At 40.3% G+C, this 251,312-nt stretch overlaps 4 protein-coding genes, 1 non-coding gene and 1 pseudogene across 17 annotated transcripts; 3 read left to right on the plus strand and 3 right to left on the minus strand.

Annotated features, from left to right (window-relative positions):
* The first annotated feature begins 15,793 nt into the window (after window positions 1-15,793).
* Klhl23 (kelch like family member 23) lies at window positions 15,794-30,434 on the plus strand. Of its 5 annotated transcripts, none has more exons than XM_006972397.4 (4): window positions 15,794-15,991; window positions 17,751-18,965; window positions 22,888-23,040; window positions 27,998-30,434. In XM_006972397.4, the coding sequence occupies exons 2-4, from the start codon at window positions 17,753-17,755 to the stop codon at window positions 28,306-28,308; spliced, it is 1,677 nt and encodes a 558-aa protein (XP_006972459.1). In that variant the 5' UTR covers window positions 15,794-15,991; window positions 17,751-17,752; the 3' UTR covers window positions 28,309-30,434. The 5 variants fall into 5 exon arrangements, with proteins under 5 accessions (XP_006972459.1, XP_076425729.1, XP_076425726.1 ...); XM_076569614.1 differs by lacking the exon at window positions 15,794-15,991 and adding an exon at window positions 16,385-16,583; XM_076569611.1 differs by lacking the exon at window positions 15,794-15,991 and adding an exon at window positions 16,656-16,925.
* Window positions 30,435-53,644: 23,210 nt separating this feature from the next.
* On the plus strand, window positions 53,645-66,780 carry Ssb (small RNA binding exonuclease protection factor La). Its single transcript, XM_006972400.4, has 12 exons — window positions 53,645-53,866; window positions 55,422-55,513; window positions 59,740-59,843; window positions 60,040-60,214; window positions 61,268-61,375; window positions 61,451-61,551; window positions 63,003-63,074; window positions 63,383-63,422; window positions 65,148-65,288; window positions 65,752-65,944; window positions 66,050-66,175; window positions 66,417-66,780. Exons 2-12 carry the CDS (start codon window positions 55,448-55,450, stop codon window positions 66,503-66,505), a joined length of 1,215 nt encoding a protein of 404 aa, XP_006972462.1. The 5' UTR covers window positions 53,645-53,866; window positions 55,422-55,447; the 3' UTR covers window positions 66,506-66,780.
* On the minus strand, window positions 65,477-65,572 carry LOC121829250 (small nucleolar RNA U13; annotated as a pseudogene).
* Mettl5 (methyltransferase 5, N6-adenosine) lies at window positions 66,506-80,491 on the minus strand. 4 transcript variants are annotated; one of them, XM_006972398.4, is made up of 7 exons: window positions 80,148-80,491; window positions 76,672-76,786; window positions 76,055-76,236; window positions 74,100-74,182; window positions 68,696-68,747; window positions 67,000-67,049; window positions 66,506-66,608 (listed from the first exon to the last, which is right to left on the minus strand). In XM_006972398.4, exons 1-7 carry the CDS (start codon window positions 80,254-80,256, stop codon window positions 66,570-66,572), a joined length of 630 nt encoding a protein of 209 aa, XP_006972460.1. In that variant the 5' UTR covers window positions 80,257-80,491; the 3' UTR covers window positions 66,506-66,569. The 4 variants fall into 4 exon arrangements, with proteins under 4 accessions (XP_006972460.1, XP_042131377.1, XP_042131378.1 ...); XM_042275443.2 differs by having other exon boundaries at window positions 67,000-67,076; XM_042275444.2 differs by lacking the exon at window positions 66,506-66,608 and having other exon boundaries at window positions 66,789-67,049.
* Window positions 80,492-101,888: 21,397 nt separating this feature from the next.
* Window positions 101,889-243,094, plus strand: Ubr3 (ubiquitin protein ligase E3 component n-recognin 3). Of its 6 annotated transcripts, none has more exons than XM_076569615.1 (40): window positions 101,889-102,462; window positions 119,881-120,020; window positions 123,624-123,779; window positions 128,384-128,527; window positions 129,081-129,130; window positions 141,720-141,786; window positions 143,173-143,303; window positions 144,739-144,967; window positions 151,275-151,454; window positions 152,001-152,134; window positions 158,266-158,352; window positions 160,874-160,939; window positions 161,032-161,121; window positions 161,805-161,933; window positions 162,416-162,468; window positions 162,561-162,694; window positions 163,036-163,121; window positions 164,112-164,253; window positions 165,788-165,884; window positions 174,453-174,594; window positions 177,803-177,907; window positions 178,558-178,731; window positions 178,909-178,941; window positions 180,825-181,285; window positions 189,186-189,274; window positions 190,808-190,957; window positions 194,374-194,507; window positions 200,331-200,441; window positions 203,093-203,305; window positions 205,435-205,571; window positions 212,212-212,297; window positions 215,685-215,790; window positions 224,534-224,637; window positions 227,969-228,093; window positions 231,945-232,052; window positions 232,155-232,280; window positions 237,175-237,354; window positions 239,363-239,572; window positions 240,028-240,167; window positions 240,475-243,094. In XM_076569615.1, the coding sequence occupies exons 1-40, from the start codon at window positions 101,915-101,917 to the stop codon at window positions 240,590-240,592; spliced, it is 5,715 nt and encodes a 1,904-aa protein (XP_076425730.1). In that variant the 5' UTR covers window positions 101,889-101,914; the 3' UTR covers window positions 240,593-243,094. The 6 variants fall into 6 exon arrangements, with proteins under 6 accessions (XP_076425730.1, XP_015844218.2, XP_076425731.1 ...); XM_015988732.3 differs by having other exon boundaries at window positions 101,890-102,462; window positions 123,621-123,779; XM_076569616.1 differs by having other exon boundaries at window positions 101,890-102,462; window positions 123,621-123,779; window positions 203,093-203,293.
* Window positions 145,981-146,085, minus strand: LOC121829280 (U6 spliceosomal RNA). Its single transcript, XR_006072047.1, has one exon. It is a non-coding gene; the product is annotated as a U6 spliceosomal RNA (small nuclear RNA).
* Window positions 243,095-251,312: the final 8,218 nt, after the last annotated feature.

The raw sequence follows: 251,312 nt of genomic DNA on the forward strand, positions 1-251,312 counted from the left end.
CAAACAAACAAAAAAGACCATTTGCCTTCTATGTCTGCAGAGAAAAGCAGAAACAAACATTGGGAAGATTTATGAAATTTTATCCTGTTGGAAGTGTGTTATACCATTAGGCCAATTTACTATTTTTCTTGGGACATTTTTTCTGGATGGTTCATCCTTTTTCCTTAGATGTCTTATTTGTCCAATGGTCTTCACATTCTTTAGTTAGTTGCTTTCATTCTCCTGGAAAGACAAAAACAAAACCCTGCCCCAACCCTAACTTTGGGGAATTTCCCTGTTTGACAGGTTATATCTGATCAAATGAAAGGCATTTGTTAATCTTATAAGTTAGTTTAGATTGAATGCCATGCTATTTGATAAACCATCACCTCTCCTAATCCAGAGATCTCTCCTGTTTGAATATAATCTTTGTCAATTTTGATGTATCCATAGCTTTTCTTCTCTTGGTTTCCATTCTGAGGTCAACAGGTCTTAAAGTATACAGGGTGATTTAATTCAGCAGTTTTTTCTACTATCCAATGTCTCTCTGCAACTGTTGATCCTTTCTCATTAGCACTTAAAAATTTAAAGATAATAGAGCATTGTGCAATCTATTTCTGGGGCTCTTTATTTCCCCTTTCTGTTTCTTGAGCATATCTTTTAAAGTGTGATAAGATCTTTCTATAACTGCTTGGCCTGTAAGATTGTGTGATATATCTGTAATATGCTTTATGTTGTAATAATCAAAAAAACTGTTTCATTTTACTAGAGACATATGCTGGAGCATTGTCAGTCTTAGTTTGTACAGGTATTCTTTCTAATAAATGTGTAATTACAGAGTCAGCACTCTCAGAACTCAAAACAGTTGTCCATTGAAATCTTGAATATGTATCTATGATATGATATTTTAATTTTCCAAACTCTGTAAAATGAAATACATCCATTTGCCAAATTTTGGGTTGTTTTTGTTTGTTCATTTATTTGTTTGTTTTTGAGTACCCTTTGGGTTACTTCCTGCAGGTAGTATTTTGGCAGGAATTTGGTTATACAAAAAACAAGTAGGACATTTCCTTATAATTTCCTTGGCTTGTTGCCAAGTGATAGGAAAATCTTTCTTAAAATTCTTGCTATTAATATGGTGTTGCTTATGAAATCCTAAGGCTTCTAGCATATTTACTACCAATAGTTGGTCAATTTAATCATTACCTTTTGCTAGAGGGCCTGGTAGACCTGTATGAGATCTGATATGTGTTATATACAAGGGATAATTTCTATTTCTAATTACTTATTGTACCAGAATAAATAACAAAGTTAAACCTGAATCATCTGGAATAATTGCAGTGGTATCAGTATGTAAAACAACTTTTTCTGTATATTGAGAGTCAGTAACTATATTAAGAGGTTCTGGAAAATCTAATAATACCATGAGAATAGCATGTAAGTCTGACTTTTAAACTGACTCATAAAGGCTTTGAGCCACTTTACTTTTAAATTTCCTGACTTAGAACCTGCGTTTCCTGATTTATTTGCATCAGTATAGAATGGAGGGCTCCAGAAATTAGTGTTTCTCAAACCATGTGAGGGAAGATCCAATTAGCTCTTTTTATATATTGAAGTCTCTTGCTTTGAGGATATTTTTTGCTAATCTCTCCCAACAAATTGCTGCAAGCTCTTTGGCAATGTTCACTTTCTGTCCATAATTTGGCAATTTTAGCATTAGTAGAAGTTACCACAATTTCTATTGGGTCTATTTCTGATAATTGACAAAGTCTCAATTTCCCTTTCAGAATCAATTCAGAAAACTTTTCTACATAGGTCTTTAACTTTTTACTGTTTGTGTGGTAAAAATAAAATATATCCATTCTAAGATATTATCTTCTTTCTGCATAAGAGTTCCTGTAGGAGAATGTGTAGAAGGTAAAATAACCAGAATACAATCAAGCTCTGGATCCAAGTGATACACATGTACATCCTGTAATTTCTCTTCTACCAAAGTCAATTATCTTTTAGCCCCAGCTGATAATTTTCTTGGACTATTTAAGTTCTCACTATCTTGTAAGGGTTGAAATAAATTATTCAGTTCTTGAGTAGTTAAACTTGTGGATCCTACACAGTTATATCTCCTGGCAATTTCTGAAAATCATTAGTTCAAAATTGATCTCTCTTGATTTGTACTTTCTGTAGTTGAATTTTTTTTGTAAACCTATCTTATATACTAGGTAATTAATAGAATCTCCTCTTTGTATTTTCTTCAGGAACAATTTGTAATCCCAACAAGGCAACATTTTCCTTACCTCTTCAAACTTTTTTTCTAAGGTATCTAAGTCTGAATTAGCTCACAAGAGATCATCCATATAATGGTAAATTATAGATGAAGAAAACTGTTTTTGAATTCTTTCCAATGGTTGTTGTACAAAATATTGACACAAAGTAGAGCTGTTTAACATCCCTTGAGAAAGAATGTTCCACTACTATCTTTTAACAGGCTGGGAATTATTATAAATAGGCATTGTGAAGGCGAATTTCTCTCTATCGTGTTTTTAAGAGTATAATAAAAGAGTAGTCTTTTCACTATAATAGACCATCCTTTAGGTAATAAAGAAGGCTAGGGAATTCCAGGCTGTAAAGAGACTGGATCACCTTATTAACAGCTCTTAGATCTGTTACTAGTCTCCATTTTCCAGATTTCTTTTTAATGACAAACATAGAAAAATTCCAAGGACCGGTCGATTCTTTTTTTTTTTTTAATTTATTCATTATATATACAGTGTTCTGCCTGCATGTATGCCTGCAGGCCAGAAGAGGTCACCAGATCTCATTACAGATGGCTGTGAGCCACCATGTGGTCGCTGGGAATTGAACTCAGGACCTCTGGAAGAGCAGCACAGTGCTCTTAATGACTGAGCCATCTCTCCAGCCCTCCAGCCCTCGGTTCTTCAATAATGTGGTAGTTTATGGTCCCCATAAACTCATAGAGGGTGACACTATTAGGAGGCATGGCTTTGTTGGAGGAAGTACAGTCTTGTTGGAGGAGGCTGGATGTCACAGGCCTTTAATCCAGACCTTTAGGCTGGAGGACACACCTTTAATCTGAGTCACACCTTCTGTTGGAAGTATGTCACTGTGGGGGTGAGCTTTGAGAGCTTTTTTCTCAAGCTTCAATGGGTGTGACAGTTAGAGGACTTCCTGTTACCTCTGAGTCAAGATGTGGAACTCTCAGTTCCAGCACCATATCTGCTTGCATGCCTCTATGCTCTGCAGCATGATGGACTGAGCTATAAGCAAGTAGCCTTAATTACCTGTTTTCTTTATAGGAGTTGCTGTGGTCATGGTGTCTCCTCACAACAATAGTAAACCCTAACTAAGACAAATATGTTAAGCACTTAGCTGCTCCTGTACCAGCTGTTCTAGTACCTGTAATTTTTCTGATGTCAATGGCCATTGTTCCACCCAGACAGGTTTGTCAGTTAACCATTTTAAAGGTAGACCTGTTGGTACCTTTGAAAGACCAACAGCTGTTATGCCCTACTTATGTACAACCTGAACAGTTGGTGACTGTTCTTGATAATGCCTTTTACTATTTTTATCAAAAGCATACTTTAGTTTGTGGTTTGTTTCTGAGATTGGGGGAATATTAATCTGTGTTTTCCATTGTGGTAACAAATCACATCCCCATAGGTTCATTGCTGTGTTAGCCACATACTGTTTTATTTTTCCTGTCCTTCTGGCCCTATAAAATCATTGTGTACTTTGTTTTACCTGAGATAAAGTTCCAGTCCATAGAAGTTGAATATTTTTCTCCTGAAGAAGCCAATCTGGATGCCAAGATTTTGTTGAAATTAGTGTTACATCCACACCTGTGTCTAGTAAACCTTCAATCACAATACCATTTATTTGTATTATTAGCTTTGGTCTTTGATCATATACAGGAGTTTGCCAAAATACTTGTTTTATGGTTTCTTGCGAAAATTTTGTGTTATCTACTGAAGCTGTTCTGCCATCCAGAGCAGTATGCTTTTTAACAACAGGCATTAAGTCTTATAATTGCTCTGTGGAGGAGTTTCCCCAAAGATGACAGGGAATGATTGAACCAAATTTGACATGGGAGCCTGCAAGAGACACCCCCCAAGGTGGTTTTTCAGTAGCTAAGGGTTCCCTTCCCTGTCCCATGTTTATCTGAATTCATTAGTCCAATGCTGGCCTTTGCCACACCTTCTGTATACTCCAGAAGGCTGGGGCTTTCACTTAGGGTGATTTCTAGAAAAAACATTGTTTCAGAAATGTCTTGTCTAAAATCTCTTCTCAGATAACCTGGTTTATCACAATTAAAACATCTAACCTTTTGATTTTTCTTTAGATTTTTAGAAATCGGGCTGGAGAGATGGGTCAGAGGTTAAGAGCACTGGCTGCTCTTCCAGAGGTCCTGAGTTCAATTCCAGCAACCACATGGTGACTCACAGCCATCTGTAATGAGATCTGGTGCCCTCTTCTGGCCTGCAGGCATACATGCAGGCAGAACACTGTATACATAATAAATAAATAATTCTTTTAAAAAAAGAGATTTTTAGAAATCACTTCTCCTATCCAAGTATCATAAGTTTGAGATCCAATATCAGCTATATTTCTAATCCATTCATCTATGGATGCTGATCTTGCTTTTAAAGGCCTAATAACCCTTTTGCATTCTGAATTAGCATTTTCAAAAGCCAAAGATTCAATTAATATTTGTCTAACTTCTGGATCTGATATCATTGTATTACAGCTGAGGTCAATCTTTACAAAAAAAATCAGTGAAGGCTTCTTTTGGGCATTATATAATTTTAATAAATGACTCAGATATCTTTCCTGATTCTTCAACCCTGTCCCAAGCATTCAAAGCTGCTGGGTCCAAGGTGTGATCATCAAACATAATCTGTCTTTGCAAATCAGCATACTGGCCTTCACCAAGTAGCTGGTCTTGGTAAATTTCACTACCTCTAGCCCTACTTAATTGTTCTATGACCCTAGCTTCCTCTCTTCACCATGTTTTCCATTGTAACTGAGGACCAGCTTCCAATATTGCTGTAAGTAAATCTTTCTGAGTTGCTTCCAATATTGCTGTAAGTAAATTCTGTTCTGAGTTGCCCATGAATTTAACATCTGTTTCACAAAAGGTGAATGCCTATCATATGAAACTACTACTTCCTTAAATCTCTTCAAATCTAACATTTCTCCAGGATCCCAGTTAAATTCTTATTGTCTTGGGGATGCCTATCATCTGGTGGTTCTTCATGAATGGTAAATGGTAAATTAAGGTTGTTTTTCTGATAATCTTGGGCACTCCCTTTCAGTTTCATAATGCAATGTTACAGTAGGTTCTGCTCTAAACTCCTCTGTCCCTGTGTGGATATTTTTCTTGGTTTCATCAGTAGGTCTTTCCAAAGATTGTGTCTTATCAGTCAATTTTTTGTATTTGGTACCAATATCAAACTACTTTGTAAAGGAAAAAACACGAATTACCAAACTGATCATGATTATAATCAACATAATATCAGTCCCAGATAAGTTGATTATCCATTCATTTAATTTTTCCATTTTCAAACCATCCATTATGGAACCATACAGACCTAACTCCCTGTATCACAATATTGCTCCCCATTCTTAATGTGGGGAAAACCTTTTTTAAAAAAACTAATTCCCCCTTTAAGAATTCTCAGGTGTCTCTACAGATTTGATGATGATGGCAGCGAAGTGTGTGATTGCCTGTCACTGTACCACACTGCTGGGCACAGAACATGGGTGGTGCATGGCCTGGACGAGGGCAGTTTCAGCTGCTTGTGTGTAGCTGGGGGCTGAGAGTGTGTGGCAGTGGCAGCAGCAGCAGTAAATGTCCCAGTGGGTGTTAAGGTGGCTGATTTGGTGTGGCAGCGGCCTGAGGAGGGGGTCCAGGGGAAGACCGCATCCCACAATGAGAGAGAATGAGCTGCCTGAAAAGCAGACACAGGCGGATGTGTGGAATAAGCCTACATGGAGGGAAGCAAGGGCATGGGACTGCCTGAATGACAGAGCCAGCCAGTGGTGGGTGGCTAACTCCAGTGGCGTTTATGGCCCAGTTGCCTGTGGCATTTGGGGCTGGAACTGTGTCGCAGCTGGATGCTGCTGTAGAGAGGCTGCAACAGGAAAACCCCAGATCCTGCAGAGGGCCTGGAGGGAAAAAGGGAAAACCAGCCATGGCAGCAACTCTAGTGACTGCAAAGCCAGTGGCACGTGTCTGCCTCATGATCTTGTGCACCACTTTGGGCACCAGATGAAGCATTTATCTAATTCTTCTTTATCAATAAAAACTCAGGAGTCAGATATTGGGGTAAGAACCTGAATGATCAGAGAAACCGTGGAGAAGCAGCCACTGACCTCCTCTAGCTCCTTCCTCAATCCGAAAAGGGCTGAGAATCTATCTAAATCCCTCCCTGCTACTTCCTGTGTCTCTCTACATGTCCTAGGTCCTCCAAAATCTCTATGGTTGATTTTGGTCAGCTAGTAGCTAGCTCCACCCTCTGATTCAAATTAAACTTTGTCAGTCTCAGGACTGTCAGAGTGTGATCAAAATATCCCACAACACACTTCCTCCAACAAAATCAAACCACCACACTTACTTTATGGCAAAACATGTGATCTGCTCTAGGGAAGATCCCATGGGCCGATGAGAGGAATGTTATTCTGCAGAGCCTGGTGGGAATACCCTAGAGATGTGCGCTAAGTCTGTTTGATCTTTGGCTATACTTCACTCTAAATTTTCCTTGTTAATTTTGTGTGTGTAGATGGAATCTATTGATGAAAGGTATATTGAAGGCAATTTTACTGTATCCAGATTTATTTCTCCCTTTATAACCAATATGTTTTATTTTGTTTTTATTTTTTGTGACAGGGATTAACAGGGTATAATATCCCTGGCTTTCCTGGAACTTGATCTGTAGGCTAGGCTGGCCTCGCACTCACAGAGATCTGCCTGCCTTTGTCTCCTGAGTTCTGGGCCTGGGCCACCACCATCTGACTTATATCCATCATGTTTTATGAAACTGAGTTGCAAGAATGTTTAATACATATGTATTTAAAACTGTTATAGCATTTGAATGGATTGTTCAGGTTCAAAATTTTCATAATAACAAAACTTGCATTCATTTTGGTAATTACTTTTTGGTGATCAAGAGCTTATAAAGTAACTAACTCAAGTCCCAGGGGATCTGATGCCCTCTTCTGGTCTTCCATGGCACTGCATACCTTGCAGACAGAACACCCACAAAAAATAAAATTAAAAAATTTAATTTTAAATAAAAATAAGTAAATAAATAAATAAATAAATAAATAAAAGAAAGTGACATAGATTATTATGAGTATTAAACCAAAACTCATGAGACTGAGTGATGTCTACAAAGTTCTGTGTCTTTAAAGATGTAAGATCAGTGGTTCTCAACCTTCCTAATGCCTCAACCCTTGAATACAATTCCTTATGGAGTGGTGACCCTATAACCATGCAATTATTTTTGTTGCTATTTTATAACTGTCATCTTGCTACTGTTACGAATTGTAATGTAAATACCTGTGCTTTCTGATGCCTCAGGTGACCCATGTGGAAGGGCTGTTTGATTCCCCCAAACGGGTCATGATTGGTTGAGAATCAATGTGTTAGACAAAAGGAAGAGCTGACTATAGGATAAGTGCCCTACAGTGGAGTGAGGTACCAGTTTGGAGAAAACTATCATGACGTTCTGGGACAGAAGCCACTCGTTACTTACACGGAACTATGTTGGTTATAAAGAAGACAGGCAGGGCTACACCAAGGTAGAAAAGACTAGAGATAGGAGAGCACTCAATGAGGAGAAGCACCCTTGCCTCTGGATTGCTTAGGCACTGCATTCAGGATGTGATGCATTCATAGGAGCTGCTGCGGGATTTGAGTGAAGGTTCTGAAATGCACTGAAGGGAGCCTGGGGATGTAGGTCAGTGGTGGAACGTGAATCTAGCAGGCTGGAGGTCCTGGATCAATCCTAAATGGTCTTTTGTTCTTAGGAGCCTCTATTCTGCTGGTAGCTAACCACTCTACCTTCCGTTCCATTCCTGGCAATTTCCGTTAAACTGAGGACAGTTTGAAATGTTTCCCTTACCACATATAAGCTTGGAGATCTTCACGTGTGGCTGCTTACTTAGAGGGGCCAAGTGTTGAGGAATATTTGTCTAACTATGCAAAGATGTGTTGCTGTTTCACCTTGCCTGCCTAAGGCACCTGATGGGTCTAATAAAAGGCTGAATGGCCAATAGTGAGGGAGGAAGTATAGGCGGGACTTCTGGGCAGGGAGAGTCAGTAGGAGGAGGAATTTAGGCTCAGGGAAGATAGAAAAAGAGATACCAGGGAGACACCAGGGGCCAGACAGACAGACACAGAGGAAGCAAGAAAGTAGGACATACAGAATGAAAGGGTAAAAGCCCTGAAGCAAAACATAAATGAATAGAAACATGTTAAATTAAATTAAAAGAGCTAGTGGGAGAAGCCTAAGCTAAGGCCAAGAATTCATAATTAATAAGTCTCAGTGTCTTTATTCGGGAGCTGGTTGGAAGACAAAAGAAAATTCCAACTACAACCAGGTTGGACTCATTCCAGAAATGGAGGGCACACTTGTGATCCAGATCTGGAGGCAGGAAGAAAGACTCTTGACTTTCCATTAACAGCTAGTCATTGTTGGACTGCAGCCTGTAAGTTGTTCCAATAAGTTCTCATATATGTATTATTACCATATATATAGTATATATATATAGTAAGAGAGAGATGTAGATTTATATCTATATCTATCTATCCATATGGGGGGGAGAGAGAGAGAGAGACAGAGTGAGACACAGAGAGAGATAGATTCATTCCAAAAATTCTGTGATGCTGGAGAACCCTGACTGATACAATCTAATTTTGGCTTTCTTAATATTGTTCTCTTTTGGAGGGGGTGTAGAAGACATCTCCTGCAACATTGCAGGATTTTAGCAGTTTTAAACCTCTACACTAGATCAGTGGCAACTGTACCTCCCAGGCAAAGTAAAAAACAGTTTAAAATCCATGTCTTTGATGACCAATCGATTGTACTGGGAGTGAACCCAGGACCCGGCACAGGATAGGCGAGTATCTACTATTCATCTACACTCCCATCCTTCATCTACCCCACTATTCTGTAGATTAAGTCAAGATGCAACCATTAACACACTAAATAAAAGTCTGTACTACTTACTGGCTCGCCCTAAAACCACAGATGGAGAACATTTTCCTTGCCTAAAAATTCCCTTATCAGCCGAGTGTGGTTGGTGCACTCCTCTAATCCCAGCACTTGGAGGTAGAGGCAGGTGGATCTCTGTGAGTTCAAGTCCAGCCTGCTCTACAGAGCAAGTTCCAGAACAGCCAACGCTACACAGAGAAACCCTGTCTCAAAAAAACAGAACAACAGTGACAACAAACTCCTTATCACAGTGTCTATAGCTTTGCCATGCTATGGCAGGTCTTCATGTGAGTATTTAATATTTGAGGGTTTGGAAAGAAGGCTTGATGCTCTCGAATATAACCTAAGTCTGCGATACCACATTGGGTGTCTCAGCTGCCTATAGCCTCAGCTCCCAGAGACCCAAATCCTTCTTTCAGTTTCCAAGAGAAGCTGAACACACACGGACAAACCTATATACATAGAGTAAAAATCTAAAAATAAATACATTCAGACATAATTCAGTTACCTACTTCTTATGACGGAGGTATTTTTATTTGTTTGTTTTTTCAAGACAGGTTTTCTCTGTGTAGCCCTGGCTGTCTTGGAACTTGATCTGTAGACCAGGCTGGCCTCACAGAGATCTGCCTGTCTCTGCCTCCCAAGGGCTAGGATTAAAGGCATGTGCTACCATCACCTGGCCATGACAGATATTAATTTTTCTTCCCGTATTATATGTATGTTTTATGCCACCTAGCTAGTATCTCAAATATGCTTTTTAAAGTCAGGGTTTCATGTAACCCAGGTTGACCTCCAACTCACTATATAGCTGAAAATGGTCTTGAATTTCTGACACACCTGCCTCTGTCTCCTGAGTGCTAGGATTACAGGCATGCATCCCTATACCCAGATTTTGTTTTTTATTTAATTTAATTTTTAATGCATATGTGTGATGTGTCTTTATGCATATCTAGTGCCTCAAGAGGCCAGGTGAAGTGTCTGATACATTGGAATTAGAGCTACAGGCAGTTGTCAACCACCATTTGGATGTTGGGGATCCAACCTGGATGCTCTGGAAGAGAAACCAATGCCCTTAACTACTGAGCCATCTCTCCAGCCCCTTCACTCAATTTTTTAAAAAAATATGCCTTTTAAGGCCATTTGTACTGCAAGTTATAATTATACCTCTAGTGCACTTTTCCAATACTATTTCTGTCCCACCCACATATTCATTATTTTTACAGTATGTAAAATTTTATCTCCTTGTTGAAACTAGCTCTAGGGGATAGTTAGAGAGTTCCCTTTAACCTCATACACTGTTTCAAGGGACACCTGAGAAGCTACCTGTAGGGAGCCCCTGGATGGGTATGGCATTCTGCTAATAGTGTGTGGGTAGGCTGGGAGCAACTTCCCTACTCAGCATGAGATGGACTGTCTTTCATAACATGGGAGCCTGAGTCCTTCATGTAGCCAAGATGAGAGGATGAACTGAGCAAACTCTCCTACCCATGCTCATCTGCGTTCCCTCTCGGCTGTCCCCGCCGGAGGCATTTTTAGATGTGTTCTGTGAGGGGTTATGGGATAACTTGCTGTGAGCCAAGAGCTAAATCTATTCTTGTTTATGTTATGCACAGTGATGTCTGTGTGATGATGGTTCATATGGAAACAAAATATCATGAGTGTTTCCTAACAAAAATTCTTGGAGACTCTCATTGTTTATGGAAAATGTTACTTAGAAAAAAATGTTAGTTTCTCTTTTACATTTAAGTGATAGACTTTTAGTTGTATATGTAAACAACTATCAAAAAATATTTACAAAACTGAATACTGGTTGCTACATAGGATTTTATAATCAATGCAAAAAGAAAATCTTGCTTGTTCACTTTTTTCTTTTCTTTTCTTTCTCTCTCTTTTTATAGACAGGGTTTCTCTGTGTAGCCCTGGCTGTCTTGGAACTCGCTCTGTAGTCCAGGCTGGCCTCGAACTCACAGAGATTCAACTGCCTCTGCCTCCTGAGTGCTGGGATTGAAGGCATACCCTGGCACCACCTGGCTTTCCTTCACCTTTTTAAATACCTTTTCTTCACCTTTTCTATACAGTCATAGTCTGGCATTTTTTTAATGTACAGTTATTTACATATTCATGTGTGTTTGTGTCACAGTGTGCCTGTGGGGTCAGAGAATGGCTTGTGGGAGTTGGTTGGCTCCCTGCACACTGTGGATCCTGTAACTTTAACAGGTCCCCAGGGGTAGTGGCAAGATGGCACTAACCGATGGCAGAGGCATCTTGATGACCCATATGCTGGACTTTGTTACAATACAACATTCTTTTGAACCAGTGTCAGACAACATTTATCCTCAATTCAATATGAACACACATTTGTGTGTGTGTGGGGTGTGTGTGTGTGTGTGTGTGTGTGTGTGTGTTGTGCATGCACATGAATATGTGGGGCACACATGAGCCCATGCAGAAGTCAGAACAGGGGATGGGTGTTCTGCTCCACCACATCTGCCTTGTTTCCCTGAGACAGACTCTCAATGAACTGGAAGCTGGCCATTTGAGCTAGGGTTGTTGGCAGGTGGGCTATTGGGATCTACCTGCCTTCCCAACTCATTGCTGGCATTTTAGGAGCCTGCAACCTTATCTGGCTTTTACCTGGGTGCTGGGGATTTGAACTCAGGCACTTGGGCTTGCAGAGCAAGCACTCTGACCCTACTGAACTCTCTCCCCAACCCCATGCACTTTTAAAATTTTGAGACAGGATCTTACTTTGTAGTCCAGGTTGACCTGGAACTCAAGATTCTCCTGGTGTTGGGATTACAAGCAAATTCAATACAAAAGCATATTCACAGAGAAAACTATTGACAGTTCCTTGCATGTTAAATATAGTTACTATCCTACAGCACAGTTTTGGGTGTCATTTACCAAATACTTCCAGGGTACCTACCAAACAATACCAAAGTCTGAGTGTCAGATGTCTTACAAAGATGAATGCCCTCCATAGGATGTTTTTAAAAAAAGATTTGCTTATTTTAGTTTCTTTGTGTATGAGTGTTTTTGTCTGCATGTATGTAAGTGTACCACGTGTACCCTGGTACCCAGAGAGTTCAGAAATGGGCATCATATTCCCTGGAAATGGAGTTACGGATGATTGTGAACCACCATGTGGGTGCTGGGAACTGAACCCAAGTCCTCTGGAAGAGCAGCCTGTGTGCTTAACTGCTGAGTCATCTTTCCAGTCCCCTTCAGAGAATCTTAAATTTGACTGATGTACATATGTGCCTCATCGTATTAGTGATTGAAATAAAAATACTTATATGGAGGCAGGCATAGTGGAGTACACATTTAATCCCAGCACTTAGGAGGCAGAGGTAGGCAGATTTCTGTGAGTTCAAGGCCAGCCTGGTCTGGTGAGACCCTATCTCAAATATTCAAAAAAGCAAACAAAAGAAAACAAAAAACCTCTCTTCCCAAGTGAGTCTAGGCTTCGGAGAGTTGACAACTAAAGACTAAATACCACACCTTCTGATTGTAGCAGTATCTGTGGTTAGAATGTCTTTGTCTGGGGGGATGGTTGCATATGTGTAAGTGTGTTTGCGACTGGCTGCCCGCCCTACGTGTGGAGACTAAGGTTGGTGTCAGGTGTTTTCAGTCATTGTTCTCCATTCTTCGTTTGTTTTTGCTTTTTGAAACAGGGTTTCTTTGTGAGCCAGGTTTCCCCGGCTGTCCTGGAACTCCCTCTGTAGACCAGGCTGGCCTTGAACTCACAGAGATCTGCCTAGCTGGTATTGTGTCCATTATTATGTTTTTTTGTTTGTTTGTTTTTGGTTGGTTGTTTTTGTTTGTTTGTTTGTTTGTTTGTTTGTTTTGTTTTGAGACGGGGTCTCTCTACATAACCCTGCTGTCCTTGAACTTGCTATGAAGATCAGGTGTCCTTGAACTCACTGAGATCCTCCTGCCCCACCACCCCAGCCAGCTGCTGGGATTTAAAGTGTGTGCCACCATGCTTGGCTGTGCCTGGCTCTTTATGCTGAGAATCTGAACTCAGGCCACGATGTTTGTGCCACAAGCACCTTACTCCGCCATCTTCTCAACCCTGTAATGTTCACTCTTTGTTTTATTTTCATTTTTCAGGACAGGGTTTCTCTGTGGAGTCCTGGCTGTCCTGGAACTCACTCTGTAGACCAGGCTGCCAACCCAGAGATGCACCTGCCTCTGCCTCCCAAGTGCTGGGATTAAAGACCTATGCCACTACTGCTTGGCTCACTTTCTTACTTTATAGGATACCAGAGAACTTACCAAGACATGCCTGCTCCGTGGATTGTACCACTTCTGTTTGCAGCGTGCACTTTGAACATTTCTTGAGTAACTTGAGCTGGAATGGGTGTAAATTTATATATCTATATGGATCAGCCTTATAAAATTATACTTACTATTTTTATCAGTAACAACCCAGTATGTAAATGAACTATATAACAATTTCTTTTTTTACCTACCACCTACTCATGCTGATAAGGATACCACAATTAGTATATCTAGCATTTAATGGGAGGGTTATACTTAGTAATGTATTAATGAGGCAAAAATAATTATGTTTAGAAGCCAAGAGCTCTTTGAAAGGTGATGTATGATGTGGACTCATTGTCAACTCCAAGCCAGGTTCTATATCTGCTAAGAATCATTTAGTCTCATCTCCAGGTGATCCTATATTTCATTAAGTCTTGGAATCCTAGATGGCTTGTTTTCTGTCATTATTTACTTTATGAATGCTATCATATGTCTGGAATGTATCAGGTCTACTCACCTTTGCAGTAGTTTTTGTTTGGTGCGGTTTTTCCCTGCTGGAAAATGAACTTCTCGTCTCTTCGATAAAGCACCCGGTGAAGAATACCTGCTCTTGTGATACGCCTCAGGGGCTGTGCTTCTCTTGGCAAGGTGAGGTTGATCAACATGTGATGTGCTTGCACATAGATGCCAGAGGTCAACCTCTGGTGGTGTTAGGAATTATCTATCTTGTTTTTTTGTCTCTCACTGGGGCCTGTAGCTCCAGGATTAGGTTTGACTAGCTTCTCTGTGAGTCCTAGGAGTCCATTTGTCTCTGCATTCTGAGTGTGGGGATTACAAGTACATGTCTCCCTGCCTAGATTTTTCCGTGGGTTATGGGAGTTGAATTCAAGTGTTCATATTTGTGTAGCAAGCACCTTAGCAATTGGGCTCTATCCCTAGCCTCAGGCAACACATTTTTAAGCAATAATTCAGAACTAGGGAACATTAGACACTAGAAGCAAAAGTTTTGTTTTGTTTGGAGACAGGGTCTTGTTATTTTCTGTAGGGTGGCCTCACACTCAAGGTCCTCTTGCCTTAGCCCACTCTGCTAGGATTAGGAGTATGGCAGCACCGATAGCTTGGAAGCAAAAGTTTTAGCTGGTTCCTATAACAACCTGCAAAAATTGTGCACAAATAACAGTATAGTGAACCTCTCTATTCAAGAATTATCTACCATATGCTGTTATGATTCTGTATGTTAGGTATAGAACCTATCCTATATATCTCCTTACCATCTATTTCCGTGGGGTGTTGGAGAGATGGTTCATGGGTTTAGAGCACTTGTTGTAATCACAGAGGGCCGGGGTTTGGTTCCCAGTATTCCCAAGGCACCTCACAGTCATTGTAACTCTGGTTCTAGGGCATCCAACGCTGTCTCTCTTCTGGTCTCTGTAGGTTCTGCACACATGTGATGTGCATACAGGCACACACACACATACACACACACACACACACACACACACACACACACACACACACACACACAAATACAATTCTAAAAACTATTTCTCAGCCAGGCGGTGGTGGCACATGCCTTTAGTCCCAGAACTCGGGAGACAGAGGCAGAGTTCGAGGCTAGCCTGGTCTACAGAGCAAGTTCGAGGGCAGCCATGGCTGTTACACAGAGAAACCCTGTTTAAAAAAAAAAAATCCTCCTCCCACGTGTGTGTGTGTGAGTGTGCGCGCTTGCTTGCTTGCTTGCTTGCTTGCTTGCTTGCTTGCTTGCCAGTGTACGTGTCTGTGGATTAGTAGCTTGCTGGAGGCTGTATGTTAGCCAAGCGACAGAGTGAACTTTAGACCCCCAACCAAAGCCTCCTTTGCTTTCATTGTTGTGGAATTAAATCGTTGACCAGACTCTGGGATGTTAAACTTTCTTTCTTTCTTTCTTTCTTTCTTTCTTTCTTTCTTTCTTTCTTTCTTTCTTTCTTTCTTTCTTTCTTTTTTTTCCCTAAAAATCACGTGGTGCTCTTGAACAGAATGAAGATTTCAGAAATCTGGGGTAGAGGTTGTGAGGTTCTACACAATCAGCCCCCGGCACCAACACTAGGATGTGGAATCAAACTAAAACCACTCAAAGGAGAACAAGCATGTGTTTGTTCAGGGCTTGCTAGGCAAGAGGGCCAATCATCATCCCTTGTCCTTCCCAGAGGCTCAAAGCAGGCAGGGACATGAGAAGGGTGTATAAAAATAGAAGAAAAAGAAGAGGAAGAAGCAAGGAGGCGGGGCAGTGGCAGCCTCCACCTCTGCCACCCTAGAAATCTGATTGGAGGGTGTTGGCTGGGAAAGCCGGGGGTGGGCTACAAACGTGTGTGATCCGTTTTGACATATTTATATTTCCCGGGTTGATCCAGGAGTGGAAGTGGGGGTAGAAACAGAAGTTGGCTTCCGATTGTTCTGGTGCAATTTCAGCAGAGGTTGTGGTTGTTCGGTTTTCTGCGCTTCCTACGTGTTTCAGAGTTCTCCCATCATGTAAGGTATGGCCATTATGTGTCTGTATACTCTTTCATTCTGACAGTACTCGAAGAACCACCTTAGTCCTCTTATTCTCTCAGTTCTCTTATTTCACCCTGACCTTCCAGAAAGCTCCGTGGCAGCCGTCAGACCTGATTACCAGTCCCCAGGTTTACGAGGTGCTCCTAAGTCATTCAAAATCTTGCTGATAGAAACCATGTGATACTTAGCTTTTGTTGCAACAAGAACGTGGACTTTCTGGTGTGGCACAATGGGCACCACCCGAAGCCTGGAGGTTGCCCCTTGCAGCTGCTTGTGTTCTAACACAATAACTTGAATCTTGGTGTCTGGTCTCAGCCTTGATCCAGGCTATCCCCACTTTTCCTGGAAGCTTCCAGGTTAACTCCTGCTGTGCTAAGCAGCCCCGAGGCTCCTTCCTGCGCGCTCTGCTGGAGGCAGCATGGAGTTTGTGGGAGAGCGGCTACTTGTGGCATTTGAAGGCAGCCCTAATCCCAGACCTTAGTTTCGCTGCCTTCTCTGGGCACTCTCTCTCTCTCCCCGCACCCCTCGGGCCTGGGCTGGCAGGAGGTCTCCAGAGAGGGAGAGAGAGAGAAGGTACCGGTGCACACTCCCCTCCGCCGTTAACTGGGGACTCGGAGCTGATCCAGGAGCAGGCGGTGCGATGGGCGTGAGCGCGCCAGCCGAGCTGGGCTGACCGCTGGACGCGGCCCACCTGCCGCGGGAGCCGGCGCTGCGGCGCGGGGGCTGCGGGGGGCTGCGGGCGGAGGCGGGGAGCCGCGGGCCCCCGAAGCGGGAGCGGCTTGTGGGCTGGAGCTGCACCAGCAGGCGGCCTCCGCCGCGCCCCGCCGCGCGCTTCCCAAGATGGTCAGAGGGTCGGGAGGCGCCCCCACCCCCGCCGGCCGCTAGCCCCGGTCCGCGCCCCGCGCCGCCAGCGAGGTAGGTCGGAGCCCAGCAGCCCGAGGCCGGCCGGAGGGGCGAGCGGGCCGCGCGGGACACGAGGCCGCGCCGCCCCCCAGCCCGCGCGCCCCGGAGCGCAGACAATGGCCGTGCGGTGCGAGCCGGGTGGGAGGGCGGGCGCGTGGGCCCCGGGAGGCCGTCCACACCTGCGCCCCCGGCCTGGCAGAGGCCGCGGGCACCGGGCACCGGTGGCGCGCGACGCCCCGGAGTCGAACCTTCGCGCCGGGCCCCGGGGCGGGGCGCTCTCCCGGCGGGAACGCGGGCCGGGCCCAGGCGCTAGCGCGGGCTGGAGAGCCCAGCTCCGGCCAGGGCCGCTCGTCTGCTGTCGGCAAGCGGCAGGGCGCAGGGATCCCCGTTCCGAGAGTCTCTCCATCTTGGTGGCTTCTTGGTGGGATTTGAAACCGAGAGAAAACAAAACAAAACAAAACGCTGAATTGGGGCCGAGCTGCGGTGGGGTGACCCCCTCGGACACTTGGCCAGCGTGTGAACTCTCAGGAACTCTCAGGACGGGGACAGATTGCAGATATTAGGTGACTGGGGGTAGTAAGCCAGGATCTCTTAGCAAATGGACAACCGAAAAAGGCAGGGGCCTCATTTAGGGCTCCAAGCTATCTTGAATTTAAATAGACCATCGTATAAATAGTTCAGCACATTTTGCATATGCTGTTTGGGAGGCTGAATTCAGTCTAGTTTTGGAATATGCCTGATGCCATAAATGTCTGATAATTGGGATACTGAACATTAATTATTAGAGGTACTACACAAAACTGAAAACGTTTTCCTTTTTTTATATATTCATTGCAGCCATGGCTCTAAAAGGACAAGAAGATTACATTTATCTTTTCAAGGATTCATCGCATCCAGCAGATTTTCTGGATGCATTCAGAACATTTTATTTGGATGGATTATTTACCGATATTACCCTTCAGTGCCCTTCAGGCATAATCTTTCATTGCCACCGAGTCGTTTTAGCTGCCTGCAGCAATTATTTTAAGGCCATGTTCACGGCTGACATGAAAGAAAAATTTAAAAGTAAAATAAAACTGTTTGGCATCCACCACGATATTTTGGAAGGCCTTGTAAATTATGCATATACTTCCCAAATTGAAATAACTAAAAGAAATGTACAAAGCCTTCTGGAAGCAGCCGATCTGCTGCAGTTTCTGTCAGTAAAGAAGGCCTGTGAGCAGTTTTTGGTCAGGCACCTGGATATCGATAACTGCATCGGGATGCACTCCTTTGCAGAGTTTCATGTGTGTTCAGAACTAGAGAAGGAGTCTCGGAGAATTCTGTGCTCAAGGTTTAAGGAAGTATGGCAACAAGAAGAGTTTCTGGAAATCAGCCTTGAGAAGTTTCTCTTTATCTTGTCCAGGAAGAACCTCAATGTCTGGAAGGAAGAAGCTGTCATAGAGCCCGTCATTAAGTGGACAGCTCATGATGTGGAGAATCGAATTGAGTGCCTGTGCAACCTGCTAAGCTATATCAACATAGATATAGACCCGGTGTACTTAAAGACAGCGCTAGGCCTCCAAAGAAGCTGTCTACTAACTGAAAATAAGATACGCTCTCTAATATACAATGCCTTGAATCCCATGCATAAAGAGATTTCCCAGAGGTCCACAGCCACCATGTATATCATTGGAGGCTATTACTGGCATCCTCTATCAGAGGTCCACATTTGGGATCCTTTGACAAATGTTTGGATTCAGGGAGCAGAAATACCCGATTATACCAGGGAGAGCTATGGTGTTACATGCTTAGGGCCCAACATTTATGTCACCGGAGGGTACAGGACAGATAACATAGATGCTCTTGACACGGTGTGGATCTATAACAGTGAGGGTGACGAGTGGACAGAGGGCGTGCCAATGCTCAATGCCAGGTATTACCACTGTGCAGTCACCTTGGGGGGCTGTGTCTATGCCCTCGGTGGTTACAGAAAGGGGGCTCCGGCGGAAGAGGCCGAGTTCTACGACCCACTCAAAGAGAAGTGGCTTCCTATCGCAAACATGATCAAAGGTGAGTGTAGCTTTTACATGCCCGGGGTTTTTACATGCGTGAGGTTAGGCCGCAGTCTTCCCTCTTTGAGAGGGAATTTTAGGAAGAATGTATCACGCTGAGATATTCTTGAGGAACTACAGTAGCTTCTACAAGTAATTTGGCCCAGCATTGTCCGGGTAAAAATAGTCTCCAGCTTGTCTGGACTTAAGAAAGCTGCACAAAAGAACTCAGTCAGTAGAGTGCATGCCTTCCACACACTAAGCCTGGGTTTCATCCTCAGCATCATATAAACTGGGCCTGTGGCTCATGCCTGTGATCGATCACTCAGGAAACAGAGACAAGACAATCAGAAGTTCTGGTTCATTCTCGGCCACATAGGGAGTTCAAGGCCAGTCTGAGCTGTGTAAGACTCCATCTTTAAAAAATTTTTAATTAAATGGAGTAAAGCTTTTTACTATTTTTAAAAACGATGCTGTTCAGGTTAGAACAGAAAGGTAATTTGTGTGAAGGAAGTAGTATAATTCATTCTTCCTCCTTACATCATCCTTCTAGATCTTACTTCAAGTCTTAATTTGTATCCAGCTTAGTTTTGTTAATTCATGGTTTTGTTTTTTAAAGCCCATCTAGCTCAGTTGGTAGATCATGAGACTCTTAATCTCAGGGTTGTGGGTTTGGACCCCACGTTGGGTGCCAGATAATGGGAGAAATCCATGGAGTCTATTTAATGAACAAAGGAATTTATTTGGGGGTTAACTCACTACCGTGGGAGATTTATCGTAGGGTCTGGGAAAGCTGAGCTTTGTTCCATGCTGATTTGCCTGGTCCAAGATCTCAACATCCAATACCTCGAGGAGGTGAAGAGGGGGCTGCTTTGTACATGCATCCCAGGTCTTATGGGTCCCCAGTGGGCACGCCACGGGGGCAGGTACTTCAAGGTCATAGGTGGAACAGCTGCCCACTATATCGCTCTTAAAATGTTTTTCAACTCTGCTTTGTTTTTGTTGTTTTATTTTATTTTATTTTTTGAGACAGGGTCTCATTATGTAGCCATGGCTGGCCTGGAACTTGCTATATACATCAAGCTGGCCTCAAATTCAGAGATCCACCTGCCCCTGCCTCCCAAGTGCTGCGATTAGAGGTGTGCACCACCCACCACACCTGGCATCAATCTACTTTCTAATATCCAGCTTTTCCCTCTTAGAATATATTGATCATCTCTATGAGGTCGCTCACTAAACTTCAGAATATAACACTGTACATCCTCCCGAGAACTAGAGACACAGCCTGTGCTTTTGTGATGCAGGCTTTCTCCAAATAAAGGAAGGGCAGAGATGAAGATGTCTTACTTCCTGTGGCCCACAGAGCCAAGCACACTGAATCCCAGTGTCTGCCTGATAAACACTGTATTTGGTGAGATTATTTAGCCTTGCTCTTCTTCCCTCCGGCTGTGGGGGATAAAAGTTCTTAAAAACAAAGCAAAATAACCAGCTGGTAGATTCTTAACAAACTGGTGTCATTTTGTCCCAAATGTTTCTTCCCAGGCCTTTCTGTTTCTTTTTTAACACAGTGAGGGTGTGGGAATGTGACCTGGACTAGAAATTGACCTGATGTGATCCTTGGATGACAAGCCGGAAGCTTAGAGGCAGATGGTCTTGTGATCACACACTGCTTCTGCAGCTGAGCTGCCTGGGTCCCAGCTCTGACTTTTCTCTGCTGAACTTGGGCGAGCGATTCAACAACCCCTCTGCCCAGTTTTGCCATCTGTCTGACAGGGAGGGTGGCATTAGCCAGCTGCAGGTCTTGAGAACACTGTAAGTGTGCTTATAGACCACTTGGAGCAGAGTGTGGCGCTCAGGAAGCCTCGGTATTGGGTCTGCTTTTCACAAGCAGCTACCTGTGTGGGTGGGTGGGAGAAGGCAACAGCGTGTTGTTGTCTAGGTTTTGGCTTTGCCTGGGTGTACATAGGGCTTACTGATTGAGAGGCTGATCCTGAATGCTCTGACTCCTCTCCTGCAGAAGAAACCAGCCAGGTTCAAGTATGTTAACAGCAGTTGTAAACCTGCTGGTATTATTGTTTTTTATTTCTTGGTGATAACAAACTTCAAAAATTTTATAGATAATACATCTTTGAGTATGGAAATTTATTGCTCTATTAAAAATTTGAAGAGTTATATTTGAAACACTGCTTGCTGGGGGTGGGGGTGGGGTGGGGTACTAGCCTTGTGTAGCTACTGGGAAAGAAAGTCCTATGCTTTTACCTTAGCCTTGGTGGTATGGGAGGTCTCCATACTCCGTCATCCTTCCCCAGATGCCAGTTGGCTTTTGAAATCACAGAGATTTGCTCTTTTGTTTATTTTTTTGAGAAAGTGTCTTGCTTTGGAAGCCCAGGCTATCCACAAACCCCCAATCTTCCAGCCTCAGCCTCCCAGATGCTGGGATTATGAGTGTGAACCATAGGCAAGGGCAGGGGTGTATTACTTTCATTTGAGAACTTTGTTTCTACCTGGCTAGCCCAGGGAAGGGCAAGGGTAGCAGCGGTCGGCTCCAGTTTGTGCAGTCCAGATTTGTACTGTTCTGATGGGTGGGCTTAGACCAACATTTTAGCTTCCCATTTTCCAGTAGAAAGAATAATGTTAGGTTTTCTCAGTTGATTTTACTTGCAGTCTGAAGTGAAGTAACACCTTTTCTAGTAAGATAAACATCATTTAAGTAGAGTCCAATTTCAGTTTCATTTCCTTTTGGGGGAGGGCATCTAGGGATGTGATGTACAGAGGAGAAATAAGCCTTTGGCTTCTTTGGGACCCCCAGGTCTTTCTTTTTCATCACAATGACCTTGCTTGTAAACCCACTTTTACTTAGAAGTAGAGATCAGCAAGGAGATTCAACTGCGCCAGGTACATACCAGTGTTAATCAAGTTGGTGGAAAGACTTCAAACTGAATGTTTTCAACTAAAGTGAGCCTCCCTTCTTACCCGGCTGAACCTGTTTCCACCTCCTCACATTTCCGTGGCACCAGTCTCCCAGTTTTCCAAGTTCAGGATCCGCCTGGTTTGTCTCGTCATGGAAGCCCATCTGTTTGACCTATCTCTCACCTCTGCCCTTCCCATCACACCCAAAGCACCTTCTAAGTCTGGCTGGCCCTTGATAATCCTTATGTGAGTCGTAGCTACATCTTTCTGAGTCCTCTCCTTCCTTTTCAGTCCCTTCCTGCCTCTGTTTATAAACCTGAAATGTCCTGCTGAACGAAGCCAGGCATCTAGCTTCAGCTTACATTCCGTCCTTAATTCTCCTGTGCTGACTCCCGTTGTGCTAGCCTACTCGATATTGCCTAATGAGCCTCTGTGGGGCTTTCCTCTGCATAGAGCTTCGCCTTCCTCTGCTTGCCAGAGTCCTGACCACCAGGCCCAGGGCAAGTCATGTCACCCCTGCTGTGATTTTTCCAGTCAAAAGCAATGTCTCTTTGATCTGGCCAATAATGTTAGCCTCTCTCTCTCTCTCTCTCTCTCTCTCTCTCTCTCTCTCTCTCTCTCTCTCTCTCTCTCTCTCCTCTTATGGTATTTCCCCCTTACTATAAGTGTTCTAATTATTTGTACTCCTAAAAGAGCAAGAGAAGCCTTCATTTTTCACTTTTTTTTTGTTTGTTTGTTTTTTGTTTTGTTTTTCAAGACAGGGTTTCTCTGTGTAGCTTTGCGCCTTTCCTGGAACTCACTTTGGAGACCAGGCTGGCCTCGAACTCACAGAGATCCGCCTGGCTCTGCCTCCCGAGTGCTGGGATTAAAGGCGTGCGCCACCACCGCCCGGCCTCATTTTTCACTTTTACCCCTCAGCGTCTAACACAGTGCTTTGCATTTGCCATCCATAACAACAGAAACAGTAACAGACTGGTATTCATTTCAGAAAAGCATGAACGATCTAAGATGTGATTTCACTTGACATCCAGGTGTGGGAAATGCTACTGCCTGTGTCCTACATGAAGTCATCTATGTCATTGGCGGCCACTGTGGCTACAGAGGAAGCTGCACCTATGACAAGGTGCAGAGTTACAATTCAGACATCAACGAATGGAGCCTTATCACTGCCAGCCCACACCCAGGTAATAGGAGTCCTGTTTCAAGCATACAACTGTTGTCTTTAGGACGGTCGGGACGGTGCAGAGAGATGAAAGTCGGGCAAGTGTTTCTTCCTCTTTAGAAGCATGTTCACTCTGCATTGCAAGGACTATTAAACACCTGTTCCTAGATATGCAGAGCCCTGTGTGCTACCTTGATGGTCAGAAAGGAAAGTGTTGTCTATCAAAGAAATGCTTGCTTCTGTGGTGTGTGTGTGTGTGTGTGTGTGTGTGTGTGTGTGTGTGTGTGTGTGCAGGCTAGAAGATGGCATCACCACCTTATTTTTTGAGACAGGGTCTCTCTCTGAACCTGGAGCTTACCTATTTGGCTAGACTGGCTGTCTGGTGAGGCCCTAAGGTTATCCTGTCTCTACATTTCCATCGCTGGGATTTTAGGCATACGTTGTTGAACTCAGCATTTTATATGAACGCTGGAGGTCTGAACTCAGGTCTGAACTCATGCTTGTATGTCAAGCACTTTATGAAATGAGCTAGCTCCTTGGTCCCCTTTTGCTGTCTTTTATTCTTAGCCTGTTACAGAGGCTTGGGAGTGATAAGAGCACGTGGTTAGCATGGGTTAGGCCCTGGGTTCAGCTCCACTGTGAAAGATGGAATATTTTAGACTGTTACAGTTATGCCATATGTTTAAGAGTTTGCATTTGGATGAATTTATATCATGTCCCCTTGCTATTTTGAAACTTTTTTTTTTTTTTTTTTTTTTTTTTTTTTTTTTTTTTTTTTTGCAGAGCATCAGGCTTTCAGTGGGTCACTGGAGAGGGAAATTCAAATCTGCAAGCTTGAGATATTTGTGACTAACAGCAATAGCTAACACCATTGAGTGCATACTATGTAGGTCAGGGATTGGCTAAGCACTTCACATTATCTTAAATTCTCACTGAAATTCTGTCCATAGGTATTGTTTATCATTGATTTACATGTTTGGGAACGGAGGGTCGGTAATTTAGAAAAGATGAGTAACTTTTCCAAAATCACATTTTGAAAGTGATGGCCCAGGATGCACATTCTGCCAGTCTTGATTCCATCATCTGCGAAGTGACCACTGAGTAGCCAGCTTCTGCCAAATGGAGCAGCCTTTCTTGCTGTCAGCCCATGTAGCTGCTCCACCCATTGCACCTGTCGCCTCTCACCTGCATTTGGTGCTGATGAGAGGAAACTTCAGCTGCAGGTTGCCCTGGCTCTGAAAACGTAGATTGCATTGACATTGGTCTTAGTAGTCCAGACATATTGTCTAGTCTAGATAATACTCCCGTCACTTTCTGTGGTGACCAACAAAGTTATAATGGAAAGTAATAATAGTAGGTCATTCTGAGTGATAGCTAATGTTTACTCAGTATTGACTAGGTACACTGTTCCAATAATTTTACATGTATTAATCTGTTTATATTTGTTAATCTTATAATATTGCAATGAAATGCCTGAGGGAACTAACTTAGAGTTTATTTAGCTGATAGTGTGAGGTTCTTTTCCAAGACTGGGTGCCACTTTTGTGGTCTCTGGTCATCTGGCCTCTGACAAGAGCAGGTAATGGTGATGTCAGAAGCATGTGTTAAAACAGGTAGTTAACTCAGAGAAAGAACTGGCCAGAGTCAAACAGTACTCTTCAGAGACCTCCCATAATGCCCCAACTTTTTATAACCCATAGCACCTCCTAATATCAATGTCCTGGGGACTAAGTATATATAGTCCTTTGGGGGACACTACCCATATTCAAACCACAGCACTATATATTTATTTGGTGTGTTTGTGTGTGGTGTGCACGCTCATTTGTGGGGGTATGTGTGTCCACACTGTGTACAAGCACACTAAACATACATGTGAAGGCCTGAGATGGATCTCCTTGATTGCTGTCCACCTTATGGATTGCGGTAGAGTCTCCCAATGAACCCAGAGCTCACTATTTGGATTAGTCTAGCTTACGCTGGGGAATGCCCTTCTCTCTGTCCTCTGCAGGGTTAGGGTTAGGGCTTGGGGTTCTAGAGTTCTGAACTCTGGTCCTCATGCATGGTGTCTTATGTTTTTATTGCTGTGAAGAGACACCATGACAATGGCAACTCTTATAAGGAAAACATTTAATTGGGGTGATGGCTTACAGTTCAGAAATTGTTCATTATCATAATGGGGAGCATGGCAGCGTGCAGGCGGATATGGTGCTGGAACTGAGAGTGCTGCATCTTTCAGGCAACAGGAAGTCAACGGTCAGTTCCACTGAGGGAAGCTTGAGCAAAAGAGACTACAAAGCCCACCCCCACCGTGACACACTTCCTCCAACAAGGCCACACCTCCTGATAGTGTCACTCCCTTTGGGGGCCATTTTCTTTCAAACCACCACGCGTGGGAAGCATTTAACCTGCTGAGCTACATTGCCAAATTTAAACCTTCTAGTAATCCTGTGAGCTGGAGAGGTACTGTTGTTAACTGGTTTAACAGGTGGTTGAAGTGGTGACATTAAATGCATTACTCAAAGTCAGCCATCTAGAATGTTTGTTAGAATTGAGGGTTAGCCCAGGTAGCCTGGCCTGGGGCCCATGGTCTCCACTGTTACCTTAGTTTGAACGCCATGTTGAAACCTGAGTCCCATGTTAATCTGCTTATTTTGTGGTCAGACTTATCTTTCCAACAAAATCCAATACATGAAAAATCAGATTTACAATTTAGAAAAAAACGACGGGTGATGGCAGCACAAGCCTTTAATCCCAGCATTTAGGAGGCAGAAGCTGGTGAATCTCTGAGTTTGAGACGACCGTGGTCTACAAGAGTGAGTTCAAAGACAGTCAGAGCTACAAAAAGAAACCCTGTCTTGAAACAAAACAAAACAAACCCCAAGATTTAGAAAAAAAAAAAATAGAATAAACAACAACAAAAACAATTAGAAAAGTTATTTACATTAATATATTTAATATGCATTATACGGGGGATCACTTTGAAAATAAGTGTCCCAGGACTAGAGAGATAGCTCAAAGGTTAAGAGTGTTGCCGCCCTGGCAGAGGACCGCGGTTTAGCATCCATCACCCACATGGTGGCTCATTAGTCCACTTCCGGCCTCTGTGGCACCAGCCATGCACAAGGTCCACATATGTACATACATGCAGACACATAGAGACAAATATAAAAATTAATTTTTTTAATGCCAAATGCTGTTTATTGAAGGAGGGAGGAGGTCTTAAATACAGGCTTACAGCACAGTGGGAGAACCCCAGAGAGCAGAAGTTCGCTACAGAAGTTTTACAATCTTGCATCTAAGCTGTTAACGCCCATTATGCAGGATACACAGACAAGGAAATTCACTTAAGCATTCAGGAGGATGGAACCTGGCAGGGAATTAGCATAGGGAGGATATCAAGGTCAAGGTCCGCAAGCAAGGCAACAGTTACCCAAAACGGGGGCCAGGGACCTACGGGTCCCCCTATAAAAATTAATTTTAAAAAATAAAAAAGTGAGCCAGGCAGTGGTGGTGCACACCATTAATCCCAGCACTCAGGAGGCAGAGGCAGGTGGATCTCTGTGAGTTCAAGGACAGCCTGGGCTACAGAGTGAGTTCCAGGACAGGCTCCAAAGCTACACAGAGAAACCCTGTCTTGAAAAACCAAAAATAAATAAATAAATAAAGTGTCCCACAAAGTCAGTGAGTTACAAATGGTTTATTAGCTACTTGAAAAAGAGTCTAAGAGGCAGTGTTACTCAAGTCTAGTGTTAGAAGGCACACGAAATTGAAAAACAGTTCCGAAAAGGATGGTATAAACTAATAGAAACCTCCAACTGTAGCTGTGAAGTTTTAATCTATATTAAGCTTTTCCTGATGCGGTATTTTTTTAAAGATACTAATTAGCACCTTGCACAGTATGTCCTATTTGGCTGCCACAGTGCTTCAACTATTTTTGAATTGGCTCATTACCAAAATTTAAAATTCAGAAGATTTCAAACAAAAATCATGGTTTGGAGCCTTTAAAAAAAAGTGGTAAGGTCTGGCAACATGACAGTATTTCCTCCTGGCAGCAGTGATGAAGGCCAGGGAGTAGCTGTCCTGGTTAGATGAGGCTTATGTTTTTCATCTCACGATGATGCTTCCAGTTCTGGTCACATCCCAGACCAAAGGACTTGGTGTGTTGTTTTTCTTGTCCCTGGCCTGCTTCATATCATGGCACTTGGAAGAGCCAGCAGAAGGAGAGAAACAAAATTAAAACACTGACAGACTAGGTGAGGTAGGCCCCTTTGGAGGAGACTCTCAACCACAGGGCCCTGATGCCCACAGCAACCTTCTGCGGGGGGGGGGTGGGGGGGGTGGGGGGGGACGACACGGGGGACGGGGGACGGGACGGACACGGGACGGGGAACACGCCTTTCGTGATGGCTGAGTATGATAGCCATAGGCCTCAGTGACTTGGATCTATGCTTTTCCCACTTGCGTCCCTGACTAGACTGGCAGTGTGAGAGAAGCTAGCCAGCCCATCCTCTGAAGCAAGCGTAGCAACTGATACACCGGGTGGTCTGTCCTTAGCCACAAGGTTGCTGAAACCTTGGGAGGCCTACACCAGTTACAGAGGATCCGTTACTGCCATCATCTGGAAAGCTGATAGTGTCAGGATGAATGTCAGTGAAGAGCCCCCATGTTAGACAGCTCCCAGAAAGATGGTGGTGGGAGGGTGGGCTGCTCCTTGTCATCATGCAGAGCCGGTTTAGGATTACCATTAATGATGGTTATCCCCGAGGGCTAATGGCCGAGCAGCAGGAACAGGCCAGCTGAGCCAGATGGCAGGGATTGGATTTTAAGCCTCAGTGTACAGCATGAATATGACAGAATCAAAATGTCACCATGGCTCTGTTTTTGTGGTCTCAATTACGGAGCTCTAGTCCCCAAAGTATGATAGCCCCTTTGATATCAGAATTCAAATTTTGCTCTTTCCTTTTCTTCCTTCTACAAAGAATATGGATTGTGCTCAGTTCCGTTTGAAAACAAGCTCTACTTGGTTGGTGGACAAACTACAATCACAGAGTGCTATGACCCGGAACAAAATGAGTGGAGAGAGACGGCACCCATGATGGAGAGGAGGATGGAGTGCGGGGCTGTCATCATGAATGGTTGCATCTACGTCACCGGAGGGTACTCCTACTCAAAGGGGACGTATCTCCAGAGCATTGAGAAATACGACCCAGATCTTAATAAGTGGGAAATAGTGGGCAATCTCCCGAGTGCCATGCGGTCTCATGGATGCGTCTGTGTGTATAATGTCTGATTGTGTCCACAGGACTAACCAGGTCATCACTTGGGGCATAGTAAAAAGAATGCAGTTTGGGGTGGCTCGTCACTGTGGTTCGGCACATGCTAGGGCATTGGAGATTTTTAATTCTAACCTTGCACGACTCCCAGACCCAGGGATTAATGGGAATAACATAAGAAAAATGTTATGTATGTATACAATTCAATTAAGAGAGCTAACCCCTTCTAGAGTCTCTGGAGTATTTGACACGTGGTAAAGGTGAAATACCCTTGTAGTGAATCTTTCCTTCCTGGTAGCATCAACACTGGGTAAAAGTCAAAATCACTCATTCTATGTAATGAAATGTCTGTTAAGAGCCTATAATATAGCTGGGCAGTGGTGGCGCACGCCTTTAATCCCAGCCCTTGGGAGGCAGAGGCAGGCGGATCTCGGTGAGTTCAAGGACATCAAGGCCAGCCTGGTCTACATAGCAAGTTCTAGGCCAGTCAAGGCTACAGTGAGAACCTGTCTTTAAGAGCCTATGATGTACCTGTGTATATTGCAGGCCTCCAGCTGGCAGGGATTTGAAATGTAAAGAGGGAACCATCTACCTCTACAAAACAACACTTTCAAATGTTTCCCTTTAAAATTATTCAGAATGTGGATTTACTCACCTTCTTTTTCCTTTGTGGTGTATATAATTTATTGCTAGTATTCTTTATTTACCATGAGAGCTACACTAAACACTGTACAAATGATTGTTCAAAGAGTTTACAACTCAACTTAAAAGAATTGCAAGTCTAAAAAAATCACAGAGAAAACAGTCAGATATTTGCTGATGTGTGTTTAATTTTTAGCTTGGGTGTAAATTGCTAGTTTAGGTGTCAGGCTTATGCATGTTGACAAATCCTCTTTATAGTTAAATGCCTGCGCTAAAGTTGACTTGCACAGCCGGAAAGCATGGAGAGCAGAGATGATGTAGAAAATGCACTGACGAGAAGAATTTGCCCTCATTTGCCGGCACTGCCACAACCAACTTTGTGACTTTGCTCTCTGAACCCATCTGTGACTTGAGCTTCTTGACCCATGGACACTGGCGCTTTGAGACATAGATCTATCTAGGTCAAGAACCCCTCACCCTTTGAAGCCAGATGAGACCTGGGTGGCCTATGGGCCAGATAAACCCTTTTCCAGCTTGTTCTGTGTGCAGGCACTTCCCAAGTGTGCCGCCGTGACTTAAGAAGGGGGAAGGAGGCAACTGATTCATCCAAACCCGAGTGAGCGTGAGGCCGTCTACTCCACGCTAGGCTGCTTTTATTGTTTTTTTTTTTAAGAGATAATACTTGTTTTTTACTTTAAATAAAACTACTTCTGATTGAAAAAAAACTTTTAAGAAGACTATTTAATACTCACGTCAGATAGCATTTTAAATAGATACAACCCTTTGGAGTTGCTATATGGTACTTTTTTATAAAGAGTCATAAAAGTGACCATACTGAGAGATGATTCAGTGGGTAAATGTGCTGACTTCACAGGCCTGAGACCCACATCTGATCCTCAGAACCTACTGTGGAAGGACAGGATGGACTCCCGAAAGCTGTCCTCTGCCTTCCACGTGTGCTATGTGTGCCACATGTGTGCATACGCACACGTGAGCACTCTCTCTCTCTCTCTCTCTCTCTCTCTCTCTCACACACACACACACACACACACACACACACACATATACACAAAGTAGAAGTAAATTTAAAAATTTTAAATGACTATATCCTTTGCCCCATGAGCTCCCATTATTTTTAAACTAAAGAATGATTAAAAAATTGTAAATGCATGAGAATGTTTATGTCTGCACTCTAAATAGTAGCAACAATATGGAGAAAATCTATCTGTATGTTAAAGAGAGCGTGCTAATGAAATAATGGTGTATACTGCCATGAGCATAACTATGTGGAAGACTGTAGAAGTGTGATGTGTCTGTGCTAAGTAAAGTAAGCACAGTGCAAAGCAGTGTTCACACTAGGACTGTGTCTGTAAAGCCTTTATGCATGTGGATGGTAATGTGCTGAATAAACTCAAGGTGTTAGTGTAAGGAGATGTGGAATGGTTTTAAGTTTATTGAATTTTTTCTTTGTATTTTCAATAAAAATAAATAAGTCACTGTATATGTGGTGAAGACTGATTAAGTTTGAGCCAATTGGTTTAAAGCAGTCTGAATCAATGAAATAAATTATATCACGTTAAAAATCTGTAATTTTTTTTTCTATTTTGGTTTTTCGAGACCGGGTTTCTCTGTGTAGCTCTGACTGTCCTGGAACTCACTCTGTAGACCAGGCTGGCCTCGAACTCACAGAGATCTACCTGCCCTTGCCTCCAAGTGCTGGGATTAAAGTCGTGTGCCACTGCACCCTGGCTCAATGTGTTTGAATTTAAAAGCCATTACTTTGAGAAGGCAAACACCATTTACATTCGCAGAAATGATTTTACCCAATTTTTTAAAGTTGCCATTTCTCACAGGCTTTATTCTTGATCATTTAGCAGAACCATAGGACAGTGAGCATCTAGGGTACTTGCTGCTTAAAGACATAATAGCCCTTGTTTGCATATCCATGTCAATATGTCCCATGTCCCTGAGTGTTTGTATTTTCCCAGTATTCAGATATTAAAGCTGTAGCCCTCAGTGTATTTGAAATAGGACAAATACTCTGGAAGTATTTACAGTTATGTGATATCCTGAATATGGGCCTTCATCAGGTAGGAAAGTGTCTTTACAAGTCATTAGAAGACCTGCACCCCTCTCTCATGCCTCGCTGTTTACCTGACCTTGGTGGCCATTTCTTCCAGCCTCCAGTTCTTTGGAAAGTACTGCAGTCTCCTGGTCTCTGGTATGTTGCTATGGCAGCCTGAGTTGACTGATGCAGCTTACAAAGGAGAGGGCTCTTTAAATGATGGGATGGAGGTGCCAGATCAGCAAGAGGCAGACAACTCTCTCACCCTGTCACCTGTCACCACCACCATCTGTTTTATCTGAAACTCACTGGGTGGTGGGGGGCACACTCCTTTAATCCCAGCACTCAGGAGGCAGAGGCAGGCCCATCTCTGAGTTTGAGGCCAGTCTGGTCAGAAAAAAAAAATCTCTAGGGGGCGGGAGGAGGGAGGACAGGGGAATCTGTGGTTGGTATGTAAAATGCATAGAAAATCTCATAATAATAATAATAATGAAAAAAATCTCTAAAACTCGGAAAGTCAGCCTTGTTTCTTATGTAACAGAACACAGCATAGCTCCTGCCTCAGAGAATGACCAAATCTGCTGATCTCTAGCTCCCTCCCTCTGTGACATACATAGCATCCCATCCCTGGTCAGGGTGTCTGGAGCCATGGCTGGCCAAGATCTCTGGTAATTTAATTGACAAGGGCTGAGAGAAGATGCCATAGTGGCTAAAAATGAAAATGATAATGTCTCAGAGCCTAGATTTCTTGCAGACCCATCCCCACCTTCTTCAATGTGGCTCTGTTAGCCTTTTTGGCTTTGAGCTGGGATTCTGACTTTTTTATTATTATTGTTGTTGTTGTTGTTGTTGTTTTTGAGACAAGGTTTCTCTGTGTTGTTTTGGTGCCTGTTCTGGATCTCACTCTGTAAACCAGGCTGGCCTTGAACTCACAGAGATCTGCCTGGCTCTACCCTGTGAGTGCTGGGATTAAAGATGTGTGCCACCACCACCTGGCAGATTCTGACTTTTAGAACCAAAAAAGCATGGACTAGTATCAAAGAGGTTTGTCTGTGTGGAGCTCAGTGGTGGAGTCCTTACCTATCATTTGTGAGGCTCTGAATTCAATCTCTAACACCTCCCAAAATTAGAAAGTACAATGCAATGATATATACTATATTAAAGGGGGGACTGCCCGTTTTTTTTTTTTAATTTAAATATTTTTGGAAAGTATTGTTTTTTGTGCTACAACAGTGTGGTGGTTTCAGCAGGAATGGCTCTCGTAGGCTCATGACATTTCAGGGAGTCACACCACTTCAACTATTAGGAAGTGTGGCCTTATTGGGGGACGAGAGGGTGGACTCTGAGGTCTCACAAGCCCAGGCCAGCCCCAGTGTCTCTTCCTGCTGCCTGTGGATCTGGATGCAGAACTCTCAGCTCCGTCTCCAGCACCACGTCTGCCTGCATGCTGCCATGCTCCCCACCATGATGAAAACGGACTGAACCTCTGGAACTGTAAGTGAGCCCCAATTAGACGCTTTCTTTTACAAACATTGCTGTGGTCATGGGGTCTCTTTAAAGCAATAGAAACCCTAACTAAGACAAACAGACTACAAATTTAGTAGTAGTCTTAAAACAAATTACTGGGCCAGTGACAAGGTGCCTCAGCTGGTGAAGACACTTGCTCCCAAACCTAACACCCAGAGTTGGGTTCCGGGGACCCACATAGTAGGAGCAAAGAGCTTACTCTCATAAGTTGTCCTCTGACCTTTGCATATACACACTGGCCCACGCATGTTCACACATATAAACATACACGAAAGTAAGTAAGTAAATGTTAAAAAAAAAAAATCAAGTGTGGGCTATTCATGTTTAATCTCAGCATTCAGGAGACTGGCAGGCCAACTTGAGTTCTAGGCTGGCCAACAATGCAGAGTGAGACCCTGTCTCAAACAAAATAAAAAACAATAAAGATATTAATGACACACTGTGTCAGTGTTAGCAACTTTTAAAAAATTATTTTATGCTGGGCAGTGGTTGTACACACCTTTAATCTCAGCACTCAGGAGGCAGAGGCCAGCCTGGGCTCCAGAGTGAGTTTCAGGACAGCCAAGGCTACACAGAGAAACCCTGTCTTGAAAAAAAATTATTTTACATGGAAGTCTTATTATGAAGCCTAGGCTAGCCTCAAACTCAAGATCTTGTCATCGCTCTTTCCCAAAGAGAATCACAGGTGTGAGCCACCATACCTAGTGCAGTCTGAACTGGCCTGCCATCTAACCTAATATATTCACAGCTTCCAGGCATTAGGACACCGGCATTTTTAAGGAGCATTAGATAAAATACTGCCTTCCCCTAACTCTAGCATTCCCTTTGGGTGTAGCATAAATCTTAAAAGTTCTTATTCATTAAAAACAAACCTGGAGCTGGGTATTGGGTTAAATGCTTGAAGATCAGAGAAGCAGAACAAGCCACAGCTACCTCACCTCGACAATTCCTCAGCTGATCCTGTTTCCTCAGACTGGAAGTCTCTGAGTCCTCATCCAAATGGATCTCAGCTGAACTGCTTCTCGAAAGCCTGAAAGCTTAACCAGCTCTAGTTTCTGGTCCTCACACCTTATATACCTTTCTGCTTTCTGCCATCACTTCCTAGGATTAAAGGCGTGAGTCACTATGCCTGGCTGTTTCCAGTGTGACCTTGAACTCAGAGATCCAGATGGATTTCTACCTCTGGAAGGCTAGGATTAAAGGCGTGCGTGCCACCATTTTCTGGCTTCTATATCTAGTGGCTGTTCTGTTCTCTGATCCCAGATAAGTTTATTAGGGTGCACATATTTTGGAACACAATATCACCACACTTTGGGTGAATTTATCTTATGCTTTCTGAAGAGATTCTGATAGAGGGGTTAAAAAAAAAAGTCAAAACAAAACATGGGGAGCCAGGCACAGTCGAGAAAAAGCTGACAACATGAATTTCATATACTACACAGCAGTGGACACAAAAATCTCAATGAAACATTCTCATTACCCGGGGTGTGTGTGTGTGTGTGTTGTCATTATTAGAATGACAGTTGTCGTTCAGAATGTGAGTCAGGAACTGTTACCTCTTACTTTGACCCTGTGAGTCAGAACACAATATTCTCTTTGGAGTTTCGCTGGGATGGAAGCATGCTGCCTAACCCCGGGTGAACATTGTTGTTCTAACTGGCTGCATCCTGAGCGCATTTTGTACTGCTTGAGAAATCACCCTGTATCCATGATTCTGCCCGTGTTCCAGCTTTTGTCGGAAATCCAAACCAAACCACAAGACAGTGCACCTACAAGTGCCTACCAAGGTTGTTGCTGGGCAAGCTGAAATGCCAGAGCTGTATAAAGCAGGCTGAATTAGTGCAGCCAGTAATTATCCGGCCCCCAGTCTTCACTCACCAGCATCAATAGGGCCAGCTGGGCGCATGTAATCTGTGAGCATTCAGCAGAACCTGTCAGGCGCTAACTACATCTTTTGTTAGGAAGCCCACAGATAGCCTCTATTTCTAGTTCTTTTCTGGACAGATAGACCAGAAATGTGTTATTTGTAGCTTCCTGAATGTGTCTTGGGTTATTTGTGGCCCTTTGTTTTTGTTGAGACACAGGTCACACTGCCTTCCCAGTCAAGAGATGAGGCCTTTAAGCGTGGGCAGCCATTTGAGACCATTTGGATATGGTTATTTTTAAAACTTTACTGTTAAATATAATAGAAATACGGAAATCTGTGTATATCAGTTATTTTTCTTAAAGGTTGGAAGAACCCCTGCTGACAGAGGAGAAAGGCTGTCATGATGGGAGAAGCAGAGGGGCAGGAGATTGAGGCAGCTGGCGTCTGAGCCAGGCCACATCTCAGGCCTGCCTTCAGTGGCTACACATCAGCCAGACCCCACTTCTTGAAGGTTCCACAGTCTCAAACAGCGACGCCAGCTGGGAGCATAGTGTTCAAACATGAGTCTGTGGGGGTCATTTGCTCTTCTTGCAGGGGACCAGGGATCGATTCCCAACACTCACTGGTGGTGGGTACAGGGGATTGACTCAGTCCCTCTGTAAGAGCAGTACTTCCTCTTAACCAATGAATCATCTCTCCAGGCCTTGGAACAGCAGGGCTAAGAAAAAGACGCTCTTGGGAAGAAAACCACACCAGGAGTGTGGGCACAGGCCTCTTAAAAGAGAGTCGCCTTCTCCCACTTTTCTGTTTCCTCCTTTACAACACAAGGCTAGAGTTCATGGAGGCTCAGCTGAGAGGTCATAGGAAGATTCCACCGGGTGTTTTGGAAGACCAAATCAACACAAAAGAAAAATAAAATTATTTCCTAGTATCTTTAAGTCAATGGATAAACACAAAGTTGCCAAGAGCATTGGAACATACCTGTGATCTCAGTACCATGAGGCTGAGCCTTGAGGACCTCAGGTTTGCTCGCCTGGGCTTTACAGTGAATTCCAGGCCAGCCTGGGCTGACTAGTGAGACCTTGTCTCAAACAAACTAAAAAACAACAGCAATAAACTTGTGCTGTTGAGATGGTCAAAGGTACATGCTGCCAGCCTCAGTTCAGTCCCAGAACCTGCAGGATGAAAGGAGAGAACTGACTCCTGAGAACTGTTCTCTGAATGACATAAGCATGCACGTACATACACACAGAGACACACACTCAATACACACACACACAGTTACTGGTTTTAAACCTCTTTTTTTTTTTTTTTTTTTTTTTGAGATGGGGCTGACAATAATTCCAGACTGGTTCTGGTTTTGAACTCCTGAGCTCAAGGAGTTCTCCCACATTAGCCTCCAAAGTTACTGGGTCTCAGGTGTGATCACTTTCCCCAAATTACAGAAGTAAACCTTATTTTTCAGTCTTAAAGAGAAAGTACCTGTCTGGAGACCTGGCTCATTTGGTAGCAAGCTTACCCAGCCTGCACAATTCCTTGGCCTTTTTTCCCCCTGCGTTAAAATAGGCATGGCAGCACATCCAGGGGGTAGAAGCTGGGGGAACAGAAGCTCAGAGCCATCCTTGGCTACATAGAGAGTTTGAGGCCAGCCTGAGCTATATGAGAAAATGCCAAAGAAAAGAAAAAATGAAGAAGACAAAGTGATGAGTCATCACCTGTATCTCCTTAGCAAAAAGGCTGCTCTTGGAGGTTTGGAGCAGGGACGGCACAGGGTTCAGAAGCACCACACATATAAACATTTCCTCAGCCTCACCAAAGTTGGTGGACAACCGGCGTAGGGAAGGTTTAGACGGCTCAAACCAAAGATGTGCCCAGGAAGAATTACCAGTCATCTGACTGGACACAGCTTCGATTTTTGTGGTTTTGTACTCCTTGTGTGAGATTATTATCCTGCATACCTCTAAGAGCTTGAAGCATCCTATCTGGGCATCTTTCCACAATGACATCTGCCTTCTGTGAACCTCTGTATTTATCTGTGACTTATAAATGAAGATGGCCTTGGCCATGGCTGCGGATGAACTGAAACTGATATTTTTTTCAGTAAGGAAGCTCGAAGTTCAATAAGAAAATAACTAAGAACTTGACAAAACGTCTGTGGAAGCAGCACTTCATCCTGTCTCATAACTCAGGGTCAGGAGACACCGGTTGGCTTTCTCCTTCTTTGTCTGTAAAACTCACCAGGAAGAATTGAGATAGAGAGGAGAGGGCCATCTCCCCAGTTCCCCAGCACCCTTGTACCCCTCGAAGACCCACCAGTGAGATGGCTGATTGGAGAAGTGCCTAGAGCTTCATCAGGATTTCCTCATGACTGTAACTTAAAGTTTCTCTGTGTTCCTGTCTGGTGGCCCCGTGGTCCCACAGCCGTTCAGATCCAAGTAAACACACAGAGGCTTATATTAATTAAAACTGCTCGGGCCTTAAGCTCGGGCCTACCACTGGCTAGCTCTTACACTTCAAGTCAGCCCATTTCTGTTCATCTGTATGTTGCCACGTGTTCCGTGGCTTTACCTGTGTGCCATTACATGTTGATCCCTGGACGGCGGACTGGCATCTCCTGACTCAGCCTTCCTCTTCCCAGAACTCTCCTCTCTGTTTATCCCGCCTATTCTTCCAGCCTGGCTACTGGCCAATCAGCATATTATTTATCAACCAATCAGAGCAACATATTCACAGCATACAGAGCAATATCCACAGCACATGTGCCAATAAATATGGTCATAAAGCCCGAGGGACACTGCAATCTTACCATTTCCTGTCCAGTCCCTGTAGTGACATCCCATCTCCCCTGGAATCCCTACAGCTATGCCCAGCACCATAGCTGTGGGTAAATGACAGGTGGATAGCTACAGCCTGGGCTGTAGGCCCGTAACCCACAGGGGGACCTTGTTAGTAACTCCCAGCGCGATGGGCAATCTGCAGGTATTAAAATACTATAAAGTATGTCAGCAATATGACTGCCGTCTTGTGCCTGCCATCAAGCCTGATGACCTGAGTTTAATCCCCAGGACCCACAAGATAACCAATTCCACAAGTTGTCTTCTGACTTCTATACGCACACACTCACCATAGCACACACAAAATAATATTTTTAAATTTTTTTTTTTTTTTTTTTTTTTTTTTTTTTTTTTTGGTTTTTCGAGACAGGGTTTCTCTGCGTAGCTTTGCGCCTTTCCTGGAGCTCACTTGGTTGCCCAGGCTGGCCTCGAACTCACAGAGATCCGCCTGCCTCTGCCTCCCGAGTGCTGGGATTAAAGGCGTGCGCCACCACCGCCCGGCTCAATATTTTTAAATTTAAATAAAGCAAAATACTATAAAGCAACAAGAATTAAAAATCTGGCTGTTTTGTATTTCAAAACAAAGAACTCAGCGGTGGTGGCCCATGACTTTATTCCCAGTAGTCAGAAGACAGAAGCAGGTGGATCTCTGAGTTCCATGCCAACCTGGTCTACAGGGTGAGTTCCAGGACAGCCAGGGCTGCACAGAGAAACCTTTTCTTAAACAACAATAAACAAAGGACTCTTCAGGCCGGTGAGAGGCCCAGCAAGAAAAGCACTTGGTGTGGCAGCCTGGTGGTGAGTTTGATCCCCGAATGCCCCATAAAGGCAAAAGAAGAGAACTGATTCCACAGTGTTGTCCTCTGACTTCTGCATGTACTTCATGCATGAGTGCCCCCATGTATACACCATGAGCACATGCACATACAATAAACATTTTTAGAAGGAACCTGCTGGGCGGCAGTGGCTCATGCCTTTAATCCCAGCACTCGGGAGGCAGAGGCAGGTGGGTCTCTGTAAGTTCGAGGCCAGCCTGGTCTACAGAGTGAGTTCCAGGAAAGGAGCAAAGCTACACAGAGAACCCTGTCTCGAAAAACAAAACGAAACAAAACAACAACAAAAAAAGGAACCTTAGGTGGCTGGAGAGTTGCTCAGTGGTTAAGAGCAGTCATTGGTCTTGCTGAGGACCTGGGTTCTATTCCCAGCATCTACATGGCAGCTACAACCATCTGTAACTCCAGTCCTAGAGGAGTCACACACCTTTTTCTGACCAGGCACATATATGATGCACATATGTAAATGCAACCACAGTTTCTGTGTAGCCCTGGCTGTCCTGGAACTCGCTCTGTAGACCAGGCTAACCTGGAACTCAGAGATCCACCTGCCTCTGCCTCCCAAGTGCTAAGTTTAAAGGTGTGCACCACTACATCCAGCTTTAAAAAAAAAAAAAAAATGATTTTTTTTTTTTTTTTAAAAAAGGGAACCTGCTGGGCGGTGGTGGCGCACGCCTTTAATCCCAGCACTCGGGAGCAGAGGCAGGCAGATCTCTGTGAGTTCGAGGTCAGCCTGGTCTACAGAGTGAGCTCCAGGGCAGCCAGGGCTGTTACACAGAGCAACCCTGTCTTAGGGGGTGGAGAAGGCTCAGCAGATCAAGGTGCTTGCGGCCAAGCCTGACCCGAGTTTGATTCCTGGAACCCACAAGGAAGGAGAAAACTGACCCTGTGGGGTTGTCCTGACCTTTATATGAGTGCTGTAGCCCTGCACAATCCACACACACACACACACACACACACACACACACACACACACACACACACACACACACACAGAGAGCGCTTTGGATGGAGGAGTACTTGGTGAGGATGAGGATGCTCGTGGCCCTGCCGGGCCAGAAAAATTCTTCTGCTATGACTCTCCTGGCTTCTCCCCATCTTGCATCTTCCTGGGGAAGAGGGGATGACTTCCTTCCTGGTGGTTAAACGGTAAGGAACACGCCGAGAACCCTCCACACAGGTTTTCCTCCTCCTAAAGCCGACTCAGAAGGCTTAGCACTGTTTGGGCGCCGGCCGTAAAGCAATGAGCATAGATGATCGAGGCTGTTCTCTCAGAGAGCGTAAGGCACGCTGATGCAGCTGGCAATGGCAGTCAAATCGACGTTACTCCAGAGTCACATTTCCTGGGATGCTCCAGGAAAGGGCGGGTGTTGCTGAGGGCACTATATTTAGGGGACAAGCAGAAGCCAGGCCAAGCAGCAATAACTATATAGATTTTTACACAAGCATTCCCGGGAAATGGAATCTTTGTTTTTTTAATTAATTACGTATTTTATCTGTGTTGGTGTTTTGCCGGTGTAAAGTTGTCGGGTGGCCCAGAGTTGTAGCTATAGACAGCTGTGAGCTGCCATGTAGGTGCGGGGAATTGAACCCTGGTCCTCCGGAGGAGCAGTCAGTGCTCTTAACCGCTAAGCCATCTTTCCCGTCTATGGAATCTTAGACTCTAGAAGAGGAGCTGGAGTGCAGGAGTGAACCACACTTGTTGCTCTTTCAGAGGACCTGGGTTCAGTTCCCAGCACCTACATGCCGGCTCACAGCCACCCTTGACTCCAGTTCCAGGGGGTCCGGTGCCCTCCTCTGATTTCTGCAGATACCAGGCACTCCTTTGGTCCACATACATAGACACATGCAGGCGAAACAAGCACGCACGTAAAACAAAAATAAATAAATCTACAAAAATCTTAAAAGAAATAATTGTTTTTGGTTTTGGTTTTTGAGACGGGATCTCTCTACATAGCCCTAGCTGTCCTGTGTAGTTGGGTTATTTTTACTCTGACTCTTTTGCAGGGCCACCACCCAGCTTCCATGGAGGCTTATTCTTACTTATGAATGCCTGGCCTTAGCTTGGCTTACTTCTAGCCAGCTTTACTTAAATTATCCTGTCTACCTCTTGGCTCTGGCTTTTACCTTTCTCTGTTTCTGTATATCTTTTCTTTACTTCTTTCTCCATGGCTTACTGTGTAGCTGGGTGGCTGGCCCCTGGAGTCCTCCTTCTTTTCTTGCTCCTTCTTCTCCTCCTCCCAGATTTCCCCTCCTATTTATTCTCTCTGCCTGCCAGCCCCACCTATCCTTTCTCGTGCCTTGCTATTGGCCATTCAGCTCTTTACTAGACCAATCAGGTGTTTTAGATAAGCCCAGTAACACAGCTTCACAGAGTTAAACAAATGTAACATAAAAGAATGCAACATATCTTTGCATCATTAAAAAAAAATGTCCCACAGCATAAACAAATGTAACATATTCTAAAATAATATTCCATAATAGTCCTGGAATCTGCTCTGTAGACCAGGCTGGCCTAAACTCACAGAGGTCCACCTGCCTCTGCCTCCTCCTCCTCCTAAATGCTGGGATTAAAGGCGCGTGCCACCATGCCTGGCTTAAGAAATAATTGAATCTTCAAGGCTCCAGCAATTTATGGTGATTTTGCATTCTTATTAAATACTCATTTTTCATACTTACCTTTTAATTGTTGTTTGTTTATTTGAAAGAGGGTCTTGTTAGGAAATTCAGACTGGCCTTAAAGTTGTAATTCCCTCAGCCTCTCACGTGCTAGGATTACAGGTGTACACCACCATGCCTGGCTACATTTTCTTTCCTTCTTTATTCGTTTTATTTTCGGTGTATGAGTGCTTTGTCTGTGCACCACATGGCTACTGGTGCCCTTGGACATCCGAAGAGTGGGTCTGGATCTTCTACAACCTGAGTTTCAGAGGCTTGTAAGCCTCCATGTGGGTTCTGGAAATAGAACTTGGGTCCTCTGGAAGACCAGTTAGTACTCTGAGCCATCTCTCCAGGCCCTACCTATATTTTGTTTTTCAAGGATGCCCTTAGCCTGAAGTTCTATGAACTTCAAGTCTCCCCAAACTAGGATGTGTTCAAAAGATAGCAGGTACAGTAAGTACTGTAAAGATGATAGACATCACTGGGACACAGGTACTGTTTACAGACGGCGGTCAGCCAGGGCCTCTCTGACAAGTTAACATTTCTGCTAAGACCTGTTAAGAACCCTGGAAACAGTAAGCACAGAGGCCCTGAGGCACATGCACTGTGAAGTTTGCTGTATACTTGTTATCCAAAGGGACTTTTCCTAAATTCTTTTCAATTTACAAAATCAAGGAGCCTATTAATAAATCCATGTACTCATTGAGTAATCAATTCATTCTTATTTTATTTTATTTTATTTTATTTTTTGAGACAGGGTCTCCTCTCTTCATAGCCCTGGATAGTTTATAGACCAGGCTGGCCTCTCACTCACAGAGGTCTGCCTGCCTTTGCTGGGATTAAAGGCATTCACTGCTTGGGCCTTTCCCCATTCTTTAAGTCCTATAAAACATGGATTACTCAGAGACAAAGAGGCCAGGACAGGAAGAACACTCCCCCACCCCCCCACCCCCACAACTCGTAGCTGTTTCTACAGTAAACATGTCCACTTAGTGAAAACAGACAATGTTAGTGCCCAGAGTGTTATTGTAAGAGAAAAAGCTCTGAAAGGGAGGGGGTGGCTGAAAGGCTATTAAACGACCCAGAATTAATAATAATATCCTTTTTTTCAAAAAAAAAAAAAAACAGTTTTAAACCAGTATATCCTGTTTGTTACCTAGCCACCTTCTATAAAGGAATGCTCATTAGAAGCACGGTGACCTGAGTAATCCAAGGACTAATTAACCTGAGGCACAGGGCAGAAGAGCCCGCTCTTAACCCTTTGATCTTCAAGGCCCAGCACAGAGTGGCAGGAAACAGGGCCAGCCTGACCGTGGATGCCACGAGCAAGCCAGGTTCAGAATGTGTGCCGTATGGCTCGGTTAGTGTCAGGATGCTCACCTGGCATGGCGACAGTGTTTCTGAGCCTCAAGCCTGGCGTCCTCTGCTTCTGTGGCTTGATGGATATCCCACTACACAGAACTGGCAAGAAACAAGAGCTGGGTGTCTACTCTAGGACACAGAAGAGAGGCCATGGGAGCCCTGCCTTCCTCCTGCCCACCCCCCACTGCCCTTCTTAGTTCATCCAGAACTAAGTTCAAACGACTTGAATGAAATCCAAGACTTTATTCTCTTTTCCTCAGACTCAGACCAGATTTCAGGTTTTAGCTTACATTATATTTTCCTGCTCTGTTTTAGAGTAAACACATAATAAAAGATGACAATCTGTGTACAGTGAGTGTTATTTTAAGAAAGTGTAAGCATGTACCCTGCCCCCCAACACCCCAACAGGTGGAAATTAGCCTGTTCTTTTTTTTTTTTTTTTTTTTGGTTTTTCAAGATAGGGTTTTCTATGTAGCCTTGGCTGTCCTGGAACTTACTCTGTAGACCAGGCTAGCCTTGAACTCAAATTATATTTTTATAGAATTGTATTTGTTTTCACAATAGTATTTGTATCTTGTGTGTCTGGTGTGTGTGTGTGTGTGTGTGTGTGTGTGTGTGTGTGTGTGTGTGTGTTGGGGGTGATTTCTGGGTACTGTAGTACTCCTGTAACAACCAGAGAACAGCTTACAGGAATGGGTTCTCTACCACGTGGTCCTGGGGATTGAACTCATGTTGTTGCGCTTGCCAGCAGATACTTTTACCCACTAAGGCATCTCTCACTGATCCTAGAATTTTAAGATAGAACAAAAGATGATTCAATATAGAATTATTTAATCTATCTAAATGAGAATCTTTAGTGGTTGTTTTGGAGGTAGGTCCCACGTAGCTCAGGCTGGCCTGGAACTCACATACATAGTTGAGAAGGACATTGAACTTCTGATCTTCCCATCTCCACCTCCCAAGTATTGGGATTACAGGTGTACATGACCACACCTGGCCAAGACTATGTTTATCAGCACACCACCATACCACACACATGGTTTTCTGATGTTGGGGTGGGAACCCACAGTAACTTATTCTCTCAGTGATGTCTGCCCTGGCTCACTTGTTGCCGTGTAGATGTGGATGCTTTGTTTCCATAGCAGCTACCCAAGGTGTCACTGTGACTTGCATATGGTCCTGAGTCTTTGGCCAAGTCTCAGCCTCTCAAGCTTTGGAAGGTGAAGGGTGAGTGTGCACCCTTTCATCAGGAGCAAGGGACATAGAGCTACAAAAGTTTGGCCTTTATACTGGGGAACCTGATAAGCTGGCCTCTGAATGGCCGTCAGAGTGTCTGTGGGTGGATTCTAATAACACAAAGTGGCCAGAGGAGGAGCAGTAACTACAAAACAGTAGTGACTGCTTTCTCTGGGGAAGCGGGGATACGGAGGGTCATAGGAGATGGCAGCTTTCTCAGGGAACAATGTCTAAGGGCAGAACGTGAGGTTTGATCTGTCTCTCCACCCTTTCAGAAACTCAGCAGCCTCACTCCACAGCCTCCAGAAGCTCAGGTCTCCCTAGCTGCCTTTACTCTTCATTCTATTCAGTTCCAGGTTCTCCTTTTTATGTGCCTTCCAGAGTCTGGAGTTCCAAGTGTGTAATAAGCATGTTTCCTTGTCTTTAGCCTTCCACAGTGTTTCCCTTGACTCTTAGGCCTCACTGTGTGTGGCCGGCACTCTCCCGAGGACACTAGCCCCCTGTGGCGTTTCTAAGGGGAGCAGTTATTCCCCATGTTATCTGTGTCCTTCTGGGCCAGAATGTGGCCTGCTGATTTTTCCTCCCTGACACACTGTCGCTTTCAAACGGTTGCTCTTTCCTCAAAAGCCTCGGCTCTGTGTCTCTACAGTCTACAGACGTCTCAGCCCCTCGGCCCTTCCTCCCCATGGCTGTTCACCCCCTGAAGACTTGGCGGTGACCCCCAACTTCCTTTAATCCCTGCTCCTGTCATTTTATTTTTATTGGCTTCTTGTTTCACAGCCTAGGGTCTCCAGTCCACCAGTTTCACTGCTTTTAAAAATACTGTTTTGGGGGCTGGGAAGACGGCTCAGTGGTTAAGAGAGTGTGCTGCTCTCCCAAAGGAACCAAGTTTAGTCCCTAGTATCCACATTAGGCAGGTTGAAGTTGTGTGTCACCATCACATGGCTAACCTTTCCAACCTTTAAGCCGGGCAGTGGTGGCGCACACCTTTAATCCCAACACTTGAGAGGCAGAGGCAGGTAGATCTTTGTGAGTTCGAGGCCAGCCTGGTCTACAGAGTGAGATCCAGGAAAGGCGCAAAGCTACACAGAGAAACCCTGTCTGGAAAAACAAAAAACAAAAAACAAAAAAAAAAACAAAAAACAAAAAACAAAAAAAAAATCCACCCTTTCTTCTTTTGGTCCCATTCTCCTGTACTTGACTTGGAGGAAGGGGACAAAACAAAGTGTAAGCATCTAGGCAGACACTGTTCTCGCCACCAGATCCTCCTACATCTGCACCTCCCACGGTTCCGATGATGACACAGGGCAGCGTTGCAGTTTCCGAAGCCATCTCGTGCTTTGTTGGGGATGGAACGTGGCGTTATCTCCACTCTCATTGGTTACTAGTCTGTAGTCAGACTTTTTCACCAGACCATCAGCTTCCCAATAATGACAGAGACTTACTATTAGTTATGAAAGCTCATAATATCTTAGGCTTGTTTCTAAGTAGTTCTTTTTTTTCCCTTTTGTTTTTTTCCAGACAGGGTTTCTCTGTGTAGTTTTGGTGCCTGTCCTGCATCTCACTCTGTAGACCAGGCTGGCCTCGAACTCACAGAGATCTGCCTGGCTCTGCCTCCCGAGTGCTGGGATTAAAGGTGTGTGCCACCACTGCCTGGCCTAACTAGTTCTTATAGCTTAAATAACCCATTTCTATTACTACGGGCTGCCACTTGGCCTGTGGCTGTCCCCTCTCCTCCTCATGCATGTCTTGCTTGTTCTCTGTCTCTCGGTGTCTCTGCCCTCTTCTTCCCAGCGTCCTCTCAGTTTTGAAAATCCTGCCTAGCTATTGGCCATTCAGCTTTTTATTAAATCAATCAGAGAGACACAGTGTACAGAAAGATTACTCCACAACACTAGTTTCTCCTTTTACTATATGGACTTTACCATTCTTAAATTAGCATCCTAAAAATCCTGTGATTAAAAGACAAAACCGAACAAAAAACTAAAAACAAAAGCCACTCAGTTGATCTTAGACCCCCTTTTAGAAGCATTCTGTTAATTCCCTTTTGTAGAAAAATTTCTCAAGAGAATCACCGGTCTTACTCTAGTTCCAATTCCTCACCCCTTGTTCACTGTTCACTCTACTTTAGGGCTTCCACCCCCACCACAACATGGAAATTCTTACTATCAAATCACCTGTGACTTTTTTTCTTTTTTGAAACAAGAGCTCACAATGTAGTCCAGGCTGGCTTGGAACTCATGGTCCTCCTGCCTCAGCTTCCCAAGGGTTGGAGTCACAGGCGTGTACCACCACATCCAGCTGTGGTGATATATTGTGTACCCTAATAAAATTTATTTGAAGATCAGAGAACAGAACAAGCCACTAGATTAAACATAGATGCCAGGCAGTGGTGGCACACGCATTTAATCCCAGCTCTCAGGAGGCAGAGATCCATGTGGATCTCTGTGAGTTCAAAGCCACCCTGGATTACATGAGATTGACTCAGTCTAGGAGAGAAAACAGAGCCAGGCAGTGGTGGCACACAACTTTAATCCTAGTACTTGGGAATCACACGCCTTTAATTCCAGCACCTGAGATCTCATGTCTTTGCTTGGGAAGCACACACGCCTTTAATACCAGAAAGTAATATGGCAAGGCAGAGAAAGGTATATAAGGCCTGAGGAGACAGGAACTAAAGGCTCTTTTTGGCTGAGGCCTTTCAGGTGAGGACTCAGAGACTTTCAGTCTGAGGATTTGTGGAAACAGAATTGGCTGAGAGTTGGCGAGGTGAGGTTGGCTGTGGCTCTGCTTCTCTGGTCTTTTAACATTTACAACAATATCTGGATCTTTTTTTTATTATTATTAAAAGACCATTTTATCATTCGTGTTACATCCAGCTTCAACTACAACTTTCGTATTAGCAGATTAATGGGGATGCTGCTCTCATTTTATGTGAGGTCTTGTGAAAACACATCTAAGACAAGTTTTTGATTACTAGATGCTTTCTGTAGCCTTGTAAAGAAGCAGGTGTGTGTCTCTTCTGACTCTGAACTGTGTTCTTTGTGAAGGGCATTCTTGTAGGCGGAGTTTCTCTGTGTCTTAGCAGCTGCTCCCAAATAACCACAAAGAGGCTTAATGTTAATTATAAATGCTCAGCTGATAGCTCAGGCTTGTTAAACTAGCTCTTACAACTTAAATCATTCCATTTATATTAACCTACATTCTGCCACGAGGTGTTACCTCTCTTTCATCCTGTACCTCCTGTTTCCTCTCTGTGTCTGGCTGGCGATTCCTCTGACTCCACCCCTTTCCTTCCCAGTGTCCTTAGTCTGGTTCTTCCGTCTAAGCTTATCCTGTCCAGCTATTGGCCAGTCAATTTTTTTTAAAGATTTTTTTTCACTTTTTTAAAATTTATTTTTCTGTTATCAGCTTGATACAGCATAAATTCTTATCCTAATTGTGAAATGTTTCATTGAGGCTTGCCCAGTAATTGAGTAAAACCAAAACTTATTATAAGCCACAGTCATCCTAGGGTCCCCCCTGCTAGATAGCCTCTCTGGTTCTGTGGGTTGTAGTATGCTTGTTCTTTTCTTTATATCTAGAATCCACTTATGAGTGAGTACATACCATGTTTGTCCTTCTGGGTTTGGGTTACCTCACTCAGGATGATTTTTTTCTAGTTCCATCCATTTGCCTGCAAATTTCATGCTGTCATTGTTTTTCTCTGCTGAGCATTGTGTATATGTACCACTCCACTGTGTATATGTACCACATTTTCCTAATCCATTCTTCAGTTGACGGGCATCTAGGTTGTTTCCAGGTTCTGGCTATTACAAATAGTACTGCTATGAACATAGTTGAGCATATATCTTTGTGGGATGATTGAGCATTCCTGGGTATATGCCCAATAGTGGTATGGCTGGGTCTTGAGGTAGATCGATTCCCAATTTTTTGAGAAGCCGCCATGCTGATATCCACAGTGGCTGTACAAGTTTGTGTTCCCACCAACAGTGGAGGAGTGTTCCCTTTGCTCCGCATTCTCTCCAACATTGGCCAGTGTACGGAAGGATTATTCCATAACACATTTTAGCAAGCTACTACTACCCTCTCCTATGACCATGAACTCTTGAGCCTTTTTCTCCTGATTTACAAAGTTTCACAGCACTCAGAAGGCAGAGGCAGGTGGATGCTGTGGGATGTCTTTCTGTATGCTGTGAATATGTGTTGCTCTGATTGGTTGATAAGCAAAGCTGTATTGGCCAATTGCAAGGCAGCTTAGAGGCAGGCAGAAATCAAAGGAAGAAGAAAGTCAGAGAAGAAAGACGCCAGCTTGCCGCCCAAGGAACAACATACCAGCAGACTAGTAAAGCCATGGAGCATGTGGCAAAACATAGATTAATAGAAATGGGTTAATTTAAGTTATAAGAGCTACCTAGCAAGAAGCCTGCCATAGGCCATGAGATTGGTAATTAATATTAAGCCTCTGAATGATTATTTTATAAGTGGCTGAGGGACCACACAGCCAGGTGGTATTGGAGAAAACTTCTGGCTACAGGTGATCTCTTGAGTTCAAAGCCAGCCTAGTCTACAGAAGTAGTTCCAGGACAGCCAGGGCTACAGAGAGAAACCCCATCTTTAAAAACAAAAAACAAAAAATTCAAAATAAAAAAATAATTAATTTTAAAAAAGTTTCATTCCAGAAATATGAGTTCTGGCTGTTCACTATGAGATTATGTTCCCTGGCATCTGAGATTCCTTCTGTGGCCCCCCTGTCCTTCTGGAGTAGCCTTATTCTTACTGCAGGTGCAGGTACACAACTAAATCCCTGGCTTTTCACCTTGTGGGCTCTCATCTCCAGGCTTGGGATTTATCATTTGTCTCTAAATGATAGATTGTGATACCTTTTCCAGATTGAATGAATTGTTGGGGGCTGGAGAGGTGGCCCAGCAGTGAAGGCACTTCCTGCCAAGAGTTCTATTCTCAGGACCCACAAGGTGGAAGGAGGGAGCGAACTTCTGAAATTAAAATAAAGAAGTGAAAATGTACTAATAATACAAAAGAAAATTTCCGATGGGAAAAAGATTGTTAGGAGTGTGAGAGATTGGCTGCTGCCCTACTCTGCTGGGGAGAAGCTTCTTGCATAATAGGGCATAATAGGCCAGCCAGGGCTACAGAGCTACTATGAGAACCTGTCTCTAAATAAATAAATACTAAGTTTTAAAGGAGTATAGATATAGCTCATTGGTAGAGTGATTGCCTAGCATGTTCAATGCTCAAGGTTCAATTCTGAGTTCAAAATACAAAAACAAAGAGCAGGCAACATGTGAAAGCATTGGGCTCTAGATCTGAATAAAACCACTGAAAAGGTATTTACAAGAAAAAGAGGAGAATTTGATAACCACTAGATATTTGATGATGACTTCAAATTCAAACACTTATTTTGAGTCAAGGTCTTGCGACATACCCCAGGCTGCTCAAAATTGCTGTCCTCCTGCCTCAACCTTCTAAGGGCTGGGATTACAGGTGCCACCCTGACCAGCCTAATTTTGGACAAATTGAAGTTTTTTAATTTGATAATTGTAAATATAGTGACTTAAACAGGGATCCTTATTCTTAAACGTATGGTCATAAAGTTTTATGGATGATATCAAGATGTGTGCCATTTGGCTTGAAAGAGTCTAGTGAGGGCTTTGGGGAGTGGGTAACATATAGATAGAACAAGACTTAATCACTGGCTAATGAATATATGGTTATAGCTATTCAGGGCCTTAGACTATTAATACATTGTACTTTTGAAAAATGCTTGGAAACCTTCACAATAAAAATGCAAGGGCCAGGAAGATGGGTTAAGCGCTTTGCAGTATAAGCCCTGAGGGCTTGAGTGAATGTCCCTAGCACCTACCTAAAAAAGTGTGTGTGGTGGCGTGCTCTTGTAATCTCAGAATTGCGGAAGCAGAGACAGAAGGACCTTGGGGCTCCCTAGCCAGCTGGTCTATCCTAATTGACAAGCTCAGCCCAGTAAGAGACCCTGCCACAAAAACCAAGATGGATGCTGCCTAAGGAGGAATGAAGGATTCCTGAGGCCGCCGCCGACTAGCCTGCACACACATGTGCACATGCACCCGCGTGAACATGCACAACACACATGAAAAGAAAAAGGAAAGTTAAAAATAGTTTGTAGTTCCAAGTTCTCCCTGAGAATTGTTTCTAAAGTGTACAAATGGTTTATGACAATAATACTTCATCTCGTTTTGTTCCTTGAAGGACCCCTGAAATTCTCTCAAAATTTACTATGGCCCCTTCAAGTTCATCTGTTGCTTCAGTTTTGTGTTTGAACCATACTCACAAAAGAGATTGAGTTGCAGTCCCAACCTACTAAGCCAGGATTAAAGTTATTTTCCCAGTAGGAGGCGCTGTCCTCAAGGCAAGGTTTAACCTGTGGGCTGAGGCTGCCAGGCCAGGGCTCCCTCCACTGCCCGTCTTCTCTCTGTACTGCTCTCCTGGGAGATGTCTGCATCTTGGTGGATTTCTTAAAGCAAATATGCTTCTGGAATCATTTCCCACCTTTTGGCTGCTCAAGTATGAGCCAGAATGTCCTCCACATTTCAAGGTCCCCTCTTGCTCTTAAATTCTTAAATGCTGTCTTTCCACTCTATGAAGGGTGCTTTCTAATTTCATTTCATTTCTAATTTTCTAATTTCATTTCCTTGTTAATGTTCAAGCTTCATTTGAGTCTGTTATTTTAATGTATATTCGAACACAGAGTATTAGAATTTATGGGGTATAGTGCAAACTACCATTTTGAAGGCCCTCTTTGAGAAAAACAATCCCAAATTATGAATACAAAATTAAGTGAGAAGATGAAGATTTCCTTAAAATAAATAGATAAATTGCAACCAAGATAAACACCACAAATGGCACAAAATCCAAGGGGAAAAATGGATTAAAGTTACCACTAATCCACATCCCCAGCCCACCAAACCCATTTTTACTCTTTAATTGCTGTGAACATTTTTATGACAGATTTCCCCAACATTTTAAGCTACGTAGACTTTGACTGTTTTTCCTACAATTGATTTTGCAATGCTTTCTACATTGAGTATAAAGGTATTCCAGTCATTCCTCTAAAACAGAAATCTTCCAGAGAGTTTTACAATCATTTTTACTGGTTTCTTGGGAAATAGTCCCCTTTGAGACGGTGTGTATTTTCCCCCTCTTACATCTTTACACATCTGTGGGCAGTTTCATTAAGCTGTAGGTACTCCTCAGTGGTTGAGCTCTTGCCCAGTGGGTAGTACTTTTGAACTAATAAAGTGTGGAGATCTTGACATGCCATCGAAGGCTAAAAATATTTTTGCCGTGCTTTAAAATATAGTTTTTTTTTTATCACAATTTTTATTTGTTAGAATTGCTAAAGGATGCATAATTGGATAGCAGCTGAACATTGAATTGTTTTGACCTTGTATGAAATGGTATTAAGAAAATGGTGACTGGCTAGAGACTTGGCTCAGTGGTTAAGAGCATTTGTTCCTGCAAAGAACCTAGGTTTGATTTCCAGCACCCACATGGAGGCTCACAACTTCTGCAGGCATCATGCATGCGTGTGGCAAATAGATATGCATGCAGGAAAAGCACTCATGCACAAAAAGTAAATAAAAAAAATTTTTAAAAAGAGAAAATGGTGTCATTAGTAGTTAAAAATGCAATGCCTTTGTATGATTCCGATATCTATACCTGTATGCCCAACAAAGCATCTTATAGTAATGTCCCAAATAGAATGACCACCACTACCCTAGATCAATTGTGCTCAGTATAGGTAAAGGGTAATGATCACTCGGACTATTTAGAAATGTACATGAGATGTTTCAGTCATGGTGACTGAGGAGTGCTACTTTTAATTCTTCCACAACCACTTTCTAAAAAAATTATGGGGGGCTGGAGAGATGGCTCAGCAGTTAAGAGCATTGACTGTTCTTCCAGAGGCCGTGTGAGTTCAATTCCCAGCAACCACATGGTGGCTCACAAATCTACAGTGGGATCTGATGCCCTCTTCTGGCATAAAGGTGTACATGCAGCTAGAGCGTGTGTGTGCGTGTGTGTGTGTGTGTGTGTGTGTGTGTGTGTGTGTGTGTGCGTGCGCGTGTGCGTGTGTGTGTGTGTGTGTGTGTGTGTACAATAAATAAATCTTTAAAAAATTATGCAGTTTTCCTTATTCAATACTGTAGAATCTTCAAATGAACATGCTGAATTCTGATTGTAGAACAATGAGGGTTAAAAGGACAGACAAACCCCTGAAACTTAACTGGTTACAATGATAGGTTTTGTGTGTGTGTGTGTGTGTGTGTGTGTGTGTGTGTGTGTGTGTGTGTGTGTGTGTGTGTGAAACATATATATTTTGAAGGTGATAATTCACTTCCTTGAGAGTTTTTTGTTTTGTTTTGTTTTTCCAGACAGAGTTTCTCTTTGTAGCCTTGGCTGTCCTGGAACTTGCTCTGTAGACCAGGCTAGCCTCAAACTCAGAGATCCACCTGCCTCTGTCCTTCCCTGAGCCAGTGCTGGGATTAAAGGTGTGTGCCACCACTGCCCATCTTTCCTTGAGTTTTTTTTTCCTAGAGTTTTTTAATGGTGCCTTTTATTATATGCTCATTATGAGAATGGTAGAATGAAATAAGATATTTTTATTTGTATTATTATTTCATTATATTTATTTTCATCTTTTTTTTGGGGGGGGGAGCTGAGGACCGAACCCAGGGCCTTGCGCTTGCTAGGCAAGCGCTCTACCACTGAGCTAAATCCCTAAACCCCAATTATATTTATAATACTTGGAAAAAATGGTTACGTTTAATACCTTTTCCCTCTGAGCATTATGCCTTTGAATTTCACAAATATCAACGAATGAAACTCAGTTTGTTTTCATTACTATTTAGTATTTAACTGTTTATTATTTATTGTGATTCCAATTTCTTTCATTTACATAACATGCTACTGTGAATGTTCCTTTCAAGTTATTTTTAAGTGTTTATGTGTATGTGCCTGAGTGTATGTCTGTGTACTATATACGAGCAGGACATAGCAAAATATTAGATCCCCCGGAAATGGAATTACAGTAGGCTGGGTGCCTTCTCCAGCATCATTTACACACATAACACACAGACAAAACACCCAGACATAAAATAAAATAAATTTTTAAAAAAGGAAAATTTAGGATTTGTGTCTCACAGTCAGTATAGACTTGGAAAATATTTATCGAACTTAATTAATCTGAACTTAAAACTACCTGAGCATAATTCTAGTAAATACTTTCCCTTTGGTCAGAATGATGTCTATATTTAATCTATAGCTGCATTTTTTTCCTTCAAATTTTAGATAGTCTATCTTTTTGGGAACTGCCAAAAAGCTCTCAGATAATGACATTATTTTATGAAAATAATTTTTATATTCCAAGAAAACTGAAGGGAAAGGACTATGTCTTAGGAGATAACATCTCTAAAAGGTTAAAGTTGTTTTGCAGAAATTGTACCACCAGGGAAGGGATCCGGATCCAGCAAAACAAAGGTTTTCTGTACTAGATGACCCTACTTTATCTTGAGGGACAGAGAAACTGAATAATTTGCCAAGGTCACAGTTTGCAGCGAACAGATGAAGTCAGGCCTGATTCACGCGTGAAATCTCCTGGAACCATCCTAAATGGTTTAAAAAATGCTTTTTTAACTCTTGGCTTCCATAAAACTATTTTTAAAAGTTGGCCTGTTTGCACTGGGGTGGCAGGAGGCAGAAGCATAGTTTGGGATCAGCCTGGGTTACTCACTGAGGCCCTGACTCAAAACCTTAACAAATAAAAACAGCAGCAGCAGGAGGAACTAGAGCCAGGTGACATCTCTTAAGTGGTAGCACTGCTCTGAAGCAGGATTTCGAATCACAAGCCAATCTGGGCTTCAGAGAGATGTCCTGTCCGAAACCAAGCAATTGTTAGTTTGTTTTTTTCCCAGAACAACACGATGCAACTTATATACATAAAAATTATTGAAACAGGCCAAGCGTGGTGGCGCACCCCTTTAATCCCAGCACTCGGGAAGCAGAGGCAGGTGGATCTCTGTGAGTTCGAGGCCAGCCTGGTCTACAGAGTGAGTTCCAGGACAGCCAAGAGCTATACAGGGAAACTCTATCTCGAAAAAAAACAACAAACAAAATATTTTAAAAGAAAAGTCAAACACTACGGGAAGACTCGAATATACTGTCCAGAAACGCTGAAGACAAAGATCTCCACGAACAGACTTCCGGCCATTCCCCCCGCCACCCCCAACATTCTGCAGGGCGCCTTAGCGATTTCTCGGGCGGGAGGGCGGGACTCCCGGGGATTGTGGGAGGCCGCCGCGCTAGGCGCACGCGCGGGGCGTCGCGCTGGAGGAGCGCGCCCGAGGCCACGCCCACCCGCCCGCAAGGCCTGCCGGGAGAGCCCCCATCTTTAAGCGCGTTTGGCTGGCCCGCGGGCGCTCGCTCGGAAGTGGAGGCGCTCCCGTCGTTGTTCTCGAGGCGGCGGTGACTGTGGGGGTCCGAATCCTTGAGGTGAGCTTCGTGGCGGCCGAGGGGGAGGTCCCGAGGCTTGTGCGCCGCGCAGGCCTCGCCTCTCCCCAGTGCGCGGGCCGCGGCCCGTGGCGGTGTGCTGGGCTGCGGCCCGAGGGGGCGCGGGCCGCGGGGAGGCCGCGGAGCGGGCCCCTGCCCGAAATGCGGGCGCCCCGGGCTCTCCCACGTGGCAGGGGCCCGGGCGGGCCGGTGCGGGAGGACGCGGCTCTCGCGGGGCCCCGGGGTAGAGGCTGGCCGCATCCTTATGGCGTCCTTTCGGCTTGTGAGCTGCAGCTCTTCCCTGGCCGGCGGAAGGCGGATGTTCCGGACCTTTCTTTAAGGGTCTGGGATGGTCGGTGCGGGTTAGACGCTACGGGGTTCTGTGGGGACTAAAAGGAGGCCGGAGAAGGGGGGGCCGCAGTTACGGTCCCAGCGTCGCTGTCTTGTTTTTTTTTTTTTTTAATTGTTGTTTTTTGTTTTTGTTTTTTTTAGAATTGCCATTCACTTCCTTCAAAGCTGCTTCTGTGTGAAATTCTTTGGAAGTGTCTGGCAAAACAGTTCCAAAATTGGTTAGGCCACAGAAGTCTTGCAGGGGCTTCGTAGGTCGTTTTTGTCATTGTTTGCTTTGTGAGGGAACCTAGGTCTCTTGTTGATGGTGGTAGACAGACCGGTGCCTGAAACAGTGAATTCTGAAGTGGGATATGGAGCATGACAAGATCTTCAGTGGGTCTCCAGGTTATAAGCCAGCATTTTGAGCAGTGTCTCTAGTATACCAACAGTCACTCATCACTGTATTCTAATACTGCAGCCATCCCTGATGAGCTCGTGCACTTACTTGAGTACAGTGTAGCTGGGTGGTTTATTTAGTGGAGCGCTGAAAGCTAGTCAGTCAGAAGATCCGGTTTTTGTGATTTCTGGCAAACCAATATCACAGCCTCTCTTTATTCCAGGATTGCTGTCAGGCTGTGCAACAGGAAACTGGCTGTAAAGTTAACCGGGGTATTGGGCACATCCTCTCTCCCAGCGCCCCCAGTTTAAAGTTTTTGTGTATCCATGCTCTCGAGTACCCATTTTTCTTATATTCTGTTATATAGTGACTAATCACCATACCTTTTATTTTTAACTACTTTTCATTTTTGCCAGTAATGAGTTTTGGTAGGGCAGCTGTGACTAATTTGAAAAGAAATGCAAACTCCACCAAACAAATAGTACTGAGAGCTATAGGAATATGTGGACAGGCTGTAATACTGATCTTTTTAAAGCTAAACATGGTTGAGAAGTGGTTAAGTGGGTAGTTTTTCCTCTCTGAAGCTTGCTTTACCAACTCCATGAAGATAACAAAATAGAAGGAGACGTGTGATTTACTGAAAGGAATAGCAGGTTGTTGGCCTTAAGTTTCTTATCCATAATACAGGGTGTTGCTTTTTTGAGATATATGAGAATTCATAGGGAAACACCCTGTAAAATTAGAAATTCTTGAAATTTAATGAAAGAGTGGTGTAATTTTTAATCATTCTCTTTCTTACCTGTTATATAAAAAATAACCTTTTTCTTCCAGTGTGAGAAATTTTACAGATAGCCACAATGGCTGAAAATGGAGATAATGAAAAAATGGCTGCTCTGGAGGCCAAAATCTGTCATCAAATTGAGGTATGATTTCCTGTGTTGTTAAATTGCAAAATTATATGTTGCTTCAAAAGAAATGTAGGGCCTTAAGATGAAAAATGGAACATTGAATGTCAATATGTGGGCTTATTTAAACATTTGGCTTAGCTTCAATGTGAACATAGTCATATTATTGGGGTCAAGTTGGGAGACTCGAGAATTACAGGCGCACTCCCCCCCAAAAAAAAGAAAAGAAAAGAAAAGAAACAGCCTAGACAGAAAGCCACCAAGGAGAACTCTTAAAAGATTGTGATAAGGATGCTCTCCACAATTGATGGCTTCTGGCAGGGGTACAGGTGGGGAAGGACTCAGTTTCTTTAAGGGGCTGGCCACTGGGAGTTTTACCATGCTTCATTGAGTATAGGGGCAACACAAACTGGACATATTTCTTCCTTTTTGGGGGGGGATTAATCGCAAGGGTGGGGGTCGGGCCTGGGAGGACTGGGAAGTAAATGTGATCGGGGTGCATGATGTGAAATTCCCAAATAATAAAGTTACTATGTTGGAACAAAAACAATTTACAGACATTCCAAAGGTAACACTGCAGACTAGTGTTGCTTTATTTTTGAGACATGGGATCTCATAACCATTTCTCCATTTCGGTTCCCAAGTCTGTAAAACAGAGAATGGAGGTAATATTTATAAGATGATGTGAAGAATTAATGAAGTGTCTAATATCCAATAAGCTAGCATAAAATTCCATGGTAAAGTACTTGTCAAATAATAGTTTATTCTGTCCAGTTCTTTTCAAAAAGTTAGCATAACTTTAGCAAAGTATGTATTTTCAAAGTTCTGTTAGGATGTCAAATTTAGGCATGATGTTTAGATTGAAGTGTTGTAACAGTAATGGCTGTGTGGGAAATTGTTCATGAATTGTGGTCATGCTATGAAACATTGTTGATGGTGTGTTTTTTGCTTTTGTTTTTCGTCTCTTACCTGTTTTTGTTTTAAATTGTACTCCTTTGCCATTTAAATTATCCTGCTTTATTTTTCTTTTATTTTCCCTTTCTTAGTACTGGGGATCAAACTCAGGAAACTTAGGCATGCTAGGCAGGTATTCAACCAATAAGCTGCGTTTGTGGTCCCCATGTTAACTTGTTAATTACTTTCCTTTATGTGCATTGGTGTTTTGCCTGCATATATGTCTGTGTGAGGGTGTTGAGTCCCCTGGAACTGGAGTTACAGACAGTTGTGAACTGCTATGTGGGTATTGAGGATTGAACCCAGAACCTCTGGAAGAGCAGCCCATGCTCTTAAACTCTGAGCCATCTCTCCAGCCCGTTTGGTTTTTTGAAAAATTTTTTTAGTGTTTTCTTAATTGCAGAGACAGTGATAATTTGCTCTCTTTAATGCTTAGAACAATAACAAAGCTGTTGTAGAAAAGAATAATGTTCTTTCCACAGCCTGCAGCCTCAGATCTCTCCCTCTTGAGATATTCAAGGTTAAAAATCTTTCACACTGAGTTCGAGGCCAGCCTTGTCTACAGAGCGATATCCAGGACAGGCACCAAAGCTACACAGAGAAACCCTGTCTTGAAAAACCAAAAAAAAAAAAAAAGTTTCATACTTCATGTTCAAAATAATGTTTTTATTTTTAGTTTACTTGATGGGTATTTTGCCTGATATATGTCTGTGCACCATGTGCTTGCCTGGAGCCCATGGAGCCAGAAGTGGGCATTAGATCCCCTAGGACTGGAGTTATAGATGGTTACGAGCTCCCATGTGGATGCTGGCAATTGAACTTGGGTCCTCTGTGCTCTTAACCTCAGAGACATCTCGCCAGCCCCTAAAATAATGTTTTGTTTTTTAACTTTATTTATTTTCAAGAGAAGTATGAAATTCACAGTAAGATTACTCAGAAACAGATTTTCTAAACATCCCCAACTAGAATAGTGCATAACAATTTTCCCCCTTCCCCCACCAAACATGAGATATGTTTTTAGGGAGTAAAGTTTCTTGTCATCATAATACACCATTAATCCATTCATCTTCTCTAATGTGTAGAATCTTTTTTTTTTTTTTTTTTTTTGGTTTTTCGAGACAGGGTTTCTCTGTGTAGCTTTGCGCCTTTCCTGGGACTCACTTGGTAGCCCAGGCTGGCCTCGAACTCACAGAGATCCGCCTGCCTCTGCCTCCCGAGTGCTGGGATTAAAGGCGTGCGCCACCACCGCCCGGCTAATGTGTAGAATCTTTTAACTGGAACAGTTCTATGATGGATGTTCTTCATATAAATCTTAGTAAACAGGGCCTACAGGTCGTTCTCCCCCCACCCCACCCCCCCTTTTGATACAGGGTCTCACTGTGCATTCCTGGCTGTCCTGGGAAATCACTATGCAGACCAAACTGCCAAACTGGCCACAAACTCATAGAGATGATCATCTTTCCTCTGCCCCTTAAGTGCCAAGATTAAGAGCATGAGCCACCACACCCAGCGTTTTTTTCTTAATGGTGTATGTGTCTGCATATGGTTATGTGGACTTCAGAGGTCAGCGGTGTCAGATCCCCTAGAGCTAGAGTTACACTCTGTCCTGAGCCAGCTCACTAAGGTGCTAGGAATGTAACTCAGGTCCACTCTTAAGCAAGCACTCTTAAGGACTAAGACATCTCTCTAGCTCTCTTCTACTGGTTTCTTTAAGATGGAATTCCTAGGAGGAGCTACATTGGCTCGAGCTATGTCATTTTATGCTAGTTTAGTTTTTGAGACAATCTCTCCCTATGTAGTAGTACCTGCTGGCCTGGAAGTTACTTCATAGAGCAATCTGCTCCCAAACTCATTCCACCTGTTTCTGCCTTCCTTGCACTAGGATTAAAGGCATTTTAGTTTAGGTTTCAATTAGTAATGATGTTAGACTTTTTTGTGGGGTTTTTGTCTTTTGCTTTTTTGATACAGGGTTTCTCTATGTATCCCTGACTATCTTGGAATTTGCTCTGTAGAACTCAGAGATAGGCCTGCCTCTGTAGCTCAAGTGCTGGGATTACAGGTGTGCACGACATGTGGTACATGTTTATATAATTTTATTGTGGTACATGTTTATATAATTTTCTAAAGTGGCTAGGTATTTTTAATCCTAGCACCTTGGGAAGCAGAGGCAGGTGAATCTCAAGTTTCAGAGCTTCAGGGAAATTCTGCCTCAGATTGGTAAATGCAGAAGTGATGAACATGAACCACTGCACCTAACTTCCCTTTTAATTTACAGGAATTTTTGTTTTTTGTTTTTTCCTTTTTTTAAGATTTATTATGTATGCAGTGTTTTGCCTGCATGTATGCCTGCATGCCAGAAGAGGGCACCAGATCTCATTACAGATGGTTGTGAGCCACCATGTGGTTGCTGGGAATTGAACTCAGGACCTCTGGAAGAGCAGTCAGTGTTCTTAACCTCTGAGCCATCTCTCCAGCCCTGGATTTTTGTTTTTTCGAGACAGGGTTTCTCTATGTAGTCCTGGCTATCCTGGAACTTGCTCTGTAGACCAGGCTGGCCACCATCTCAGGGATCCCCCTGCCTTTGCCTCCAGGGTGCTGGGATTAAAGGTGTGTGTTACCACAGCCTGGCAAGAATCTTGCCTAAATATGTTTTACCTTTTTCATTCATGTTGCTTTTGACATTCCAAGTAGTCATACTTGGGGTTTTTGTTTTTGTTTTTCATTTTGTCTGGGGATTAAACTCAAGTTCAAGTTCTCAATCTATTTTTTCCATGTTGATTAATACAAAGGGTTTTTTTTTTTTTTTTTTTTGGTGGTTTTTTTGTTTGTTTTGTTTTTTAATCACTTATTTGCTTTTATATGCATTGGTGTTTTGCCTGTGTGTATGTCTGTGTGAGGGTATTGGATCCTGGAGTTACAGTTGTTAGCTGGCATGTGGGTGCTGGGAATTGAACCCAGTTACTTTGGAAGATCAGTGTTCTTAACCGCTGAGTCATCTCTCCAGCCTGAAAAGATATTTTTAATATCTTAGATCTTTAATTATATTTGAGACTTTATTCTAGTAACACATTTATACTAGCTCACTAGCATTTTAGTTTTCTCTTTATTGGTTTGTGTTATACATGTATTATAGTTTATTTAGGAGAAATGCTTCTTAGGTCTTTTAAGTTCAAACATACGTTTTTAAAGAATAGAACTGGGTAGTATAAAGTAGTTTTCAAAATTTTTCATGATTGAACTCAGCATTATACAGTGCTCTAACATCTGAAATACATTGTAATTATTCACAGTATTATTTTGGAGACTTCAATTTGCCACGAGACAAGTTTTTAAAGGAACAGATCAAATTGGATGAAGGCTGGGTACCTTTGGACATAATGATAAAATTCAACAGGTAAGACCTTTTTTTGTTGGTTTGTTTCCATTTCTAAGGATCAAACCCAGGAACTTGGTCCTGTGCTATCATTGAACTGTTAGTTTTGGAGCTAATAAACCCAAAAATCTTCAAAAAGTCGTCTTAAGTTTTCTGTTACTGTTGATAGCTACTACTAAATCTGCTTTTACAATATTTTTATGTATGTACTCTTCAGGCTAAACCGGCTGACAACAGACTTTAATGTAATTGTGCAAGCACTGAGCAAATCTAAGGCAAAACTCATGGAAGTGAGTTCAGACAAAACTAAAATCAGAAGATCTCCAAGCAGACCCCTTCCTGAAGTGACGGATGAGTATAAGAATGATGTAAAAAACAGATCTGTTTATATTGTAAGTGGCTCTTCATTGCATTTCATATTACTTTTATTTAGAAGGAAAATACATGGAGTGAATAAAAATAAAGACTCAGAACATGTTTGGCCCATTACTGTATTTTTTTGCAAGTGTACTTTACTTCTAAACTTTATCATTGTTAATGTTACATTGTTAATTCACATATGTTCAACTCTGTCCTGTTAATAGCTGAATTCTGTAGTAATTTTCATTAGTTAATTTATAAATACATAGAAAGCTTTAAGCACAAAGAGGTAGATTGTATAGTATTATGTACCATTGCCACACTTCAGTTCTTACCATGTAAATAATGTTTTGTCTTTGCTCCAGCTGAGTTATTTTGGAGCAAATCTCAGGTGATTAACTTTATTGCACTGGAGAATAAGGTTGCTAAACAATTAAGAGAAGGGACAGAAAGTTAGATGATGGTTGGTCTTTGGTCTTGGGGGCTCTGCCACCCAGCTCTCAAATCACACATGGAGGCTTATTATTACTTATGAATGCTCGGCCTTAGCTTGACTTAGTTTCTAGCCAGCTTTCCTTAACTTATCCCAACTACGTTTTACCTCTGGGCTTTTCCTTTTCTCTAACATCTGTAAATCTTACTCGTACTACTCCTCCTCTGGCTGCTCTTTCCTCTTCCCCCAGTTTTCTCCTTCTATATATACACTGCCAAGCAGTCCTGCCTTGCTATTGGCTGTTCAATTCTTTATTAGACCATCAGGTGTTTCAGACAGGCAAAGTAACACAGCTTCACAGAGTTAAATAAATGCAACATGAACAAAAGTAACACACCTGAAAATATTCTACTACAGTTAGACACGTAGGTTTCTGGCTTCATTTCAAAACAGAATAAAACAGAATTTATAGCCAGGTGATAGTGGCGCACACCTCTATCCCAGCACATGGGAGGCAGAGGCAAGTGACTCTGAGTTCAAGGCCAGGGCTGTTACACAGAAACCCTGTCTCGGGGAGGGGGAGAGAATTTATTCTGGCAAGAGTTGTTTACCCAGGAGTCATTATTTGTACTTCTTTTTCCACTTCTCACAGAAAGGCTTCCCAACTGATGCAACCCTTGATGACATAAAAGAATGGCTAGATGATAAAGGTCAAATACTGAATATTCAGATGAGAAGAACATTGCACAAAACATTCAAGGTATGATTATTTGATATAGACTTTCTAGTTGTAAAATACCGCTTTAAAGAAAATGTCTTTTTTGTCCTTTTATAGGGGTCAATATTTGCTGTGTTTGATAGTATTCAGTCTGCAAAGAAGTTTGTAGAGACCCCTGGCCAGAAGTACAAAGACACAAGTCTGCTAATACTCTTCAAGTAAGTCTTTTTGTTTATGTTTCTCAGACCACATGATTATTTGGAATTGATACAGTGGGATAAAGTATAAACAGCAGCATCCCCTGTACAGTTAGTGCTATTTTCAGTGTGCTCTAGAAATAGTGTTTGGGTGATTATAATAGTCTTTTGAGACCTTCTGCCTTACATGGATTCCAGTGATTGAACTCAGCTCATCAGTCTTGTGCAGCAAATGTTTTTACCTACTAAGCCATACCCTTGGCTCCCAAGTTTATTGTTTACATTTTGTGTATATTTTTGTGGGGGAGAGCACATGCCATTGCACACGTATGGAGGTCAGAAGACGACAACCTGACAGAGTTGATCTCTCCTTCTACGTATGGGTCCTTAGGATCAAACTGTGTAGCCCCAGCTGTCCTGAAACTGGCTCTGTAGACCAAGCTGGTCTCAAACTCATGTAGATCCACCTGCCTTTGCCTCCCGAATAAAACTTAAAAAAAAAAAAAAAATGAGGATAGGGCTGTGGAGATGACGTAGTCACTAAAGTATCTATCTGCAAACAGAAGAATCTGGGCATGGTGTGGCACAGACAGGCCATTGCTGGAGCTCAGTGGCCATTTGCTGATCTATAGGTTTAGTGAGAGACATGTAGGGCTGGGCAGAAAAGGTAAGGTGGGGGTTGATAGTAGAAGACACTTAACCTTTATCCTCCACACATACAATACCACAAGGGATGGCTAGGCATGGTAATAGGTGCCTGTAATGCCAGTACTCCTATAGTCACAGGTGGGAGGCTGAAGCAAGCAGAGTTGAAGGCTAGCATGGGCTGCATTGTTAGAGCCTGTGGAAAAACTGTTGAACTCGACCATTTTCATGAAGGTAGTCATGGGGTCATCGTATCCTTCTTTGTATTACACAGCTTGTTATTTGATGCCAGCTTTTATAGCATGTGCACTTGGTAGAGTGTGTGTGTGTGTGTGTGTAACTTCCGTAGCATGAGTTTTTAGGTGATTGTGATGACAGGAAATGTATGTAACTGCTGGGTGGGGCAGTGCATTCCTGTAATCCCATCTCTGTAGAGGCTCAGGAAGGATGATTGTTGGTTTGAGGCCTGGGCTACATGGCAAATTTCCTGGCCAGTGTGTAATAAGCAGTAAGACCCTGCCTGACTTAAAAATCCCATTACCCACCACCACTACCACCCCTCCAGTAATGTATGGTAATCTTTGTGTAGCTGGGATTTCAAATATTCAAAGTAATGTTTAGCTGGGCCATGGTGGTACATGCCTATAATCTTAGCCCTTGAGAGACAGAGGCAGGCAGATCTCTGAGTTCAAGGCCAGCCTGATCTCTACATAGTGGGTTCCAGGACAGCCAGGGCTACAGAGAGGAACTCTCGCTTGAAAAAAGAACAAAAAATAATTTTCATTCTCTTGTCTTTATGAACTTAGTCTGTGTTTTGTATTTTTTAGGGAAGATTACTTTGCAAAAAAAAATGAAGAAAGAAAGCAGAGCAAAGTGGAAGCGAAGTTAAAAGCCAAACAGTAAGTCTGTTGAATTCATGTGACAGAGTTGAATTTCTTAATGCATTGAGGAATTTAGCTAGTGGTTCTGGGATGAGCTGAGGATGAGCTTTGAGCTGAGTGGTAATGGGTCTGTCTGTATTGATAGTGAAATGTTGGCCTCAAGATAACTTGATAACCTGGAAGCCATGTTGCTGGTGTTGTAGGATCAAAAGAGTTTAAGGACTTGCTTTGATGATTAAGTGGGTTGGTGGTAGTTATCAAGATTATTAGAATTCTTATGTAGTTAAGTTTAAACATAATTATAATCACAGCACATTTATTTTTAGAGAACATGAAGGAAGACACAAGTCAGGAAGTACTGAAACAGTAAGTATTGATACCTAATACATGAGAGAATTTAAGTTAGAATGTCTTCTTGAAGTTGGTGTGTGTGTGTGTGTACAGATGCGTGCCACTGTGGTTGTGTGGATGTCAGAGGACGGGTTGTTAAGCTTGGCAGCAAACACCTTTACCTGCTGGCCCCCTAGATTTTATTTATCTATAGATAAGGTCCATGTTAATTTGGCTGGCCCATAATTAGCTTTGTAGACCTGTTAGGCCTCAAACTTGGAGAGAGCCGCCTGTTTCTGCATTCCAGTTGCTCAGACTAAAGGTATGCCCCACTATACCCTGCTAAAATAACTTGTTTAAATATATTTTTTCTATTTTTTAAAATAATTTATTTTACATCTGCAGTTTCCTCTCCCTCTTCTCCCAACCCCTCCCCCATCTCCCCTCTGTTCCCACTCCCCCAATCAACTCCTCTTCTGTTTTAGAAAGGGCGAGTCTCCCATGAGTATCAATAAAACAGCATATCAAGTTGCAGTAAGACCAAGCACCTCCCCATGTATTCTGGTTAGTCAAAGAGACCCAGTATGAGGAGTAGGGTCCCAAAAGGCCGTAAAAGAATCAGAAGACAGCCTCTGTTCCCGCTGTTCGGAGTCCTTCCTCCACAAGAGGACCAAGCTACACAATTGTAACATATATGCAGAGGGCCTAGGTCAGTCCCATGCAGGCTCCCTGGTTGTTGGTTCAGTCTCTGCGAGCCCCAGTGAACCGTGTGTGTGTGTGTGTGTGTGTGTGTGTGTGTGTGTGTGTGTGTGTGTGTGTGTGTGTATTATAATTTTTTTTATTTTGTATGTGTGTTAGGTACCCTCGGATACTAGAAGAGGGTGTCCAATCCTCAAAAGTTAGGGTTACATGTATGAGTGGCATAATGTTGCTAGGAACTGAACTCAAGTCTTTGAAAGAACAAGAAGTGCAATTCCTGGCTCCTCCTCTGAGAATACTTTTTTTTTATTTCTGTGTGTATGTGAGAATGTTTGCCATATGCATACAAGTTCCTGGGGTGGGTAGAAAAGAGTGCCAGGTCCCCTGGACCTAGAGTTAAGGTGATTGTGAGCCATCTGAGCTGGTAACTGGGTGGACTGGAGGGGTGGGAAGTGCTTTTTTGTTTTTTTCTATGGTTTTTTTCGAGATGGGTTTCTCTGTAGTTTTGGTGCCTGTCCTGGATCTCATCCCTATAGACCAGGCTGGCCTCAAACTCACAGAGATCCCTCTGGCTCTGCCTCCTGAGTGCTGGGACTAAAGGTGTGCGCCACCACCGCCCGGCCGTGGGAAGTGCTCTTAACTCCCATGCTCCCTCTCTAGCCCCCTAGAATGAGTTTTTAAGCTATGAGAACTTGACTGTGTACGCATGTGTGGTGTGGGAGTGGACCCTCAGTCCCCATGGTACCCACACCAGGTACACCATGTGTAAGGACTCTAGCCATGTGTAAGGACTTCTTAGAGAATATGTGTAAGTGATTCTACCACTGTCATTGCATTAGTGCTACACAATATTATTAGCAGATAGTTATATTAAACTATCACCTTTAGAAGAAACTAAATAAAGCCATTGCAAAATAGGATGGCAAAGAAAAATACACTGTTATATTACATTAAAATAGGACTGACATCTCTGTTTTCCTTAGTAGATATAGAATGGTGTGAGCCATTTTGGTGAGCTTGCCTTTAAGGAAACCTTTTGATGGTCTTGTATTATTTTTATAGAGATCTCTAGAAGGAAAGATGGGATGCTTACTGAAGTTTTCAGGTGACTTGGATGACCAGACCTGTAGAGAAGATTTACACATCCTTTTCTCAAATCACGGTGAAATAAAATGGATTGACTTTGTCAGAGGAGCAAAAGAGGTTTGTGAATATCTTTGTCCTTATTAGCAATCAGTTTAAAGTCTAAAGAATGTTATCTGTTAGAAGAAAAAAGTACTAGGAATGGTCTTTTTTAAAAAAATATTTAATAAGAAAGTATTATAAAGCATGTTGATTAAAATGGTTCCTACTTAGTCATTTACTTTTGTCTTTAAGTCCTTTTTTTCCCAAGACAGATGGGTAATGTGCTAACTTTGTAACAAGATTTGTAGGAGGCACATGTCATGAAAAGGCATGATGAACCAAAAAAATAATAATAATAGTATAAATAACTCGGTATCGTTGACTGGAGTTTACTTTCAAAGCATTCCTTCCTAATATTCAGTAAGATGCATTGAAAATAGTAATAACAGATGTGCTAGGTTGGGGAATAGCTTTGAGTAAAGAAATTGTAGATAATTTGACTACAGACTGAAGAGCAAACATTATTTTTCTCTTTGTGTAGGGAATAATTCTCTTTAAAGAGAAAGCTAAGGAAGCACTTGAGAAAGCCAGAAGTGCGCATAACGGTAACCTACAATTGAGAAACAGAAAGGTAACTTGGAAAGTACTAGAAGGACATGTGGAAAAAGAAGCAATGAAAAAAATCATGGAGGATCAGCAAGAATCCCTAAACAAATGGAAGTCAAAAGGAGGAGGTCATTATTCTAATTTTTCATTAGTAGTTGGTTGTTTTGCCTCATCTTTGCTTGAGAAAAATCTTTGTGATGTTTTTGACTAAGTTCTCAATCTTGTTTCTGTAGGCCGCAGATTCAATAAAGGAAAGGGGAAGGGAAACAGACCTCCCTATGCTGGGGCACCCAAAGGGAGAGGACACTTTCAGGGAAGGAGACCCAGATTTGATGATGATGACCATCGACGCGGTCCAGGTAAGTCTTTCTCAAGGCTTCTGGGAGTGACATCTGTACTTGATGGGACATTGTTTTGTGCATTTATGCTGTTTGACAAGTGAGAGGCTAGTTGGAAGTCTGTACTCAAGGAGAAAGAAGAAGCCTTTCTCTCTGAAGGGAAGTTGCTAATTTTTTTAAGTAAGCTATTATTAGTAATTGTAGTCAATATTAATACAGCAGTGGTTACGTTGAATTTAACAAATTATTTGTGATTGTATAGGACCAATGAAAAGAGGGAGAGACGGAAGAGACAGAGAAGAACCTGCATCAAAACATAAGAAAAGAGAGAATGGTGCTAGAGACAAGTAGTTTAGTAACAACATTTTTATTCATCTTAGTTAGATTTTAAGCTGCTTTTTGTCTTCGGAAGCTTTTAAAAAGAAAAGCGAATTAGGTCCACTTCAATGTCCACCTGTATAAAAGGAAAAAAATTTTGTTTGTCTTTTTGTTGTTATCCAAATGAAAGTTTTTTAAAATGTATAGTTCTGTTTCTGTTTGGATGATTCAAATATGAAAAGGAAATTGCCTTTGTAATATGAGAATGTATTAGTACAAACTTGTAAAATATATGCTGTATAAAAATAGCCAACCGTTTATTATTTTTTTTCTTTTTTTGCTCTTAAAACTTCACAAAGAACTTCAACTAGAATATTGACTGCTTTGAGTATGGGCTCTTTCCACAGTTAACTTGTCTAAATTCTCAGTCTGGCTTTCTATTTACCCATGCAACTTGCTAAGAGTGGAAAGAGTTATTGCAAAGCTTTTGAATACTGAATGTACACAGGCCACAATTGGGAACTTACTGATTTCTTTTTATGAAAGTTGTATAATGCTGGCAGGTCATATCGAAGCTCTGTAAAAATACAAGCCAAACATTCACCTTTAAAGTGTTAAATGCTGATACGCATAACATTTTATAGTCATCACTTTGGACATATTCTCTCTCAGATACTTAGGTGTCAAGTTGTGCATGGTGTTCCTGCTGTTTTGATCACTTAGACCAACATTTAAGGTGATGGAGAATAGTTAAAAGAATTAACAAGTGGGGAGGGAGTCCTGTGAAAATATTATGTATCTATAGCAGACAATATTACGGTATTCATGCTTCAGAAATTTCTTGTCCACATTTTAATAATGCTTAGTCCTAGTTATTTTTTCCACTAACAAAATGAGAGCCCAGTTTTCACATTGCTTTCTAATTTATAACATAAATTCTCTATACTTTCACTATTGACTAGATATTCACTACAGTGATATGTTCTATAGAGTCTAACCCTACAGGTCATAGCTCTCTATAATGTGTGATGAGGTCATCTAGGAATCTCATTTAGCTGCCAACTAATTCTGTATAGGCTCTGAGGTTGTTAAAGCTGATGGTGTGAAGACCACTTGTGGAGTAACAAAGGTCTGGATTAGTATACCATTGGGACTATTATAAAGAGCTCTGTTTACGTAAGGGACGATAACACCTAATATGATAGGAAGACAGACAGGTCTTTATGAACAATCTAGGTAGATGCTTTGACACCATAGGACCAATTCATGGTAAACTCATGGCTAGGCATGGTGGCATGTGCCTTTAATCCCAGGACTGGGAAGCAGCGGCAGGTTCAAGGCCTAGTCTACATAGTGAGTTTTAGGACAGCCAGAGATACACAGAGAAATCATGCCTCCAGAAAAATAAAAATGCTCCTTTTATTGCACATTTCCCCTGTTTTCTCTTGTGCATGCTAAGCAAGCACAGTACCATACCCCAGTCTTTATTGTTTATTTTAAGCTTCTCAAAATTACTTGGTGACTTTTCTAATAGTTTTCCTGTTGTGATGTTGGCAAACTTGGTCAACGTAGTAAAAAGGGGGAAAAAAGGCATCTCTTATTCCAGTGTGGATGTTTATATTCTGTCTCCCATCAGAAAAGGAAAGGTTGGTGGTGTTCAGTGATTTATCAGTCATAAATCACTGGCATTTTCTTTTCCTTGTGTAGTCTTGGCTATCCTAGAACTAACTCTGTAGACCAGGCTGGCCTCAAACTCACAGAGATCCGCCTGCCTCTGCCTCCTGAGTACTAGGATTAAAGGTATGTGCCACCACCGCTGGGCAATCGCTGGCATTTTCAAATAGTGGATTTCACAGCAGTCCTACCATGTCCAGGCCCAAGTTTTTACTCGTCAGGGCCTGGACAACCTAATACCATTGTTTTGTTTGTTTGTTTGTTTGTTTAGAAAATGCAAAAATAGAGATGACACAGGTAAACCTTGGTTAATGTTTACCCTGTGTTTAGTGCATTTCCAACCTACTACGGAACTGGATAACATTCCATAGTATTTGGCCTTTTAAATAATTAGGCTTGTACCTGGGTGATGGTGGCTAATGCCTTTAAATCCCAGCATTTGGGAGGCAGAGGCTGGTGGATCTCAAGAGTTCCAGGACAACCTGATGTACAGAGTGAAACCCTGTCTTGGAAAAAAAAAATAATAATTAGGATTGAGATAAAGCTTACCTGCAATAATTTCTATTTTGATTTTCCATTCTGCAGCTTTCTTTTGAATATGCTAAAGACAAATAATATTTTCATGAGTTGATATTAAGATATGATCTACTAATGTTTGAGATTAAAATTTTAAAATTTTCAATAAAATTAGACTCAGAAATTTTAATTATATGCACACTTTTAAAAACCAGGAATAAGGGGCGGTGGTGGCACACGCCTATAATCCCAGCACTTGGGAGGCAGAGGCAGGCGGATCTCTGAGTTCGAGGCCAGCCTAGTCTCCAAAGTGAGTTCCAGGAAAGGCGCAAAGCTACACAGAGAAACCCTGTTTTGAAAAAAACAAACAAAAAATCCTATTCTAAAAGGGCTGGAGAGATGGCTCAGAGGTTAAGAGCACTGAATGCTCTTCCAGAGGTCCTGAGTTCAATTCCCAGCACCCACATGGTGGCTCACAACCATCTGCAATGAGATCTGGCACCCTCTTCTGTATACATAATAAATAAATAAATCTTTTTAAAAAAAAAAAAAAAAAGCCGGGCGGTGGTGGCGCATGCCTTTAATCCCAGCACTCTGGAGGCAGAGGCAGGCGGATCTCTGCAAGTTCGAGGCCAGCCTGGTCTACAGAGTGAGATCCAGGACAGGCGCAAAGCTTACACCCTGTCTCGAGCCAACACCACCCCCCCTCCAAAAAAAAAAGCTAGGAATAAAGTGATCTTACTGTTTAGCATCTGAACCAAATTATGTAATTGAAAACTGAAATATCCATCAAAAATCTGTAACATACACAGTGTAGCTTTATTTCATTAGGGAGTAACAGTTCTATGTCCACAGGCCATTCAGTGGCAGGATGGTAGAGAAAAGCATGGTGTGGAGCCAAGTCTTTGGAAGTGCAGTCCTTCTACTTAGTACCTAGCTATAGCAGCCCTGGCTAAATTATTCATTCTGGACCTACCTCATTTTCCTCATCTGTTGAACGATGTGATTTAATCAGAATCAAGTGTTCTAAACAGTGCTCCTACACAGTACCAGAAACACGAGCTATAAGTCTAAATTCTTGAACCTCCTCACATCTATGTATAGTACTCCAGAAAGGTGAGACAGATGTTGAAATTTGGTATCACATACATTTGGGCCATATTGGTAGTAATGTGTCATCTGTAATTGTCATCAAATTGATAAAATACTTTCCCCAATAGTTTAGGTTCAAAAATTTCAAATATTAAAACTTTTTGTCTATTAATATGTGTGTCATTGTTCACCCCCGCCCCTGCCGCCCCAAATGAGTTCTGGGTGTATTTCCTTCCACTGAAGATCAGAAGTTTAGGGGCTAGAGAGATGCTCAGTGGTTAGGTGCATTTGCTGTGTAATCTCGAAGACTGTGGAGTTAAGACCCTAGTTCCCACAAATGCCTCTAACTCTATTTACAAGGGGACAGACAAGATTGCTGGGGTTGGCTGGCTTCTAGGTTTTTTCTTGGAGAGCTCAGCTTGAAAGGGGTAGGAGGGAAGTGTTAAAGGAGAGCAGAGCATTCTCTTCTGGCCTCTGCACACATAGCTGTTGGTCCTCCCTCCTCCCTCCACACAGCTACATAACACAAGGCTTTAGATAGTTACTTAAAAAAAAACACACAAAAACCATGTTGGACTTCTGTAGTATATAGACTTTAACAAATGATGGTATTATAATTTCATGGGATCTTAGGACCCTTGACAAATTTGTGAGGAATGGGTTGTGACACTGCATTGAATGCTAAGGCTGGTGAGATTCTATCACAGCATATGGTTTGCTGTGGTAGAGATGTAAGAATGAGTGGGGTAAGTGGGATTAACACCGAAAGCTATCCCAGGCTTATCTCTTCCACTACTCTGTTATGTCTATGAGCAAAGGAGCAAAAATTCTCCCCATGCTGCATGAGGTTTAAAAAAAAAAAAAAAAAAAGGCTGGGCGGTGGTGGTGCATGCCTTTGATCCCAGCACTCGGGAGGCAGAGGCAGGCAGATCTCTGTGAATTCGAGGCCAGCCTGGGCTACAGAGTGAGATCCAGGACAGGCTCCAAAACTACACAGAGAAACCCTGTCTCAAGGAAAAAAAAAAAAAAAAAGATTGAGGCACAATCTACTTTTTAAAAATTTGTTTTCATCAGTTACATCAAATCTATGAACAGCAAGTCAAGTACTTTTAATGAACAGTAAAGGACTGTCTTAATATTTGAAGAAAACTCATTCTTCCTTCCTAGTGTATACAATACTCACCAGATCAATCACTTAAATTGGTTACTTTTCTAAAGGAAATATTTTTTCCCTAAGTGAAAAGCTTAATTAAATCTGACAAAATAATGCTTATAACTTCCCCCCCCCCAACCCCCCACGGGGGGAATGGCAATACCAAACAGCAAAGATGGAAGTAACTAAATTATATTTATTTTTAAGATTTGTCTTGTACCACATGTGCCTGGTGCCCTCAGAGGCCAGAAGACAGCATTGCATCTCCTGGGACTGGAGTGACTGGAATCATTATGTGGGTACTAGGAATTGAACCCAGGTTCTTTGCAAAAGCAAGCAGTGCTATTTATTAACCATGAAGCCATCTCTCTAGGCCCTCTACCATTTTTAGGGGTGTGGGTGTGTGTGGACATATGAACATTGAGTACAGGTATATTCAAAGGCCAGAGGCATTAGATCTCCTGAATCTGGAGTACAGACTTGTGAGCTGACTCATATTCTCTGCAAATGCAGCAAGTATTCTTTAACAACTGAGTCACCCTCTCCAGCCCGATGAGGGTTGATTTTAATTGTCAGTTTGACATGCTCTAGAATCCCTCAGAAGAGATGTCAGGGATTATCTAGATTGTTTGCCTGTGGGTAATATTCTTTGTTTTTAGTCATTTTAGTCTGTTTTGCCTATGTGTGTCTGTGCTCTATGTCAGAAAAAAGCATCAAATTCCCTAGTACTGGAGTTAAGGATGGTTGAGAGCCATAATATGGGGTGCTGGGAATTGAACCTGGGTCCTCTGCAAAAGCAACAAGAGCTCTTAACAAGAGCTGTCTTTCCTGCCCCCAGGAGGATTGTTTTATGTTAAAGTGAGAAGAGAGCCCAAGCCTGTCTGGGCAGCCATTCCCTGAGTTTGGATCCTGAATTGTTTAAGTGTAGAGAACAAGCTGGACACTGACAAGCAGGCATGCATTCTTTTCTCCTGCTCCTGTCTCTAATGCTTGAAGTTCCTGCCTTGACTTCCTGCTAGGATAAACTAAAACCTGGAATTGTGAGCTAAAATAAACCCTTTCTCCTCTAGGTTGCTTTTTGTCAGTATATCTTATGATAGCAAAAGAAATTGAATAATGCAGGGATTGAACTTAGGTTGACAGGCTTACTGGCAAGCACCTTTGTTGGCTGAGTCTTTTGTTGACCTACTTAAATTTTTTGAGACAGGGTCTCATGTATCCCGGTTTGCCTTGAAACTCCTCATGAAGCAGAGGACCTTGAGCTCATACTCCTTCCTGTCTTTACTTCTTGAATGCTGGAATTATAGGGGTTGTACCACCAACTTTATGCTGTGATGGGACGACTTAAATCTAGGGCTAGGGCTCGGTGAGATGGTCTGGTGTGTACAAGCCTAGGCTTTTTTGTTGTTGTTGTTGTTTGTTTGTTTGTTTGTTTGTTTGTTTTGATTTTTCGAGATAGGGTTTCTCTGTGTAGCTTTTGCGCCTTTCCAGGATCTTGCTCTGTAGACCAGGCTGGCCTCGAACTTACAAAGATCCGCCTGGCTCTGCCTCCCAAGTGTTGGGATTAAAGGCGTGCACCACCGCCGCCGCCGCCGCCGCCGCCGCCACCGCCCGGCTAAGCCTACCCTTTTATAATTAAAGATGATCTGAAATTTATCATCCTCCTGCATCCACCTCCCAACTGCTGGGGTTATAGGCATGTACCAACAAGTAGTGTTACGCCTGTGCAGGGGCTATTAGATTACCATGTACCCCAGATGTACTCCGTTGACCTGGATTTCTTTTTGCTGTGGGTGCATGTGTGTACATGTATATATGTACATGGCATGTAGAGGTCAGGTGGTTCTTTGTTTCTTTCTCATTTGTTCTTTTCAGACAAGCGTGGGTGAAGACAAGGAGGGTGGAAAGAGGGCTCCGCAATTAACAGCACTTGCTGTTCTTCAGAAGACCTGGGTTCAATTCCCAGCACACTTGGCAGATCACAACTATCTGTAACTCCAGTTGAGGGGATCTGATGCATTCTACTCGTCTGGGCACGAGGCACACATGTTGTGCACAGACATACAGGCAAAACACACATAAAATTAAAACATCTGTATATATGCAATTTCAGGTAAGAATAGTAGATAACAACTAGCAATTAAATATGTCAGACACAGATGTAAGTATTTCATAAATGTGCCACATATGGACCTAAGTGTTTCATAAATATTAACTTATTTAATCCAGAAGAGTGTACAAAGTACAGCCTGTTCTTACTTCCCAAGAATATAGGGTCATACAGTATAGATGCTGATACTGAAGCTGAAGTGCCTTGGCCAGGATCACAGCTAGGATGCAGTGTTTATGTGTTAGTCCAGGGTACGCGGGGTCAGTGTCCTGAATTACATCTTGTACCTGGTATTATAGGTGCTATATGCTGGCAGAAACAATAATGGAGGTCTTTTTCTCTAGCATCTTGTGTGGCATGTGTCTGAATATTCTACAGCACACGTGGCTCTAGAGATCACATTCGGGTAGTCTTCCTTGGCAAGCAAGCCAGGCCGCTGCCCACTGAGCCATCTCACCAGCCTAGAATAGGTGGTTTCTGAACTCAGACCTATTTTGCTTTAGGCCATGTTTTTAAAAATCGACCATTGGGAAGCCAGGTGGTGGTGGTGCACGCCTTTAATCCCAGCATTTGGGAGGCAGAGCCAGGCGAATCTCTGTAGCCTGGTCTACAAAGAGAGTTTCAGGACAGTTAGGACTGTTTCACAGAGAAACCCTTGTCTCCAAAAATCAAAACAAAAAAATTCAACCCGTGGGCCAGTGAGATGGTTCAGTGGGTAAAAGTCGCTTGCTGCCAAGCCTGATGGATCCAAGATCCTCAAGGTGAAGAGAACTGATTCCTGGGGGTTGATCTCTGACTTCCACATGTGTGCCCTGGCACATGCATGCTCACATACATATTTGAAAATAAACCAGTAAATAAAAAGAAAATATGAATTTTAAAATATATATACACACAAGCATATATGTTGGTTTTTCAAGATAGGGTTTCTCTGTAGCCCTGGCTGTCCTGAAACTTGCTGTGTAGACCAGGCTATCCTCAAACTCTTGAGATCCACCTGCCTCTGCCCATCAAGTGCTGTGATTAAAGGTGTGTGCTACCACTTCCTGGTTAAAAATAACAAGATTATGATTTAAGCTTACCTCTCTAGTTGAGGATTTGTGTAAAGAATATACTGCTGTTCTTGCCATTTCCAAAGCAGTCTTCAGAAAAGCCATATCTGTCCCTGTGGAGAGAAAAAAGAAAATTCCTATTTATATTATGTATTTCTTATCAGAGTAGATTAAATGAATAGGAATTAAGTAGCATTTTTTCCAAACTCCAAAGTTTCTACTTCAAATACGGCACCAATAAAATATTCTGACAGAACAGTGGCTGGAGCTGGATCACCAGCTCAGCAGTTAAGAGCTAGTTTGCTCTTTTAGAGCATCCACATGGGAGCCCACAACCATCCATAATTCCAGATCCCAGTTTACAAGTAACTGCCATCTTCTGACTTCCTCAGACACACAAAGCTACACACAAACATAGGCTAAACCCTCATAGACAAAATAATTCTAAAAACCTTAAACAAAAAGGCTATGGGCTAGCAGGGCTGGAGAGATGGCTCAGTGCTTAAAAGCACTGGCTGCTCTTCCAGAGGACCCAAGTTTGATTCCCAGCAAATGTAGCAGAAGTTTCTCTGGTCCTACATGGCCCCAAGGTTCTGTAGCTGTTTATAAAATAATCACTCAGAGGCTTATATTAATTACCAACTGGATGGCCTATGACAGGCTTCTTGCTAACTAGTTCTTTCATCTTAACCTATTTATCTGTATCGCCATGTGTTCTGTGACTTTACCTGCGTCCCATTACATGTTGCTCCTTGGACAGCAGTTCGGTATCTTCCCCTAATCTCCTTTCTTCTCTCATTATCTCTTTTTGATTTTCCTGCCTGGCTCCATCCTGCCCTGCCATAGGCCAATGCTACTTTAATTACTAACCAATGGGAACAGCATATAGTCACTTCGTACAAAAAGACACCCTACAGCAGGCAGGCATCCACGAGGTGGCCCGTAACTGTCTAACAGTTCCAGGGGAGCCAATGTCTTTGCCTTTTTGGGTACTGCACACATACGGTGCAAAGACATTCAGGCAAAACACCTATATACAGAAGTAAAATAAAAATAAATCTAAGCTGGGTGTGTTGGCACATACTTTTAATTCTAGAACCCAGAAGGCAGAGGAGGGAATTTGAAGCCAATCAGGTCTACACAGTTCCAGGAAAGCCAGAACTACATAGTAAGACTCTTTCTCAAGTAAGTCTTTAAAATAAAATCTAATAAAACCAAAATTAGGCTGTTTGGTTAGAAAAAAATAGGACTAATGTAAATTTTAATATTCTAAGTGACTTAGAGGAGATGATGAAGAATTCAAAGTAGTCACAGTAATCTTAGTGGTGTGGTGGCTTAAACTGCATGTTTTTTTCTTTTTCTCACTGACTTCCTATCTTGCCCACAGTACATATACAACCACAGTAAATCCCTATGGGCATATTTTGAAACTCAAAGGCATTAATAACAAGTTTTAGAAGCTGAGAGTATCTGGCTTAGTGATGGGTAGCATATGTTCAGCATGTGTGAGATCCCCGTTTTAGTACTTTAGTTCCCACAAACAAAAACAAAAATCCAGTTTCTAAAAGAATATGTTTTCAAAGTTTCATAAGCATGGGGATGAATCAGATCATTCCAGTTATTAATCAGAAATGATAAGATACATGAACACAAATCTATGAAAATAAAGATTAGCCGGGCGGTGGTGGCGCACGCCTTTAATCCCAGCACTCGGGAGGCAGAGGCAGGCGGATCTTTGTGAGTTCGAGGCCAGCCTGGGCTACCAAGTGAGTTCCAGGAAAGGCGCAAATCTACACAGAGAAACCCTGTCTCGAAAAAAAACCAAAAAAAAAAAAAAAAAAAAGAAAATAAAGATTAAAGTTTCCAATCAAATACGAATTTTAATAAGTAGAAAAGTGATTGGCTAATAAACAGTAGTAATAAAATCACTTAACCTAGGTCACTGCTCTATAAATATGTGGATTTACTGCATTTTTATTACTAACCTTTGTTATTTTTGGTTCCAAAGGGAGGATTCATAATTACTGTATCAAATAATTTGGACATTCTGTTTGATAATGAGCGCACATCACACTGGATCATATCAACATTTGTTAATTCAAATTCTTCCACGTTCCTATTAAATATTTCCAATGCATCTTCATCTATGTCAAATCCAACACACAACCTATAAATATAAAATAAAAGAGACAACTTACAAGTTCCTAGTAAAAAAGTTCCTAGTTATTTTACCATGCAGTTTTCAACCCAATTAACAAAGTTTTTTTTGTTTTTCTTTGTTTTTTTTGTTTGTTTTGTTTTTTAAAACAGAGTTTCTCTGTGTAGTCCTGGATGTTCTGGAACTCGCTCTGTAGACCAGGCTGGCCTCAAATGCACAGAGATCTGTCTGGCTCTGCTTCCCAAGTGCTGGGATTAAAGACCTGCCCCTCCGCCTGGCTTGATTTCTTTCTTAAAAGTAAAGTTTTGATCTTCAGCCTACTCAGAATGTACTCAGTATCAAGTTCTCACCCTATCCAGAGAGTCCTATGATTACAGTGCTGCTGATCCTATATACATTTACTGAAGCCGCACCATATCCAAATAGCAAAAAAGGATCACTTACCCTGCTCCTAACATGGCGGCCCCGATGCTAAGTACTCCACAACCACATCCTAGATCTGCAACCACTTTATTTTCAATGTCATCATATGTATTATGGATTGTATAGAGCATGCATGCTAAAAACAGTAAAAATCAAATAGAATATTAGTGAATAAGCTAGCAAACGTATTACTAATGTCTAATACAAGTGGCTCTAAAATAATGTCCTCCCCCAGCATATAACTCCAGATGATTTGTTTTCCAGTTTATTTTTTAAAGATGCAATGTAATAACTTGGTATTTAGGAAGAGGGGCCAGAAAGGAAGGTAAATACACCAGTGGTTCCCAAATACTATAGGACTGTGTCAAGTTTCTGCTGATAGTGCCAAGACTGGAAACACTTCAAAACATCTGCTCGACACAGATACATAGATGCAGTTTTCCTTTGATGCCGAGATGTGTTGATGAAAGACTAAGTTTATGAACGATTAAATAAGTCTACCATTCTTAGTCAAAATATAAGTTCAGTGACCCTGTATTATGTCTCCAAAACTATTTTGAAATTTTACTGATCTGAGGCTGGCAACATGGCGCTCAGTGGGCAAAAGTACTGGATTCAAAGCCGAACAACCCAAGTTCAATCTCCAAGACAGATATGGTGGATGGAAGTAAATAACCAAATGCCAGAAGTTCTCCTCGGATCCTAATGAGGACCAAGACTTGTGCAACCCCCAATAAATAAAGGGCACAGAACTTATTTGTAGTATGTTTATCACCAGAATATGGGTATCACAAACTTCTACATCCACAATATAGACTTAGAGATGCTGTTTTTTTTAATGTGTTGTTTTGCCTACATGGATGTGTACCATGTGTCTGGTACACACAGAGGCCAGAAGATACTGGATACCTCCTGGGATTGGAGTTATAGACAGTTGTGAGCTGAATTGAACCCAGGTCCTCTAGAAGAGTAGCTAATGTTCCTAACTGCTGAGTCATCTCTTCATCCAAACTTAGATGTAATATCAATAGATGCACATATTCATAACCTATAACAGAGACCTGATAACAGAACAGTGATCAGGGCAGAAATAGCTGAGATTACATAAAGTTATTAAATATAAGACTCTCAAAAATACAGTATATTAAACATGAATAACACCATCAATTTTTCCTTGTGTATATCAGAACTCAAGAAGGACTGCTAGCTCTTCCAGAGGACCCGTGTTCAATCCACCGCACCCACATGGTGGCTTACAACTGTCTGTAACCCCAGAATCTGACACCCTCACACAGACATATACGCATGCTAAACACAAATGCACATAAAATGAAAATAAATAATTTAAAAACAAAGAAACTCGCCAGGCGGTGGTGGCGCACACCTGTAATCCCAGCACTCGGGAGGCAGAGGCAGGTGGATCTTTGTGAGTTCGAGACCAGCCTGGTCTACAGAGCTAGTCCAGGACAGGCTCCAAAGCTACAGAGAAACCCTGTCTCGAAAAGCCAAAAAAAAAAAAAAAAAAAGGGGGGGTGGGGAGAGGGAGGCTCACCACCATGCCTGGCTTTCCCTCAAAGAAAACAAAGAAACTCTGTCTGGAAAAAACAAAATCTAAAATACCAACCAAAAAAAAAAAGAATCCATAGGGCTGAAGAGTTGGCTCATTGGTTAGGAGTACTGGGTTCGATTCCCAGCACCCACACATTGGTTCATAATCTCTGACTTCCATAGGCACCAATCACATATGTGGTACCCATACATACATGCAGGAAAAAGTTATAAAATAGTTAATAAAAATTTTTTAAAACCAACTATGGGGGGCTGGAGAGATGGCTCAGAGGTTAAGAGCACCGGCTGCTCTTCCAGAGGTCCTGAGTTCAATTCCCAGCACCCACATGGTGGTTCACAACCATCTGTAATGAGATCTGACACCCTCTTCTGTGTACATAATAAATAAATAAATCTTTAAACAAAAAACCAACTATGGAATATTTGATTACTGTTGCAGGTACTTTGAAACTCTTACGAGTACACTACAAACTAGGTGTGAAAGAACTTTTTTTTTTTTTTTTTTTTTTTTGGTTTTTCAAGACAGGGTTTCCTTTATGTAGTTTTGGTGCCTGTCTTGGATCTTGATCTATAGACCAGGCTGGCCTTGAACTCAAAGAGATCTGCCTGCCTCTACCTCCCAGTGCTGGGATTAAAGGCGTGTGCCACCACCACCCTGCTCAAGAACTGATATATTTACTTATTTATTCATGTATTTATTTGTTTTGAGACAAAAATCGCTGGCCTGGCTGGCCTGGCTATGTAGTCCAGGATGGACTTGAATTCACAAAGATCTATCTACCTGCTTCTGACTCCCAAATGCTGGGATTAAAGGTATCTTCCACCATACCTGGCCTCTAATTTTTATCTTTTAAAAATTAGATTTCATGACAAAACCCTATAACCAGAAGGCTGTAAGAAGGTACACTGAGAAAGCCAGGGACTTGCTTGGTAGGTGGTTGGCTCATTCTGTACTGTTCTTACCCTGCAAGCATTAGAACCTGTGAGTTCAGATCCCCAACAATCATGTAAAAGGCCAGCACTAAGGGGGACAAGACAGGATGGTCTCTGAGGCTTGCTGGTCAGCCTTTTAGGCGAAGGGGTAAGCTCTAAGTACAGTAAGACCCTAACTCAAAAGAACCTATGGAGAGCAATTGAAGAAAACACCCAATGTTGACCTCTGCCCTCCACACATGCAGACACACAAACATGCACACTAATACAGAACAGAGAAAACTGGTCTTAATCTGAACACAGTTTAATGCAAATCTTTGGTTGCAGCTATGACAATATTTTAGAGTTAAACACATGTATTCTCCATGAGTTTTATTGGCAGATTATGAACAACTATTTTGGAATTGAAAGATTTCCCCCTTGCAGGTACTTCCAAAGGAATTTGGTTTTCTTCCCTGCTACTCTGTAACAAGTGTCACATATGAATGGATTCTGCTGTGTTCTCTCCTACATTCTCAGTATCTATCTTTGGCATCAAGCAAGAGGCAATTTGTTAAAATCAAAAAGCACCCTCAACTTTACATAAGCATGTAACTGTGGTTTCTATGTGTCTACAAGACAGAGAGACACAACACAGGAATTCTTGTTCTTGACGTCAGTAAGGAATTTATCCATATTAAGCAAATATTTAGTGAGCTCCTAACTGGTACCAAGACTCTGTAGACACTGAAAATTCAGGTATGAACAAGACTAACAAAATTCCTTGATCCTAATCGTTTACAGAGTGATGAAAGAAACAAAAATAAATAAATAAATAAATAAAAATAAAAAGCTGTATGACACTCAGAAAAACAGTAAAAAGATAGCGTGGTAGAGTTGGGCGGGTCTGTACGTTGTAATGTCAAAAACCTACTTCTCTAGAACATCGTTAGATCCAAATCACGAATTGGGCAGGAATAACCCCAGACGAGGGCACGATGAACCAGCCGCCCTACCTGCAATGTGCGGCCTGGTGGGATACTGTTCTAGAAGTAACTTGGGTTTTTCGAATCCATCCACTTCCTGCAGGCGACTCTCTAGTTCCTTAAGCCTTAACTTCTTCATTGTTTTTATTTTAAAGTTTGGGCTCCGAGGGCTTCACAGCACAGGACCTGCAGGGAAATCTACCTAAGCGGACCTCTCCAGGGGCGCAGGCCGGGGGCGGGCAGACGATTTAGGATCCAGCGAGGGAATCACTCCCGGGGACCCGTCGAGGATAGCCGCGCCGCTCGGGGCAGCGCAGAGCTGCTGCAGGAACGCCGGACGCACCCCTGGACGTCCGCGCGGGCCCTCCCGCAGCGCCGGAAGTGCCGCCACCGCGCACGCGCACACTCTGCCGGCGCCGAGCGGCAACCTCGGCCCCGCGCCGGGGTTCCGCCTGGGAGCCATCGGAAGAAGTGGCCTTCGTGGGCGATCGCGAACCAGCCTCGACCTCCCCTCGGAACGCCAGCTTTGTCTTGAGTACCCGTAGCCGTCCAAAGCTTGGGGGAAAGGGTTGAAGGCCAGTGTGACCCCTTCTCTGTGTTGCTCTCAAGTCTCAGAAAGTAGCGATCTACACCCACTTCGGCGTCCTTCTCCATTCGAATGCTCGGCCTTAACTTCGGGTCCCTGTCCATGAAGCATCGTGTTTCTTTTTCTTTTCTTTCCTTTTTTCCTTCCTTCCTTCCTTCCTTCCTTCCTTCCTTCCTTCCTTCCTTCCTTCCTTCCTTCCTTCCTTCCTTCCTTCCTTCTTTCTTTCTTTCTTTCCCCCTCTCTTCATTCTCTCTCTCTCTCTCTCTCTCTCTCTCTCTCTCTCTCTCTCTCTCTCTCTCTCTCTCTCTCTCTCTTTCTTTCTTTCTTTTTTTCCGAGACAGGATTTCTCTGTATAACAGTCCTGGCTGTTCTGGATCTCGCTCTGTAGACCAGGCTGGCCTGAAACTCACAGAGATCCACCTTGCTCTCCCTCCTGAGTGCTGGGATTAAAGGCGTGCGCCACCGCTGCCCAGCCTGGCATGGTGTTTCTTAACAGTGATGTCAGTGAAGCCAGAAGGAAAGAAAAGTCAAAAGAGAGTTTAAAGGAAGGAGTACGTCAGCATGAGTAGCATGCATTTTAGTCCTAGGACTCAGGAGGATCCCTGAGTTCGAGGACAGCCTGATTTACATAGAGTTCCAGGCCAGCCGGGGCTACACAATAAACAAATAACATAGTTGTGGTATCAAGTGAGGGAAACGTGATAAGACTTTTTAAACCGGGAGCAGAAGTTGTGGATTATGGGGAAAATGAAGTAGGCACATAACAGCAAATTTTAAAAATAATTACTGTTGTCTTTTAAAAGTGGCGAGGAGTCACACCATACAACAGGGCCCACGTGGGAGGTTTATTCAGGAGAGGGGGAGAGAAGGAGGCAGAGAAGGGAGGCAGAGACTGGTCCCCAGGGACAAGAGCAAAGGAAGTGAGTGAGTGAGTAAGGCCCACTTTTTGTAAGGAAACAGCGAATGCTCAGAACGGGTGCTCTTAGTGGCTCTAGCTGAAGATACATCTTGTCAGGACCCTAAGGGCAGGCCAGTACAGATGCCTAAATGCTAACGATTATAATTATGAAAAGAAGAATGAAAGTGATTGATGCTTAGTAAGGCTTTATTATTGCCATTATTAGTTGTATTTTATTTATTTGAACCCAGGACTTTGTGCATGTTTGGCAAGCTATCTACTACTGATCCGCATTCCTAAACCCATCATCACCATCACCATCATAATTATCATTACCACTACTGTCTATGAGACAGCTGGGCAGTGGTGGCGCACACCTTTAAATCCCAGCACTCGGGAGGCAGAGGCAAGCAGATCTCTGTGAGTTTGAGGTCAGCCTGGTCTACAGAGCGAGTTCTAGGACAGCCAAGAATAGCTAAGACTACACTGAGAAACCCTGTCTTGAAAAAGCCGGGTGGTGGCGGCACACGCCTGTAATCCCAGCACTCGGGAGGCAAAGCCAGGCAGATCTGTGAGTTCGAGGCCAGCCTGATCTCCAAAGTGAGTTCCAGGAAAGGCGCAAAGCTACACAGAGACTACACAGAGAAACCCTGTCTCATAAAACCAAAGAAAAGAAAAAGAAAAACCATAAATAAATAAATAAATAAATAAATAAATAAATAAATAAATAAATAAATAATGCGGGAATGGAGGTGGTGGTGCCATACACTACTAGGCTATGCTGAAGAGACAATGACAGGTGAATCTTTGTGAAGCCAGTCTGGTGCATGCAGAGAGTTCCAGGCCAGTCAAGGGTTATGTATAGACCCTGTCTTAAATAAATAGATAGATAGATAGATAGATAGATAGATAGATAGATAGATAGATAGATAGATAGAAATAAAAGCTGGCAAGATGGCTCAGCAGGCAACCTTAGTTAAATCCCTGGAACCCACGGTGAAAGGAGAGATCGGACTCACTCTCCCCACAGAGGAAATAATAAATGAAATTAAATTTAAAAATAAAGAAGGCTGGAGTAAAAAAGGCCCAATGGTTAAGACCACTCTTTCAGAGGATCTGTTCAATTCCCAACACCCACATGGTGGCTCCCAACCGCTTGTAACTTTCGCTGTAGGGGATCTGATGCCCTCCTCTGGACTCTGAAGGCACTGCATGTATATGGTGCATGGACACATGCAGGGAAACTCCCCATACACATTTTTAAAAATCTTAACAAGGAGAGAAAATATTGGATGCAATTACAATCTTTTTATTTTGTTCTTTTTTATATTTACTTATTTTTATTTATTGAGATAAGGTCTCATTATGAGTCCCTAGCTGTCCTTGAACTCCATTTATAGATAGAGAATTGCCTGCCTCTGCCTCAGAGTGCTGGAATTAAAGGTGTGTGCCACCATGCCTGGCACAGTTACAATCTTGAGGAGTCAGGATCTAATATGTAAATGCAAGATTGCCCTTAAAAGGTGTGATGACATCTCTTTTCATTATTAAAAGAAAGAACACAACTTAAAAAAAGAACAGTAAAAGGCTGATGAAGTTGAGAATGTATCTAAGATTATTTTCTATAAAACGTACATTTCACAGTTATTATAAGAATGAGTTACTATATATAAAACCTTTAGCACATTGAGCGGGTACATTAAGCTCTTTCTCTTGTAAGAAATGTCTTGAAAATGTTAGTTGGTGATGGTGTTAACTGTTGACAGGAAAGGGTGGTTGAAACTAGCTAGATGTACAACAACCATTAGTCCACAGAGACTGAAGTCAACTTCTTTGTGTCCTTTTTTGGTTTTGTTTTGTTTTTTATTTGTTTGTTTCTTTGACACAGGTTTTCTCTGTGTAGCCCTGGCTGTCCTGGATCTTGATCTGTAGACCAGGCTGGCCTTGAACTCACAGAGATCTGCCTGCCTCTGCCTCCCGAGTGCTGGGATTAAAGGTGTGCACTACCACCACTGCTAACTTTTTTCTATTTTAAAAATCAAATGGAATCTATTTTAGGTAATTGTATATTCATATATAAACATAAAATTATATATACAGGGTTGGGGTGTAGATTAGTAATACAATACTTTCTAGCATACACAGGATTCTGGGTTTGATTCTCAGCACCACAGACATGATTCTGTGTATCTTTTTACTAATGTGTAAAAATGGGTTAAAACGTGACATTGACACATAGATTAATTCCAAGAGATAATTATGCTGAGAATGAGGCTAGGGTAGTGATCGATTACAATGGAACAAAGGGAGATAAATGTCTGGTGGATTATTGGCAATAAAATGTACATTATAATAGTAAGGAGTTAATTATAGAGAATGCTGTTTTCCCTTTTCAGTTTAAAATGTATTTACTTACTCTGTGTGTGTGTGTGTGTGTGTGTGTGTGTGTGTGTGTGTGTGTGTGTACATGAGTGCTGACCTCCACACACATATTCACTATGCAAAGGTCAGAAGACAACCCACAGGAGTTAGTTCTCTTTTTCCACTTTGTTGGTTCTGGGGATTGAACTCAGGGCCTTAGGCTTGTTGGCAATTGCCTTTACCCTCTGAGTCATCCCCCTAGTCCAGAAAGCTGCTTTTCTATTGTTAAAACTTAAAAAAAAATGTAGAAGCAAGATCATTTGATCTATACAGAGCATTGATAAAAGGGGTTAAACCTTATGGGCAGGTACTATTTTGTTTGTTTCCGTTTTTTTTTAAGAAGGGAGTCCTGCTATGTAGCTGTGACTGGCCTGGAAGTAGCTATGTAGACCAAGCTGGCCTCAAATGTATGACAATCTTCCTTCCTCTGCTTCCCACGTCCTGAGATTACAAGTGTTAGCCACTACACCCAGGTTTTAGCTGGTGGGTTAGTAAAACTGTGATTACTTCTGTGGAATAAACACTGTTCCAATGGTAATTGTATCTACTTTTAAAAAAATATCCATATTATTTTTATGTGTATGGGTGTTTTGTCTGCACATATGTCTCTGAACCATGTGCATGCCTGGTGCCTGCAGAGATCAGAAGTGGGCATTAGATTCCCTGGAGCTGGAGTTGTAAGCCACCATGTGAGCACTGGGAATTGAACCTGGATCCTTTGGAAGGGCGGCCTGTGCTCTTAACCACTCCAGCATCTCTACAGCTCCAGCATCTCCTTCAGATATACAATCCCTTCTCTACACAGTTCACCATGTTCTTGGAGAAACCAAAAACAAACATTTGAAAAATCCAAGAACAACTGATAGCATCTTTTTAGACTCTAAAGTTTAGAGTATCTAAAGCTTAAAGAAATACAAGCTAAAAAGTTTTCTAAAAAATGCACGTCTTAACATTACTATGAAAATAATCTTGATATCCGTAGACTCCTTGAAAGTACCTTGGGGTTCCACTAAGGTCTGCTGACCTTACTTTAAGAACTGGTTAGCAGACTGGAGGGATGGCTCAGCAGTTAAGAGCACTGGTTGCTCTTCCAGAGGACCCAGGTTCAATTCCCAGCACCCACCTGGCAGCTCACAACTGTCTGTAACTCCAGTTCCAGGGGACCTGACATCCACACACCAGTGTCCCCACTCCTATCCCTGGTTTTTGGAAATCATCACCTTAGGTTATACAATCTGTGTACAAAAAATATAAATCCTGAAAGAGATCATCATAAGTGATCTCTCCAGAATTCTAGCTTAATTCCAGAGAGCCGGATATATGGCAAAATAAATTAATAACACCTGGTAAAGGACAGCCAAGAGTTACAGTGCTGTAGAAGAGCAATCGACAGAAAGCCAGACTGCTTTCAACCCATTACCTAGTGTTAGAAACACTCTGAACATCATTCATTCATGCCCCAGCCTTGTATATCGTGAGTAAAACATTTCACAACCATCAGTTAACAGTGATACATAATTTAAAATTTGTTCAATATTTCTCCTAATGGATCATCAAATTATAACCCAAATAAGGGGCTGGAGAGATGGCTCAGCAGTTAAGAGAACTTGCTCTTCCAGAGGACTTGGGTTCGGGTCCCAGCACTCACACGGAGGCTAACAATCCAATTCCAGCGGATTCGGTGCCCTCATCTGGCCTCTGAGGGTATTGAATACACATAATGCACAGACGTTCATGTAGATAAAACACCCAAACACATAACATTAAAAAGTAAATAAAAATTATTTTGGAAAACCCAGCTGGGTGTTGTGGCCCACACCCTTAATCCCAGCATTTGGAAGGTAGGGGCAGGTCAATCTCTATGAATCTAAGGCTAGCCTGGTCTATATAGTAGGTTTCAGGCCAGCCAAGAGCTACATAGTGAGACCCTGTCTCAATAAAACAAAACAACAACAAACAAACCAACCCCCCCCCCCCAAAAAAAAGACAAATAAAATCTAGGAACACTTTTAACTGCTAACTGTGTAGAAATAGTGTGTCCACCAGCACACACTGATCAGAGTCTGTGAATGAAAGCATGTACTGACCAGTGTGTGTGAGATGTGTGAGGGAGCTCACAGAGGCTATCTAGTGAGACCTTACTCAAGGTTAGAAAATCTGGACTTGCTTTACCCAGCAGGGTTACATAAGGAGATGATTTGATCACGGGTGTGTTAAACAGGTGTTTGGAGGGGTCTACACTTGGCTATACAGTGTACTTTGATCTTGCAAGGGGGAGGTCTTTCCCCTCTCCCCTTGGCATATTATAAAAAGCCCTTTAAATGATGGACAAGATTGTTGGGTATTGACCCAGGCCCTCCAGAAGCTATTCTGTGTTTCTGTCTTTCTCCTCATCGGCTAGGTCTCTCTATCTATTTCCTCATTCCTCTCTCCTCCACCCAAGAACCCTTCAAAAGGTGGGAGCTGGACTCGCACAGATGTGTGCTGATTTCTCTATAGGACCATATTCCTGTGGAGAAAAACAAGGGCTTTTACCCTGCTCATGCACGATGATGCCTGCTGACAAATGCAGCCTTTCGACATTCTTCAGCAGTCTCCACCTATTCATGCATTTCTACAAAATCCTAACACTTATCATCCATCTCCTCAGCACTGGAGCAGCAAAAATAAGAATGTTTAAATGTCACCTGCCCTTTTCAGTTGCAGGGACATAGCAGTACATGTACAGAGATCCGGGTATTTCCCAGGTTTCTTACCTGTTTTGGTCATGATCTCAAAATCAGAGAACCATTCAATATAATCATCAGTCACATGAAAAAAAATACTCAGATTTAGAGTTGGTTATGGTGGCTCACCCTTATAATTCCATCACAGGAAGTGGAGGCAAGAGGAACAGAAATTCAAGATCATCTTGGCTATAAAATGAGCTTGAGGCTAACCTGGGCTACCCAAGACTCTTTCTCAAACTAACAGCAACAACATCCTACAAACACAACAAGACAAAAACAGACAATTTTATTTTCAAGCTTGTAGACTTGTGCAAGTGTGATATAGATTGCAATAGAATCTTAAATACCCAAGATTTCAAAATGGACCAAAAATGGGATTAACCTTTTTTTTTCCCTTTGGTTTTTTGAGACAGGGTTTCTCTGTGTATCTTTGTCCCTTTTCCTGGAACTCACTTGGTGGTCCAGGCTGGCCTTGAATTCACAGACCTGGCTCTGCCTCCCGAGTGCTGGGATTAAAGTCGTGTGCCACCACTGCCCGGCGGGATTAACATTTTAAAAAAGAATTTATACTCAGATTTCAAAATGACCAAAAAAAAATCAATTAGTAGTTTATGAAAGAAGATAAATACATAAATATACATTAAACACATGAAATATGCCCAGCTAGTTATTAAAGAAGTACAAAATAAACTACAACGAGATGCCTACCCCTAGAATGGCAATAAGAAGATACACAATAACTGCTGGCCCACACCGCTAATCCCAGTACTCGGAGGCAGAGACAGGTGGATCTCTGAGTTCGAGGCCAGCCTGGTCTACAGAGTGAGTTCCAGGACAGCCAAGCAACAACCCTGTCTTGAAAAACCAAACCAAACCAAAACAAAAGTGGTGATATATTGTGTACCCTAATAAAATTTGCCTGAAGATCAGAGAACAGAACCAGCAACTAGATTAAACATAGATGCCAGGTGTGGTGGCACACACCTTTAATCCTCAGCACTGGGAGGCAGATTTTTGTCTGGATCTCTGTGAGTTCAAAGTCACCCTGGACTACATGAGATTGACTCAGTCTAGGAGAGAAACAGAACCAGGCAGTGGTGGCACACACCTTTAATCCCAGTATTTGGGAATCACTCACCTTTAATCCCAGCCCTTGATATCTCTCTCATTCCTTTGCTTGGGAAGCACACACACCTTCCTACCCCCCACCCCCCCAAACCCCCACCCCCTAGCCCCCTACCACCAGAGACAGTGTTTCTCTGTGTAGTTTTGGTGTCTGTCCTGGATCTCACTCTGTAGACCAGGCTGGACTGGAACTCACAGAGATCTGCCTGGCTCAGCCTCCCGAGTGCTGGGATTAAAGATGTGTGCCACCACCACCCAGCACACACATTCCAGCACTAAGAAGGACGTGATGGCTGGGCAGAGAAAGGTATATAAGGCCTGAGGAGACAGGAACTGAAGGCATTTTCAGGCTGAGGAGTCCTAGAGGTAAGATGTGGCAGTGGCTTGTTCCTTTGTCTCTCTGATCTTCAAGCAAATTTTATTAGGGTACACAATATATTACCACACAAAAAAGGAAGAAGTAGATACACAATAACTAAAGTCAGTGAGAGTCCCGCAGGGCAGTGCATGCCTGTAACCCCAGCTTTAGTGAAGTAGGAGCAGGAACAATAGGAGCTTGGGGTCATCCTTGGCTAATTATGAGATCCCAAACCAGAGTGAGTTACTTACATACGACCATGTCTCAAAAAACAAAACCAAAACAAAATGGTTTTTGAGAAGTCAGGAGATGCCCTGCGTCACTGTAGAATGTAAAATGCTCCTACCTCTTTGGTACTTTCTTGTTTCTTTGTTATCTCACTCTGTAGTCCAGGTTGACTTTGAACTATCCATTCTCCTGCCTCGGCCTCCTAAATGGCGGAGTTACAGGGATGTGCCACCATGCCTTGCAGTTTCTTATGAAGTCAAACATAAATTTATCATACAGCCTTGTGACTAAGAGAAGTTAAAATTTATTTATACACAAAGAATTACAGGTAAATCTTTGTAACTATGTTATTCATAACCTCTTCAAATGACACAAAATCTTAACACTTTCATATGTGTTGGGGTAGACAAGGAGAAAAATGAGAAAGGAGGGAGATTATCAAAGATTCATCTTAACACTATGAAATGCTAATATTTCACTAAACAATCTTCCAACTGCTAGTCTCTCTTAGTTAAGCTGGACCATGAGCGAAGCAGTGTGGCACACATACATCTGTAATTCAGCACTCTGGAGGCTGAGCTAGGATAATGGGTTCAAGACAGCTTGGGCAACAAAATGAGATCCTGCCTCAAGAAAACTATTATCGGAGGCTGGCGAGATGGCTCAGCAGCTCAACTGCCATTGCAGAGGATCAGAATTCCGTTCCAAACACCGAATCACAACTGACTGTACTTCACAATCACCTGTAACGTCAGTGCCGGGGAATCTCATACATATGGCCTCTGCTGGCTGAGTTTCAATCAGTCTCTCTCTCCTTCTCCCTCTCTCTCCCCCGCCCTCTCTCTCTCTCACACACACACACACATCAATAATAAAATAAATCTTTAGAAAAGATTTCATTTTTATTTACACGTATGTTTTGCTTTCATGTATGCATATACATCACATGCATGCAGTGCACGCAGATGCCAGAAGAGGGCATCAGAACCTTTGGAACTCACGTTCCTCGGGTCTTGTGAGCTGCCGTGTTGGGGTTAGGAATTGAACCTGTGTCCTCTGGAAGAGCAGCAAGTGAGCAAGTGTTCTTAACCACTGAGCCATCTCTCTAGCTCCTTTTTTTTTTTTTTTTTTTTTTTTTTTTTTTTTTTTTTTTTTTTAAATTTTGAGACATGATCTCATTGTGTACTCTAAGCTGGCCTTTTCTGTGATGATCCTATTGTCTCAAACTCCCAAGTGCTGGGATTGTAGTTGTGTACTACTACACTTCCCCACCCCCACACTCCCCATGTGTGTTTGTGTCTCTTTCTCTCTCTGAGACAGGGTCTCTGTAACCTAGGCTAGTCCAGAAATTGTGATCTTCCTGCTTCAGTGTCCTAGCTGCTGGGATTATAAACATGAGTTATGATTCCAGGTGTAAAGTACTCTTAACACTTCCCACTCCTTGACAGGATCCAGGGCCTCAAGCATGCTAGGCAAGGATTCTACTGTGGAACTATAGCCTTGTGATGTTACCAAGTTGCCTCTGAAATGAAAATAAAACCACACAGAAAAGAGGAAAGTTATAACTGAAAGATAAACACAGTTTCTTCCAAAATTAATAAAGAGGCTCTTAACACAAGATTTGCATTTATTAGAGTTCTTCCCTATGCAAGAGGAAGAAAACCCTATTTTAAGCCTACAATGAGAATGACATGTTGCAGGATATTTGTTTGCATTGACACTCCGAGACTGACAATAAAGTTTAACTTTTAATCAAGGGATGGAGTTAGCAACTGGCTGACTGGAATTAGCCATAGAGGTTTTGGAGGACCCAAAATACATAGAGAGACACAGGAAGTACTAGAGTGAGGCTAGAAAGATTCATGGACGCTTTTGAATATGGGAAGGAGAGAGAGAGGAGGTCACTGATCTCTTCTCTGCCACTTCTCTAATCAATCTGGTTTTTATCTCAGTATCTGACTCCTGAGTTTTATTTGATAACTGAACAATATAAGTAAATGCTTCATCTGGTGTCCAGTGTGGGGCAGGAGATCATGAGGCAGCTACCCACTGAAGTCACTGCTTGTGGCTGGCTCTGTCATTTGGGGGGTTCCTTGCTGTTAGGGTCTGTGTTGGAGCCCCCTAGGTTTCCTAGTGGCTGTACCTAGCAGGACTGCATGGAAGGTTGATTGGATCACAGGCCTGGGGACCAGGTGTTTGCAAGGGTCTAACTAGCAAGGGGGAGGTCTTTTGCTCCATCGCTTAGCATTGTTATAAATAGACCTTTGGAATAAAGTTCTGGGCCCGACGCTATTCTGCTTGTCTCTCTGTTTCTCTCCCCATCTATTTCTAAGTTCCTTTTCTTTTCTTCTTCTTCTTCTTCTTCTTCTTCTTCTTCTTCTTCTTCTTCTTCTTCTTCTTCTTCTTCTTCTTCTTCTTCTTCTTCTTCTTCTTCTTTTTTGGTTTTTCGAGACAGGGTTTCTCTGTGTAGTTTTGGTGCCTGTCCTGGATCTCACTCTGTAGCCCAGGCTGGCCTCGAACTCACAGTGATTTGCCTGGCTCTGCCTCCCGAGTGCTGGGAATAAAGACTAAAGGCGCATGCCACCGATGCCCAGCTCTACCTAAGTTCCTTATCCTTCATTCCTCAAGAGTCTCTGGGGTGAATAAAAGCAGGAGCTGGTCTCCCACAGCTCTGCAGATCACCCCACAAAAGACCACCACTCACGTGTGCAAAAGCAAGAGCATTTATTTCTCGAAAGAGTTCCTGCATGCAAGGGTCAGCCACACAACAAAATGGTGAGGACCCTTCGAGAGGCTCTCAGGCTCCTTTTATAAGGAGGGGATTAGGTCATCCTAAACATGATTGGCCAAGCGAGCAGCAGGCACACTAATATATTTCTGATTGGCTGGGGCTGTAAGTGCTGACTCATGCCTGGTACTTTATGCAATCTCTCCCCCATCTGCCCTATCAGAAATCAAAACTGAAACAGAAACTGAGACCTAAACAGAAATTGAGACTGCTGAAACATAGGCCTAGGGGAGGCTGGGGCCAGGAGAAGCCCATCACAGGGCTCCTGTGGCCTCTCGCTTGTCACGCGAGTTTCTCCTGCATGTCTCCCTGTGTCTGCTTCTCAGGCAGCTCACTCCCTCTCCCCAGAGTTGCAGGTGGCCCTGGACCTCATCCCCATGCCACCTTGACAGCCTCTTGTACCCGCTTGGGTTTCTGCTGCCGGTGCCGCTGCCACTGCCGTATACCCTCAGCCCCCAGCCGCAGGTGAGGAGTTGCAGGAGATCTCAGCCTGGCCCATGCGGCACAGGAGCAGCCGCCTGAGGCCCCGGTGCCCACCATGCTAGTCTGGCTGGCTGGCTATCAGGGCATCCCTACTTCCGACCCCCTGCCCAGCTCTGCCTTTGCCGTAGTTGCTGCTGTAGACAAACTGGAAAGTCATCAGATCAGGTGAGACACCAGAGAATTCTGAAGGAGAGACTTGGATTTTATTTAAAAAAAAAATCTTTCCCACATTAAAAGGGAATATTATAGGCCGGGCGGTGGTGGCGCACGCCTTTAATCCCAGCACTTGGGAGGCAGAGGTAGGCGGATCTCTGTGAGTTCGAGGCCAGCCTGGGCTACCAAGTGAGTTCCAGGAAAGGCTCAAAGCTACACAGAGAAACCCTGTCTCGAAAAACCAAAAAAAACCAAAAAAAAAAAGGGAATATTATGATGAAGGGAGTTAAGACACCATATGGTTCCACAATGCATGGTTTAAAATTGGAAAAAATAAATGAAGGAATAACGGACATAGCAGGATTGATATAATGTTGATTATAACTATTACCAATTTGACAATTCATATTTTATCCTTTAAAAAGTGGTTTGATATCTGTGCCAAATATGAAAAATTGACTGATAAGATACAAGCCCTAGAAAAAAATGTACCTATGAAACTAAGAAAAGTATTCACACACAGACAGAGGAATTTAGAGCAGCACCTACCATACCATGGCATGTTGAAACCGAAGAGGAGGGGTCCAAAGTTATTAGAAAACCAAACTTAGTTTATCCAGTTATCATACATAAATGACCATTCAGGTTGTACATGAGTAAGACACAGCGGCTGTTGATCTTTCAAAGGTACCAACAGCCCTACCTTTAAAATGGTTACCTGACAGACCTGTCTCGGTGGAAAAATCGCCTTTGACATCAGAAAAATTACAGGTATTAGAACAGCTGGTACAGCAACAGCTCAATGCTCAACATATTGAAGAATCACAAGTGTTGGCATCTAGGCCCGCCCCTTGGGGACCCGCCCAGTGCCCTGACATCATCTTAAAGCCCTTTAAGAGAGACACTCCTCCCCCTTCTTTCTTCTCTTTCCTGCCTTTCTCACCATGAAGTAGTGCAATCTCCACTACCCCCCCTCCCCCCGCCGCCCCTTCCCTCTATTCCCTGTTTCCTCACACCTTACATACCTTTCTGTGTCCAGTCATTTTACTTCCTGGTATTAAAGGCGTGTGTCCTTCCCAATCAAAGACATGAGATCTCAAGTGCTGGGATTAAAGGCGTGTGCCACCATGCCTGGCTCTGTTCCCACTGTGGTCTTGAACTTACAGGGATCCACATGGATCTCTGCCTGCTGAGTGATAGGATTAAGGGCGTGTGCCATCACTGCCTGACCTCTATGTCTAATCTAGTGGCTGGCTCTGTCCTCTGATCCCCAAGCAAGTTTATTAGGGTACACAATATATCACCACAGATATTTGTTGCTAATCTCTCTCCCCAAAAAATTACTGCAAGCTCTTTGCCAGCCTTCATTTTCTGCCCATAATGAGGCAATTTCAGGATTAGTAAAAGGTACCACAATTTCTGTTCTGCTTTTCTGATCTTTCAGCTTTCACCTCAATATCTGGCTCCGGCTTTTCTATTAATAAGACCGTTTAAGATTTGTGTTACAAATATTCTCAAAGCAAGAGACTTCAGCTTATACATGATATGAGGAACACCAATTTCTGGATCCACCTCCATTCTATACTGATGCAAATAAATCAGGAAAGGCAGGTTATAAGTCAGTAAATTCAAGTAAAGTAAAGTCAGAATTATATGCTATTCTCATGGTATTACTACATTTTCCAGAAACTCTTAATATAGTTATTGACTCTCAATATGCAGAAAGAGTTGTTTTATATATTGAGACTGCTAAACTTATTCCAGATGATTTAGAATAAACTGTTATGTATTCAATTACAAGAAATAATCAGAAGTAGATATCATCCCAGATATAATACATATCAGATCCAATATGGGCCTACCAGGCCCTCTAGCACAAGGTAATGATGAAATTGATCATCTATTGGTAGGAAATATGCTAGAAGCCTCAGAATTTCATAAGAAACACAATGTTAGTGGCAAAGATTCAAAGAAAGGTTTTTCTGTCACTTGGCAACAAGCTAAGGACATTATAAGAAAATATCTTACTGGTTCTTTATATAGCCAAATTCCACTACCTGCAGGAAGTAACCCAAAAGGTACTTAAAAAAATAAATAAAAAAGGAAATTTTGCAAATAGATGTGTTTCATTTTGTGGAGTTTGAAAAATTAAAGTATGTGCACCATACCACAGATACCTATTCAGGATTTCAATGGGCAACTGCTTGAGTTCTGAAAAGATTGATTCTGTAATTACACCGTTATTAGAAGTTATGGTCATCATGGGTATACTTGTACAAAATAAAACTGACAACACTCCAGCATATGTCTTTGGTAAAATGAAACATTTTTTTTGCATATTACAACATAAAGCATATTACAGGTATACCATACAATCCTACAGAACAAACAGTTATAGAAAGATCCAACCACACTTTAAAAGATATGCTTAATAAACAGAAAGAGTAATCAAGACCCTAGAAATAGATTGCATAATATTCTATTAGCTTTAGATTTTTTGAATGCTATTGAGAAAGGAACCACAGCTGCAGAGAGACATTGGATAGTAGAAAAACTGCTGAATTAAGTCAGCCTGTATACTTCAAAGATGTGTTGACCTCAGAATGGAAACCAGGATATGTTTTACATTGGGGAAGAGGTTTTGCTTTTGTTTCCACAGGAGAAGAAAAGCTATGGATACCATCAAAATTGATAAAGATTAGATTCAAACAGGAGAGACCTCTTGATTAGGAGAGGTGATTTATCAAACATTGTGGCCATTCAATCTAAATTAACTCATAAGACTAACAAATGCCTTTCATTTGATCAGATATAACCTGCCAAAAAAGGAAACTCCCCAAAGTTAGAATTGGGACAGGGTTTTGTTTTTGTGTTTCCAGCAGAATAAAAGCATCCAACTAAGGAATCTGAAGACCACTGGACAAATGAGGCATCTGAAGAAGGAGAACAAATCATCTAGAGAAAATGTCCCAAAAAAGAAATAAATTGAAAAAGAATAAATTTGCCTAATGGTATAGCACATTTCCAACAGGATAAAATTTCATAAATCTTCCCTAATGTTTATTTCTTCTGTTCTCTACAAACATATAATGCAAATGGTCTTTTTGTAGTTCCAATTCAATTAAAAATTAAAGCTGGCTTTGGAGCTGGAGTGTGGCTCTCTCCTTCTCTAACCCAAGCATGCTTGTTAAAGAAAAATCCAAAATCTCTGTCTCATGTTAGAAAAGCCACTTGGTATGGGACAGAAGAAAAGCTAAAATTAAGGGGCTATTATATTGCCAATAATCTCTTAATCCTTTGGTTTGATTTGGACTCTTTAAAACTTTTCTTAAGGTATAAATATTATCTCAAACTCTATCAGATTATTATTTATATTTAAACTTTCTGTCATGATATTAATGGTCATATAGAATACAAATTCTAGAAATAGGCTTCATCTAGCTTCCTGTACTTCATTTCAGACTTGAATCTGAAACAGATAACTTGGAACTAAGTTTGTATACCCCAGTTGTTCTTAACAAATTGTGGTCCTTTAACCTCTCTGAGATCTGCTGCATAGGACATTTACAATGTTTACATTTTCTGCAGTGAACTGTGACCGTTCCTGGCAGTGACCTTTGAGGTCTCCAGGATGATGGGGCCCTGCAATGACAAATCTACCTGGACTGTGATAATGCCACTAAGCTGACAAATACCACCCAAAAATCAGCTTTGGACTACAAACTTCTCAGGACAACTTCAAAGCCATTAGCTAAGATGGTCCAGCCTCATAGACTACTCCATCTAGGACTTCAGATAAGCCCCGCACATTCCCATCACACCGAGACTGGACAACAGCCAGCTCTCCCAGGTTTGACCATTATCTCAATTTTCTCAGAGTCTCCTAAAGATGCCATTGTCCCCATACTGCAGAAAGTAATTTAACAACACAGAGCCCATATTCCCAAGAGGTGAGGTGAGTGGTTTTTGGTCAGTTGGTAGATTATGGATGTTTATCATCATTTAGGGAAGTCGATTGAAAGTTGTTATTGGTCATGGTCAGGGAACAAATTAAGCAAAGGAGATTAGATTCAGGGATCTCATTCTGAAAAGAAAAAAAAGGAGGACTATAGGAATTACAGGAAAAAGGATATCTTATTGAATCTACTTTTTTTTTTTGTTTTGTTTTTTTGTTTTTTCGAGACAGGGTTTCTCTGTGTAGCTTTGCGCCTTTCCTGGGACTCACTTGGTAGCCCAGGCTGGCCTCGAACTCACAGAGATCTGCCTGGCTCTGCCTCCCGAGTGCTGGGATTAAAGGCGTGCACCACCACCGCCCGGCTTGAATCTACTTTTTTTTTTTTTTTTTTAAAGATTTATTTATTTATTATGTACACAGAAGAGGGAGCCAGATCTCATTACAGATGGTTGTGAGCCACCATGTGGGTGCTGGGGATTGAACTCAGGACCTCTGGAAAAACTGTCGGTGCTCTTAACCTCTGAGCCATCTCTCCACCCTTGAATCTACTTTTAAACTATAACAAATTTCAAATAGTTTTGAACTATTTGAAACTATAAAAAATCTAGTTTCAAGTAATTTACATTGGTATCGATTTTTATATATTGATTCAAATTTAAGGTTATTTTTGTTATACTGTATATATGTTTCTACTCTTGTTTAAGGTATTTTTAGTATATTGATACAAATTTAAGGTTATTTTTGTTATACTGTATATATGTTTTTACTCTTGTTTAAAGTATTGTACCTATGCAGCTCATTTAACAATGTAATGTAAAGTTCTAGTCCTTAAAAATTATTATTAAAAACTATTTAGGATAATTAAGAAATACAGGTGAGAAGTTAGTCATCTATAACAATCAAATTTGTGACCATGTTTGGTATGTTTTACAGAGATATATTTTAGATAGATAGATCATCTTTAAATATTTCAGAGGCCTACAGAATATGGCATTTAAGATGCTTTAACAGCATAAGGCTTTTCATGACAGCAAATCAAGTCTGCTCCTGGTAGCTCCAATTTACTTCAAAAAAGGACGATGGGTATCAAAGAACCTCATTTGGAGTTTGCTTTTATTGTGCAAAGTTAGCCACTGGGCAAGAAACTGCCCTTGCCTTGACTGCTGTAGTATGCTGTCCAAATTGGACAAGCAGAACTCAAAAGAAGGTGACTGCCAAGCTTTGCCAAGACAATGTAAGACAGTCCTTCAAAATTTCTGCTTCACAGAAAAGTCTGTCAGATATTGTGGGCCTGTAGGCCAAAGATGATGGATGCCCCAACACTGCAGTGGAACCTTGGGTGACTGTCCAGGTAGCCAGATGTCTCTTTCTATTGTTTTGGAAGTTATTTGCTCTACACTTCCCGTTTACTCAAGTAACATTATATCCTTTTCAGATCTCTGATGGGGTCAAAGACTAGATAGTTTTAGTTATAGTTTTCCTTGTTACAAATTCAGAAAAGAAATGCATAAAAGAGATGTAAAATGTATAAGGTTGAGAGACACAAAAGCTTAAATTGTTGATCTAAGAAAATGCTTTTAGGTCTAAAAAGATATTTCTAGGTTGGTAATACAAATTATGATAGAAAGTGAATTAGGTACAAAACTTTGTCCTCACCAAGAGAGGGTAGATAATGGTGTATTTTCTCTGAATTTGCCTATTACAAATGGACTGGACATTGTGAATATAATTCTTACTTGATAATTGTTTTTATTGTATATAGTTTTACTAAGTTAGAGTTAAAACCTTTCCTTTTTATTTAGACAAAAAGGGGGAAATGTTGCTGGAGTTTTGTTTGTATTGCTCTGAGACTGCCAATGGAATTAAACCTTGATTCAGAGGGTGGAGTTCACATTCAGCTGGCCTGAATAAACCATAGAGTTTTCTGGGGAACTCAGATGAAGACAGAGAGACACAGACAGGAAGAAGGAGGGGCTTGGGTAGATTTCCTGGGCCCTTATTTGGGAAGGTGGAGAGAAGGGCAGCTGATCATTTTCTCTGTTGCTCTGTGGATCTATCAGGTTTATATCTTAATATCTGACTCTTAAGCTTTCTTTAATAAAACAATAAAAAAGCCACTATAATTATATCCAACCTTTCACACAGTGGAGGAAGAAGAGCTGTCTGTAGGCACCCGTGTCTGTCATCTGAGTACATCAGCTCCTATGTCTCCAATGCAGCCTCTGCCCACAGACTTCTCTTCACCCCAGTTCCATGCTGGACCCTCTACAAAGCTGAAGCATTTCTTTTCTGCCAGGTCCACTCAGAATCCTGGGGAATAAGTGACCACCCTACTTAGCGGCCTGTGTCTCTCTCTCAGCAAGAGGCAAGGAGATAGTGATGGAGCAGGATGATCACAACAATATTAACTTCTCAGTTTCTGTTTGGACTCCAAATGCAGGTCATCTCTTCCCAGTGTGCATGGTACATTCACCAAATCTAAAGGCAATTTTTGAAATCATACCATAAGAACCATTGTGCCTGCCATATGGCAAGTTATTCAGCTAGATGATCTCACATTAAGCCTTAACCTACAGAGGTCATTGTTTTTTGTTGTTGTTTGTTTGTTTCTAAAGGGTTTCTCTGTGTAGCCCTGGTTGTCCTGGAACTCATTCTGTAAACCAGGCTGGCCTCAAACTCAGAGATCCACCTGCCACTGTCTCCTGAGTGCTGGGATTAAAGGTGTGCACCTTTGCTTCCCGGCACAGAGGTCATTGTTATTTTACCTGTTTTATATGCAGCAGTATTACTCATTACATAGCCATTAAAAAAATTTTTTTTTGGTGAGACAGGTTATCTTGTAGCTGAAGCTGGCCTTGAACTTGATTGTGTAGGAGAGGATGATTTTGAAGTCCTGGTCTTTCTGCCTCTACTCCCAAATGCTGGGATGAAGCCAGGTGTGGTGGTGCATGCTTCTGATCCTAGCAAGTGGGGAGGCAGAGGCAGCCACATCCCTCTGGGTTTCAGGTCAGCCACAACCTTGTCTCAAAACAGAGAAACCACACAAAAACAACCACCAAAAAAACCAAAACCTAGTGCTGGAATTATAGGCTTGTACCACTCTCAGCTCCAGTATATTTCTTTATTAGTAAATATTAACCTCATTGGCCATATCTGTAAAAATTATTTTGTCAGTTTTCTCTTTCAATATTAATTGCTGCCTAAATTTTTGTTTTAAATTTTTTTTTTCCCTTGGGGTTTTACTATGTTGCTTAGGCTAGCCTCAAACTCCTAAGGCCTGAAAGGATAAGAAAGAAAGAAAAAAAAAAGGCAAAGCGGGTACCTTTCAGTGGGCCCTGCCAAGGTATGCCATGAAGGGAACATGCCACTCGCAAGAGAGTGCATGAGAAAGAGCAAAAGGCCTTCTGGGAGTGGGGGCATGAGAGAGGCAGGCAGGCAGGCAGGCAGACAGACAGACAGACAGACAGCAAAGCAAGAGGAGCAAGAGAAGAGAGGAAGAGGGTAAGAGACAAGAAAGGCAAGAGAGGGCGCTGTGTCTGGTGGACACTTTTAAGGGGCGGGCATGTTGACAGCTGATGACATGATTTCCCGGGCACTGAGGCTGGCTGCTGCCACTGTGGGAACTGGCAAGGCCCACGTAGTGCTCCTGCCTCAAGTGTCTGGAGCATCTGGTACCTTCCCGTCTGGCTTCATCTTTTGATCTAGTTTCAGACAGGACCTCCGGTAGCCCAGGGTGGCCTGGACTTCCCTACGTGGCTGAGGATGACCTTGAACTTCTGAGCTTCCTGACTTCTCTTCGTTGCCACCAGGGACAGGGTTTGTTTTCTTTGGGAACAACCGAGTCCTCTAAGACCTTGCCGCCCGCCCGCCCGCCTGCCTGCCCGCGTTACCTCCTGCAGTCTCTCCCATCTGTGGAACATTGAAACAAGAGCATTTTTAGTAAGTTTCTCAGCTCATGTTTTAGGATATTTTTGGGAAATAAGCATGACAGTGCATTTAGGGTTTGGCCTACATTAACTCCTCTGCAGACTGTTCCTCAAGACATTTGGAAGGTACAAATGTAGTTCTCAGGATTTTTTTGTTCATTTGCTATCATTTAATATCACTGCATGCCCTCCCCCCCAGGCCCTTCAAAAAATTCCAGCAAAGTGTCTGTATCTACAGCTCTCAAAGCCCAAGGATTTCTAGCCTGCCTTATTCACGCAGTTAACAGGACCCCAGACCTTAGCACTCCATGGTGGAAGTGCCACTCAGGCTGTAAAATTCAGCATGTAGACAGCACCACCTGCCAAAGTGAAAACAAAGACCTCATCCATCACAGTCCATAGTTATGGGAATGTCTCTAACTGCACTAGCCTTGGTTTTCTTTTTTGGCTTCTGTAGTTCTGCTCTGGCTAGCTGCTCTTGTTAATTGAAGTATGTCAACCCAGAACATGTTTTTTTTTTTTTTTTTTTTTTTTTTTTGTGCTCCGGACAAAAACTCAGTGCTATACTGGGATCCCAAACAGCCAGTGTAGTCACCAGCCAGCTAATAAAGACCTTCTGTTGGCTTAAACTCATGTCCAAGCAGTCTTTTCTGTGACTATCCCACAACAGCAACAAATTAGTTTCCCAAATGCCTGCCAGGTTGCTACCAGTTGCTCCCTGGGACGTCTGAGGCTAGTACTGGGAATTGGACAGATCTGCTGCCTGCCGTGTGTTTTTGGGCATATGAATTACTTAAAAATTTGTTTCCTCTACTGCGACTTAACAGGCTGATCGAGCAGGTTAAAAGAACATAGCATTAAAGTACACGCTAGAAATTCTAGGAGTGTTGCTTATTGGAATGATTTCCCATTTAACGATAATCAGACAGATGCTTGAGTGCTTCCCAGCAGAAGCAGAGACTGGTTCTTTGCCCTCAAGAAGTTTACCAGCTGGAGTAGAGGAAGAAGCTGGCAATCCTGGCACTAGGGCAGGAGGCTCTGGTTTGAAGGTAGCCTTGGTTACACAGTGTTTCGGAACAAACAACCCATTCCAACCCCTAAGGCTATAGGAAAACGACCAATTCCCAGTAACGCGGTGGGGACGAGAATTTTCTGCTCAAGATAGTTATCAAATAAATCATAACCTTTTATCTTCTATTTAAAACGTTTTTTTATGTATGGGTGTTTTGCCTGCATGTATTTCTGTGCATGCCTGGTGCCCACAGAGGCCAGAAGAGGTCTTTGGGTTCCCTGAAATTGGAGTTAAAGATAGTTGTGAGCTCCTCTCTGGGTGCTGGGAATCAAACCTGGGTCATCCGAAAGAGCAGACAGTGCTCTTAATCACCGAGTCATCTCTCCAGCAACCCCTCTACCCCACTAAATTAAGCGAGAGCTGGGGATGTGGCTCACTTGGTATAGTGTTTATCTAGCATGCACAAAGCTCTGGGTTCAATCCCTGGTACTCTATAAACCAGGCACAGTGGTAAACCCAACACTGGGAGATGGAGTTCAAGGTCATCCTAAATTATATAGAATGCTCGAGGCCAGTCTGGGCCACAGGAAATCTTGTCTTAAAACAAACAAATAAGCAAGCAAACAAAACTAACCCAAACCCTCATGATACAGTGACCGGGTCCCAGCGGTTGGTTTCTGTCTGTCTCTGTCCGCTCCAGGCAGTGAGAAATCGTGATGTTGGCGGGTTTAAGAAGACAATTTAGGGAGCTTGGTTTTTCTCTCCACTAAAGAGTTTGGAGTAAGAGAAAAAAAGAAAAAAAAAAAACCCTACTCTTACTAAAGCTTGTCTTTGGGCCGAGTGCCTGCGTAAGTTAGTCGTCTAGTTGTGAAAGTTGGGGAGCCAACAGGTTGAGAGGGAATTCAAGAACAGAGCCTGGGCCCCGGCGAGGGGGGCGGAGCCCGGCGAGGGGCGGGGCATGTCCGGAGGGCGTGCGCGCGCGGGGGGGGGGGGGAGGCGGGGAGCGCGCGGAGGCGCTCTGCGGCGGCCGCGTATCGCGAGAGTTGGGCGGGCCGAGCCATCGCAGCAGTCAGTCCCCCCCACCCTCCCGGGAGGAGCCGCGGGCCCTGGACTCTCCAAATTCTGAGCTCTCATCATGGCGGCGGCGGCGGCTGCGGCGGCGGCGGCGGCCGTCGGGGGCTCGCAGCCGCCCCAGCCGGAGGAGCCCGAGCAGGCGCCGGCCCTAGACAAGGCGGCCACCGCGGCGCATCTGAAGGCCGCTCTCAGCCGGCCGGACAACCGTGCGGGCGCCGAGGAGCTGCAGGCGCTGCTGGAGCGGGTGCTGAACGCAGAGCGGCCGCTGGCGGGGGCTGCGGGCGGCGGGGAGGCGGCCGCCGGCGGCGGCCCAGGCGCGGCCGAGGAGGATGCCCTGGAGTGGTGTAAGTGCCTTCTGGCCGGCGGCGGCGGCTACGAGGAGTTCTGCGCGGCCGTGCGGGCCTACGACCCCGCGGCGCTCTGCGGCCTGGTCTGGACGGCCAACTTCGTGGCCTACCGCTGCCGGACGTGCGGCATCTCCCCCTGCATGTCGCTGTGCGCGGAGTGCTTCCACCAGGGCGACCACACCGGGCACGACTTCAACATGTTCCGCAGCCAGGCCGGGGGCGCCTGCGACTGCGGGGACAGCAACGTGATGCGGGAGAGTGGGTGAGTAGAGAGCCCCGGTGAGGCGACCCGGGGTCGGGGGAGGCCGTAGGGGGGACATCGGGGAGCTGACCCTCATCTGTCTCGGGGGAGGCTTCGGGGAGGGCGCCGACCCAAGGGGCTGGAGGTGACTGAGCTGTCACTGGTGGGAAAGGGGGTGGGGAGGGGTGGAGAGCATGTGCGGGGAACCAGGCTGGGGATTTTTCGAGGAGGTCAGGGTGGGCGAGTGACGGGGAACAAGGGGTCAGTGCGTGGGGCGAGAGGGCAGGGAAGAGGAGCGGGTACTGGGGGGGGGGGGCTGAATCTGGCGTGGAGCTGTGTCAGTTGTGTGCTTGTTGGGAAAGGCTGTACGTACAGCTGCCTGCCTGATGATTCTGGAGAAGAGTCTTAGAAGTGATTCCGATTGACTGGGAGGGAGTGGTTTGGGATCTGAATTGGGTCACCGGAGGATGAGGGAGGGCCGGGGAGATGGTCTTGTACTTCAGGGAAGCCCTTAGAGGGTGGGGAAGCTGAACTGTCTGTGTGTCCGTCTGTGGGAAGGACGGAGCTCCGGAGCTGATGGGGATTGAGGGAGAAGGGAAGGGGAGGGGCTTGCATAAAAAGGGACTGTTGAGCTGTCAGGAGAGTATTTGGTGTGCCGGCGTGACAAGTGACATGGAGAGCAGTCAGCGACGGAATACCCCTCACACCCGGAGGAGGAGGAAATCACCGAGCAAATGAGGAGCCGAGTGCTAGCCTTCTCTAATTAAGGACACCTTAATCATTAATAGGAGAGCATCCGTTTGAAGGAGACATTCAACACATGCATCTTTGGCAAACACAGGCGTTTTTTGATATGTGCAGTGCACCTGGTGTTGGTACCTATGCCTTAACCCACGTACACTACAGTCGTTAGTGATAAATTCCTTAAATAGTCAAGAAGTTAGTGGCCAGGGAAGAGGTTTCTGAGCAGGATTAAGAAAAAGGATTTAAAGGAGATAGTAAGAGCTTGTAAATAATAGTCAGGGCTAGCAATTAGACCTGGAATTTTTTTTTGGCTTCACTTTTAGCATTTTAATATTTGTATATTATTGAATATAAAAGTCAAAACATAATAAAGAGATGGTTTGAAGTTTCCCTCCTTTTTGGTCTCTCATCTGCCAGTCCCTTCTTACCGCTGTTAGTTTCTCTCCGCAAAGCAAGCAGCAATACTGTTTCCTACTCACGCTGTCTTCTTTCACCCAAAAGGTAACATTGTTCTACATCTTGTCGTTTTTCACTTTGATGTCTTTTCATGTCACTCAATGAGTTTCCCGATCCCATTGTGTGAAAACTGCTACACAGTGTCCATGAATTTGCTACCCTTGATTTAATAATGCCATTTGATGGGCATGAAGATTCCTAGTACAAAATAAAAACCTTGGCCTGCCAGTCTTCCCTCACTCTGTTAAGACTATCAGTGGGCTAAATTTACAAAGGTGGGATTTTAAAATTGCCCTTCCCAAGGCTTGTTATAGCTAATGTTGGAATGGCCTATTTTCTAGTAGCCTCTTTAACAGTGTTACTAAAACTTTGGGTTTTAACTGCTTTACATAATTTAACTCATTTAATCCTTAACAATTTCGAGATACTCACTGGTATTATTCCCATTGAATTGGAGAGGAAAACAGGGCACAGATTTTTAAAACTTGCTAAAGGGCACTCAGGTATAGGTTAGGCCTGCTGGCTATAGATCTTGACCTCTTAGTCACTTCTCCCTACCACCTATATTAAACAGTATTCTTTAATTTGTTTGGTTTTGAGGATTTATCTGGGTGTTGTGCATGCTAAGAAGGTGCACTTCCACATCCGACCTCTAAATACTCCTCTTACTGGTTTTTCTGTTCAGTACTGTTTTGTCTTTTTGATTTTAAATGTCATTTTTTACCTCCAATTTTTTTAAATCAATTTTTATTAATAACACATACAGAGCACACATGCAGATTTCAGAAGACAGCTTTGAGTTGTGGGATCTGGGGATTAAATATAGGTAGTCAGATTTGTGTGACAAGTTCTTCTTATACTGAGCCAGCCTACTAGCTCATCATCCTCCCTTTTAAAAGAGGGACATCAAGTCATGGAGGACTTTGAGCTAGCATTTACAGACACGGAGATGTTTTTACTTCTTGTTCTAGGTTAGCATTCAGGGGAAGTAATAATGAAGGAAATAATGTTGGTTCTTGCCTGAAATTTGGAACAAATCGGCAATTTTCAGGTTGTTCTGGATGAAATGCAAACTTGACATTTTAAAATTATGATGCTTCATTCTGGAAGTGGAAATAATATTAGTAACGTTTTTGTTTTGTTTGAGATAGGGTCCTGGAACTTGCTGTATTGACCAGGCTGGTTTTGAACTCTCAATGACCTTCTTGCTTCTCTGTCTCTCAAGTGTGATTATAGGTATGAGCCACCATGCTGAGGACTCAATCTCTCTCTCTTGAGACAGGATCAGTCTAGATATCTAATCCTGGCTGGTTGTGAATTGTCTTCCTGCCTCATTCCTCCAAATGCTGGCATTACAGGTGTGAGTCATCATGCCCAGCTTCCAATGATTTATTTATTTATTTAAAGAATACAAACACAGCCAGTGGCGGTGGTGGCGGTGGTGGCGGCAGTGGCGGCAGTGGCGGCCTACGCCTTTAATCTTAACACTTTGGAGGCAGAGGCAGGTGGATCTCTGTGAGTTTGAGGCCAGCCTGGTCTACAGAGAAACATCCAGGCTACACAGAAAAACCCTGTCTCAAAACAAAACAAAAATCCCAAACAAAACCCCCCCAAAATTAAACCAATCCAAACCAAACACACAGATTTAGGGCATCCATGCTGTAGATAAATAAGTCCATGTATTTTTATTGGGGTTTCAGGAATTTATTTTGCCCATGGTAGCAGTTATATCTGAATTGACACCTAGCATTTACTGATTTAATTGTTCTCTCAGAAAAACAGAACTGTTGCCTGTGTGTTCCAGGAGTTGCCATGTCCAGTTTCATGGACAAGACTAAAACAGTATTAGAACCATGTGATTATTCTGAAATTTTCACAACTTAGTGGTTTAAGATAGACTAGTTCTGGGCTGAATACCTACTTTGCTCCCTCTAGAGAGATAGATGATGCAGCTTCTGGAATTATTTTACAACTAGAAATCAATGAGTTATTGCAGTGTTACAGGTGGACAGAGCTGTGTTACCCTGGTGTGGCCAGCAGTCCCTGCAGGTTGCTAGAAAATTGAGAATTCATATATTTTGAAGTTGCTCTTTTCATTAGTATAAAAGCTTGTTAGTCCCATTGCACTGCTCAGGAAATCTTAGAAAGAGCCCACCTTCCCCATGTTCTTACTACTGTATTGATTAATTGCAGTGTTGGGGATTGAAACGGGGAGTTGTAATGAGGAATATGCTCTATCCCAGAGCTATACTTTATCTTTGTACTTGTGTGCTCAATAAAAGAAGAAATCTTGCCGTGCCTTAATCCTTTTCACATGTCTGACTGTTGTGGTAGCATGTTGTATGATTGGAGATGGTCCATCACAACAATATTAGCATTTCATTTACAAATTTGTAATTACAGAAATATGGAAGAGATTTGTTTGTTTGTTTGTTTTTTCTTTTTGTTGTTGTTTTGAGACAGGGTCTCTTTATTTAGCTCTGACTGTCCTGAACCTCACTGTGTAGACCAGACTGGCCCTGAACTCACAGGGATCATCTGCCTGCCTCTGCCTCCTGAGTGCTGAAATTAAAAGCATGTGCCACCACTCCTGGCTTCAATTATTTTTTATTTAGTAACATTGATATTGTCAGTGTAGTAGTAGTATTAGCAGATACAGGAAACAAAAGAAAGGAAATAATTGAGGACTCATTTGTGAGATGATATCACAAAGGATATGGGAATGATAACTGGGCTGGGGAAATGGCTCCATGGTTAAGAGTACTTACTGCTCTTGCAGAGAACCTGGAGTAACACTGTTATTCTAGTTCTAGGGGACCCAGCATCCTCTTCTAGCCTCTGGGGATACTGCACACATGTGGTACACATAGATGCAGCAAAACACATACACACAAAAATAAAAATAAATCTTGAAAAGAAAAACAATGTATAACTATGTTTTTGTCTGTAGTGCTGGAGATTGAAGCTGTGTTTCCCACATGCACAAGAGTCACTATTGAATGAATGTAATTGTTGCCAGAAATGGTTGATGGGTGGGTGAACTTAAAAACAAGAAAAAAAGTGTGATGAAAAATCTAAAATAATTTCTGACTGGCTGGTTTTAAGGCTATGATGGAAAACTAAATAGAACTGGGATTTTAAATATTGCTCAAATTTTGATGTAGTTTGACTATTTTTAATGTATTATCATGTATTATAGATTTTTTTTTTTGCCACTTTGCTTACTTTCTCTCAGATTTTAAGGTCCTTAAAAAAGGCACCCTAGAGGCCAGCATAGGTGCATTTAACAGATGCTCCCTAAATGTCAAGTTGGGCTACATCTGAAAAGTTGCCCTAAGATTACATTGTTTTATTATCAGGAAATGTCATTGATTAACAGGTTCATAGCACCTGTTTTCAGAGTGCTTAGGAAAGTCTCCCCCCCACCTTTAAAATGTCAAAAGTAGTCCATATGGGGTATAACATAAAAATTCGTGCATAGAGTTAAAGGTCAAGGTTCCTTTTTTCATATGTTCCTCAATGAGGGATTTCTCTCATTTTCATTTGACCTTAATTATGCACTTAAAAGATGTTAGCACAATGGATCAGTACTTCTAGCTGTTTCATTGAAACTATTTCGGTAGTTTGGTTTGTGACAGTGCTGAAGTGGAGGCAATGAGTATCTGGTTAACAGTCCTTTTCATTATTTCCCTCAACGATATTGGACAATGTCTCATATTAGCACATAGTACACTTTATTTTTTATTCATTTATTTATTGTTTTGGTGTTTCAAGACAGGGTTTCTCTGTGTAGCTTTGGTGCCTGTCCTGGATCTCACTCTGTAGACCAGGCTGGCCTCCAACTCACAGAGATCCACCTACCTCTGCCTCCCAAGTGCTGGGATTAAAGGCGTGCACCACCACCACCACCACCACCACCACCACCACCACCACCACCACCACCACCACCACCACCGCCCAGCGCACTTTCTTTTAAAAAACACTTTTTCTTTCTCTTTTGTTTTCTGTGTTGTGAGTGTTTTGCTTGAATGTATGTCCTAGAACCACATGCATGCCTGGTGCTAGAAGAGGGCTTTGGGACTCCAGGAACTAGAGTTACAGATGGTTTTGAGTCACCATGTGGGTGCTGGGAATTGACTGGATCCTCTGGAAGAGCAGTCAGTGCTCTTAACCTCTGAGCATCTCTCTAGCATCCTCCCTCCCCTTTTTGAGACAGGTTTTGACTGTGTTGACCAAGTTGGCCTTGAATTCATAGGGTTCTGCCTGCCCCTGCCTCCTGAGTGCTGGGATTAAAGATGTGGATTACACCCTCACCTATTTCTGTTTCATAGTTACTTAGTATTCCACTGCATTTTCATGGGGCTGTTGTAGGCATTATAGCCATATAGTTTGTGTGTGTACACACACATATGTATAAAGATAAACTCTGAGAGACTACATCTCAGTTAAAATGGACACTTAATCTTTGATAGATCCATTCAGAGAAATTAAGTTACACTCTCCCTATTGTATGAGTTGGTTTCTTTCCATCCTGGCCCATGTAACACGCATAACATTTTAGTTTTGATTTTTTGCAGGCATTTTTATTCCATACAGAAAACTCAGCAGTGTACATTTAGCCCACTCTAGAGCTAGGTTCTATATAGCCTTTTCCCTTTCCCAGCTTGGCACTGTGCTTTTCCAACAAGCTGTGGATTTTGTACCTGAGATATTGCCTTTCCATTGATGGCAGATGTTATCATGCTGTTACCATTGGTCCTGGGAACTTGTACTAGCTTAGCCAGGGCTCCTCTTTTTCTCAGTTAACCTGTTGAAGCAATGGTGGTACATACCTTCCTGTGGACTAAGCATCCCAGCCTTCCTTCTTTTTGATGCTGCTGCTGTAGGAAACCTCTCTCTTGAGGTACAGAACTAGTTTGTGGCTAGTTTATTAGTGTCATTGGGTATCATACTTTTTATGAACTATTGTTGCATGACTTTGTGACTTTGTCCTATGTCCTGGGAAAACCAGATAAATTAATACTGCTGAGTTATCTATCAGTGTCTGCTTAGTGTCCTTGATTTTTCCTTTTTCTTATGCTGCCCTCTTTGGTACCAAGTCTTGTTCTTTTGTTTTGTGTCTACTTGGTCCTTCCCATTGTCTGTTACCATCAGAGTCTAGGGCCTTCATCACATCATACTCTAGTCCATAAGGTACCATTGTTCTGCCCCCTCAGTACTATATCTGCCTACATGCCATTATTTCTGTGTTTCCCTTGTGCTGTGGGCTCCTCTCTCCATTATCTTTAGTGGACCTTTTACATTCCTATCCTTGAAGAAGCTCAATGTGAGTCTTAATTCCTCAGCGAATGGAAGGCGCACATAAGGCAACATTTGTATAGCATAAATGTGAAGCTGTGGTGCAGGGTTGGACTTTATTAGTTGAGAGTTTCTAGGTTTTTTTTTTTTTTTTTTTGGTTTTTCGAGACAGGGTTTCTCTGTGTAGCTTTGCGCCTTTCCTGGAATTCACTGTGTAGCCCAGGCTGGTCTCGAACTCACAGAGATCTACCTGGCTCTGCCTCCCAAGTGCTGGGATTAAAGGCATGTGCCATTGCCACCCAGCAAGCTAGTGTGTGTCTGTCTGTCTGTCTGTCTGTCTGTCTGTCTGTCTGTCTCTCTCTCTCTCTTCTTCAAGACAGGGTTTCTCTGTGTAGCTTTGGCACCTTTACCTGGAACTCACTCTGTAGCCCAGGCTGGCCTGGAATTCACAGAGATCCACCTGCCCCTGCCTCCTGAGCGCTGGGATTAAAGGCGTCCACCACCACCACCACCACCACCACCACCACCACCACCACCACCACCACCACCACCACCACCACCCGAGAGCTAATCTCTTAAATTATATATTGCATACTTTTGTATGGATTGCTTGTTAGATTTCTTCCCTATGAACTTGGAAAATTTTCTCTAATGAAATAGTCATATAACTGTGAAGTTACCAATTCAAACAAAGGAACAAAACATCTTTCGTGATGTAATAGCTTGGAGGAAGAAAAGCTGAAGAAAACTTCAGTTCCCTTTCTGTATTCCTTGTCCGTTTTTCCTTACTAATTTCCTCGAAGAAGTGTGGACATGATTTCCTACTTCAGCTGGTAGAGTACTTTGTGGCATCTTCATGGTTGTGAAATTTAAGTACAGCAGCAATTTAGAAGTCCTCTTAATTGTAATTTTTCTCTTATCATTACAATACTTTATAACTATTTTCAACTGTGAGACAATTTGAATAGAGCAAAAATAGGAAGATAAACACATGCCTTTGTACTCACCATTGAGAGGACTGGCATGACTGCTTGCTCTGGAGCTGCTTTAGTAAGACAGCTAAAGCCCCCCTCCAGCCCCCTTTTTTTCCTGTTTCTCTGGAGTTTGCTGTTGACCTGCAGTCTGCCACATTCGTACAGGTTTTTAGGGCTGAGGTCTAGTGTGTGGCTTTCTCAGGCTGTGGTCGGTGGGAGGACTTGAAGCAAGGAGCATTGTGACAAGGAAAGGGGAAGGACCCTTACCTGAGTTCTGGATGGAGCCTCTTGTTAGCTGAGACTCGAGAAGTCTTTGACGTCAGCCTTGCTGGGGGCCTTTCCCCAGAATTCCCTTCAGGATTCCCTTTACATAAAGATCCATGCCCAGCTTTCTTGTTGAGTCTGTGGCTCCTGTTTGCACCTTACTGCATTTAACCTCATTCAGGGTGCTTCCAGAGCCAACCTGTAAAGCTTCTATCAGAAAGGAAGAGAAAAGAAAAACTTTTTTAGCCATGCAACATGAAAGTTACCAAAATAGGCGGTGGTGGCACACGTCTTCAGTCTCAGTATTCAAGGGAGGCATATTCAGGAGAGTCTCTGAATTCGAGGCCAGTCTGGTCTATAGAGTGAGTTCCAGGACAGCCAGGGCTACACAGAGAAACATGTCTTGAAAAACAAAAAACAAACAAAAAGTTACCAAAATTGTATATAAAGCTAATGCTAAGATACAATTGCAAGTCTCTTGATTGACAGGCCACATCTGGCTGTGTCTTATTCTTTCCTGGAAAGTCTCTGTGCTTAATCCCTCTACTTAAAAACCATATTAAAATGTCTTTTTTAATATAGTGTCTTTTTAATAATTACATCTCCTCTCTGAGAAGCCTATACCTGTGCTGTCAGTTGAGTCTTATTCTTCCCTTGATTGACTTTCTGTTTTAATAAACCCCAACTCTGCTTCATATTTGCTGGTCCTGTAATTAGTTTCTGTGTCAAAACCAGCAGTTCTGGATGCCCCTGAGTAGAGAGTTCTCTGTAAAGAACCCAGGCTGCTGTGGGCTGCAGAGAGCTATGTTTCCTCCCTGCCACTGAAGACAGTCCGGCTTTTGTTTTTTTTTTTTCTTCTTTTTCCCCATCCCTAGAAATTCATTAGTATCTGTTTCTTATTTTCTTTCATATTTTTGTTTTAATTTTCTCCTAACAGTTTAGATCACTAATTGGTCTTTTCTGGCTTTTGTTTTTGTGTGTGATGTATGTGTGATGTGTGTGTGTGTGGTGTATGTACTTATCAATGGATGTTTGCACGTGTGTGTGCAGGTGCATGTGCACAGACATGTGTGTGCTTCTTGCATGTTGAAGCTAGAAGTTATCATCAGGTGCCTTTATCACTTTCTACATTTTTTCACTTAAAATTTTGTTTATATGTATGTGCGCATATGTGGAGGTCAGCACAGCTCCTCAGTTCACCAGGCATGGATGGCAGCAGTCACTTTTGCTTGCTGCCCCTCCACTTTCGGTTTTTGAGAGAGGGCCTCTCACTGCACCTGCACTTGTCAGTTTGGCTAGGCTAGGCGGCCCCTCCTCCCCTGTTGGAGTTACAGGCAGGCTCCACTGTGCCCAGCTCTTCCGGGAGTTCTCAGTCCCCGTGCTTGCACAGCAGCACTTTACTGCTCGGCCACCTCCTCAGCCCACCTTGTGCTTTCGGTTACTAAGCTTTTTTTTTTCTTTTATGTAAATGTGTGACCTGTCTTCATGCAGGCCAGAAGAGAGCATCAGATCCCATTACAGATGATTGTGAGCCACCATGTGGTTGATGGGAACTGAACTCAGATCCTCTGGAAAAGCAGCCAGTGCTCTTAACTGCTGAGCCAGCTCTCTCTCCAGCCCCCACTAAAAAGCTTTAATGTTAGGCATTTCTCTAAAATTTAGAGTCTAAAAATAGTCTTAGAGCCATCTCACATTTTTAGTGTATTTTTACTTTTATTCAGTTAATATTCTCTGTTATTCAGATTTCCTCTTTGATTCTTGGGTTATGTAGAAGTTTTTGGGAGTTTAGGTAATATTTACTAGTAAGTTTTGATCTAATTCTGTTATTGTCATACATTAATAGAATATACTGCTCAGTCTTGTTCCTTGTGTATTTGGAAAGGGTCTGGTGTTTTGTAGTAGTTGGTTTGTAGTGGTGCCCAGGTCTTTCAGATTCTTAGAGGACTTCTTAATGTTCATTGGCTCAATGAATGCTTTGCAAGCATTCTGTCATTGAGTTACATATGTAACTCTTAAATTTTTAATAATTTTCTGACTACTTGTTCTACTAATGACTGAGAAAGTACTGAGCAAATATCAAAGCTTGCAAGCCACGTAACCTGAGTTCAATCCTTGAGACCCACATGGTACAAGGAGAGAAACAACTCCTGAGAGTTGTCTTCTGACCTCCATACATGCTCCACGGCACAGGTGTGCCCTCCCCATATACATACACATAAGTAAATATCATGAAGAAAAACGAGGAAGCTGCTTTCATTGGGTCTTGCTTTTTAACTCAGTCTAAAACTCTGATAGTGATACCTGGATCTTACATACTAAGAACACTGGAGCTGTAGTCATATTTAAGTCTGTTGTCTTGTTTTCTAATTATCATGTCTGTTAGAGAGAGAGAGAGAGAGAGAGAGAGAGAGAGAGAGAGAGAGAGAGAGAGAGAGAGAGAGAGAGAGAGAGAGAGAGAGATGAGAACTCACTCTGTAGCTCAGGCTGGCCTGGAACTTTATGTAGCCTAGGCTGGCTTATGACTGTCCTCCTGCCTCAGCCTACCAAGTGCTTACAGAAGTCAGCTCCTATGCCCAGCTTGATTTTTTTGGGGGGGGGGGTTAACTATATATTTCCTTTGCTAGTTTATGAGCTATAATTTTTACTATACTGTGATACGGGGCAAGGGATTGGTGCCCAGTGCCTATACTATGGTATTGGTGTTTGCCAAAAGAAAGAGCTTTAGTGTAGGTCATTTGATAAAGAGATAAGAAGAATGCTAAAATCTCTCCCTGATTAAGTGTTCTAGGAGAAAAGGAAACCAAGGACTGAACTAATTGCTTGAAGCCAGGAATTTTGGTGGAATAATTGATTCCAGATATATCAGACTAGATGGAATTTGTGGATCCTTTGTAATTGAGGAGTGTCTGGTCTATCCTGCAACTGTGGATGGTACCCCTTACTTCTGCTTTTCCTTTGGGCTTTTAGCGATTTTTGCCCGATTCTCCCATGGGTGTTCTGAGTCCATTGTGATGGATGATTCTCGTTGTTTTGGTTCCTTCCATTTCTGTTTGTGCGTTCGGTGCCTGCCATTGCTGTATCTTGTTGGTCGCCCTATAGATTGTTCAGATAGTGTTCTTTTGAGTATTTTTAAGTATTTTTTGTATAAAGTTATTTTCTTTTGGGTATTTTATGATTTGTTAAGAGGGTCTGATTTTTATCTTCTGAGGAAAGATGCTTTTGAGTCATTGACATAATGCCTCATGAATCAATGTAATTTTGGCTGAGGATGTAGTTAAGTGGGAAAGTACTTGCCTTAAAAATTACTTCTTAGCCGGGCGGTGGTGGCGCACGCCTTTAATCCCAGCACTCGGGAGGCAGAGGCAGGCGGATCTCTGTGAGTTCGAGGCCAGCCTGGGCTACCAAGTGAGCTCCAGGAAAGGCGCAAAGCTACACAGAGAAACCCTGTCTTGAAAAACCAAAAAAAAAAAAAAAAAAAAAAAAAATTACTTCTTGTCTGAATTTCTATTTATTTATTTATTTTTATTTTTAGACAGGGTCTCAACTGTGTAACCTTGGCAGTTCTGGAACTCACTTTGTAGATCAGGCTGGCTTCTGTCTCTTGAGTGCTGAGATTAAAGGCTTGTTCCACCACATCTGGCTTTTTGAATTTTGTAACTTCCAGTGTGATTATGAGAACAGATACCATTCTTGATCCAAGTACTTGTGAGTGTGTGTGTAGCATGAACCTTAAAAGTTCTTATTGATAAGATCAAACCTGGTGCTAGTTATTGGGTTGAATGATGGAAGATCAGAGAAGCAGAACAAGCCACAGCTACCTCACCTCGCCAGTTCCTCAGCTGATCCTGTTTCCTCAGACTGGAAGTCTCTGAGTCCTCATCCAAAATGAATCTCAGCTGAACTGCTGCTTGAAAGCCTAAAAGCTTAACGAGCCAAATGCTTCTAGTTTCTGGTCCTCATGCCTTATATATCTTTCTGCTTTCTGCCATCACTCCCTGGGATTAAAGGTGTGAGTCACCATGCTTGCCTGTATCCTTGAACACACAGAGATCAAGAGGGATTTCTACCTCTGGAATGCTAGGATTAAAGGCATGTGCTACCACTGCCTATCCTCTTTGTCCAATATTGTGACTATTCTGTTCTCTGACCCCAGATAAGTTTATTAGGGTGCACAATATTTTGGGGAACACAATACCACCACAAGTGTGTACTATGCTTTCAAAGGTGTTTATTCCTGGCCTTGGGTAATTTTCTTACATTTATGTGCTGTTTGTTTAGTACTCAAAGACTCAGGCGTATTCTCTATGCATTCAGTTGACAATTTGTCTGAGTTTTTTTCTCTTTGATGGTTGTCCTGCAAAGTATAGCTGCATTCATCTTCCTAGACTAAGTTCTGTCTTCCCAACAGGAAATCATCCTGGACCATTTTGATTCTCCTTTGTGTTATACCCTGCAAACTCTACTAAGAAAAGTAAGCTGACATTGGTAGACCTCACTTTGTTTCCTGTCTATTAGAGATTATTGTCTTTCTTTGATGTCTACTGTGTTGAAAAATACTGCTTTATACTTTAGATTTTGGTTGTTTTAAATGAAGGAGTTAATTTAGTGTCTAATTTATCTTGAGCAGAAGTTAATATCCCAACTGTTTTGTTATCTTTTTTTCCAATGTAATATTTTTATTGATTATTTGGGAATTTCACACCATGCACTGCTATCCCACTACCTTCCCAGTTACCTTGGGTCTGCTCCCCTACCCTTATGACCTTCCTCCCACCCCAAAAGAAGAAAACCCACCCCCAAAAGGTCCAATTTGTGTTGCTCATATACCCTGGAGCATAGTCAAACTCCCAGTGGCCAGCCCCTTAAAGAACACTGAGCCCTTCCCCATCCACACCCCAGCCAGAAGCTATTAATTGTAGAGAGCTATGCTTCAGCATCCTTATTAAAAAAAAATTTTTTTTTTGCTTTTTTTCGAGACAGGGTTTCTCTGTGTAGCTTTGTGCCTTTCCTGGAACTCACTCTGTAGACCAGGCTGGCCTTGAACTCATGGAGATCCACCTGGCTCTGCCTCCGAGTGCTGGGACTAAAAGCGTGCACCACCACCACTGCCCTGCTCAAAATTTGTAAGAGTTCTCATCAATGACTTTCTGTCTAGGCTGTTTTTTTTTTTTTTTGTGGGGGGTTGGGTGGGGTGGAGATAGGGGTAATGACTATCACAGAAGAAGCCTTCTATGCTCCTCTTTCTCAGCTATGAATCTGAAATCATCAATACCATGGCAAAAGTAGCTACTTTGCCCTTTACAGTCAGTGGGAGCACAGATCATTGACTTGTACATGGATTTTGGGATAGCCCATGGACAGCCACATGGTCTCTGGTGTCAGCATGTGCCACGGATCTCAGAATGTTCTCCTGTGGCAATACAGACTATGGACATCAATGTGATCCTCTGCTTCAGGAGGATCACTGGCAGAAGCTCATACCACGGCCATTAACATGGTCTCAGGTGGCTCCACAGGCCATTCACATCAACATGGCATCCGGCAGTGGCACGGCCCACATACATCAACATGGCTTTGGGTGGCAGCACAGACCACTGATATTGGTGGTACACGGGCCACAGACATTAACACAGCCCAGGCTGCAGTGGGAGAATGGACCCAAATATGGCCCTCAATGGCAGCATGGACCACAGACATCAACATGGCCTCCTGTGGCAACGTGGAGCACAGACACTAATATGGCCTCCTGGAGTTGGCTGTCAGCATGGCCTCTAGTGGCAGCCCAGACCACAGACATCCACATGAGCCTGGGGCTTCAACAAGGTCTGGGGCAGTGGACCATGGATAGCAACATGGCCTCCAGGAGCAGGACAGACCACAGAGGTCTTTCAAGGAGGTCCAGTCCAGAAAATGAACTGACTTCCTGTTGTTGCTCAGAACTAGGTGGATCATGCAGCTGGGCAGTATTTCCGGGGCCTGAATCTGTGCAAGCTCTAGGCTTGTTGGACTTCCTCAGCAATGACGTGTTCCCCCGTCCACTGCAGCCTTTCATACCTGTCACCGCATTGCGTCTCTAGTTCCCCCTCGCTCCACTGCTCACTCACCGCTCTGGTCCTCCATCTTTCCCACCTCTCCATTGAATATTCGTTCATTATAGTGGCATTGGAAACTGCAGTGTGTCACACACACACCAACAATAACAACAAAAACATGGTTAGATTTTGTCCTATAGCTACAGGTTTTTGTGAACTTAAAAATTACTTTTCTTTCCTAAAGAAGTAAAAATTTTAGGAAACATGTGGATACATGTTAATTTAAGATCTCATCTAAACCCAAGTGTAATGAAAGAATGAATATAAATAATATACTCTTGGTTTTACTATGATATTTTTTAAAAATCATATACTAGTCTAAATGTAGCAGTCACTTAACCATGTACATTTCATGCTGGAAGTTGAGAGGAAAGAGTTACTTAGGAATGCTTGAGAAATGATGCTGGTTTTAGCTGCAGTAAGGAGTCCAGGGATAGAGCAGGTTAACAAGGTTTGTGGGGAAGAGCTAGATGGTGGCACATGAGTTTGTGGCCTTCCCCCTTTTGACTAGCAGTGACTCATTACTAATCAGAGTTTGGTCTGAGCTACAAACAGGATTTTGGTCAGACAGTTTCAAAGATATACAATTTCTTATATTCTTCCTTATAAAGGGACTTAAGACTTCTTTTTTTTTTTTTGAAATCTGCAGACATTTAATTATGGGTATAGTATATGGGAAGGGAAGAAAGAGAATAAAAAAAGACATAATTGCTTAGGAATTGTTGTCATAAAATTCCCTGAATACACACTGGCAAACATATTGTAAATAGTAGGAAAAGCTATAAGGTAGGAACTCTATTTCTGAAATTATAAGTATATTGTCATAATTTTGATAATTTCAGTTTTTTTTTGTTTTGTTTTGTTTTTCAAGACAGGGTTTCTCTGTGTAGTTTTGTGCCTTTCCTGGAACTCACTTGGTAGCCCAGGCTGGCCTCTAACTCACAGAGATCTGCCTGGCTCTGCCTCCCGAGTGCTGGGATTAAAGGCATGCGCCACCACCGCCCGGCTAATTTCAGTTTTAATATCTGCTCAGTTACTCATTTTCTAATTTACTCTAAAGTAAAAGAGGGTTAGATTTCTACACAGTGGGACTTTAACGCTGCAAATAGTGTTACTCTTTCTTATTGAGAAAACAGGAAGTGGTCGATTGCTTATGTTTAAAGTCGCATGCATACATGTGATATATTTGTGTATATGGACTTCCTCTCTCCTTACTTTGGTACTGGGTATCTAACCAGGGTCCTACACATGCTAAGCATGAACTATACCTCAAGCTTGCAGTAATAGTGAGTTGGGATCTTAATTATAAGTTATGAATTCCTATGTTAGTAAATCTTGCATTTTTTTTCTGGTTACCTAATTTATAAACAAAGGAGAGAGTTTATAAAATGTCTGTGTAGTGTATGAGAGTTTCTGGGACCATGTAAGGTGGTATGTACCTGTAATCCCAGCAATGGAAGGTGGAGGTAGGAAGATTAGGAGTTTTTTTTTTTTTTTTTAAAGATTTATTTATTATTTATTATTATGTTCTGCTTCTGCTTGTATATATCCCTTCAGGCCAGAAGAGGGTGCCAGATCTCATTACAGATGGTTGTGAGCCACCATGTGGTTGCTGGGAATTGAACTCAGGACCTCTGGAAGAACAGCCTGTGCTCTTAACCTCTGAGCCATCTCTCCAGCCCAAGATTAGGGAGTTTTAAGGCAACTTCAGTTAGTTTAGGGATTTTGAAGCCAGTCTGAGCCATGAGACCTTCCCTAAAAAAACCTCACAATAAGCCCACACCCAAAACAAAACAACAAACCCCTGCAATATGGGTATTCATGTATCACTGTCCTCTTTGGGAAGTATCACTGTGCTCTTTAGGAAGTGTCACAAAATATTTATCTCATATCTTAATTCTAATTTAAAATGAACTCAAATATAGTTATTTTGAAAGTAAATTTGAAAGTAAATTTTTTCAAAAGGTTTAAAAGAAGAATGTCTGGAGAGATGGCTCAGGAGTTCAGAGTGCTTGGGAGGCAGAGGCAGGTGGATCTCTGTGAGTTCGAGGCCAGCTTGGTCTCTAGAGCGAGTTCCAGGATAGCCAGGACTACACAGAGAAACCCTGTCTCAAAAACCACCACCACAAAAAACTAAAACCAAACAAACCAAACAAACCAAAAGGAGTGCTTGCTGTTCTTCCAGAAGGCCCAATTTGATTCTTAGCATATAACACCTGACGGCTTACAACCACCTCTTAGTCTAACTGCAGAGGATCTGGCATAGGCCTCCTCCACCACACACTCCCCACACCCCCAATGTGGGATACACACAAGCACATAAATTTGAAAAAAAAATTAAAAAAAAATCTTAGAAGGTTAAAGGATTGTGTACAAGATTAGAAAGAGTTTAGAGAAGTTCATCCTTAATGTTGGAATGGTAAGCTGTACTGAGTCCAAGTCTAAGATGGGGCAGTGTGCCATTCTGGGGCTAAAACACAGGGTTGTATTTAGGTAGCCCTTTGGCTAGTTATGAATTATAAACATTTTTCCTGTTGTATCATTGACAAATGAACACGTGTGGTATTTTTTTCCTGATGGAGCTTTTCCTGATCAGTTTTTATGTTTATTAATTATCAATGGCAACTAGATTTTTTTTTTTTTGAGATAGGGTTTCTTTGTGCAACAGCCCATTCCATTGCACTTTAAATTTAATGAATTTAATGACATTTAAGTTTAGAATAATTTCTGTGTTTTATGAAATAAAATCATTTTTTTCACTTAAGTATGCTGTTTGCTGTCAGTACTCAGATCATTCATTTTTTTTTTTTAGCCAAAATAGCTTTTGTATTCTTCCTATTAAGTTTATTTTTAGACATTTTTTATGTGTTTAATTAGTAATTTTGTGTTTGGAAGCAAAATAAATTATTTGTGACAATTTGGATTGTGAATATTTGCCTTTGTTGCTCAAATGTACCAGTGATTTTTTTTCCGATAATGTATAATGAAGGTTAACAAGAATATATACACTTGAGTGTATAAACTTTTAAAATAAACTTCAATTACTTATGTCATTGATTAATTCATTGAGGTTGGATTGGAAAATGTAATTGCTTCAGATAACATTAAGTTGTACTTACAGGCTTATCTTATTATTTATTTATTTATTTTTTTGAGACAAGGTTTCTCTGTGTAACAGCCTTAGCTGTCCTAGAACTCGATTTGTAGACCAGACTGGCCTCAAATTCACAGAGATCCATCTGCTTCTGCCTCTGTCTCCTGAGTGTGTACTTACAGATTTATAAAGGATAGAAATAACAAAATAGCACTTGGAAGTGGTATATTGCAGTCATAAATGTAAAACTATGGTTATTTTCTTTTTGTGTTCTGTTTAGGATATGGCTATTATGGTCTTTCTCAGAAAAAGACTCTGGGTACCACTTTTAGTTTAAAGGCATACTAAAGCTATATTCTTTTAACTTGGTGCTTTAAAAATCACAAAGAAGGATTGTTCTGGCTTTAATATTTGTTTGTATTTTCTTTATGAATATTATAAATAGAAATAATACATTTTTGCCTGGTTAGACATTTTTTCTCTCCTTTTCTTAGTTCCTTTTTTCCCCCCATTACAGGTTTTGCAGAAGACATCAGATTAAATCAAGTTCAAATATTCCCTGTGTCCCCAAAGACTTACTGATGATGTCTGAATTTGTTCTTCCAAGATTTATTTTTTGTCTTATTCAGTACTTAAGAGAAGGCTATAATGAACCAGGTATGTTTTAATATGTTCATTGTAATACTCTTAAATGATCTCATCATAGAATTTTAGCACTAATCATAAAGTGAAAATTTAAAGCTATCACTGAAAGTTTTATATTTTTGACTATATGTATATGTGTGTGTTGTCTGTTAGTGTGTTAGTGCATATGAGTGCAGGTGCCCAGGGAGGCCAGAGGTGTCAGATCTAAAGTTTGAGTTATAGGCAGCTGTAAGCCTTCAGATGTGGGTGCTGAGAACCGAACTCAGGTCCTTTGTCAGAGTAGTGGATGCTTCTAACCACAAGCCATCTCTCCAGTCCAAGATAACACTTGTTTTTATTTAACGTTTTTTTTTTTTTTTTTTTTTTTTTTTTTGTTTGTTTGTTTGTTTTGAGACAGGGTTTCTCTATGTAACCACCCTGGCTGTCTTGGAACTTGCTCTGTAGATCAGGCTGGCCTCGAACTCAGAGAGATCTATCTGCCTCTGCCTCATGAGTGCTGGGATTAAAGGTGTGTGCTACCATTGCCCAGATTTATTTAACATTTTTAATACTTAAAAAAATAAGAAATTAATGATGGCATACAAAATAATGGGTTTTCATGATGGCATCTTTTATACATTACATTTATTGTAACCTTATCCCCTTTCTGCACTGCTTTCTGCTGTGTTTTATATTTCTTTGCTTAACATTCAAGTAATGACTATGAAATATAGAAAAATACTGATATGTACAACTTTATAGATACATTGTAGGAGGCATAGTTTGGTACTTTTTGCCTCTAAATAAAGAGTGATTTGCAATTAATTATATTATGATTGAGCAAAATTATATAGTCGAGAAATGTTTGAATTTAACAGATTTTTAGATAATAAATTGCTATTGTTTTCCTCCCTGAGATATTTTATATAATAACTTACGATAGACTTAAATTGTTTGCTTTTATATTAGTGTATCAGTGCTAAGTGTGCATAAATTAGTACTAAAAAAGAGGAAAAACACTCAAGTTACACTTATTGTATTAAGATTTTGTCATAATCTTGAAAAATGTCCTTTAAACGGTTGATTTAGGCATGTATTAGAGTTCATTTTAAGACGTTATGAATTAGAGATGGTAGTAGTATAGAACAAATTTATTAGCTTTTTATGTCTTATAAGATGTTATGAATTAGAGATGGTAGTTATAGAACAAATTTATTAGCTTTTTATGTCTTCTGCCTTTCTAATGATAGTGACTTTTTTATCCTGTGGTACCAGCTTTTATATTATTTTTATGTTTTCAGCAATTTAATATATAAATCTTATATTCAATTTGAAACTAGGATATGGCAAACATTTTTATCTTCTATTCCCATTCTTAAATTGTGAAAGAATAATAGACCTTTTGATTTTATTTTATTTAATTTTTTGCTTTTTGGGGCAGGGTATTGCTTTGTATTCCTGGTTGGCCTGAAACTCGCTTTGTAGACCTGAAACTGTGTAGACCTGAAACTCACTGTGTGGTGCTCCTCTTGCCTCTGTTTCCTGAGTGGTGGGATTACATACAGGTCCATCACCACAGCCATCTTATAATGTCTTCACCATTCCTGAGACTCTGTTGTGAGCAAGCCATTACACTTTCTTAACTGTGTTTTAAACAACAACATAGAATCATTTATGAAATACTTCTCTCAGGACATGTATCTTTCTAAAAAGAAAACTGTTACTTAGATTTAGTCCCAGACTGCTGTCTCTTTAGGATGAAAAAACTTGTTTTCTGTATTATTTCTCATGAATTTGCTAAGCTTTTTGGAAATTTGCATTTTATATCGCAGGCATTCTATTTTAAAAAAGTAATAAAACATCTTTTTTTGTGAGACTCTTAAAATTTACAATTAATTTAATGACTATTTCATGCAAAAGTGTGTTATTAATTTTTCCTGCAGTAACATTCAGTGGTTAGAAAGGTATAAGTAGAGGCATAGCTGTGATTGTTATTATATACTATTGTTATTTGCTCTGTTTAATTAATTATTTAGACACTGGGTCTCACTATGTAGCTTTGGCTGACCTAGCTCTTTATGTAGACCAGGCTGGTCTTGAACTTGGAGATTGCTTGCCTCTGCCTTCATCCTGTTGGGACTAAAGGCATGTGCTACCACACCTGGCTTTTTTTTTTTTTTTTTAAATCTGAAAATATGAAGAAACTAGTGAAAGCATTTTTGTCTAAGGATGAATTTCATGAATGTGCATTCATTAAGTTTTCTTCTTTTGCTCAGCATTAATTTCTTACTTAGGCCAACAATCAAAAAAAGAAAAAAAACTAAACAAACAAAACCCCCAATCTGTGTTTGTTTGTGACCACACTAAAATTCGAGGTCATGGAAGCTTGTGGATTCACAGAAATCTAGTGAATTCACAGTTGCTTTGGGTTCTTTTCTCTACCCTAAATGTGTAGCCTATTATTAGATGTTGTCAGAGCCCCTGGAAACTAAAACAACATCAATTACAGATCTCCTGTGTGACTGTGTGAGTCACTGGGGAGGAGGTACACACACATTCGTCGTAGCTCACAGCACTTGAATCCAACTGAGAAAGTGAGGGTTTGGCTGCTGGGTATCTCTCTCCTTTCTGGGGCACGCAGACCCTCCCTTAGCTCTCTTATGGGTATTCTTTTAACTGGTCATTACTAAACTTGACATCTTTGTTTATGTCTTTCTTTTAGTCTTTAGGGCAGAGGTTCTCAACCTGTGGGGCGCAGCACCTTTGTGGAGTTGAGAAACTCTTTCACGGGTTGAATATCAGCTATCCTGCACATCAGATATTTATATTACAATTTGTAACTAGTGAAATTACAGTTAGGAAGTAGCAATGAAATAATTTTTTGATTGGGGTCACCACAACCTAAGACATTGCATTAAAGGATCTCAGCATTAGGAAGGTTGAGAACCACTGCTGTGAGGTTTTAAAACATTGTTTTTCCTTTCATCTTTAATATTTTTCTCATGTACTGGCCAAGGAGTTTTTTTATTTTAAACATATTTTTAGTTTTTATAATCTCTATTTCCATTCCTCTTTGAGTGTGCACCCATCACAGAACTCTTGGTGAGGTCCGGGGACCCCATATGTGTTTCTGGGCATTGAAGTCTGGTTTAGAGGCAAGCATTATCCACATTGCTATCTTGACAGCCCCACAAATAAATTCTTACTGTGTCACTAATCATCTCTTTTTATCATCGACTTTTTTCAAATGGCTGATTTCCAGAGTGAGTCAGTTGTAGGGTGGGTGCTGGGCAGATGCTAGTTTTCTAATAGAATTCTTTATTTTTTGAAACAGTGTCTCAGGTAACCATGTAACTGTGGCTGGCCTGGAATTTTCAGACTGGCCTTGAACTCACAGAGATCTGCCTGCCTCTGCCTCCTGAATGCTGGGATTAAAGGTGTGCGTCTAGCAGAGTTCTTAAATATAAGTGACCTTCTTGGCTATAAAATATCATCAAAACTGCTAAAATTGTGAAAGAATAAAATGTTATTGTTCTGAACAAAATATTTTAAATTATTCTTCATTATATAATTATGTATATATATGCATTTATATACACATATAAAACATGTTATAAATACATTTTTTTTTAGCAGCTGATATACCATCAGAAAAAGATCTTAACAAAGTCCTACAGCTTTTGGAGCCTCAAATTTCCTTTTTAGAAGACCTGACTAAAATGGGAGGAGCAATGAGGTCTGTTCTTACTCAGGTGTTAACAAACCAACAAAACTACAAAGATCTGACTTCTGGTAAGTGAAAAGTCAGGAGAAATGTACAATTTACTTATTCATTGAAATAAAAGTAGCATCTTTAGAAAATAAAAATGAAGTTAATATTTTTCATAGAATTCTAAAGCTTGAAATTATTAAGAAAATTTAAAGATGAGGAAACTGAACTTCAGAAAAATTGCATGGCCTTTTAAAAACTTCTCAACTAATTTCTGTTGCAGCATCCAGTCTCTTCATTAGGTCTGATGAAACTTAAAGGAGTTCAGCTCAGGTTGCTGGTCACTGGCAAGTGCTTTTACCTGCTGAGACATCTAACCAGACTAGAATACCCGATTCCCAGGGGTTGGGGTGGGGAGGTGCTAGTACTTCACTAAGAAGGCAGTATTTATTCAAAGTAAAATCTAACAGCAGAAGTTGTGAGCTAGAGGGCCATGGAATTGGGTGGTAAAGGGGTTAGATTCCAGGTAGATGTTGTAGTGTTTGTCATAAGCAACACACAATAGAACAAAAGGTGAGGCTGCTGTTTGGAAGTAGAAGAGAGCAGGTAGTATACACTGTAGACTCTTGGGAAAAGGAATGGTGTGAGATGAGTCTCATGATGGTTCTAGGAGACTTTCTGACTGTATACAGTGGCCCTGAAGCAGGTCAAGGTGATCCTACTGAGTTTAAAAAAACTGCACAGATCATCATAGTGGTCTACTGAAGATGGTGGAAACTGGAATTTTGGGGCAGAATACCAAGGAGTAGTGGGCAGACCTTTGGACAACCAGTGAATATCCAGTATGAGACTACCTAAGGTTTTGTTTGTTTTCTGTTTTTAAATTTATTTATTTTATATGTGTGAGTGTTTTGCTTGCATGTGTGTATATGCACCACATGCATGTCTGGTGCCTATGGAGGTTGTCAGATCCCTTGGAACTAGAGTTACATATGGCTTTGAATTGATATGTGGGTGCTGGGAATTGAACCTGGGTCTTCTGCAAGAACAAATGCTCTTAACTGCTGAGCCATCTCTTGCCCCCACCTAGGATTTGTTGGGGATTAGCTATTATGGGTTAAAAATAGAATAAACATCTGTAGGCAAGCAATGTTAGGTAACTTTGAGGTTTTAGTTCAACCACCTGAAAGAGACCTTTCTATTGCTATAATCATCTGGTTCTGAGTTACCAGAAGATCAGACCTTGAGTAAGTAATGTCGACTGTAGGCTAGTCTTGAGAAAACTTATCATCAAAAGAGAAAAAAACATAAAGGAAGCTACGATCAGAGGATAGATATAGCTCAGGAGTTGAGTGGGGACTGCTTTTCCAAGGGACCCGAATTTGGCGGCTTCTAACATTCGTATTCGGGCTGCTTACAGCTGGTGGTAACTCCAGCTCCAGGGGCATCTGACATTTGACCTCTGATAGCACTGCACTTGTGTACAAACCCACAAATTCTCTCTCTCTCCCTCTCCCTCTCCCTCTCCCTCTCCCTCTCCCTCTCCCTCCCTCTTCCTCTCCCTCTCTCCCTCTCTCCCTCCCTTCCTCCGTCCCTCCCTCCCTCTCCTTCCCTTCCTCCCTCTCTCTCTCACATACACACACAAACAAAAACAACCCCCCCCACTTTTAAAAAGCTCATAATCTAGACGGTACAGATGACTCAGCAAGTTGAAGAACTTGCTGCACTAGCCAGACAACCCCAGAATCCACAGTGAAAGAAGAGAACCAATTTCCAAAGTTTTCCTTTGATCTCCACATGTATGCCATGCCGTGCACAAAGTACCTGCACTCACATGTAACACACACACACAATTTAGAAAGAGCCTCATCACCCAACTGTACCTACATAGAAGACAGACTATGAGGTGGTTCCTCTCAAGGTAGAGGTCCTTTCAGCACATTGACTTTTTCCTAGAGGTGCCACATAGGAAGTGTAAAACAAAGCCTTTATGATTTTTTTCCTTCTGTACTGGCTCAAAGTATTCAGCTTGTGGTTGAACTGTGTTATAGAACAAAATTTAGTACTCTGAGGATCGAGAATCTTCTATATTGTGTTGGTAGACTACCTAGTACATAATAAAAACAAATTGGGCATGCCAGGAAATAAGAAACTGTATGCCAGAATCAAGAGGTGAAAAGCCCTTGTAAGTTGACCAAGATGATGGGATAGATGCTGCATTTAATAAAGACATGAAAACAACTAGTATACATTTGTCCAAAAAATAAAAGGAAAATGTGTCTAAAGAATTAAAGGAAAATCGGTATCAGTGAGTGAATCTTAACAAAGAAATGTAAACAAAAAGAGCCAAAGTGAATTTGTATAACTGAAAATTACTGTAAAGTACAATGATGGAATTGAAAACTTGAGTCAGTAATTAAATAACAGATTGGAAAGGGTAGAAGAGCCCATGTGGAAGACATAATAGCAGATTCACCAACCTGGTAAACAGCAAGAAATGGCTGAAAAAAATGTATTAGTCTCTGGGACTTCTCAGAATACAATAATCTAGCACAGTGGTTCTTAACTTGTGGGTTGAGACCCCTTTGGATGTCAAACAACCCTTTCATAGGGTCGCCCAAGACCAACAGAAAACAGATATTTACAATATGATTCCTAACAGTAGCAAAATTACAATTATGAAGTAGCAAAGAAATAATTTTATGGTTGGGAGTCACCACAACATGAGGAACTTTTATTAAAGGGTCACAGCATTAGGAAGGTTGAGAACCACTAATTTTCCATGTGTGTTATTTGAGACCAGAAATATTTGAAGAATTTAACTGAATTTTCTCAAATTGCATGAAAAATATTGATTAGAAGATACAGGGTACTTAATAAACCCCAGCTAGGATAGACACAAAGAAAATAATACCTACATACCTCCAGATACCAGGTAAAGAGACTACCATGTGAGACTATTTATGAATAAGGATGAACTTAATTCTTTGGAGGGACTAAAAAGCCCAGGGTATTGATAAGAAACAACCATTTAGGGGGATAGTGGCTCAAATAAGGCTCACATCAGAGTATATCCAAATGCTCACAGGTATGTGCAATTTTATATTTTATTCTGAATATATTGGCAAGTTCTGTGTATTAGTTATTTTTCTGTTGCTCTGATAAAATACTGAGACCAAAAGTGATTCATGGAAGTAAGAGTTTATTTTGACTTTGATTTTAGAGGGAGAGTCCATCATGGCTGGGTAGTGTTACTGTATTGTGGCAGCAGGGAGCTGGAGCAAGAACCTGAGAGATGGTGTCTTTAGCCACCAACACGAACCCGAGTGTGAACTGAAAGTGGGACGAAGCTGACCTCACAAAGCCCACCCCTGTTGTAAACCGCTGCTCCGGCAGCCTGCACTACTTTCATAAACAGTGCAGCCATCTGGGGAGCCAGTGTTCAAATGCTTGAGCCTATCAGGGATGTTTTTCATTCAAGCCACTATATCATTCAAATGCTTTAACCTCAAGAGTAAGATGATCTTACCCTCTTTTGGCCAAGAATTAATTGGAAAGAATATGAAAGGCAGCTCAGGCAGAGTTTCAGGGAATGATGATGGTGGCTTCTGTTTGAGCTTGGTGATGAAATTGAAGATAGGTGAAGATCATACTTTTAAGTGGATGTGGTGGTTCAAAACTATAATCTCTGTTACTTGAGAGGTTGAGGCAGGAGGATTTCAAGTTTGAGGGGAGCCTGGGCAACATAGTGAGAACCCTGTCTTAAAAAAAGGGGTGAGGGTGGGATTTTGCTTGGACATCTGTTATTTCCTTAAATTAGAAATGGTTCTTTTTTCTCCCCAAGACAGGGTTTCTCTCTGTAGCCTTGGCTGTCCTGGAACTTGCTCTGTAGATCAGGCTAATCTTGAATTCAGAGATCACCTGCCTCTGCCTCCCAGGTGCTGGGATTAAAGGCATGTGCCACCACTGCTTGGTTATAAATTATAATTTTAATTTCTTGAACGTGATAAGATGATTTAAAAAAACAAGAATCAAATGTAATTTCATTTGTAATATTTGAAAATTTTTACTGAAGCTTTATCTTCTCTGGAAAGCCTTTCTGAGTACTCTTCTCTGGATAAATCTTACGTGCTTGATGTCCTAAGACCACAGATGCTCAGGTCACCTGTGGATGTCTGCTTAGTAATTGTCATCTACAGCATTTTTTTTCTTTTGGTAATATTTAACTTTATATGCATTGGTGTGAAGGTGTCAGATCCCCGGAGTTAGAGACAGTTGTGAGCTGCCATGTGAGTGTTGGGAATTGAACCTGGGTCCTCTAAAAGAGCAGTCAGTGCTCATAACCACTGAACCATTTCTCTCCAGCCCATCTACAGCATTTTCTCTTGCCTTTCTTTAACACTGATTTTCAGGTTTCTGGAAGATTAGATCATGCTTTAGCATGCCTTGTCTATAGCCTTCTCATGTATTTAGATGCTTAATAGATTTCAGTCCTGTTATAAACTGCTGTTCATTCTGGGGTTGTTAATGCCAAGCATAATCACAAAATATTATATGAAACAAATTTTATGTTTTTTATAGTTTCTTCTTCCATTAGATTATTTACTCATGTGTGTTCACAGGATGACTATATTTAGATTTTGAATGCAATGTTTTCTTCTGACTCTAACTTTGTTTTAAATATTAGGTCTTGGAGAAAATGCTTGTGCAAAGAAAAGTCATGAGAAGTACCTTATAGCTTTGAAGAGCTCTGGACTCACATATCCTGAGGATAAGCTCGTATATGGGATGCAGGAGCCAGCTGCTGGTACTAGCACTCTGGTAGTTCAAGGTGTGTTTAAATACTTAATTTGAACCATAGTGATGTTACTTTATTACAGTGTAAAGCCCCTCAAACTTCCCTTGTGATTGAACAAATTTATTTTGAGCTTTAACAGTGTCATTCTTTATATTGGAATCAAGAAAGAATAGATTGGCTTTTCCTTTCCTCACAGAGGAAGGGGTGGGGGCATGGTTGGACAGTGAATAAACCTCACTTGTTCACTTTCCTTAAATACAAGTTGTTCAGTTTTTTTGTTGTGGTTCGAGTGTATGAGAAATGTAGCTTCGGACTTTAACACAGTGTTTTAGTCATGGCTTAGACCTAAAAAGCAAGCTCCTTCAGAAACACCATTTGTAATTATTAAATTTAGGTTTTCACTGGAATTTTTCTGTTGGAGTATCAGCCTATTAGAGAACACTTGAAAGTTGAACTCTGCAAGGTAACTTTTAGATGGGATGTCTTCACTGATAGAAAGTTCTGATCGTTGCATGTCTCAGAATGATTTTCAAGTACATCGTTGTGTAACTGTTACGATGGACAACTGTTTTTCTTCCATCTGAAGGTTTTGCAGGCGCTCCAGGAGCACTGGGCCAGGCAGAGTCCTCAGATGAGGTGAGACTGAAATTTTAAAACTTTTTTAGAAATGAAATTTTAAATGTTTTAGAGCGATAAAGATTCATGGTTTGGGGGTGGGGGTCAAGTGTTTGCTGTGCAGTCATGAAGAAAGCCAGGCATGAACTTACACCGGAAACCCTGGATCTAGGAGTTGGAGATAGGGGTGGGGGCCTCGCTGGTCCACCAGCCTAGGCAAAATGGAGAGCTCCAGGTTCAGTGAGAGCCCCTTACCCCCAAAATATGATAGAAAATGATAGAGGGAGGTATGTACCCAATGTTGATTCTGGCCTTTGCAAGTTCAGGCAGGAGCACACACCTGCACATGCATGTGTACATCCAGTCCTCCAAATCAGAATTAACATAAAATCAAGGTAGGATTTATGGGACAAAAAAGGTTTATGGTTGTTATCTAGTATAAGTTCCTTATGCATCTCCATACATACTGGAGCTCAAGAGTAGCTTCTGTGTATCTAGATCACAGGTACTTTGTGACAGGACAAGGGCTATAATAGATTGTTATCCTTTATATATAGAAAAACACCTTAAAACATTTAGTTAAGGAGCTGGACAAGGCAGTGCATCACTGTAATCCTAGCACATGGGAGGCAGAATTATAAAACGTGGTGTGCTAGCTCATGCCTGTGATCCCATCACTTGGAAGATAGAGGCAGGAGGATCAGTTTAGAGTCATCCTCAGCTACATCTCAAGTTTGAGACTGTCTTGGGTTATATGAACTTGAGGCTAGTCTGGGTTACTTACCACCTTGTCTCAAATAGTAGCAAGACAAGACAAAACAAAAGGGGACTGGAGGTGTTGCTTAGGAGTAGACTACTTGCCCAACATTTGGAAGGCTCCAAGTTTCATCTTTAGTACCCAGTACGCGCGCGCGCGCGCGCGCGCACACACACACACACACACACACACACACACACGAAAAAAACCAAGCCCTGAAGCCAGCATGGTAACATATGTCTGTTTCTAGTATTGACAAGATTAAAGCAGGAAGATTGTGAGTTGAGGCCATTCTGAGTTTAAAAAAAAAAGTAAAGAAAAAAAATTGTATTTTTTTTTTCTAGTTAATGAACCCAAAATGGCTTTCATTATGACATTTTTTACAAATGTATATATCATTATACTTTGCTCATAGTTTCTCTCTTTCCTTCTACCAGCTCTTGTCCCCTCTCTCCCCTGCTTCTGACAATTCTACTTTATTTTCCTGAGTTGAATTTGATTTCTGGCTATGGAGAAAGACAGCTTTTGAAAGAGGTGTTTATTCCTCTAATGAGGAAAGAAGTAACTTCTGTTTAAACTCTTAGAATTCCAGTTGCAACAGCATAGTGTCTTCTGGTTGGATGCTAGAATGACATCCTTTGAGAGAGAAATTACTTCCAGAGTAATTTCTGCAGTTGTAGCAGAGGATTTGAATTATGGCTCTTCGTGTATTATTGCCTGGCTCTGTCTTTCAAGGCCTCTTGGAGTCATTCCTCTTAGAATTTCATCAACTTCTATATGTATTAATTTTTACTTGCTTCCGAACTAGTTTAGTTTTTCACTGTTAGAGAATTTCCTACGTTCATGATGTGCTTTGAGCAAGCCCATCTCCTCCCCTCTCTGCTCTTCTTTCCCTAGTCACTACCATTTCCTCCCACCTTTATATACTCCTTTTTAGACTCAGAGGCCACTTAATGCTGCTGGGGTATGTCTGGGTGTAAGACATCTACTAGACATGCTCTAGTCCCTCAGGGGCTGCGTCCCTGAAGAGAAAGGGTTCTCCCTCTCCCCAGCAGCTGTCAGTTGCTGGTAGATGATCCTCAGGTGGTGGTGGGGGACACAAAGTGTGTGTGTGGTGACTTCATGAGCCCCTCCCTGTCTATCCTGGAGTTTTAGCTCTCTTGATCTTATGGAGGTCTTATCCATGCAGTTACAGCCAGTAGGAGTTCATGTTTGCAACAGAATTGTCTCATCTGGCAAACATTGTTTCACTGCAGACATCCACTCTTTCTTCCTTGATGGTTCCTCAGCGTGTGTGTGTGTGTGTGTGTGTGTGTGTGTGTGTGTGTGTGTGTGTGTGTGTGTGTGTGTGTGTAACATATCTGCCCCATTTAGAGATGAGTACACCATAATCTCTTATCTTCTGCATGTTGGGCAATTGTGTGTCTCTAAATTAATCATCATAAGAAACTTTTCTGATGAGGGTTGAAAGATGTACTAATCATAGGTATAAAGATAAGAACATAGGGGATAGTTTATTATTACGTCTCTTTTTGTTTTTGTTTTTTTTTTTTTTTTTTTTTGGTTTTTCCGAGACAGGGTTTCTCTGTGTAGCTTTGGCACCTTTACCTGGAACTCACTTGGTAGTCCAGGCTGGCCTTGAACTCACAGAGATCCGCCCGGCTCTGCCTCCCGAGTGCTGGGATTAAAGGTGTGCGCCACCACTGCCCAGTTTATTAGGTCCATTTAGTAGAATAATAGTACTAGGTTCTCTTCTAGGGCCAGTGATCTAGGCAGACATGGATTTGGACTAGGTACCAGGCATGAGTTCCATTTTATAGAACAGGCTTTAACTCCAATCAGAAAGTGGTTGGTTACTCCCATAACATTTCTACCACTATTGGACCAGCAGGCATATCTGCCAGGCCACTTGTTGTTGTAGCTCCCCCAGTTCAGAGCTGTGTAAGACTGTTGTAGGATGCATAGCACCTTCTAGTATGATGACAATAGGAGTGAAACTTCCAGCTTGGTATCAGCCTGATAGTGTGTAGTGTCTTAAGCAATAAGGTCTTACTATCACATTACAAGAACAATGGCAATAACCAGTAATGTTTAAAATTGTATAGCTGAAAGCAGACTGAATGGATATCTACACAACGTTTTCTTTATGAGAATTTTTAGGAATACCACTTTGTTTCCTTTTACTATACAGTTAATTTTTCATGTTTTCCAGGGTGGCATATAATTCATCCTAAAAAGAACTTGGACTTCAGAGTCAGGCAGATCTGTGTTTAAATCTTGGCTCATTATAGCCTTTTATGCCAGATTATTTTATTTTTCAACATTAGTTTTCTTACAAAGAAAATAGTGATAATTTTAATGTTAGAATTAATTGGGATAATATATATAAAATCACTTTAATGTGCCTGCCACAAATTTATACCTGTTTTCTTTCCACCCTTTTCTATTTTTCCCTCTTTCTCTTGAGACAGGGTCTCATGAAGTATAGGCTAGCCTTGAACTTATGTAGCTAGGGATAACCTTGAAGTTTTAATTTTCCTATCTCTACTTTCCAAATACTGGGATTGCAGGCATGTATTACCGCACTTGGTTTTCTTGGGAACTGGGGAATGAACTGATTGATCTCTTCAGGCATGCTACAGGCAAGCCTTCTACCTCTTAGGCTACATCCCTAGCCCACAAATTTGGGTCTCATAAATGTTTCCTATTCTTTAGTCTTATGTGTAGAGGGGTTAAAATATATAAGTCATACTACAGAAATTTTAGCTTATCTTTCCTGAGAAATAGTTACTAAAGCATGATTTAAAGGAAATGAATTTACCCTTCAGCTTTGAATTGTTTAAGTACTATGCAAATACATTTTGGTGTTTCACTGGCAATTCAGATGAAGGTCCTCGCGTGTACCCTCTAACTCTAGTCCTCCTCTAGTACTGTCATTTCATAGTGTTCATGCTTTGACAGAGCCATTTCTATACAGCTAAATAACACTACTGTTAGTGAGAACGTCAATAAAAATGTGTCACTCCTTTGTGACCTGCTTTTATTTGCTCAGTAATAAACTATGCAAATCTATCTTTATATGTTATTTTCATTGGTGGTATAATATTGAAAATAATGGAAAAACTACCTATTGTGCAATCACGTTCTTGATTTCTGATTCTGATTGTAAGTCACTGCTTCCATTTCTTTTTCTTGTTTTGCAGGTATACAATAGTTCTCTAAGATGGAATTGCTCAGTAACAGGGCATACACACACACACACACACACACACACACACACACACACACACACACACACATTTTAATAAGTTATATTTATTTTTGATTATAAAAGTCACATGTAAATATTTAAAGTAAAAAGTATAAAGGCAAGCTGGATGGTGGCGCATGCTTCTAATCCCAGCACTCAGGAGGCAGAGGCAGGCGGATCTCTGAGTTCAAGGCCAGCCTCGTCTACAGAGTGAGTTCCAGAACAGCCAGGGCTAGCTACACAGAGAAACCCTGTCTTGAAAGACAAAAACAAAAAGCAAACAAAGAAAAGAAAAAGTATAAAGGCTACCACTAGGGCTAGTCACAGAAAGATCTTAGTGATTATTTAAGGGAAATTACTATTTGAAGATGATAATTTTTTATATAAAATTATATTTATCTGTGTTTTATTGATATATACATACACACTCCACATACCCATTCTCTTTGTTTTGTGATTTTATTTTATTTTGAAATATTGACTTAGTATGAAAGTCATGTGATATAGCAAAAACAAAAAATGAGAAAGAGGAGGCAATTAAAGGTTCTAAAATTATGAATGCTCTAGCTAAAAGGACCTGAAGGTTCATGAAACTGAATTGCTGAGAATTAACTGATTCACTCAGTGTAGTGAATTTTATGCAGTCAGTGGTAGAGTTGAAATTAGATGCCAAGTCTGTTAATCTGCTTGCTCTGGTATTGCTATGAAGTTAATAGGCCATTGTTCATTTCTATCACTACTGTAGAAACTATTGTTGTTGCTGTAGGGGTAGTTGTTATTGCAATGGAGCAGATTTGTCTGAAAATTTTATGGCCTAAAAATAACCATTTTAGTTTGCTTGCATTTTATGGCTTAGAAATTTGGAACTGGCAGCTAGATAGTTCTGTCTTGGGTTATTTCTTGTAGTTGCAGCTAGTTTGTTGGCCAGAGCTCAAGTTATCTGAAGGTCAAACTGACATGGAAATTAAGATGGTTTAGTCACAGGGCTCAGCTGATGCACAGGGCTCAGTTGATGCTGACTGTCCAGAAGGAGCTCTGGTTGTTGATCAGAGTGCTTGCATCTGGATCCCCATCAAGGCAATCTCAAGTTGGACTTTAATGGTGGCTGACTTAACAATGTGAACTAGTTGGAAGTTAGGGTTTCTTTTACTGTCTACTGTTAGGTACAGGTAAGTTGCTAGGATGGGCCCACCCACATTTAACTGAAGGAGAGAAATAAGATCCTACCTCTAGATGAGAAAAATGTTAAGGAATTTATACACGTTTTGTAAGTTCCATAATCATGATGTGCCATTAGCCATTCTTTTTCTTGAGTTCTCTTAATATTCGATAATGACTAGGAATTATAGTTAAATAGCATCCAGTAGTTGGTACCTATCCTTTGATAAAACACTGTGAATATGAAATATTGTAGCTAGTAATGACTATTGTAGAGTTTTAGACTGTTATTATACATCAAGAGAATGAAAGCTTATATTTAAGATTGGAAAATATTTTGGGAGGGCACTTCAAAGTACTGTTTATATGTGTACATATGAGCATGTGTGTGTGGGTACTCATGGAGGACAGAAGAAGGTGTTGATACTCTAGACTTGTAGTTATAGGTAGTTATGAGCCTCGCATCCTTGGGGATACTAGAAACTGAACTCCAGTCCTCTGCAAGAGCAACAAGCACTTGTAAATAGTTGCCATCTCTCTATTGTCCCCCTCCCCCCCTTTTTTTTAAAGACAGGTCTCACCCTGTAGTCCTGGCTGGCCTGTAACTTTCTGTGTAGACCAGACTAACCTTGAACTCAAAGAGAGCTGCCTGTGTCTGCCTCCTGACATGGCACACATGTCCCACCATGCCCAGCCCCCTTTTTTGGGACAAGGTGTCTTAGTTAGGATTTCTCTTGCTGTGATAAAACATCATGACTAAAAAGCAAATTTGGAGCTGGGTGGTGGTGGCAGTGTTTTTAATCCCAGGACTAGGGAGAGAGAGGAAAGGGCTTATTTGACTTACACTTCCTTATCACTGTTCATCATCAAAGGAAGTTAGAACTCAAACAGTGTAGAAACCTGGAGGCAGGATCTGATGCAGAGGCCATGGAGGGGTGCTGCTTGCTGGCTTGCTCGGCCATCCAAGGGATGACACTACTCACAATAGACTTAACCCTCTCCATCAATCATTAATTAGGAAAAAAATGCCTTACAGGCTTGCTTGCAGCCCACTTTTTATGGAGACATTTTCTTAATTGATGTTCCCTCCTCTCCAATAACTTCAGTTTGTGTCAAGTTGACATAAACTGTCCAGTACACAGGGTCACTCTGGGTATCCCTGCCTGTCCTGAAACTCTCTATATATACTGGGCATGGCAGAGATCTGTCTGTTCCTGCCTCTTGAATGCTGGGATTAAAGGTATACACCACCATGACTGACAGAATCTTACTTTGTAGGTCAGGCTGGCTTAGATTTACTATGTAGTGCAGATTGGCTGGACTCACAGCATGCCCCTTGCTTCAGCCTCCCAAGTTGCTGGAATTATAGGCATGAACCACCACACCTGGCTTAGAGAGTTGATTTTTACCTTTCTTAAGTGAAAAGGAATGTATTAGAAATTGCTAGCTCGGCGGTGGTGTCGCACGCCTTTAATCCCAGCACTCGGGAGGCAGAGCCAGGCGGATCTCTGTGAGTTCGAGGCCAGCCTGGGCTACCAAGTGAGTCCCAGGAAAGGCGCAAAGCTACACAGAGAAAGCCTGTCTCGAAAAACAAACAAACAAACAAACAAACAAACAAACAAAAAAAGAAATTGCTAGTATTCTTTATAGCTTAAAGAACAAAAGGTTTTTAAATTTAATGAAGAGCCAAGTTATAATGTTATTATTAATCTTCTGCTAGTCTTTTGAACTTGCCTGTTCTATTTTATTTCTGCTTTTGTTTCTTATTTTTTAATGGGAAATATTGTATTAGGACCATTGGCTTGCATGAAAAAAATATCACTGGGAGCTACTTTATAAGCACAAAATGTGTTGAGTTGTATTGTGATTCATTTAGAGAGAAAAAGAGGCATTTCCACCCACTCAAAAAAACTAATGGCATACTTTAAATTTGTATTGTACTTTTTTCAAAACATTTTTGCACATATTACTAGAATGATTAAAATTAATAACTCAGGAAAGAATAGACTATGCAAATAAAGGAGGAAATTGATGAAAGGATGAGCTAGAGTGTAGTGCCTAGATGGAAAGCCTCTTGAATGAGTCACTTTTGCCATTTGAAAATTTCATTAAGGCTTTTAAAACCTGCCCCCACCTCCTTCCTTTCCTTTTTCTCTTATATTTTTAGTGTCTGGCAACCTCAAGTGCCATAGCAAATTTGCTTTAGTGTTCATATTGAAATTTATTGAGGCTTGATGATTGGAATGTCTATACTTTTACCCTATAGGCTCACAGATTAGCAAGTCATCCCTTTCATTATTTCAGTCTGGTAATCCAACAAATTATAAGTAAAAGACAAGAGGACAGTTACATTTTAATTACCCTAAATCAAGGTAGTTATAGCAATTAAAAAGTATTTCAAAGACGAGGTCTGTAGCTAACTAGTGGGGCAGCTGTTCAACATGCACTCTGTCTTGGGGTTGATTCCAAACATGTACAGAAATAGACCTCAAGCCCAAATCGACAAAACTAGAATTTCAAATTGGAAGAGATATTTAATTTAACTTTTAGTTTTAGGATGAAGAAACAGGCTTGAGAAATGGCTGAATGGTTAAAAGCACTGTTCTTCCCGAGGATCTGAGTTTGGTTCCCACATCCACCTGTAATTCTAGCTCCAGTGGTTCTGAATCTGATGCCCTCTTTTGGCCTCGAGAGCACCCACACACGTGTGGCATACCTACATACATATAGATAAAATATTTGAATAAGAGACATAGACTTGAAACTGCAATAGTAGCAAGATTTGTTTCTATTTTGGAGTTTTATTTGAATGAGTGTGTGTGTGTGTGTGTGTGTGTATTACAATCCACTTAATTTTGATCATGTCAGTGTGTTAGGTACTTGTCTCTGTTGTCTCCAGAGTAACAGAACACTGTGTACTCACCAGTGCTATTTATATACATGACATTTTTTATAATATTACTTCTTATCCCTTTCTTGTATAGCTCATCTGAAATAAGAGAAAATGTTTATGCTATATGGAACCAAAAATAAAATCAGGAACACATCTATATAATTTTTATGAAATACTTTAAAATTTAGTATATATATTTAAAATTTGTGACTATCAGATAATCCAGTTCAATAGAAAATCATCATCAGTCTAATATGTGAGTGGGACTAATTATAATTAGATGTTTCTGAGAAGGGAGAGAGTGTGTTGTAGGGTAAGGCATTTTCCTTTTTTTTAGTCAGGATTTGTTTTGTAACCCAGGCTGCTTTAAGTCTTTGACGCTTCTGCCATGGCCTTCTGAGTACTGGGATTACAGGTATGCATCACCATTCCAGCATACAGATAACTTCCCAAGGGAAGGTTAGCTAGACTGAGGGTCATAAGCAGTGTCTATGTGTACCATAACCAGATCATTAGTTTCTGTGACTTTGAGGTACAAATGAAATAAAACTCTTTTATCCCATAAAATTATGACCAACTGCCAGGCGGTGGTGGCGCACGCCTTTAATCCCAGCACTCTGGAGGCAGAGGCAGGTGAATCTCTGTGAGTTCCAGGCCATGACTGTTACACGTAGGAACCTGTTACACATCTGGAAAAACCAACCAACCAACCAAACAAAAAAAGCACTAGCTGCTCTGTTCTTCCAGAGGACCTGGTTGGTTCCCAGTACCCACATGGCAGCCGACAACCCTATGGAACTCAAGTCTCGGGGGTTTGATGCCTTCTTCCCGTTGCACACGTGCACAGAAACACATTCAGACAAAACACCCAGACAATAAAATTAAACAGAAAACAATCTGAAACTCAAGTTCCCCCAAAGACCTTGACTCTCGTCTTCCAAATTATATTCTCATTCATTCTCTCTCTCTCTCTCTCTCTCTCTCTCTCTCTCTCTCTCTCTCTCTCTCTCTCTCTCTCTCTCACACACACACACACACACACACACACACACACACACACACACACACACACGTTAAAAAAAAGCTGGATGTCATGGTACCTATTTGTAATCCCAGCACTCCTATATTGAAATGGGAGGCAGAGACAGAATGATCTGGAAGCTTACAGGTCAGCTAGCCTGGAGTCTGGCTCAGCAATGAGAAATCTGCTTCAGCAAGGTTGGAGAAGAGAACTAACTCCTAAAAGTTGTCCGCCTGACTGCCACACACAAGTTACAGTGTGCATATGTCTGCATTCACATGTGTATCCATTCCTTTCTGTCTCTGTCTCTCTGTTTCTCTTCTCTCTCTATCTCACACAGTAATAAAGAAGAGAAAAAGCACAGTGATGAAGTGATAGATATGGTTCTTGTTTGTCTCCTTATTTCTTTGGAAATATTATTAGATTTGAAATTTTATAAATGCATTTTAAAGACTACTGACTTGTGCATTGTCAAACTGCATTTAGGAAGAGTGTACTACTGTAATGCTATCAACCATCAGTTTGTAGGAGTGCTCATTTCCCCACAAGCTCAGATGGCAGTCTCCCTTCCTAGCTGTGTGTGATATCTGCCATGTTGTTAAGTCCCATTCAGTGAGAAGCCCTGTTTCCAGATTTTTGTCTGTGTTTTGACTCTAGGTTGTCTTTTCGCATCCTCTCCTTTTCTTGTGTTTAGATAGAACCTAGGCCTCTCCCAGGCTGTGCAAGAGCTCTACTAGTGAATTATGTACCGCCCTCATGTTCTCTTTCTGAATGACCTTTCCTTCCTAATTCTGTTTGTCCTTTAGGACTACAAGGCCAGGAAGTGTGGGGAATTTCATAACACCCTGTCACTTGCTCATGGGTATTGGAAGTTTATATCTGAAAACTATGAAGCAGTTCTGTTAGAAGATGTCAGTACAGTGTAAAGTTGTTGATTCCTTTGCGGTATTTCCTGTATTTCCTGACTTAGGAGTGGTGAATCATAACCTTTAGTTAGAGAGAAAAAAGTCCCTTAGTTCATAATGAAGGGAGCAGGAACCTCCTTTCCAGCTGTATTTTAGGAAGATTGATTAACAGTAACTACTTGCATTCAGGACCCCTTCTCCAAGAGGCACACCTGCAGCTTTTCCTTGTTCTCTCTCTCTCTCTCTCTCTCTCTCTCTCTCTCTCTCTCTCTCTCTCTCTCTCTCTCTCTCTCTCTCTCTCTCTCTCTCTCTCTGTTGGTCTTGCTTTCACAGAGCTCTGGCCTCTGTTACTCTTCCTTGGACACAGGGGTCTGCACTGTCTGTACTAGTTAGCTGTCTCATTCTATGGTACAGTCTTAGCATCTTCTGAGACAGTCTAAACCATCCCATGATATTTTCCTGGCATACAAATGAAATCCCCAGGTATCAATTATTGTTTATGTACTTCTTTAGCTCTGACGTTGAATAGGTTTTGAGGGACTTGTCCCTTAGTGTTCTCCCTAATTAATCCATTTTATTTGTAAAGTAAAGTTTTTTCACAAGTGTGTGCATCATAAGTGAGCAGAAGTTGCTTGTATTTTTTAGTGTTTTTTCCAAAGCATATTATTATTTTTACAATGTCAATTCCAGCTTCTATATATTAGGCTTATTTTTTGGAATTCAATCCTTCCCTTTTCCCTTTTTGTATGTGTGCTATGCATATGTCCTGGTTTGCTTTTTATTCCTGTGTTAAACATAATTACCAGAAAAGTAGGAGAGGAAATGGTTTATTTGGCTTAAACATTCTGATCATAGCCATTAAGGGAGGTCAGAGCAGGAATTCAAGCAGGAACTGGAGGCAGGAACTGAAGCAGAGGCCGTGGAGGAGTGCTGCTTCCCAGTTTTGCTCCACAGGAGTTGCTTAGCTGCTGTTTGTTTCCAGTGCAGGACTACCTGCCCAGGCTCGGCACTGTCCACAGTGGGCTGGGCACTCCCGCATCAGTATTTATTTTCAGTAAGAAAATATCGTGCATAGTGGCCCACAGGCCAGTCTGATAGAGGCAATTCATTAATTGGTGCTCCTTCCTAGATGACTCTAGTTTATGTCAAGTTGGCAAAACAAACTAGTATAGTGTGTGTGTGTTTGCATGTGTGTGGGTGTATGTGTGTGCATGTACCTGTGCTTGAGTTTGATGTTGGAATCATCTTCCATCATTTTCCTACCTTTTTCAGGATCTCCCTGTTAAACCAGGGATTACCCATACTGTTAATCTTGGTAGCCAGCTTGCTCTGAAGAATTCTGTCTCCTACTCCAGAAAGCTGGGGTTACAGACAGGCTACACATCCATCTGGCATTTACGTTGAGTTCTGGGTATCTGAACCCTGGGCCTCCTATATGGCAAACACTTGAACAACTCAATTTTCTCTCTCTCTTTCTCTCTCTCTCTCTCTCTCTCTCTCTCTCTCTCTCTCTCTCTCTCTCTCTCTCTCTCTCTCTCCTTCCTTCCTTCCTTCCTTCCTTCCTTCCTTCCTTCCTTCCTTCCTTCCTTTCCCCCCCTCTCTCTCTTTCTCTCTCTCTCTCTCTCTCTCTCTCTCTCTCTCTCTCTCTCTCTCTCTCTCTCTCTCTCTCGGTTTTTTCAGACAGGGTTTTACTGTGTAGCCCTGACTGTCCTGGGACTCACTTTGAAGACCAGGCTGGCATCGAACTCAGAGAGGTCTGCCTACCTCTGCCTCCAGAGTGCTAGGATTAAAGGCATGTGCCACCATCACCCAGCCTCTCTTTTGTTTTTTGTTTTGAGATAAGGTCTCATGTATCCTAGGTCCTGAATTTGATTTGTTGCCAAAGATAACCTCCCAAGGGCTGATCTTAGTGCCACCAAGGCTAATTTATGCAGTGGTAGGGATTGAATTCAGAGTTCTGTTCATGGTAGGCAATTACTCTACCAACTGAACAAATTCCTCAGTATTGGAATTTGATTTCTTTAAAATTTTTTAAATTTTCTATTTATTTATATAGTTGTTGTTGTTGTGTGTGTGTGTGTGTGTGTGTGTGTGTGTGCGCGCGCGCGCGTGCAAGTGCAAGGTGGTACACATGCCAGGGTGTATCTGTGGAGATCAGAAGTCAAATTACTGGATTAGGTTTTGGAGATTAAAGTCAATTTGTCAGTCTTGGTGACTCTGTCCACTGCATCTGTGGCCTCTAATTTGATTTTTGAGCTCATTTTGTGTCATACTCTATGAAGTCTTTCCTCGATTTGCTTTGGTCTCTCCCTTTTTTTCCTTCCTTCCTATGGAAATTCCCCTATTTCTCTAGCTTCTTTGTGCCTTAATGTTATGTGTGTAAGCTTACAAACATTTTTATTTTAGCATTTTGGAATGTTCAAGAATTTTTCTCCATATGGATGGTTATATTTAATAATAAAGATATTTTAGTGTGATTTCAATAAAATTGCCTTGAAACATTTGAAGTAGTTACATAGAAGTGAATTATGTTAGTCAATAGTATGTAAGAATATATATGTTACATTTATATAGAACATACATTTATGAGCATGGCTATGGATAATGTTGGCTTTGTTTCTTCCAGGAGGACCAGGACGGGAGTCAAGGCTTGGGCAAGAGAAAGAGGGTAAAGCTAAGCAGTGGCACCAAAGGTATTAATAGTTTGCCTAGACAGGGCCTCACTACATAATCTAGCCTGGCCTTGAAACTCACTGTGTGTCCATGTTGACCTTGACCCCACAATCTTCTTGACTTAGCCTCCTAAATTTGACTGGGATGACAGGTGTGTGCCACTATACCTGGTTATATTCTCTTTTTTCTTTAAACATGCTTAAAAACAAACAAACAAACAAACAAACAAAACACCTAATTTTTAGGAATGTCAACTACATAGTGAGACCCAAGACTCTGGGTTTATTTAAATTAACATAAATTTAAAATGTAGATAACTTTGAATTTGATGTTTTCAGTAATATTTATTTTAGTTTTAACTTCAGATTGTTTTAAATTTGTACCATGATATTATTCTTGTTAGGAATGACAGTTCTAGAATGAATGTCTTATCCAAAACACTTGGGACTGGTTTCTGATTTTATGATTATTTTCCATGTGTGGATATTTGGGCTATACTTATGCCTGTGCACTATGTGTGTGCCCAGTGCTTGCCGGGCTAGAAGAGGGCATAGGACCCCTTGGAACTGGAGTCGTGGATGATTATGAGTCATTATATGGGTGTTGGGAATTGAACCTGGGTCTCTGAAAAGGCAGCCATTACTCTTAACTGCTAAGCCCTCTTTAGATCCAGTTTTAGAGTTTTTTTTGTTTTTGTTTTTGTTTTTGGTCATTTGAGACAGGGTCTCATTGTGCAGCCTTGGCTGTCCTTGAGGTCTGTGTGCTACTCAAACTGGCCTTGAACTCACTGAGAGCCACCTGCCTCTCTGCCTTCTGAGTGCTGGAATTAAAGGCCTGTGCTACTATTGCTACAATGCTTTTTAAATTTTGAAAAACATTGAATATTTTTCATAAAGTTTTCTAGTTATGTGCTCAAAACATTTCAGATTTTGTAGCATTTCACATTTTTGGTTAGTGATGTCAGGTCTAAACTTGGAAGCAGTAGAAATTTTAGCTAGATGGCTGTGTTTAAGAACAAGTAGTACTACTGGGCATGGTGGCCTATACCTGTAATCCCAACACTCAGGAGGCAGAGGCAGGGGGATCTCTGAGTTTGAGGCCAGCCTGGTCTACAGAGTGAGTTCCAGGACAGCCAGGACTACACAGAGAAACTAAAAACCAAACCAAACAACAACAACAAAAATAGTAATACTTAATTTTTGAGTAACTGCTTTATATTAAAATTTTCAGGTTAAATGTTTTGTTGTTTGTGCGCTGTGGGAGTTGGTAACAGTGTCAGCACTCAGTGAGAGGGTATCTGAATTGTAGGTCCTTTCAGGTGTGTTGGATGGGCTGTTGGATTGCGTGGTAAGGTTTAAATGAGATGAGCAAATGAATTAATGATACATTTTCTCTCTCTTATGCAGATCAATCCATAATGGATGTTTTGAAACATAAAAGTTTTTTAGAAGAACTATTGTTTTGGACAATAAAGTATGAGTTCCCCCAGAAGATGGTAACTTTCTTACTCAACATGCTTCCAGATCAAGAGTATAAGGTACCTATTCCTTCCTTTTGGAACTTTGCTTTCATTGTTTTTTGTCCTTACATTGTTCTCTTTTGTTGCATTTCTGAGCTGAGGCTCATTATAATGTAACTACAAGGATATACCATGAAAGGGCATCAGTTATTCATTGCTTGTTCAAGTCTGCTCAGAGTACACAGAATCCAGCTTTCCCTCAAAGTAGCATTACTCAGCAGAATTCCAAAGCATTGCCATTTTTGAATTTAAAATTTAAAACAATTATAAATATTATGGTTAAGACTATAAAATTTTACTTGCTCACAATTACACACCAAATTTTTGAAAAATTATCTTTGTTCTGTGAGCTCTACAATAAAATCTAAAGCCTTAGCTAGAAACTACCAGAGTGATATTACTAAACAAATGAGTTTTGGGTTCCAAACAAGTGAAGGTAGGTGTGAAGGGAATGATGGGAGAGGAACAATAATAAAATAATTCAAGAAGCAAGTAGTATGTAAATTGTCAAGTCCTCTGAAGAATAATGACAAGGTTCTGTGAGAACTTGTAATGGAGTGATTGAGTTTAGATCATGGAGTTAGCACAGGTTAGTAGCTGCTGGTTACATTGCTAATGGGAGAATAGTTATTAACTCAAATACAAGTGTAGGGAGCTATAGTTTCTAGTTCCAAAGGATGTGGACCCACCTCTGAGCACTATATGGTTATGGCAAAATGACATAGCCCAGTATATGAAAACAGTAAAGCATGCAATGGCCCTGTGTACATTAGGAGAGACACTCTCAAGTAGCACTATTTTGTATGTCATTATACACACTAAAAAGTGCAACAGGAAATGTACCTGTGACATCGAAAGGAGATTGTGTCAATTATAATTTATACTGCACAGCGTTTGCTCAGACTGCTGGTCAGCTTTCAGAGCAGGTGGGGGCAACTATTTCCAGTAATGTTGCTGTGGGGGTTTCTAGCCAGGACTTTAGATTTTACTACTGTAGTTCTCACAGAACTGTGTGGCCTGCCTTTGAACTCACTCTAGACCAGGCTAGCCTTGAGCTCAGAGATCCCCCTGCTCCTATCTCTTGAGTGCTCGGACTAAAGGTGTGTGCTACCACCTCCTGCCTAAAGATACTTTTTCAAAACATTAATGTAATTTTAAGCAAGTAAAATTTTATATTCTTTAACTAGTTTGTAATTGTTTTAAAACTTAAATAGGTTAACATTTTTAATTAACTTTTTAAAACTATCCAAGTATTTTACTAATGTTCCAAAAAAGGTATAATACGACTTAAAATTATCATTATTTAATTACCTTTTCATTTACCTTGCATAGCATCATAAGCTACTAATAGCTTTAAAAGCTGATTATAATATGCAATGTAGAATACTAACAGTTTAAATTTGGAGTTAAACTGTTTTTTTTTTTTTTTTTTTGCTATTTAAAATTTTTGCAGGTTGCTTTTACAAAAACTTTTGTTCAGCATTATGCTTTTATTATGAAAACACTGAAGAAGAGTCACGAGTCAGACACAATGTCTAACAGGATTGTGCACATTAGTGTCCAGTTGTTCAGCAATGAGGAGCTCGCCAGACAGGTGACAGAAGAGTGCCAGCTCCTGGACATTATGGTTACTGTGCTCTTATACATGATGGAGAGTTGCCTTATTAAAAGTGAGCTGCAAGGTAAACTCAGAACAATAGTCATTTGTTCGTTAGTAGTAACTTTTATGTAACAAGTTTAAAAATACTTTGTATCCTTAAAGATAACTTAAAAAATACTGTAAAAATAATGCATGTTTAGAAAATAAGTATTTGACAATTTGTAGTTGTGTAGAGAAAAAGTTAAAATCATTCCTAGTTTAGCCATCCCTAAGTAACTTCTGTTAACATTTTGCTGTATTTTTTATATTTTAATTAATTAATCAATTAAAAAATTTTTTTTTGAGACCAAGTTTTTCTGTGTAGCCCTGGCAGTCCTGGAACTCACTCTGTAGACCAGACTGGCCTCGAACTCACAGAGATCTGCCTGCCTCTGCCTCCCAAGTGCTGGGAGGCATGCACCACCACGCCCCACTCAGTACCTTTATTTTCAGGATAAGAACTTAAGTCCTTGGAAAGTTAAGTCATTACTGTTGAATTCAGCAGGTGACAGGTGACAGTGCGAAGAAAGATCTCATGTCTCCTGATGTCAGAGCTTTCATTCTGTGCCAGTACACAGGCAGGGCCACACCGAAAGACTGGGTCTTCACTTATTGACCCTCAGAGCTAAACCTTAAAAGAAGTGGGCAGGGGAGGTGGCTCAGTGGTTAAAGCTCTTGCCACAGAAGGTAGCATGAGGGCGAGCGTTAAGATCCTCAGAACTCGTGTAAACACCAGTGGGTTTTATGGTGGCCCTCCAGAGGTCAATGCTATATGGCTCTCTGCTCACAGATTGGTTTGACTTGCTGGCCTGTGAGCTCCAAGGAGCCAGCTGTGCCCGGCTCCACCTCTTGCCCTCCTCCTGCATGGCTACACCTGACTTTTCACGTGGGTCCTGGGATCTTTTCAGGTCTGCATGTTTTTGTAGCAAGCACTTCACCAGCTGAACCTCTTCCATACCACCCCAATAGCTCCTTAACTCACGGTGTGACTCTTCCCTCCTATTGTAGGTACAGAGAAAGCGCTAGTATATGATTGAACAGTATACTATAGTTTTTGAAAATATGGAACACTTCACGAATTTGCGTGTCATCCTTGCTCAGGATCCATGCTAATCTTCTCTATCATTCCAATTTTAGTATATGTGCTGCCGAAGCGAGCACTAAACAGTATACTATTGATGTTAAACAATATACTTCTTTTGCTTTTTAGAAGAAAATTAAAAAACTGTTATGGATTTTTACTTTTTGTAGCATAGCCTTTGAGTGTTAGCTGCATATTTCATAGTTTCTTTTTCCCTTTTTGAGAGAGCGCCCATTATCTTTCATCTGTATCAGTGGTATTGTCTACAGAATTATACTTAATAAAAAGATTTACAAAACAAAACAAAGTGGTGCTTAGATTCATAAAGTAGAAAACTTAGAATTTAGAAACATATATATATATATATATATACACACACATATATATGTATATATGAATGTTGTGTACCCATTTTAGTGTATACAAGTGTGCCTGTGCATGCAGAGATCTGAGAGGATGGTGAGTGCTGAGGTGACAGACATGTGCAGTCATGCTCAGCTTTTTCCATGGGTGCTGGATATTCAAATTCACGTCTTCATGCTGGCAGAAACGGGTTCTTGGCCACCAAACTATCTCCTTAGCCCATAAAGTCTATTTTCATGACTAACTGATTCAGCTGTTTTTCTGTGTAGTTTGCATTTGGCTTTTAAAGAGGAGTATTCAGGAAAAAGATATGTGAGTTTGTCTCCCATTTGTTTTTTCAATAACTATTGTATTGAAACTGTTCTTCACAAAAACTGTGTGACTCACGTGCCTGTAGGTTAAGTATGTCACATCAATCACTACCCCAGCCAAATTCTGAAGCTACAGAATTTAGCAACCTTTAACATTTTGCAATGATTTTTAAAATCACCTTTGATAATAACATACCATTTCATAATGCATATTTTTGCTTTTCCAAAAGTACCATAAAATTTGTACATTTTTATGTTAACAGTATTAGAATGTGCCTAAACTTTATTGAGTAGCTACAGATACTACAAGATCTGTTTTTAAAATTTTTAACTATTTCAAGTAGCTTCTGTTTAGCTTTTATATGAATTGTTACTAGGCACTATTCTTTTTTATTTAGTTTCTTACAGTACTTGAGATTAAATCCAGGACCTTTCTGTGTTAGACATATGTTTTACCACTGAGCCAAATTCTTAGCCTCTAGATAACATTTAAAAATTTCTTTATGGTTAAATAGTAAAGACAATACAATGGGAATTCACAATGCCACAGCAACAGCTAAAGAATAAAAGGAAAAAGCCTTCTAGTGGTCTAAGGTCCCTACCTTATATGTTTACTATGTTATATACACATTTATTTTGTATACTTTTAAATTTCTACTGTAACTCATTTTTCATGTCTCTGAAATTTTTAAATTTGCCTTATGGAACAGTTTGTGTAAAACAGAATTTATATCTGTGCAGCATATAGCTATCTATAGAAATGTCTGCAGATACTGATAACCACTGATTGATCTTCTATCTTGCAAATCTGACTACATATTGGAACATATGTGTAGCTAGAGTTTTCCTGCCTGGCCCATAGTCAGGACAAATCTTTGTCACCCGCCAGTCCCACAGCCGCTCAGACCCAACCAAGTAAACACAGAGACTTATATTGCTTACAAACTGTATGGCTGTGGCAGGCTTCTTGCTAACTGTTCTTATAGCTTAAATTAATCCATTTCCATAAATCTATACCTTGCCACGTGGTTTGTGGCTTACTGGCATCTTCACATGCTGTTTGCCATGGCTGCGGCTGGCAGTGACTCCTTTTCCCTTCCTGTTCCCTTAATTCTCCTCTCTGTTAGTCCCGCCTATACTTCCTGCTTGGCCATCAGTGTTTTATTTATTGACCAATCAGCAACAGATTTGACATACAGACCATCCCACAGCACATATGCTTTGGTTGTTTGCATTGTCTCCAATATGTAATGTGCACAGGAAAACCCCCACCAAGCTTATGCCCTTTTCCATTATCCCATGTGAGTATATATGTGTGGACATGGACATGTGAATATGTGTCTTGATACCCTGACAGAGTTGCCCGGCCCTCGAGCCTGCAGGTTATCTTGACTTCTGGTTTCCTCTTGACTCTTACAGCAAACATTTGGTCTGCCTCTCTCCATCTCTGTGCTCACTATTACCACAGTCCAGACTCTTGCTGTCTGTGGCTGCCTTTAGACTCTCGGTGCTGCACAGCTGACCACATTCTTTCTCTTACCCTTCACTCCACCCCAGTGACTTTACCGACTTCTCATATTAACTCAAACCATTGAAAGTTTATACCATTGCCTCTGTATACCGTTCTTCCTCTACGTTCTGTCTAAGGGATTGTAACTTTCCCCTAACTTCAAGAATATCATTTCTTGAAGTTATTCTCTCTCCCTAGTTTGTCTACCGAATCCTAATTCATGTTTCGTAGAGTAGCTCTTAGTTTAAATGCTACTCAGTCAAGAGAGTGTTCTTGAATTTAAATCAGCTGCATTTGTTCATAAGACTCCCTGTATTTCTCTTTTTATAGCCTTATCACACTGTCTTCCTAGGTGTGTGTTGGGGTGCGGGGAGAATTTATTTTAGCATTTTATTCTTCAAGATCAGTAGAATACTGACCATAAGTGCTCAACAAGGTGGTTTATTGTTTGTGTAGTCCTGGCTCTCCTGGAACTCACTCTGTAGACCAATCTGACTTCAAACTCAGGGATCTTCCTGCTCTGTCTCCTGAGTGCTGGGATTAAAGGTGTGCACTACCACTACCTGGCAACAAGTATTTCTTTGTTGTTGTTGTTTTTTTTAAGGTTTATTTATTTTATGTTCATTGGTGTTTTGCCTACATTCATGTCCGTGTGAAGGTGTCAGATCCTTGGAACTGGAGTTACAGACATTTGAGAGCTGCCATGTGGGTCCTGGGAATTGAACCTGGGTCCTCTGGAAGAGGAGTCAGTAGTATTCTTAACTGCTGAGCCATCTCTCCAGCTCTAGATTTATTTTTATTTTTATGTGCATTGGTGTTTTGCCTGCATGTCTGTGTGAGGGTGATGGATCCCCTGGTACTGGAGTTACAGACACTTGTCGGCTGCCATATAGGTACTGGGAATTGAACCTGGGTCCTCTTGGAAGAGGTAACCAGTGAGTGCTCTTAACCACTGAGCCATCTCCAGCTCCAACAATTATTTCTTAATGAGTGCATTTCATTTAATCCTGAATCATTGCTCTTTACATCTTCAGTCAGGAAAGTACCAGCTTGGATAAAAAAAGAAATTGTAATTGCTTTACTTTTTTAAAGATGACAAGGTGTTTTTTCACAAGAACAGTTATATTTAAAGCACTGTTAGAAAAAAATGTGTTCTTTTAAAAATATTGTTTGTGCTTATTCATTTTCTAGTTTCAATTAAATAGGCCAGCAATTCTAAATTTTATTTAGCTTTTTATTTTGTTATTCCCAACATGCTGGAACACTGTTTTATCAGTTTTCATTAGCAAGAGTTTTTATTTTTTAAATTGGGGGGGGGGGTTTCTTCAGAATTTTGAATGTAGGCAATTCTTCCCTAATGGAGTTAGTTTCCCCTTTTTCATTCATTGGGAATCAGGGAGAAACAGGCAAACTTGACTTGTAATGGTTCCTGGTTTTATGATGTAACTCGAGTAGGGTACAATAATTCCATGAACTAAAATATAAAACTAACATAAAAAAGTTCAGTAGAGGCCCTCCTTACTGATGAATTTGGCAAATACATGGTTAGATAAAGTCTGATAAAGTGAAGAATCATTTAAAAGTGATACATTGTATTTTAACTTTAAATATAGAAAAGCCTTTTTATTTTCTAGTCCTTAATAAAAAACATATTATTGTGGATGTGGGTGAGTGCATTAGTTCTGGTGCATGTGGAGGTCAGAAGGCAACTTTGTAGAATCAATTCTCTTTTTCTACCTTTCCATGGATTCCAGGGATGGAACTCAGGTAGCCAGGACAAGCATCTTGATCTGCTGCGTCATCTCATTGGTTCCCATTCTCCAGTCTTTGAATTTTGTGGGCAAAATGTTTTTAGAATGTGGTTTTCTTCATTGAATTTCATCTCATATATACTGCATCTGTAAATTTTATTTTCAGTCTGTTTAAAGAAGAATTAGCATATCTCAGTGAAACAATCTTGTTTTTCTGCCCTGAGGTTGTTGGTTTTTTTTTCTTAAGATTTATTTATTTATTTAATGTATATGAGTGTTCTATCTACATGTATGACTTTATGCTAGAAGATGGCATCAGATCCTACTGTAGATGGTTGTGAGCTACTACCGTGTGGGTGTTGGGAATTGAACCCAGGTCTTCTGGAAGAACAGCCAGTGCTCTTAACCACACAGCCATCTCTCTGGCACTATCCCTGAGATGTTTCTCCAGCACTATCCCTGAGATGTTTTTTAAACTTCTGTATCCCCATGCATTTATTCTTATTGAATCTCAAATCATATGATCTAGTTTCTATAATACTTCTTAATATGAATTCATATTTCATATACTTTTTGTTTGAATCTATAATTATGATAAAAAGAACATTAGCATGAACAGAAAAAAATGGACTTTTGGTAACTGTACCTCATTGTGTACTAGCAAATAGTACTGGTATTGAGCATTTGGTGTGAATATTGTGTGTTTCATAGTGGCAATGGAGGTTCCTTAGTCCAGTATGTTAGTTAAAAGGATTAGTGACTAAAAACTGGTATTAATGACAAAAATTGTTATACAGCCTAATTCCCTCCATTCAACAATAATTTAAACTTGGAGGATTTTTGGGAGATCTTAAAGAGGTTTCAGTGTTTATTTCTGAGATAATACTGTTTGGTAAAAAAAATTGTATTTACATAAATTCTTTGATTAGAAGATAGCAATTAATACGTCTCACTTGAAATGAGCAGACTTGAATGCTAAGTTAGAATGAAATTAACCTAGTGATGATGTTTTTGATTGAAACAGAAAATACATTATTAGAATCCAGAAAATGAGGTTTTCTAAGCACATAGCTAGCCCAGTATCAGCAATGAGGAGGACATTTAGTATGGAGTCCTGTCACAGTGTGCTCAGTGCTTTATGTTAACATTTCGTTGACTGCCTTTGAGATACACTCCCTCCCCTATTTTAAGTCTAAACAACATGTCTAGAACCATACAGATTTTAAAAGGTATGTTGGGGTTAGGATTGAAGTGTTTCTGATTCTAAAGTGTATAATAATATTCTGTGTAATTAGGGAAGTTGTTTTTAAAAAAGTAATTTTTGGACTTTTTAGATGAAGAAAATAGTTTACATGTTGTGGTGAACTGTGGAGAAGCCTTACTGAAGAATAACACTTACTGGCCTCTTGTTAGTGATTTTATTAATATTCTTTCTCATCAAAGTGTGGCGAAGAGATTTTTGGAGGATCATGGCTTGTTAGTTACATGGATGAATTTTGTTTCTTTCTTTCAAGGTATGAATTTAACTTTTTTTGGTTCAAAAGATACCTAATGCTAAACTATTAAATACTAATTAAAAATAATAGCACACCATTGAGATTATAAATCAGATGTCTCATTATTTGAATTAATTATTATTTGTAAGGAGTTTAATTATTCACAGTAACATAGCAAGGATTTATTAAGAAACGATTCCAATTTTCTGGTAGTACATTAAAACATTAGTTTAGAAACTTGAAATCTGTTTTCTCATATTTGTAACATGTTCATAATAATTTGGACAATTATTGTCAGCAATTAAAATTGTTTTTGATTTTCTTATTAAAGAAATTCAGTTCTGTTTGTGACATTTACAAAATGTTTCTTAGGAATGTTAGTTTGTTAAAAAATTCTAAAGAAAAAGGACCTGCTGTTCCTGTATTGCATTGTAAACTTACGTATGTGTGTTCTGTGTAGTTGGTGCTACTTGATTCAAAGGTGTTGAGCATAGGGAAATGTTTGATTTTACTTTGCATCCTGTGTCTGTTTGATAAAGTTGCCTATGCTTTCCTTTCTACAAGGCATGAACTTGAACAAGCGAGAACTCAACGAGCACGTGGAGTTTGAGTCTCAGACCTACTACGCTGCTTTCGCTGCCGAGCTTGAGGCCTGTGCACAGCCGATGTGGGGACTCTTATCACACTGTAAAGTCAGGGTAAGCGCGAAGTAGTCTTGTGAATTCTGCATTTTCAAAAGAATGACTTAAGAAAGAAAACACACCTGAAAATATCATATGGAATGTGCAGTGTTTAGTTGTTTCAGTTTGAATTCACCTTGTGGAAGCTTACCTGAAACAATATAATTCATTTATATCATCAGACCTCCTCAGCTGCCCCTGTTTTGAACAATTGTCGGAACTTCATAATATTTCACCTTTAGCATTATTGTTTCATATTAACTGTTGCTGGTTGTCTAACACCTTGTGTCTTTCAAAAGATAAAGATGGTCTTCAAAAAAAGTTCATAGTTTTACACAGAGTTTTGCTCTACAGCCCAGGCTGGCCTTCAACTCAGTTTGTCTTCCAGCGGTCTTGACTTTTCAGTCCCTTGGCTTCAGCTCTCTGGGTGTTGGCATTACAGGGCGTGCCATCATGACTGGCTGAAAGCTTGTAATTTGAAGATGCTAAGCACAAATAATTTTTATAAAACTTGCAAATGTTGTTATATATCAAATCATTAGTTTGATGGGTCTTTAGAAATCAGAAAGAATCCTCTAAACCTATTAAACGAAGGATTTTATGAAAATTTTGATATAAAACCCCATGAAGCTCCACTCATTAGCCTGTGTCAGTAAAAATTCTTCAGTTCTCACTACATAGTTTTGACTAGCCATGAGCTTGCTCTGTAGCCTGGTCTGGCCTGGAACTCACAGAGATCTGCCTGCCTGTGCCTCCTGAGTGCTGGGATTAAATATGTGTGTGCCACCACTCCTGGCATAGCTGAGATCTTACAGTGGGAATATTTCGAAGCCCATTGTTTTAGTCTCTGCTCTTTCTCTTTATACAGGGTGACTAGGTCAACCCATGAAAATCTGTTTGAGATTTGTGTCTTTGTGTGTGTGTGTGTGTGTGTGTGTGTGTGTGTGTGTGTGTGTGTGTGCATCTTAAGTCCTTTTACAAATGTGACACAAGAAGAGGAAACACAAAAGGGACAGCAGGGTAAGCTTTTCCTCACAGGTGGTAATGAAGTCTCTTTCCACCATCTATCCTCTAAGTATCTGTGTTCCTTTCCATGGTTTTCTGAGTCTGTTTTCTCCCGTGCATTTACCTATTCACTAAATGCGGTGCCTCACAATTTAGTGTGGTCTAATTTCAAATTTCAAAAGGTCATGTTGATTTTATAGGCATGTAAAATATCTCAAATCTCTAATAATCGTGTCTGTGTGCGTGTGAGAGAGGGAGGGAGGGAGGGAGGGTGGGAGACAAGATTACGAATGAATGAGTATGTATATGTTTAGTGGTAGGGACTTACGTGTGTTTAAAAAAAATCCAGGGTCTTACATGTTTTAAAAAGTAAGACAAGGGCTGGAGAGGGGGCTCAGTGGTTAGGAGCATCTGGCTGCTCTTACAGAGGTTCTGAGTTCAATTCCCAGCAACCACATGGTGGCTCACAACCATCTGTAATGAGATCTGGCGTTCTCTTCTGGCCTGCAGGCATACATGCAAACAGAACACTGTATACATAATAAATACATTAAATCTTTAAAAAACAAAAAACAAAAAAAACTAAGACAAACCTCGATTACCCGCTTCATTAGATTTTGTTTTTATTTTTGACATACATTCTCACTGTTGAGTCTCAAACTCATGATATTCTTGCCTCAGCCTCCCAAGTGATGGGCTACAGATGTGTACCACCATGACAGCTTTCAAAAAATCCCCTGGTTGTGCTGCATTTCACTTTGTGTTTTTCATGCCATTTAATGGTATCTTCAATGATTTAAGTATCTCTACAGTTTGCCTTAACTTATATGTATAATTAGTCCTCTTATACCATCTCCATGCCATGATCTATGACTGTTCCTTTTTTTAGTTTCCAAGCTTTGGTTCAGGCTAGCCCCCACTCTCCCATTTGCGGTATATGCTTTCTTGAGGGGGTCCCTGCAGGTGTCATATAGGGAAACAAACCCCACAAAGAGAGAATGAAAACCCAGTGCAAATGGACTTCCTCAACCTGGATCAGACTTCAGGAAGTCTACCAGGTGGTTCATTGTCAGCATATTTAAAACAGGACACTTTGTTTTAAATTAAAAACAAAAGGTTTCCTGGCAGCAATGAGTCCAATCAGTTCAGTTCCAGGAGCATAATAAAGCTTAAGGTGTGACTGACTAGGAACTCTTTACAAAGTGCATGTGACCATGAGGATGGTTCTATAGCTAGAAGGCCTAGGCTCTCATGTGGTCTCCGACTGACAGCATAGAGGTCAGCAGGCCATGAAGAACATTGGACATCTCCCCTAAGGATGGGTAATGGTCTAGGGAGGGAAGAGTCTGGAATAACCATTCTGGGGAATTAGGGTGAGGTCTGCCTCCACAGATAGCAAAAGGATCACCAGGTTGTTAACAAAATCCACTCTCAGCTTTCTGGATGGAACGCAGGCATTTGATTTGTATCTACATTCTCCATTATAAAATCTAAAAGGAAAGGATTGAGTATTATAAAGTTATGGCTCATATGATTTATTGTCTTTGTATAATCCAGTGAGGAGACATCCCTGCATGATTAACATCCCTGGTTCTCTTAGTGCTTCTCTGTGAGTACAAGGACCTCTGTGCCTCCAACACTGCCTCATTGTCTTTTCTTGTTCCCAGTGCTTTTCTTGCATGGAAAGTTATCTGGGAAGTAAAAAAGAAAAAAAAAAAGACAGATTTTGATTGATTTGATATGCAATTGAAGTTATCTGGGAAGTAAAAAAAAATACACGTTTAAGCCTTATTGTTAGAGATTTTGATTGATTTGATATACAGTTGAATCTGAGTAGCAGTTCTAGCTAGAGTGAATAACTGTTAGAGTTAACTTTTGAAAAAGTCTGTAAGACTCAAGCTGATGGCTTAATTAATGTCCTGTCATCAAATAGCATTCCCTGTGTGTTTATAGTTCCTTGTTTAATCTCAACTGCAGCATTTATTTAAGAACTTTTTGTTTGCTAGTTTACTCAAAAGGTTTGTTAAATGCTGGTCTATGTTAGACACTGTCTACATGTTAGGTATTTTGGTATTGAACCAGATAGACATGGTTGTTATTTTTGCGGACACAGTGTAAACATATGGACTTACTTTGTTACTATGCTCTATGGCAAAGTAACACTGTTTTTGTGGGAGAGATGTTAAATCTGAAAACCAGAGAAGGCCTTTCTGAAAAAAGAATATGAAGGAACCAGCTGTGTGAAGAATAAAAGAAGGTGGGTTACTGGTGGCCATGGGGGAGGTAGATAGGAATAAACCATCTCCTGTGAAAGTGCTTGTATAGGGAATTTGTGTCTAGTACGAGAGTAGATAGGATTCATTGGAGAGAGAGGGATCAGATTGCAATTCAGGTTCTTATAGATACATTGAAGAATCTTAGGTTTAATTAAAGAGACATCTGTGAAGATTTTAAAAACTGTTTGGGATCAGATTTATATGTTAAAGACTAAGTATAAGAGAATGTAGCATGGTGGTAGAACTCTTGTTTAGCATGTGTGCACGCGTACCACAACTAGGAATAGATAAATTAAGATGTTTTGTTAAGCCAATTTCTTGGATATTTCACTTATGATTCTTAAAACGCACTTCCAGAAGTGAGGAGAAGAATGATGGTCTCTGGATACTGATAGTTGAAGGAGCTTTGGAAAAAGAAGTTTTCAGAACCAGTGCTCTTACCAAATTGCTATTATTTATTTTTCAGTGAGAATGGCCAAAGCTGTTTTTAGCAGTCCTGACAGTTTTAGAAATGGAAAGTAGAAGAAGCAATACTATTTAAAGTTAAGCATCTATTTTGTATCTACATTCTCCATTATAAAATCTAAAAGGAAAGGATTGAGTATTATAAAGTTATGGCTCATATGATTTATTGTCTTTGTATAATTGCTTTCATCTAGTAGCAAATTTGGTTATTGCAGACTCAATGAGTCCTTGATTCTTGGCGCATACAGCTACGTGCTAATGAGGCCTAGTGCTAAACAGACATAGAGCATTTTATATGCATAATTTCATTTGTATCTTCATGACTTCTGGGAGGTAGGTAGTGTTATGCCCATTAATGGAGAAACTCAGACAAAATTTAAGTAACTCATGGCAGGTTATAAAATGATGAATTACCAGTATGTATACTAGGGTGGGGAATGTAGGTGGGAGAATGAGAAGAGATTATCTGAACACTATGTTAAAATACACTGTGTTGAGAAGTGGAATTAATAGGTCATCTTTAAAAGCATTCTCGGTACCTTTGACTAAGTTCTGTGGTAAGTCTAAGTTTGTTGTTGAGACTTGTACTCACTCATGGAACAGTCTGTCCAAACTCTGAAAATGGCATATTTGGTTTTCAGAGTTTCTTTTTCTTAACAAAAAACTTGCTTCATACTTTATGTGTTTATTGATTGACTGAATGATTGATTGATTGTTGGAGGAGTGTTGTATGTGTCTGAGTGTACCACAGTGTGGGTATGAAGTTCGGGAGTCAGTTTTCTTCTCCCACCATTTGAGTCCTTGGGGGTGAACTCGGTCAGGCTTGCTGTCAGTTGCCTCTACCTACTGAACTGTCTTCTGGACCTTCAAGGTTTCTTTATACATGTATTAACTTCCACATTAGTTTGTTTAAGACAGGTTATTTATTATTAACTTGTAAGTGTCATTAAATTTTTTTAGTGAGAGATGGGGAGCAGAATGTGTAAGATAATATTTTTATAAAGATAAATCTTATACAGGATAGATTGGGACAGAGTGAGACTGTTGGCAAGGTGACCAGATAAGTGATGTTTGGACTGAATGGTGGCAGCAAAATAGGCGAGGACCTATATGATAATGTCATGAAGAAGTGACAGGACGTGGAGCAAGGTAAAGGAGAAATGAAGACTGAATGGGGAGTGTGGTGTGGTAATGCAGAGGTGCAGGAGCTGAAGGCCAGCCTGGGACACATGCGACTCTGTCTCAGGAGAGGGAGGAAGGAAGGAAGGAAGGAAGGAAGGAAGGAAGGAAGGAAGGAAGGAAGGAAGGAAGGAAGGAAGGAAGGAAGGAAGGAAGGAAGAAAAGAAGGAAAGAAGGAAAGAAGAAAGAGTGTGAGATTCGCCTTGTGGTTTTAAAGGCATGGGCCGTTTATATAGGTAGCTGATGAGGGTAAGATCTTTGACTTCGATGCTTCATGCACCTTTATGTTATACTTTGTTTCCTGAAGGACATTTTGTAATTGTCTTAATTTAGATAAAATTTCCTATTCTAACCATTTTAAATTATACAACTCAGTGGTTGATAGTGTATTTTCAAAGTTGTGCAACCACATTACACTAATTCTAGAACATTGTTGTCATTATCCACCAAAGGAACCATTTACTTTCCAGTTCTGACCTCTCATTATCTCCTGGGAACTATACATACTTATGGAGGAAAGGAGGGAAGAGATTTTTATTCCAGTCCTAGCATATATATTTCTCTTTTTGGTAAGAGCCTGTTTTAGAGTTACATTTTCATTTAACTTAAAACTTAACTGAGTGGATCCATTTTATTATAAAACATTGTAATTGCTTTTCACAGTTCTCATACTGCAAATGGCTCACACCATTTTTCTTTCTAAGCCAAGATATTACAGGCTAATTATAGCATGTGCATGTTCTGTCCTCCTTTTTATTGTGTATATCCATTAAAAATTGCTCTTTCACCATTTTCAGGTGAACAATTCAGTGACAGTGATTTTTAACCATCACCAGTGTTTATGTCTAGTACTTTTTCATCATCCCCAAGGAGACTCTGTATTTGGTGAATAATAGTAATAATAGTAATGAATTTATATTATTTTGGGGAGCCATTGAAATAGAGCCTGCATTTAATTTATTTAAAGTATTTGCCAACTTTGCTTCACTTTAAAGAATAAATAGAAGGAAGCACATTGTATTCTGTAATTTTAATATTTGTCATTGGTCGCTACTTTTAGTTTATGAAGGAATGGTTTCTTGAAACAAAATATAGGTTATCTTGAAAATATATACATTTTACCATTATATATGCAATGCTTATAATTTTTACTACATGTAATTTAATGTTCAAACTATCTATGTTTATGTACTATGAAATTTTTGTAACTTTTTTGTTTTAAAGGAAACTCAAGAGTATACCCGAAATGTTGTAAGGTACTGCCTTGAAGCTCTTCAAGATTGGTTTGATGCTATTAACTTTGTAGATGAGGTAAGTTTATGTATTTATTATATATGCTTAAAAATTGGTTGTGTTGGGGATTGAACCTAAGGCTTTGTGTATGCTAAACAAGTGCTATACTACTGAACTACATCTCTAACCTGTCTAGGTATGGATGTTTTTTGGCATATATAATAGCATTTAAGGAAAAAGTGTTAGATTTCATTTAACATTGAAAATTATGAGTACCTTTTTAATGGGATAAAAGTAGAAGAATTGGTTTCATAAAGACTTCACAGAACAGGTGGAAAAGGGATGGCTAGTCCTTTGACATTTAGGAAATTGCAGAGAACCTTAATTGTATTTGCTTGTCTCCTTAGAGGACAGAGGCATACTTTTTCCATTTTAAGTGTGTATGTGTCATTTCTCAGGAGTGAAAATTAGCTTCAGTTGAAGAAGTAAAAGTGTTGGCATAAATGTGAATGGGGCAGAAGAAATTAATGAAAAGTATATTCCAACTTTATTATTTGAGCAGTGTTCTTGATAGAGAATGGAAGAATGAGCTGGAATCAAGGTGTGTTTTCTTAATAATGAACAGAGCTGGCACAGGGCACACTCTGTTGGCATTGAAGAAGTCACTCCTTCTATTAGAAGTAGCTCAGAACACACAGAATGCAGAAGAAAGAAAGACTAGACAGTGCTCCCCAATTGACCAACCCCCAATTTAAGCTCTGAACCTTGGGCAGGTAGGACCCCTGTTGTGTATGTGTGTAAGGGTGGTGAATAATTCTTCTTCTTCTTCTTCTTCTTCTTCTTCTTCTTCTTCTTCTTCTTCTTCTTCTTCTTCTTCTTCTTCTTCTTCTTCTTCTTCTTCTCCTCCTCCTCCTCCTCCTCCTCCTCCTCCTCCTCCTCCTCCTCCTCCTCTTCCTCCTCCTCCCTTCCCCTCCTCGCTCCTCCTCCTCCTCCTTCTTCTAAATTAGTTTAGTGTACAAAGTTAGGGGTTTCATTTTCTTAAAAATATTTTAACACAGTCAGAAAATTTACTGAAAAGTTAGGAATATAAAGAACTTTTTTTTTTTCAGGAATCTCTGAGTTACTGATTCTATTCCCATTTCTACCCAAAACTTTAATATGCACTTACCATAAGTTAGAATATTCACTTATATAAGCAAAGTGCAACTTTATAATCATTCATGTATTCTAAGCATCTAATTCTTAGAAGTCATTTATGTCTTAGTAGTTGCTCATTGATATATTCTTTTATTTTTGGTGTGTGTGTGTGTCTACATACATATGTACATGCAAGTCACTCAATTGCCTGGGGATGTCACAATCAACTTTGAGTGTCATTCCTTAGGAGCTGTCCATCTTATTTTTGAGACAAGATCTCTTATTGGTATATAGCTCACCAAGTAGGCCAACCTGATTGACTGGCCCTAGGATCTGCCTTTCTCTCTTTTCCCAGTGCTGGGATTATAACAGGATACCTGGCTTTTTACATTGAGCTCTAGGGGGCTGGAATGCAGTCCTCCAGTACACTCTACTGACTCTTTCTCCAGCTCTCATTGATGCTCTTCTTAGCAGAATGATGGGGTTCAGTCACCTGGGGAATTTTGTTACCGTGTCTCAGATCTCTTTCTGGAACACTTTTCTCAGTGTTTGTTTCTCTCCAGACAGTGGCATTTTGAAAGGTGTAGGTTAGTTATCTTGTAGAGTGTTGCTCAGTTTAGGTTTGCCTCCTGATTAAATTCAGGTTATATATATTTTCCAGGAATATCACAGAAAGATGGTTGGAGGCTTTCATTGTATCTACTCTGATGGTCTGTGACATGTTTGTCCCAGCGTTTGTTCGCTTTGATTACTTACTTAGTAGGGTGCCTGCTGGGCTTCTTCAGCATAAAGTTGTTCTTTTTCTCACTGTAATTAGTAAGATATTTTTGTGAGGACATACCTTGAAGCTGCAAATATTTCTGTGTTCTTATTCAGTTTTCAGTTCACTGACTTATATGATGGGGGTTCATAGTTTCTGTTTTTCTCATAGTGCTCTATTCTGTTTGATGTTCAGATGGTCTCGGTTGGGTGTATTGAATTTGATGCCAGTGAGAGCCCCTTCAAGTTGATTTCTGTGTTTTGCTTCTCCATCATTTCTGAGTACATGCATGCTTATGTCCCTAGTTTCCCTATTCCTTTCCCGGAGTCAGTATTTGTAAGGCTGTCTGATGATTTCTAGTGAGGAAAGTGTTTAGAAAGCAAGAATGGGTGTGGGGCATCCCTTTCTCTCCAGGGTTAACCTAGCAGTAGGAGTGTAGACAGGACACAGATACGTCTGTCTGTGTTTTATAGCTGCATCTGTAACAAGGAGTTCAAATGTACCAAAGAGCTGATTCTAGTTTGGTATTTGGAACTTCAGAAGCTCCTATTGAGATGTTGTTCTTTTCAAAGCTATGCTTCTAAGATTTTAAGTGTTGATTAAAAAACAGTGTAGGAATTAATCTAGGTAGGACACTGTTTACGATGTTTAAAACCTTGGAACTTGTGTGAAACATTGATTTGTGAATTTTGTTTACTCCAGCCAGCTCCTAACCAAGTCACCTTTCACCTGCCACTCCACCGTTACTATGCTATGTTTCTAAGTAAGGTGAGCCTGTCACTGACGGATTCTTTTCTGGATGTTATTTATAATTTCGGGGAGAATATTGAATTACTAACTTTTTGATCATGGATTTCTAGGCTGTGAAATGTCAAGAATTAGACTTGGATTCTCTTTTACCGGATCAGGAGATGTTAATGAAACTAATGGTTCACCCACTCCAAATTCAAGTATGTATTCAGGCTTCTAAAACAGCTTGAATGGGATGGCTTGGTTATCTCATCCTCCTTTAGCTTTAGTTGATGCTGGACATGAAGAATTAAATTCTAATAGAGTAAGTTCTAATCTAATTTTCGATTTTAGTTCCAGTTACTTACAAGATTTTTTTTAGGTTGAAAGTTGAGTTAGGTTGAACTTAAATGTATAGTATATTCATCAACTTTGACCAATTAGATTTGTTTTATGCTTATGTCTTTAAGCATTATGTATGTATATATATTGCAGGGCAGGGGTTGAAAGAAAAATAAGCATTGATTTCTTAAAAAGATTTCAGTGCAGTTATTATAAATGTATCCATAGTGAAAAACTAGCTCGTTTTTAAACTTCAAAGATGAGAGCTGTATAAAATACAGTCATTAGTTTGGATATTTAAAAATAAACCTACATAGTGGAACAGAGGCCAACTTGAGGAGCATAGTGAATTTATGGTCAGCCTGGGCTATATAGTGAGACCCTGTCCTAAAAACAAAAGCAAACAAAACCAACCAAACAAAAAAGGTTTATTTAAACTGAATAATGTTGGACAGAATGCTAAGCTCATACTATGATTAAGTGAAAATATTTGAAATGATTACTTAATACAATATAATTTTATTAAATTTAGATGACCTATTTCTAATTCACTTTTTATTAGGCTAGTCTTGCTGAAATCCACAGCAACATGTGGGTAAGAAATGGTCTGCAAATCAAAGGACAAGCCATGACCTATGTTCAGTCTCATTTCTGCAACTCCATGATTGATCCCGATATTTACTTATTACAGGTGAGTCAGCTCGATAGCCAGATGTTGTACTTTAGAAGTGCCTCGATGTGTGTCTTGATGTAGTCAGGAGGCAGCAGGCAGAAAGCCCAGGCAAACACTGTTTTGAGGGTTTCTGTAGAAAAGGCAAGATAGAATGGAGGAAGGAATTGAAATGGTTCTGGCAGGCTTTGCTGCATAAGGCTGTACCTACTTGTGCTGCATGAAGCCCTAGATTCATTGTGAGCTTGGGAAATACTGCATTTTTATGTGAGTTAGATGAAGTGGGCGGATGCTTGCGTGGGGCTGTGCTCCTAAATGAATTTTCTACTGTTTAGGAATTTAATATCCCCAGCTATCCTTAACATCTTTTACTAGTCCTTGGTGCTTTTTCTGGGTTTGTGTGGCTTACAGCTTATAGAAGAAGATATAGAAAATTTAAAAACATGGCTAGTATAAGAAGCAAACTGAATGTGAGAAATAAAGCTTTCCTCATGTTTTTAAAGGTCTGTGCTTCTCGACTTGACCCAGATTACTTTATATCGTCGGTCTTTGAAAGGTAAGCACAAGATATATATGAGAAAATATCTGGGATTTAACTTAATTTTCTTCTATTCTCTAAAAATGTATTTGCACTATTTCTTCTTATAGGTTTAAGGTGGTGGACTTACTGACCATGGCTTCACAGCACCACAATACAGTACTTGATGTGGAGCATGAGCGGTCGATGCTGGAGGGCGCACTCACCTTCCTTGTGATTCTTCTGAGTCTTCGTTTACACTTAGGTAAACCATAAATCGGGATGTTACCTGCTTTTTCTTTCTCTTTCCCTATTCCTGTTAGTCTCTGGTTTATGGAGGAAGAAAAAGGATGTGCATATATTTAAACATACCTTTAAAATCTGGACATGTACAATTAATACATGGTTTAGAATAATCTTTAAAAAATTCTTTGCTTATAGGAACTACAGTACTAAGGTAGTGAAACTGCAGTTCGATTTGGGCCTTGTAGTTTTTACTCTTTAACTTAAGACATTTCACATTTTGTAGAACATCATAATAAAATATGTGGTGAATTCTTTATAATCCATCTCCATATTGACTAATTCTGTTTTTAATACTTTTAGGAATGTCTGATGATGAGATTCTCAGGGCAGAAATGGTAGCCCAGCTGTGTATGAATGACAGGACGCATAGCTCTTTGCTTGACCTCATATCCTTTAAAGATGCAATTTTGTGCTCATAGTAGAAATTACAGTTATGGATTAAAAATATCTCAATTTTTAAGGATTTTTTTCCCCTTAGATTTGAAAATATGCAGAAAAAGAAAAATCTCAGTTTGCTGAAGGATATGTTCAGGGCAGGTGGTATGCATTTTTGTCACCTTTATTTACTGCCTCTTGGGAAGATTTTCTTAGACTTTAGGTTGACCTCAGGACTGATAGTTCTGGACACATAGGACCCGATCCTCTCAAACAACATTAGGGAGTGGAAGGTGGATATTTTGTAAATGGTACCTATGTCTTTTTATGTAGCCAACCTGGAATTCATAGAGCTTAGAGAGAGTCCTTAAAATTACCACTATTGGGCTTTTAAACATTCCAAAGATTTTTGTTAGAATTGAGTCTTAAAGAATTTTCAGGTTTATGGATTACCCTCTACCTACTGGAAGCATGGTCCTTGGTATAGAACTGATTATTCAGTGGTAGGTTTTTTGAGACAGGGTTTCTCTGTGTAACAGCTCTGGCTGTCCTGGAACTCACTCTGTAGACCAGGCTGGCCTCAAACTCACAGAGATCTGCCTGCCTCTGCCTCCAAGTGCTGGGATTAAATATGTGTGTGCCGCCACTGCCCCGCTCTTTCTGGGTTTCTGAAGAGTGCAGCATATGCATTGATGAAAATGGAGATAATTAAAATTGTTTTCCTTTCATTTAATGGAGTTTGACAATTTTTTTTGGGGGGGGGAGTATACTTAGGACTACTTCATCATATAGTTTATTAACTGGATCCTAGATTTAAATGATTGAAAAAGACAACTCAATAAAGTTAATACTGACTTATTATGTGGCCCTCTTGTGGCCAACTTTATACATTACTGCCAGTCATTTTCTATTTTGGTAAAATGAATTAGAAATGAGTAATTTGCAGACTTTGAAGCTTGTTCTAGTCGTTAATATTGTTTTTTTCTTGACACATACATCATATCCCAGAAAATCCCAACCCAAAAAGTGGCATTATTCCTGGAAGTTACAGCTTTGAATCAGTTTTATCTGCTGTAGCTGATTTTAAGGCTCCTGTTTTTGAACCTGGAGGCTCTATGCAACAGGGCATGTATACTCCCAAAGGTATGTTTTACAAATGTAAATGTATACTTTCATGTGTACACTGAAAGAAAATGCTTATCTGTGTATTTATTTATTTAGTGTGCATGTGTGTTTGTTTGGGTATGCATATCCCGGAGCCAGAAGTCACCTTTGAATGTATTGTTCATTCCTCAGATGCTATCCACCTTGTTCTTTGCAACAGTTCTTTCATTAAAACTAGAACATGTTTAATAGGCAAATTGTTGGCCAAACAGCCGCAGAGATTTGCCTGACTCCACCTCTCGGCTCTGGGATTCTAAGTGCATGTCCCCATGCCTTTTCCTGTGTGTTCTTGGATGAGACTCAGGTCCTGTCCTCTAAAACAAGTGCTCTACTAACCTTACCCTACATTTTATTATTATTGTTATTATTATTTATTTATTTTCATTTTTTGTTTTTTTAGACAAGGTTTCTTTGTGTAGCTCTGACAGTCTTGGAACTCACACTATAGACCAGGCTGGCCTAGAACTCATAGAGATCCTCCTGCCTCTGCCTCCCAAGTGCTGGGATTAAAGACATGTGCTACCACTGCCTGGCTTGTGACATATTTTTTAATTTTTATAACAATTTTATGAGTGTTTGCCTGCCATGTATATATGTGTACCATATATGTGTGCCAGGTACCCTCAGAGGTCAGAAGAGGGCATAAAATCTTCTGGAACTAGAGTTATAAGTGTCTGTGAGTAATCATGTGGGTGTTAGGAATTGAACCCCAGGCCCTCTGGAAGAGCTATCTAGCTTTTTAGGCCACCTTTTAGACATTTGCCCCATCTAAAATCATCTGTAAGATTACATCCTTAAGATCTTACTGTTTTTCCCCCCAGTGAGTTTTTTTTTTTAACATTACTTTATCCTAACATGATTATTAATAAGGTGATGAGTTTTATTTGTATCTTATAGTTACATATTAAATCTGAAAATTACATGTTGAAAATAAATGATATAAGTATTAAAAGAAAATGGTATATATACACTTAATACTTAGAACCATCCTATGCATCACCAATTGTATACACAGTACATAGGATAGTGACTCTTAATTGTACAGAAGGGAAGGAGAACTATGATTAATTTTTAGTTTAGGGGTAGAAAACCACAATTTATAAAGTGACCTTGCAAATCAGCTGATCGGTACAGTTTTAATTTAGTTTGCATAATTTTATAGTTGAATCATTTAAAAGGTATTTACTCTTTCTAATATACACCTTACCAAGAAAATAAGAAAAAAAAATACTTAAATCCAACAACAATGATCTAAACTTTATAGTGGGGCATTGTTACATTATAAACCTTTTGCTTGCTGAGGCTTGTAGAACCCAAGAGGACATTCCTAAGGTTTAAATTATGGCTTTTAACTTAGTAAAAGTAATCACAGCTTCAAGCTCTTGTTAAGGCAAATTAATTAAGTTTAACTTCCAATTTTGAATTTAAAATGTTCTCAATGAATATAATAAGTAATTTGAGTTTGGTTTATTCTTAAGTCAACTTTCTGTTTCTGCTTCCTTTTGTCTAATAGCTGAAGTCTGGGATCAGGAGTTTGACCCGGTCATGGTCATTCTTCGAACAGTTTACCGCAGAGATGTGCAGTCCGCAATGGACAGATACACAGCATTGTAAGTCTGACAAGTTGATTAATATTATTATGGAATAATTTGTGTTTCTATAGAAAAGTTTCAATTGTAACACATAAAATGCCTCATTAAAATGTATTTAAGAGAAAATACCATCTGAAGATTTTAAAAAAACAGTTTAGCTGAGATTTATTTTCTCAAAGTCCTTATAAAAATTAGCTATAAAGCTGGACGTAGTAAGTCATGCCTGTAATACCAGCATTCCAGAAGGATCTTGAGTTCAAGGCCAGCCTGGGCTGTACAGTGATAGCTTGTCCCCCAAAATAAAACAACAAACAAAATTTGATGTTTACTTAGTTAAGTAACTTTTTATAAAACATGATTTCTAAGTTAAAAAAGAAAAACCTAGTTACTATTTGATCAATCAAATTTGAAGTTTGATTTTGTGTTGCTCTACTTTTGAACCAGTAGAGGAGACACAGGTATAAAAATAAAATAGTGTGACATTGGAAATAGTGGGTATCTACAGAAAGTATGAAGATATTGCCGTGCTTGACAGTTGAGTAACTAGTCAAAGCAAAGTGAATTTTACTGATTTATATGCAAAAATATTATAAAACATTGATTACAGAAAAAAAATTTGGCTGTGTGGTGGTGGTGCATGCCTTTAATTCCAGCGCTCAGGAGGCAGAGCCAGGTGGATCTCTCCAAGTTTGAGGCGAGCCTGGTCTACAGAGCAAGTTCCAGGACTACACAGAGAAACTCTGTCTTGAAAAAAAAAAATTGCTCTTGAGAAAGTCTTTATTCAGATAATATTCAAATAACTGTTAGTGTATAATTATAGATGTGAGGTGTAATTGAAACTTTCCTTCTGCCAAGATTTTTACTAGATAAATGTTCACTTTAGCCTCCATCATAGGCAATACTTGAAAAAAAAAAACAAACTTAACCCAAACAAAACAAAATTCCCTGAAACAGTAAAAACCAAACTTAACTCAGCCATCAACATCTTTCTGCCTTCCTCTAGAATCTTGGAGGAGAAAATTTGAGGTTTTCATGTCTCTGTTTACTTGGCCACCTCCTTTTGCATATTTTACATCCTTTTGTTCCAATTTGTTTGCTCGTGGGCATTTATTTACTTAGCTCCTTGAGGGAAGATGTTTTTGCTTCTATATTTCTTACATATCTCAGGATCTATGGCAGCTCAATACTGTCTCCTAGTAGACATTCATCTAGTAAGTATTTGTTGGATAAGTAAAATTGAATAGTTCATGTTGAAAAATTGGAACATGCCAGGCATGATTGCACACAACCTTAATCCTATCACTCAGGAGTCTGAGGAAGGCAGATCTCTGTGAGTTTAAGGCCAGCCTTGTCTACATAGCCAGTTCAAGGGCAGCCAGGACTATATGGGATTCTGTCTCAAAGAACAAGCAAACCAAATCAAAACAGAAAGAAAGAAATTGAAAGGAAAGCCGGGTGGTGGTGGTGGTGGTGGTGGTGCATGCTTTTAATCCCAGCACTTGGGAGGCAGAGGCAGGCAAACCTCAGTAAGTTTCACGACAGCCTGATCTACAAAGCAAGTTCCATGATAGCCAAGACTGTTACACAGAGAACCTTGTCTCAAAAAAAACCAAAAAAAGAAATTGAAAGATGTAAAATTGATGAGAGGAAACATTTGCTTGGAAAAATCTACAAGTTGACTTGATAAGTACTATTGTTTTAAGTTTTTTTATGATTTTTTGAGTGGTTATGGTTGTTAGTCATTTTGAATATATAAGAAGTAAGTATATAAATAAATTCAATAGCCTCTATTACTTTGTAACTAATAGGAATTAATACTATGATTGGGCTGAAAAAAATTTAAAGCTTTGAAAGATCTATTAATTATAGATTATTAATTTTCACATTGGGGCTGGAGAGATGGCTCAGTAGTTAAAAGCACTGGATGTTCTTCCAGAGGACCTGGGTTTAATCCCAGCACCCATATGGCAGTTCACAACTGTCTGTAACTCCAGTTCCAGTGGAACTGACACTCTAATACAGATGTACATGCAGACAAGACACCAATGGACATAAAATAAGAATAAATAAATTTTTAAAAATTATTTCACAAACAATTTGGAAGGGAGAAATTTTATTTTATACTATGTATCTATTATCACATGCTGGGTACTGTGATAGGAAAATAGTTATCTCTGTACTTTTTCTTTTTTTTTTTTTGAGACAGGGTCTTACTATGTAGAACAAGTTGACCTAAAAATCAGAGATCCTTACCTCCAGAGTGCTGGGGTTAAAGGAATACATCATCAGGCCAACTTTTCATATAATTCTGAGCAGTTTATTTCTTTTTTTAGAGCAAAAGTTCTCAACTAGGCATAGTCTTGTCTTCCAGGGAGTTTGGCTTTCCCTAAAGACAGTTAGAGTTGCTGCTGACACCTGATCTCTACAGCCTGATTATCTTGACTCTGGTGTCATGGTTACAAGTGCAGAGAAACCTGTTGGCACAAACTGACTTAGAACTTTGGAGGAATAATGTGTCTTCTAATCAATGTTCTGTCATTAGCTGTTTAGGTCTAAGGGATTTTTTATTGATAACTACTTTGTACAATCAAATAAAATCATATTTCCAAAGCTGTTTTTAAACAATTATTTTTTTTCTTTCCTATTTTATTCTTTGTCTTTCCACATTCCTCCATTTGCCTTTTTAGTTCCTGTCCCCACCCTCCATGTGAGTGTGTAGATGTGCTCACCCATGTAGGTATATCTGGAGGTCAGAGGTTGACATGAAGTTGTTTTCCTTAGTCATTTCTCCAGCTTGGTTTTTGAGATAGGATCTCTCACTGAACTTAGAGCTGACTGTTTTGTTGCCCAGTGAACCCTTCCTGTTATGAATTTGCACAAGTAGGCAACCCCCAGCTGGCCTGGCCAGGATATCACCCGAGTGAGGGAAAACATGCTGAGCAGACTCAGCAGGGCCGGCGACACGTGGAAAGTCACTCACACCCAGGCACTGCATCCAAGTGGAGAGTTTATTATAATAGAGAAGTGAAGAGAAAGATAGGAAAGAGAGACAAGGAAGAAGGAGGAGAGAAAGCGGAGGTGTGCGCACCTCGTGGGAATGGAGTGGGGGGAAGGGGAGGGATTTTTCTTTTACTTCAGGATGCAGGGCAGCCCCAAGGGGTGGAATTTCAAGTGGGAGGGGACAGAATATGAACCCCTGGGATCTGCCTGTCTCTGTCTCCTAGTGCTAGAGTTCCAAGAATGTCCCAGCGCTCCTGGCTTGTATGTGGGTTCTCATGTTTATCCAACATGTGCTTTACCCATTGAGACCTCCTGTGCACACGCTCATAGTACGACTCATTTTGATGCTGTGTTAATGATGTTTATTTTAACCCCCTCTCCCCTCCCCCCAAGTATCTCTCACCCCTGAGATATGTTACCTATTTTTCCATATCTAGCTTTCAGGTCATGGGCATTCCTCAGGTTCTGATGATTCTGGATGTGTGTGAATAAGAGTTTTCACAGACTGTGTTGTAGGTAGGTTTGTTAAGAAGCCTTATGTTTGGTTGTTTAGGTTAGCCTTCTCGGAGAAGTTGCTTCAATATTGCCCCAAAGGTAATGGTCTTGCTCTCATTAGTTTGTGAACCAATGGGAGGGAGACAAGGTGTGGTGGTTTGAAAGAAAATGGTGCTCAAAGTGAATGGCACTATTAGGAGGTGTGGCCTTGGAGGAAGTATGTCATCATGAGGGCGGGCTTTGAGGTTTTTTTGCTCAAGCTTCCCTCTGTGATATTCAGTCAACTTCCTGTTGCCTTTGAGTCAAGATGTAGCACTCCCAGCTCCAGCACCATGTCTATCTGCATGTCACCACCATCCCTGCCTTGATGATAATGGACTGAACCTCTGAAATTGTAAGCGAGCCTCCTCAATGAAATGTTTTCATCTATAACAGTTGCTGTGGTCATGGTGTCTTTTCATAGCAATAAAAACCCAAATTAAGACACAAGACTTAGTGGCTTTGAATCAAATTCAAATCTTAACTTTAATATTCTGTCTTCATACCTTTTACTGTGCTTGGTGTTTTATCCTCAGTAGAGAGGAATCCTTCCAGCAGAATTCTTTTGCAGTGGTGAGGGAAAAATTCCATCCTTATTTATTTTAGCTTTTACTGTCTTGCCTGTTATTATTGATATAGCAGATACTAGTAGTGTCATTGTGTATTTAAAATTTCTAATTAAAAATTTATTATATATGTGCGTCTGATGTCTGTGGAGATGTGTGCATACCATGAAGTGTGGAGATCAGAGGACAACTTTGTAAGTTGGTTCTCTCTTTCCATCTTTATATGGGTTACAGGGATGGAACTCAGGTCACTAGACCTGTGTGGTAGTGCTTTTACTTACTGAGCTATCTTGTCAGTCTCTACTTCACAAAATTATTTTGCTTTTAGTTATGTGGATGTGTGGGGGTATGTGCACTTGAGAGATGTTGAGTCCCCTAGGGCTGGAGTTATAGGTGGTTCTGAACACCTGATGTGGGTGCTGGGAAACAAACTCTGGTCTCATTAACTTCTGGGCCTTCTCTCCAGCTCTTATTGTCTCGCTTTTGGATAGACTTTAAGAATTGTTTTGTTTCGTTTTTAAAAAGATTTATTTATTTTTATTGTATGTGTATGTGCATGAGTGTTTGCCTGCATGTATGTAAGTGTACTTCATGTATGCCTGGATTCTGTGAATGCCAGAAGAAGGTGCTGGATCTCCTGGTAAGCTGCCATGTGGGTGCTGGGAATTGAACCCAGGTTATCTGTAAGAGCAGCCAGTGCACTTGAGTGCAGATGCCCTTGGAGGCCAGAAGAGGATGTCACATCCTCTGGAGCTCAGGCAGTTGTAAGCCACTGGACATGGGTGCTGGAAAACAAACTCTCCACAAGAGCAGCACTCACTCTTAACCATGGACCATCTTTCCAGTCCCCTTTTGTTGACTCCTAAAGAGTCTCTATATATTTCTGATACTAGACTTAGCAGATACATGATTTGCAGTTATTTCTTAGTCTCCTGTAAATTGAGTTTCCACTTAGTTGAGAGGTTTTTTTTTTTTTTTTTTAATTTTGATGAGTTCTATTATATTGTTTTTCTTTTGCTCCTGAGGCTTTATTTTAATGTCATAACTCTTGCTTGATCCAAGATTACAAAGATTTAAACCTGAGCTGGAGAGATGGCTCAGTGATTAAGAGCACTGGCTGCTCTTCCAGAGAACTCAGTTCAGTTCCCAGGAACTACATAGTGGCTCACAACCATCCATAATGAGATCTGGTGCCCTCTTTTGGCATGCAGGCATACATGCAGACAGAATACTGTATACATAATAAATCCTTTTTTAAAAAAGATTTAAACCTATGCTTTCCTCTAAGAATTTTATAGTTTTGACTTTTACATTGAGTCTTTGATCTGGTTTGTGTTAACTTTTATGTGTGCTGTGAGATAGTAGTCCAAGTTTTTGCAAACTTTTGAAATTTATTTCTTGTGTGTGTGTAGGGGTCACATTTGCATGTATGGAAGTCAGAAAACAACCTTGTGTAGTTGTTTTTTTTTCTTCTGCCTTCACCTGGGGTCTGGGGAATGCACTCTGGTCTTCAGATTTGACAATAAGTGGCTTTACCTGCTGAGCCATAACTGAACCCTGTGGTGATATTTTATTTGTATATTAATAAATAAAGTTTGCCTGGTGATCAAAGGAAATAGAAAGTCAGTTTAAGTAAACACAAAAGTCAGGCAGTGATAGCATATGCCCTTAATCCTATCACTTAGCATGCAGGGTCTCTGTGTGTTCAAGCCCACACTAGGGAACAGAGCCAAGCGTGGTAACACACGCTTTATCCCAGTACCCACCATAGAGACCTAGAGATCTGTACAGACAGGCAGTGACAAGGAAGTGAGGTAGCTGGGCTAAGAGCCAATGAGAGGGCAGAACAGCAGGGCAATAAGAGCTCAGCCAGCTCAGTCAGTAAAGCATGGGGCTCTTAATCCCTGGGTTGTGGGTTTGTGCCCTACGTTAGGCGCCATTTTCTGTGTCACACCCGGTGTGCGGTCAGAACAAATCTCTCTCACCCACTGGTCCTGCAGCTGCTCGGACCCAAATAAACACACAGAGGCTTATATTAATTAAAATTGCTCGGCTGTTAGCTCAGGCTTACTATTGACTAGCTCTTACACTTAAACTCAGCCCATTTCTGTTAATCTGTGTGTCGCCACATGTTCTGTGGCTTTACCTGTGTGCCACTACATGCTGCTCCCTGGTGGCAGGCTGGCATCTCCTCACTTAGCCTTTCTCTTCCCAGAATTCTCCTTTTCTGCTTATCCCACCTGTACTTCCTGCCTGGCTACTTGCCAATCAGCATTTTATTAAACCAGTGTACAAAAGCATTATCCCACATCAGGACTCAGAACTAACTTTTGATTTTCTTGTTTCTTTTCTTTCCATTTTTTCTATTTCATTCTTTTTCCTTTTATCATCATCTCTTTTCAGCTAGTGTGGCTTTTCTTTGTTATCCTTTCTTGTATATTTAGTTTTGATTTTTAAAAAATATGTGCTAAGACCATAAGTTTTCTTCCCAAGTATTGTTTGGTTTCAGCTCACTTTTTTTTTTTTAGTTTATATTATTTATACTTTAAATTCTAAATATTTTCTGTTAAGATTTTTAACAAACCTTTGATTTTTTAATTTAACAATATTTAAAAATGTCTGCATGTGTGTAGTTTTGGATTTTATATTTAAGTTAGTTTTAGTTTTATTTATTGTATGACAAGTGATTATAGTCTATTTGTTGGCTTGGTAATTTTTGAAATTTGCTGTGTAATGTTTAGCTTTTTTAAAATTTAAATTCTTAATCACTACTTGTCTTACTACCTTAAGACTGAACTGGTCTCTCACTGAACTGGAAGCTCTTGGTTTCAGCTAGGCTGGAGCTTGATAAGGAGCCCTGAGGATCCCCCCTTTTTCACCCCCAGTGCTTTGGTTACAGGCAGACACAGCCATGTCTGGCTTTTATGGGTGCTGGGTATTCAAACTCAGTTCATCATGCTTGAAGAAAAGACATTATTTCTTATTTAGCCCTGTTCCTTAAATTAGTTTAGTCTGAATGTGGGCGCAGGCTGGTACATGCTAGGTGCTTGTGTGCTTCTACCCACCAAACCATCTTGCTCCCTGCACCTCCATTTCTTTCTTTCTTAAATATAGGGTTTCAGATAGCTTAAGCTAGCTTCAAACTCACCATAAGCTGAGGATGATCTTGACCTTCTGATCCTCCTGCCTCCATCCCACAAGTGCCTGGGGAACAAGTGTGCTTCTCTGTGCCCGGCTCTATGTGTTCCTGAGGGTTGAACAGGGCATCCTGCATTTTTTGACAACTTTTTATAAATCTTCTGAGCACAGTTTGTATAAATGTATTAAGTTCACCTAATTGTCGTGTGTTATAGACCTGGGCTTTTTAATAGTTTTGTTAAGACTCTTCCTTCTTTTCCCCTTGAGCTCTGAGCAACATGGGTCTATAAACTTTTCTATGTAATTTTCTCGAATTTTGCTTATTGTGCTTTGAGCTTGTGATTATTTTTGTAAAGGATTGTAATTACTGTCTTCCCGCTCTTCTGTTCAGATACAGATAAACTTACTTCTTCTTGCAAGTTATTCTCCTCATTTAGATGAGACACTTTCTAGATCTCAGCAGTAGAGGGAATCTTTTTTCCATGTCTGGGAATTTCCAGTCTGCTCCAAGACTGCATTTGTTTAGTGTGTGTGCATGTGCATACACAGGCACACATGTTGCCCCTGGTGAGGAGGTCAGAGGACAACTTGTAGGACTCAGTTTTCTTCTTCTACTATCTGAGGTCAGCAGATTGAACTTTGGTCATTAGACTTGATGACAAGGGCCTTTACCTTGTAAGCCATCTCAGTAGCCCTCAAAGACTTCAAGACTGTCACCACAGTATTAGTGACTTGGTAATCCTGTTCCTCCCGACACCTCTAGTACACTTTCTCTTTTAGGGCTCAGTATGGGATCAGAAGACTGTGCTTCTTCTCATCTGCTTTCCCGTTGTTAGTAGTGGGAATGCTTTCGGATTACTGATTTTGTCAAGTGTTAGGAGAGGAAATTACTTTGCTGAATATTTTACTGTGGTCTTTTTAAAAAGTATTTTTAAATTCATCTTTCTAGTTTTTAGCCTAGCTTTTTTTTTTAAACTAATTTTTTGTTGTTGTTGTTGTTTTTTTTCGAGACAGGGTTTCTCTGTGTAGCTTTGCGCCTTTCCTGGAACTCGCTTTGGAGACCAGGCTGGCCTCGAACTCACAGAGATCCGCCTGCCTCTGCCTCCCGAGTGCTGGGATTAAAGGCGTGCGCCACCACCGCCCGGCTTTAAACTAATTTTTATCCAATAGGAAAGGAAAAAATAATGTTCATTGTATAGTGAATAAATGTCTGGCATTTTAAAACATTTATGATCAATTAGTAATGTTTAGAAAATGTGACAGAAATTGATGCCTATAAATCAGTTTATACAGTAGTTTAAATTTGAGTCTATCATGTATTTTTGATTTTGTTTTTTTTTTCTTGCAGTTTAAAACAGAGTGGAAAATTCCCTGGCAATCCCTGGCCTCCTTATAAGAAAAGGACATCACTCCACCCCAGCTATAAAGGTCTCATGAGACTTCTGCACTGTAAAACTTTACACATTGTGCTATTCACTCTGCTTTACAAGGTATAGTAGTAGTTTAATTAGAATGACTTAGATTGTAATTTATTTTCATAATTTTCAAGTCAAAATGCTAAATGATAATATTTATTTGAAAGTACCACTTATAAAGCAACATGTGTTTATGAATTTTTTTAATGTGTGAGGATAAGTTATGCTTACATGTATTTGAATTCCAAATTGAAAAAGTATGAAGTAGTTATACTTCTCTGTGGAAAATGTTTGTTTCCTTCCGCTTCAGACTGTAGTATTGGTTATAGCTTCTCTAGAATGAGAAGTATTGTAGCTATAGGAATTATGTAGTAGACTGAGTGAGCCTCTGGCATGACAAACAGTGCTGTGGGAGCCAGTGACCTTACTTCAGAGTGGTTTTCTGTGCCTTTTACCTCTTGGAGAGAACTTGACAAAGAAGAATGTGTATGTGGGTTCTTTAGAAACTTGGAACATCTTCCATTTTCTGTTACCCATAATTTGTTTCATTTTGGGGGTGTTCTGTCACAAAACTGATTTATCTCATTGTATTCTAAAAGTTGCATTAAATATACTATGGAGAGAGAGACAGAGACAGAGATAGACAGAGAGAAACACACACACACAGAGAATATATGGGTATGTATGTTTGTACACACACACACACACACACACATACACACATCAAATCTGGGATTTTTAATTTAAACTGTATAAGAGATAAAAGATCAGATAATCATATCTGTAGAATATTGCTTAAATAAATAAGCATTTATAAAATTATAGGCATAGGTGTTATATAATTAGAAATAAAGAAAATGTATATTTTTTTCTTCATTTGAAAAATTAAAAAAAGAAACCTAAGCATACTCTGTATATAGATCTCCGTTGACTGTGTACAGATAATTTTTAATGTTTTAAGAAAGCATGCATTAATTAGTTAAGTAGAACTTTCAGGGCTAGTGTTTGCTGCATAATGAAACAGTGCTTTTAGATTTCTATACATGTCTTTCCAGTATCACCCATTGCCATTTTTTTTCATTTTACTTATAAAAGTTAGAAGTTATTTTTGGCTAAGATTTTAGATCAGTGCCTTCAAAAATCAAAAGGATTATTCAGAAAAAATGATTTAAAGTACCCTTTTTCCATTAAAATACGTAAACTATGCTTTTATATTGGCAAACAGTTTGTGTTGAGTGTTTGTTGGGTTCCCCAGAGCAGGCTCCCTCTGTTACTGAGTTGATACCACAGATATTTAGTGTGTCAGGAAGTTCTGTGTTATTCCCAGTTTTTAATGCAAGAATGGAGTTTTAGAGGTTAGATAACTAGTTCAAATGATGACCTGAGTACTGTTTCCAATAATAATTAAGAATTTATGATAAATGAAGGAAGCCTTACTGAAAATCTCTTTCAAGTTACTCCTTTTTAATTTTTAAAATTTGCTTAATATAGCAGAGTGGGTGTTTTTTTTTTTTTTGGTTTTTGTTTTTTTAAATCAGAGATGAAGGATCAGGGTTTTGGTTGTTTCAAGACTCTCATGACGAATTTTTTGAAATTCCAAATTTGTTTAGAATAGCTTTTCTGACGCACTGTAGTTGTCGGCACTGCCAAGCCAGCTTTGCAGAAGTTACTTGTAGCAAGCGCCATCACTCCTTGCCATGTGTGATCCTAAAGAACACGATGACACTTCCAGGGAAGGGCTTCCGTTTTTTCTTCAGGATCTTTAGCTTTTATTTTTCTCAATTAAATATCTAGTACCACTGGATTTCAATTCAAAATTTCTTTGGATTTAGATAGTAATGATAAGTTATTATTGAAAGGAGACAGAAATGGCAGGCGTTGGCCTGGGCGGCTGAGAGCTGTGTGTTGTGCTGTTTAGACAACTGAGTCTGATGTGAGCATTGGTTTCCCTCCATGATGTGATGGGTCAGAAAGGGTGACCTTAGCAGCTCCTGCCTTCAGGCTCCTCCGTGGCTCTTTCTAGTCTTCATACTCTTGGCACCTACTGTTTGTTAGACACCAGCTGCTAGGCACTGTTGTAAGCAAATGGCAGATGCTAAGGGAAGCCAACATCAGATAATTCTGGACTTGTTTTTTGCCTTTAGACATGGGAACATTAAGACCAAAGATTGTTGCTGCAGGTCAAGTGGGTGTAAACAGACTAAGAGTGAGGTTTTACAAGAGAAAATGGAGACACCCTCCTAGCTGCCAAGTAGTAGGAAGTCAGTCAGTGAACGTATGCATTCTTTAGTTACAAAGAATTGGACTGTTCCTGTGAGGCTCAGCTTAGCTGACCATCGTTTTCAGCTCACAGGGCCCCTGTCTTGTTGAACCCTTTCTTCTGTCCCTTCCCTCATGTGTCACACGCCTATTTATAATGAGGACAAATGACAGCTGCTGTTCCATCTTGTTCCTGTAGTAGTTTAGGTATCTCCCAATCACTGGTCTATTATAGCCCTGAAATCCTGTATAAGATAAGGCTAGAGTTGTATGATCTATGTATAAGGTCAGGTTCATTGCATTTCCCTTTTCCCATTCTTACCATGTCAACCATACATTGGCTTACATATTTATATAGTCACACTCAATATTTAGAGACCCAGAATTTTAAAGACAGAATCAATGCTAATATTTCATATTGTGTTCTAGCTGTTAGCCAACTGCAGTTGCATTTAAATAAGTGATCCTGGTTAGCTAACTCATGTATTTGGCACCCTTGTCTTCCGGAAAGTATCAGGAGATTAGGATGTAAAATATTCTTGGTAAATTATTTTAGTAAATACTGCTATATTTACATTAGTGACTTTTGTGGACTGTTAAATGTGGTACTCTTTAGGAAGTCATCAAACTGCTACTTCTAGATATTACATAATATTCCTTTATAGGGGCTAGAAAGATGGCTCAGTGGTTAAGATCACATGTGCTTTTGCAGAGGACCCGAGTTCAGTTTCCAGCACCCGCATTATGCAGCTCATAACCACCTGTAACTCCAGATTTGGGGAATTATGAGATTGTCTGATTATGATAATGTCTGCAGTTACCTGCACACACACCCCATACACATAATTAAAAATAAATCTAACAAGAGTTCTGTATAATCTTCAAAGGAAACCTAGTTTTGTTTAGTTTGTATTTTCACTAAGATTTGCATTTATATATCTGATAATAGTTTTGTTCATAATAATGTTTTTGTATCTTTAATTGCAATATATATTGTGAAAAAATTAATTCTTTTTTTTTAAAGATTCTGATGGATCATCAAAATCTGTCTGAACATGTGCTATGCATGGTATTATATCTGATTGAATTAGGTCTTGAAAACTCTGCTGAGGATGATTCTGAGGAAGAGGTAAGTACTGCCTCTGTCTTAGAACGTTTAAGAGGAAGCAACCCCTGTCTGTCCTCAGGCAGTTATTTGCAAGAAGTGTAATGTGAGTTTTGTTTTGTTTTGTTTTTTCGAGACAGGGTTTATGTATATGGGTGTTTACCTGTGTACAAAACTAGAGGACAGAGAGTGCTGTCCAGCCTCTAGTTTTGTATTCTCAATTCTTAGCTTTGAAGAACTGACAGGAAGGCACTGTTTATTTATGTAGCGTGGGTGTGCACCATGATGTACTCGAGCAGGTGGGGGACAGCTTGCAGGAGTTGGTTTTTTCCTTCTACTTATGGGACCTGGGGATTGAACTCAGGTTGCCAGGCTTGGCAGATAGTGTACCTGCTGAGCCAACTCTCTGGCCTAAAAAAGGCTTTATTCTTAAAATACATATGGTCCTTTGAAGCTTTCCTTTACATGAAATTACATTTCATGTGGAACTATTGAAAGTGAAGATTTGTCATTCAGATGACTAACATTAAAGAAAGCTGTTGATGTAATTTTGGTGAGAACACTAATTATGAGTAAGCAGTCACTAAGTTAGAACTTCATTGTATCTCAGACTTGAAGTGACAAGCTTCTGGTGTGCATGCATGCATTCATGCATTCATTTATCTATGTTTTAGGTGTCAATGGGTGGACCAGAACGTTGCCATGACAGTTGGTTCCCTGGAAGTAACTTGGTATCAAACATGCGACACTTTATCAATTACGTTAGAGTGAGAGTCCCAGAGACTGCTCCTGAGTTGAAAAGGGACTCACTTGCTGGCACAAGCTCTGATGGATTGGGCGCTTTACAAGTAAGTGTAAAAGTGAGGGAAATGGAGAGGGAAAGGTTTCCAGTATGCTGCCATATTGCTTAGATGACCTATGGCGTTCAGAAGAAAACGTGGTTAGGGGAGCTTTAAGTTGTCATTTATTCCCTGATATGTCTAAGTGTTGTGGTCTTAACCAGTCTTTTTCCTTCAACTTGCTAGAGTTCCCGACGGCCTAGAGTTCTTCAAAGAGAGGTAGATGTGTATGATATTTGTATTAACTAGCAACCTCACTAATTGGAAATGAGGAAAAAAGAAACCACTGAAGTATTTGTGTGTGTATGTGTATGATTAATATGAATAAATTTAAAACATTTCTTAAATTTATGTTTTTTTTTTACTTTTAATAAAGTTATTTATATTTAATTTAAAATTTATGATTTTGATCAAAAAAGGCTGAGTGGTTACTAGCAAATTTTTCTTATTAGTGCTAAAAGTATTCTGGACCAGTTACAGGTGGCCCGTTTGGACCTGCTTACATTTAGCGTTGCAGTTGTTTTACTAACATCTTAAAAATGACTACACTGTTTCCTAAACCAAAACAGATATAATTGCTTTCAGCATGCCCATTAATTTTTTTTTTTTGCTTCTGTGGCAATTAAGTGATGAAACAGGCTCATAAATACTTGTATTCTGTATATTTTGTTTTGAGACTCATTGTGAAAAGCAGCTCTTTGCATGATGCTTAATTAATCTTTAAAAATAAAATGAGAAGTGGATCTGGAGAGAAGGCTCAGCAGTTAAGAGCACTGACATATCTTCCAAGGGACCTGGGTTCAATTCCCAGCACCCATATGGCTGCTCACAACTGCCTGTAACTCCGGTCCCAAGCACCAGGCATGCATGTGATGCACAGACATACATGTGGCCAAAGTACCCATATACATAAGGAAGATCTTAAACAGGAAGAGTACTAAAATGACATGCCAAATAATTAAGTAGTTTTGTTTCCTATAAACTAAGTATCATGTGAGTGGAGAGAGAAAGAGAACTGGATTAGATGGTTTTTGTAGTCAAGTCTATTTGTTAGAATATTCTTGCTTTTGACAACATGCTTTTGTTGTGAACACTGTAAAGGGCTTTAATTAAAACTTAGAACCTCTATCTGAGGTTCTTTTGCTTCCAATGTTACAGAGTACTTTAAAAATTTTGTATATTAAAAAAACACTGTATACTATAATTTAACTTACAAAAGCATAATTTTTTATACTCATTTTAGAAAAATAAATGGAATTCATTAAACTGATTGATATCTTAATTAAAAGATGATTTCTAAGAGGCCTGATGTGTTTCCTTTAGCAAAAAGACTGTTTAGGAGACAAATTATTGAGAAGAACACTTGACTAAAAATGTCTATTTAAATAATATACAGTGATACGCAGTTTGAGCAAATTAATATATTAATATATTCCTTTATCCTTACATTTCAGTTTTATAACTTGAAGTGTTTGTATTTTTCAAACCTTTGAAGTTCCTTAAAAATGAAATTAATTTTTACTATAGATTTATTGTCTTTAAAAAAAATGAAGAAAGCCAGGCAGAGATGGCACATGCCTTTAGTTCCAGCACTAAGGAGGCAGAGCCAAGTGGATCACTGTGAGTTCGAGGACAGCCTGGGCAACAGAGAAACCCTGTCTCGAAAAAACAAAGAAAAGAAAAAGAAAGATGAACTTTTTTTTAAATGTTAAAGCAGACTTTCAGAAGTTAATAAAGAGTACATGTAGTTTCTTGATGAGTGGTGTATAATACAGTAACTTCCCTTAAAGTGGAGAAGCTTAGTTTATACATGTAATATGGCTGCAGGTATGGCATAAGCTTTGTTTTTGTGGAACGTAGGCTCAGGCGGTTACAGAGAGGTGACTATGGTGAACTCCTTTCCCTCGTCCCTGTCCCTGGAAAGTGGTGCTGTTTCTCTTTGAGAAAGAAGTGAAAGAAACAGGTTTCTCTGCTGGAGAGATTTTTGGATGAAACTTTAAGCATTTCCTTTGAAAAAATACAGTAGTAGATTTTAGAATTGGTATTGAGTAACTTGTTGATTTTTCTGTTTTTTTTTTTTTTTTTTTTATCTTTACTGGTAGAATTCTGGTACAGCTCAAGTTTTCAGCTTAGTAGCAGAGCGCAGGAAGAAATTTCAGGAGATCATCAATCGAAACAGCAGTGAAGCAAATCAGGCGGTCCGGCCCAAAACCCCCAGTAAATGGTCAGCTCCTGGTTCCACTCCCCAGCTAACCACAGCCATTCTGGAGATTAAGGAAAGCATATTGTCTTTGCTAATCAAACTTCACCACAAACTCTCAGGAAAACAAAACTCTTACTATCCTCCGTGGCTCGATGACATAGAAGTTTTAATACAACCAGAAATTCCTAAATACAGTCATGGGGATGGTATCACTGCAGTGGAAAGAATTTTGCTAAAAGCTGCAGTGCAAAGCAGAATGAACCAACGCATCATTGAAGAGATCTGCAGGAAAGTGACCCCTCCTGTGCCACCCAGAAAAGTCACCGCGGCAGAGAAGAAAACTCTGGACAAGGAGGAAAGGTAGTTTTGTTTGTAGTGCTTTCGATATGTATGGCACAGTTGACGATTTGTGATTTTCTGTTTTTCGGTCATTCAGGGATAATGACCTGGTTATTTCAGTTACAACAGTCATAGCTACTTACTTTGTAAGGTAAATGATTGAACATAACCAGTGCTTGTGTGTGTGGTATGCTGAATTCTTTGGGGGGTAAAAAGATGAGTATACTGGTCCCAGTGTTAAGTTACTGTTGAAAGTCAGAAGTTTCTTCAGAAACATTACTAATACCATTATTGCTGTGTGGTACCTCAGAATTTTCTTGCTGCTAAAAAAGCTCTAACAAATTTGAATAAAAATAGAAGTATTTTAGATATCTTTAAAAAAACATTTTGTGTGTGTGTGTATGCATGCATGCATGTGTACATGTCAACATACATGTAAGGTCAGAGGACAACCTTTGGAAGTCTATTCTCTTTTTCCATCTTGTGGGTCCTGGAGATTGAACTTAGGTCCTCAGGCTTAGTTGCAAGTGTCTTTCCTGCTGACCCATCTCACTAGCCCTTAAGTATTTCTTAAAACAGAAATCCAGCTATTTGAATTTTTGGTACTTGTGTTTATTTATATGATTGTCAATTATTAGAGAAAGCAATGTTTCTTAAATTTTTCTTTTGCTAACATTTGTTTCCTATTTTTCCCCCCCTGAGACAGGGTTTCTCTGTGTAGCTCTGCCTATTCTGGAACTCACTCTGTAGACCAAACTGGCCTCGAACTCAGATCCACTTGCCTCTGCCTCCTGAGTGCTGGGATTAAAGGTGTGCACCACCACCCACAGCCCGGCTGTTTCCTAATTTTTTAAAGTTAAAATTTTTAAATTAGATTTCTTCATTTTATGTGTAAGTGTTTTGCCTGCAGGACATATATGCTTGCTGCATATGGAAATCAGAAGAGGTTCTCAGGGTATCCGATCCCCTGGTTTTGAAATTACAGAAACCATGGAGGACTGCTCCTTGTTGCTTACTCACAGGTTCTTGCTTAGCTGGCTCTCTTATATGTACAGCCCAAGGCTACATTCCCAGGGAATGGTGGTAGCTGCAGTGTGCTGGACCCACCTACATCAGCTAACAATCAAGGCAATTCCCCACAAACACGGCAGTAGGCCAGTGTGATCTGGGCAATCTTTCAACAGAGGCCCCCTTCTCAGGTGAATCTAGACTGTGTAAAGTTGATAATTAAAACTAACTAGTAAAAGTGGCATTAAAGAAGATGTAAGAGGCCAGAAAGGCAAACCTGTATCAAGATCGTTTGGTGTTATGAGTTCAGATAAGTTTGGCAGTCCCATGTGATTTGCTAGTTTTGAAGGAGCTCATCCTGTGATAACTGTACGAGAAGCCATTTTAGTCACATATATGGTTGAACTTCATCTCTAGTGCAAGAAAAATTGTGTTTAGAGACAGTATACATTAGTAATGTACATAGGGGCTGGGGGGTGGCAGTTGGGTATGTGCACTTACTATGCAAGCATGAGAGCTGAGTGCCCAGCACCAGCAGAAAAAGCTGGGCATGGCTGTGCCTGCCTGTGGCCCCCTCGGAGCTCACTGCCCAGGGTTTCTAGCTGAGACAACGAACTTCTGGTTCAGTGAGTGACCCTAGGTCAAGCAAACAAGGTGGAAATGATAAAGCAAGTCCCCATTGCTACCACTCACACCTGCATGCATGTGTACACACCAAAAACAAAACCACAAACAAACCACAAAAGACCCACAAAGGGATAAAATAGATTAATGATTAGAAGCATTTCTATTTCTTTCTCATGGTATTGTACTTTACCAATAGCAATTATAAAGAACTAATGTGTAATTTAAAGGGCATTTAAAGTGGAAAATTGAAAATGAAATGAGACATATTTCTGCTAATCTCTTTAAATTGGAGGCCTGTCCTCCTGATTATATAATAGGCTGTTCTTTTTTAAAAAGGCAAACATGCAGTGAATCAATCATTTATTTGCTTAGGAGTATTTTATAATTATTGCTAATAATAGATATGATACTAGAAGACATAGTTTAGATACTATTTCTACAAAAGTCGTTTTAATTAATAATGCTGTAAGAACTGGGGATATGGCTCAGTGGTAGGGCTCATGCCTAACATCCAGGAGGTGTTGAGCTTAAGCCCCAGCACTACAAAAATGTGAAAATAAAAATTAAAAAAAGATTACTATATACCACATACAACACACGCATACACAGGGGAAAAAAAGCAAAGCAAAGGAGACTCCTTTCATCAGTGGTGTTATTGATGACCATTTGGAACTAACTCTACAGTGGACAGCTAAGGGATTGAGATGAGTTTGAATCCTGCTGTGTTTCTGGTCCAAGTTTCATGACCAAGACAGACAGTTTATAAACTTAATATTGGGCCATTCTTACCTGTAAAAAAAACCTGACTTCATTTCCATAACAGACTGATTCCATAGAAAGAAAACAAGGTACAAATGGAGGTTTTAGACAGTTGTAATAATTGCTACTTCAGGGTCCTCAGCCTCTAGGATAATTCTGAAATGTACTGAATCTACCAGAACCTATTGTTTGTTAATGGCCCCTATTGACATGTGTGCCTAATTTAGAAAGCAATAGTACAGATCGTTTTAAAGCTGGTTCACAGAAAGCTGATAAACACATTAAAACAAGATTCAATTATTTTATGTGCATGGGTGTATGTATGACTGTGTACCATGTGTGTGCCTGCTACCTGTGGAGGCCAGAAGAGCATGTTGGATCCCCTGAAACAGGAGTTACAGATGGTTGTGAGCTGCCACATGGTGGTTGGGAACCAAACCCAGATCCTCTGCAGGAGCAACGAATGCTCTTAGTTACTGGCCCATCTCTCCTGCATCTGAGAAATGCATTTTGATTTTAGTTATACCAGAGATGCTCTTATGTTTGAGATACAGATTTATTACTTGGACTGTTACTTTATTAGCACACATACTCTAGGTGTATATGCTTAGAAGTGAGATGTAGAGTGACATTAGAAAGAAGCATCCTGAAACTTGAGAGCTTACCTAGTAGTGATTAGAGAGACCACACATAGATTGACCAAAGTTACTGTCTATCAAAACATTTCTGCATTACTCTTGGAGTGCTTTAAGCATCCACACAATAATTTTATTTATATCCCTTAGTGACAACATTTCTTCTTTGAGGATACACTTAAATTTTTATGAGCTTTTATTTTAAAGTAATCTTAAATGTAAAGAAATGGTTTAAGGACAGTACCAGGAACTTGCTGAAGGTTCTTTAGTGTGTAGTTCCTAGAGGTAAAAAACCTTTTCTTATATAATCACAGCAGAAAGAACTACAAGATTAAGGAGTTAACCTTGTATTTAAGTATGATCTCATCAAAGAAACATCCAGTCTGCAATTGCTCATTGAATTTAGTTGTATCTTTTTGGTCTCTTTCAAAGTGGAACAGTTTCTCCATCTTTCCATTATTTTCCTGACCTCGGAACCTCTGAAGGGTTAGGACAGTGGTATCATTGTAGACTGTGCCTCACTATGGGCTTGTCTGTCACCTGGCAGGAAGATTGGTGAGATGTTGCTGCTTCCACCAGGTCACTTGGTTTCCGTTGGTTTTGTTAGTGGTGTTTGCAATTGACTGTTGGCTAGAGGGTTGCCTGCCAGACTTCTGCACTGTCTGTTTATTTTACTCCTTTTTGTGATTAGTATATCATTTGTAGTAGAGTGATACTTTGAGGTTCTGTAATTTCCTATTTATCACCTTTGAAGGCACTATTCATTTATTTTCAGTAGTCATGGACTTATGAAGGTCTTGTTTTAGTTTATGAGTTTATATTCATTCTGATGATTCCAAGTTTAGCCACTAAGAGTTCCTTAATGCTAAGATCTTTATCCCTTTTGAGCGGTTCTTATCACTCGTTGAACATACTCCTCTTTGTAGGCAGAGAGATCTTCCAGGCTCATCTTGCACATGGGAAGCTAGCCATTTCTCATGGAGTTCTGTTACTTTTACTAGAGAATGGGATTTAGAAATTATAATCCTTGTACTTTTTCTAATGAAATATAGTTATTTTCAGGTCCTCTTAGTGAATAGAACTGGAAAAATTTATGAGTCTTTTTTTGCATTAGGGGCTGAAGAAAGAGAAGACTTTTTTTTTTTTTGCTTGTCCTTATGTATTCAAAACTATGAGTTTATTTTTTTTTAAATGTGCGTTGGTGTTTTGCATACATGTGTGTCTGTGTGAGGGTTGTCTGATCCTCTGGAACTGGAGTTACAGACAGTTGTGAGCTGCCATGTGGGTGCTGGGAATTGAACCTGGGTCCTCTGGAAGAGCAGCCAGTGCTCTTAACCGTTCAGCCATCTATCTAGCCTTGGGTTCATTCTTTTACTTACAGTTTTAAGCTGATGTTGTTAGAGTCATTCTGGACTTTTATATATTTTATTCTTCGGTGAAAAATACGGGGTCTCCCTTCGTGTTCAGTGGGTGGGTAGATTTATTTTTTTGAAATGATCAATGTTATTGAGAATTAAGTTTGATGAATAAGATAAATGATTAACCCAGATAATATTTGGGTTAAATTTTTGGCTCAAAAATAAATATTTGGTTCAAATTAAATATTTGACTCAAAAAACAATGCAAAAGAGATGTAGATATAAAACAACAAAGCAAATTTTCTAATGTAGCTCTTAAATTATCTACACAGTAAACAGAAATCTTTTTAACATTGACAAAACTGTGCAACTTTTCCAGTGCCGTAGTCCTTTCTCTGTAGGTGCTCTTAGTTACCTCTACTGATTGGATGGGGGTGTGGTTGAGGGATTTCAAAACTGCTGTGAGCAGTTCATCTTTTGAGGGCCATATATTATATTTTTGCTTCATTTCAGATCAACAGAAAATTGCTTTTAGATTTCCATGGAAATGACTATGCATGGTCTCAGTTTACCATAATATGGGACTTCATAGTGCTTAGCGGTAAATTGATATTAGAAGGAAGTGTGCAGTATATTGTATTACTGTGAGCTTTGTATCACAAATTTTGATCAGTTTCTGTTTATGCTCACACAAACTTAAACAATTGTTTGTCTTGCCCAATAAACAACTTACCTTTTTAACCTTTTTCTTCCTCATCCTCCTTGATAAAATTATTATTTTAACCTTCCTTAGTAGAAGTACAGTTTTATGGTAGTATTATTGTTTCTATAATACAATCAGGGGAAGCCCATGTCGTTACAAGTTAACTTTTATTTTTGTATTCATATGTACAGTCCTACTTTATTTATTTTTTATTGTTTGCAACCAGAAATAATTATTCTTGGATTTAGGATGTTTCTGTTCTTTGCTAACTTCATGACTCAATCTTTTACTTTGCACAAAGTAATCTTAGCAACAGCCTGAGTTGTTTGGGGATTTTCATGGGACCCTTTTGGCCAACACTTCCATTGAATGCACCCTAGTTGCAGCACTGGAAGGAAGCCTTGAGATGGCCAGTGGGGACTCTGAATCCCCCATTACTAGGAGTCATTAGGATCACCTTCGTAGATTCAAGGAAGTTTCCTCTGCACTGTTTCCGCACTACCCAATCCCAGCATTTCTCCCCAATCTCCCCCCCCCCACCTCCTCTCCACTCCCTGCTTCCATCCGCAGAGCACTCATGAAATCTATTCTATTTCTCTATCCCAGGGAGTTTTCTGTGTCCCTTCCTAGACTCCTCTTTACATAGCCTCTCTAGGTCTATGGATTATAGCTTGGTTATTATTTAATTAGGCTAATATCCACTTATAAGAGAGTCCATACCATATTTATCTTTCTGGTTCTGAATTACTTTACTCAGGTTGATTTTTTTTTTCCTAGTTCCATCCATTTGATTGCAAATTTTGTGATGTCATTTTTTTTTAATAGCTGAGTAATACTCCATTCTGTAAATGTACCATATTTTCCTTATCTGTTTTTTGGTTGAGGAACATCTAAGTTGTTTGCAGTTTCTTGCTATTATGAATACAACTGTTGTGAACATGGTTAAACAAGTGTCCTTGTGCTAGGATGGAGTGTCCTTTGCCCTTTTTTTTCCCCCGTTTTTCGAGACAGGGTTTCTCTGTGTTGTTTTGGTGCCTGCCTGTCCTGGATCTCAATCTGTAGACCAGGCTGGCCTTGAACTCAGAGATCTGCCTGGCTCTACCTTCTGAGTGCTGGGATTAAAGGCGTGCACCATCACCACCCAGCCTGTCTTTTGGGTATATGCCCAAAAGTGGTATAGCTGGGTCTTGAGGTAGATTGATTCCCAACTTTCTGAGGGACTTTTCTGCATATTTGATTTCCATAGTGGCTGTACAAGTTTGCACTCCCACCATCAATGGAGTGTTTCACTTGTTCCACATCATCTTCAGCATGAGCTGTCACTTGTGTGATTGATCTTAGCCATTCTGACTAGTGTAAGATGGAATCTCAGAGTTGTTTTGATTTGCATTTCCCTGATGACTAAGAATGTTGAACATTTCTTTATGTGTGTCTCATCCATTTGAGTTTCATCTAATGAAAATTCTATTTTAGATATGTACTACTCTTTTTAATTGGGTTACTTGTTTTTTGGATACTTAGTTTCTTGAGTTCTTTATGTCTATATGTCTTTATGTTTAGTCGTCTATCAGATGTGAAGTTGGTAAAAATCTTTTTCCTTTTAGTATGTTGCCGTTTTGTTCAATTGGTGATGTCCTTTGCCTTACAGAAACGTTTCAGTTTCATTTCTTGAGGTCCCATTTATTTATGGTTGATCTTAGTGCTTTCACTATTGGTGCTCTGCTCAGAAAGTTGTCTCCTGTGCCAATGCAGTCAAGACTATTCCCCACTTCCTTTTCTATCAGGTTCAGCATATTTGGTTTTCTTTTAAGGTCTTCGATCCACTTGGACTTGAGTTTTATGCAGGGTGATAAATATAGATTTATTCACATTCTTCTACATGCAGATGTCCAATTTGATCAGCATCATGCTGTCTTTTTTCCTGTGTGTTTTTCTGGCTTCTTTATCAAAACTCAGGTGTCCATAGGTATGTAGATTTCTGTTTGGGTCTTCAATTCAATTCTATTGATCAACATGTCTGTTTTTATGCCAGTACCATGCAATTTGTATTACTGTAACTCTGTAGTACAACTTGATGTACTAAGGGTTGGTGGGATATCCTGCAATTTTTGTATTGTTCAAGATGGTTTTAGCTATTCTGAGTGTTTTGTTTTTCCATATAAAGTTGAGAATTGTCCTTTCAAGGTCTGTAAAGAATTGTGTTGGAATTTTGATGGGAATTACATTGACTCTGTAGATTGCTTTTGGTAGGATGACCATTTTTACTATGTTAATCCTACTGATCCATGAGCATGGGAGATCTTTCCGTCTTCTGATAGCTTCTTCAATTTCTTTCTTCAAAGACTTGAAGTTCTTGTTATACAAGAACTTCACTTACTTGGTTAGAGTTATCCCAAGATATTTTATATTATTTGAGGCTATTATGAGAGGTGGTGTTTCTCTGATTTCTTTCTCAGTCTGTTTGTCATTTATATAGGAAGGTTATTGATTTTTTTTTTTTGAGTTAATCTTGTATCCAGCAACTTTGCTGAAAGTGTTTATCAGCTGTCAGAGTTCCCTGGTAGAATGTTTAGAATTTTCTATCAATTTCATTCATTCTTTCATACTCTAGATACTGCCCCCCCTTTTTTAACTTAATGCAGACAGTGGGTTTGAAGTCTTTTGGAAGGGATAGAATTGTTTTAGGGCCATTCAAATCTTACGTGATATTTAATATGTAATATATGAAACAGGTTGTTCTTGATTGTGTGGCCATTTGTTCGTCGTATACTCCTGACAGGCTGTAGATCAGTGTTGAACACACCATGTACTTCAAATTTCATTTCTCTTAGGCGACAGAAGGCTAGAGAAAGGCAGCAGAAATTGCTTGCAGAGTTTGCCTCACGACAGAAAAGTTTTATGGAAACTGCAATGGATGTTGGTAAGTCAAAAGTTTAGTTTGAACCTCTCACAATTAGTTATTATTTATAGAGATAATTTGGTTTAAACTTTCAGCAGCTCTAAATAGTACAGATAATATACAATTTTTATTTAAATAGTAGAGTAATGGAGTGATCAGAGTAACTGTTTAATTATGGTGTGTGCACATGGGTACAGATCAGCCGCGGTCACAGTTCAAGTGGAGGTCATAGGACAACTGTGTGGAGTCAGTTCTCTACTTCTACCATGGGGTTCTGGGGATGGAACTCGGGTTGTCAGGCTTCTTACCCATTGAGCCATCTCACCTGCCTCAGCTCAGATCTTTATCCTAGCCACTTTGTGGTCAAACAAAGGCAGTGGTGAGAAGAGCCCGCTTTGTCCTTCATGAATCTGTCCCTCACATGTGTCAGGTCTGTCAGTAAGTATTTGGTTTTTTTTTTGATGCTCTTCTCTGAAGTTACCCTAAGATCCTTATAGTGATTTTTTAAAACACTTTTGGGTGTCTCTTTGTGCCATCATCACATTAGTATTTCTAAAAATCATGCTTACCTTTTAGTTCAGTTCATATTGGCTTTAGGATTTTTATAATGAGAAGAAACACCATTTTCTTATATGATAGTAGATCTATGAATAGTCTTTTAAAAATATATTTCTGCTTTCCTTTCCCCCTTTCCTTTTCCTATTACACTTCCTCTGCTTTTAGAATATCATCTTCTAAGTTTGTTGTTTTCTGTACTTATGAAAAAATACCTAATACTTATCTTTCTGTGTCAGTGGTATGTCTTTATTTTTTTTTGTTAATGATATATTAACAGATCACTGTTATTTTCTGTACCGTTTATTAATATATAAGAATATACAGTGACTTCCATATATAAACATTGATGACTATTACTTGAGAGATATTACTGAAATAGAGAATTAGGAAGCAAATTTTCCTCTATTATCCCCTACTATATATTACTACCAATTTTTAAAGAATTGCTATCTTGTAAATTTCTTCTCTTCAGAACCTCAAAGTAAATTAAAACAAATGATGTATTTGTTCCTTAAAATGTAATTAAAATGTTCTCTTACACAGATTTTTAAAAAGACTTTTAATGTATGTATATGAGTGCTTTATCTGCATGTATGCTTTTGTGGCAGAAGAGGGCATCAGACCCCATTATAGGTGGTTATGAGCCACCGTGTGGTTGCTGGGAACTCAGGTCCTCTGGAAGGACAGCCAGTACTCTTAATTGCTGAGCCATCTCTCCAGCCCCTTACATAGATGTTTTTGTTTCCATTTTTTTTAGTATCAATTTCTACCCATAATTTGTACAACATCAAAATATTGAATCATATATTGCTCAACATTTTTTTTTTATCAACTTCACAGTTTTGGTCTTAGAGCTAACATTTTACTTGAATAAGTAGTTATATTATGATACAACTTTGTTAGTATTTAACTTAAAAAGTATTTGAAGTAGATCTTTGGGGGAAGGGTTTATTGAAAAGGGACTTTTCTTCTAAGAACTATAGCTTTCTCTTCCAGATTCTCCTGAGAATGATATTCCTATGGAAATTACCACAGCAGAACCGCAAGTTTCTGAGGCTGTGTATGACTGTGTTATTTGTGGACAGAGTGGTCCTTCCTCTGAAGACAGACCTACAGGACTGGTTGTACTGTTACAAGCATCATCAGGTGAATTCAAAGAAACTTGACAGAAACATTTTAGATAATGGCATCTATAACAGACAACTGTGTGTATTAAATGAAAGCTAATATTACAGTTCAGTTTTTTTGTTAATTTAACTTTTCTAAAATCTGTAAACCTCTGAAGTCTATCATTGCTTGTTTAAATATTCTAATTACATACGGCATGTCCTGCCAGTTGTGCTTTGGTTTTTTGAGTTCTTAAAATAGTATGCAGAAGTAGTTCTTGACACAGCATGCAGATTGCTGTTTGCCAATCTGTCTTTTAAAATATTCTAAAAATTTGAAGAATTTGTCTGAACATTGTCCTTCCTTTCCCATGCTGAGGTATTTTGAAGTAGTAATAGTTCCTAGACAGTTCTTGATTGGTTTAGTCCTTCTGCAACAGGACAGATGAAGAAATGAGTCTGAAAAGAACTGTATATCTAGATTTTAAACCAAGTGTTAGTGTTTTCTCACACAAAAAGTGTAGGCATTTACACAAACGCAGAGGCAAAGGTGGAGGCTGGAATGGGAAAGAGGTTGATATGTTATCGAAACTAAGTGGATATTAATTCAAAAATCACTATTGCAAAGTGAAGATGTTAACTCTATCGTCCAGGTAACCACAAAACAACCTCCTCAGCAAAATAATAATAACAAATCCACATTAAAAGAAATGGGAAAGTACTCAAAATCCCACATTAGAAAACTTAGTTGTGGAATGAATGAATTAAGAAACAAACAGAAAACAAACAGCATAATTGCAGAATCAAGTTCTTTGTTAGTAATCACTTGAAATACAATGAATTTAATTTTCTAGTTAGAAGGTGGAGATTGACAGATTTAAAATGTGACCATACTGTATGCTATGGATAAGAAATTCACTTTAGGGCTGGGGAGATGGCTCAGTGGTTAAGAGCACTGGCTGCTCTTTCAGAGGTCCTAAGTTCAATTTCCAGCAACCACATGGCAGCTCACAACTGTCTGTAACTTCAATTCCAGGGGATCCTACACTCTTATCCAGACGTATATGCAGGCAAAACACCAATGCACATAATGTAAAAATATATTTTTTTAAAAAGAAATTCACTTTAGACTTAAAGATACAAGTAGATTGAAGAGGAAAGATTTGAACTCAGGGTGCAGCTTGATTGGTAGAATACATGCTTACATGCACAGAACTCTGAGTTGAATTTATAAACAGGAGGTGATGGTGCATCCCTGTAATCTCAGTACTCAGGAGATGTGGAGGCAGCAAGATCAAAACCCTGTCAACAAAGTACAGGGTAGTGAATTCTGTTGAATATTAAAAGAATTAATACCAAGCCGTCTGAAAACTTGTCCAAAAAATACAGAAGAAGAAACATTTTCAAAAATACCATGTGAGGTTAGTATTCCCAAGCCTTCATCAAAATTCTAGCGAGTGAATTTGGGAGTGTGCTAAGAGGATTGTACATTGTGCTGTTTCAGCTGTGAGAATCCCCTTGATTCTTTGCTTTATTTCCACAGTGACTTTAAGTCTTTCCAAAACTCAGCTGCACCCTGATAGACCCTAGATTCCCATCCTCAGAAGCAGCTTTCTCATGCAAATGCATTAAAAAAAATGCCATTCTTATTTCAATGACACATTAAAAACAAACACACACACTGTGGTGCTGTAGTATTTTGGAAAGTGTGTGCACTGTGTGATGTTCTCGTCTGTGTTTGTAGTCCTTTTGGTTTTTGATGTTTTATACTTAAATTGTGGCATTAGTTTTTCCCTCCTGTCATATTTATGTCTGTCTTCTCAAATTTTTTCTCAGTGTTTTCTGTCTAAAGAAAATTGAATAGCTTTTACCTGCTACAAGTAGTTTCCATATTGCCACAGTTGATACTTTGTACCCCCAGAAAGCACATGCATGCATAGACATGTGAGCGTAAACATCCTTTTCCAGAAGAAAATCAGGGACATTCTCTTATATAATAACAGCACTGCTATCATACTCAGTAAATTTAAAATTAATATTATATATTATGTCTATATTCAAATTCTCCCAATTATCTGAATTTTTTTGCTTTTTGTTTATGTGATTAATAGTTGTGATGTTTTGATACATGCATATATTATAGAGTGAGTATGTACAGCTAACTGATATACCTTTCACCTCACTTAACCATCATTTCTTTGTGGTAGGAACCAGTAGTATCTTGTATAGCATGTATTTCTTCTCTCTAGTGGTCATTTGTGTCTTCATTAATTTAAAACAGTCTCTCAGAGCCCTTCTCCAGGTTAGCTGTTTCATAGGCGGAACATGTGGATTTGTGTGATTGTTTTCTTACTGTGAGGTTCAGAGTAAACATTTTGGAGAAGGGTATTACACAGCATGTTCTTTCTGATGGCATTGCTTTAGAGGCGCTCCATCCTAGGTGATGCCTATCACTAGGTGGCAGGTAACCAGAAGGTGACACATTGAGACTTTACCCCATTGGCCTTTTATCTTTTACTGGGTGTTTCTTGACTGAGTTGTGAGTGTAACATCTGATACTGGCATCATTCTCTCTGATGCTAAATTCTTTAATTTGGCCTGTCCAAACTTCCCTAGGTCCTTATAGGTTATCTCCTCAGTGATGGCACATGTCTCTTTGTCACATGTAATTCAGTCTTACCTCATGCTTTTTCCCAACCTTGGGTCATTGCTTTCTCCACGCAGCTCTGCTTCCTTTTAGTAACATGTTTAAAAATGAGGTAGGTTGATATGGGAAAGTCACTGTTTCTAGTTTTGTTTTTGAAAGTGACAGACTTAGGAAATCATCCACCATGCATTCACACTCATATTTCATTTTTATTATTGTGACAAGGTCTCATTTTGTAGCCCAACCTTGAACTCACAGAGATCCTGCTGCCTCTACCTCTCAAGTGCTGAGATTAAAGGAATGTGCCACCACACCTAAATATTATTTTAAATAAATGCTATTATATTTGGGCCCTTATTTATAAACTTGACAACTAAAACACTATCTTTTTGTTTTGTTTTGTTTTGTTTTGTTTTGTTTTGTTTTGTTTTGTTTTGTTTTGTTTTGTTTTGTTTTGTTGAGACAGGGTCTCTTTACATAGTCCTGGCTATCCTGGAACTCACTTACTATGTAGACCAGGCTGGCCTCAAACTAACAGAGATCCACCTGCCTCTGCCTCCTGAGTGCTGGGATTAAAGGTTTGCATCACCAGGCTTGGCAATGATTCTTTTTTTTTTTAAATTAAAGTCTTCAGAATATTTTAATAAGAGATTTAAACATTAATGCTTGATACTTAAATAGAATTTTAATTTTTGATATTTAAAAATGTTTGAAAAAGTTTGAATTTACTATTGGTTGTTGTGAATAACCTGGGTTGCTATTTAGATCTTTGTGTTATTTAATGAACTTTTGTCTCTATTGTTACTTAGTTTTAGGGCAGTGCCGAGACAATGCTGAGCCAAAAAAGTTACCAATCACTGAGGAGGAACAGATTTACCCCTGGGACACATGTGCAGCAGTTCATGATGTGAGGCTTTCTTTATTGCAGCGTTATTTTAAAGATGTAAGTATTTTAATTATAAAACAATTTCAATTTTTTTAAATCATGCTAGGGATTGAACCTAGCAAGAGTTCTACCACTGATTTATATCCCCAGCACTTGGATAGCATTTATTTATTTATTTATTTATTTATTTATTTATTTATTTATTCATTCGTTTATTTATTTATTTATTTTTTATGTTTTATTTATTTATGTTTTATGTGTATATCTGTTTCGCCTGCATGTAATGTAAGTGCACTGTGTGTGCCTGGTGCCTTTGGAGGTCATAAGAGGGCATCAGATCTGGAGTTGTGGATGGTTGTGAGACACCATTTGGGTGCTGGGAACTGAACCTGGGCCCTCTATAAGAGCAACAACTTCTCTGAGCACCTGTGCCATCTCTCTAGCCCCTTATATAGTAATTTTGATGGCAATATTGATGATGATTTGCCTCCAGAATTTTATATTATTTTCTTCTATTAAAATGGCATTCTGACTTCAAACCATGAAGTTTGGTAGAAAAATAATAACAATAATTGATACGTGGGTAGTGACATAATAGAAATCTGTTGATAAAAATATCATGCAGTCTGGTAGTAGTGGCATACACCTTTAATGCCAGTACTTGGGAGGTACAGGCAGGTGGCTCTCTGAGTTCGAGGCCAGCCTGGTCTACAGTTCCGAGTTCCAGGACAGCCAGGACTACTCAGAAAAACCCTGTCTCGAAAAACTGTGATGTGCATTTTAAATGTTGCTTATTGTGAAGTCTACATAATTTACTTTAATAAAATAATAAGTATTAACTCTTAAAATAATTTACATAGTGTATGAATATTTTATGCAAATTTTTTTACCACTTTTACTTTTGTGTAAAGATGCACAGTAGAATTTCCATGTGGTACTTTTAAAATGTACCAGAGAGACTGTCTTCTCTCGCTTCCTGTGAGCTTGGTTGATTGTTTTCCAGCCTCTTTGCAACTGTAAGCTCTCGCACTCGGTCAACTTACAGCAGCAGCATTGTTAACTTCTTTTGAAGATCACTAAAGCACTTTCTTACCATGTGTGAGACCATGGCTTCTATCTCCAGCACTGAAAGAAAAAAAGTAAAATTGCTGTATCAAGTTTGATATTTTTTTGAGGAGATTATCAAATAAGATCCCCGTCCTTTTGTAGATTGAACCTAATAAATTCTGAATTTGATAAACATACAACAGTTTAAAATACTTATAAGGTAAAGCTTTGTTTTTAGTTAACTATAGATTATTGTTTTGATTGCTTTCCAAATAGATCTCTCTTGGCTGCAAATCTGTTGATTGAAATGTGCGATGTCAGTAGCACAGATGCAAGACACACTGCTTCCTTACAGTCAACAGTAACTGACTATAACCCACAGTCCATGGAAGTGGGCTTTCTCAGGGCTTCAGGAGGAACTCAGTGCTCTAGTCAGGGAGGCATTGTGTACATTAAAATGAGTCCATGGGCAGTGGTGGCACACACCTTTAATTCCAGCTCTGGGAGGCAGAGCCAGGTGGATCTCCAGGTCAGCCTGGTCTACAGAGAATGAGTCATAGTCCAGAAACAAATGGGCTTTGCTCTGGTCATGCCATTTCTGAGCTATGTGTGTGTGGCCAAACATACTAACCCTCAATTTCCTTACCTGTGAAGGGTTCAAATGGTCCTTTCTACTGTAGCCCTGTGGGGTAGTCAACATAAATGTGAAATGAACCTTATAATATTTAGGGTGCCTAATTAGGACATCTCATAGCTGGCCTTAGAATGCAATTTGGATAAGGTTATGGAGGATCATGGCTCTATTTATTTTCAGAGTTTCAAAAGTGAATTTATGATTATTTTGAAAGTATTATGTTTATATGTTTTATTGATATCTGTATTATTTTTTTTTTTTTTTTTTTTTTTTTTTTTGGTTTTTCGAGACAGGGTTTCTCTGTGTAGCTTTGCGCCTTTCCTGGGACTCACTTGGTAGCCCAGGCTGGCCTCGAACTCACAGAGATCCGCCTGGCTCTGCCTCCCGAGTGCTGGGATTAAAGGCGTGCGCCACCACCGCCCGGCGATATCTGTATTATTAGTGTGTTTAAGAGCACACATGATGTGTGTGTGGTAGGGCATGCAGACCGTGATGTGTTTGTAGAGGTCAGAGGACAACATTGGAGTCTATTCTCCCCTTAAGAAGTTTTTTAAAAGATTTATTTTGTTTCATGTTATGAGTGTATTAGTTATTTTTCTATTGCTCTGAAGAGGCAAGAGCCTTCAGGGAAGCTGATTAGCTAGACACATAAACACCACACATCATACATGCAAAAAAAAGGTTCTGTTTGGTTTTGACATTCACCTTTGTGTATTTACTTTAAAGTGGTTCAAATAAAATGCAAAGTATTATAACAAAAATGCATCCAATAAGGTGGCAACAAAATTTTACAAAACAGAATGTTGGAAAGATGGATGACTCAGGGGTTATGAGTGCTTGCTGGACTTGAATTTAGCTCCCAGCACACAAATCAGGTGGCCTCTGATTCCAGCTCCAAAAATCCAGTACCCTTTTTCTGGTCTCCATGGCTATCTGTACACATGAGGCACACACACATTCATAGACACATGCACATAAATAAAAATAAATATTCAAAACAATGCACACAAAAAAGATCTTAGCATAATCTTACCAACAATTTTTTCTTGAAAACACTTACTTCAGGGCTAGAGAAATGGTTCAGCAGTTAAGAGCACTGGCTGCTTTTTCAGAGGACCCAGGTTTATTCCTAGATCCACATAGTAGCTTACAACTGCATATAATTCCAATGCCAGAAGATCTGACATGCTCTTCTGATGTCTGCAGACACCAGGCATACACGTGGTGCTCAGTTGGTGCTAGTACCTGTCTGGCTTTTGTGTGGGGATCTGAACTGTGGCCTTCAATGCTTGCTGAGCCATATCCAGTCCTGAAAAGTTTTTTGTAATTCAATCAAAATAGAATACAGGCCAGGCGATGGTGACGCACGCCTTTAATCCCAGCACTCGGGAGGCAGAGCCAGGGATCTCTGTGAGTTCAAGGCCAACCTGGTCTACAGAGTGAGATCCAGGACAGGCACTAAAACTACTCAGAGAAACCCTGTCTCAAAAACAACAACAACAACAACAACAAAATAGAACACAGTTTGATAATTATGGAGAAGAGATCTAATAAAAGAAGATTGATTGGGTATCTCTTTCTAAGCCAAAATAAGGAATTTCAAGATAAAGTGTTTTGTTTGTTTGTTGTTAAATAAAAGGCTCTGAACTGACTGGACTGTTGTGTTCCTATGTTAATGACTATTAGATTTTTCTTCTGATAGATAGCATGATTTTTTTTTTTTTTTTTTTGTGTGTGTGTGTGTGTGTACTTACATAGTAGGCTTATGGTGTGTTCCCTGCACTATGTGCCTTTGAAAATCAGGGCCGTATGTTGGTTTTATATCCTCCCTCAGGGTTAGGTAGCCCTTGATCTCTAGGGTATAGATGCTTCCTGGATTTCTTACTGAAAGACTTTAAAGTAGAGGACAGGAATTTTGGCTAGAGCAGACTTCGTGGGTAGAAGAATAACTTACTTGTCTTTGATACGGATCATAGAATTAAGCTGCGCATGTTACAGAATTTAGGCACTGAAATTGATTCTTATAAAATAGTGCATATGTTCACTGTGGAAACCCATCGCCAGTGTGACACAATGGAGGCAGGAACCTGAGCCTTGGGGCTAGTTTCCTTTGGACTTTGGCCTCTATTGCTTATAACTTAATGACCTTAATAGTGGTTTATTCTTGTCTTATAAAAAGAGACAGCACTGTTTACTGTATGAGTTTTCACCAATACTGACTTAGGAAGACAAGTGGTAAGCACTTAGCACAGCAATGAGTGGACATTGAGTTAAAGATCTCTAAACAGAGTTAAAATCTCTCTAAAACTCATGACAGTTTTCCTGTGCTTTTGACTCTAGCAAACTCAAAGGAGACCTCTGTTACATAAGAGTTACTATTATCTTTTGTTTTTAAGCTAACCACAGGCCAGGGGCTGGGGGCATACCTGTAACTCTAGCACTTTGAAGGTGGAGGTATGAGGATAAAGAGGTTAAGGTCATCCTGGGCCACATAGTGAGTCAAGAACAGACTGGGCTACATGAGACCCTGTCTCAAAAGTACTTGATAAACAAAACAACTAGCTCCTGTTACTAAGAGTTAAGATTACTCCCATCTTTCTAATACTGTGCTGAAGAGAACATTGTGCTTGTTAACTGACTGCTCGCTGACTGAATGATCTGGCCTCAAATCTGTTTCTATTTTAAGGATCTCCAAAAACATAAAACAGAGATGAGTAGGCCTCCTGTTTTGTTTTTCTGATTTGTAACAGTAGAGCCTTGCTTACCTGCTGTGAGTGTTTGGGTTATGCTTCTGCACCCTGTATCTAGGGAGGCAGTTTATACTGTGCAGTCTTGTCTTTGTGGTTTTTAAAACGTCTGTATGTATATGTGTGTGTACATTCCATCACTTGTGAGGAGGTCAGACTTTGGGGGAGTCAGTTGTCTTCTTTCCACTGTGGGTTCTGGAGATTGAACTCTGGTCCTCACACTTGCATGGCAAATACTTTACCTGCTGAGCATCTTACCAGCTCCTGTGTAGTATTTTCAACTTCTGTGTTCTCAGGAAGAATTTTGATTTACTATTGGAACATTGGATTTAAAGAACATTTAGGTTACCTTGTGTTATGATGTATAAATTTCTTCCCAACATTAAAAAATGGAAAGATTTACACTATCTTTTAAGCATATGGGAACATTTTTATGAAAGCTGTCAAATATTTGATCATGTGACTGTCACCATGTTGTCCCTTGTGCCTCCTATGACTCTGCCTGTCTTATTATAAATCTTACAGGATGGATTCAGACTGAGTCCCAAATGCTGTTTGGGATGAATTCAGACTGAGTCCCAAATGCTGTTTTGGATGGATTCAGACTGAGTCCCAAATGCTGTTTGGGATGAATTCAGACTTAGTTCCAAATGCTGTTTGGCAGACCAGATGATAAAAATAAGAGAGGAGTGCAGATATTGAAGAGGCGGGTAAACAAAGGAAGTGTAAGAAAAACAGGGGATGGAAACTTAAGAGAGATTGACATTAAGGCAATCAGAGGGAGATCTATTCCAAAAAAGAAACTGTTAATGGTAGAAATGGAGAGGTTAGTGCTATGCAGAACATAAGAAATGATCAACATCAGTGTAGTTCGTCCTCACCATACTGTTTTTGTATGTGAATGTGTGTATGTGCAGGTTGATGTTGAGTGCCTTCCTCAGTCACTCTCTACCTTATGTTTTGAGATAGAGTTTCTCATTGAACCTGAGCTCTTCTATTCTGTTGAGCTCCAGGGATCTATCTGCCTGTAACTATCTTCCCAGTGTTAGTAAGGCATGTACTGATGAACCTACCTTTGACATGGATACTGAGTCTAAACTCAAGTCCTTGTGTTTTTATGGAAGGCACTTTATGAATTGAGCCATTTTCCCAGCCCCTGAACTATAATATTGAGAGCCTGTATGTTATGAGATAGAAAAAATACTGTCTGTGATGTTTATTCTCTTTTATTGTAAGCATAGATATTTGGAAACTAAAACTTACAGTATTCTAATTTTAAAGATCTTGCTTTAGGACTGTGTAGTCATATATTAAGTTATATCAAAAAGCATATTAGGCTATGCATGAAAACATCCAGTTTTGGTTGGATGTATTTCAGTATGTTAATAACTCATTTTTATGTTAATAATTCTTTAAAGTTAACTTTCTTTTGTTCTTTTTTTCTCTTTGAAGAGTTCTTGCCTTTTGGCAGTATCAATTGGCTGGGAAGGAGGTGTTTATGTACAAACTTGTGGCCACACGTTACACATAGATTGTCATAAATCCTATATGGAATCATTACGGGTAAGTTGATTAGAAAAAACAAAGGAATCTGTTATCTTTCCAGACATTAATTTTGTTTTACACCATACACATTCCCAGTTCCCCTCTTGAGTCTGAGGGATTGTGATTTTTTATCCTTTAGCAGCTAACTCCCACGACTCCCGTTAGTCTTGGCTATCATTGCTCTGAAGTGCTAAGCTCCGCTGCCTTATGGATCATCTTTTTACATGATCACCCTGTCTTCTTTCCCCTGTGAGCAGCACTTTTAACTTCTGCATCCTAGTTCATTAGCTCTTTCCTAACCTCACTGTCTTGTCCTGAGCCTAGTCTGGCTTTATTCCCAAGCGTTAGTCGGCTTCCTTTGATTTGACATAGAAGTGAACCAGAAGACTGTAGAAAATCATAAAACAAGGTGAACTATTATCCAAATTTAGGATTTCCTCTGTCGGTGACTGAGATTATGTTTATGTCCTTAAATGCCATATCATTTGTATCCCTGCTTTCATCAGGTTTCTTTCCTGTTTGCCTTGGCAGCTCTTTCAAGTCTGCCTTCCTCCATCCAGATACTTCACCTAAGTCCTAAGAACTTCACTCATCAGATTCTGTTTCTTCTTATGCCACCAAGAAATCAGTGTGTCTCCGTCACACATACCCCTTCCAGTTAAAGTACAGTTCCCTAGTAAGTGTCTGTATTCTAGCCTGTCCTTTCTTTTCTGCTTCTGTTGAGGACTAGCCTCCCTGTCTGTACTCTAGGAGTCCTTTGTCTCCAGCACTGCAGAAGCCATGACTGTTTGCAGGTGACATCTTTTTCTTTACATAGCCTTGCTGTCTCTCCTGTACCTTCTCAGTGTATAAAGATATCCAGGTCTGCTTCATTCAGAATCCTTCCCTTGACCTTGCATTCAGCTGAAGTCTATTTTAGCCTTTCAATTCAGCTTCTTCAAAATATTTCTACTGTAGAAGTAAATTTTCTGTTTTTATAGATCTTTCATTCAGAAGCATTTCTCTCCTTTCTATTCTTCATGGCTCATGTTCAGTCACTAGCCAGGATTCAATTGGATGTTCTTGAGTATCACTTGGCATTAATTCTGCCTTCACTGTTCCCACTGATATTTTGTGTATGCCTCCCTTTTTTGTTTGTTTGTTTTGTTTTGTTTTTTTGAGACAGAATTTCTCTGTGTTGCCCTGGCTGTCCTGGAACTCTATGTAGATGAGGTTGGCCTTGAATTCACAGAGATCTATCTGCTTCTGCCTCCAAGTGCTGGGATTAAAGGTGTACCTGCCACCACTGCCCGGCATGTGTATGTCCTCTTTTGACTTGACTTTTGTGATTGCTTTCAGTATTGATCTCCTTACTCTAAGTTGTCCACTCTCTTCCTGAAATGTAAATCTGGTGACACGTGCTGTGTCAGTGGTTTACCAATACTTTCTTGTTTTCCTCTTGATAGAAGGAAGCTTCTTTTTTCTCTGAATGCCATTCATCCTCCATGATCTGAGCCAGTCTGTTGTCAGAATTAATAAGCTAATACTTCTTAAGCATATTACGCATTTCAACAACTATTAAGATTATAGAGTATTGTAGATTCTGTGATGAACTTGGGGATACAACAATAAATAAACAAGCCATCCTTTCTTTTGGGAATTTATGATGTATGTTAGTTACTTTCTCATTGTGTGATGATATACCTGACAATAGAGCAATAGAGGGAAGCAAGGCAGGCAGGCAGGAGTCTTGGGCTCACAGCTGGAGAGTGTAGTCTAGCCTGGCAGGGCAGGCATGGTGCAGGAGCAGAAGGCACTGACCACACTGAGCCACAGTCAGAAAGCAGAGAGATGAACGCTGGTGCGCTGCTTGTTTTCTCCTTCGTCCTCAGCGCAGAACCCTAGTCTCTGGAGTGGTGCCGCTTCTGCTTAGTGGGGCTCTCCACCTCAGTTGAGTCACTGTCAGCACTCCATCAGAAGCATGCCTAGAGGCCTGTCTCCTAGGTGATTCTAGCTCTGTCAGGTCGACAGTCAAATTAACCATCATTGTACATGTGGTGGACAAGGAGTGCTAACTGGTTTAGGGTATGTGCAGGATCGTAGTGACATCTGCAGTTTGCCAGAACATTTCATGAACTAAGATACTTTTGAGTCATTATATTTACATCTATATTTCTGAAGAACTAATTAGAAATCAGATTATAAATGGCTTTGTGGTTCATGTAAACCATTGAGACTTTATATAGCTTCTTCAAAGAAAGATATTAAAGCTTTGTATATAGAGAAAAAATGTAGCATTACTTAGGAAAGAGGATAGTGTCTTATATGTGATTATGACATATGCTGTATTATAAGAAGTGCTTCAAGCCAGGTGGTGTTGGTCCACACCTTTAATCCCAGCACCCAGGAGGCAGAGGCAGGTGGATCTCTGAGAGTTTGAGGCCAGTTTGGTCTACAGAGAGAGTTCTGAGACAGCCAGGACTGTTACATGGAAAAACCCTATTTCAATCCCCCCAAAATGCTTTGGTAACCTTTGACAACTAAACCAGAGATTTTATTTCTTTGTGACATTTTAGAGATGCTCTTCTTTGTATGATATGTATGTTAGTTTACTGTAAAATCTGGTAGTGTAATTTTTGTTTACTGCAAATGTGTGCATCAGATATCTACATGTTTATTTCATCTTTCAGAATGACCAGGTTCTTCAGGGCTTCTCAGTGGACAAAGGAGAATTCACATGTCCCCTCTGTAGACAGTTTGCTAACAGTGTTCTTCCATGTTATCCTGGAAGCAATGTGGAAAATAACCTTTGGCAACGTCCTAGTAGCAAAAGCACGCAAGATCTCATAAAGGAAGTGGAGGAGCTACAGGGACGGCCGGGAGCTTTCCCAGTAAGCATCAGTGTAAGGCAGAAATATCCTGGCTAACTTACTCACTTAGTGTGCTTTTCCCTCCCTCCCTCCCTCCCTCCCTCCCTCCCTCCCTCCCTCCCTCCCTCCCTCCCTCCCTCCCTCCCTTCCCATCTCTTCCCTGCTACCTACACTCCTTTCTTTTTTTCCCTAAATTACTCTGGCCTTTATATATTTAGTAGATTTAGATTGATTTTTAGAGGTTTTTGATTTCTGCTTGTGCTTATTAAAAACAGAGTGGAAATAACAGAAGAAATTATCAGACACTATACTTTTCCTTAGTCAAAAATTGTAATTTAATGTATTAAGACTGTCTTCCAAATTGTGAACTTAAGGTTTGTCATTACTGTGACAAAACACCATAGCCAAAAGCAACTTGGGGAGGGAAGGGTTTATTTGGCTTACACTTCCACATCAGTGTTCATCACTGAAGGAAGTCAGGACAGGAACTCCAACAGGACAGGAACCTAGAGGCAGGAGCTGATGCAGAGGCCATGGAGGGGAGCTGCTTACTGACTTGCTCCACATGGCTTGCTCAGCCTGCTTTCTTATAGAACCCAGGACCACTAGCTCAGGGATGGCTCCACACACAATGTGCTGGGCCCTCCTCCATCTATAACTAATTAAGAAAAATGCCCTACAGCCTTTCCTATTGCCTGATCTTAGGGAGACATTTTCTCAACTAAGGCTTCTTCTGTTCTGATGATTCTAGCTTGTATCAAGTTGACATAAAACTGGCCAGCACAAGCATAAATGGCTTTTTAAAGATGTTGAAATGTTTAAAAATAAAGCCAAACAAAAAGTATATATGTTACATTGCTTATTTATCAATAGATACATTTGGAAAATGGCATCAATAGATAATTTTGCCATTGTGTGGACATCAGAGTGCATTCATACAAATCAAATGTCTTTGATGTCTCTAGGTACTATAATTTTAAGGGACAACTATGGTATATGTGGCCCATTCTGTATGATTGTGTGATATGCAACTCTCTCTTTGTCTCTATGTACAAATATAATATAGCACATAAGTGTTGAATACAATGTAATCATTTGAAAATATATTCTTTAGTTACATTAAGATTAAGCTTGATAATCTGAGTTTAATCCCTAAGGACCTACATGGTGGAAAGAAAGAATTGACTACCCCAATTTGTCCTCTGGCCTCTACCCATTTGCCATAGTATGCACAAGCCCACTCAGATGTACACGTGTACACACACCAAATAAATGGATATAATAAAAATTAAGAATGTATTTACACACATCTTTATTTACTCTGTGTGTATGTTAGAAAATACTATGTGACAATTCACTATAAATTAGTCTACTATAATGTGAATTTGGCATAAGTGAGTCTGTTTTTTAATTCTCACCAATGGAATTTATGTGATTTAAGTCCTTAAAATGATTTACCTATATTGTAGAATTCTGTTATGGTCTCTAAAGAAGGGACAGCTGTGCCTACTATGAAAGCCATGCCTGCCACCTTATGTTTTTGTAGTGCTGGGAATTGAACTTAAGGCCGGCCTCTCATGTGCTAGGCAAGTGCTCTATCACTGAGCTATATATTTCCAGCCCCTCAACTAAGGACATTGAGCTTTTGGAACAAAAATTTGTGCATTAAACCACTCAGATTCATCTCTTGGCATTTACTTTCTCAAAGGAAGACTATCTTTAGAATTTAGGGTGTGTGTGTGTGTGTGTGTGTGTGTGTGTGTGTGTGTGTGTGTTAATTTTATGTATTTAAAATTTGCCTGGAAACCAATCTTAAATAAAGTCAGGCTTTTTGTAAACCTGAAATGGTTCTGAAATATTATTTAGTGTTATATACTCATTCCATGAAAATGTAGTTTGTGTGGCTAATTCATAATAATTCATAATTAAGTTTATCATAATTGGGTATTTATCAACTTCAGAATATGAATAAACAATTATAAGACAGATTAATTTTTGATTCATTTTCTTTGCACACTAAGTTGTGCAAAATTGTTCATTATTATATCTCCTTTGACTTATGTTAATTTCCTAGTGTGTTCATATCATAAATATTTTAGTTTTAAGCTATTATTAAAGATAATGAATATAAACTTTACATGTATGTTCACTTTTTTTTATAGTCAGAAACAAACTTAAGTAAAGAAATGGAATCTGTAATGAAAGATATAAAAAATACCACTCAGAAGAAATACAGAGACTACAGCAAGACCCCGGGCTCACCAGACAATGATTTTCTCTTTATGTACTCTGTTGCTAGGTAGGTATGTGTAATATATGTTAATATTTCTGTAATATTAGTTGTTCTTTATTGTTTAGTAAATCTTTGTTTTATCTGTTACTGTTTATATTTGTTTTAAAAAAGGATATATATCTTTAATATTGGTTAAAAGTATAACTAGTTACTTGGGAGGCAGAGGCAGATAGATCTCTGTGAGTTCGAGGCCAGCCTGGACTATAGAGGGAGTTCCAGGAAAGGCGCAAAACTACACAGAGAAACCTTGTCTCAAAAAACCAACAAAACAAAACAAAAGTATAACTAGTTTTATAACTTCCCAGGAGGTTATTTCCTCAAGTTATTTTTAAAATGACTTTGATGCACAGTTTGGATGCTGTTGAACATTATAGAACTTATTTGGGACAGATAAGTCCCTCAAAGTATGACACATTATGTATGATAAAATCCTGGCAAGTGCTGATGCCAACACTTAAGCCATAATGTTATATTCCTTCATTACAGAAACTACAGCTTCGAGAGTAGACTTAGTTCTTTGTTGGCCCTTATAGTAGTTAGGAAATAACAGCTGATCTAGAAAACCAGAGAAAGAAGAGAAAGCAGGAAGGTGGCGGGTGCTCCAAGCTTGCTGGAAGGCTCAGGGAAGCAGCAAGTGCTTCTCACCTTTGAGTTAGGGAGCATTAGTCTAGTTGTTGAGTAAGAGGACCATCACCAGAAAACACACTGAAGCAGGAATTTTGGACAACGTGCAAAAATGGAGAGCCACAAAAGAAGTAAATAGGGAGGAAGCAGGTCCATATGGCTAGGCACTTGCAAACAGTCTTCAACGCGATAATGTAGAGCCTTAGATGTCTTTGCAGTCATACTTCTTATTTTGTTTAAATAGTATTGTAGTCAGTAAGATTTAGAGATGGTGTGACTCAAAGCCATGCACCAGCTTACTGCAGTCAAGACCTGGAAGTCACATCATTTGAGTCGAGATGCAGTGGTTTTGTTTTTCAATAGTCATCTCTTTTCCTGTCTTGTGTTCAGCTTTTGTAGGTTGTGTTATGTTTTCTAATCTCTTTGCCCCACTCCCATAGCACTGTAACAAAACAGTAAATGAAAGAGTATATGTAACCTTTAAAAACCCAGGAAAAATGGATCCAGACTTAGAAGATTGCAGCAAGCAAGTTAGAGCTCAAGATAAGGAACCTTACTCTTGAGTCTGAAAATATAAATGCTGACCCAGGTTGATATATTGAAGGATCTGCTGGATTAGAAAATGACTTTCTAGTCTGTGTTCCTAGGCTGGTTTTTTTTTTTTTTTTTTTTTTTTTGTCATGATGGTGGTTAAGGTATATAATAATTATTTTGTTTCTTGGAGTTACTGGTTATTGAATACGTACAGCTAAATATACTTGTAAAAACTAAATTTAATATATTTAACTTTACTAAGGATCTAGGATCATGCTTATCTTCTGAATAAAATGTAATAATATTATAGAAATTCAATTGAATGCAGATCAGCTAACTATTCTACTTACACACACATATTTCTCTCTCTCTCTCTCTCTCTCTCTCTCTCTCTCTCTCTCTCTCTCTCTCTCATCACTTGTGTATTATACCTTCCCTTTCACTAGAGTTGGCATTATTGGAAAATCCTGGGATTCTGACATGGAATTTATCCAAATGATTGATTTTCTTTGTACACTAAATTGTGCAATGGAATGCAATTCCAAAGATGGAATTTTCCTATAGTATGGTAAATTGGATTAAAATTTAGATCCTTGTTTCTTGCCTTAAAATATAACTTATGAAAAAAGGCCGAATAACATGAAATGGACTCATCGTGGTTTTCTATTTTATAGAGAAGCAAGGACAGGTATCAGATGCTAAAGGTATAGGTAGAGAGACAGGAAAATCATTCTGCCATCCCCGTCCTTCTCTGAACCCTGATAATAAACTGAAAGAGTGAGACAGCGATGGTCTGATGGTCAGCATCACCAGGGCGTTGCCGTCTCCCAGTGAGCCTGCGCGCTTGGTCACTGCAGTGGGACAAGCGAAGGCCGGGTGACTCGAGATTCAAACAGGAGTTGAAGGGGAAAGGCTTTATGATATTCGGTAATGTCAAGATTTGATACTAGGTCTTTACCTAGTCTAACATGCAAATTATTTCATTATTTTATTTAAATATTTAAATCCTGCTAAGTATTTCAGTGCCTACCTTTCAGGAAAAAGTATTTCTGAAACTAAATATTTATGAAATAAGTTGCAATAAACTTACTTTGAGTTACTTAATTTTTCAATTAATTGTGATTCTCAGAACTTGAAGATATATTTGGCATTTTAATAACACAATTCTAGTTTCTGAGTTGAATTTCTAGCTGTGTAAGTAATTTTATCTGTTCTTTAGGTAGTGTAACAGTTCTGCTATTTGGGAAGAGAGTATCCCTTAGGATAGCTGTAGAACTCAATCTTCTGAAGTAGAGGGCACATATCTTTGTTTTTAATTTGATTTGTATAAGGACCCTTTGGAAGATTTTTTTTTTCCCTGAGGGAACAGGAGAAATTATTGTAATATGTTTTTGAAAATTAATTCTCAAATTAACTGTACCTGCTTTATTCAAATTTCAATTTGTTTTTGAAAATTTCATTCTATTGCAAATAATAGTCATAAAATTAGATTATGGAATGATTATAATGGGTAAGAAGGTATCCTTCAATAATAACTCATTATTTCATTATTGAAACTAAGAAAGACATGATTTTTAGTAATTGATTTTCCCCCAAAGGACTTTTGTATCTAAGTCACAAATAGTTTAGAGCTATTGGTCTATGGCTCTTGGTGTCTATATTGTAAGAAAAATGGAAATGGTAGAAAGAAGAAATAGGACCATTTGAGTTGAAGATGAACAGATATCTTTCAATCATGAGTGGATTGGTAGTTAGTAGAGTGAATATATCTATCTTCATATACTGTATTGTAATTCTAGATCTTTAAAAGTAATTATATTAAAAATAAGAGGAATTCTTTCTAAAATGCCAAGTGATAGGCCTTTTGTTTTTCTAAGTAGACTCTGACTATGGTGCTTAAGCAATCCATCTGAGTTTCTTGAGTAGCTGACACTTTGGGCATAAACCAATACCCTGTATCAAACTGAACCCTTTGAGTTTTTTGTTTTTATTGTTATAAGTCTCTTTTTAGGGTAATTCCCCCTTGTAAACACTCTGCTCTCCTTTAGTTGTTGTTGCACTGAGGAATTGTAAGGGTCAGCAAAAGGAGATCAACTACAAATCAAAAAATAGGTGGTGTGTGTGTGTGTGTGTGTGTGTGTGTGTGTGTGTGTGTGTGTGGCCTGCAGTTGATGTGGAGTTTCTTCAGTCACTCTTCCCCTTTGAGGCCAGTCTTACTGGCCCTGGAGCTTTCTATTTAGGTACTTGGCTAGCACTTGCCCCTGGGATCCTCTCTCTTCCCCTCCTAAGTGCTGGGCTTTCAGGTGGTCTGCTAAATCTGTCGGCCTTGATGCAGGTATAGGAGAGCTTAACTCCAGTCCTCATGTGTGCAAGGCAAGCCCTTACCACTGAGCCATCTCACCACTCTTCCAATGGCTTTTATTGTTTTACTAAAGCATGCTGATAAGTATCATTGGGCATTTAGACACTAAGACATGGTCCCTGTTCTTCAGGGATTTACAGTTTAGTTGGAGAGCCAAAATTAAGAAACACTGTATTAAAAGCAGAATAAAATAGGTTCTTAAAAAATGTCATATAGGCAGAATGCTATAGAACTTCAAAAGGGAATGTCTTAGTTCGGGTTTCTAGTGATGCAACAAAACACCATAACCAAAAAGCAAGTTGAGGAAGAAAGGGATTATTCAGCTTTCCCTTCCACATTGCCGTTCATCACCAAAGGAAGTCAGGACAGGATCTCAAACAGGACAGGAACCTGGAGGCAGGAGCTGATGCAGAGGCCATGGAGGGGTGCTTCCTGGTTTGCTTCCTGTGGCTTGCTGAGCCTGCTTTCCTATGGAACCCAGGACCACAAGTACAAGGATTGTCCCACCCACAATGGCGTGGGTCCTCCCCCATCAATCACTAATTAAGAAAGTGCCCTACAGATGGAAGCATTTTCTAGTTTGTATGACAAGTTGACATTAAGACTAGCCAGTACAAGTAATATAAACAAATTGAAACTAAGTATATGAAATATTTATTTCCTGTCTCAGAAAGGCTTCGTAGATCTGCAGCTTCAATGTAGGCCATGCTATGGATGAAAGTATGCCTCCCAATCCTGGAGAGAAACTGAGTAACCGGCTCAGACAATAAAGTGGCAGGTTCAAAGCCTTTGATCTGCTGTTTTCTAAAACCTTTGCCCTGTCTATTATCTCGGTTTGGTTTCAGTGTGTGTGTGTGTGTGTGTGTGTGTGTGTGTGTGTGTGTGTGTGCGCGCGCGCGCAGTTGTTTTTCAGATTATTGCTCTAAAAATAACAGTAAGAAGGGGAACATAACTGGAGCACAAACTTTGGTCATGGAAAAAGGAGCTGATTTGCAGTTCAAGGACTTTGTAATCACAGTGTCTGGAAGTGGCCAGTGACAGCTTTCAGCAGTCTTGTCCCTCTTTGAAATGTAGAGGTTTTCTCTGCTGCCAAATTCACTTGGGTATATTTGTGGTAGAAAGTGCAGAAGATAGAATCTACTTTTCTCCAAGGATAAAAAGCATAGAAAATTCATTCCCAAAATACCTTTATTTTTGTATTAGCCATTCAGGAAAGAAAAGCAGATTGCTGTGGTTTTCAACAGTGAGCTGTAGTTGACAGAGGGTACATGGCCACCTGGATGGCTTACTCTAGTGAGTCTTAAAGGACCAGTTTGGGTATAAAGGAAGCAAGGAAATGTTGATGGTTAGGGTTTGTGACTGATTTTTTTTAAAATTCTGGATATTATATATTAACCCTTTGCATAGATAGTTTTAAAAAATGAAATAGAAATGTTGTATAGGAAATCTTCCAGTCATATTTTAAAATAATGTCAGACTTAATAGGTTTATTTCCTTTAGAATAAAATTCATAATAACTTATTTGTTATCCTTTAAAGTATATTTGGTGATCCAATAAACAGAATTGTTTTATAACTTAGTGACCATTTTTGGAAATAGTGAGATGAAAGTTGACATTCATTTGTAAGATTTGTTCGTGTGTTTGGTTGGTACTTTAAAAAGTACTATCTAGGAAATCATAGTTTTTATAAGAGAATATAGCCATTAATTTTTTTCTACAGATTAGGCAACAGAAGATTTGTGAAAACAAAATGTATTGATCTCATTTATATTCCCTTGATGAAGGAACACATGCTGGTCTCCGCGCTCGCTTTCTGTCCACTAATATGAAATCCTTGTCCCTGCTTCCTTGCTGGTAGGTTTTTAGAAGTTCAGTGAGCATTGCAAATCGCCTGAAGGGTGGAAAATTCCCTTGTCACACAGATGCCCTTATCAGCAGCAACCAGACGGAGCTCTGAGCAGGACCATTATCAGGGTTAAAGTGCACCTTCCCACCCTGAGAAGATTAACTGTTCTTTAGAAATGAATGGGTGGCAAATGTACTGACTCCAGAATAGGAATATTTTAAAATTTGTATTTATAAGTTATATGTGAAAATATCATTTCAAAATATAGCCAAAACCAGTTTATATGTTTTGTTTTTAAATAAAATAGGATATAGTCTTTCTTAAGTTCACAGCAGAGTAAGCTGGAAGCCTCGCCTCTCTTTACGGCAGGGTGGAGGTGGGAGATAGGTGGGTGACATGGCATACTTTGGATACAAACTAGTTAATTCAATTTGGTTGAAAATAGGTATTTAAGGTGATAAGTACTATTGAAATACACACAATTGAAATAAGCACAATTAAAGTTATAACTCAATTTAATTTTTTATTTTGGTAAAATCTTTCTACTATTATTCTTTTTGAGTAAATATTTCAGTTCTGCATAGGTTTGCTTTTTGAAATATCAGTTTACTAATAGTTGCTATTTTGTAAGCTAGTAAATGCTAAATACCTTGTAATTTCAGATGTTTGTGAGCAATACTTATCCTTACCACTCTCAATAGCTGCATAATGCATTTTAATAAAACTGTAATTATAGAAATCCTTAAAAGAGACCACGATTAATTAATTATGTGTTGATCATAGTCACTTCAGTGTTGGTTTTGTTCCATGATACTAATTTCCAGATACCATCTAATCTCCAATGAATGAGAACTATTTCTTTGATAGAAAAATCGGTATGTCTTTTAATGACAGTAATTATCTACCTGGTGGCTGGCAGTTAATGTACATATTTTTTCATGTAATTTATAGATAGGCTGATGAAGTACATTGCAGGATTGTTGTTGTTAAGGCCTAGTTTGTAGTATTTGCCAAGGGCTAAGACTTTGCAACAATTACATAGTTGTATGTGTAATTTTTTTTGCAGGTATAAATTTAAACCTCTAAGTAAAGATGGATAAATTGCTACTTTTAATTTCTAAATGTAAGAAAAAAGTCATTACTGCATAAGCTGTATGTATGATTTTGCAAGTAATAAAGTTGAAGAATTTTATTGTTTAGCTTAATTGAGGTATGTCAATAAAGCAGCAGGAATCTCCCTAGCCTGTGACTAAGGTGGATTTTAATGCTTTGCTTACAGAACCAATTTGGAACTCGAATTGATTCATCGAGGAGGCAGCCTGTGCTCGGGCGGGGCAAGCACAGCTGGTAAAAGATCTTGTTTGAGTAAGTACCGGGCAGGGTTACACTGTAGAGGATTTCAGGTTGGGTCAGGTGTGAGTAAGTACCGGGCTGGGTTACATTGTAGAGGATTTCTGGTTGGGTCAGGTGTGAGTAAGTATCGGGCAGGGTTACACTGTAGAGGATCTCTGTTTAGGTCAGGTGTGAGTACCGGGCAGGGTTACACTGTAGAGGATCTCTGTTTAGGTCAGGTGTGAGTACCGGGCAGGGTTACACTGTAGAGGATTTCTGTTTGGGTCAGGTGTGAGTAAGTACCGGGCAGGGTTACATTGTAGAAGATCTCTGTTTAGGTCAGTTTTGAAACCCTAGATAGGCCAACAAAGTCTGTTCAGATAAGTTCAGTTTTCAAATGTTTGGTAGGCTGCTATTTTTAGAAGAACAATAGGGATTAGCCTTTCCTATATTATCATAGGTCAACAATATAAATGTCTAATTGGTCAGGTTTACATTAGTTCAAACTTAAAATATTATTCTCACAAATAAAAAAATTCAAGTTTTTGAAAGAAATTTTACATTGAGTTGATTAAAATATAGTTTTATAAAGATAATTATGTTTATAGATTCCTATTGTCGCTGATAATTAATGAAGATAATGTGCTGTTTTGTTTTATATTAACATATTAAAATAATGTTATTTATTTATTTATTGAAAATAAAATACTTATTTCCTTTATGTATATGCTTTTTATTATAGACATACTTCTTCAACACCATTTGTAAAGATATACTTAAGTGTAATTTGCAACCTAGACTAGGTTTTTCATGAACATGACTTTTCATGACTGTTTACTCATTGATTAGAGAATTGATGTGAATACTAGGAGTAATATTACTTAATGTCACAATATTCATTATTAGCCCCAAATTGCTAGAGTTGAAATGTTACCTAAGGTACTAGCATAGGAAATAAAACTTGTTTAAAATACATAGTACATTGAAAAATTAATTTATTTTGTTAAGTATTAAAATAATATTTAATAGCAGTAGTATTTTGAAAAGCTATCTATTAGGATGGATTTAAAAGCAAAGTACCTTAACTTTGTCCCATAAAAATATAAACATGAAATTTTGACAAAGTCATTTAACAATATTTAATGTTTATAATATGGGTATTTTATTTTGGATTATCATTTGATTTCTAGAATCAAAGATTTGGGAAGTTATTTTTGTATTAATTGTTTAATGACCTCTAATGTATGCAGTTAAACCCTCTGTGTGCGCTGTGCTGTAGTAATATGTTTTAAATGGGCAATTGTTGAGATGAAGAAAGTATAGTTTATAATATGTTTGAGTTAGTACATAGTACAGTTACATACGTTAATAGTTTGGCACTATTCTAGAAACTTGTTCTAGAGGGTTTTCAGGAAAGGAATTTCAGGGTTTTTGCACATTTTTCTTCTGAGACATTTACATTTACTCAGAGGCTTAGAATTGGTGAATTTATCCGTAATTTTGACAAGAGTGAATAAAACTCTAGGGGCATTTACCCAAGTTCTTCTTTGGCTTCCAGTTGTTATCTCTGTTTCTTACCACTTTTCTGCTCGCTCCCCCCTTGATCCTGAAGAGTGTCGTCTGCAGATGGCCATAGCAGCTCCTCGTGTAGTGTTGCTCCCAATTCCTAAGTCAGACCTCTAGGCCTCCTTATCCACCAGGGCGCCAGACACCTAGGGCACTATCTCCAGCAGTTGAGACTAGTTCCTCATTGTTAACTGGAAGACACGTTGTTGCCTGTGACTATTGTTCAGGAATTTGAAGGGTGGGGATCTTTTCGGTGTGGTGGAATCACATTTTAGTGGATATGACATTTCAACAAGGCTTTGAAAGATAAATGAGAGAATTTCTGTTGTAAATTAGGCAAAGAAGAACTTTGTATCAATATGCCTTCAATAGATGTAGGACCAAGCAAATGTAAAAAATAGTGCATAACTTTTTATTAAAAGAAAGTTGTTACTAATGTTTATTCTGCTCACTTCTTTATTAAAATGATTTGAAAGTAGATATGAAACTTCATAGATTCTGGTGACATTATAGGCTTTTAGGTTTTTCCTTGTTAGAAGTAGAAATTGTTGAAGTAGTTATTAGTAATGGAGCATTACGTGAGAGACAGTTCTCTCTCAGCAGGGAAATGAACACTCTTCTGTACCTGGAGCTGAGACTTTCTCCTTATTACTGTAGTTGAGAAGCCACAGTTTGCATCTCAGGTGGATTCCATGACTTCAGAGAGGGTAAAAACCAGACAGTAGGAATATAGCTCAAGTGGTAGAGCAGTTGCCTGGCATATTCAAGACCCTGTACCATAAAACAAGAATGGAACACAAAATTAGCCTAAACTTTAGTCAAGAAGGTAACCACTTGTTCTGACACTTTCATTTGGGAAAGTTCTAATAATTTAGATATAATTTATGATCTACAATAAATAACTTCCATCTGTGTATGCTATTTCTAACAAGCAACTTAAAATGTATAGACAACTTAAAATAGCTTAGTTACTCAAAGAATAAAGACCTGGAGGCGGGGAGATTTGCTAAAGAAGAACTTCACTGATATCTGAACTGCTAAGGATGTTGTTGTCTATAATACCCAGGCCGGGAGTTGAAGGAAGCAGAGTTCAGTTAGGAAACGACCGCAATACTGAGAAGTACAAATGGGCATAACTGCGGCATGAGATGGAGACCACTTCTGAGTGGAGAAGAAGATGGAGAAGGTGGAGCAGAAGGGCAATCTAGATTCTATTAGGAATCATTTGAGCTCTGTTCAGAGCACTGCAGAAGGGAGGGAAGTAGTTGCAGCTTGTGATGGCTGATCTTGGCTGTACTGGTTGGTTTTTGTCAACCTGACATAAACCTAGACATCGGGGAAGAGGGGATCTTAGTGAGAAATTTCCTTTGTAAGCTTTGCCAGTAGGTAATTCTGTAGGGCATTTTCTTGATTAATGATTGATGTCGCGGGCCCAGCTCATTGGAGGCAATGCCATTCCTGGGGAGGTGGTCCTAGATGCTGTATGAAAACAGACCAAGCAAACCACAGAGAGCAAGCCAGTAAGCAGTATTCTTCTATGGCTTCTGCTTCAGTTCCTGCTTCCAGGTTCATGCCTTGACTTTTCTCATTGATGGAATGTTACCTGAGAGTTGTAAGTGGACATAAACTCTTTCTTTCCCAAGGTGCTTTGGTAATGGTCTTTTGTTACAGCAATGAACACCTAAGCAAATACAGGGTGAACTTGATTAATTATAATGACTAATCAAAATAAAAGGATCATGTTTCCTTATTAAAAGTAACTGGAAGAAAAGTTACTAGAACTTTTGAGAACATTTTGTTCTGGAAGAATTGTATCAACTTTCTCATTAGTTTTTTTCCCCCCAATTTATTCAGATCAGCTGTTCCACATATTAGCCTTGCACATGCGGCTTTATACCATTGATTCTGAGTATAATCCCTGGAAAAAACTCACCCAGTTAGTAGAAGATATGAACTCACAGTAAGTATTATTGAAAGATTAAAATCAGCTAAAATCCTTCTTAGAAAAATAGTCATTAAATTTAAAAATGGTATTAAATTTCTATATGAATACATTTCCTTATGAAACATTAAGTGTATAATAAAAATTTAAAACAACTCACCACTATACTTTCTGTAAAAATTGCACAAAAGTTTCTACCAAGTGAGACAATCTTTAGAAGAATTCTGTTGGCTTTTATGCCAACAGTGAAACATTCAATGAGAGGTACAGAAAGATTGATTGCTGTTTTATGTTAAAGTTGATCAGTGCGTTCAGTCAGCCTTTCACCCTTCTTTGTAAAGTTTCACGTTAGTCTTCATCTGATGGTTTAACTGCCCCTGTGCCGGATTGTTTCTATAAAGACCTTTCTTTCTTGTATGGACTCTTTGTTGGCTCTGAAGTGCAGTTTGACAGGGTGAATGCTTGATTCTTTCCTAGTTTATCAACTTTGAAAGTTAGGACTTGGTGCTCTGGCAGCTCTCTTTGTTGACTAGGAAGTGCACTTGCTTGTTATTTTATATTAGGGTATTTGTATACATTTCATGTGTTTCATTTCAGTCATTATTTTCATTGCACAGTGTTCCTTTTAGCGAAGAGAGACTCCTAGGTTGACTTTGCACTTTTAACATATTTTCAATAGTCTTTTATAGTATCTTTTGTTTTCTGGTAGTGTTCATTTTGGACACTTTATACCTGGAACCTGCCATTTTTCTGTGTAATTCTCTTTAATGATATTTAGAAAACATGGTCTGGGTCCTCAGGGGCCTAGCACAGCTACTGGGTATTGTTTACAGGCCATTTCTGCCCGCTTGCCTCCTTAGCTGCTAGTCTGTCTGTCTACCCATCCACCCTTTCTTCCTTCCTCCCTCCCTAAGATTTATTTTGTATATGTATGTGGGTTTGAGTGAATGTAAGCTGAGTATGTGGAAGCCATAGAGGTCAGAAGAGAGTGTTGGCTTCCTGTAGGTGGGAGTTAGGGGAGGGTAGTGAGTGCCTGATGTGGGTCCTGGGAACCAAACCTGGGTCCTCTGGAAGAGCAGCCGGTACTCTTGACCATTGAGCCATCTCTCCAGCCCTGTCTTTTTTTTTTAAGGATAAAAAGTTCTTGAGTTCTTACTGGTATTTCTAATTCAGGCATATTGTAATATTGCAAAATTTTTAAGTCATAACATTTTGTCATTTTTATCTTTTTTGTTTGGCAAAAAAACTTTATTCTTGATGTTAATGTTACTGCTCATTTGCATAACTGCAGTTGTTGATTTTAAATATCACTATTACTGCTAGCCAGGTGAATTAGTTACTTTCTTCACTGCTATGACAGAATACTGGACAAAAGGAGGAAAGGGTTTATTTCAGCTCTTAGTTTACGGGCACAGCCTGTCGTGCAGACAGGAGTGGGCGGGAGCTGAAGTACATGCGCAGTCAGCAATCAGCCTGTTGGGGATCTACTTTCCCTTTCACGTCTAGGACCATGGAAAGGTGCCATGCACATTTAAGGTGGGTCTTTCCACCCCATTTAACCCAAACTAGAAACATTCTTACAGACACATCTAGAGCTTGGTTTCCTCAGTGATCTGGGTCCTGTCAAGTGGACAGTCAGCGTAAACTACCACCCGACACCCCTTTGTTCTTAGAATGTGTGTCATCAGGAGTGTATAGTACAAAAGTAGTTAAAAAACAAACTTCATAGCAGTCTTGTTTCACTATGCCATCAGCTGCATGGATAGTTCAGTTCATCTTTTTCCTCAATATCTAAAGACATTTTCTAGCCAGGCGGTGGTGACACACACCTTTAATCTCAGCACTTAGGAGGCAGAACCAGGCGGATCTCTGAGTTTGAGGATACCTAGGGCTACACAGAGAAACCCTATCTGGAAAAACCAATAAACAAACAAACAAACAAACAAATAAATAAATAACCCCCCCAAGTAAAACCTCAATAATAAAGAAAATTTAGCTCTGTCTGTCTTCTGCATCTATCCACATGACTACTTGTTGTGAGGCCTCTTATCTGTTAACTTCTAATTTCCTGTCATGCTTCTGTAGTATGGGTGCTAGGCCTTTGTGTTGTGAGTGGAAAATATGTGTCGCCCGATTCTCAGATGTCTTTTTACCTGGCTTATTTTTTGTTAAAGTTTTAAAATTAGCAATTTATTTTTCATTTTGAGTCAACAGGTTTTCTCCCATTCTATTGTTATAACACAGTTTGCCCACGCTTTCTTCTAGTACTTACATGGTTTTAACTTTTACATTAAGGGTTTCGATCTGTTTGGAATTTATTCTAGTATATGTTATCGGTATTTCACAGAATTTTATTTTATTTTTTATACTGCTGTAAAATATCATTTACCTTTACATAGTAACAAATTTAAATGGACTTAAAATTTAAAAAGGAAGAAGAGGTAAGATGCTTTTGTTATTGTCACAGAGTCCAAAGAGAACAACCAGGAGGAAAGATGGAGACTATGTTTCCATCTGTGTAATAAAGGTTGAGGGGGATGAGAAAACTAAAAGACTAATGTTTTTTCATGGAAAAAAGGAAGTAAACCAGACCCTACATGTCTCTCTAGACAGTGAGTTTATGGCAAATGAGCTTACGGAGCAGCCGGGAGCATATTCTTTCTGATAGTATCCTGAGTTAATTGGATAGTAAAAACAATATTGACTACTACCTCATACAAATTCTGTTCAGATTTACTAGTTGCTTTGATAATGCATGTAGCAAAAGAAAATTACAGATTCCAAGATCATGCTAGCATCTGATTTTGTCTCTTTAATTTTTTGTAATTTGACATTGATTCTGAATGTTTCTTTTTATTAATGACATTGACCTGTCTCTTTAAAAAAGAGCTAAGGCTAGTTATTTTATAGGTTGTTTTTTAAATTTGTTTTTGTCTAATATTTCCCAGCAATCAGATTCAGATTATAAACTTTTTGTAAAATCACCACACTGATGTGTTCTTAGTGTGTAACATCAGGATGCTTGATTTGATTTGTCCTATGACTTCATTTAGCTATGAGAGTAATTTCCAAGCTTCTCCCCTTTGGAGTTAGTTTATTCTTTGTATCTACAAAGTATCATGTAGTAAAATGCTTTGAGGCAACATCTGTGTGTGTGTGTGTGTGTGTGTGTGTGTGTGTGTGTGTGTGTGTGAGAGAGAGAGAGAGAGAGAGAGAGAGAGAGAGAGAGAGAGAGAGAGAGAGTCTCAAACATAGCAAAACTTCGTATATGTTTGTATTTAATGTTTTTAGACAAGCTTAGCAAGCTATGAGTATTTTGCACATTATAGTAAGAAAAATCAGGCTTCCTGCCATTTAGTTGTACTTTTCTTCTTTTAGCTAGACTTGGAAACTTAAGGACAAATGTGTAGTAAATACAAATGAAATCTGAGAATGCTTTAGCTTCCTCAGCCTAAAGGCTGCTCATCCAACAGAACTTCTCTAGGACTGACGTTGGTGTGCTAGAAGGCTAAAGATATAAATAGGGCTTTACTGTCCGTAATAATGCTGGGCGGTGCTCCTTTTCAAGCCCCAGAATTTAGGGAGCCTTAGGATAGTAGCAGTGCTGCAGACACTTACTCAGTACTTACTTCACAGCAGGCACTTTGCTCAATCATCACTATTAACTCTCCAACTTTGGCACATAAGAACTTTGAGGCTTAGAAAAGTTAGTCCTAGTTAGGGGCACACTGCCCATAAGAGCAGAACTAGGACTTAGCTTTAATTACTCCATGACTCCCTTTCCGTACTAGGACATTTGGGTATCTTCAGGAAAGTCTGATTGACACACCCTATCCCCATATTTACTCTCATTTTTATGGTTCACTAGGTCATTAAATTGTAACAAAAAGTTTGTTGTATAGTACATCATCTATATTTTGTATGTTTTTTATTTTTAAAATTGAAATATTTATTTTCTCACCATAACCTTTCCAACATAAACTTCTCTGTCTAATTTGGTAGATTTTTAAATATATAATTTTATTTTATACTTCTAATAGAAATTATTGCCTTTTTGTTTATAATCACTGACTTTTTTAATGGGAAAATTATTTCTGTTAACAGTATTTTATGTATTTTCTGTTATCATTCATAGAAGTAATGGTGTTATTTGCGTGTGTGTATGTGTATGTGTGTGTGTGAAGCATGTGTCTGTGAAGCGTGTGTGTGTGTGTGTGTGTGTGTGTATGTGTGTGTGAAGCATGTGTGTGCAGATATATGTGCATGCCTATGGAGACCAGAGAACAAACTCAGGTATTATTCCTCAGGTACCTTCCGTGTAGGATTTGTTTTGTTTCAGACAAGGTCTCTCCCTGGCCTGAGGCTTGCTGCTGGCTGGTTAGCCCTGGGGACCTGTCTTTTGTGCCTTCCCAGGGCTGGAATTACGGGCATATACCACTGCACTTGTGTTCTTTCCACGGGCGAGTTTTGCCACCTGAGCTCTCTCCCCCAGCAGGCTCTCCTTTAGAGTTTAGGTTTAAATGACTTCCTAAAAATGCTGGGATAAAAGCCTTTTTTGTTGTTTGAGAATTTCATCGAGTATGACATTTTGGATAAAAAAAAAAAAAAAGAATCCCTCTTTCTCTCTCATTCCAATTTCTCCCCTATGACTTTTTTCCCTCCCAACTTCATACAATCCCCCTCCCTTAGTGATGCCTGTATGTGCATGTGTATAAGACCATCTGCTGGACATGTTGTAGCTTCTCAAGGCCTGCATCTCTGAAGAGAACTGATCCTCCCTGCCCCAGTAGCCATCAGTTACCAATAACTCCTCAGCTAGGGGTGGGGCTTGATGAACTCCCTTCTCCACTTCAGGGATTATGGTTGGCTTGATCTTCGGGTCTTGTACACAGAGTTACAGCCGCTGAGTTTCTGGTCAGTGGTGCTGTGGTGACTCCACTGCCTCTGTGATGCCCACTACCTCTTTCTTTCTCTTACGTTCTCTCTGCCCCTCTTCCATGATGATCCCTGAGCCTTAGAGAGAGGGAATGTGGTAGAGCTGTACAATTCAGAGGTGGGCACACCAGTCATTTGTTCTCTGCACCTTGATAAGGTGCTGGTGTCTGTATCAGTCACCATTTCCTGTAAAAAGAAGCTTCTCTGGTAAGGGAACCAAACCTGGATCCTCTACAAGAGCAGTAGTAGCTCTCTACTGAACTATCTTTCCAGTCCTCCTTTTATATTTTGAAAGGATAATATAAGTGCAGTGTAGCCAAGGCTGTCCTTGAACTAATGGATCTCCTGTGGTAGCCACTGAGTACTAGGATTATAAGGCATGTACTATTTTGCCTGGCTATATGGTCTTTGTGAATTGTGTATTCAGGATCCCTGTTCTTTTGTTGGTGTCTTGTTTTTTATTGTTTGTTTGGTTTTTTGAGATAGGGTTTTCTTGTGTAGCTCTGACTGTCCTGGAACTCACTATGTAGACCAGGCTGGCCTCGAACTCAGAGATCCACCTGCCTCTGCCTCTTGAGTGCTGGGATTAAAGGTGTGCACCACCATCACACAGCTAACATCTTTTTGTTTGTTTTGCTTCTCTTTTTTTTTATTTAAATTTTTTAAATTCACTTTACATACCAACCACAGATCCCCCTCTTATCCCTTCTCCTGCTCCCTACACCCCCACCTAATAACCCCACCCCCACCTCTCATCCCCTCCTCTAAAAGGGTAAGTTCTCCCATGGAGGGACAGCAAAGCCTGATACATTCAGTTGAGGCAGGACCAAGTCCCTCCCCACCTCAAGGGTGAGCAAGGTGTCTGACCATAGGTAATGGGATCCAGAAAGCCAGCTCATGCACCAGGGATAGATCCTGATCACACTGCCAGGGGCCCCTCAAACAGACCCAGTTGCACAACTATCTCCTGTATGCAGAGGGTCCTAGTCTGGTCCCATGCAGGTTCCACAGCTGCTGGTCTAAAATTCATGAGTTCCTGTGAGCTTGGTTCAATTGTCTCTGTAGATTTCTCCATTATGATCTTGACAACCCCTTCCCCCTTGCTTATATAATCCCTCTTCCCTCTCTTTGACTGGACTCCTAGAGCTCAGCCTGGTGCTTGGTTGTGGATCTCTGCATCTGCTTCCACCAGTTACTAGATGAAGGCTTTATGATGACAGTTAGGGTATTCACCAATCTGATTACCAGGGTAGGCCAGTTCAGGCACCCTCTCCACTATTGCTTGTAGTCTAATCTGGGGTCATCTGTGGTGGTATTATGTTCCCCAAAATATTATGTACCCTAATAAACTTATCTTGGGTCAGAGACAGAATAGCCACTAGATACAAAGGCTAGAAAATGGTGGCACTCACGCCTTTAATCTTAGCATCCCAGAGGCAGAAATCCCTCTGGATCTCTGTGAGTTCATGGCCACACTGGAAACAGCCAGGCATGGTGACTCACGCCTTTAATCCCAGGGGGAGAGGCAGAAAGCAGAAAGATATATAAGGCGTGAGGACCAGAAACTAGAAGCTTTTAGCTGGTTAAGGTTTCGGGCCTTGGAGCAGCACAGTTCAGCTGAGATTCATTCTGGATAAGGACTCAGAGGCTTCCAGTCTGAGGAAACAGGATCAGCTGAGGAACTGGTGAGGTGAGGTGGCTGTGGCCTGTTCTGTCTCCTTGATCTTCCAGCGTTAACCCCAATACCTGGCTCAGGTTTGATTTTTTTAATAGGAACTTTTAAGATTCGTGCTACAGTCATCCTTGTGGATTTCTGGGAATTTCCCTAGCAACAGGTTTCTCCCTTACCCCATGATATCTCCCTCTATCAAGATATCTCCTTCATTGCTCTCCCAGTCCATCCCTCCCCAGCTCGACCATCCCTTTCCCTCATGTTCTCATCCCCATTTCCTACCCTCTATCACCCCCCCTCATCCCCAGTTTACTCATGAAGTGCTCTGTTTCCCCTACCCAAGGTGATTCCTACGTCCCTCTTAGGGTCCTCCTTGGTTCCTAGCTTCTCTGGAACTGTGGGTTGTAGTCTCATTATCCTTTGCTTTACATCTAGTATCCACTTATTTTTTAAAGTATCTGAATAATTCTTTATGGTTTAACATTGAATTTTATTTTGTCACAGTTGGGCTGAAAGGTACATGTCAGGGTCTGGTTTATGTTGTTTTTTCTTCATAGTTATTGAAAAATTTCCCAAAAGTATATTTACCTTTTGACTTTATAATTACTTTGCTCAGCATTTAGAAAATTGAAATTTTTATGGTACAAATTAATGGTCTTTATCTTTTTTTTTAATGCTTTTATACTTTTAAATCCCCATTCCATCTAAGATCTGTTGATTACTTTAATAACCAGTAGTCTGTTCCCAGTCTTAAGATTTATTGTATTTATCTATATTTTTTCTTAGAGTCTTCTCATGGGATTATATATAATGTTTAATATATTATATAAATATATGTACATACAACTTGGAATTAATTTTTATCTGCACTATCAGGAAAGATAAAAATAATTGCAAGTAATTGTATTCAAGTGTGCTAAAGTAAAGGTCAATGAGATGAGGACTTAGAATGTCCACTCAACTTTGTAAGAGATCATTATTGATCATATGGAAAATTATTTCCATGAGAGATTTGGTAATGAAATGGTGCTCTCCCTCCTTCCTTCCCCGGTTTGAGTTTTATGAAGTTGGGGTCAAGGAGCATAGCAAACTGGGGAGACCACATAATAGGAGCCATGGACTTAGAGAGGAAGACAAGTATGGTATATGAAGAGATATTTGTCGGGAATAGAGAAATTCAAAGAGCTGTCTTTCATAAAATTCATAGGAGCATGAACTGACTTATCCAGCTGTTTGTCCAGTGCCTGGCACATAGTAGGAACCAGCACTTACTGAGTACTTTGCTGAGTAACAGAGCCTAATCATAGGCTTAAGCAGCATATAGTTCAAGCCTAGACAGAAATATAGGTTCAGAATTTAGTCAGTTTTGGAAGTTTGAGCTTTACTGTTTTATTAAAATTTAAACCTATAATAAAAATGATTAACTCTGTAGTATTAAGGCTATACTCACTGATAGAGTATAGTTTCTTAGATATGTATGAGCACTGAGTTCAATTCCAGACAGACAGACAGACAGACAGACACCCTCCCTCCCTCCTTCCTCCCTCCCTCCCAAAAGGACATTCTTTAGTGTGAGCTCTGCTTTGAGGTCTGTGTTTTCATAGCACTGTGCATCTCTAGGTCGGATACATTCTCTTTTGTAGTGTGTAAGATGTTCTGCTTTGGTTATCCTGTGCTGAAACTACAAATGTTATGGCTTTTGTTAGAATTTGTGTCAGGAATAAAGTTTCAACAGTTTTTCATGAGACTATTAAGCAGAGCAGATTTCTGCTTCCTTGTAAGGTGAGCACTTCCCTTCAGCTGGTTGTGATGGTGTCTGACCTGCCTCTTCTGTCTGGGTTTCTTGTGTTCTGTTCAATGCCTTGCTTAGTTTCTGTAGAGGGATCCAAAAGACTCAGTGTTATGTTAATGCAGCTCAGAGGTTTACTTGGTAAGGCTTAATAAAATTCTTGTGTAGTGTTTTCAAATTAGAAAAAGGAAATGTATGCATTACTAAAATGATCAAATTATTAGTGAAACAAAGTATGGCTTTTGAATACTTCTGTTAAGATTTCTTTCTTTTTATTTCTGTTTTGTAGACATATGTGTTAGATATGAAATGAATTAGAAAGATATGTACTACACTAGAATGTGACCATGAAAATTTTCTTTTAGGCTGGGGAATGAAGAACAGCAGCCTGAAGTTCCAATCCTTTATCATGATGTGACATCCCTTCTGCTCATCCAGATCTTAATGATGCCACAACCCTTACGCAAAGGTAGTTCTTTAAAATTCAGACTGTCAGATTACATTTGGGGTATTCTGGAGATTATAGGGACAAAAAGGACACCCAGGTTGTTAGAATGACTGAGAATGATGCAGAAAAGCCTTGACTAAGCAGTTCGGACCAACCCTTGTGTGGACTGGACTCCAGCTGAATGTAACAGAGAGAGCAAGCTCAGCACCACTGGGCACTTCGCTCTGCCTACCTCCACTGTCCTTCACTGCAGATGGAGCGAGACAAAGTGCCTGTGCTTCTGCTGCCTTGCTAGGAGGAACTCTTCCTCAAACTGTGAACTACGTAAATACCTTTCTTTCTTTAAAAAAAAAAATAAAAGAAAGAAAATTTTTATGATAAATAGCATTTTATTAGTAGCATATTTTAATCACAGTCAAGAAGTGTGAGAGAGAAATAAAGGTGCCTTTTTTTTTGACTTATGAGTTTATTCTTTATTGCAGAGGCAGGCGGATCTCTGTGAGTTCGAGGCCAGCCTGGTCTACAAAGTGAGTTCCAGCAAAGGCGCAAAACTACACAGAGAAACCCTGTCTCGAAAAACCAAAAAAAAAAAAAAAAAAAAAAATGTGATGGCCTAGCATTTAGAACAGTAGTGGCATTAGAACAGTCGATGAACAGCTTCATTCATTATTATTAAATTTATAGTATTATTTATTATATTAGTATTAAATTAAATATTAAATGAGCAACATTTAATTATTGCTCCATAGTTTTCATAGATTTTAAAGCATTTAAAATATTTTGTCAGCTAATTAACTTTCTTTTGTTTTGAAAGATTAGTTTATTGTTTTGTTTTGAGGTGAGGTATCATTATATAGTCCTTTCTTGTCTGGAACTTTCTGTGTAGACTAGGTTGGCCTGGAACTCATAGAGATTCCCGTGCTTCTGCCTCTTGAGTGCTGGGATTAATGGTGTGCACCACCATGCCTCGCCCTGTTTTGCTGTTCTAAGTTACAGTGCAATGTGGGTATAAAAAGGCTTTCTCCCCATGGAAGACATTTCAGTTTTAATAAAATAAACCTAGGGGTAAGAAGTGACCATCTATTTTAAATTAGACAAATTACAATATTTTATGTAAATTATATTTGTTAAAGGATAAAATAATGTCATTAATATGCAAACCACATTCATAGCAGCTCTGTGAATTTTTATTTAATTTTTTGTTTTTAGGTTTTTTTTTTTTTTTTTGGAGACAGGGTTTCTCTCTCTAAGATAGTAGCCTTACTATCCCAGAACTCACTCTGTAGACCAGGCTGGCCTTGAACTCACAGAGATCCATCTGTGTCTGCTTCTTGAGTGCTGGGATTAAAGGCGTGCGCCAATACACTGGACCTTTCATAGCTTCTTTAGACGAGAGCTTTTAAATCTGTGGTTCTAGACTTTAATGTGGACTTTGATGAAACTATGAATCTTCTAAAACTGTCTGGAAAAGTTTGGTTGTGTATACATACATTTTCTGAGCAGTTCCATAGTTCTTACCCAGTTTAAAAGGATATTGAAGAATTCTCCTGAAGATTTCTGGCCATAGACAAAGAAATAGTTCTATAATAAAGACTAGAAGTAAGAGATTGTGTTTTCAGTTATAGAAGCAACAGATTATAGTGGAGTAAGTTGTGAGAGGTGAGAAAACAAAGCAGAGAATTGGTGAAGGCGGTGGTGGACGAGGAGGGTAGTTACTCTGTTTACAGGACAGGCACGTGGTGAGCACCTTGAAATGTTGGGGTTTTTCTCCTTTCTTCACCTGCTCACTCCCCACGTTCCAGCCTTTCTTTTAGACAGCCCTTTCCTTTTCCCTCCATTGGCACTCACGTTGTCACTGTGTTTTTTGTAGGCTCTGAGTTCCTCCAGGGTTGTATATCCCTGTTGTTGTTTGGTCTGTATTCATCTCTGAACAGTGTTTCCTTGTTTAAAGTCCCTGAAAGACGTTGATTTCCAATGTAGCAATATTTCATCAATTGATAATTATGAAGTTATTTATGCAAATGAGTGTGAAAACTTGAGCTACAGTTGTTTAAAAACTGTCAGGTTAAGGATTTTTTAAAAAATGACTAAAAATTGGAAATAAGACTTTTTTCTTCCTTTTCTTTTCTTCTTTCTTTTGGTTTTTGTCTGTTTGTTTTTCAAGACAGGGCCTATATATCCCTGGTTGTTCTGGAACTCTCTCTGTAGACCAAGCTGGCCTTGAACTCAGAGATCTACCTGCCTCTGCCTCCCAAATGCTGGGATCAAGGGCGTGCGTCATACCCGTTGAAATAAGACTTTTCTATAACAAAAGGCTAAAGTACTGTTTATAGTAAGTGTTGCTTCTCTTGGTGGCTTACTTTTTAATTTTAAAAAAAGTTTATTATGAGAAGAAATTGTACTTAAGTAGTGTCTGAATGGCTTCCCGGTTAAGATCTCTTTATTGGCTGCTGAGTGTCTCCCTAAATTTGGCTACACTGGCTGGTTATTGAACCCGTATCTCCCTCCTCTACAACCCAGTGTTGGTGGACAGATGTGCCTGGCTTATAATGGATTTAGGGGATGTAACTCAGGACCTCATGTTTGTGTACCAAGAACCTTACTGACTGATCTGCTTCCCCAGGTCCATCTTTTTTCTTTTTCTTAAGGCAAGGTCATTAATTGCTCAGGCTGGCCTTGGGCTTACTCGACAGGCAGGGCAGGCCTGGAACTTGCAATCCTTTTGTCTCAAACTCTCGAGTAGCTGGGATCATAGCTCTGCTCTACCAGGCCCAGAGGAGAGCACCTTCTAGAAGACACTGCTTCTCAGTGACACAGCCTGTAGAGATGTATTTCGTAATTTCATAGTAGAGGTGCTTTCTTAATTTTGGGATTTGTTGGGAAGTGTGATGGGTGATTAGGGCTGCCAATTTGATTGAATTTTAAGAACTGCCTAGCAGACATAGTGAGAGCCTGTCTGTAGGAGATTAGGGAGTTACAATTTGGCTGTGTCTGTGTAGGTGTTTCTTGGGAGGAGAAAGCAGTCCTGAGTGTGGGTGGTAGTATCCCACAGGCTGGGTGCCAATGGGAAAAGAGAAGCCGGGGAAAGCTGCTGAGAGTCCAGCAGTGTGCTCTCCTGTCATCCTGACTTAGGCTACAGTAGATCTTTCGTCCTTTAAGGTATTTATGTCAGGAATTTTGGTCACAGCAACAATAAAAACAATAGAAGAAATACAGCACATTATAATTTCATTTTATTAACCACACAAAGGCTGAAAATTAGACATGCAGGGAAAGGTATAGACATGTGAAATTTTCTTGGGTTCAAAATGTCTGCATTGCAAACCAACAGTGTGTTGTCTTCCTGTTGCAGAGCACTTCACCTGCATTGTGAAGGTCCTCTTCACCCTGCTGTACACACAGGCGCTGGCAGCACTTTCAGTCAAGGGCAGCGAGGAAGATCGGTCGGCCTGGAAACACGCTGGAACTCTTAGAAAGGTTGTCTTCCCTGAATTCCATCTCACTTAGTAGTTGGGGATGCAAGATCATGAGAGTATATATTTCATGTGTGTGTGTGTGTGTGTGTGTGTGTGTGTGTGTGTGCGTGTGGATTTTTTTGTTTTGCTTTTGTGGTGCTGGGGGTTTCAGGCCTCCTGAATACTCTACCACTCAGCTAGCTACAGCCTAGTCCAAGAGTGATTGTTTGAGAGACAAAAATCAATTAAAAATTGTTTTATGTAGAAATGGAACACCTATGGGGCAAAAAAGAAAGAAAAAAAGAAAGAAAATGTTTGATTGTATGTCTTAAAGGGTTACTATTGCTATGATAAAATGTAATGACCAAAAGCAACTTGGAGAAGAAGTGTTGATTTGGTGTATGTGTCCTGAGTCACAGTCCACTGAAGGGAGCCAATGGGAACAGGAGGCAGGAGCTGGTGGGGAGGCCGTGGAGGGTGCTGCGCGCTGGCTTGCTCCTCATGGCGTTGCTAAGCCTGCTTTGTTATGTTTTATTTTTCTTAGAACCCAGGACCAGGACAGGGCTGTCTCCACCCACAATTGACTGGACCCTCCCTATCAATCACTAATCAAGAACATGCATTACAGGCTTGCCTGCCTGCAGCCTGATCTTATGGAGGCATTTCCTCAGTTGAGGTTCCTTCCTCTCAGATGACTTTATCTTGTGTCAAGCTGACAAAAATCTAGCCAGGACACTGTACTGTTGGGCTTTCTGTGTCTTGGCCTCTATCAACTTAAATTTAACAGTTTTATCTTGATTTTGTAGTAAGCCTTAAACCTAGAGAAGTTATTTTAAAATTGTGCCAGTTTAAATTCTATCTCGTTTCAAAAGAGCTACATCCACTTATAAGTGCATGAAATATATTGAATGTGACCTTCACTTTTCTATTAGTTCACTCCCAAATCACTTATGTGCACTAAAATTTGACATCGTATACCATAAAGTGCATTGTGCTTTAATTTGGGATATTGGTCAGTTGACCATCAAACTGAAGTAGTATGTCAGACTGCCTTTGAGGACAAAGAATTGAAAACTGTCTGAGCCTCAGCTTTCTTAACATGCTGGACTGTATGATTTATTAAAGGCACCTGCCAGTATTCCTAGCAAGGGGAAATTGGAGGCAGCAGGATTACAAGTTCAAGCCAGTATGGGCCAGCCTGGTTCATATAAGGAGCCTGGGCCAGCTTGGAGTACTCTCAAAACAAACAAGAGAGAGAATCTTGGTTTTTTTTTTTTTTTTTTTTTTTGTTTTTTTTTTTGTTTTTTTTGGTTTTTTGAGACAGGGTTTCTCTGTGTAGCTTTGCGCCTTTCCTGGAACTCACTTGGTAGCCCAGGCTGGCCTCGAACTCACAGAGATCCGCCTGGCTCTGCCTCCCGAGTGCTGGGATTAAAGGCATGCGCCACCACCGCCCGGCCGAGAGAGAATCTTTATAGCAGAATTTCTTAATGTAGACCTTTGAATAATTTTTGTTGTTTGTTGAAAATACCCTCCATAGGTTATCTAATCTCAAGTGGTTAGCCCTAAATACATGTACATATGCACAATACTAAGTGAACCCAGAAACTGCATGCGCGCGCGCGCACACACACACACACACACACACACACACACTAATTAAAGAAGAGGTTGTGAATTTGAGAATGAGTAGGGGTACATGGAAAAAGTTAGATGAGGAAGAGGGAGAGTGAAAATTATGTAAATTAAATACAGTGTAAAATTCTCAAATTTCCAATGCTGCTCCAGTAAGAATTGTCAGTGCAAACCATCAAGCATTACATCATGTAAACTTTCTAGTGTGATGTAGAGCTTTCTCAGTGAGAAATACTTTAATGTATTTGATAATGTTTTAAAACTTACTGTCACTCAGTAAGTAACTTACTTCAGTGATCTGAATATAAAGTTATTCTTTAAAACTTTTCTTTTGTAATATTCTAGAAATACTTAATTTGAAAGGGTATATTAAACTTAGGAAGCTTTCAAGCTGGCTTATATACTAGAAATCTCTTTATTAACAAATAGCAGATCCATGCTCTCTCTCACAGAGAGAGAAAGAGAGAGAGAGATAAAACTTTTGGATTAAGTGAGCTCTGCCTAAATATTTAAGAGGTAATTTGATTAAATCAGATTTTAATAATATAATATTTTACTGTTTTGATATTTGGTAAGGTATTTATTTGTGTAAATTATGTGTAATATATAGTGATCATATTTGGGAAATAATTAATCATTCTGTTAATTGGGCAAGAATGAGTCAAGCCACACTGTTTTAGCAGTTGTAAAATCAGGTGTGTTTTGTAGTTTATAATTAGGGCATAATATACATGACTAGGTATATAGAAAGCATAAAAGAAACCTTTAAATAAAAATTTGGTTATTAAAAAAAAAAAACATGTTCAGACAAGTTCTAAGGTCCAGTGCTCCAAAATTATCAAGAAAAATTCCACTCATCAGCCAGCACCTATTGCTGGAAGTTTCTTTATGAAGAAGAATTTGTGGAAAATAGAAAGTGTAGTTATGGACATTTTGGAATTCACAGTCTAGGTGAAAAGAATACAATAACATGGATGAAACAGTGAGGGTAAAAGAACCAAGTATCACCAATAACAGATTCTGTTCTCCAGGCTGTGAATGCCATCAATATTTGGGATGGCACTGGAAGTGTGGCTCAGTGGTAGAGTGCTTGCTAGCATGCTCTGACCCCTGAATTTGATCCCTGGAGGGAAAGTTTGAATGTAGGGAGGTGGGAGATGAGAGTGGACAGTGTGTATTGCATGCATGCATGGATGCAAATTCATTAATTTAAAATTTAATTAATAAAAAATAACAGTTCAGAACAAACTTATATTTCTTGGTGTTTATTCAGTTATTCTTTATATTTTAAAAGTATAGTTAATAAGGAAAATGACATCATAGAAAAATACTTCTTCTGATTTATACATTATATTAATTTATATATTTATACTATTTAATATATAGTAAGAGATATATTTCTTTGATATAAAATTATTGAAATTTTTTTGTTTGTTTTTCGAGACAGGATTTCTCTGGGTAACAGCCTTGGCTGTCCTGGAACTCATTCTGTAGACCAGGCTGGCCTTGAACTCACAGAGATCTGCCTGTCTCTGCCTCCTGAGTGCTGAGATTAAAGGTGTACAGCACTATGCCTGGCTATTGAAAAGTTTAATTTATAACTTTTCCCTTTCTTATAAAAATGTAAATGGTTATTAATCTTCATTTATATGTCATTATTTAATGCAGTTATTTACATATTGTAGGATAAATATTATATCACAGTTAGATTTTTACACTAAACTTTTAAAAAAACCTCTTTAGGGAATTTGTAGACATTGTGGCCCTTTTTTTTATTACATATGAAAAGATTTGTACCACTGTCAGGAGGCTGTTTATATATACGTTTATTTGACTCTTCAGATTGCAGACATTTTTTATATAGTTCAAATTTGTTGTTTGTTGCTTGTGGAGGATCTCTCTAAGTCAGTGTTGCATAGTTTAGGGAACTCCTCTTCAGGAGGAACTCTCAGGAGTGGAAGTGTTTTGGGATATATATATATATATATATATACACACACACACACACACACACACACACACACACACACTACATTCTGTCTTTTAAAGACATAATTGGGATATTTTATCCACTTACTCAAATTTGTGAATACAGTAGTTAACATGGATTTAGGAGAAATGAAATTCACACATTTGAGAAAAAAAATACAATTGTAATTTTACTACATTAAAGGGGATTATTTCCACTGAACTTTTGTTTTAGTGCCCAATGTAAAGTTGATATTTTAATTTGTTTCCCAGAATACATGTGATGCAGAAAAGTCTTATGAAGTGCTGCTGAGCTTTGTTATCAGTGAACTGTCTAAAGGGAAGTTATATTGTGAAGAAGGAACCCAGGAGTGCTCAATGGTATGTCTGTGTTAGGTTAGATTTTGTTGCCACTAAGAAGGAACTTTGAAAAGCTGCATCTATTGCAGAATGAATTCTTGCATTTTCCTCTTTTAACTTTAGGTTAGTCCTATGGCTTGGTCTCCTGAGTCCATGGAAAAATATGTCCAGGCCTTCTGTTTACCTTTCCTTAGGATCAGCAGCCTTCTTCAGCACCACCTCTTCGGGGAAGATCTACCAAGTTGCCAGGTATAATTTGGGGTAGAGGGTAGGGGGCCCTGTTACAGTAGGCTAACTTCTGAATCACACTGATGCATAGTGGAATACTGATGTCTCTTAATGTACAGAACTGTGCTATGAGCATGTCAGTATAGCTCAAAGACTAGATGTCCCTAATATTGCTGTTTTGTGTTTATTAGCAACCACTTATTTTTTTTTCTGAAAACATTACTAATTTTGGATGGTTGAGCAGTTTTAGATCAATTTAGTATAAATTTAGGCTTAATACTTGGATAAGAATAGTGTCCACTCTGCTGATATTTTTAATACTCTTTTAAAGGTTACATTGTTCAGAAGAGAGGCTGTTAGACGCTGTGGCAAGATTTACGTTTTTATGGCAATGAAATGTTTGCTTTATAAATGCTTTATAGCCAATTGTGTTAAAAATTGGATGCCGGGGTTACTGCTGGTTTAACCTAGTTCACAGAGCTGTGGGTCAAAAGAACAGGCAAGGGAGAAAGAGGGCAGGAAACTGGAAGGTGAGTAAACCCGGAGCGTGGGCACTGACTCGGTCCTGCCCTGAGCCGGGCTGCCAGCTCAAGAGTGGGATGAGGAAATTACAAGTCACTCTATTTGTGGCCCTTGAAGCCTGAATTACATCAGACATAGATAACTGTTTTGTTCCTTCTGTCCTAAGAAGTTGAATATGATAGTTCGGTTTTTATCAAGTGCTCCAAGGGGAACTATGTATTTGTTACCAGTATCATATCATCTCCTTAGAGTTATAAGATGTTGATCGTATTTAAAACATTCAACCATGAGGCATTTCCTTTATTTCCTTCTTTCTTTCCTTCTTCTTTTTTTTTTTTTTAGATTTTTGACTTTAAAAAAATAATCTCAACTTTACAGAAAGCTTCATTTTATAAACAGCATCATTTCTAAGCATGAAGATTGCCCAAGGAAAGTTAGCATCTCCCTTAGCAGTTCTCCCTGCACACTTCCAGGCTAGGAGCCGGCCCGTTTCTGTGCTCGATGCTCAGTGCTTCTGCTTACATCTGGTTTTATGAGCGGGGCATCCTCTCATAACTTGGAAGGTGCCTGAGGCAGAAGCTCCGGAACTGGTGTGGCACTTGTGTTAGCTACCTATTCTAGAGCACCAGATGCATAGGTAGACCAAGAGAGAAAGAAACAGGCTGAATTAGGTGTATGAAAGAGTAAGAAATGGAAGCCAGTGCTCTTCACTGCTGAGCCATATCTCCAGCCCAAGAAGTAATTTTTAAAAATTACTAGAGCTATGAATAAGTTTAACAAAGTTTCAGGATATAAGAAAAGTGTACTGAAATTCATTTTATTTCTATGCTTTAGGAATAATTAATCTAAAAATGAACTTAAGCCAGGTGTGGCAGTGCATTGCATGCCTTTATTCTTAGCTCTCGGGAGGCAGGGGGCAGGTAAATCTCTGAATTCTTGCTCAGTCTGTTCTACATAAAGAGTTTCAGGCCAGTCAGGGCTACCTAGAAAGACCCAGTCTCAAGACAGAGATAAATGAGCATAAATACAAATGAAATTAGGAAGTAATCTCATTACAACAGGGGATGTAAGCTGTCATAGAGTTAGAGTGCCAGTGGTGCTGCTGCTGCCCTTCCGAGCATGCCATGGCCATTGTTGGAGTTACAGGCTATATCTCAGAGTTTTAAAACTCTATATGACAAAGCACTTGTATCCAGCATACATCAAAAATCTTGAAACTCAGTAATAAAGTTAAAAAATCAATAGAAAATTGAGCAAAAATATTAAACATTTTGTGAAAAGATTATCTATGAATGACCAAGAAGTCGAAGGAAAGTGTTCAGTGCATTACTCCTTCAAGAAGCACAAGCTGAGTAAGGCAAGTGATGGCACCAAGTTAACACCCCAAGTGATAGTCAAGTACTGCCGAGGATTGGGGTTAGCCAGGTTGCCATTCACTGCTGGTAGGGATGTAGAATGGTACATCCAGTTTGGAAAAGATGTCTTAGTTTCTCTTAAGAATTAGGCATATGCTTGCTTTACAGCTCACCTGTTCTGTTCCTAGATGTCCACCAAAATAAATAAAGGCATATAGTTAGTTGCATGAAGACTTAAAAGCATACTTAAGACAACCTGATCCATGATAGTGAAAAAATAGTTCAGTCATCTAGTAATACACGAATGAAATTTAGTATGTCTGTTTGGTTTTTTTTGGTTTTTCGTTTGTTTGTTTGTTTTTTTTTTTTTTTGGTTTTTCGAGACAGGGTTTCTCTGTGTAGCTTTGCGCCTTTCCTGGAACTCACTTGGTAGCCCAGGCTGGCCTCGAACTCACAGAGATCCGCCTGCCTCTGCCTCCCGAGTGCTGGGATTAAAGGCGTGCGCCACCACCGCCCGGCTAGTATGTCTATATAGTGGACTGAGCAATGAAAAGGAATAGCTGGTTGTCATGACATGTACTGGTAGGATATGCCAAAAGGTAAAGGCAAGAGTGTAACACGAATTTTAACAGTTCTTATTCATAAAATCAAACCTGAAGCCAGGTATTGGGGTGAATGCTGGAAGATCAGAGAAGCAGAACAAGCCACAGCCACCTCACTTCGCCAGTTCCTCAGCTGATCCTGTTTCCTCAGACTGGAAGCCCCTGAGTTCTCATCCAAATGAGTCTCAGCTGAACTGCTGCTCAAAAGCCTAAAAGCTTAACCAGGCTCTAGTTCTTGGTCCTCATGCCTTATATACCTTTCTGCTTCCTGCCATCACTTCCTGGGATTAAAGGCTCTTGTTACCATGCCTGGCTGTTTCCAGTGTGGCTTTGAACTCACAGAGATCCAGATGGATCTCTGCCTCTGGAATGCTAGGATTAAAGGCATGTGTGCCACCATTTTCTGGCCTCTGTATCTAGTGGCTGATCTGTTCTCTGACCCCAGATAAGTTTATTAGGGTGCACAATATTTTGGGGAACACAATATCACCACACAAGAGGATCATGCATTCTAGGCCAGCCTGAGCTAGATGTAATGGCTCACACCTTTAACCCTAGTACTTGGGAAGCATAGGCATGCAGATCTTTGTGAGTTCAAGACCAGCTTGCTCTACATAGCGAGTTCTGGGCCAGCCAGGACTACATAGTGAGTCCCTGTCTTTATATGAAAAAATTTAAAGCCAAAGCTGTGATGGTAGAAAGCATATCAGTGGTTGCTTGCTTGCCAAGAATACGGGCTAGGATGAACTGCATAGGGACAGGAAGGACTGTTAGAAGTGATGGAACTGTTCAAGATTTATACTGTGGTGGGTGCATATGAAATTCACCAAACCACACCTAGAATGAGTGTATTTCATGACATGTAAGTTATACTTCAGTAAAGCAGATTTTTAAAAGTCATTTCTTTGGGTAGTTAAAATGGAAGCTCTGTAGTTTCAGCCTGCATATCAGTATGATTTTTTTCAGCTTAGTTTCTTTGTGGTGGAGTTTGGAATGATATATTTCATACATAAAATTAGCTCAGTTACAAAAGTTCACTTTGTGCCAAGCACAGGTGGACCTAGTCATGTAGGGAGGCAAAGTTACTTTTAATGTTATTAGTAAAAACATATATGCAGGATTGAAGCATCTGCAAGGTATGGAAGGGTCAGTTTGTTTACCCAGTGAAGCCGGGTGCTTTGAAGTGTCATTAGTTTCATCTCTGGGAAGATAAGCTTTGGGAGGAATAGGAATTGACCCAGCATATAAGAGAGAGGGGATTTGTTAGCCTCCAACACAGTCTTCAGTAAATAAAGAGGGTCTGGAGAATCTCTGTTTGTGCTTAGAAGACTAACAGACATCTTTAAAAGTAAGCTTAAGAAGGCTGGTGTTGTGCCTCAGTTGGAGAGTTCGTGCTTAGCATGCACAGAGCCTGTGTTCAGTCCCTGGCACTGGACATGGCGTTTAATCCCAGTACTTAGGAGTTAGAGGCAAGAAGACCAGAAGTTTAAGGTCTTAACTACTTGGGGAATGTGAGATGAGCCTGGGGTGCTCGAGACATTGTCTCAGAAAGAAAATAAAACTTTTGAAGTCAATCTGGTTTGGAGAGTCGAGGCTAGCCAACGTGATGTAGTGTGTGCTTGTTTCAAAAAAGGAAGAAAAACAAGCAAACCTAAAGAATGTATAAGTTATTCATTCTCATTTCTCTTCTTTTATTAGTGAACAGAGCTTCAGATCTGACAGATCATTCTATGGATTAAAAAAACACACACCATATATACAATATTCTATGGATTAAAAAAACATACCATATATACAACGCATACACACACACACACATTAAAAAAACAAAAACAAAAAACAAACTTTGTTTTATGTGTATTAAGAATTCTATGATTTTTGTTGTTCTTTATCTACATTGGTAACCAGACCCCTCACAGCCCTATTCCTTCTGCTGTGACCATATGCACAGCCTTGCAAGCACTCTACCACTCAGCTCCAGCCCAGCCCTCGGTTTTTGAGGCATAGTCTCATTATTTATAGTCCAAGCTGCCTTCAAACTCTTTCTTCAACTGTGAATTTCCTGCTTTCTGCCTCCGAGTGTTGGATTGCAGTGTACCCACTGTACCCAGCTCAATATATATGCTTTTGAAACCCCAAATAGCTCTTTTGTTTTCTAAAGAGCTTTTATAAAGTTGCTAACTTCTCTAAACTATTCATCAGATATGTGACACCTCTATCAAAGAAGCAGATGTCAAGATGTGTAGGAGTTAAATTTTAAGGAAAAAATATTTGAAGGATCCTTGGATTAAAATATAAAGAGAAACCTTATCTCCTCTTTGATTATTTCTGCTTCCTTCACTTATTTTCAGTTGAGAAAGTTTCCTACTGTCCCAAAGTCCTTGGTGAGGATGACAGTTAAAATATCTTGAGATTTTTCTATTTCCTATTTAAAAGGAAGAAGAAGAATTTTCAGTTCTTGCCAGCTGTCTGGGACTTCTGCCAACTTTTTACCAAACAGATCACCCATTCACCAGTGCTTCATGTCTGGACTGGCCAGTTGCAGCATTTGACATCATAACTCAGTGGTGTTCTGAGATAAGGTCGTTTACGGAGAGGCATGCAGAACAAGGAAAGGTATGTAGAAAGAGTAAACCACTTGCTGTGGTGGCAATGTGCTCACAGCTTAGAGACTAATGGGAATGTTCACATTTCTGATAAAGTTGAAAAAATAGTTGACTCATAAGTAGTAAAAAAGCAGAAATATGTCAGTTACAAAGGTGTATTAGTTGTTACTTTTAGCTTAAGCCAGTAGATTTTGATTAAAAATCATTTAAGCAACTGTCACAGTAGTGTTGGAAGATAAAAAAAATTAAAGTTAATAAATTATGTTTTTAGTTGTAAAACTGTTGTCTCATGTTTAAAAGTATTTGAACTGAAAGCTAAAAGATCATGTCTTTAACTTTTCAGTGTGGGTTTATGCTTCCAGCTGGGTTGATCAAAGGGGTTTGTGAAGAAGACATTGAGCAGTGACTTGAGAGTGGAGAAGGAGGCAGCAGAGGCGCTGCTTTCCCCATGGTCTCTGTACATACAGCCTTTTTTTTTTTAAATGAATTACTGTTACTGAGAATGGAGTGATACGATGAAAATATTATTCCACAGGGCAGTTCTGTTGTCCTTTGTAGATAAAGTAAGGTGATAAGACACCAGAAATTGTTTAGATGTGAAGAGACCCTAGACTCTTTTTCTGATAGTAAAAGTCGGAAAGTAACTAGTGCAAGAGTCCATGCATATGACTTTCTTAGATGCGAATGCTCAGCATCTTCTCGTTGTCATGGAGCACGTTCCTGCTTCTGTTCATGGAGGTGCTGTCGGCATATCTAGGAAGACTGCCCCACTTGGTGGCCAAGGGCCTTTATGGTTTTGCTTGTGTTTCCATTGTTATTATAACCACTCATCTGCTACCTTGCTCAGATTTGACACAAAAGAGTTTAAGTGTGGTGCAGACTTTAAAATGCCTTTAAATTGGCCCATTGGGGCCACTTCTGTCCCTGGCAGCCCTACTATCCCTCTGTTGAATCTGCTGGTCCCTCTCTATAGTCCTAACCTCCTCCGTCTCTAGTGCTGCGTCTCATCATTGCTGTGTTTATGGACAAGATTCAACCCAGGGCCTCAAGTGTGATGAGCTCTGAATCCCTAAGTGCTGCTCAACTCAGCTTCTGTTATCACATTTGTTTCTCTAATGTATCTTTGCTTGCTTTTTTGAAACAGGGTTTCTCTATGTAGACCAGGCTGTCCTGGAACTCATTGAGATCCACCTTCCTCTGCGTCCCAAGGACAGAGATTAAAGGCCTACACCACCACTGCCCAGCTCTTTAATGAATCTTAATGATACATTAAGATCTTTTTTTTCTTTGAACTTCTCAATTTCTATAAGTGTCTTATAGAAATTAGTCACCTAATAAACATATGGAACTGAACTCTGAACGTAGTAACATCTAGAAAAAATATTACCAGTACCTTTTTACAACTGCAAATCGTAAATAAAGTTTGCCCTGCAGGAAGCTTTAACATTGGGAGTTTTTTTCCTACATAAATAGGAAGTTTATTCAAAGAGTTATAGGCTAGCACTTACAGATACAAATAACCTTGGCAGCCTAAAGTATATGAACATTGCCTGTGCTAGGAGGAGAATTCACGTAAAGCATTAAAATAGGAATAATGACTTACAGTTTTGACTTCTGATAAAGAAAAGCTTAAGAATTGTTTATGTGTGACATGTTAAGACCTGGTGTCAGAAAATGTTTAACTATTTTAATGAACACTTTTGCATGTTTACAGATAGATTTTCATGCATGTTCAGAAATACTAATACTTTTTTTCTCTTAAAAATAACATGTTTTAGGGTACTTACTATAAAATCTTACATCTGTTACAATTGAAATCTGTATGGAAATAAAGAATAATAATTGTTAAAGGACCATTTTTATTGTTTGTAAAATGGGAAAAGAAAGATTTTTAATAAATAAATCACATTCTTGAAGGCGGATTTTCCTTCCTAAAATAAAATCCTTTTAAAATTGAATGTGTAATTTTAGAATCCTATATACATGGGACTGACGACTATATTTTTTGAATGTTTTAGGCTTTGCTTATCCAAGAGTCCAGATGGAAATTACCACAGCTGTTACAGTTGCCTGAGAATTACAACACCATTTTTCAGTACTACCACAGAAAAACCTGCAGTGTCTGCACCAAGGTTCCCAAAGACCCAGCTGTGTGCCTGGTGTGTGGCACGTTTGTGTGCCTGAAAGGCCTGTGCTGCAAGCAGCAGAGTTACTGTGAATGTGTGCTGGTAAGCACGTGGTGGGCGGGAAGGCCAGCCTTGGGGATGATGGGGTCCAGTGAAACCACATTTCATCTTCCTCCCGTCTGTGAGTTCAGTAGTCCGTTCAGAGGTAGAACACAGGCTGTCTGTATTTAAGACATCAAACCTTTCCTAAGTACAATTGCAGTTCCCTTCCTCTAGCCCACTTTTCAAGGCACTGGGAAACAGCCTTCTCTGATGCCCCAAGGGTGCTAGCCTCTGAGCTAGGCGAGCTCGAGCTGCTTCCTACACAGCGCTCACCGAGATTCTTCCAAACGTGTTAACAAGCTGTTGGGGCTGGGGTTATGGGTTTAAATAGATGAACTCTTTTTTTAAAATTAAATAGTTTTATATTATTAACTATTAATTAAGATGTTCTTGATTTTTCTATAAAGGCCATTTGACTTAAAGTGCATTGTTACATTTTCTTTTATTTTTTAAAGCATTCTCAGAATTGTGGTGCCGGAACCGGAATTTTCCTTTTAATCAATGCATCAGTGATTATCATCATCCGAGGCCACCGCTTCTGCCTCTGGGGTTCCGTCTATTTGGATGCTCATGGAGAAGAGGACCGGGACCTTAGGTTAGCCCTGCTTGGGTGTGTCAGGTGTTGTCCTGAAGCACCAGTGTTGAAACCTGTGTGCCATACCTGGTTTTGCAGTTATAACTGTTCAAATATTACAAAGTCTGACGATCATTAATTTAAATAGTTATTTCTGGCTTTGAGATAGTTTTCCTATCCAAAATACAGACCACATAAAATAAAATCATAGTTACCATAAAATAAAATCATAGCTGTCTTTGCCGAGGTGTCTTAAAGAAGAAATGCGTGTGGAGACCAGGCTGGAGTGTGTGACCTTTAATGCTCGTGTCCTTTGTTTGTGTTGCAGGCGAGGCAAACCTCTCTACATCTGTGAGGAGCGCTACCGAGTGCTCGAGCAGCAGTGGGTTTCGCACACCTTTGACCACATCAATAAAAGATGGGGTCCACACTACAACGGGCTGTGACACACGCCTCAGCACCGCGTATATTACCATCTCCATTGACATTGATTTATCAGTAATAAGCTTTAATGGGGGGGGATGTCTTTGCTGAGGGATGAAAAAGAAAACATTATGAAGCCTTTCCAAAATTAGGTGCTTGGTAACCACATTAATGGTATAATAATTTTTCTCAAGTATCTGGACAACAAATAAGTTAAATCATTCTTTAGTGGTCATTTTTTTAAAGTGCACAATTAATAAAAAAGCACAACTTGTCCACAGAAATCATTCAGAAATGATTTTCCCTATAATGCCCTTCTCGGCTGTTCACTGATAGAGGGATGTGATTTATTTGAAGTTTTACTGCTCTCTCTGTGTTTTCATTTGCATCTGCTAAACATAATGCATCTTTTTCTTTGTCACCCTGTATTGATTTGAGATTTTTGCTGTATGTAATTAGAAAAAATGTAAAACATGATTTATGTGAAATATTGTATAGTAAAAATTGGTCTAATAGTAGAACTTTAAGATTTTTTCTTATTGTGAGGAATCTGTTAAAAGTTTAAGGCTTTGCTGAAAACTTAATTCATTCTCAGGAATTTCATAAACGCTTTCCCCGGGTAAATCATTGAAGTAGCTGTAAAATAGGTAGCTGCTGTCAGGATAGTGCAGTGCACTGGGGGGGGGGGGGGGGGAGCGAATGTGTGGTTGGGGGTCCTTAAAATAAACATTTGTGGACTGAGGGGTCGCTCAGTGGTCGACAGCTAACGTTCACAAAACCGGAGTTTCATCTTAAGCACCACACACACTCAAAAATCAATTTGCCCCTTCAATTGAATGAATTCTTAAAGTTGTTAGTGACAACTAGATTGTACAATAAAATCAAAAGGGTTAAGAATGTATACATGGCAGAGTTTTGATTCTGTGCATGCCCACCTTTTATTGCCAACCAAGCTTGTATTTCTGTGATCAGATTGAAAATGCTCATTCATCCCAACAGATGAACTTTAATTTCTGGAACTTTCCTACCGACTGAAGCACTGGTCTGTACTATGCTCATGCAGTATAATCACTGCTCTTTCTGTGTGGGTTCCTAAGAGTGGAAAGGCTCAGAGGTGCTGACCCTTGTGAATAAGTCATGCTTCTGCTTTCAGAAACTGCTGTGAAGATCGGCTTATGTGTTAGGGAGGGGTTTGTAGTTCAGAATGGGAATGACTGAGCTACAGTACACTCGGTAAGAGGAAGGAAGAGGACAGAAAGGCACGTTCAATTGGTTCCAAGAATTTTTACAGGTGATTCAATAATTTGATGGTTATTTCACACATATATTACTATCATGCAATTCCTGGTACTTTGGATTACTATGGCTTGTTATATATAATTACATTTTTACTTGTAAAAGTAAAATGGTGGTGATGCACACCTTTAATCCCAGCACTTGGGAGGCAGAGGCAGGCGGATCTCTGTGAGTTCATGGCTAGCCTGGTCTACAAAGTGAGTTCCAGGACAGCCAGGACTGTTATACAGAGAAATCCTGTCTTAAAAAAACAGAAAAAAAAAAAAATAATAAAGAAACATTGAATGAGAAGATATAAAAGTAACATCAGACCTATGTTGTAAACTTTTGGAATGACTGGCATTACAGAATATGAAAGTTAACGTGAAAGGATGGGATGACATTGCATTAGAGTAAGGGAAGCAGAGGAGTCCACACTTAGAGGAGTTCTGAATGTCAGAAGATTACCTGGAGCGCTTTCGATGTGGAAATGGCTTGCTATTTTTATATACATTTCCAATATTAAGATAATTTTCTGTAAGACTAGAATGATTTGTTCAGGTGAATCACTGTCCCCCGACACCTGCTCTTTGAAACAATATTGTGTTTTAAGTTCAGCCTGTTACCTTTTTTGCATCCGTCATTATGAATATCAGACCATTTGTAAGTGTGGTTGAGGAGCAAAATGCTAATTACATCTCTAGTAAATACTGTTGCAGGATTCATGAACTTGAATAATTCTACAGTTTGGAACTCTGATGCTATATATACATGGTATAATGTATTCGACTTTGATCACTACATATTTAAATGGAATGTTTATGGTTGTGCATATGGATGTGAAGTGAAAATATTAGCCTTAACTTTAAAATTTGGATATTTGATAGTGTTTATTTTGATATTGGTGAATTAGTCACCAGTAAATTTTGAAAAAGCACTTGGTTGAAAGTTGTACTTGAATACATACATGCATGCTGCTAAATTAGAACTTCCATTTCCCTCAACTTTTATAAGTCCCATTTATAAACCTACTTTTAAAATAACAGGTCCAAGTTAGAGTGATGTGTGTATATTATTCAAACACATGTACTGGTGTGATCTTGTATGAATGATCATTTAAATACAGTACATTACTGTAGAAGCGAAATCACCCTTTATAATTAAGCAGAAATTACAAAACTAGGAATAAGTGACGTTGTAAGATATGTTAATAAAACCTATTGTCATTGCTTTGTGCAAGATCCTTAAAATGTTGAATGTTTGTTATTTTTCAACGATGTTAACAGTGACACATGTGAGTGATGATATAATTAGAAACTGCCTTGCAAAAGGTCAGCAACAGCCTGTGTGCCCTCTTGCTTCCTCCTGCAGGACAGGTCCTGTTTCTTTTGTATGTTCTCATACCCACACCTTTGGTAAGTGTTTGTGTTCAGGGGAATGGAAGAAAGATGCATGTGTAGACCTGAGGCACACTGCCCTCATCCATGCTTTCCTCTGGGAGTTCCTGCCTAGGCCTGGAAATTGCTTCCTAAGGGCATTTGTTGTGAATGGTCTGTAGTCCTACATGAACTGACAGTTCTCTTCAGTGCACCTCTGTCTCGTAAGTTCACCAGGTAGTAATTTGGTTTTATAATTCTGATATTTGTTGATTTCTATGATCTATACAAGATGCTGACCATAAGCACTGAAGGGGATATAACTAAACCAAGACCCTCCATATCTATCACCTTTGGGATTGTAACTGCTCATTCTCAAATTCCTTCTGTTGGCTTTTTTGAAGTCATGTTGGAAAACAACAAAATAAAGCATCAACAAAACCAAACCCCTGATTTTAACCACTAGAATCAAATCACCAAGAAGCATCTCCTGTGATATACTTGATAGCTCTAGCTGTGGAAAGGGGATGAATGAGGACTGGCCCCACCCCTCTGTTGACACAGTCCCTTATTCAGGCCTTATTATCTCGCTGGATTATATTAAGCACTCGTTAACTCAACAGCAATGAGCTGGAATGGGCAGAATGCAAGCAATGTGATCACTTTTCTGTTTACAACACTTTAAGACTCCTTGTTAATCAGGCATGAATTGAGGGATGTCATGAAGTCACAATATGATTTAAGGGCCAGATTAAAAAAAGAATATATTTGTGCACACATGTGTAGGATGTTTCTGTGTGTTGGGGCAGGTGTAACAGCATGCATAGAGAGGTCAAAGGACAACTTTGTAGACTTGGTTCTCTACCTTATGTGCGTTCCAGGGATCAAACTCAGTCATCAGGTTCTGGACAAGCACCTTTACCCACTGAGATTAGACTGAATGGGAACTTTCAGTTTTCTTTGGAAATTGTAAAAATAGCTTCAGTGCTGAAATGTTTAAAGTTCATTTATTGCTGGGCGGTGGTGAAACACACCTTTAATCCCAGCACTCAGGAGGCAGAGGCAGGGGGATCTCTGTGAGCTCGAGGCCGGCCTGGGCTACAAAGCAAGTTCCAGGACAGCCAGAGCTGTTACATAGAAACTCTGTCTTGAAAAACGGTATACACACACACACACACACACACACACAAAATAATGTTAATTTATTTAATACATACTTATTGGATTCTTACTATGCAGTGTGATAAATGTTGGAAATACAATGGGAAAGGAGTCAGATTGTGGTGATACCGTGTTCCCCAATATATTGTGCACCCTAGTAAACTTATCTGGGGTCAGAGAACAGAACAGCCACTGGATTAGACATAGAGGCCAAAAAATAGTGGCACACACACCTTTAATTCTAGCATTCTGGAGGCAGAGATCTGTCTGGATCTCTGTGAGTTCAAAGCCGCACTGGAAACAGCCAGGCATGGTGACACATGCCTTTAATCCCAGGGAGTGATGGCAGAAAGGTATATAAGGCATATACCTTATATACCTGAAAACCAGGAACTAGAGGCTTTTTTAAGCTTTTAGACTTTTAGCAGCAGTTCATCTGAGATCCATTCGGGTGAGGATTCAGAGGCTTCCAGTTCAAGGATTCTTGGAAACAGGATTGGCTGAGAAGTTGGCAAGGTGAGGTTGGATGTGGCGTGTTCTGTCTCTCTGATCTTTCGGCATTCATCCCAATATCTGGCTTTGGATTTGTTTTTATTAATAAGACATTTTAAGATTCATGTTACAGTCAGATGGTCACTCATAGTTTTGTGTTTGATAAAGGTTAAAGATATGTGTGGGAGGGGGTTGGGGCAGAATGGAAACTGCACTCTCAATCAGAATAGGGACATATGAATAGGCTTCTGGGCACTAGGGATGTAGATGACCACTAAGTACCACATGACATTATGGGAGTGTGAGGAATTATTTCAGACAAGTATCGGACTTACTTCAAAGATTCAGAGTTGGAAGAATTCCTGCAGCTATGGGCCTGAGAGGAACCATCCTGACCCTGAGCGTAGGTGGTTTTGAGAGGAAGGTAGAACAAACTGCAGGAGTGGTTTGTAAGCCATTCTGATGGTTTGCTATTTTTATCAGAGTAGCAAGCTGTTCTTAGGGCTTTAGACAATATAGTATCGTTTTTATGAGTCAGTGGCTGTACTGTGTAAACAAATCTAGAGTGGGAGACTGGCTGCTTCCTGTATAGGTGAGGTGCAGCACTCAGCAAGTGGACACATGATGGAGACAGGGATGTGGGCAGAATCAGAAGAGACTAGACAGGACCAGAGTGGACATTTTGTCCTTCTATAATTTATCTGCTGGTCCTTGGTGTAAGGAAGAGCTGGAGCATGGTTCAGAAGCCACGGAAGAGATGAAGGTGTTTTGTACTGGGAAAATGACAGAAACCACTTGTGTTTCAGTCATTGTTGGCAGTCTTTGAAGAATTAGGAAGCAGCTGGAGGGGGGTCAAATTGGATGATGTACACAGATTTGGGCACTGAATGTGAGACTTGGTTCTATTGGTCACATACAGCTGTTGGCGAATGATGTTTGAAGTTGAGGTGCTCTGTGTTAACATTAGAAGATGCAGAGCAAGAAGGGGAAATCTATACGAGTTGTCCCTGAAGCTTCTATCATGGACCTCATCTGGAGAGAAGATGGCCTAGATAATACCCTAATAGTGTTTTCATTTAAAGGGTGGGGCTGAAGAGGAGAGTAGATAAGGAAAGAAAGCTGGTGTGTGAAATCCTGGAAGGAAGAATACCTGAGAAAAGGAAGTCATTTGCAAGCATCAAGTGCTGGCGAAAGGTTAAGAGCCCAAGGGTATCATTTCTGTGACAAAGGAAGTGATTGATGCCTGTGGTGAGTTGGCATGGTTGGAAGCCAGAACTTAACTACTGTAACCAAAAAGCAATGAAGTTTGAGAATACTATGGAGGAATAGAAAATAATTTTCTAGCTCTCTCAAGCATAACCAGGACTTAACCTATTTGCATAGCATCTGACCATTTGTGTATCAAAACCTACTTCCACTCATATTTGTGCTTAGTACAAAGGGAAAGAGGAAGACAGAGACTGCAGAAGAGTCAAAGTAGACAGCATTTTAGCCAAGAATAAAGCATTTTGATTTCCTGATCCCCTTAATGTGATTTGATAATAACATAAGGGGCTCAATAAGTAAAAAGCTTTCCATGCAAATGAGGACCTGTATTCAGCTCCCCAGCACCCACAATCAAAACCAGGTACAACAGCACGTGCTAGTAATCCCAGCCCTGAGGGCAGAGACAGGAGGCTTGAGTCTTGGTAGGTAGTCAGACTAGCTGAAATGGTCAGCTCCAGGTTCAGAGAGAGCCTGTCTCAAAATTGGGTGGAGGAGCCAGTGAGATGGCTCAGTTGCCATGGCATACCTCACTTTCCAAATTCTTTCCCTGCGCCCGGTCTGTGTGTGTGTGTGTGTGTGTGTGTGTGTGTGAGAGAGAGAGACAGACAGACAGACAGACAGACAGACAATAAAACGTAAGAGTAAGGTGGGGAGTGGCCTCCACACACGCACATGTGTATGAACACATAAAAATAGTTTTTTTCATCATAACTTTTTTCCGACCCTCTAATTGAAGAACCATCAGCCTCTAATTGAAGTTTGTTCCATAAGGCTGGCTGTCAGCACTAGTTCTTAGAGTGCTACAGCTGGAAAGAACTAAGGAAAAATACCTGAATACAATGAGAAATCGTGACTAAAACTCCAGAAATGGATACTAAGGAAACTGGCAAAATTCAAGTAAGGACTGTTTAACTAGTGTTGAGATATTGCCAGCTGATTTTACTAATTGTGCCATGGACATGTGAGTTGTGAGCAGGGGAAGGAGAACTAAGGATATATAGAAGATCTTATATTGTCCATGCAACTCTCCAATTCTAAACATTTAAAAAGGGAAATTTAAAGGTGATGGTGGCGAATGTCTTTAATCCCAACACTCGGAAGCACAGACAAACAGATCTCTGTGAGTTTTCCTTTTTTCTAAAAAAATTTAAAGTTTTTTTTTTTAAATTGATTATTTGGGAATCTCACCTTATGCGCTCACCTCCCAGTCGTCCCATGTTGCCCCAATCCCCGTGACCCTTCCCCCAGGAAAAAAAGTCCATTTTGTGTTGTCCATATATTTGGAGCATGGTCAGATTCCTAGTGACCAGCCCCCTAAGGGAGGATGAGTCTTTCACACCAGAAATCATCAACCGAGGAGAGCTCTGCGGTGGCCTGAGCCAGCTCTCCTGCGTCCTCACCACAGTGAGGGGTGGGTCCACTGCACCATCAGAGCTACCAGGTAGCTGCCACTGAGAGTAGCGTCCAGTTCCCTCCACCCTGCACTGTCAGCCAGCCAGGGGCGGGCCCACCTCTCCTGAGCATACAGATCTTAGCATGGCTTCTGGAGGCAGACCAGACCGTGGACATCTGCATGGACTTTGGTGGTAATCACAAGCTATAGACATCAACACAGCCCTTGGCTATATCAGGACCGCTGGCCCACTCATGGCCCTAAGTGGCTGCATGCCAAGAGCCTCGACATGACCTCAGATGGTTACACATGTCACACATCAGCATGGCACCCCAAGGCAGCCAAGCCCAAGGACATCACCAAAGCATCAGGCAGTGGCACAAACTGTATAGGTCCACATGGGTCTCAGGTTCATCAGGGCCTGGATGATGGGGGAAAAAAGTAGGACAAAAGGATCTATATTGCTGGAATGAAAGAAAGCCTGAGTTTGTATTAAAAGAACATACTTGAATACCTGGAAGAGAGACTCTACACTCACCTTAGTTACTGTTCTACTGCTGTGAACACTGTGACCGAGGCAGCTTATAAATGAAAGCATCTAGTAGAGACTTGCTTACAGTTTCAGAGTTAGTCCATGACCAGCCAGGGAGCATATCGGGCAGGCTAGCATGGCACTGGAGCTGGAGCTGAGACTTACATGTGTAGATGTGACCAACCGTCTTATTAAATAAGAAACAGAACCAATGTAAAGAAGAAAGCTAAGTGGTCAGAGCTCAGAGCTAAAACCTTACCCTTTCTCCTGCGGTGGTCCTACCTCTCCGAAAGAGACCTACTTTCTGTGTGTTTGTCTTGATATAGTCTTTCTGTTCTGCCTTCTCTTTGGTTGTAAACCCAAATACGTGACTGCCTCGTCACTGCCTCTAAGTACAGCCCTCCAGGTCTTAAAGGTGTATGTCTCTAATGCTGGCTGTATCCCTGAACACACAGAGACTTACCTAGCTCTGTCTACCAAGTGCTGTGATTAAAGGCGCCGCTGTTGCAGCCACGCTCTTGCTATGGCTCTAATAGCTCTGACCCCTGGGCAACTTTATTTATTAACATACAATTAAAATCACATTTCAGCACAAATAAAATACCACCATATACACCCTTATCCATAATTAGAGGACTAACTGGGAAATGGCTTGGGCTTTTGAAACTGTAAAGCCCATCCCCAGCGAAAGACCTCCTCCCTCAAACACACCTCCTTGTTCTTCCTGAACAGTTCCACCCATTGGGAACCAAGCATTCAAACATCTGAGCATGTGGGGGCCATTCTCATTCAAACCACCACAGCTGTCAATTTCAACGTCGAGCTTGAAAATTTTCTGACTGTAAACTTTCCGGGCCCACAGGCCAGTGAAGATAAAATTAACTGGGGTTAGGCTTCTCAAACGCAAAAGGCAAGACAAAACTGATGGAATGAACAATAAAAACCATTGGATTTTATTTAAAGTCATGCTGACCTCCACATATCAAGATCATAGAAAAGTAGTTGTCAACATGAAAAATGTCAGCCAAAAGGCCCGAGAGAGGGCTTGGTAGTGTGGCACAGGGGTAGAGAGCTTTCCTGGCAGACTCAAGTCCCTGGCATGGCGTATAATAAAGTCTTGTAGCATGAATCTTAAAGGGTCTTATTAATAAAAAACTCAGGAGTGTGGTATTGGGGTGAATGCTGAAAGATCAGAGAAGCAGAACAAGCCACAGCCACCTCACCTTGCCAGTTCCTCAGCTGATCCTGTTTCCTCAGACTGAAAACCTCTGTGTCCTCATCTGAATGGATTTCAGCTGAACTGCTGCTAAAAGCTTAAAAGGCTCTGGTTCCTGGTCTTCACGCCTTATACACCTTTCTGCTTCCTGCTATCACTTCCTGGGACTAAAGGTGTGTGTCACCATGCCTGGCTATTTCCAGTGTGGCTCTGAACTCACAGAGATTACAGAGATCCAGTAGGATCTCTGCCTCTGGAATGTGAGGATTAAAGGCGTGTGCTACCACTGCCTAAACCTATGTTTAATATAGTGGCTGTTCTGTTCTCTGACCCCCAGATAAGTTTATTGGGGTGCACAATAGATCAACCACAAAGTCTCATGGAATTTCAGTGGCTAGTGAGGCCTAACTAGGCTGAAGTTTATCTTATCAGGAGAATTACTGACTGGAAATGAAAGGGCAGGGATGGCTAAATTCCCAGTACAAGCAATAGTAATACTAGTCATAATAATAATAATAATAATAATAATAATAATAATAATAATGCCCAGTGGAGCCAAGGTGCCAATTATATTGTAGCCCAAGAACAAAGGGGCTGGAGAGTGATGACATCTTCTAAATTCTTGAGTTGTTTATTAACTGTTTGGTTGTTTTGTTTAATGGTACTGGGGCTCAAACCTAGGACTTTACATACAGTCCTCTACCATTGAACTACTCCCTAGCCCTGAAAAGGTTTCAAACAGAGTGAAGGGATCCAATGAGACAGTAAACATAATAAGCCAGCATCCATAGGAAAATAACAGATCACATGAACTCAAGATGTTGAAGCTATTGGACAATTGTGACTTTATTTTATTTTTTTATTTGAGAAAGAACCAAGGAGCAGTCATATAACTAAAATTTGGAACTTGGAGGATGTGTTTAATACCTGATGCGAAGTGGCTAAGGAAAAACTTCTCTGGATCATAACTTAGAAGGGACTATCCAGAAGAGGGCACAGAAGATAGAAAATTAATTAAAAAGTAGGAGGCACAGAGCCACGAGAAGCTGTCACACACTTGTAACGAGGATCCCAGAAAGTGGGGCAAGGCAGTTGTGGTGGCTGAGGTCATCAGGGAGGAAGGCTTTCCTGGAGTGATAATGAGTGGCGTGGGCCATAAACTCACAAAATCCAGTAGGTCCCAAGCAGGAGAAATAAAAAGGAGCTATGCTTAGACGCACCAGAATGAAAATTCAGAACAACCAGGCTGCTCTGTGGAAAGGACGGGTCACCTAAAAACTCCTGTCCCCCAATAACACAAAACATAAGAAGACTGCAGGGAAATACAGTGTTGAAAGAACTTTTGAACTAAGGATCTTCATGGCAAGTACTCAAGAATGAAGACAAAGACGTGAAATACAACGAGGAAAATCTGAAGGCAGTTCTCCAAGCAGATAGAAAATGGACCTGATAGGAGGTTAAGTTTTAGCAAGAAATGAGAACAAATCAATGGGAAATACAGCTAACTGAACAATTACCACACCATAGTATGAAAATGTATTACATGCCATTTCAGTGTGTGTATGTGTAAGTGTATTTGTAAACAATAGAATATAAGCCGATCAAGTTAAACATAGTTGAAATCCTCCAAATTCTTATAGTAGCTCTGAATGGGACAAGCTTTAGTAAATTAGTCATGAATCTTTGTGACCTTGGGTGAGGCAATGCTTTCCTAGATACTACTACACCTAAACTAAAAAACAAAACAAAACAAATCAAAATCTTTACGGGGGGGAAAAGGTAAACTTTATCAAAACCTAAATCTTTTTTTTTAAAATATTTTTTTAAATTTTATTTTACAATACCATTCAGTTCTACATATCAGCCACGGGTTCCCCTATTCTCCCCCCTCCAACCACCTCCCCTTACCCCCAGCTTACCCCCCATTCCCACCTCCTCCAGGGCAAAGCCTCCCCCGAGGACTGTGATCAATCTGGTAGACTCAGTCCAGGCAGGTCCAGTCCTTTCCTCCCAGACTGAGCCAAGTGTCCCT

Source organism: Peromyscus maniculatus, chromosome 4 (genome assembly GCF_049852395.1).
Source record: "Peromyscus maniculatus bairdii isolate BWxNUB_F1_BW_parent chromosome 4, HU_Pman_BW_mat_3.1, whole genome shotgun sequence".
NCBI lineage: Eukaryota > Metazoa > Chordata > Mammalia > Rodentia > Cricetidae > Peromyscus > Peromyscus maniculatus.

Excerpts from the sequence above, each read along its gene's own strand:
- Mettl5 (XM_042275442.2), bottom strand. The coding sequence starts at position 80,256 with ATGAAGAAGTTAAGGCTTAAGGAACTAGAGAGTCGCCTGCAGGAAGTG. Across the intron at positions 76,237-76,671 it reads GCCGCCATGTTAGGAGCAGG|GTTGTGTGTTGGATTTGACA; the intron begins GTAAGTGATCCT and ends TTATATTTATAG. Across the intron at positions 68,748-74,099 it reads ACAAATCCTCAACTAGAGAG|CATATTCAAAAGAAAGCTGC; the intron begins GTAAGCTTAAAT and ends ATTTGTCTTTAG.
- Ssb (XM_006972400.4), top strand. The coding sequence starts at position 55,448 with ATGGCTGAAAATGGAGATAATGAAAAAATGGCTGCTCTGGAGGCCAAA. Across the intron at positions 61,552-63,002 it reads AGTCTGCTAATACTCTTCAA|GGAAGATTACTTTGCAAAAA; the intron begins GTAAGTCTTTTT and ends TGTATTTTTTAG. Across the intron at positions 65,289-65,751 it reads TTGTCAGAGGAGCAAAAGAG|GGAATAATTCTCTTTAAAGA; the intron begins GTTTGTGAATAT and ends CTCTTTGTGTAG.
- Klhl23 (XM_006972397.4), top strand. The coding sequence starts at position 17,753 with ATGGCTCTAAAAGGACAAGAAGATTACATTTATCTTTTCAAGGATTCA. Across the intron at positions 18,966-22,887 it reads TATCGCAAACATGATCAAAG|GTGTGGGAAATGCTACTGCC; the intron begins GTGAGTGTAGCT and ends CTTGACATCCAG. Across the intron at positions 23,041-27,997 it reads CACTGCCAGCCCACACCCAG|AATATGGATTGTGCTCAGTT; the intron begins GTAATAGGAGTC and ends CCTTCTACAAAG.
- Ubr3 (XM_015988732.3), top strand. The coding sequence starts at position 101,915 with ATGGCGGCGGCGGCGGCTGCGGCGGCGGCGGCGGCCGTCGGGGGCTCG. Across the intron at positions 212,298-215,684 it reads TGGTAAAAGATCTTGTTTGA|ATCAGCTGTTCCACATATTA; the intron begins GTAAGTACCGGG and ends CAATTTATTCAG. Across the intron at positions 232,281-237,174 it reads AAGATCTACCAAGTTGCCAG|GAAGAAGAAGAATTTTCAGT; the intron begins GTATAATTTGGG and ends CCTATTTAAAAG.